The sequence below is a fragment of the Schistocerca americana genome, chromosome 1 (assembly GCF_021461395.2).
Source record: "Schistocerca americana isolate TAMUIC-IGC-003095 chromosome 1, iqSchAmer2.1, whole genome shotgun sequence".
Classification (NCBI taxonomy): domain Eukaryota; kingdom Metazoa; phylum Arthropoda; class Insecta; order Orthoptera; family Acrididae; genus Schistocerca; species Schistocerca americana.
Window position 1 is genome coordinate 550160299 of NC_060119.1, and position 241308 is coordinate 550401606.

Consider the following 241308-nt stretch of genomic DNA (forward strand, 5'->3'; position numbering starts at 1 on the left):
GAATTTCCTTGGGTTTTCAACAAGATCTTTTGCTAAGGTATGACGGTGCTAATGGTTGTATGCTTCCCGCATCGCTCTTTTTACAACAGCACGAATCTCTACTAACTTTTGCCTGTCCTCATTCTCTCGATCTTTCTTGTACAGCGAGTGCAACTGTCTTTTCTTCCTGAGCATTCTCCGAATTGCGCTGTTAAACCACGGTGGGTCTTTTCCTTCCGTAACCCACTTTTTTGGCACATACTTCTCCAATGCATGATTTACAATGTGTTTAAAATTTACCCAGAATTCTTCCACATCCATCGTACCGGAAGTAAATGAAGTTGATTCATTTACTAAGTGGGATGCTAACAAATGCTTATCTGCTCTTTCTAGTAGGAATACTCTCCTTAGCCTTCTTGACCGACTTTTAACGTTCGTAACCATAGTCGTAATGACAACATCATGATCACTAATCCTTGTCTCAACACTGACACCGCTGATGAGGTCTGGTCTGTTCGTGGCTACCAGATCTAACATATTTCCATTACGCATTGGCTGTCGATTTAGCTGCTCAAGACAGTTTTCAGATAATGTGTTCAAAAGTAATTCACACGATGGCTTGTCTGTACCACCTGTAATGAATCCATGGACATCCCAGTCTATACTAGGGAGCTTGAAGTCGCCTCCGACTAATATAGCGATACAGAGTGTAGACTCCCTTTGAATGATTCTAGAACTGTCACGGTGGAACCTGGTGGCCGGTAATAACACCCAACAATCAACTTTATTTCTCCTAGCCCTGTTAAACGTGTCCAGGTAACTTTACAATCACACTGTACTTCGACCTCAGTAGACACAATATTTTTTGTCAACTGCAATGAAGGCACCACCTCCTACGGTGTCTAATCTGTCTTTCCAATACACATTCCAACCCTCACTAAATATTTCAGAACTTCCTATCTCAGGGTTTAGCCAGGTCTCAGTCCCGAGAATAGTTTGCGCGCCACACGCTTCCTGGAGGGCAGTAAATTCAGGAACTTTATTCAGAACACTGAAAATTTACTGCTAATATCTTGATAGCTGAAGTGTCTTTACACTGAGCGCGTCCTGATTTCCCTGCCTGCACGTCGACTGGTGAGTTTCCATCAGGACACCTCGCACCACTGCCTAGCCTAAAAAAAAACCATATGTCATGTGCACGACCTCGTCATTCCAGGTCTCCAACAGCGTGTATGTGATCATTTTTATGCAGGGTGGCGCACCTCCGCACATTGCAATTCCAGTTGAGCAGGTGCTGAAGTGTCATTTCGGAAACGCTAGAATTATCAGCCGCCATTTCCCTACAGCCTGGCCATACCGATCACCTGATCTTAATTCTTGTGAATTCTGGCTGTGGGGCTAACTCAAAGATATTGTGTTTAGTTTTTGTATTACAAAATTAGCTGCATTGAAGGCACGTAATGCGCAACATAATCTGAATGTGACCACGGAAACACTTAGATCAGTCGTGGACCATGCTGTTTCTTATGGAACAATGCTGTTTCTCGATTTCAACTTGTTTCAGAAAACAATGGACAGCATATTGAACATATTTTGCGCCAGTTACACTTTAATTAATAATCCGATTTGATTTTGATTGACGCTTTTTATTCGGTTTTTAGCCTCAGGACAGTTAAAAACCGATGCGATTGATACTTTTTATGCGGTTTTTGCCCTCAGGACAATTAAAAACCGATGTGATTGATGCTTTTTATGCAGTTTTTGGCCTAAAGCCAATTAAAAACCGATGTCAGTTATGCTTTTTATGCGGTTTTCGGCTTCAGAACAATTAAAAACGGATTTTTCCCATCCGATATGATATGTCCTTGCCGTGGTGGATGAGCGTAACTAACTAACAGTATCACACCTCTTCACCCATGCACAGTGAGTAGTGCAGTTCGTTTAGTGTTAAATGTACATCTTAGGCATTGTTGTATGATACGTTTGTCATTTGTAGTTGACCACTATTATATTATGATGCTTACAGCACCATCTATTGCTACATTTTGTAACTACTTATTTTTCTTCCGTCATACGTTTTCCTCCGTCTCTGATAATATTCGACTGAAATTTTATGTCATTCTGACCAGTGGTGTTATTTCTACAGCGGTTTGAAAGTTTAACTTTAATTATAATCATCTTGTTTTAACAGCTATCTACGTTTTTCTTAATCATACCTTTGCTATGTAATTTTTATTTCAAAAATCGTGTACCGGTACATAGACAGTCTCTGTAAGCGCTACTTGTGTTCTGACTGTCCCACTATTCGTATGTACCACAAAAATGGATGACACTGCTTCCTGCTTCGTTGGAACATGCGTGCGGAACACCATTAATACCTAGAAACAAGTTGTTCTTAATGTTTTTCACAACATTGCAGAGAAAAATCAGCTTTGATGTTTTTCGAGAAACATGATATAACAAATATACGAGGCAGTAATTTAATTATATTCATAGCGTGATTGATAGTGTGGCAGGTTGATAACCAAATGGACTTGTGGGAGGTGGTTCGAAACCTGTTCTGATGTACAAAATGTTTGTGTTCGATTTGAATACTTAAATCATTTACAGTGAAATTTATCGAATATGTGGTAATTAACTCATACTTAACCAACACGTTTTTAAGAAAAATGCATGTCTCCTAGTTTCTAATTACATATCACACACAGAATTCTGGTTTTCATTGCAAATATACATTCTTAATTATAGATGTATTACAAAAGATTGTTAAAGATTTTGAAGTTGAGAGAAAAGTGAAAAAATCATTCTTTGTCTGAATATGCCCATTGTTTTATGACAAGCCACAGTGTCGCCTTAACATTGCAATCTGAACCCAATAGAATTGATCTGAAGCCAAGTTAAGGGATATATCACGAGAAATAACAAGACATTTGAGCTACCAAACTAACTGGACGTAATGCACGAAGATTTATGTCACGTCTCTTCCAAGTGATGGAGAAATGCAGAACAGCACATCATAAAAGAGGAGGCGGAAATGTGGACTTTTTGGTGGCTTGAGAGTCTGTTGCTAATTGCCTCATTATCAATGTAGCAGCACGGAAATGTACCACATCCCTCAGAGTCTGATATGGAAGAAGTTCAGAGGTTACCAGACGACTGACTGTAATACCTTCAGTGGCTTCAATATTTAACTACATGGTGAAATCTCAGGCGTGCAATTTTACACCGCACATAGCTCATGCAGGAAAATTATCCTTGTAATCAATATTCATCACTCTAGTTTTTAATTGCAGTACTACGTTAGCTTAGATTGAGAGCATGTTATGTGTCTGTTTTCCAGCAGATCACCTAAGAAGCGTGTCGCCTGATTTTTACCATTATTTCCTTCTGTACAAAAATTAATGACATTCAGGGCTACATTGTTCTCGGCTCGTCTCTTTTTGCGTCTTTATTACAACTGTTCATGTCGCTGCAGGTTGGTTAAACCAGGTGGCTGGTAAAACTGTTGTCCCATATTATCGTCGAGTCGATGTATGCATAAATCACAGCAATAAACGTATCATTATCGTACTTGACTGTACTCCGGACTGCTTGCTGCTGCTCCACATGAAACGAAATCCAAATGAGATTCCAGCAAATGCATTTACATGAGGTTTATGCTTATGATGAACTGAGTATAATTCTGGAAGCTTTGTAAGTAGGCTTTTTGGGCTATGTCGTCTCTCTGGAATGCAGATGAAAAATTTCAGTTGAATGACTCACATGACCAGTTTTTCTATGCAACAACATACTTGGATATTAAAGAAACTATCTTGAAGGTCGGCCGTATCAAAGACAACACTTTCAATTTGGTGAATGATTGAAGGAATGTCTGCTGAACACCTGACATTTCAGTGTCTTGTGCTGTGTCTCTGGCTACCTCCAAGTGGCTACATCAGGCATCACATTATATAATCCTCAAGGAAACAAGATTCATGATCTCTGAGTTTCACTACTTCTCACAGGTTCATTAAAAAAGTTTTGAGTCAAGAGTGAGGTCGACCATATAAATTTAGAGCAAAGAAAGTGTGCAATATTTTTGTCACTACGTGTCTGTTCACTTTGATGAACACAGGTGCAGAAGCGAGATGCTGCGTTGTCCATGTCAAATTTATATAGTATTATTGCATCAGCAATTACAAATTGAAATTAGTGGTCATTTAATTTTTCTCTACTCATATTAAACGAAGCCCTACGAGGACATGAGTTTGACTCCCTAGAAGTGACTGTGTTTGAATCATCCTCTAGAGAAGGTAGTGTCTATACATCTTTCCAATATGTGGGGACTATCAGGCATTGTTCCCACATATACGCAACATAATAAAGGAAAACAAAACACCTGAAACTCTATACAGCAGATGTTTTCAAAATATGTTTCAAGATCGGTGCTCACGTGGCAGCAATTTCTCACAAAAACAAAGCAGAATGAAGAACCAAAAGAACAAACTCCACTATTACAACCTGAAAGAAAGTGTCGGAAATAAGATAACTTCCGATTCTAGTGGTGGTAGTACTGGTGGTAGTAGTAGTAGTAGTAGTAGTAGCAGCAGCAGTAGCTTTATTCATTCATATATATCTTTTTACAAGGATATGGGACATGTCAAAGTATTTACAAGTGTAGACCAATTTAAAATAAGCTAATTCATATACACATACATTTACAGACTTCTAGTTAGAGACAATCATTAGATTTACTCCTGGTATATAATACTTTTTTTTACAAATAACTTATTAAATAATGTAATGCCACACTGTTTACACACACACACACACACACACACATTAGTTTTCTTTATGTTCAATGTCACTTTATTGCTTATTGTCCAATCATAAACTTACTTGAGTTTCAGTTGCTTTCACTGCAAGGAGTTCTCTTGAATTCTCAGTGATTATAATATTGCTGTCATCAACAAAGAGAATTTTTTCACCATGAGTAAAAATACTGGGAAAATCATTGATGTATATCAGGAATAGTATGGGTCCTAATATGCTACCTCACTGAACCCGTATATTAATGTATTTTGTTTGTGATAATTGTTTTACTATATGTTTAGATCAATTTGAAGTGTGTGTTATCTCTACTCTTTGTACACTATCTGCTATGTATGATCAAGACCAGTCATTAGCTACCCCTCTTATTCCTAATGCCTCCAATTTATTTAATAGAATCTTGTTGTTGACTGTATCAAAGATCCAAAAATATGCCTAGGACACATTCATCTTTATTGAGAGCATCAAGTACAACTTTTGTGAATTCTAGTTTGGCTGACTCTGTATTTTTGCCACTTTGGAAACCAAACTGTGATTCGCTTAAAAGATTGTATGTATTCAAGTAATTCATTTATCTGTCTATCATAATTGCTTCTGTTATTTTTAGAATGGCGACAGCAGGGAAATGGGCCAGTAATTTTCTATGTCTTCTACATTGCCTTTCTTAAGGAAAGGTACAGCTCTTTCCTGTTTTAACTGCTCTGGAAATATCCCTGATGTGAAGGATTCATTTATTACATTTGTTAATCGGTCTTGTATAATCCCTATGGATTGTTTCAGTAGACACATTGGTACTTCATCTAAGCCTACTGACATTTTATTTTTTAGTTTTTAAACAGTTTTATTGACTTCATTCTCTGTGGTGGGAAGTAACATCATTATTTTTAGTGCAACAATATTTACAGGTGTTATATTTGATTTGGAGAATTTTTGCTGTAACTCCTCTGCAATACTTGAAAAATGCTCATTTACATAGTTTGCTAAGTACTGTGGCTCAATCATTGCCTTAATCCCCTCCCTTGCCAGTATGTTATTCTGTGTTTGTTTGCTTCTCCCCATTTCCTTTTCTATAACGTCCCAGACTGATTTGCTTTTATTCTCTGCATTATATATTATTTTTGCAGCAATCAGCACCTCATATAGATCTTTTTGTATCTATGATAGAATGTTAAGAATTCTGGATCATTGCGAATCTTTTTCATGGAACTGAGGTGTTTATGTGTTTGGGAGGACTTCTTAATACCACCTGTTATCCATCTGTTTTTGTGAGATGTTGATACAGACATGCGTACTTTTCGAAATGCTTTTTCAAAGTACCATTTAAACAATGTGGAGAATTTAGAGAATTTCACATTCACATTAGTTTCCTTATACACTTCACCCCAGCTTTGTTTTGCTAGTTCTCTTGATAAATTTTTTATTTTGATTTCTGATAGATGTCGTTTGTAGGCTTGTAGTTTAGGGAATGATTCAATGCTTGATTTTACTGTTGTTATTTGAGAGAAATGGTCTCATAGTCTGAGACATTTCTCCCTGTCAATATTTGTGGCCACATGGTCAATTACTGATGCAGTCATTGTAGTAACCCTAGTTGTACTATTGACCAATTGGGACATGCCAAAACTTTGAAGGATATTTGTAAGGGTGCTGCTGGATTCATTTATGATATTAGTGCTGATGTTAATGTCTCCACACAGAATTATGTTGACCTTTGTAGTTGAGATTTTATCTAGAACTTCTGTTAATTCATTGAAAAAAGTTCCACACTACCACTGGGAGATCTATACATACACAAAATGATTAAGTTCTTGGTGATATCAAGTCCTGTTAATTCAATAGCTGATATTTCAAAGTGTTTGTTTTCACTTACACTACTGAGGTCATGTCTTGATTTGAACAGTGTTCCTTTTCTGATATAAATGCATGATCCTCCACCGCTTGAAGCAGTCCTGCAGTAAGAGTTTGCCCTTTTACTCAATAATAATACTACATGTTGGATTGCTGTGTCTCTACTCTACACCAGTGCTCAGTAACACAAACAACTGTGCAGTTCAAATATTGGAGCTCAACTTCTAATAGTTGTATTTTATTTTTTATTGATTGCATGTTGTGATGGAGGATTGTTAAATCTGTGAAATGCCCCATATTACTCTTTCCAGTGGTTTTCTTTTCTTTGTGATATCTGGTATATGTGATATTTGAAGTGTTAAAATCTGTTTTGTGAGTGATTGTTTCAGTATTTTTTAAACTACTAGAGATATTCTTTGGGTAGGGGAACCTGTTGTCTGGATTTATCCCAAAAAATAACTACTTTTCCTACTTATGACAGCAGGTATTTGACCATGTGTGGCCCAAGGTCCACCCTCTATACTTTCATGAATCAGGTGTACCAATTTTCCCTTCCCAGTCCTGTTTAGCTGATGATGACGAAGTTCTCCTTCACCAACATCGACATCAAAACTTTCTTACCGAGAAAACTTGGTTGTGACGACCTGTTGCGTTACGTCCCATTCCGTGCCAATTACGACGTGTGTAAATGTTGCCACTTGAAATTGTGGAACGTTTTGGAGTGATGTTAAGTTCTGTGAAGTTTGAATTTCATTTCTGCCTTACATTTTTAACATTGCCTGAGACAAATGGTCGCAACACTCTCATTTTTGTTACCCAAGCCCCCACACCCCAAGCGGAACTTCTGAATACATAAGATGAATGCGAATACTAACGTTTATAGTAAGTTGTAACATAGTTTTTAGAGTAGGGAGTGAGTGTAGTGCCACAAAAATCGACAGGTAAAAAATGACACCACACTTATCATTACTTAGTTTCTAAGATTCCTGGGAGGCAGGGAACTGTACTTCAAATATGATTCTCTTGAAATGTACAGTCGTCTGAACAATGTCGTTTTCCTGTAATAAAAAAAAAACTACTAGCAAATACCAGACGACCTGACCTTCTGCAGAAAGACGTCATATATCTACCCAACAATGTAGAATTTTGTTCGCTAAACCTTCAGTCATATTAGTGAATGTGGCAAACGGATGGCAAATATTACCTACATTATTTAACATATGAAACAAGCCACCACAACTATAGCTTAAGAAAAAAACGCACAGACGTGATAATAAATCATCAAAAGCAAAAAACTATTTCCCACATTATTGTTGTAAATCTGTGCCGAAACAGATCGCTTTTGAAGCAAAAGTAATTACATTTACAAAAATATTTTGTATTAGAAAATGGCATGAAGTGTAAAGATCCCTGTAGCCAATCAAACATTTTGTCAAACTTAACTATGCTTACCAAATATCTGACAGTGTGGGAGCAGTTTGATGTGTTTGCCAGAAATTTTGATTGATGGGAAGTTTGACAAGATGGTGGGCATTATTTGTGACGATTTTTCGCCTCATATGCTTAGTACAAAAATGATTAATTACAATTTATCTCACTATATCGTGAGTTTCAACAGCCATCGAAACTGCTGTCGAGTACAGAAACAAAATAGCACTGACAATTACCAAAATGGTAGAGGTACAGCACCTTTCCCAGCCATATATTACACAAGAGATTATGAACGAAATGAAATTAAAGAAATCGAAGTTGTCCGGTTCTTCCACGGACGATGTGGACTATATGTTCCTATGTTGTGGTGTCTTAATAAACTGTTGTTAGAGGTATAAGTAGAAGAGAATAAATTTATCGCATAGTGGTGTCTTCTTTTTCAATATGAGGGTGAAGCAATGCTAAGCAAGTTATTGAACGTTTCACCATCCATCCACACAAAGTTGATGTAATTATCAGGTTCTGAAGTAAAATTTCCATTAATAGGTTTTCAGCTGTATATTTCTTTCTCATTTTAAACAGTTCCCTGGGCCAGCGTCTTGTTTCCTTCTTTAACACAGTGCCAGCATCAGTGTCATTGTTTCTGTGGTCTTCAGATCGAAGAGTGGTTTGATGCAGCTCTCCATGCTACTAAAAGTGCTTAATCTACATTTTTATCCATTCTCTCTCGTGCCAAAATACAGCACACACGAAAAGCTTCTGCATCAAAAGTAACGTTAAATTGATGAACTTACTTGGTACATGTACAGGTTTGTTTGACACATCCATGGCTAGGTAAGAGTGAACTCGACAGATAATTTTTCTCCTTAACAAGTTTCAAAACATGCCATTATTCATTCAAAGAAAGTTCTGTAATCATCAGATTTCAGAGAATATTTCCTTTTTGAGATATTCGTGTGCAGATCTCTCATTTTAAGCCATTCCCTGGACCAGAGACTTGTTTTGTTCTTCTTCTTCTTTAAACACACTGCGGCAAAGTCAGTGCCAGAACTGGTTTGTTTGCAGTTATGGCTGTTCTCACTACTGTCAAAATACTTCCAAAAATGGACAGCATCTGCTTGAAAATGAAGGTTCAACTCATAAACTGACACATGTTGTTTCAACATGTACAGGCTTGCTTGGCAAATCAGTGGCTATATAAGAGCGATTTTGATCGTTTATGGGAACCTTAAGATGACTGGTCCGTGAATACCTGGGGAAACCTTGAAAAAATTGTCAGTTTTCTAAACAGTGTAACTCAAAGAATAAGATTTATAAGCCCATATAATGCTTACCACCTTTTAGGACATCTTTTGGGTACATTTTTAAGCATGAACCACAGCTTTAGCACTCACACTTTTTAAAATTGTATTTCTTTGTTGCAAGAGAAATAAACCATACTAATTATTCATGTACATCACAGGTTACACATTACCCAAAATACAGACGAAGTAGGAGGTTTATTTTTTCCTGTAAGTTTTTTACACTATTATCTTTAAAGCAGACTACTGGAAAGACGGCACAGTCATTAATTTGGGTAGAAAAAAATTGTAACTATGATTATCAAAAATTTTGGAAATCAATTCAGGGTTTTTCTTCAAAAAAGCATTTTATTTTCAAAGTTAAGTCACAAGAATAGTCTTCTTTTTAGTCAAGCATGTTTTAAGATAGTATACAAAATTTCAGCTCTCTACCTTTAATAGTTTTTAGCCAGAGTGTATGAGAATATGAAATAAATCAACTTCCAGGAAATTCAAGTAAAAATTAAAACTTGCTTTTTCTATTAAACTTGCATGGCGCTATTCCAACACCGATTTTTCTCCATCAGGTTACCTTGCATTTAGAAAGCAGTTCCACTCAGCGACTGTTATATTGACTTGTAAATTATAGATTGCGGCAATCAGTTGTCCTTTTTTAAATTCTATTATGCAGATCTAGATTTCTTAAATTTTATTATGCAGATCTAGATTTCAGCTAGAAGCTAGCCGTTCTCAATGCACTATTATTTTTGCTCAAAGCATGTATTCCCTGTTGATCAGGCTTCACCCACAGTTGAACTGTGAAGCCCAGTCAACAAGGACTTACATGCTTTGAGCGAAATAATAGTGCATTGAAAATAATAGTGCAGCTTCTATCTGAAATCTAGATCTGCATAATAAAATTTAAAAAAGGACGACTGATTGCTACAATCTATAATTTACAAAACTGATTTTTCTGATATGAAGAGTCTTCTTCAGTCAGTGGCTATATGCATGTTTAGTCCACCAGGCACTCCCAACAAGTACATAACATTATGCCTTGATACTGCACCATCATTGAGACATAGAACAGCATCTAGCACACCTGTCTTCAAGGTATTTAGTCCTACTTATACAGCAACACTTTTTGGTATCCATTCCCAAATACAATTGTTGAAACTTTCATTTGGGTTTTGGGTCCTACCATGTAAGCATTTCTCTAATGATCTTTTGTTACTTAGATCCCAATATATATAAGTCTTATAACTTCCATTATAAGAAATGCCAACGAATTTTTATGGTTGTAGGTCTCATCTTGAGTAACAGCCCCCTGGTAGCTACACCATGAATCACTGCCATGTGGGCAGAGTGCATGATATGGGTTGTCATCTGTAGAAGATTTATGAAAGGAGGTAGCCCATATTATCTTTTTCATTCCCTCAAGGTCACTTTTATTTTGTCCTATAGTTTATCCTTAATAATACTGCATCATGTCTATTTCTTGGCCTGTAAGCTGACCATGTCCACTTTATGCACTTACCATCAGCTACTTTCTTTCCCATCAGATTGTCAATCTTGTGCCTAACCTTTACTGGATATGTACGACACATTCCATTTTTTTCAGTTTTTGTATCAGAATAAAGTTTGGATTCACAAACTTTTTGGTGCCCTTTTGAGTTTCCATCTCCTAGGTAAGATGTATGCATCACACCATATTTCTCCACTGACCTATCCTGTGAAATATCTTCACAACACCTTCAGATTCCATTTCTCCACTATAGTCACTAAAATTAATCAAACATTTACGATTTTCCATTCCACTAGTACAGCCATAACAGAGCTTGGTAATACATTCCACATCAATGACTTTACCATTGTCCAAGGAAGTAGCTGTCACTGCACCATTTAGGGAACTATGGCCTCTTTGTCGCCAGGATGCATTCAGGGCTGCAGACATACATGTATTGCTGTCATTCATGTCTACATTTTCCTAAACAGCATTTTTATACTATCATTTACTACTTCTTCTAATGTCTATAGAATAATTTTATTGTACCTGCCAAAGGTAGGGGGAGGTAAGTCCATAACAGCACATAAAATTTGTGCACTACTGTACCCTTTGCCTATACACTACATAGCATAAGCAAGTTTAATACTTGTATTATACACTCTCTGTTTTGTCATGCCACAAGTATAATCACATTTGCTTGAACCACAAAAATTACAAACAATTCTTAATTTTGATACACAACCTCTTCTAACATGTACCTCCTCAACTACCTCCACACAACTATTGCCACATTCCTGCAAACTATATTTACTAATTCAGATAGAGCAGACAGTTCAACAATAACATAACTTCAATCAAAAGTTGGTGTCTCTATATTATCAGCATTAATACTGTCAAGCCCATTGTACAAATATTTCAGTTTTAGTTTCAAAGCACTTGTACTAGTTGAAGCTGATTCAAGTGTTGTATTTCAGTGTTATCTGAGTTAATTGTTTGGTGAAACGGTTTTCATAAAATTTACGTTGTTTAACACCAAACTTCTTAATTCTTCCAATTGCTTTCAAGTGGAATAAGAAACTAATGCACACAATTACTTCACTGTTAGCAAAATATTCGAGCCAAACAACAGCAAACAATGACTAAACTCTGAGTATAAACGAAAGATAAGCAACTGTAAAGCTTTTGCAGGTTAACTAAAAAGTAAAAAAAACGAAACAAATGAGAGCAAAACTTCATTTTTAACAGAGCTTACTGTGTTCCATGAAGATGTCGAGGAGTGTGAAGCCAGTTTTAAACTCCTCTAATTTTGGTACTTTCTGTGGCCCATTATCTCCTGGAAGTAAACTCTTTCTCACTCAGAAAACTACAGATAATTTTTTAAGAGGAAAATTTAAAAATTGATTTTTGGCAGTTAATCACGTACAAGTCTCCCAAAGGGGCCCACAAAGGATCAAACGTTTTATCAAATTTAACTATGCTTGCCAAATATTTATCTGTGTGTGGTGCAGTTTGATGCATTTGTCAAGCAGATATCGTGTTTGTGAGAAATTTTGACTGACTGAAAGTTTGACAAAATAGTGGACGTTGTGTGAGTCGACGTTTCGCCACATATGTTAAGTGAAAATTTTTATATTACAATTCATCTCTCTCTATAGTGAGTTTCCACTACTACGAAAAATATGATCAAGTATAAAAACAAAACGGTGCTGACAACTACCAAAATGGTACAGGTACCACATCTGTCCCAGCCATATATTAAGCATGAAGAAGTTATGCACAAAATCAATTATCTAACGAGCGTGTTCAAAAACTCACCCCTTTTGAAACCTAGCAACTCATTTCCTCAGAAAGTCAATACTAAATAAGAGAAACTGTGTATTTTGCATCAAAATATAAGGGGGCTAAGAGGTAAACTAGAACTGTTGACAATGAATATTTGTGACAGTAATACTATTGACAATCCTGATATCCTTTTTTTACCAAACACCATGTAAAGGAGGGTATCAATATACTGAATCTAGATGGCTGTCATATTGCCTCTCAGTTTTGTAGAAACAGTGTGCAGAAGGGTGGTGTAATAATATATGTAAAAAAGAATATATTGTATACATCTCTAGAGCTCACAAAATACTGTTTTGATCAGCATTTTGAAGCTTGTTTTATAGAAATTAGCACCTAGACCCTGTCACTCATTGTAGTAACAGTATACAGGGCCCCATCAGGGAAGCAATGTATGTTCTTTAAGCAACTCGAATCTCTTCTATCCCATATATATTCAAAAAATAAAAATACTGTAGTCTTAGGAGACTTTAACATTAACTTTCTAGATTACGATAGTAGTAGAGCTGACCTGCTACATATAATGAACACATACAACCTCACACCCATGATAGACTTCCCCATAAGGGTTACGAACAACTGTTTAAGTCTTATAGATAATATTTTCATTGAAGAGAATAGAAAGACCAATACAACAGTAAAACAAGTCCTAAATGGTCTTTCAGGCCATGATGGCCAATTTCTAACTATCAATGATATATGCCAACACAAGGAGGACAAAACAAATAAAATAACTAGCAGCAGAAAACGGCAGTTTGATTTGCAAAACAAGTATTTAAGAAGGACAAAGATGTAAAATGTCATTTAGGGTAATTAATAATGAAAATCTCATAATCTTCCACAGTTATCTTCATCTCATTGACTGGAGTCCAATTTATAGAGCACAAAAGTCAATGACAAATTCAACCAGTTTATAAATGAATTTATGTGCCACTTTGACGCTGTCTTCCCTCTAAGAACTACAAATAACAAGTACTAGAGCCATACCAGCAAATAGTGGCTCACAAAAGGAATAAAAACGTCATGTAGGACTAAAAGACTGCTTTATATTTCTCTCAGAAATACAAATGATCCTGAAATAAGAGCTCATTATGAAAGGTACTGCAAGATCCTAAATGAAGTTCTGATAAAGGCAAAAAGCATCTTCATCAAATCAGAAATAGATAATTCTGGCAACAAAATAAAAACTATCTCGGGTGTTATTAAAAGAGGAACTGGTAGTTACTCAAACGATGCAGAAAATATTGAAGTTAGACATAATGGGAATATCATTGATAAAGGTGAAAATGTTGCAAAAATTTTCAACAAGCATCTTTTGACTGCAGCGGATAACAGAGGATGTAATGGTTCTATAAATGAGGCTCTGAATCTTTTACAAAGAAGTGGACCTAGTGCAACACCCCAGATTAGCATGCCTCCTGTCACTGTTGAGGAAATTAAGAAGATATTAAGAAGACCATGAAAAAAAACTCAACTGGTATTGATGGTATTTCCATCAAAGTGTTGAAACATACACACATTTTCGTTTGTGAAGTCCTGTGCCACATCTTTAATGAATCTACTTGTTAAAAGCAATCTAAACTGGTCCTTGCACATTCCTCACCTATATAAAAAAAACTAAACTCAGCAATTTACGCTATTCGTGCGATTGCTTCCTTCAGTTACATAAATACTTTGAAAGCTGCATATTTTGGTTATTTTCATTCCCTGATGGCCTATGGAATTATATTCTGGGAAAACCAGCCAAAAGCAAACAAAATCCTCATAGCCCACAAAAGAGTCGTTAGGATTTTGTGTGGTGTCAATTACAGACATTCTTGCAGGAAACTCTTCCAAGAGCTGAGAATACTCACAACAGTATCTCAGTAAATTTTCTCTCTCGTGTGTTTCTTGTGTAAAAACCATTCCCTTTTTGAAATGAACAGCATGTATCATAACTATGACACTAGGGTAAAAAAATGATCTACATCTTGAACAAAAGAATCTAAGTATGGTACAAAAAGGAGTACACTACTCTTGCATAAAAATATTTAATGCTCTCCCTCAGGCAATAAAAATGTCAGTTACTGATCCACCTACTTTTAAAGATCAACTTAAACAATATCTTCTAAGTAAAACCATTTAGTCACTGGACAAATTTATGTATGAGAATATGTGAATTGATTTTGATCTATTGTAAGTCTGTTCAATGTCATTTGTAACTTTTTACAAAAAACAATTCTTGTAAACATTTTTTCTATGTAATGTACACTTGTACAATCTATTATTATAAACAAATGTCTCAAACATATGTAAATGACACGTTATACACCCAAGCGATTTATCGCTAATGAGTCTACAGAACACGAATGAAATAAATAAATAAATAAAATCAATATCTTATGCATACAATGACATACAAGTGGAGTGGAAATAAATAAACAAAATCGAAGTTCTCTGCTTCTTCCACAGACGATATTTCCACGTTGCAGTATTGCCTGTCAATAGCACCAAGTAGAAGAGAATGAATTTTCGGATAGCTGTCTTTTCTTTTTCAGTGTGAGGGTTTTTGCAGATCTCAGTACTTTAATGGTGGTACTGTTATCAATGTTTCAAATGAAATAGAGTGTAGAGCACTAGATCTTAGTTGGGCATGTGTAGAGAAACACTTTGAAATTACTGGGATCATGTGTGATATAATGAAACTTATCATAGTACGTATCTACCATTCTCCCTAACTCAGATGATAAAAGTTTTTTAGATAATTTAGACAGTGTATTCTGCTACATTTCGAAGTTGAAACAATACGTAACTGTAATTGGGGTAGACTTTAATTCAAGTTTTGACGCAACACGTAACAAACCCAGTGTGAATAAGTCACTGAATGTGCTAAGGTAGCACAACTTCCACCATGTAAATTCAGGACCAACAAGACTAAAAGCGTGCTTGGATAATGATTTTGTCAACTGTGCTCGGGATATGTACACCACCGAGGTAAAGGAATTTGTTTTCTCAGACCACTCCATGTTAACAGTAGAGTTAAGACATTTTATAAAAAGGGATGAGAGCAAGGCTGCACAAAAGTTAACACAATCTAATACTTTAATATTAACAGAACACAATCTCAGAAAACTAATACACCAGCTGAGCGTAACTAACTGGGACAAATTACTTCTAAACTGTGATTCCAGTGACAAAACAGTTTATGAAACAGTCCACAATTACTTACTAGGACTTTAAAAGCCCATATCGCACAAAAGAAATATCATAAAACAAGAAAGGGTAAATTGTGGTACACCAAAGAACTAGAGAATCTAAAAAAATAAGCTACTGCTGTTGAAGCGCCTTGGCAAAGTGAATAATTCTAATACAATTAAGATCTCGAAGAAAAAAAAAAAAAAGGAAACTGTATAAGAAAGAGTTACAATTGGCAAACAAAAGATACAACACAAATCTCATAAAAAATAGTAAAAACCAATGCAAAACAGCCTGGTCAGTATTTAATACTGTTAAAGGTGAAGTCAGACACTTTGACAAGACAGTCCCAATACCAGCAGATACATTCAACAAATATTTTGTAAGCTGTGCTGATGATATCAAAAAGTTGATCAGTAAACACAATGTAACATATATAGATTATCTTAAGAAGGCAAACCTAAATCATAATAGGGCCAGATCGTCATTGAAACACATTAACGAGGTATACCAACACGAAGTTCTTAAATAGTCAAAGAAATGAAAAATTCATACAGTACAGATATTTTAATATGTCAAACAATCATACATTACATTGCAGCACCATTAACATATTCTATAAACCCTTTCTCATAAAAGGGGTTTTTCCTGATCCTCTCAAACTATCTGAGGTGACTCCAGGGTATCAAATCACATCCTGCAAACTACAGACCAATTTCATTAATGCCAGTACTAGGAAAAGTCTTTGAAGGCATTATGTATCAGCAGATGTATGAGTACCTAGAACTAAATGATATCTTAAGTGCATCACAATTTGATTACAGAAAAGGAAGGTCAGCTATACATGCCATAGAGCTCTTAGTCAGAGACATTTTAGCAGCATTCGAGGACCATGCTCACACAAAAGTAATCTTATGTCATCTGAGCAATGACTTTGACTGTGTTTACTACTCTCTTTTGCTCTCTAAACTCGAGTACTATGGAATACCTATGTGATAAAAGTTTAAAACTTATCAAATCATACCTCAGGAATTCATCTGTCAAAGACACTCAAGGTTCAACACAGATTGTTACAGGGATCTAAATTGGGACCACTTTTCTTCCTTGTACACATAAATGACTTCCCAGGAAATATAGATGTAAAGACGTATATGTATGAAGATGATACAACTTTTTTATCTGTAAACCATGTATTTGATAACCTTGTAAGTGGTATGAAATTGACAAAAGAAAATGCAACATCAAATCTACTATTAAATGAGGAAAAGACCCAGAATATGTGGTTCAGTCTATCAATGACTACAAAAATAGAAGAACAAGAGGCAAAATTTTTAGGCATCATACATGACAACAGTCTAACATGGAACTCTCATGTTGATCTCATAGTGGTTCGGTTGTCAAGAGTTATATATTTATTGAAGAAACTGATGTGCTGTGTGACATTTGAGTATGTAAGGACAGTGTAGTTCGCCTTTTTTCAATCTGTTTTAAGGTAGGGATTAATGCTCTGGGGAAACAGCAGAAAAATAAATGTAATTATGGTGATCCAAAAGAAAGCAATCAGAGTAATGGCTAAGGTAGATAATGGGACACATTGTAAACCATTGTTCATTAAATATAGAATATAAACTGTTATTAATTGATATATTCCTGACAGAAATAAATTACATACTTGCTGAACTACCTAATTTAAGTGTAACAAATCAAAGGCATGACTACCATACAAGAACCTGTACTTCTATGCTGTTTCCACTTAATAAATTAGCTGAAACTAACAATACACATGATTATGTACAACAAATTGTCTAAGAATGCGTCAATCAAGCCTGACAAATTATTTAAAGAAAATGTACATTACTTCTTGTTAACTAATCCATTCTATTCATTAGAAGAATTTTTAGGAATGCCCAATATCAACTTAAATATGTAAAAATTTATTTTGTAAAATTAATAGGTTAAGTGAACTGACAAAGTCAATTGCATGTAATAATGCTGAATGATCAATAAAGAATCTGAATCTGAAGAATAACGCTAAACAAGTTATTAAATGTTTCACTATGCATCCGCAAAAAATTGATGTAATCATCAGGTTCCGGGTGTAACTGATGGTCATATTCTTTTTTATTTTTTCTAAAACTAAAATGGTCTAGTGGCAAAGGATGGGAATCGAGATCCAGAGAGTGCGGGATCAAATCCCGTTCAGACCACAACTATTTCTCTACGATTTTTAATCGAGTATTCACTTCTCACAGCTGTTAGAGTGGCCATGAAAGAAGAATTCTCTTTTGCTCATGCTTGTTCGCTCGTGTGATAACCTGGCTTAAACTATACAAACTTTTTTTGAATAACTTCATATCGACAGTTCGCACATGTTATTCTGATAAAAGTGGCCAACAGAGAAAATAAAACCACAGCAGTGTTTGATGTCACAGGTGACTTCCATCGATGAGGACTTGTAATTTGTTGAGAGATAATGTGTTTTCCAGTACTACATTTTAAAACAATTCCTGTAGGCCATTCCTTATAATAATGTTTGAATGTTGTACATTTGACTATCAGTGAAACAGTTCTTGTTTATTCCCTGTAGTCGTCACAAAAATATGGTGTCTATTGAACGACAAGAACAAACATTTTTCTTGCACCATGCACACCGGAAAAAGGAAAAATTGATGCAGTCAAGGCACTTCGCAGTAACCACTATTTTTATTTAGACAGAGCTGGGATGGAGTCAGAAATGGCCACGGACGTTCTGCATATTGTGCTGCATACCAGGCATACTTGATCAAATTCGTAAAGCATGGTGAAGAAAATTGCTAAGGCACAAATGACTGGAGTTTAAGAACACTGTTCCACTGGTAAACCTGACATGAGAGAGTGGTATTGGAAATTATGTTGTCTGATAATTTCCTGAAAAATACTTTCCACTGTCGAAAAAATTGATTATCGAGAGGTTGAATCGCACTAGTAGTTTCAGGAGAAATACACGTTACTTCTACATATTTTTCGCTGTAATACACAAAAGCAGAGGCGTCGTTATGCCCAGACAATGAATCCAACAAAAGCAATGAATTAGTTTCTGCAACTGGTAGGAATACATTCTGAACTAAATGCTGAAAATTATTATTTCCCATTTTTCCAGATTTTTACAACTTAAAGGTCCATTTTTTTTATTTTTTGCCCTAATTTGTCTTGCGGTTCTTGAAGACAGATATACAGCTGCGGAAACAGTAAACCATTCATACTTATCACTGTTATTATCGTATACGAATGTATCATTGCAGTCATTGACTGGACAACCGAGTCCGTCTTTTTTTCACCCCAAAATGATAAAGTGCGGTGTGCACGTAGTTCTTTCACGAAACCTGACTGATTTGCGTTATAAACAGTAAGTTTCGTCTTTACGTCAGCCATGAATTTTTCTATAGATTGTCTATCACTGGCAGCTGCTCTAAACGTTTACGTGTCGTAAATTTGGTAATTTTGCGACTTCCCATTCTGTGCTATTCCTTGAACCTGCGTAGCCAGGTCGACGAAGCCTTGAAATCAGCAATGTTCATGGCAGATGCAATTCGGAGTCCCAGTCTCGTAGAACTCCATCGGTAATGGTGCATAGCCTCTCACAAGCCGTTCTAAATCTTTCGAACACTTTTTTATTCAGATGGTTTCGGATTTCCGTTTGGCGCATATTTCCTACTTCATATAATACAGTCTTCCATTCGTACAGTTCATGCTCCTATTTTACGAAACGAAAACGCCTTTGCATACTACGTAACTCCAAGTGTTTTTTCTATCCTTCGTTTAACCAATATTTTACTGCCTTTTCTTTGTTACTGAAAGCTGTTGTGGTACGTGTTTTTTCTAGGCTTGGAAGGTATTCTTCTGTTACTTGCACAACTGACGTCACCCAAACCACAATTCATGGAATCGTCACAGTTATTTCCTATTTCATCTAACGTATCCACAATTTCAAACAAGATATGTATCATTCGGATGAATTTTAAGGAAATCAACCAACAAATGGCACATATGTATGTCCTCAGGGGAAGTAGATGATTTTGGCTGGAAACCACGTTCTTCATATTTCATCACTGCTAAATTGAGAACGTTAATTGGATTCTACATTACTGTGAAACGGGAAGAAAAAGAAAGGTACTATTCGCAGGCTTGCCTTACGAAAGCACAATAAATATTAATGGATTTTATCTGTATTGTCAGTACTTGTCAATACTGCAAAAAGCAGCGGATAATTTATAGTAGATGTTACTTGAGTGACTAATTCGAGAGTACTGTAATGTCAGAGAAACTATCGAAGAATGGTAACCTGAAACGTCCTTTATAAATTGTGATCGGGTTGTGTCATGTTTTCTATTTACAAATGTACCACCGACCTCGGCTGTATGTGTGTGTGTGTCCAGTTACTACAGCACCCTTAGGGGAGTACATTCCTACCGCCGGGCGTGCTACTAATTTGGAAATTTTCAGCTACTTTTTTTTAAATACTTGTAGTGCGTGTTAACCTCTAACATCTTGACAGTGCATTTCTTTCGTTGTCTTCCTCCTACGTCAAAAAATTCAGGGTAGATTTCCACATGTCTTATTGGACCATTCCCTTGTTAGTACGTGTACAGACTTGTTTTACATATCTTGTCAGGCAAGACATTATTAAGTTTTACGAAGTTTCTTTGTCCGTTTGAAGAAAGTTGATGTAGTCATCGTGTTCTGAGTGTAATATTTCCTTTAGCGTATTTACATGGGTAAATCTCTCATTTTAAGCTATTCCCTGGGCCACAGTCTATCTTTCTTCTTCTTTAAACACAGTGCCAAAATCAATTCCAGGACTGGCTCATTTGTGGCCATTCTCATTGCTCTCAAAATACACACAAATACGAACAGCGTGTGTTTCGGAGTGAGGTTTAACTGACAAACGCTGTCTGAATGTGGATACATAAAAGCCTTTTTTCCTCAAAGCTATTTGCTCATTTAAGGGGGCCTTCAGAATGGGCGAATTATTAGACTCCATAAAAAAAAAAGAGTCAAGAAAAGCGCTTGTGATAACAACAGACTACAACAGTAATATATACTCCTTTGTGTTTATATTCTCTAGCTTCCACAGGAATAAGGTGAAAATATACATACATTTGTAAGTATTTCTTCATGAATAACCTGCAGCTATGTCTTTGAATCAATGTGATTCGGCTGTTTTTAAGCGTATTTCATGACAATTCATGTGTCTTAGTAATTTAATAACGCATGGAAGGCAAAAACATAACAAATATTTCTTTAACTGACTAGAAAATAATTAAAAACAAACATTAGCTTTCTGATACAGACTTCCATAATTACGATACACGGCAATGTAAAGATCTCCACATACAAGCTGTAACAAGGACACGAAGCCAGAAACATGTATGTAATCAGGGCATCAAACTTATTAATGCACTACCAAAACATATCAAAGAGCTGGAAAACGAGGATAACTTTGGCCGGTATTACACTATCAAATTTCTTTGTCCAATATCTTTGTCAAAGATGTTTGATAGTGTAAAAGGCTTCGACCATAATGTATCTATGGTCGAAGGTAAAAGGGACTTTGTCAAGGACGATGCTCCAGTGCTACAACTGCCAGCGGCTGGGGCATACTGCCCGCGGGTGTAAGAACGCCGTCGCGTGCTTGAAGTGCGCGGCGGCTCACGACACCCGCAGCTGCACGAAGCCTCGTGAGGTAGCCTGCAGCTGCGCGAACTGCGGCGGACCACACGCCGCCAACTCGCGTAGCTGCGGCTACCTCCGCGAGTCACGCCGTCTACCCGCCGCACCACGCCCTGCGGCGACGTCAAGCGCCTCGACGGCCGTCCTGCCCCCCCCCCCCCCCCGCTCCGGCGAGGGGTGCGAGCCGCGCCGCCTTGAGGCCGCCACCGATGAAGCTATGGCCGGCTTCCAAGCCGCCTTCGCGGCGGAAAAGGCCGCACTGAAGGAGGAGCTCGCAACTGTGCATCGCCAGCTCCAGCAGCTGCGCGATGAGCTGCGGGCTATTAAGAAGAAGCCGCCAGTTCCCGCCGCCCCCCCCCCCCCCCCCCCCCCACGTGAGCCGTCCGGTGGGGGTCGACGCGGCCACGCAAACAATCGCTGCTCCGCCCCTTGCAGCAATGCAGGAGGTGGCGCCCATGGAAACAGAATATGTGACACCAGGGCCGCCCCCCACTGTGGTGGCAGCCGCAAGTAACAGTGCCGCGGCGCCGACCGACCCCTCCCACGACGATGAGTCAACAGTAAAAGAGGGTCTGTGCCTATCACTCCCAGGAGTGCGTAATGTGCAAACCTTCCTTAAGAAGATTGTGATGTCACTCAAAAACGGGTCATACCCCTATTTCGACTATCCATACCCTTTCACTCCGCCCGACATACCTAAGCCTTCCCTCCCGCACCGCCCATACCACTTCGGTCATTTGCGGTGCATCTTCATTCGCGTGCTCACCAGGAAAGAGTTGGCCCTCATCAACTCGTACCCGATCTTTACGCAACGAGACTGGGATATCTTGTTCGATGTCTCGGAACAATGGTTCAAGGCAGAGTGCCGTGCCGGCAGGGTCAAGTATACCTGCGAGGAACTCGAAGTCGAAAGATTTGTCAATGAGCAAAAAGCCCTACTCCAGCAGCTGCAGTAGTTAAACTATGAGGGAAAATTATGCGGAAGAGCGGAACCCATTGTTGAAAATACCGGCCAGCTACTTACGCCATTCCTTTTCCATTCTCTGACTGTCCCTCACACTATTCTTTAATCTTTCTCCATTTAAAAAAAAAAAAAAAAAAAAAAAAAACCAGCACAAAGTCAAGCAATCGTCCAACCGCCATGTCATTCCACACCAAACTTCAAGTAAGAAGGAGAAGCGTCTTAGTTACGCTAGAACTTCGCCAACTGCAGAGGGTACAATCCCTCAGTCTTGTGCGTCTGTGTCGTCCAATATTTGATCAAATCTAGGGCCTTGTTGTATATTTGATCAAAGAAACCGCTTGTCTTCTGTTCACTGCAATGTGACATGTTACCACATGGAGCGCTAGCATCACTGCAGCGTTCTGTCGTCTGTAGTGGTTTTATAATCATTGCCGGTAAATACAATTGGTGTGTGCCGACAACTACAAAATTAATAGAGATGTCTGAAGCTGATGAGGCGCTTTACAACGTGAGGCACCCCGAATACAAAAATAGATTAAGACGATTGGAGACCTGACCTAACCTGACCTAACCTAACCTAACATAAGCCTCTCCTGTAGCAAGGAATCGGAGTGTTACAGTGAGCCTGTCTTCTGAATATGTAGTAGTTCTTAAGTGAATATTGTGTTTTGTGATATGAGGATACACTTCATTGAGCATATGCAGAAATGTATGCTCGTCCATTCTTAAGTAATTGATGTACGACTTGACGTCTTCCACTGTAAGCTCACGTAACAAGTTTTGTTGAATGCTTTTATCGTGTCGTCGTAAAACCCACGGCTTCAGCCGGATTAGATTAGTTTTTCGTTCCATAGATCCGTGCTGGGGAGATCCTCGTGGATGTGGAACATGTCGATTTTTTTAAGATGAAATAACAATACTAATTGTATGAATAAATACAATACATCATTTGTTTCTATTAAAAATTTCGCCAATGGAGTAGAAGGAGTTGGCCAGTAGTAAGTCTTGCAGGCTCCTTTTAAACTGATCTTTATTTCTAACTAAATTTTTTATGTTTCCTGACAAATTATTGAAGATGAGTGTTTCTGAGTAGTGGACCCCTTTTTGAACTAAAGTAAGTGCTTTTAAGTCCTTGTGCAGATCATTTTTGTTCCTGGTATTGTTTCAGTTTCAGTTTATTGAGCACCCGTTTTATCATGTCCAATGATATGGGATTTGTCATATGTTACATACAGAAAAAAATATGAATAACAACATATTATGTAAAAACTATCAGTGAATAATCTGAATTAAATATATGGGCAAAACAATTATATCTTACGTGATATAAATCTGTAACAATATAGGACACAAATAGGTTACATATATTCTGTGTATAATGGACAGCAACAAGAAACAATGATTATAACACTCTATATTGACAGATTAATTAATTTTTGTGTGTACATAAAAGAGTCTACCCCACGACACAAGTTTGTATATGCGTAACTTATAAGATAGGTGAAGGCACGCTATCTTTCTGAAGAATTCATATATTCACTAACACTGTAAAAACTATTACTGATTAACATTCTTTTGAGTTCACTTTTAAAACTGCTCAGCTGCTGAATCCTTTTTATTTTTAAGGGAAGAGCACTATAGAGAATTTTTGGGTGGTATATTGCACTCTTGTTGTATTGGGATTTCTTATGCACTTCTCTGTGAAATTCATTACTCTGTCTTGTTGTATAGTCATGGAACTCACTGTTTAAAGAAGAAAACTGGGGATGAGACTTCAGAAAGCATATACTTTCATAGATGTAAATGGATGGAAGAGTCATGATTTTATATTCCTTGAAAATTTCCCTACATCGATCTCTAGGTGCAGCTCCTTTTATGATTCTTATCGCTCGTTTTTGAATAATAAAGGAGCGTTTTGCCTGACTTGAATTGCCCCAAAATATGACACCATATCGCAAAAGACTATGCATAAATGCATAATATGTACACAATACTGTTTGATCACTGCAGCAATTTTTGAGCATTCTAAATACATAGCAACATTTACTTAACTTTTTATTGAGCACATCTATATGCTTGTCCCATTTTAGATGCTCATCTAACCAAATTCCTAAGAATTTTGTATTCGGCGTTTGTAGTATATTCTGTTGGCCTAGCTTCACAGTTATATTGGGCTTCATATTATTTGAAACATGTCTGTAATTCATCCATAAGGTTTTCCCCTCATTCACAAATAAACTGTTGTCCCTGAACCATTTACTTGCTTCAACTGCTGTTGTTTCAATTTTGCTGTTAAGGTCAGTCTCATTCTGAGCTTTAATGAAGAGACTTGTATCATCAGCAAAAAGTACACAATCAGCTTGTGTTAAATAGTTTGGCAAGTCATTTATAAAGATCAAGAACAACAGGGGTCCCGACACCGATCCTTGGGGCACCCCATAACTAACTTCCTTATAACCAGAAAAGTATGACTTTCCATCATGAACTATTTCTACTTTCTGGGATCTGCCAGATAAATATGACTTAAACCATGCATGAGCAGTACCACGGAGTCCATAGCAACTAAGTTTTTCAAGCAGTAGTTTATGATAAATAACGTCAAAAGCCTTTGATAAATCTAAAAAGACCCCACAATTTACTTCATTATTATCAATGGAATTTAGGACAAGATTTAGAAAGTTGTATATAGCTGTTTCAGTTGATCTATTCTTTCGAAAGCCATTTTGTTCATCGACCAATATTCCACTTTTTTTTAGGAAAGTAGAGAGTCTTCCATACATTACTCTTTCTATAATTTTTGAAAAACAAGATAACATTGATAAAGGCCTGTAGTTTTTTACATCATAATGATCCCCATTTTTGTATAATGGTTTTATAATTGATTGTTTCAGCTTTCTAGGGAAAGTGCCAGTACTGAAAGATGCATTAATTATATCTACAAGAAGAGGAGAAATATATTTGCTGTGTTTAATGATTTTGTCTGGAATGCCATCGGTGCCACAGGATAATTTATTTTTTAGTTTGCTGATGGCATTCTCTACCTCATGTACTGTTACAAGATACAAAAACATAGTTTCGGAATTCAATGTGATGTTATGACTGATGTCTGTACTACTTTGGGTTTGTATGAGGTTTTGAACTACACTTGTAAAATGACAGTTGAATATATTGGCAATTTGTAATGGATCATTTATAGTTTTGTCCTCAGTTTTAATAACAATGTTGTTTCTTACTTTGCTTCTTCCTAAGTTACTATTGATCACTTTCCAAACTGATTTCATTTTTTTGTTCCCATTATTTCTACTGATATATGAATCATTATTTAACTTTTTTGCTGCAGTGATTACTTTCTTGTATAATTTCCTATAACACTTAACACGTTGTTTCAAAGCAGGATTTTCCCTTGCTCATTTACTTAACATTCTGAGTTGCTCTCCAGATTTTCTTATGCCCTGTGTTATCCATGTGTTAATTTTGCCTTTTACTTTCAGTTTCTTAAGGGGAAAAGCAATTTCAAAGTTATGTTTGTAATCAGCTAGAAATGACTCAAACTTAATGTCTATACTATCATGTTTATCTAGATCCCAACTTGTATTTTTTAACAAGGAATTAAAAATCCTAATGTTGTCCTCATTAATACATCTCCTGTGGATGTGTTTCTCACTTGGCCTAGAGTTTTTACAGAGTACATTATTTATACTAAGTTTTAGTGCTTTATGATCAGAGAATCCAGTGTCAATCACTTCTTCAACATTGCCTAGTTTATGTAAGTCAAGAAATATTTGGTCTATTATTGTTTCAGAGTTCTTTCCATGTCTAGTGTATTCAAAGATAGTTGGTGCTAAATTATGCGAACAAAAGACATTGGTCAATTTTGTAACATTTAAACAGTTGATTTTGAAGTTGACATTGAAATATCCAAGTACAATAATGCTTTCTGTAGAATGTCTTAACTCACTAAAAAGACTTTCAACACTGTCCAAAAATTCCATAAAATTACCTGATGGGGAATGGTATACACACATAATATTTATTTTAAGGTCTGTTAGTTTGCAAACGCAATATTCAAATACTTTTTCAATGTTTTTAATCTTACTAAACTTGATTTCTTTATATTCAATTCCTTGTCTGACATAAATGCATGTTCCTCCCCCTTTAAAAGTTTCTCTACTGAAGCTACTAACCATTTCATATCCTGTTATTCTGGCAGCAAAAGCTTGATTTTCTTTTAACCAATGTTCACATACACATAAAACTGAAACATCCTTTAGTTCATCGAGCAATAGTACTTCTAATTCTGGAATCTTACTAATTATACCCTGTACATTTTGATACAAAACTACTAATTTTTAATGCTTGGCATCTGTTGCAGTGCTCACCGCATTGGCTGATTGGTGCCTGCCTCCAATAAAAAATCTTTGAGATGGCCTGGTGGTGACACTCTTCTTTTGCTTAAGGGGCGGGTGGTTTTCATTGCTTCTGCTTGGGTAGTTGGTACAGTTGTTGAACCTGTTAGTGATGTAAGTTGATCTGCTTCTACTGAAGATGGTGATAGTAGTACTGGAGAAGATGCTGTAGACTGGGCTACTGGAGGCAGAAGAATAGTGGGCTCACTTTCCTTAGTAGGTACTGTTGTTGAAGCTGCCAGCAGTGTAGGCTGATCTGCTTCTGTTGAAGATGGTGATTGTTGTCCTACACACGATGCTGTAGACTGGGTTACTGGAGGTGGAAGAATAATGTACTCACTTTTCTTGCATCTGCTAGTGAACAAAGGAAGTCTCGGATTTTTTGTCCTAATACAATCTTTCCCCTGTTGTTTAAATGCAGGCCATGTTGGGTATAATGTTCTCTCTCCAGTGAATCTACACTAATGAAATGTGAGTTCTGAAATGCTTTGCATATCTTCTTGAACTGTCTGTTAGCCTTAATAATTTCTTTATTTACAATAGAAGTAGTCATAAGATCGTGTCTATGGGGAATACCAACGACAATTACAGGTGTTCTAGCAAAGCTCAAAATTTCTTTCAAATTGTTAGTGGATTTGTAAAGTTCATTCCTGTAGACATCATTAGCTCCACCTATTATAATCGTACACTGAGTTGAGCTGGGACGATTTCCGACTTTTATGTTTGTTGTGATTTCAGACATGGGTGCCCTCGGTTTTACAATGGCGGTTGCATTTACACGATAATTATCACGTAAGATTTCAGCAAGACCACGTCCGTGGCTGTCAGAATATATACACACATTTGATTCAGAAATTTGCGCATGTAACACTGTATTAATTTGCGCATGTTCCTTTGTGTGGTTTACAGTACCGGTAGGCCTACCTGTTGTTATTTCACTCTGCGTATTTATCGCTGTGTTTACAGCTGTATGAAACATATTTTTACAATGTTTACGACGCACTGCACTAGACATAACATATTCTTCCCCGTACGTGGTTTTACCTGTATTCACACCTGCCTCAGGTGCACTGATACGTACGTTTATTGCTGAGTGAAGCATGTTTTCACACTGTTTACGATGCACTGGATTAGATGTTATCGTCGTTAATACTATCCGAGTTCCTAAGAAGGCTTCTCATCATTTTCTTAAGTAGATTTGTATACTGTTCGCACATTTCCACATCACGCTGTAGAGAACATAATACACTTTCGTCTTGTCCATCGGCAAACATTTTGGCTGCAGTCTGTCGGCCGTTACACGTTGTTACCCCCCACTCACAACTTGGATTATTAAAGTTAGTAACACCAAAACATTCTGTGTGGTACCATTTTTGCAATGTAGAACAAATTTTTATTCCTTTACGTACTATTTCACTACATAATACACACTTTATAGACACTACGCAATTAATTTTCATGGAGCGATTCATTAGTCCTACTACACCAGACGCCATGTTTCAATTCCAGAACTGAGTTGTTTGTTGGAAAAAGAGATATATTATTTACGACAAATTTCATTAAGAAGTAAATGTACTTAGAGGCAGTAGTTAGTATACCCAGTTCTTTGAAGAGGTTTCTGCAGGACGTCCGTGAATTTACTCCACAAATAATACGTATTACACGCTTTTGGACTCTGAAAACTTTTGTTTGACATCAAGATTTACCCCAAAATATTATCCCATATGACATTATGGAATGAAAGTAGGCAAAGCACGCAAGCTTTTTCATTTTTATGTTGCCTATGTCTGCTAACACTCGAATTGCAAATACAGATTTGTTAAGGCCTTTCTGCAGTTCTGTGGTGTGCTCTTCCCAACTGAGTTTATTATCAAGTTGTAATCCCAGGACTATTAAGACTGTCAACCTCGTCTGTATGGTTCCATTTTTTTCCCTCACTTCTTTTCCGCATGTGCACACTAGACTTGGCCACTGTTTCTATGTTTCGATACAGTGTATCGATACGTGGAACTGTTTCAGTGTTTCGGAACGGCTGTGGTTCACTGTTTCGAAACAGTGGTGTTTCATTCCGCCCCTGTCTCGGATATCCGGACCAGATTCGATCTCGAGCCAGACACAGAAACTGTATCGTTGTTTCAAAATAAGGCTGTTTTAGTCCACCTGTGCTTGGAACGGACTGATTGTATCGAAACAGTGATGTTTCATTCCGCTCTGTGTCGGACGAGATTCGGGCTCGGCACAGGTACTGAAACACAACATACCACTTCGTGAAACACTTTCAAGAGTGTCGAAATCGTTTTGACAAGCAATAGCATGAAGCTTAAGATATCCGAAAATAAAGCTTCGTTTCTAGGTGACTGTCCTATTCCGAAATGGCGCAACATCTGCTTTATAAACATTAACCAAACAATAAAACAATGCATACTATTCACATTCAAAATAATAAATATGTGAAAACCATTCAGTTAAATTACACTTTTTTTTATAACATGCGTCTCTCTGTTCAAGTACAGTAATCATATTAAGAGACGCAAGTAAGCCTAGAACATTTTGAATAAAAAAAAGGCGTAGAGTGACAGTTATTATACATATACATAAATTTAATGTAGGTATAATTGCAAGCAATCTGTTTGACATATCACTGATAGTGTAATGGTGAACGGGAAGGCCTGGGAAGCATGGTGAATTTATAGTAACGGTTCGAAACACCTTGAAAGACAAAATTTTTCTGTTATATTTTGTTATTTATTCGAATTATTTGTGAGTCTATAGTCACTGTGGCTATTACCCACAATGATTCCCTTTGTGTGCATGGGAATTAGCAGGATGGGTATATTCCCATACTAGCAGAATGTGGGAATCCCAGTACCATATCCGTTGTTTCTGCAGTTCGCTCCCACCTCCAGTTTCGTTCGTGGCGGTTCTTCTGTCTTCAGCTATGGCTGTCCTCAGCCAATTGAAAAGTATGAAAGTCACACGACACGATAGCAGCGCATTTGCTGCATGAAATACGAAACTGCCAAGACGCCTAAGTGATAGTTTCATACTTTCTGCGATATGATTAGCGCTCTCGCACCTCATTTGTGTTTATGTGGACATACCTATACAGTAGACATTCAAGATGATAAAATGTCTAGGTTTATTAGATTACAAAACACAAACTGTTTCACTGTTTCGAAACAGCGTATCGAAACATTACATTGTACTGTTTCATTTGTTTCGAAACAGTTACATGTTTCAGTTTGCCCATCTCTAGTGCACACAATGCAATTGGGGTATGTACAACTGCTGCGGTTAATGACAAGTTGTTGTCAGCCATCTTGAACTTTGACAAAAAATTTGATGACAGTGTAATACCCCTTCTAGCGCTACCTCAAAGATCTTTGTCAAATATATTGGATGGAATATTGGATCACATCTTTGATCAAATCTTTGACAAAGAAATTTGATAGTGTAAAGGTACGTTTAGACTGGGATACATGTATCGCGACATGTATGAGCGACATGTCAATTTGACATGTCGCGATACATCACCTCATACAAAAATTCACGGAACTTGTATGCGGACCCTCGAGCTCATACATGTCGCGTATACATTTTGTATATCGCTTTTTGGCCATATACGCGACATGTATGAGCGACATTTGAAGAACTCGCGCATGCGCAGTACTATCATTTCCTGTCGTCTTGTCGACTGCCGCTTATTTCGACGATTAGCGCATGCGTAGTACCAGGCTCTTTGGCGGCTGTTTGAGTTTTGAAGGTGCCGACTGTCGTTTCGACGTTAATGTATCTGCATAAAATATCAAAAAGTGCCATATGCAACATTATTCTTCGTGTTTGCGAGGCCATTGTGCAAGTTTTATCCCAAGAAGTGAAAGTAAAAGTTTTATATATATCAGAGTATGTCATACATTAAATAATTTTTTCGTGCATCTGGCACGTATATCAATGTTTTGCTGTTATTCCGGCGGCCTCGCGTGATAATGTTGACAACGGATGCCGACAATCGTGTGTGAGACGTCGGCATTAGCAATCGCGCGACAATGCAAATGTTTTGTCATGAAATCTTCGTTTTACGAGGAATCCCCAGTGGCTAAAAAACGGAGTGTTACTGCCAACTGATCCTCTGGTGGAATCGCTTCCCGAAAGTTTGTGTTGGTTTTGGACACAAGAAGAGCCACAAGTGATAACAAACCGCGGAAATCCTCCATACTCATCCTAACATAATTTCTAAAGTATGGCGTTAATTCGCGAGAAACTCTCTGTGCCACCATCTACGCTTCCTCCGCCTTTTCTTCCTATCATCTTCCAAAAGAGCAAGTGTATCAGCACATAAAAATGTGAAAACTTCCAAATCGTCGTCGGAAGCTATCGCACAGTGATACATATCAACCAGTGTAAACGCACGCTCATACATGTATGAGGTTGATACTTGTCAACTCATACAAGTCGCGATACATGTCGCAAAGTCGTATATACATGTATCTCATACATGTGCCGATACAAATCGCAGTGTAAACGCACCTTAATACCGGCATTTAAAACTGTTATATAGAACCACATGCTTGACAAATGTTATTACAGCATAAAGGCCCGTCCACACGCAATGATCTGTCTGCGCAAATGTCTGCGCACATTACAGAAGAAATATTGAATTTAATTGATGAAAGGAGAAAATATAAAAATGCAGTAAATGAAGCAGGCAAAAAGGAATACAAACGTCTCAAAAATGAGATCGACAGGAAGTGCAAAATAGCTAAGCAGGGATGGCCAGAGGACAAATGTAAGGATGTAGAGGCTTGTCTCACTAGGGGTAAGATAGATACTGCCTACAGACAAATTAAAGAGACCTTTGGAGAGAAGAGAACCACTTGTATGAATATCAAGAGCTCAGATGGCAACCCAGTTCTAAGCAAAGAAGGGAAGGCAGAAAGGTGGAAGGAGTATATAGAGGGCCTATACAAGCGATGTACTTGAGGACAATATTATGGAAATGGAAGAGGATGTAGATGAAGATGAAATGGGAGATACGATACTGCGTGAAGAGTTTGACAGAGCACTGAAAGACCTGAGTCGAAACAAGGCCCCGGGAGTAGACAACATTCCATTAGAACTACTAATGGCCTTGGGAGAGCCAGTCATGACAAAACTCTACCATCTGGTGAGCAAGATGTATGAGACAGGCGAAATACCCACAGACCTCAAGAAGAATATAATAATTCCAATCCCAAAGGAAGCAGGTGTTGACAGATGTGAAAATTACCGAAGTATCAGTTTAATAAGTCACAGCTGCAAAATACTAACGCAAATTCTTTACAGACGAATGGAAAAACTGGTAGAAGCGGACCGCGGGGAAGATCAGTTTGGATTCCGTAGAAATGTTGGAACACGTGAGGCAATACTAACCTTACAACTTATCTTAGAAGAAAGATTAAAAATAGGCAAACCTACGTATCTAGCATTTGTAGACTTAGAGAAAGCTTTTGACAACGTTAACTGGAATACTCTCTTTCAAATTCTGAAGGTGGCAGGCGTAAAATACAGGGAGCGAAAGGCTATTTACAATTTGTACAGAAACCAGATGGCAGTTATAAGAGTCGAGGGGCATGAAAGTGAAGCAGTGGTTGGGAAAGGAGTGAGACAGGGTTGTAGCCTCTCCCCGATGTTATTCAATCTGTATATTGAGCAAGCAGTAAAGGAAACAAAAGAAAAATTCGGAATAGGTATTAAAATCCATGGAGAAGAAATAAAAACTTTGAGGTTCGCCGATGACATTGTAATTCTGTCAGAGACAGCAAAGGACTTGGAAGAGCAGTTGAACGGAATGGACAGTGTCTTGAAAGGAGGATATAAGATGAACATCAACAAAAGCAAAACGAGGATAATGGAATGTAGTCAAATTAAATTGGGTGATGCTGAGGGGATTAGATTAGGAAATGAGACACTTAAAGTAGTAAAGGAGTTTTGCTATTTAGGGAGTAAAATAACTGATGATGGTCGAAGTAGAGAGGATATAAAATGTAGACTGGCAATGGCAAGGAAATCGTTTCTGAAGAAGAGAAATTTGTTAACATCGAGTATATATTTAAGTGTCAGGAAGTCGTTTCTGAAAGTATTTGTATGGAGTGTAGCCATGTATGGAAGTGAAACGTGGACGATAACCAGTTTGGACAAGAAGAGAATAGAAGCTTTCAAAATGTGGTGCTACAGAAGGATGCTGAAGATAAGGTGGGTAGATGACGTAACTAATGAGGAGGTATTGAATAGGATTGGGGAGAAGAGAAGTTTGTGGCACAACTTGACTAAAAGAAGGGATCGGTTGGTAGGACATGTTTTGAGGCATCAAGGGATCACAAATTTAGCATCGGAGGGCAGTGTGGAGGGTAAAAATCGTAGAGGGAGACCAAGAGATGAATACACTAAGCAGATTCAGAAGGATGTAGGTTGCAGTAGGTACTGGGAGATGAAGAAGATTGCACAGGATAGAGTAGCATGGAGAGCTGCATGAAACCAGTCTCAGGACTGAAGACCACAACAACAACAACATCACATCTGCGCAGACAGATCGTTGCGTATGGACAGAAGATTTGCACCAACCTGAGGTGTGTGCAAACCTGGAAGTTGGAGTTGGAGGATTGAGCGAAACCTCTCAAATCTGTGGGTTCAAACCACATCTGCGCAGACAAGTTGGAGCGTGTGTACAGGAGATCGCTGCAAATCTGGCGTGAAACAGCCTAGTGTTTGTATTTGTGCGCACAGGGCATTAAAATGGCTGATACTCGTCAGTGTTCTCGAGAGTTTGTAAGTGAATTCATTGAAATATATAGAAACCACCCATGTTTGTGGAAGATTAAAAGTAAAGAATATAGTGACCGAGACAAAAAGACAGCAGCATACAATGCTCTAATTGAAATATTGCGGGCAGTTGACGCCTCGACAAACAGAGAAACGGTAATTAAAAAAAAAATCGTTGCGAACTGGCGGTATTATTTGCGGGTGGATGTCGAAACTTATAATTATCTCTTAAAGCTTGTAACCCCTCATATTATGAGAAAAAATACTTGTATGAGAAGGGCAATTTCTCCTCATGAACGGCTGGCGGTAACATTAAGATTCCTAGCAACAGCAAGGAGCTACAAGGATTTGGAATTTTCAACTGCAATATCGAAACAAGCGTCGAGTAAAATAATACCCAACACATTTGAAGCTATTTACGCTCTCCTGAAGGATGATCCATGAAGGCAAGTCAAGTAAATTAAGTCTGCCAGCGAACTGTTTACCGAAAAGAGTTATCCAAAGTTCAGAAATCTAGAAGATCTGGTGTAAGAGTAGATCAAGTATACCAGCCAATGTTATGGTATTTTGATCTGCTTGGCTTTCTTAGTGATCAAGAAACGCCAAGACCAAGCAGGAGTACAATTGAAGATGAAATTGGAGTGTCAATGTGCCAGGAAATGGAACATGAAGTAATGTAAAACCAAACCGGTTCGCCCTGCAACTCTCGCACTAAATGTACGTGAGAAAACTGCTTTCGCTTTAGCAGCCACTGTCTACACCATTTTGACCGCTTTCTCTGTTTCCTGCGGTTGGTCTGAATGTTTTTTGCAACACAAGCTGCGAACACAGACCACAACAGAACTTCCTCCATTTCTATATTTCAAAATAACTGAATTAAATTTTTTACGTTTACGGTGAGCGTAGTCGTTTGCCACTGATATTTCTTTTCTACACCGACAGATGGCAGGCGAGTAGTAGATTGGGGTTTGTGTCGTGTGAACACACCACATTTGCAGCGATCATTTGCAAGTACAGACATCTGCGCCGATGCCTGCTCAGACAGATCGTTGCTTTTGGACTGGACTTAAGTGAATATATCTGCGCAACTGTATAACAATATATGTTTAAGTTAATGTGACAAATGAAATTACATCAGTGCATAAGAAATTATGTTATAAAAACACTTATTAGTTGTATATTGTATTAAACTTAAGATAGATTAATATGAATTCAGCACAGATACAAATTTTGTAAAGATATTATATAGTTGTTAAAATGTACCCTGACAAATCCTATATCACAAATGTGATCATTGGGATGATAATAAATAAATAAAATAAATAAATAAATAGACACATGTGGCTGTATGCTTTCTTACCGCTTGGAGCACTGATGTCGCTCCTGCTGTCAAACTGTAACAACTTCCGCACCAATTTATGTCATTTCTGGTCGTTCCCATGGAGGTAAAAATACCTCCATGGTCGTTCCTATATGTATAGCTAGACGATTGTCAGAATGTTATATCTTCATCGTATGTACTTTGCGCGGCGTCAGTTACTTTGTTTATTTTGAATCTGTTTGTCATCCGAAAGAAAATAATAATAAAAATGTTTATTTATTTAAGCAAAAAGGTCATTCCCCTGCTGCAATCTTTTAATATCTCACCCATGATTTCATACCTTTGTAAATGTTATTTTTAGTCAAATATTACGTATTTCCACAACATATTACCTTTTATTGTTCTCATATTTTAGGCGTATGATTAACTTAATATCTAATAACTTTCAGATTGCGATTCCCAACAATACTAAATTAAAATGTCTGGCTTGGAATAAAGAGCAAGGCTACATCGCTTGTGGGGGAGAAGATGGTTTGCTGAAAGTTTTAAAGTTGGAATCAGGTACCTAAGCCTCTTTCTACTTTGAGATGTCGCTTGTTCCGTTTGATTAATTAAGTAATCATTCCTTTACGGACACACCATTAAGTTGTTATAAGCGTTTTTGGCGTCAGCCTGTTATGGCGCTTCGCGCGACGTAGCCGTTTCTTGTGTGAAATAGGTAACTAAAGCTGCTCACAACCCGAGGGTCGTTTTGTACATTACATCAAGAATATGACATTTCGTAATGATGTGGTGGGGGTATGTGGTGCTTTTTCGCATCTAATAATTCGTCCATTGAGTGGGAGTAGTAGTCTATCAGAAATTCCTTTAATTTGTTTTGTTGGGTGGCTATCTGTCAGACTTTTAATGTTAGTTGAAAAATAGCGAAAGATATCTGTTCAACAATATAAATTGCATGGATGTCGTCAAATGTTTGTACAATATTTCTTATTAAAATAAGCATACCCCTTACAGTAGTTTACTTAGTTGTACTTTTCTAATCATATCACAAAAAAATTTTACACAGTGCAATGTATGTGAAAAATAAGTTACAATGAAATTATTTTAAATATTCATTTACAGTGTAGTGGCTATTATTAAGTAAATATTTTTTTAGGATTTGGCTAAAAGTGTGGGGATCATTTGCAACTTTTATTTATTGTGGCTGTCTATTGTAAAATTATATTCCATAGTATAGTACACTATTTTGAGTTTTTGACTTGTTTCTTCTGTTTAGATGTGAACACTGCCTGGATTTGGTTCCATGGTCATGTATTGTGCTGTGTGTGGTGTGCTGTGTGTGGTGTACATATTAATATTTTTTCTTATATGCATGATGTTTTGATAGATGTACTCTCATGGAACTGTCTCAGTTTCTAGCTTTTTGAATAAATCTTTACAGAGTATGGTTACAGCTATTTGTTACTGTCATACAGCTCTTCTCTGTATCTTGAAAATAGTTTATATATTCGCAGCACTTATTCCATAACTGAGGATTGACTGCAGATATCCAAAGTAGTCAATTTTGAGGAATGTAATGCTGCAAACAGGTGCAAGAATTTGCAGGGCATAACATGCTGAGGATAGCTTCTTTGGCAAATTCTCACATGTTCTGTCCATTTCAACTGACAGACTATATTCATCCCCAAGAATGTGGTATCAGTTACACAATGTAGTACATCATTAGTATCATTGTCTTTTTTTATTTAGTCAGTTTGTCTTTTTCACATTTAAAGTTACTTTATTCCTCAATGACCAGTTGTGGATGCCTCTGAATGCTTCATTGGCTTTTTCTGCTAAATGTGTTGAATTTTTGTCTGTAATCCCCATGTTGCTGTCATCATCAAATAGTATTTTTCTCCATACCTGATATTCTGTGGGAAATCAATTGTATATATAAGAAAGAGAATTTGGCCCAATACATTTCCCTGGGGGACACCTGTATTAATATATTTCGGATATGATAAGTGTTTTATTACTAGTCTTTTAGGAACATGTGAGATTTCAACAGTTTGCACACGACTCTCCAAATATGTCTTAAACCAAATCAGGGCCATATGCCTTATTCCTAACATTTCTAATTTGTTTAGCAAAATTCTGTGGTCAGCTGTGTCAAATGCCTTTGATAGATCCAAAAAATGCATGTTGCATTCTTGCCTTCATCTAGTGCTTCTAGCACAATTTTAGTAGGGTCAACGGAGGCGTCTGATCCCACCTATCGGCTTTGACCTGTGACGTAAGGGTGTTGTGGTGTGTAATGCCATGATGGAGCAGACCTTAGTTTATGAGTTGGTTGTGATTGTAGATGTCGTCTTGTAACGGTTGGTGGTGTCCTTTGGTGGTGTGTTTGTGGTCTGAGTGTTATGTGGTGTATTGGGTTCATTTGAGCATCATTGGTTGCAGTGTGAATTAATTTGTATTGCCTGTGACTGAAGAACAGAAATTGGTTTCAGTGAGTTACCAATTAATTTTTTTTTGGTGTGATTGCTTTGTCGATTGGTGTTATTGGTTTGCTGTTTGTCATGTGGTAAGGCATTATATTTATTTTGTGGCTTCTTTTGTTAGATATGGATATGACAATGAAATTTATCAGTTTGTGGTTGCGTGCTGAGAGGGGTGAGGACATGATGTACCTCATAAAATTTTTGCAGATATTTGGACTGCTGGCCGAAATAGTCAAGTGCAGTGTCTGTAAAGAGAATATGTGGTTGGTGAGAATTCTGGCGTCTTGGATCAGGGACTGTCACATGTGGTGGTGCCGAAGGGGTGAAGGGATAACCCTAGGCACTGCATTAAATGCAGTACCTTGTTCAAGAAGTGTAGGTTGGCCATGAGAGAGGTTGTTTTGATTACTTATTATTTTTGTTATAGATCTTCCATCAGTTTTTGTGCACATGAGACTGGTGTGAGTGAGAGGATGGTTTTAGATTGGTTTTCATTTTGTAAGGAAGTGTGTTCAGAATATGTGAAGTATAGGGGTAAGTTGTGTGAGCCGGGGATGGTGGTCAACATAGATGAGTTGCTGTTTGGGAAGAGAGAATATGGGAGAGGTAAGTCTGCAGTTAGTTTATGGGTGTGGGGGGCCGTTATTTCGGGGTGTGGATATGCAGATTGTGTTTCAGGATTTTAAAGGGGCATACGAAGAGGGAATTGGTGGTGTTAATTGAAGAGTATATAGAGGAGGGGAGTATGGTAATATCAGATGCTTTTTCATCTGATAGGGGGCTGGGGAAGAGTTCAAGAATTACGAAAGGGGTGTGTGTACTAATACAATAGAGGGGTTTTGGGGGGCAGTTAAATCAATCATGGGTGGTTGTTTTATGATTATGTTGCAGAGGATCTGTTTTTATGCAGTTGTTTTTGTTTATTTTCTGATTTTTTTATTAGTTGGCGGATTTTTGTTTTTTTTGGGGGGGGGGGGGGCATTGGGGTTGGGTTGGGAGGTTTTTTCTGTTGTTGTTGATGTTGTTGTGTGTGTGTGTGTGTGTGTGTGTGTGTGTGTGTGTGTTTGTTTGTTTGTTTGTTTGTTTGTTTGGGGGGGGGGGGGGGGAGGGGGAGGGGCTGTGTTTGAGGCTGTGGCTGTGTTTAATTGGGGTGGCTGACCTAATGTGTAGCACTGGAATTTTTTCATGCCAAGTAGTCGTTTTTTTGGGTCTATTGTTTGCGAGTTGTGATCTTTTGTGGGGTTTTTCACGTGTTGTTGGTTCGGTGTTATTTATTGCAGGTGTAGGTGTTTGATATTTTGGTATCATCACTTGTGGTAGATTTATGTAACTAAAGAGAATTATTGAATTCCAATTTTTTAGTTGTACGTTCATTTTGGTATCGTGAGCTGTTGTTGACCTATATAGGTCAAGGGAAGTGTCTGATTCCAATGTGTTGTCTGTGTGTTTTGGTATCATCAGTCGTAGTTGACCTATGTAGGTCAATTGTGATTCAGCTACGTAGGTGAAGGGAAGTGGCCGATTCCTGTGGATATTGTGAGTGTAACGGAATGTGGGAATTTCGTGTTGTTTTTATGTCATTGTGTTGTGTGGTTTGGGGCCGTGGTGTGTGTCTTTGTGTTTATATTTAGCTTGTCCCCACCCAAAAACCCCCAATTTCCTCTGCTGATCCCGTTGATTTGATTATATTTTTGGAGGGAGATGTGTTTGTTGTTTTTATATGTATTTTCGTGTTTGTGTAATGACATCATAGGCACCATATTGGAGACGTTGAGAATGCTCGCTTCTGCCATATTGGTGATGTCATGGGTCAAAGCAGACAGGTGGAATTGGATGCTTCTGTAATCCCCTTTTGTAACTAGCGGATTGTGTACTTTTTGTGGGTCTGAAACCAAATTGTTCATTGCATAGAGGGTTGTATTTATTTAAGTACTTTGTTAGTCTGTTTTTCATTATGGTTTATATTGTTTTGGAAATACAAGATGATAAAGAAATTGGTTTGTGGTTGTTTACATTTTCTGGATCACCGTTTTTTAGTATTGGTGTGACTTTTGCTTGTTTCAGGTATTCAGGAAAGCAGCCAGATCTGAAAGATGTATTAATTATTGTTGTTAAGGGTTTTTTTACGTTGTTTACATGTTTCTTAAGGACACTGACTGGGATCCCATCTAACCCCTGTGCACATTTTATTGTCTAATTCGTGTGTTACCAGTGCCACCTCTTTCTCTGTTGTTGAAAAGATCACCATTGATTGTGGTGGCTGGTCCTGGTAGTAGTGATGTAACTATGCATTTTGCTATTATTTTTAGATGGAAGTGGGTTGTTAATAACAAATTTCATGAGTGAATATATGTATTGTGAAGGTACTGTGAATATCCTTAAATAAATGTCTGCAAGGTGATCTTTTGTGGATTCCAGCAATTATTCTGGTTACATGCTTTTGTGCAATGAATACTTTTTCTCTTAATGATGAATTACCCTCTAATATGATGGCACCTGAAAGCAGTGAATGAAAATAGGCATAGTAGGCTAATTTACTGAAATGTTTATCACTAAATTAGCCTACTATGCCTGTTTTCAATCACTGCTTTCATATGGCATCATATTTTTGGGAAATTTACTATGCATGGTACAATCCCTTATCTGACGTACCCCACCAGCTGTATAAAGAAGTAGAGCCTACAGTTAAACGTGGATTATGAGCCACCATGAACTTTCCATTTTTCACATGTACAAATAATTGCCGCATGTGAAATAAATGATAGGTGTCAGCAAAAATCTTGGTTACTTTGAGGACTGAACATTTAATTATCATACTTGCTGTTTTATGTTTAGCCATGAAGCCACACGTAAAACAAACATGCAACATATACTGTGAATATAAATAATGTGTGGATAAGATAAACAGTTAAATTTTACATCAACACTTGTAACAGTGAACAATACATGATCAGGATTGTATGAGCACAAATTGTGACCTCAGAATCAACATATTTCTTAGTAATTAGATTTTAATCAGTAACCTATAAATTAGTTTTAAGTGTAAGTCAACTGTTTTGTCACTCATTGCCAGATGATGGAACTGGCATTCATCAAAACCTTGTCCTCCTTGGTGAGCTCATCTGGCTTTAAAAACTTGTTATTTTACTGGGAAAGTCAGTCAGAGCATATAAACAATTCCCCAACTTGCATACTTCTCACATCTATATTGACATAAGAAGCAAAAAAATAAACTGTCATTTATGGATGATAACAACCATTAAGATATAAAGTATTGTGTTCAAATTAATGATCTCCTGATGATTCATCAATTTTTATGGAGAAACCAGTCTCTCTGTTAAAATGTAATGTAAAAATAAAAAATCAAACGCATAATGTTTCTCGTGTATGTACATAAGGCAAAACCCAATTCCCCAGACTAATTTAGGACAGGGGAATTCATAGAAATAGTTATTTTTTACAATGTGATCCTGACCAAATATTTAAATATTCAATACAAAGCCAGTAATCACTCTTTATGCTAATTGTGACAAGAACTGTTCACAGAGTGGTTTCGGGTGGAATCTAGTGGAAATATAAATAATATTCAGGTGACAGGGATTAACCTGCTTCAGAAGCAGTTACAAGAGATACACAGAACTGTAGCAACTTTGAATAATTTTAGTCATCTCTATGTTTTTTCCCCTCGCATGTATAAACATAAGCAATAGCAATGGATTACTATCAGCAAAGTAAACAAGTTGCCACAGAATTGAGGTGCAATAACAAATACTAGATAGAAGCATTTTGACAAGAGTATGACTCTTCTCGGTTAGAAAATGGAACCACAAAGAGTTGCATTTTATGATAACCACAGTGATGTAAATAATTTGAGAAATTTCCTGCAACTCAAACTATTTGATGATGGCAGTAATAGTTTCAGGACCATGGTTGTTCACATTAGGGAAAATCCGCAGGTCACCCCCAAAAATTCATACTAGATGTAGAGTGCCTTCAGTACACTTTTACACTTAGTCCATGGAAGTCTAATCATACCAGCTAAGTGCCATTTCTGATGTGCCTTTTGTGTGTTGTGTCTTGCAGTGACATTTGTGTTTCAAACTGAACAGGGTTCTTCTGCTATTAGACATTCATGTTTTTTCGGCAAACAACAGTGGGTAGAGTTTTGTACTCCAAAGTTGTACATACATGCATGCTTATAAAATCAGATTCTTCTTTTGCAAATAAAAACTCTGTTGGCAGATGTGCAAGTTAAAATTAACCTATCGTTTCACGTGGGAGACATACTGTTGTGAAATAAGATGAATTTTTTCAAAACACTCTATACATCTTTGGAAATGCCAGAGAAGTTGGGAGAGCAACCATCATTTGACAGTAATAACTAGTCTCAGAAATGATGTATATATCCAGACTGAAGAGAAGAATAAAAATTTGTACCAAGGCCAGGATTTGAATCGGGCTCTCCAGCTCACTAGGCAGATACACTAACCCCTTTGCCACCCTGCATGGTGTGTTGCACAACTGCATTGGCTACCCTAGCAAGCCTCCCTCTTCAGTCTAAATTTTCTTCATGCCTCTGCCCACTTGGTATTCCCCTTTAACTCGAAAAGCATTGCAAAAGGTATCCAGTTGTGTTGGAGTAGCACACCAGCAGTGAATGAGAAGGGCCCTCCTGCCTGAAACCCAGGTGTAGGTGCTTTAATTAACTGAAATTATGTGGTTACAGAGACCTTTTCAAGTCTCAAACATCTGTGATGTGTTTATGCAGACTGAAGCAACAAATGAAAATTAGTATCAAAGCTGTTACTGGAACCCAGATTTTCTGCTTGCTGGGCATTCTAGGGTAGTTGTGGAAAGCCACTGTTCCAGGAGGACATAGTGGTTAGCACATCTGTGTAGCGAGCAGGAGACCTGGCTTTGAATCCCGGCCTTGGTATAAATTTTCATTCGTTACTTCAATCTATGTACATACATCATAGATGTTTGAGACTTTAATTGGTTTCTGGCACTTTATAGTTTCATTTGAGTAGTCTCAGAAAACTGCAGCAAAATCCAGTCCCCAAAAAATTATTAGAATTACATGCAGTCTCTGTCAGTTGTCTCAAAATATATTGCACAATATCCATAAATTTACAAAATAATTACTTGCAACACAGTGCTACTCTTGTTTTAAAGGAAAGTGTACACACAAGAATGATCTCATTGGTGAGAGAGCTAAAGGGGAAGCCTTTTACAATCACAGAATTTACCTCATACACAAGTGACACGTTTTGGCAATGCTTTGGGATAACTCTCCATATTAATCTGACATTCTGCTCTCCCTACCTCACAGACAGTGATCAGTGTGGAACTGATGATCTCCATATAAGAGATGAAGTTTTTGTCTGGGCCAGTCTAGTAGGCAGAGCTGACCTCACGAAGAAGCCACCAAAATGGATATGTTCAGCAGGGCTAACTGTACACCTACTGCAACTCACTATGTATTTTTTCCAGAGCTGGAGCTTTGGTGCAATTTCAATTTGAGCCTTTTCACTTTCTTCATCTGAGTAGGAGATGTGTAAACTTCAGATTATTGGAATGAGGCTGACTGCCTAGTCTGTTGTCTTTGTCACATTCTTTTCTACTACAGTGTATTTTCAACTCATTTAGGTATAACCTCCAAATTCCTATATAGACCTGAATAGGAGTCTTTTGGAGTGGAGAAAACTTTTCTCTGTGAACATAAAGACTGGAAAGTTGCACATGTCACACCAACACACAAAAAAGGAAGTAGAAATAAGCTGCTGAATTACTAGCTGATATCATTGTTGTCGATTTGCCATAAGGTTTTGGAATGTATACTGTGTTCAAACATTATGAATAACCTCAACAAAAATGATCCATTGGCACACCATCAGCATGGATTCAGAAAATATTGTTCTTGTGAATCACAGCTAGCTCTTTATTCTTGTGACATAAAAGTGCTATTGATAGGGGATTTCAAATAATTTTCACATTTATAGATTTCCAGAAAGCTTTTGCTACCATTCTTCACAAGCTGTGTCTAATCAGATTGCCTGACTGTGGACTATCGTCTCAGTTGTGTGACTGTCAGAAAGGTCATAATTCATAGGAATTGATGGAAAGTCATTGAATAAAACAGAAGTGATATCTGGCATTCTCCAAGAAAGTGTTACGGACCCTCCAATGTTCCTAATCTATATAAAGAATTTAGAAGAAAGTCTGAGCAGCCCTCTTAGATTCTTTTAAGAAGGTGGTGTCATTTATCGTGTAGTAAAGTCATCAGAAGATCAAAACCAATTGGAAAATGATTTAGACAAGATGTATGTAAGGCGTGAAAAATGACAGTTGATTCTTACAATAAACAATGTGTGATCATCAACATAAGTACTAAATGCAATATAATAAATTTCAGTTACACAATAAGTCACACAAATCTAAAGGCTTTTAATTCAACTAAAACTTAGAGCATACAAGTATGAATAACTTAAATAGGAATGACGACATATTAAATGTTGTGGGGAAGCCGAAGACTGTGTTTTACTGCTAGAACACTTAGAAAATGCAACAAGTGTATTAAAGAGAATGCTCACAACGCTTGTCCATCCTCTTTTTAGAGTACTGCCATGTGATATGAGATCTGTACCAGGTAGGATTGATAAAGGGCATTGAGAAAGTTCAAAGAAGGGCAGCTTGCTTTATATTATCGGAAAATAGGGGAGAGAGTGTTAGGGATATGATATGCAACCTGGGTGGCTGTCATTAAAACAAAGACATTTTTTGTTGAGGCAAGATTTTTCACAAAATTTCAATCACAAACTTCCTTCTCTGAATGCAAAAATATTTTGTTGACACACATAAGGAGGACTGACTGATCATCATCATAAAATAAGAATTATTGGAGCTCGCACAGAAAAATTCAACTGTTTGTTTTTACTCTGTGCTGTTCGAGAATAGAATGGTAGAGAAATAGTCTGAAGGTGGTTTGATGAACCCAGTACTATGAATGTAAGTGTGAACTGCAGAGTAGACATGCATTTGTAGAGATAGATGAAATGTTCTGAGTGATATGGAAAGGCTTCTTGCCGTTGATGGTCATTTAATTGAAATTGACAACCACACAGTTTGGTTAAGTGTAGAGATAAGTAGAATGTGACCAAGAAGCAGAAGAGCAAATTAATGATTATTAATTGTGAAATGTATGATTTTAATGAAGAAGAAAAATATTGTATATATTGCTTCTGTGAACAGGGTGATCAGTGTTTTGATACACAAACCCTGGATTGGTATTAGATGATAATAGCACCTCTCAAGAAAACCCTCTTGCTTATTTCATCATAATGCAATGCTAACTCATCACTATGCTGTACAAACACCCATTTTAGTCCCCTATGCTTCAGATACAGCTTTCACACTTCACTAAGGGACAGCAGTGTGCTTAATTTATGCAAAATAAAATTAAGCAGCTTAATTACTGATACTGTTTTTATACGAGGAAATTTAACATAACCTGTGAATTTTTGAAGCATCTTCCGTGGTTATTCTAGAAATTGGATACATTATGTCTGTACATTTTTTATTGTATTTGTGTTTTCTTTATAAAGTCTGCCTGCAATTTACTTATGGTGTTTCTTTACATATTCTGCTCCTTCTCTCCTTGCTAGCAGCAGTTGACATCAAAAGGCTTCATTTCCAATTTGCATTTGGCAATTTTTGCCATTCTGTGGTATTTCCTGCACTGTATTATTTGCACTTCACTTTCTTAAACTGTTTCTCATTCCACACCACCACATTGTTTATCTATTCATTTGTTTTTGTTCACATTGTGAGTGTTGCCAACCTGTGAAACTATTGTATTTTGAGTGTGTGTGTGTGTGTGTGTGTTTGAGGGAGATATAGATAGATAGATAGATAGATAAATAGAGAGAGAGAGAGAATTAGTAAAATTTGTGAAATTGTCTTGTATGTAGTTAGGTTTTTGTGCAGTGGGGGGCCTGGTCGGTGACTATAGGAGACAGAATCTGGGAGGGGAGCCTGTGGTTATATGTGTACATTTAATGTTATATTAAGTGGTCAATCAGTTTGAACAGTGTGTGGTTTGCCAAGCTGGTCTGATCATTTGTGAGTTGTTTATCCTTATGATTTCCATGTCTGTGTCTCTGGCTGTAATGTTATATTGGGGTTGGTATAAGTGTTTTGCAAAAGTTGAATGATTTGTCATATACTTTCATGCTCTACATGTTCTTTGTATCTGGTGTCAGATGTCCTCCTGTTTTGACCTATCTCCCTTCCAACACAATCACTTGGTATATTCCTGATTTCTGATAAAGATCAGTTTTTCCTATTGTTTTTGGAAAGTATTTCTGAATTGAGTTGTTGGTTTGGTGTGCTATTTTTATGCCTTGTTTTTTGAAAATATTGGATATTCTGAGTGTGTATTTTTGGTTATATGCCATTTGTATCATCTTTTACTTTCTGTTTCTATTGCACTTTGTGTTGTTTCTATTCTTGTATTTTATGTATTTGTTGGTGAGATTTTGTCCTTGTGTTGGTGACAGCTGGATGTTTGTTCTTTTCTGTTTCTTGATTTTCTTGTCCAGCTTTGTTACTAAGTTCTCTTGTATCCATTGTTTGTGGCTAATTGCATTATGGTATTCGTTTCTTTTTTGTAATTGTCTGTATGTAATGGTACTCTGTTTAGTATGTGGAGCATGTATCTAAGTGCTGCCTGCTTTTGAGAACTGGGTGTTGTGATGTCTCATGTATAATTGTGTCTGTTGTTGTCGGTTTTTGGTATATGTTGAATGTGTGTTGCTTGTTTTGAATCTTTATGATGATGTCCAAGAAATTTAACTGTCTATTTTGCTCTTTCTCTGTTCTAAAATATATCTTATCATGAACAGAATTTATGTCTGTGTGTAACTGGTCAATTTTATTGTTTGGTTCATGTATCAGGCACAAGATGTCATTCATATATCTAATCTAGTGCTGGATGTTGTACCTATTTGGCACAATTTTGTTAAATATAATCTGTTCTATATGGCTCATAAACATGTTTGCTATGGTTCCAGACACTGGGGATCCCATTGGTAATTCTTCACTTTGTAAATATAATTCATTATTGAACTGAAAATAGTTATGTTCTGTTATTAGCTGTAGGAGCCTGACTGTTTCTGATTATTCATGTGGAAGTGTACTGCGTGTGCTGGCCGGGGTGGCCGAGCGGTTCTAGGCGCTGCAGTCTGGAACTGCGCGATCGCTATGGTCGCAGGTTCGAGACCTGCCTCGGGCATGGATGTTTGTGATGTCCTTAGGTTAGTTAGGTTTAAGTAGTTCTAGGGGACTGATGACCTCAGAAGTTAAGTCCCATAGTGCTCAGAGCCATTTGAGCCATTTGTACTGTGTGTTTTAAGATTTTGTTCTATAATGTTTATTGTTTCAGTTATTGGTATACTGCAATACATATTCTCTACATCAATTGACAGGAAGGTGGCTGTATCTGGAACTTGTGTGTCTTTTATGCACTGAATCAATTGTGTGGTGCTTCTGATAGTCATGTCCTCTTGTAATTTGTAGTTTTCCGATAAGATTTTCAACACGTATCTTGCAAGTGGGAGAGATTTTTCTTGTGTAGCTTTGGTTGGCATCGGAGGGAATGTGCACTGGGATTTGTTTGTAGCAGTTTTCTTTTTTCCTTGTTTTCTAGTGTGTGTTCAATGTCTTTCAGAGTGTTTCTCAACTTCATTTCGAATTTGTTAGTTGGATCTGATTTTAGTTTTATAATTTTATTTTTGTGATGAACTCTTGTGTCTTAGTGATGCATTGCTATTTATCCATGAGCAGGGCAGGTAAAGGAAACACAGTGGTTGTCCTCCCATATTCTGTCGTATATTGCCGTACTGGACCATCCCCCCCCCCCCCCTGCCCTTGCTGCAAAAAAAGTCAGTCTACCCCCACTCGTCTCACGTCTCTACCTGCATACAAGTAAATTTTACAAATTTTAGTAAAACACACACACACACAAAAACAAATGATACAATAGTTTCACAGATTGGCAACACTCACAGCTTGAATGAAAGGAAGTGAACAGACATAAACACTGTGGCAGTGCGGAATGAGCAACTGTGTAAGAAAGCGAAGTGAAAATAATGTAGTGCAAGAAATACTGTAGAATGGCAAAAACCGCCAAGTGCAAATGTGAATTAAGCCTTTAGACACCAACCACTGCTAGCAAGGAGGGAAGGAGCAGAATATGTAAAGAAACACCATAAGTAACTTGCAGACAAACTTTATAAAGAAAATGCTGTTTTTAACCTAAAACAATCAAGAATGTCAAACGTATGTATCTAATTTGCAGAATAACCATGGAAGATGCATTATAAATAAAAGCAAAACACATCTGGTGTAATTATTTGTAACTAAATTGCTCTCTCTCAAGATCGATAAGCTATAGTAGTAGATTTTAACAGCTGCTGCGGAAGATGGCCATGCAAACAAACATGTTATTTTTAACTTTTTAGAGCATATTGTTGCATTGATGCTACATAACTAATCATCCTGTAGTGGTGGCCCTTGTCAGCAGACATCCATTAAGAAAAAGATTATAACTTGTTTCTTTAGAATATGTACTAAGCGCACGTTAAGCATTTTAATTAGAGGAGGTTGACATGTCACATGTCAAGGATTTCATCATACACTCCTGGAAATTGAAATAAGAACACCGTGAATTCATTGTCCCAGGAAGGGGAAACTTTATTGACACATTCCTGGGGTCAGATACATCACATGATCACACTGACAGAACCACAGGCACATAGACACAGGCAACAGAGCATGCGCAATGTCGGCACTAGTACAGTGTATATCCACCTTTCGCAGCAATGCAGGCTGCTATTCTCCCATGGAGACGATCGTAGAGATGCTGGATGTAGTCCTGTGGAACGGCTTGCCATGCCATTTCCACCTGGCGCCTCAGTTGGACCAGCGTTTGTGCTGGACGTGCAGACCGCGTGAGACGACGCTTCATCCAGTCCCAAACATGCTCAATGGGGGACAGATCCGGAGATCTTGCTGGCCAGGGTAGTTGACTTACACCTTCTAGAGCACGTTGGGTGGCACGGGATACATGCGGACGTGCATTGTCCTGTTGGAACAGCAAGTTCCCTTGCCGGTCTAGGAATGGTAGAACAATGGGTTCGATGACGGTTTGGATGTACCGTGCACTATTCAGTGTCCCCTCGACGATCACCAGTGGTGTACGGCCAGTGTAGGAGATCGCTCCCCACACCATGATGCCGGGTGTTGGCCCTGTGTGCCTCAGTCATATGCAGTCCTGATTGGGGCGCTCACCTGCACGGCGCCAAACACGCATACGACCATCATTGGCACCAAGGCAGAAGCGACTATCATCACTGAAGACGACACGTCTCCATTCGTCCCTCCATTCACGCCTGTCGCGACACCACTGGAGGCGGGCTGCACGATGTTGGGGCGTGAGCGGATGACGGCCTAACGGTGTGCGGGACCGTAGCCCAGCTTCATGGAGACGGTTGCGAATGGTCCTCGCCGATACCCCAGGAGCAACAGTGTCCCTAATTTGCTGGGAAGTGGCGGTGCGGTCCCCTACGGCACTGCGTAGGATCCTACGGTCTTGGCGTGCATCCGTGCGTCGCTACGGTCCGGTCCCAGGTCGACGGGCACGTGCACCTTCCGCCGACCACTGGCGACAACATCGCATGTGTTTGCTTCCCCCTACTTATACTTCCCGAGGAGATCACGAATGTAAAATTAGAGAGATTAGAGCGCGCACGGAGGCTTTCAGACAGTCGTTCTTCCCGCGAACCATACGCGACTGGAACAGGAAAGGGAGGTAATGACAGTGGCACGTAAGGTGCCCTCCGCCACACACCGTTGGGTGGCTTGCGGAGTATCAATGTAGATGTAGATGTACTGTGGAGACCTCACGCCCCACGTGTTGAGCAATTCGGCGGTACGTCCACCCGGCCTCCCGCATGCCCACTATACGCCCTCGCTCAAAGTCCGTCAACTCCACATACGGTTCACGTCCACGCTGTCGCGGCATGCTACCATTGTTAAAGACTGCAATGGAGCTCCGTATGCCACGGCAAACTGGCTGACACTGACGGCGGCGGTGCACAAATGCTGCGCAGCTAGCGCCATTCGACGGCCAACACCGCGGTTCCTGGTGTGTCCGCTGTGCCGTGCGTGTGATCATTGCTTGTACAGCACTCTCGCAGTGTCCGGAGCAAGTATGGTGGATCTGACACACCGGTGTCAATGTGTTCTTTTTTCCATTTCCAGGAGTGTATAAGTGAACAGCCATAACATCCAGAACTATTTCCTCATATGAGAAGTCACTACCCCACAATTTTTTTTCTATTCAGCGCACATTGTGTAGCAGGAAAATTAGCATTTGCCTAAGAACACCACTGTTGCACACTCAAATAATGGAAAATAGTTTACCTGAAATGATGGACCCTAGTACACGTCGTTGGTACATGCACGTTACAGGCAAGAATTACATTGAAAACAATGTGAGGCTATGTAACTGGCTTTTCAACAGGACACCATGCTGGCAGATGATGGAACTATTCTCTTAATGGGTGATATTTACATAAGATAATAAGAGCCCCTTATACACTTGCCATTGTCTCTCATTGGTGAATGATGCAGGAACCTACTGTCCAGTCAAGTTGATCTATTTGTTTGCCTTTAGGATGCAACTTCTGAGGATGCAACTTCTGACATGTCTGTACAACAACCCCTACCTCCCAAATTATTTCACAGTGGTTTAAGGAGCACTCCACAGGCATAATGGAAGCATGTGTTTGTACGACCTTCTTGGTCACCTAATATCAATGCTATTGAGCATGTCTGGAACACCATCAAACTAGATAGCTCATTTTGGACCTAGCTATGTGCTATGTTCATGAACTGTGAGCGGTAATTGAATGATCATGCTTGCCATTAGGTTTGATGTCTGTTGGGATCCATGCCATAATGTGTTACAGCCATCAGCAGAGTAAAACATGTGCTACACACTACTAGTTAGGTTTTGTAATTCTTTTGCTCATGGAGTGTATAGTGTGTGTCCATCTTGAAGTGTTTCCAATGTAATGAGTATTCCACAATATTTTGGAATTATGCTGACTATGTGTCTTAATATTCCAGCTAACAACCAGGCAGCTACCTTTAGGTGAATTTTATAGCTGGAGACTACTGGCCCAGGTCACTAAGTTTATATCACAAATTGAATGGTGCTGCAAGGGCATAGAGCTTGGCTTCATGACTGCAAATTGTATTGTATCTGTGCTGCACTGTCAAATTGTGCTGTATCAGAGGTGTGCAGCTGGGTGCATAATGGTGTTATTGTGCGCATTGATAGTATTAATTGTTCCTGAGCATGGGACTAGGAATAGAATTTTGTCTTTGGGGGGGGGGGAGGGGGGGGGGAACTATGCCCCATGCCTCATGGATATTAATGTCTTCCATGAAACGCATTTCCACAGATCCCTTAATAACTGAATCCTAAAAGGATTACATTGTAGCCAAGATTTTCATGCCACAATAAACCATGGAATATCCAGTGAAGGTACAGTGTTGAGTTACGACTCATCCAAAATAGCAATACAAAAAGGCGGCATCATCTGGCTGTAATATTGAAATCTTATGGAATGTCTAGTTTTTGTTTGTGAGCAGAATCATACAAATTAAGAGTTTCACTACAGTGTAAATAATTCTGGAACTTTTTGTAACAGTGCCATAACATACTGCCTAATACTGCTTCAGCATGCCCTTTTTATTAAGTTCTGTAGCAGTCACCTAAAAAAATATTACTTAAAAATAAATGTTTCAGTCATTGCATATGCGCCCTCACTGTAAGACAAGTGCCCTATATATTTTGGTATTATACACCAGTGGTCAGAGTCACAACTGAATTATAGAACCTAACAAGTAGTGTCTAGCACATGTTTTAACCCTGATAATGGCTGTAACACTTTATGGCATGGAACCCAACAGACACTGAACCTGCTGGCAAGCATGATCATGATCATTCAAGTGCTGCTCGTTGTTCATAAAGATAACATCTTGTTTGTTGATGGTGTTCCAGACATGCTTAATGTTCAGGTGTTTCTTCCTACAACCATGAAATCATCAACAATGCACCTTATATTTTTACAATATTTTCTTTTTAATGTATGTCTGGTTGGAACTTAACAGAAGGGAAATACGGTACTAATGTGATTTACCACCATGTGATTTATTTTATTTTATTTGTATTTTCTACATCTACACCTATACTCTGCAAACCACCATGAGGTGCATGGCAGAGGGTACGTCCTATTGTACCAGTTACAAGAGTTTGTTCCTGTTCCATTCACTTATGTACCACTGGAAGAATGATTGACTGAATGCTTCTGTGTGTTAATCTTTTTCTAATCTTATTCTCATGATCCATACGTGAGGGGATTGTAGTATATTCCTAGAGTAATCATTTGAAGTTGGTTCTTGAAACTTTGTTAATAGAATTTCTCAGGATAGTTTCTGTCTATCTTCAAGAGTCTTCTAGTTCAGTTCCTTCAGTATCTCTGTGACACTCTCCCACAGATTAAACAGGCCTGTGAACATTTGTGCTACCCTCCTCTGTATATTTTCAATATTCCCTGTTAGTCCTATTTGGTACAAGTCCCATAAACTAGAGTAATATTTTAGAACCTGGTGCACGAGTGATTTGTTAGCAATCTCCTTTTGTAGACTGATTGCACATCCCCTGTATTCTACCTATAAATTGAAGTCTACCACCTGCTTTACCACAAATGAACTTATGTGATCATTCCATTTCATATCCTTACAACATTTTACACCCAGGTATTTGTCTGTGTTGGCCAATTCCAGCAGTGACATTGATATTGTAGACATAGGATACTATTTTTTTTTCTTTTTGTGAAGTGCAAAAATTTACATTTTTGAACTTTTAGAGTAAGTTGCCAATCTCTGAACCATGCTGAAAATTTATCAAGATCCGACTGAATATTTATGCAGCTTCCTTCAGGTAGTACTTCATTATAGATAACCATCTGCAAAAATCCTCATTTTACTATTAATATTTTCTGTTAATATACAGTATGAACATTAAGGGGCCCAACACACTTCCCCAGGGGAACATCTGTAGTTACTTCTACATCTAATGATGACTCTCCAGCCAAGATAACATGCTGTGTCGTCCCTACCAAAAAGTCCTCACTCCAGTCGCAAATTTCACTTGATATTCCCTTATGATCGTACTTTTGACAATAAGCATAGGTGTGGTACTGAGTCAAATGCTTTTTGGAAATCAAGAAATACTGAATCTATGTGGTTGCCTTTATATGAAACTTTCAGTATGTCGTGTGAGAACAGTGTGAGTTGTGTTTCACATGATGGATGTTTTCAAAATCCATGCTGGTTGGCATTGAGAAGGTCATTTTCTTCAAGATGTGTCATTATGTTTGAGCTCAGAATATGTTCTAAGATTCTATGACAAATTGATGTCAAGGATATTTCACAGTTGTTTTGTGAATCTCTTCTACTACCCTTGTTGTAGGTGGGTGTGACCTCTGTCTTTTTCCAAGAACTGGACTTGAGTTTTTGTTCGAGAGATCTGTGATGGATTGTAGTTAGAAGAAGAGCTAACTCAGCTGCAAATTCAGTATAGAATTTGACAGAGATTCCTTCGGGCCTAGGAGCTTTGTTCAATTTTAACAATTTCAGCTGACGCTAATACTTATTTCATTCATCTTTTCAGTGGTATGAGGTTTAAAGTGGGGCAATACTCCTGTGTTTTCCTTTGTAAAGGAACATTTGAAAACAGAGTTAAGCATCTCAGCTTTTGCCATGCTACCATCAATTTCAGCTCCTTTCTCATTCACTAGAGACAGCGTTTACATATGACCAGTATTTCTTTGGGTTCTGTGAAAGGTCAGTTGACAATATTCAGCTACAGTATTCATTGAAGGCTTCTCGCATTGCTCTCTTGATAGCCAAACGTGTTTCATTCAGCATCTCTCTATCTATAGCCTTACACTTTTTTTTTTTACGTCTGTTATGCAGTAATCTGTGTTTCTTTAGAAGTTTCTTTACAGTGACTGTTTATGATCAAGGTTCCCTACCATTATGAACTGGTCTACTGAGTATGTATCTATCTGGTGCACGGTCAACAATTCTTTTAAACATAAGAGCCATAGTTCCGCTAGATGCCCCTGCCCTGTGCTGAAAATTTTAAGTTCCTCATTGAGATATGACACAACCAATTTTTTATCTAGTTTACTGAACATATATATATGTGTGCTGGTTTTAGTTATCCCTTGACTTTGGTAATCATTGTTGCCACAACCGTGTCATGGCCACTGATACCAGTTTCGATGTGGACACCCTCAAAGAGGTCAGGTCTGTTTGTTGCCATTACATCCAATGTGTTTCCATTGTGAGTGGGGTTCCTAACTGTCTGTTCTAGGTAGTTTTCAGAGAAGGTATTTAGTAAAGTTTCACAGAATGTCTTATCACACCCACCACTAACAAAACTGCAATTTTCCCAATTAATTGTCGGATGATTGAAGTCTCCGTCAATGACTTATTTTGTATATATTCATATCTAAATTTTTTGTGTGGGATAACTTTCGTATGACTATAATATTATTCGGGAAATTATTATGATTGTAATGCTTTAAAAATTTAAAAAAATACTTTTTTTGTATGTTTAAGAATATCTCAGAGCTAGTTGCTACCAAGTCCCCCATTCCTACGTACACTTGCACAAATAATTATTTCAATGTGTTACTTTCTATTATAAAGTCAGATGTGCATGAAGATTTATACCAAAAATTTAATGTATTTCTCTGAATTTAATGCATTCAACTGATCTAGTATAGTGTGCAGTGAAACACTAGCAAATGTGTTAAATATTATTACAAAATTGAAAAATAATGTTGCCCTGGCAATGTAAAGAAAATATTCAACACATTCACAGGTTTTTGCATGTGCTATCTCAACAATACCGAAAGATTGTGATAGTGATTATCGTGTTCCACCCACATCACTCAGTAAACAGAAGGAAGAACTGCTCATTTACTACTATTTTATAGGTTTCTTTTATAAGTTCCAGTTGATTTTATCATTGTTATAAGTTATACCAACCGTTATTGTTCCTACAGTACAATTTGTAGTCTTATTTTATCTATATTGTAATATTTTTTCTTTGTTGCTTTTCTTACAGTCTGGGAAACAGTTTACCCTAACACTTATCAAGATCATGATGAAGATTGACCAGTCATTAAAGATGTTGTATCTTACAGTATAATGATTGTGCTTGGGTATTTGAATTTGACACATTAATTTTGTAATTTATATCACACAAAAATAAAAATATGAAGCAGTAATGTAGCATCTGAGATTTGACATGTGCTATTGGCTTTATAAAACCAATTTTTGTTCTTGATTGTGTTCATGGTATCTTATTTACTGCAGTAAAAGCTACTTGGCTAGTAATTATTTTAGAGAGCAAATCATGGACACCTTCATGATTACAAAATGACAATATCCAAATAATAATTTTTCAATGAGCATATTTTTTGCTCATGATACAGTGCGGTGTGTCACATTTCTAGCACCAGTAGATCAAACTGAATTAAATAATTATGAACTGTTGTATTAATTTGTAAACAGTTTAGACACAGTTTATCGAATGCAAATGTAAAATACATTACAACAGAGATGCGTGATATGACAAGCTCTTCACTTAACAGTATTATGAAAAGGATAAATTGCTACTCACCATAAAGATGACATGCAGAGCTGCTGGGAGACACAATGAAAAGACTGTTACAAGTAAGCTTTTGGCCAAAGCCTTCTTCAGAAAAGAGAAACACACACATATTCACACAAGCGAGCACATTTCACACACACCTGACCACTACCTCCAGCCACTCTGGTCAGACTGCAATAGAAACATGTTGAATGGGAACAACAATCCGGAATGGGTCAGAGGAGGGGGAGGATAGCAGGATACAAGTGGGGGAAGAGGATTCGGTGCTGTGTGGTAGAGTGTGCAGGGACAAGAGGTGCCAGGACAAGGATGACAGGCACAGCATCAGGTGGCTGGGGGGGGGGGGGGGGGGGGGGAGTGGAACATAGAGCAGCAGAGAAGGAGAAAAGACCAGTGGATGCACTGACAGAGATCAGTGCACAGTGAAGGTGAGGGGAGGCAAATTGTGAGGAGGTGACAGGATGGGGGGTGGAAACAGTTGGATAGAGGGTATGAGAACAGTAGATCACTGAAGATTGAGGCCAGGATCGTTTTGAGAGCAGAGACTTTATTGCAAGGATAACCCCCATCTGTATCGTTCAGAAAAGCTGGTGGTGGTGGGAAGGATCCAGACGGCCCAGGTTGTGAAGGAGCCAGTGTAATAAAGTACCTTCTACACAGCTGAATGTTATGTCACAGGGTGGCCCACTTTGCTCTTTGCTCCAATTTGGTGGTGGCCATTCATCCTGGTAGTCAATCCAATATAAAAAGCTGAACAATGATTGCAGCAGAGCTGGTGTATATCATGACTGCTTTCACTAGTGGCCTGGCCACTGATGGTGAAGGATAAGCCTGTGACAAGACTGGAATATTAGATGCTGGTCGGGTGGATTGGGCAGGTCTTGTGCCTAAGTCTTCCACAGCAACATGTTCCCTGTGGGAAAGGATTGGGATTGGAGGTGGGATAGGGGTGGACTGGATTGGGGGTGACATAGGGATGGACTAGGATGTTAAGGAGATTGAATGGGCAACAGAACACCACTTTAGGAGGGGTGGGAAGGATTTTATGTAGGATGACCCTCATATCAGGACACAGTTATAGATAATGAAATCCCTGATGAAGGAAGTGATTCAATTGTGCTAGTCTGGGGTGGCATTGGGTGATGAAGGTCCCTCTTCTTTGTAGCTGGTTTTTGGGGATTGGAGGTGTATGAGGAAATGGCACAAGAAACTTGTTTGTGGAGTAGGTCAGGGGGATAGTGTCTGTGAAGACCTTTGTGAGAGCTTCATCATACTGAACAAAGGAACTCCCATCACTGGAGATACGCCATCCCTGGTGAACAGACTGTATGGGAGGGACTTTTTGGTGTGGAAGGGATGACAGTTGTCAAAATGCAACTGCTGTTGGTGGTTGGCTGGTTTAACGTGGATAGATAGATAGATAGATAGATAGATAGATAGATAGAGAGAGAGAGAGAGAGAGAGAGGAGGAGGAGGAGGAGGTCAATATCCAGGAAGGTGGCCTGCTGGGTTGAGGTGGACCAAGTGAAGTGAGTTGAGGCTGTGAGAGAATGAGGATAAGATGTCCTGGCCCTGCGTCCATATCAAGAAGATATTGTCAATGACTGAACCAAACCAGGGGTTTGGGGTTTCGGTAGGCTAAGAAGGTTTCCTCTAGGTGGCCCATGGCTGTGACGTGGATTTATTACCCTACGAAGGAGAAGTAGTTGTGTGTTAGTGTATAGTTGGTAAGGTGTGTGAGGAATGATGTGTGTTTGGAGTCTGAAGGACATTGGGAGAGTTTATGTTCAATAGTGGCAAGACCCACTTCACAATAATTACCTCACTTTTTGAAAGGAGAAATTTCATTTCTATTGTTTAAAGTCCTGGGGAACTGTATCTGTCCCAATAGTCATAATATTGCCTTTACTGTTTCTAGATAAGCACCATGGGCATATTATGAACTGCTGCCTATTTTGGGTATTAGAATCCAGCATTACACTTAGCCTCTCTTAGTTTGGGTTTCATTCATTCGTAGAATTATCTGACATTAAACATAACCCAATCTTACATGAGCATCACTTGAAAGGCCCTTAGAAAAAGACGTACACTATAAATCTGTGAAATAATTTCCTTAGGCTACTCGTAAAATTTGATTTAATTGATGGAAGTTTTATAATTTTATTCATTTCTTCTTTTCCCATACTTTTTTGTAATTATGAGGTCAGAAATAATGCAATATGATCAGATTGAAAAAGAAATACCATCCCACAGAGTCAAAACTTAAGAGTGTATGTGCTTACTGTAACCATCTGTGATGCAACATCCACTGTGAGGAATTCTGCAAAGCTCTTTACTCATAGTTGACTACTCAGTACTGCTCTTTCTCTGGTTGTCTCCTTTCATCTCATTAGCTGCAAGTGAGAATTATGTGGAGCAGCAGAAAGGACAGTGGGGGCTGAAGAAGTAGAGAATATTGACTTTAAATCTTTGCCTGGCAGATTTCTTCTTGATATTAGCTGAGAATGTTCAAACCTACCTGAACTGTGACTATGATTTTCTGTTAACTTGCTTCTTAAGTAATATTTCTGGGCCAAAAAACAATGTGGCTCTCACACCAAAGATAATGCAAGAATGCTTACATAACTTAATAGTTGCAAGCATCCTAGCAAAACTGTTTGCATAACAGATATAACATGTCATTTGGAACTCAGCATTTTCCGGGCACCATCTTGTTTGTGGATCTTTTTTATTTGGCTCAAAATGATCCTCGTATCTGCTCACCATGATGGAATTATGTTGAAAAATATTGTTGTTGTTGTGTTCTGCAGTATGAAGATTGCTTTGATGCAGCTCTCCATGCTAGTCTTTTCTCAACAAGCCTCTTAATCTCTGAAGAACTACTACAGTGTACACCCTTTTGAACCTGCTAACAGTATTTATCTCTTGGTCTCCCTTTACAATTTTAACCCCCAATACTAAATTGGTGATCCCTTGATGTCTCGGAATGCATCCTGACAAATGGTTCTTTCTTTTAGTCAAGTTGTGCCACAAATTTCTTTTCTCCCCAATTGTGTTCAGTACGTTCTCATTAGTTACATCTTCTATCCACCTAATCTTTAATATTCTTCTGTAGCACCACATTTCGAAATCTTCTTTTCTTGTCTGAACTGTTTATCATCCACGTACCACTCCTGCACAAGATTACATTCCAGACAAATACCTTCAGAAAAGACTTCCTAACACTTAATGCTTTATTTGCTGTTAACAAATTTCACTTCTTTAGAAATGCTTTTTATGCCATTGAAAGTCCACATTCTACATTCTGTCTGCTTTGACCATCACCCGTAATTTTACTGCACAAACAACAAAACTCATCCACTACTTTCAGTGTCTCATTTCCTAATCTACTTCTCCCAGCATTGCCTGATGTAATTCAGTTACATTTCATTACCTTTATTTTACTTTTATTGATGTGAATCCTTTGTCTTCCTTTCAGGTTACTATCCATTCTTTGCAACTGCTTTTCCAAGTCCTTTGCTATCTATGACAGAATTACAGTGTCATTGGCAAATTTCAGAGTTTTTCCTTAACCCATCTTCTGAGATTAATGGTAGGGTCAGTATTGCGCCACATGTTCCAAAATTTCTATGAAACCAAAACTGTTCTTCCCAGCGCTTGGCTTCTACCAGTTTTTCCATTCTTTTGAAAATAATTCATGTTAGTATTTTGCAGCCATGACTTACATAATTGATAGTTCAGTAATATTCACACCTGTCGGTACTTGCTCTCTTTGGAGTCAGAGTTATAACATTCTTCTTGATGACTGATGATATTTCACGTCTCATACATCTTGTACATCACACGGAATAATTTGTCATGCCTAGCTCTCCCAAGAATATCAGTAGCTCTGACAGAATTTAATCACACCAGGGACCTTGTTTCGACTTAGATCTATCAGTACTCTGTCAAATTCTTGCAGTATCATATCTCTCGTATCATCTTCATATATGTCCTCTTCCCTTTCTGTAATATTGACTTCATGTTCATTTCCCTTATGTAGCCCCTCTATATACTCCTTCCACTTTTCACCCTTCCTTTCTTTGCTTAGTACTGGTTTTCCATTTGAGCTCTTGATATTTGTGCATCTGCTTCTCTTTTCCCCAAACACTTCTTTAATTTTGCTGTTTGCAATGTCTATCTTTCCTTTAGTTGTATATCCTTCTGTATCTTTACATTTGTCCTCCAGCCTTTGGCGCTTAGCCATTTTACACTTCCTGTAATATCGTTTTTTAGACATTTGTATTACTTTTCGTCTGCTTCATGTACCACATTTTTAAATCTTCTCCTTTCATCAATTAAATTCAGTATCTCTTTTGATATCGAAGGATTTCTACAAAGCCTTGTCTTTTTGCCTATCTGATCCTGCACTGCCTTCACTATTTTGTCTCGCAAAGCTACCCATTCATCTTCTGTTCTATTCCTTTTTCCCCATTTTTGTACAACATTGCCTAATGCCTCTTCTGAAACTCTCAACAACATCTGATTCCTTTGGTTTACCCACGTGACCTCTATCTAATTTCCTACTGTTTTGCAGTTTCTTCAGTTTTAGTCTGCAGTTCACAGCCATTAAATTTGCCCCTGGAAATATCTTACAGTTTAAAATCTTGTCCTGAGATCTCTGTCCTACAGTTATATAATCAATCTAAAACCTTCCAGTGTCTCCAGGACACTTCGACATATACGGTTGTCTGTCATGATTCTTAAACCAAGTGTCAGCAATGATTAAATTATTTGCTGTGAAAAATTCTGTCGTGTGGCTTCCTCTTTCCTTCCTTCAGTCCATATTCACCTACTCTTTTTCCTTCTCTTCCTATTGCTTCTATTGAATTCCAGTCCTCCATCACAATTAAATTTTCCTCTACCTTAAGTATCTGAATAATTTCTTTTATCTCATCATACATTTATTCAGTCTCTACATCATTTGTGATCCTAGTTGGCATATAAACTTGTACGGCTGTGGCAGGTGTGGGCTTCATGTCCGTCTAGGCTATAATGATGCATTCACTGTGCTGTTCATAGTAGCTTACCTGCATTCCCAGTTTCTTATTCATTATTAGACATACTCCTGCATTCCCCCTATTTAACTTGGATTTTTTAACCCTGTACTCACCTGACCAGAAGTTCTGTGCCTTCTATCACCAGACTTCACTAATTCACACAGTATCTAACGGAATCCTATTCATTTCCCTATTTAAATTTTGTAACCTACCTGCCTGATTAGAGCGTCTAATATTCCGCACTCTGACACGTGGAATGCCAGTTTAGTTTTTTTTATGAGGATGACATCATCCTGTGTAGTTCCTGTTATGTCCAGCCTTGTCATCAAATATGGGGTGTCTCAGAAGCCTGTATAAAACATTCAAACAAATTGTACTAATGAGTTTTATTACAAAATGAAAAGAGGCAGTACTTAACTTTGACAATCACACAGATGTATCACAAGCAAAGGGCGACATATGAAATAATGAATCTTCTTCAGTGCAAACAATCACAAGTCTGAGCTATGTAGAATGTACAAGCAAACTAACTAGTGTTGATACTTCTATACAAGAGCGTAGTCTTGAGGTTACTACCAAACTGGGCTTATGTCCTCTTCAAATAGGGGCCGCTGCTGGAGAGGGATCGGTCAGCGTGCGATTGGCTGACGTCTTCTCACAGCCATCTCTGTTCTATCATTCCCAACTGGCATGATGCCACTTGACTTTACGCTGTAACAGTTCCCACTCGGATATCCAAATGGGGGATTATTTTACCTCGGAAATATTGTACCTAAGAGGATGCCATCATTATTTAACCATACAGCAAAGCGGCATGCTCATGGGAAAAATAACGGCTGTAATTCCCTCTTGCTTTGTGCCATTCATAGTACCAAGGCCATGTTGTTTAGGCCACATCAATCAATCCTCCAGACTGTTGCTTCTGCAACTACTGGAAAAGCTGCTGCCCCTCTTCAGGAACTATATATTTGTCTGGTCTCTCAACTGATTGCACCTACAATACAGCTACCTGTATTGTTGAGGCATGCAAGCCGCCTCACCAAGGCAAGGTCCCCATGGTTCAAGGAAGGGGGGGGGGGGGGGGGGTTGCCACTTGCTGTCTGTGTAATGACAGCTCCTTCATATGTGACATGTATGGTTCCTGCAGCCATAATCATTCTTTGCTGTTGCAGCAGTCGGTGTCATTGCAGCAGAATGTGTGTCAGGCTTGGAGCAAATCATCTTGTAAAGAGTCTAGTTTCTTTTTGAGCCAAAAGACTGCAAGAAAGCCTGTAATATACAACATGTTTTTAAAATATTTTTCTTACAGATTATTAATGGTACATATCATCATCATTCAACATTCGTATCCATTGATTAGTCTGAATAGAGGCTCTTCCTCAGTCGCTGATAGTTTTTCCAGTTTTAGGGACACACAAGTTTCAGAAGTGGCATCCAGTTGAAAGATTTGGACCAGGCCTTTGAGCCAAACACAATTATTATTATTATTGTTATTATTATTATTATGTGATCTTAGATACCCTGGAGCTGGTTAGTATTACTGTCCCCTCTGCCTCTCTGATTACCTTAGTACCTATTGAGCAAATATTCCTAATAGTGAAAATGTTTCAAATTGCCCTCCTCTTACTGCAAAGGAGTTTGTAAACAATCTCAGTTTGCTGGGTACTATAGTCGGGAACCAGTGTAAGGAGTTCCCAGAGAGCTTGCAGTGCTGTTGCCAGCTTTCAGCTGCTAAGTACTAATGGCTGTATGTGAAAACTGTAGCTGTCTGCAGATCTGTGACAACACTGAGGACACGTTTACAAAACCATGTTACATTTTTTGGTTGAGGTAGGCATACACAAATCCTCTGTCCAGCCCACTGCAACTGTAATGGATCAACTTAAGTGATCACAACTCTAGAGTGTCTAGAATTCCAGGAATGACTTTCAGTAATGATTAAAAATAAAAATTATGAATTGAAATTCCATGGAGAGAAAAGACTGTAGTGAATGGCCAAAACTGAGCAGGAATTGGTGCTTTCTAAATGCAAACACTGCATCAATATTGACACATAATGTAAAAATTTTTAGCTATGGTCCACAAGAAACACCGGGTTTATAATATATGTTAGAAGTACAAACCATAATTATATCAGGGACCGATGACTGTAGCAGTCTGGTCCCTTTAATCCCACAAACCAACCCAACCATAATTATATCAGGTAGGAGATTTCGTTTACATAGTCTTAATGCTAGCCTTATTGTATTATGCAGTTGGAAGAAATTAAGATATTGATTTAACAAAGACACCAGTTTCAGTTATTAAAAATCTTGAACATATCACATGTGCTTGTAATTTTGTTTACGGTACATGAAAGAAGTGTTCACAACTGCAAAAGTTTGAAGGAAGGAAGTCAGATCTAGTTGCAACTTTCTTCCTTCACATATGTGGTGTTTCACAATCAGATGACTCCAGAAATTATGCTAGAAGTGATAATCAGAATATAAACTATTTTTTGAATAAGAATTACTTTCCTGTATTTTTCTCATTTAAAAAATCAAGAATTGTATCGGATGTTCTTATAACAGTTATCTAATATTTAATAAGAATAAATTGATCACATCATTGAATAAATGAGCTCAGCCACAAAAGCTTTGTGTGTTTCACAGAAATGATGTTTGGTAAATGGAAGGTTTCATTTCCATGAAGTAAACATTCCAGACCATATTAAAATTTGATTCTCTCGCACAAAATCATTTATTGAATTGAAGTCTTGTACTCTGGATGACAAGGAAATGTATTGTATTTCTGGGAAAATATATAAATTTGATTACATTGAATTGATATGCACATAGAAAATAGAAAACTTGCCAGTTTTGACTCCCAAAGCTACTACATGTACCAGAATGACCACCACCTCGGTCCTCACTGCACGTCACTCTTTAGTATTGCTTATAGACGGAGCTGTGGTCTAGGGATAGTGTCTTTGAAAAGTAATCAGAATCCTGGGTCCTGGGTTCGAACCCAGCCACTGTTTAAATTCTGAATAAAAATCATCAGCTATGGCGACTGAAGAGTTCCAATACAAAGTTACCTTCTTTTTGCCAACAGCCTTGTCAAAGAGGCAAAAGAGCAGACATTGTTTCAGGGCAACCTCTTGTGCTTGGGTTGGGAAACTGCCCCTAAAAGTTGGAAGAGTTAGCAATGATCAGCAGCATGACTGTACAGAAGCCAATAGTCTCATTTACATCAAGGTAACATCTGGCAACGTGTGGTATGCAACAGTGCACTGGCTCCAGTGACACAAGTTGTCACATTATTCATGTAACAAAAGCAGCACTGTGTGTCATGTCACAAGCTGCTGCAGTGTGTCATGACTAGCTAGCACCTGAGCTCAGTGGATTCTTGCATGGCATTTTCCATGTAGCAGCACTAAATTTTGAAAGATGGAGTGATTTGATGAAAAGTATGCAGAATTTATTGAGGACAGTAGACAGTCCAAAGTGCTGTGGAATGCACAAGAAACACACTACAAAAATAACCATATAAAAAGAGATGTTATACGGAATCTTGGAATAAAATATTAAATTGATGCGAGCACTGTAAAGAAGAAGAATGTTTCTTTTTTCATAAAGAACACTCCCATGTGACCAATAAGAGAAGGTGGCTCAGTGCCTGATATGATTAACAGAAAATAGTTGACATATGAATAATTAAAATTCATTTCGATGTGATGGAACAACATCTAGAAATGGCCAGCTGAATTGTTAAGTTTCTTAATATTTCACTAAAACTACATATTTTATAAATTGAGGGTACATGTGTAGTGGTCATAAAATTATAAATCAGTATATTTGTTAACATCGAACATTAATTTAAGTTTCAGGAAGTCTTTTCTCAAAGTATTTGTATGGAGTGTAGCCATGTATGGATGTGAAACGTGGGTGATAAATAGTGTAGATAAGAAGAGAATAGAAGCTTTCAAAATGTGCTGCAACAGAAGAATGTTGAAGATTAGATGGGTAGATCATGTAACTAATGAGGAGGTACTGGATAGAACTGAGGAGAAAAGAAATTTCTGGCACAGTGGAACACCACTGGAAGGTCTTCGAGGTATCTTTGCTAAATTACTTAAAGCTCTATGACTGTGAGTAGTTTCTCTCCAATCTCCAAGAACAGTTGCACCATTGTCTGAGTAACTCATTGGAGGTGAATAAATTGTCCTGGAAGTTATACTCTGCCTTAGGAAGTTATGAAGAAATGTACAAGCTTTTGTCACTGTCTCAACATCCTCTACTTTAAGCAAAATAGGGTTCCTAAAAACTCTTAAAAACAGAGGACATTATCGCAAAAAATCCATCTTCGACACTATGTCTTGCTCAGAAAAGTTGGTAATTCAATATATTTTTTTGTAACGTTAGTAATTCTGCAGCATATGGTTTTGTGATATTAGTGATCAATGGGACTGCATCATCAGCTACTAAAATATATATACTGAGGGAAGAATTTTTCATTTATTTTCTGTTAATGCTTTCTGAAAAGAGGTGGTTTTGAAAACTCCTCCATCAGATATATGACCCTGGCATTCAAGATGTACATAATTTTTGAAAATAATATTTTTTTGCCGGCTGCGGTGGCCGTGCGGTTCTAGGCGCTCCAGTCCGGAGCCGTGCTGCTGCTACGGTCGCAGGTTCGAATCCTGCCTCGGGCATGGGTGTGTGTGATGTCCTTAGGTTAGTTAGGTTTAAGTAGTTCGAAGTTCCAAGGGACTGATGACCACAGCAGTTGAGTCCCATATTGCTCAGAGCCATTTGAACCATTTTTTAAATATTTTGTATCTACAGTTACCATAAGCAAGATGCTAAATGTTTTTTGTAGTTAACATTCACTGACAGAAAAAATCACACCAAAAAATAAGTAATGTAGAGTAATGAAATTTCAGGAATACATTTGTGTAGGTAACACATTTATGTGATTAACATTGCAAGATCAAAGGTTAATGTAATGAGCAAGATAAGCCTTTGCAAATTTGAAATGCTGATACATTAATAACCAGTGTAACTGGCAGAATGTTGAATGAAAGCATGCTTGCATTGTGTTGTAGAAGTGCTGGATGTCAGTTTGTTAGCTGGAGTTTCATGCCTGTTGCACTCAGTCAGTCAGTACAGGGATGGTTAATGCTGTTTGTGAATGACACTCTAGTTGTCATCTGATGGTGTTGTATATATGTTTGATTGGAGACAGCTCTGGTGATCGAGCAGGCCAAGACAACATGTCAACACTCTGTAGAGCATGTTGGGTTACAACATTGGTATTTGGGCAAGCGTTATCCTGCTTGAAAGCACGTGCTGGGATGCTGTTCATGAATGGCAGCACAACAGGGTGAATCAGCAGACTGACATACAAATTTGTAGTCAGGGCGTATAGGATAACCACGAGAGTGCCCCTTCTGTCATACAAAATCCCAACCCCACTCCAAGTGTAGGTCCATTGCACCTAGCAGACAGACAGGTTGGTTGCAGGTCCTCAACTGGTCTCCCCCTAACTAAAACACAGCCATCACTGCACTGAGGCAAAACCAGCTTTCATCAGATAACACAACAGACGTGTACCTTGCCCTGCAACAAGCTCTTGCTTGAAACCACTGAAGTCACAAATGGTAGTAATTTGGGGTCTGTGGAATGCACGCTACAGAGCACCTGGCTCAGAGCAGTCCTTGAAGTAACCAACTTGTAACAGTTCATTGTGTCACTGTAGTGCCAACTACAGCTGAGATTGCTGCTGCTGATGCAGTATGATATGTCAGAGTGATACGCTGAACATAACAGTCTTCACACTTGGTAATGCCACATGGCCATACTGAGCCTGGTCATCTTGCTACCGTATATTCTCGTGACCATTGCTGCCAGCTATCAAGTATAGTGGCTACATTCCTGCTATGTCTTTCTGCAATATTGCGGAAAGAACATCCAGATTGTTGGAGCCCTATTACATGACCTGGTTCAAACCCAGTGAGGTGTTGAAAATTGCATCTTCGTCACCTTAGAGGCATTTTTGATTAACATCAACTCATCATATCCAGTCTCAAAGGTAACTAACACTCATGACTGTTACAACATGTTTTTAAAGAAAATCTGATTTGCATATTTGTGGTTGTTCTACTAGTGCCACTCTTACACGACTGGTGCAAAATTTTAATATAGACTTCATCTTTCAGATGTAGAAACACGCCTGCCAACTTTCATTTATGTCACCCAACTCCTTCTCAGTGTTTGCAAATTTTTTTTCTGTCATTCTATTCACTTTTAATCTTGGCAGAACACACATTTTGTTTGATATCTATTGCTTCTATACAGAAAGGGAAGTTCTATTTCACTTCATTATTTTTGGCAACAGTCTTCCATTCCTCAGTTCCCCTTTGGAATCTGAAAAGTAAAACATAACCATTAGCCCCCCCCCCCCCCCGGTTTCCCCCCCCCCCCCCCCCCCCAGAATGATCACACAGGATACATAGAACTGAATGATGATGACACAAGTCAGTGTATGAAAGAAAGCACGCGTCTAACTCCAAGTGCATCCCATGAAAAGACACTGTGGAACAAAATTAACAAAAATAAAAAAAATAGCAGAGCAAATGGAGAATGATGCTAGAGCTGAAAAAATGGAGGAGTTATTGAGAACTGCTACCACCAGAGACAAATGAGGTGTCTATGGCGAGTACATTGGGAATGAACTGAGGACATTTCCCCGAGCAAGTTAAACATGTGTAGAGCACGTATTTGTGAATGGGCTGTTCAAAGCAGTGTTGGGGGAGTACAAAAAACAGATTCATAGCAACATGACACTACTACTCGAATCAGAATCCAGTGATGAAATAAGCTGTCTTTCTGAAGGTAATTGTGAAATTGCTTATGTGGGTAATTAGACAGATGAATTCATTGAAATTCCAGCTACCACAGAAGAGCTCCAGCAGTATTTGTAATTCAAACAATAATTTTTACACAGATAAATGGAACATTGTGCAGCAAGTACTTTTAATTTGGCTAATAAGTTTTATCATAAGCATATTAAATTTAATAAAGGATATAACATTGATGAAATAGCTTTACATACTTCTGGCTTTATGAGGGAAATAGCAGAATGTGATACTTTGAATAAGTACATTAGTGACGTGTATAAATCCCCCACGACTAGAAACCGTAATATGATAATGAGTCAAATTCTTGGTGAAATAATGTCTTTATTGTTGGTACCTTTCTTTAGAACATTAGATGTAATTAACTGCAGTAAATAATTAAACCCTTTTTGGCCACTCCTGTAAAACGACTGAATAAGGCACCATTATCTTCCACTAGATCTCCTAGTATACTAGTCCATGTGCCTTCTTTAAATATTCTTCTCTTTCACCATCATTCTCCCCTCCCCCAATTGATTTTTGCAGCATGCTACAAGGCGATACATATTTACGTGCCATACGACTGTGTTTCCCTGTTATAAATGAAGCATATAACGCTGCATTGGAGATTCATAATGTATATCCTAAGGACGTGTAATTGGAAAAGTGTCATGGTGATCACCCTATTGGCAAAAGATTCCAAATTAGCCCCCAGTCAGCACTCATAGAGACAACTGCCAATGGGCGGTAAGATCGAGCGTGGAATATCAGAAGTTAAAATGTAGTAGGAATGCTAGAAAATCTGATAAGGGAAATACAAAGCATAGTCTGAATATAGTAGGTGTCAATGAAGTGAAATGTAAAGAAGGCATGGATTTCTGGGCAAATAGATAGAGGGTAATTTCAACAGTAGCAAGAAATGCTGTATCTGGAATATGATTCGTTATGAATAAGAAGATCGAGCAGAGAGTGAATTACAGTGAACAGTTCAATTATAAGGTTGTTCTCATCGGAATCGACAGTAAACCAATGCCTTTAACAATAGGGAAGGTATAAATGCCCATTACAAGCAGAATGTGAAGAGATAGAGAAAGTATTTGAGGACTTTGAACAGGTAACTAAGGATGTAAAGGGAAATGATAATCCCATAATCATGGAGGTTGGAACATGTTACAAGGGGAAGGAATAGAAGAAAGAGTTAGGGGGGAATATGGGCTCAGTAGTAGGAATGAGAGAAAAGAAAGACTAATTGAAGTCTGTAGTACATTTCAGCTAGATATACCAAATACACTATTTGGAAGTCACAAGAGAAGGATGTATACTTGGAAAAGACACAGATACATGAGAAGGCCAGCTGGATTACACCATGATCAGACAGAGATTTAGAAATCAGATTCTGGACAGTAAGACAATCCAAGAGCATATACAGACTCAGATCACAATTTAGTACTGCTGCAAAGTAGATTGAAGTTTTCAGAGGATCATGTGAATGAATTAGTCTGAAAAGATTTGGGATACTGAAGTACTAAGGAATGATGAGGTGTTTGAATTTCTCTAAGGCTGTAGAACAGCACTAATGAATACCACAGTAGGCAATTCAGTTGAATAGGAATGGACATCTTTAAAAAGGGCAATCACAGAAGTTGATTAGGCAAACACAGATACATGGAGGGTAACTGCACATAAACCTTGGGCACGGAAGAAAAGGAGAAATGTGCAGAAGGCGTAAAAGGAATGATCCTTGGAAGGACTGATTCAACATGTAGAGAAGTCAAAAAACTTCAGTGAAATTGAAAGCATGTCTGATGAGGTGGGCCGGCCACTGTGGCCGAGCAGTTCTAGGTGCTTGAGTCCAGAACTGCGCTGCTGCTATGGTCGCAGGTTTGAATCCTGCCTCGGGCATGGATGTGTGTAGTGTCCTTAGGTTAGTTGGGTTTAAGTAGTTCTAAGTTTAGGAGACTGATGATGACCTCAGATGTTAAGTCCAATAGTGCTTAGAGCCATTTGAACCAGTCTGATGAAGTGGTACATAAAGAAATGGGAGCTGATATGGAAGATATAGGGGATCCAGTATTAGAGTCAGAGCTCAACAGGACTTTGAAAGTCCTGCAGTCAAATAAGCAGATAGGATAGATAGCATTCCTTCAGAATTTCGAAAACCACTGGGGGAAGCAATGATCAAATGGCTATTCAAGTTGGTGTGTACAATCAATGAGACTGGCAACATACCATCAAGCTTTTGGAATAATATCATACAGACAATTCCGAAGATAGCAAGGGCGGATAGGTAGGCTATCACACAATCATCTTGACACTTCATGCATTTAAACAACTTACAAGAATAGTATACAGAAGAATGGGAAAAAAAGATTGGTGATCTGTTAGATGATGATAAATTTGGCTTTAGGAAAGATAGACACCAGAGAGGCAGTTCTGACTAGGAACTTGATAATGGAAGAAAGACTGAAGAAAAATCAAGATATACTTATAGGATTTGCCATTCTTTGACAATGTACAATGGTGCAAGATGTTTGAAATTCTGAGAAAAATAGGAGTAAGTTACAGGGAAAGACAGGTGTTATACAATATGTACAAGAACCAAGAGGGAGCATAAGATTGAAAATCAAGAATGGAGTGCTCAGATTAAAAAGGGTGTAAGAAAGGGACACAGTCTCATTCAATCTGTACATCGAAGAAGCAATAACGGAAATAAAAAGAAAGCCCAAGAGTGTAATTAAAATTTAGGAAGAAAGGATATCAGTGTTAATATTTGCTGATGACATTGCTACCCCCAGTGAAAGTGAAGAATTACAAGCCTTGTTGAATAGACTCAACAGTCTAATGAATGCAGAATGTGTGTTGGGAGTAAACTAAAGTAAGACAAACGTAATGAGTAGCAGAAGTGAGATTAGAGGTAACCTGAACATCACGACTGTTGACCAAAAAGTAGATGAAGTGAAGGAATTCTGCTGCGTTGGAAACAAAGTAACATATGACAGACAAAGCAAGGAGGATATAAAAGCCAGAATAGCACAGCCCAAGAGGGCATTCCTCATCTTAATTTGAGGAAGACATTTCTGAGAATGTACAGGGCTATTACAAATGATTGAAGCGATTTCATAAATTCACTGTAGCTCCATTCATTGACATATGGTGACGACACACTACAGATACGTAGAAAAACTCATAAAGTTTTGTTCGGCTGAAGCCGCACTTCAGGTTTCTGCCGCCAGAGCGCTCGAGAGCGCAGTGAGACAAAATGGCGACAGGAGCCGAGAAAGCGTATGTCGTGCTTGAAATGCACTCACATCAGTCAGTCATAACAATGCAACGACACTTCAGGACGAAGTTCAACAAAGATCCACCAACTGCTAACACCATTCGGCGATGCTATGCGCTGTTTAAAGCTTCTGGATGCCTCTGTAAGGGGAAAATCAACGGGTCGGCCTGCAGTGAGCGAAGAAACGGTTGAACGCGTGCGGGCAAGTTTCACGCTTAGTGATGTGAAAGATTCAGTGTTTAAACCTCCTCTACCAAGAAACGTGCCAGAACTGCGAGCTCGCATCAACAATGCTTTCGAACTCATTGATGGGGACATGTTGCGTCGAGTGTGGGAGGAACTTGATTATCGGCTTGATGTCTGCCGAATCTCTAAAGGGGCACATATCGAACATTTGTGAATGCCTAAAAAAACTTTTTGAGTTTTTGTATGTGTGTGCAAAGCATTGTGAAAATATCTCAAATAATAAAGTTATTGTAGAGCTGTGAAATCGCTTCAATCATTTGTAATAACCCTGTATGTATGGAGCACAGCATTGTACATGGTGAGTAATACACTATGGGAAAACTGGAAAAGAAGGAAATCAAAGTGTTTGATGTTTGGTGCTCTAGAAGGATGTTGAAATCAGGTGGACTGTGGACTGGTAAGATTAGGAATGAGCAGGTTCACACTCTAGAGGATGAAACTGTAAGGGAAGACAGAAATGGGAATTCATCCAACAAATAATTGAGGGTGTTGGATGCATAGATTCAAGTGCTACTTGAGGGTTGAAGAGACTGGAGGTCGGCACAAGAGGAAAATGAGAAGGGGAGGGGTGTAGAGAGAGAGAGAGAGAGAGAGAGAGAGAGAGAGAGAGAGAGAACTTGCTTAGCAGAGTTAAATGTGGAAAATGTGAAGTAATCTCAGTCATACTTGTTTTGTTACCCACCATCCTAAAAGATTATCATTGAGGTAAGTTCATATATATTATGCTGTGTGGTGGTAGGTAATTGCATTGGAAGTAGAATTCCTCCATCCATTATAGTCTGTGAATAGTCAGGAAGACTAATGTATCAGTAGTTTCAGACACACTTGACATACGGTAACTCCAAAACAAAGTGATCCAGTGAGACACCTAGATTATAGTACACAACAGACTTCAGTTTCTGCTAAACTGATTTCATCTTTCTTGAAACCATTGGAATTACCCATACACCTTTATGCATGATTACACCAGTTAATTGCTCCATTAGCTTTAATTGTTACTTATTTGGTCAATCCAGTTTCTGCATCAAATCCTCACCATCTTGCATGATGTTCCAAAAACTACCCACATCAAGATTGTCTACATGTAATGCATCTAAAAGTCTTGTGATGTGCACACTGAACAAGTCATGCAATCCTTAAGATATGAGACTCATATTGTAGAAGAACAAGTTGAGCCACTGTGTTGTAGGTCTTCTTTACTTTCCTAAATAATCTACGGTGAATGACAGGATTTTTTTTCAATTATGTCTCACTCAGTTTCCTGTCCCTTCTGTCCCCACCAAAGTTAGTAATCCATCTGTAATTGAAGAAATGAAATATGAACCTCATATTTTCCCCTCTTGTGAAGTACATCTTAAATTGTATTAAGAAAGCTCTAGTAGAGTAAAGAAGACCACTCATGGAAAGTCAGAAATGTTGAGTCATTGACAGGGACAAACAGCAAGTGTGTGTGTGTGTGTGTGTGTGTGTGTGTGTGTGTGTGTGTGTGTGTGTCTGTTGATAAGACTTAATGCTTCTGGTTTTTGGGGAGTGGTCTCCTTTACTCCTAAAATATTTACATCTTAAATTCTTTTTTAAAAAAGTGATACACAGGCTCAGCTAATCTTGCACTGATTGTGTAAAAGTTTCAGCACCGTATCTGAGTAAGAAGGGCCTTTTGCTAAGCAAAGTCTTGCAGATTCTCCCACACAATACAAATAGTTTTAATCATATGCCAAGCATGAAATTGTTAGTTGGTGGCTCAGTTAAGCATTCAGATCTGAACTATCAATAAAGTTCAACAAGAATAAAATCTTCTCGCTTTTGAAAACTGGGAATATTTTATTCAGACACGCCACTGCGAAAGACTCTGAGGACACAGTGTTCTACAAGTTTTCAAGTACCATTTTAAAATTGCTTTTCATTGTTTGAATGACAGTTACAGACCCATGTCTATTGCTTAGCTATCTGTCACTTGACAATGTTGCCTAGTAGTATTTAAATAAGTTTACAAAGGGAAGATTATACTACAAAAATTTCCAAAGATATTTTATAGGTGTTGTTGATGTCATCTGTGGTCCAAATACTGGTCTGATGCAATTCTCACTACTAGTCTATACTGTGGAAGTATATTTGTATATTTACTGAAACTACATCTATTCGAACTTAGCTACTTTATCTTTATTCATGTGTTTGTAATCCCCCCCCCAATCTTAACACATCACACATCCCTTGACTAGTAAGTAAACTATTCCTTGGTGCCTCAAGATACGTTTGTCAATCTATCCCATCTTTTCATCAAGTTATGCCATAAAACACTTTTTCTCCCCAACTCAGTGCAGTAACTTGTCATTAATTACCTGATCTATACATATAGTCATCATTAACAACATTTTTCAGAATCTTCTATATTCTTCTTGGACATACTGTTTATTGTTCTTGTTTCTCTTTTGTATAATGCTACACTCCATAAAAATATCCACTAAATTTGTCAATCTGTAGATAGAGCAAACAGTAAAAGCAATGTAAAGATAAATTTAGAAAAAAAATGAAAGTTCAGTGAGGAGGAATAAAAACTGTAAGGTTTTCCAGTGACACTGTCAGATATGTCAAGGATTTGGAAGTTAAACGTAATTATTATTATCTGGAATAGATATTCTACAATGAACAACAATAAAAATAAAACATGAACATCTCTAATGGAGCTAACCTGAATCATACAGGTGATGCTTAGGTAATTGGGTAGGGAAATGGGACTCTAAAAGTGTTACATTAGTTTTGCTATTCGAGCAGCAAAATAACATGACATTGACATCTATACTCTGCAAACTGTGTCGAGTCTATGACAGAGGATGCATCCCATTTGTACTACTTACCAATCTTTTCCCATTCTATTTGTGTATAGTGTACAGGAGGAATGATTGTGAACATGTGAGCTGTAATTAGTCTAATCTTGTCTTTGTGTCCCCTATGGGAGTGACACACAGGTGATTATACTTATATTTCTCACTTAAAGCTGTTTCTTGAAACTTTGGAAGTAGGCATTCACGGGATAGTTTCTAGCTTCAGGCATCTTGAGTTTTGTTCAGCATTTCCATGATGCTCTCCCTCCTATTGGGTCAGTTACCACACACTGGAGCACTATTCTAGGAAGGGACATGCTAGTGTTTTGTAAGCAACCACCTTTGTAAACTCATTGCATTTCTGTAATGTTCTGCCTGTGAACTTGTCCCTTGCTTTACCCATGACTGAGGTTATGTACCAGTTCCATTTCATAAATAAGTTATGAAATGTAGACTGTCTATAAGAAGAAAAGCTTTTCTAAAAGTATATTAATATCAAATATAAATTTAAATGTTGTCTTCCTGGAAGTATTTTATAGCTATCTCTCATTGAAGTTTTGTGTTATTTGTCATTCTAATTTAATGGTCTCTTATTTGTGACCTAGTTTCCCTGGACCTTCAAGCAGAACTTTTTGTTTGGATAATGGGTTTATTATTGACTGAGGTAATGAGGAAGATGATGAAGATAACATTAACTTTTGTTATTGAGAAGATCTTTCTTTGTGTACATACAGGGTACCCTCCTATCAAGTTTGGAAGCTTACTTTTTTCAGTTGATGTAAGTTTTCTTTCACTATACATTTTTTGTGTAAAAATACTTTATACTTTTTTAAAAACACTATGACATAGTAAGAGAAAGACGTTACTCAATATTAAACAGGACATAGTGAAATAAAACAGAAAAGGAGACCTCTTGACTTAGTATTCAACCACACAAATTGTTCTCACAGCTCTTTGCCATTGGACCAGTAGTCTATTTCATTTATCTTGGTTTGTAACCCGCCACATTTCTTTTGCATAATTTACATATTTTGAGGAAACTAGTGGATGATACATAGTCTTTAGTTTCAAATGTCTTTACAGTATGTCGCTAATATACCCACTGCAAAAATGGTCATGGGTAGGAGCTGAGGATTCTCTCTCTACCAGTTGCGAACAGCAACAGTTGGTGCAAAGAGGCTCAGGGCTAAGGATACAGCACGGAGGGCTGAGGGGAACTGGTCTTTCAAGCCACAAAAGCTTTTAATATGTGGTTTGCTGTGTCATACAAATATTAACTGTCTGTCTGGGTTTTGTTATCCAAGAGCCAATGTAAATTTTACTGTACCTGGGCAGGGTTACTTCTAGACAGAAACTGGACATCAGGTGCCAGCCAATTACTATCAATGGCACTAGTTCAAGATACATAGAGGTCAGATTAAAATAGGCAGAGTTGTCCTTGTAGTATGGGGGTATGTCACTGTGCTGGATAATGAGATCCTGTGAGAGCTTTGAGAAAGGAATCATGACATCATGTTTGTATGAACCACCCAGCATTACCCTCTAAATGCATAGCAAAAGTGATCAGAATGTGTAGTTGACTACTCCCCATAGGTATTTTATTTTGTGTTGACAACACACAGAAGTACAATAATACAGTTGGGCAAACAAGACATAAACAATTATAAAACATTAAGTTGACAAAGACACTAAAACAAATACATGTAATCTGCAAAATGCTGGGTGGATCACTGAGGGAAAAATCATTGACTGGAGGCAAAATGATTTTATTAATCCCCAATATTATGAATTTTGACATTTGCCATCATCAGATATCTGTTAAATAAAGTAAATCACATTACTTCATATGAAATAAAACTGGGTGCTTCGTAACTTTATATCATGGCTACATCATTTTATCACTTGTTGGGCTATTCAGGAGGCCAAACTGCTTTACATTTTTAAAAGGAAATTAATGATAAATCAAATGAAAATTCTTTTCAGTAAGAAGTGTTTGAGTGATGTGATTCATAAATATGCTAGGTTAAAGGTTTGAATGCACGATTATCAAAGAAAACTATGAACGTTGTTGTTGTTTGGTCTTTGGTCCAGAGACTGGTTTGATGCAGCTCTCTGCTACTCTATCCTGTGCAAGCCTCTTCATCTCTGGATAACTACTGCAACCAACATCCTTCTGAATCTTCTTAGTGTATTCATCTCTTGGTCTCCCTCTACGATTTTTAACCTCCATGCTTCCCTCCAGTAATAAATTGGTTATCCCTTGATGCCCCAGAACGTGCTCTACCAACCGATCCCTTCTTCTAGCCAAGTTGTGCCACAAATTCCTCTTCCCCCCCCAAATATATTCAATGCCTCCTCGTTAGTTACGTGATCTACCCATCTGATCTTCAGCATTCTTCTGCAGCACCACATTTTGAAAGCTTCTATTCTCTCCTTGGCTATCCTGTTAATCGTCCATTTTCACTACCATACATGTTTACACTTCATACTTTCAGAAAAGACTTACTGACACTTAATTCAGTGTTAACTAATTCTCTTCCTCACAAACACTTCCTCTGCCAAAGTCAGTCTACATTTTATATCCTCTCTACTCCAACTCTCTTTAATTTTCCTTTCCTAGCGATACATGCTTCTAGATCCTTACATTTGTCCTGTAGCCATCCCTGCATTGCCATTTTGCATTTCCTGTCGATCTCATTTTTGAGACATTTGTATTCCTTTTCACCTGCTTCATTTACTGCTTATATTTTCTCCTTTCATCAATTAAATTCATTATCTCCTCTGTTACCCAAGGATTTCTACTAGCCCTCATCTTTTTACCTACTTGATCCTTTGCTGCCTTCACTATTTCATCTATCAAGGCTACTCATTCTTCTTCTTCTTCTTCTTCTTCTTCTTCTGTATTTCTTTCCTCTGTGCTTGTCAACCGTTCCCTAATACTCTCTCTGAAACACTCTACAACCTCTGGTTCTTTCAGTTTATCCAGGTCCCATCTCCTTAAATTCCAACCTTTTTGCAGTTTCTTCAATTTTAATCTACAGTTCATTACCAATTAATTGTGGTCAGAGTTGATTAGATTAGATTAGTACTTGTTCCATAGATAACGAATACGACACTTCGTAATGATGTGGAACATGTCAGATTAATAAAAGATGTCCGTACAAGATATTACATTACACAAAATATTACATGACACCTAATATTTTTTATTTATTTTATTTTACTTTATTTTTTTGGGGTGGGGGGTGGGGAAATTACCCACTTACTATATCCAAAAAACTCATCTAATGAGTAGAAGGAGTTGCCATTCAGAAATTCTTTTAATTTCCTTTTAAATGGTGTCTGGCTATCTGTCAGACTTTTGATGCTATTAGGTAAGTGACCAAAGACTTTTGTGGCAGCATAATTTACCCCCTTCTGAGCAAAGTTAGATTTAGCCTTGAGTAGTGAAGATTGTCCTTTCTGCTTGTGTTGTAGCCATGTACACTGCTATTACTTTTCAATTTGTTCGGCTTGTTAATAAAAAATTTCATAAGTGAATATATATATTGTGAGTCTACAGTGAAGGTCTGTAGCTCTTTAAATAAGTGTCTGCAGGGTGATCTTGGATGAGCTCCAGCAATTATTCTGATTACATGATTTTGTGTAATTAACACTCTTTTCTCTTTTACTCAATGATGAGTTACCCCAGAATATGATGCCATATGAAAGCAGAGAATGAAAATAGGTGTGGTAAGCTAATTCACTGAGATGTATATTGCCAAAATTTGCAATGACTCTAATAGCATAGTTGCTGAACTCAAACATTTCTGCAGATCTTCAGTGTGTTTTTTCCAGTTCAACCCCTCATCAATGCATACACCTAGAAATTTTGATTATTCTACCTTAGCTACTGATTTCTGATCGAAGTCTATATTTATTAATGGTGTCTGTGGAACTGTATATACTGTGTTTTGTCAAAGTTTAATGAGAGCCCATTTGCAGAGAACCACTTAATGATTTTCTGAAAAACACCGTTTACAATTTCATCAGTTAATTCTTGTCTGTTGGGTGTGATAGCTATACTTGTATCATTGGCAAAAAGTACCAGCTTTGCATCTTCGTGAATATAGAATGGCAAGTCATTAATATACCACGTGATCAAAAAGTCAGTAAAAATTTGAAAACTTAATAAACCACGGAATAATGTAGATAGAGAGGTAAAAATTGACAGAATGGGGAATGTGCTAGTTCAGCATTACGATCCTATCATCGTAGGAAGGGGATTCGAATGGGTAAAGATCTGTTGACAAATGCAGCTGTGGCGAGAATGATTTCGAAGTTCTAAGCCACGGGTTGTTTAGACGATAGACCCTGTAGTGGCCGACCGATCACAAGGTGTAATGCTGCTGAGACAGTTCAGGAAGAAATGGAGACTGTAGCGGGTTTGTCTATGCATGGGGAAGTCAGCGCTCGTGCAGTCGCACGTTGCACCGGCATTCCATACACTACTGTTTGGTTGGCACTTAGGCATACCCTTCGGTGCTACCTGTACAAAATTCATCGGCATCATGAACTGTTACCTGGCGATTTAGTGAAGCGGAGGGCATTTGCGGTGTGGGTGTTTCAAAAGACGGCGGAAGAGACGATTGATTGAGTAACGTGTTGTGGATCGACGAAGCTCATTTCACGTTCCGAGCATCTGTCAACGCCCACAACTGCAGAATTTGGGCTACCGAAAATCCTAGAACTGTCGTGGAAACTCCATTGCACGACGCGAAAGTCACGGTACGGGTTGGATTTACCACATCTACCGTTATCGGGCCTTTTTTCTTCAAGGAAATGTGTGCTTCTGGTTTCGTAACTGCTACCGTGACGGGTGAGAGGTACGCCGATATGTTACAGAATCGCATCAACGCCAGCCTGGCTGATAAACACCTGCTGGAACGTACGATGTTTATGCAGGATGGCACTCCACCCCATATTGCTAGATGCATGAAAGATCTCTTGCTTGCGTCATTTGGTGATGATCGTGTGCTCAGCCGCCACTTTCGTCATGTTTGGCCTCCCAGGTCCCCAGACCTCAGTCCGTGCGATTATTGGCTTTTGGGTTACCTGAAGTCGCAAGTGTATCGTGATCGACCAACATCTCTAGGGATACTGAAAGACAATATCCGATGCCAATGCTTCACCATAGCCCCGGACATGCTTTACAGTGCTGTTCACAACATTATTCCTCGACTACAGCTATTGTTGAGGAATGATGGTGGACATATTGAGCATTTCCTGTAAAGAACATCATCTTTGCTTTGTCTTACTTTGTTATGCTAATTATTGCTATTATGACCAGATGAAGCACACCATCTGTCGGACATTTTTTGAACTTTTGTATTTTTTTGGCTCTAATAAAACCCCATGTCATTCCAAGCATGTGTGTCAATTTGTACCTCTCTATCTACATTATTCCATGATTTATTCAGTTTTCAAATTTATGCTGACTTTTTGATCACCCGGTATATTAAGAACAGCAGAGGACCCAAGACCGAACCTTGCGACACCCAATTCTTGATTGTTCCCCAGTTTGAGAAATCACCAGTTTTTTGCATATTATGTGAACTGCTTATTTCAACTTTCTGCACTCTTCCAGTTAGGTATGATTTAAACCATTTGAGCACTGTCCCATTCATACCACAGTACTTGAGCTTATCTAGAAGTAGTCCATGATTTTCACAATCAAAAGCCTATGAGAGATCGCAAAAAATCCCAACAGGTGACTTCCGGTTACTCAGAGCATTTAATATTTCATTAGTGAAAGTATATATAGAATTTTCCATTGAAAAACCTTTCTGGAAACCAAACTGACATTTTGTTAAAACTTTATTTTTACAAAGATATGAAGCTACTGTACATTATATTACTTTTTCAAGAATTTTGGATAAGGCAGTCAGAAGAGAGATTGAGCGGTAATTGTTGACATCAGACATATCCCCTTTTTTATGCAGTGATTTAACAGTGGCATACTTCAGTCTATCTGGGAAAATACCCTGATTCAGAGAGCTATTACATATGTGGCTAAGAATCTCACTTATCTCTTGGGAACAAGCTTTTATTATCCTGCTGGAAATGCCATCAATTCCATGTGAGCTTTTATTCTTGGGAGAGTTCATTATTTTCCTAATTTCAGAAAGAGAGGTGGGTGGAATTTCAATTGTATCAAATTGTGTGGGTAAGGCCTCTTCCATTAATTGCCTTGCTTCTTCTAATGAACATTTAGATCCTATTTTCTCTACAACATTTAAAAAATGATTATTCAAAATGTTTTCGACTTCCGGCTTGTTGTTTGTCCAGTTTCCATTTGCTTTGATGGTAATGCCGTCATTCTGTACTCTTGGTTGCCCTGTCTCCCTTGTAATAATATTCCAAATTGTTTTGATTTTGTTATCAGAGGTATTAATCTCAGACATGATGCACATACTTCTGGACTTTTTAATAACCTTTCTTAATGTAGCACAGTAGTTTTTATAATATTTGGCTGTTTCTGGGTCATTACTCTTTCTTGTTGTTAGATTTAGTTCCCTTTTGTGGTTACAAGCTATTTTTGTACCTTTAGTAAGCCAAAGTTTTTTGCATGTTTTCTTATAATTAGATTTAACTACTTTCTTGGGGAAACAGTTTTCAAATTCTCTTAAAAGTGTATCATGAAATAAGTTATATTTTAAATTAGCATTGGGTTCCTTGTACACCTCATCCCAGTCTAACTGCTGAAGATTTTCCCTGAAATTTCTAATTGTTGAGTCATTAATTGAACGCACAACTTTGGAGGGTAGTTTTGAATTACTGAATGGAGCTATGTCATATACTGTAACTAGCTGAGCACCATGATCAGAAAGGCCATTCTCAACAGGACAAGAATTTATGTTTTTAAACTTATCTTGGTCTATAAAAGTGTTATCTATCAATGTGGTGCTGTACTTTACTACCCGAGTAGGAAAATTAATGACAAATGTCATACTGAATGAACCAAGCAAGACTTCCAGGTCATTCTTCCTATTACACTCTTTCAGTGAATCAACATTGAAGTCCCTACAAATAATAATTTGCTTTCCCCTATCTGACACACAGCACAACAAGGTATCGAAGTTTTCCAGGAATAAATGAAAGTTTCCTGAAGGGGACCTATATACTGTTACAATTATAAAAGAGCCCTCCTTAAGTTTAAGTTGACAGGCACATGCTTCTATATGTTGCTCTAGACAAAACTTTTTTGTATCTAAGCTTTTTACACAGTGATAACTTTTGACATATATGGCAACTCCTCCTCTCATCTTATTCTCTCTACTCATATGTGCAGCTAGTTTATAACCACTGATATTTATCTTTTCCATATCAGACACAATGTGATGCTCAGACAGGCATAGTATATCTATTACATTATCAGATTCAGTGTCATCTAAACAAATCAGGAGCTCATCTACTTTATTCTTCAATCCTGGAATATTTTGGTGAAAAATGGTAACTTTTTTTTACTTTTGTGAGAATCTACTTTTTTCTGTAATCCACCAATATGTTGGTTAAATATGGTAACATTATTATTTACTTTACTGTTGTGAGAATCTTGCGAGTTTTGGACCTCTTTAGCACCTCCCTGCCTGAACTTCTCATTGGACACTGATATTAGTCTAAAAAAGAGGTACATCCATGAGTACTAGTGTCCCCCCTTATGGATTTCACTAATAACCCTGCTAGTTTACTCTTCCCTTTCCTATTGAGGTGTAGGCCATGCCTGTGAAATCCCCCCTATCAGTAGCCTCGACAGAAACCAATCCATTGTCTGACAGAGTGGTCGCCCTACACAACTGATCCTACTCCATATTTACCCTTCTGACAGAACGGTTCAACTGGGGCTGATCATGCCGCACGAAAGCAGGCATCAGCCCAACATTGGTATGGGTCGTTGCAGAGGCTATTTTCACCAGGTCACGCTCAATACAGTAGCCCTGATCCCTATCAATACTGTTTCCCACTCCACCCACTATCATCACTTTATCCTGCTTTGAGAAACCCTTGCACAAGGAACCTATATCCTCTACAACCTGGCTAAGACATGCACTTGGCTTGAAAAAGTTTGTGACCTGGTACTTGTCACCTAATTTTTCCTGCAAAATCATTTGCTTCCCCAATTCCCACGCTACTACAATTTCCCCAATGAAACCACCTGCCACAACAGCTGCACAAAACCCCTAAACTAACTTTCCTACTGCAGCTCACACACTTAGTATCCATGGCAGTTTGGAAATTAGTTAAGAGATTTACTTAGTGATAACGATAATATATGAAATACAGATATAGAAGGACGCTAAATATGTTTTGAAAACTAATATGTAAGTAAAGTATAGCAAATGCACTTAAATTTGTGGTATAACGCTAAATATGCATGTTTAAAAATTAGGCCTAGACAGCCGAATGAAACCAAAACAAACTTTTTGCGATTACTGGAAGAATACACAAATAAAAGAAAAACTTCTAATGGCAAGCTTGAAGAGCACACTAATGAACGTATTTAATCAATTAATCTATAGCAAATGCACTTAAGATTGCAGTATAACGCTAAGTATGCACACTCGAAAAGTAATGCAAAGCCGCGAAATGTAGCAAAACGAACTTTTTGCGATTACTGGAACAATGCGCAAATAAAAGAAAAATCTTTAATGGTGTGCTTGAAAAGCACCCTAATGAACTTATTTAATCAGTTAAACTATAGCAAATGCACTTACAGTTGTGGTATAACGCTAAACATGCACACCCGAAAAATTAGACCTAAGCAGCAGTAAGTAAACAAATGAACTTTTCGTGATTACTAGAACACTACGCAAATAAAAGAAAAACTTTTAATGGGGAGCTTGAAGAGTACACTAAAGAATGTATTTAATTAGTTAAAAGTGTTCAACTACAATCAATTACAACCTAAATTACTTATCTTTCATGAGAGCTCTGTCTCCATACATGCGGTCTTGTGCAGGGCTGCCAACACCTATGTGAATCCACATCTACCCCTGGAAATGTCTTACAAATTAAAACCTGGTTCCTAGATCTCTGTCTTACCATTATATAATCAATCTGAATCCTTCCAGTGTCTCCCGATCTCTTCCACTTATATACAACCTTTTTTCATGATTCTTAAACCAAGTGTCAGTTATGATTAAGTTATATTCTATGTAAAATTCTACCAGTCAGCTTCCTCTTTCATTCCTTCCCCCAGTCCACATTCACCTACTACTTTTCCTTCTCTTCCTTTTCCTACTATCAAATTCTAGTCCCCCATGACTATTAAATATTCATCTCCCTTAACTATCTGAATAATTTATTTTATCGCATCATACATTTCTTCAATCTTTTCATCATCTATGGAACTAGTTGGCGTATAAACTTGTACTACTGTGGTAGGTGTGGGCTCCGTGTCTATCTTGGCTACAATAATGCATTCACTATGCTATTCATAGTAGCTTATCTGCATACTTATTTTTTATTCATTATTAAACCTTTTATTTTGTATTTATAACCCTGTATTCACCTGACCAGAAGTTTTGTTCTTCTTTCCATCAAACTTCATTAATCCCCACTATGAACGTATGTTTATGAAAAGGGAAATAAAAATAGGGCCAAGCAGTTGGTGGACATTACAGGTACTTTATGTTGGGATAGATGTGACGTAAGTAGAAGACAATCCCGTAAATTGCATGCACTTACTACACAACTTGGTCTGGTTAACTCAGACAACACTACCTCCAAATACAAACATCCTATTGCTTGTCGAAGTTAGAGATTTCAATTGAAGAAGAGAATCTCTTGAATAAAGTGTTAAATTACAATCTTCCTGCGAAGGTGGATGCACAAGTAATTGAAAGGACAATAGCTGTGGTGAAAAGTGCCTATGATATGTGCAAAAATTCTCAGCCCTTGCAAGCCAAAATCACAGTCTATTTTCATAAAGCTTCACATTTGGGCCATTCTGTCCAATTCCTTTTCACCAGCAGTGAATAAACTGAATCATAGATTACGTGAAAATAATGTCGTAGGCACGATAGGTAACAAGGGTAAGTCTATAGTCCTCGTCTCATATTCAGATTACGTTTTGAAAAGTGTAAAATGTTTTCAAACTAACAACACTTTTGAAGTCAATAAATGCCTACTTCAATAATATTTCAGGGATATGAAAAAGCTCATAAAAATTCTAATTTTCTTTCACTTCAGATTATGCTAAAAGGAGAGAGATCCCAGTGAATCCTAAATTTCCCTTGCGCCATTCGCAGATTTAGTAACGTAAAATGAATTGCCCTATTCATCGGATTGTGAATGGTTGTTAGGGGCCTAACTACTGTCTTAATTTTCTGCTATGTAAAGTTGAAAGTTGCGTTTACTTTTACTGAAACTTGGACTGTAAAAAAATAGCTATGAAATGGTAATGTTTCACAGGGGCACACCTATCCCTCAAATGGCAATTATTGCACCTTTAGATATCACCAAACTTCACACAAATATTCCAATCAGTGAGACACTGAAAACTGTATGTATGAACCTTCTAATGCACAGGAAGATGAGTGTTAGAGAAATACCTGAGCTACTAGAACTAATACATTTTTCTTTTAACTGCTTCACTTTTAACAGTAAAGCATATTTTCTGAAAGATTGCCTTGCAATGGGCTGCAGTCTGTCGGGCATTTTAGCTGACATTTTCATAAATGATTTACAGAATTCTTTTTTTAATAATAACAAATCCATTACTGATAACATTCTTATCCATCGCAGATATGTTGATGATGTACTTGTCCTATTTCATGGTGATGACGTGGTGTAATGAATGAAGGTAATGAACTCAGCCAGTTGCTAGCAAATATACAATTCACTGAGGAAACAGATAGTAATGGATATTACTACTATCTTGACCTGAAGGTTAAAAGGGGAGGTACAGGTTTTGGTTTAGATATATTTAGTATCATACCAATACAAATATAATTATTGGTTCTGATTCATGCCACCCCTGCACACACAAATGAGCATTTTGTTCATGTAATGTTTTATAGGCTTGCAAAACTGAACATTGATAGGGATACTGATGTTATTGTGCAAATAGATATGACAGTTGGTATACAGAAGAGTTTATTTGTAACATAGGCAAAGCTGCTTTTGTTAAGCAGGCTTACAGTCTTGTTTCAGTTGATGACCACATTAAGTGTGCTTGGATTTCACATTCAGGTTAGTTTTGTAAATGAATCACTAACGCTTTTAGAAGAGCTATAGTACAGTTTGGCTTGTACACAGAATAAACTCAGTTCCGCCTTGTGCACTTCATAGACCTAACTGTAGAAAAATTTTGAAACTCAGGCATTTACAAAATTACATGATGACCATGTTATTGTATATATGTGGTCATGACTTTATGACTAGATTTAGAGAGCATAATTATAAGGATGCTGTCGGCCTTGGAAGTCATTTAGCTAGCAAGGATCATTCTCTAGGACCAACTGAAAGTGTGATGCTCACCTTGCTCTTTGAGTGAAAAGGGATAGGTTTAAATATACTTGAAGAACTTTAAATTACACACATTCTATGAACAATTCTCACAATGTCCTGAATGAGCAGATCAATTCGAATCATAAATGGTTCTTTGATGTTTAGGTGATTTTTGGATATATAGCCCAGATTTACTCATCTTTTTATCAACATCTCACTTCTCTCCTGTGCGTGCTTGTCAAAATCTTTTTAATGAAACCATCTTTCAATTCCTTCACCCCACCCCCCCCACCCCCCACCCACCCCTCGCTTCTCATTTTGTTATGTTCCTTATCTTTACATGTGTACTTATAGCAGCTTGTTATATTTATGACTTTCATTATTGGCCTCGACCAGTGCCCTCTGGTCATTTAAACATTGTTTTGCCTGTTATGAATTAAATATTACACATTGTCTGCACTTGTTATAATGGTGAATAGCACAATGGTGCTTATTCATTTCAGCTGTACATATTTCTATAAATGTTTTTGTTTGATTTTGTTATGCTGTGCTAATATGTTGGCACTAAATTTTTAATTATGTTAACTATTCATGCAATGTAGTGCATGTCGCTGTATTAGTGCTTATGTATGCTACTTTTCATTCAGTACAGGTTGAGATCTGTACTGAGTAGGTTAATTTTGCTTTTATCACCTGTAAGCCACACTTATTTTTTTAATGGTGATTGGTGTTATTTTATTTATATATTATTTTTATATATACCAATAATTAAGACTACACTGATCAGCCAAAACATTATGAACACTGCCTACTGTGATGCTGGTGCCACCTGGTGGTGTTGCAGGCACATGACATGGTAACAAAACTTTGCAAGTGGAATGGATGGGGGATCACCCAAGCCAAGATATGAGTCAAAAATGGGGAAATCTATTGAGATAAGTGCCCCTGACAAAGGGAAGATTATTATTATGCAGAGCCCATGAATGAGTATCACAAAAACATTGAAGCTAATCAAATGTTCATGTGCTACTGTTTTGAACATCTACAGAAAGAGGTAGGACAGTGAAACTATCACTAGGCACTAAATGGTTGGACGTCCATGACTCTTCACAGAATGTGGGGTTCGGAGGCTTGTGCACTGTGTAAAGTAGGATCAATGGTGATCTGTGGCATCTCTGCTGAAAGAGCACAGTGCTGGTGCATGCACAAGTGTTTTGAAACACATCATTCATCGTACATTGTTCGGCAGGGATCTCCCCAGCAGACCACACCTTCGTGTTCACAAGATGACACAGCCACATCATCAGTTACAATTGCAGTGGACATTGGACTATTGGGATTCAACATCAGTCAATGGAAACATGTTGGCTCATTGAGTGAATCACATTTTTGCTACACTCGGTTGCTGGTCTTCCCCCCGAATGCAACCTTCGAGCTGAATGGCAGATTGTAACGTGCTGCGCACCATGGATACAGGCTGGCGGGAGCAGTTTTGTCCTATGGGAGACATTCTCCTGCACATGCATGAGACCTGTGGTAGTAATTGAAGACATGACGACAGCTGCAAACTACCTGAATCCCTTTATTATTGATGTCTTCCCCTACAGCTGTGTCATTTTTCAGCAGTGTAACTGTCAATGTCTCAGAGCCAGAAGCATGCTACAGTGGTTTGGGGAGCATTATAGTGAACTCACATTGATGGCTTGGTGACCATATTCGCCTGATTTAAATCCTATGGAATCCATCTAGCTCACTATTGGGTGCCATTACCACACACACACATACACACACACACACACACACACACACACACACACACACACACACACACACACACACACCCCCCCTGCGGGTCCGGGGATTAGAATAGTCCCGCGGTATTCCTGCCTGTCGTAAGAGGCGACTAAAAGGAGTCCATCCCCCTCACGGGGGTAGTTCGCGCCTGCGTCCGGAGACGGACGGTTCCACGACCTATCATCGTGGTCCTTTTGGTTTTTTCACTTCTCGTTTCTTCCTTCCTTTTGCTGGTTCCTTTCTTTGCTCTTCTCCACCTCACTGTCTTCCTTACTCTTTCCCTTGCCTTCTCCTTGCCTTCTCATTGCCTTTTTCTCCTTGCCTTCTCATTGCCTTTTTCTCCTTGCCTTCTCATTGCCTTCTTCTCCTTGCCTTTTCATTGCCTTCTTCCCCTTGCTTTCTCATTGCCTTCTTCTCCTTGCCTTCTCTGGTCTCCGCCTCGGCGTTTGAGACAGTCTGTCCTCTTTCTCCCTCTCTCTCTTCTTTTTCCTCTTCTTCCTTCCTCCCTGTGCGTGCCTGAAGGCCGACCCACGCGTTCGCACGCGTAGCCGGTGACGGGGTAACGCGTAAGTCCCCGCCCTGGGTAGACATGTAAGGCACGCGCGTACCCCCTGGTAAAGGCCAGGCCCGGGGAGGGGTGATTGCCTGAGCTGATACCTTCTGACCATGCCGATTGGTCCCTCTGTCTGTTTCTCGGGAGGTGTGACCTGAGGTGTAAACATTCACCTAAGGCGGGAGTGCCCTCTGAGAGGGTCCCCACAAGGAAGGAGCGCGCCATCGGAGACGCTGGCAATCATGGGGGATTCCTCCGCAATGGATTCTACTCCATCTTTTTCGACTTCGACCCAAAAACGGAAACGTGACCAGCCAACAGTGACAAAAGTACTACCGCCTGCCCCACAGTTCCTCGTAGTTTCTCGAACTGAGGACGGAAAGGATTTTTCCTCTGTCAACCCTTTCGTTATTCAGAAGGGCGTAGATGCCATAGCCGGATCTGTCAAATCCTGTACCAGGTTGCGTAACGGCACCTTATTACTAGAAACTGAGAATGCCTTTCAGGCACAAAAACTGCTTCGGGCCACCCTCCTGTACACGTTCCCTGTCCGGGTGGAGGCCCACCGAACTTTGAATTCGTCTCGTGGTGTGGTCTATACTGGCTCCCTCGACGGATTGACTGACGAGGAGCTTCAATCATTCCTCGCTGAGCAGGGCGTGACGGCTGTCCATAGGGTCATGAAAAAGGTCAACAATGACCTTGTACCGACCCGGACAATTTTCTTGACCTTCGATAGTGTTAAGCTGCCATCGCGCATCAAGGCGGGCTACGAGGTTATTTCTGTTCGCCCCTATATCCCGATACCTACGCGCTGCTACCAGTGTCAGCGTTTCAATCACACTCGACAGTCTTGTTCCAATGCGGCTAAATGTGTCACCTGTGGCAGGGATGCCCATGAGGGTGACTGTCCACCTCCGTCTCCTCGTTGTGTGAACTGTCAGGGTGACCATGCCGCATCCTCCCGCGACTGTCCTGTCTATAAGGAAGAACGCTGTATCCAGGAAATTCGGGTCAAAGAGAAAGTGTCCACCTCGGCTGCTCGCAAGCTATTGGCTAGTAGGAAGCCCACGCTGCTCCCAGCGGGGAAATACAGTACTGTCCTCGCCTCTCCTCGGACTACCCGGGAGGTAGCAACCCAGACATGCGATCTGACCTTCAGCACCACGGTCGTCCGTTCGGCCAGTGCTAAGATCGCGCGGTCGACGTCTCCTCTTCCTCCCATCACCCCACAGACACGAGCACCTTCTTCAGCTTCTGCTAAGACGAAGACACCGAAGTCAGATGCACGGGCCTTCAAGAAGGAACCATCCCGTGCAGACTTCCTCCGTACCTCGACCTCACAGCCTTCGACCGGTACTTCCACTACACGTCCTTCCAAAAAGGCGCATAGGAAGCACAGTTCTCCTTCCCCGCCACGGCGCATTTCTTCTCTTGCGCCACCCAGCGGCTGCCGCCCCAGGCCGTCATCCGTTTCGCCTGGCCGCACCGCTGGTCGCCGTACATCTGGCCGTTCACTGGCGGAGGAAGCTCCCCCTCCCGGCCATCCTCCCGAGATGGCCGATGACCCTATAGACCCAATGGACGATGACTGTCCGCCTACTGATAGCGGCGGCAGTGCTCGCTCGAAGCCAGGCCCTAAGCGGCCTTTGAGGTGACCACTTCTCTCATCTTTCTTTTCTTACGATGGCACTTATTCACTGGAATATTCGCAGCATTCGCTCCAACCGAGAGGACTTGAAGTTGCTTCTCCGCTTGCACCGTCCGCTTGTCGTAGCCCTCCAGGAAACGAAGCTACGCCCATGCGATCAAATTGCCTTGGCACACTACACCTCTGTGCATTTTGACCTACCCCCTGTGGTAGGTATCCCAGCTCATGGAGGGGTTATGTTGCTGGTCCGGGATGATATTTACTACGATCCCATCACGTTGCACACCGGCCTGCAGGCAGTTGCCATCCGCATTACTCTCCCCACTTTTACGTTTTCCTTTTGTACCGTTTACACTCCATCGTCATCTGCCGTTGCCAGGGCAGACGTGATGCAACTTATTGCTCAGCTACCTGCACCATTTTTGTTAACTGGAGACTTCAATGCCCACCATCCCCTTTGGGGCTCTCCAGCATCCTGCCCGAGGGGCTCCTTGTTAGCAGACCTTTTCAACCAGCTCGATCTTGTCTGCCTCAATACTGGCGCCCCTACTTTTCTCTCGGACACATCTCACACCTATTCCCATTTAGACCTCTCTATATGTACTCCCCAACTTGCACGCCGGTTTGAGTGGTATGCACTTTCTGACACATATTCGAGCGACCACTTCCCGTGTGTTATCCATCTCCTGCAGCATACCCCCTCTCCGTGCTTCTCTAATTGGACCATCTCCAAGGCAGACTGGGGGCTCTTCTCTTCCAGGGCGACCTTTCAGGATCAAACCTTTACAAGCTGCGATCGTCAGGTCGCACACCTCACGGAAGTCATTCTCGCTGCTGCTGAATATTCCATCCCTCACCCTCCTTCTCCACGTCGCGTACCGGTCCCCTGGTGGACCGCAGCATGTAGAGACGCTTTACGTGCTCGTCGACGTGCTTTACGCACTTTTAAACGCCACCCTACAGTGGCGAATTGTATCAATTATAAACGATTACGTGCTCAGTGTCGTCGTATTATCAAAGAAAGCAAGAAAGCCAGCTGGGCTGCTTTCACAAGCACCTTCAACAGTTTTACTCCTTCTTCTGTTGTCTGGGGTAGCCTGCGCCGGCTATCTGGCACTAAGGTCCACTCACCAGTTTCTGGCTTGAAGGTCGCGAATGACGTCCTTGTGGCCCCTGAGGCTGTCTCCAATGCCTTAGGCCGCTTTTTCGCAGAGGTTTCGAGCTCCGCTCATTACCACCCTGCCTTCCTCCCCCGCAAACAGGCAGAGGAGGCTAGGCCACTTAACTTCCGCTCCTCGAATTGTGAAAGTTATAATGCCCCATTCACCATGCGGGAACTCGAAAACGCACTTGGCCGATCACGGTCCTCTGCTCCAGGGCCAGATTCTATTCATATTCAGATGCTGAAGAACCTTTCTCCTGCGGGTAAACGTTTTCTTCTTCGTACATACAATCGCATCTGGATTGAGGGACATGTTCCCGCATGCTGGCGCGAGTCTATTGTTGTCCCGATTCCTAAGCCGGGGAAGGACAAGCACTTGCCTTCCAGTTATCGACCTATCTCGCTTACCAGCTGTGTCTGTAAAGTGATGGAGCGAATGGTTAACTCTCGATTGGTTTGGCTGCTCGAGTCTCGACGCCTACTTACCAATGTACAATGTGGATTTCGTAGGCGCCGCTCTGCTGTTGACCATCTGGTTACCTTGTCGACCTTCATTATGAATAACTTCTTGCGGAAGCACCCGACCGCGGCTGTGTTCTTTGATTTGGAGAAGGCTTACGACACCTGTTGGAAGGCGGGCATTCTCCGCACCATGCATACTTGGGGCCTTCGCGGTCGCCTCCCTCTTTTTATTCGTTCCTTTTTAATGGATCGACAGTTCAGGGTACGTGTGGGTTCTGTCCTGTCCGACACCTTTCGCCAGGAGAATGGGGTGCCACAGGGCTCAGTTTTGAGCGTCGCTCTCTTCGCCATCGCGATCAATCCAATAATGGATTGCCTCCCAGCTGATGTATCAGGCTCCCTTTTCGTGGACGATTTTACCATCTATTGCAGCGCGCAGTGTACACGTGTCCTGGAGCGCTGTCTTCAGCGTTCTCTTGACCGTCTTTACTCCTGGAGTGTCGCCAATGGCTTCCGTTTTTCTGCCGAGAAGACGGTCTGTATTAACTTCTGGCGATACAAAGAGTTTCTCCCACCGTCCTTAAGACTCGGTCCCGTTGCTCTCCCAATCGTGGAGACAACCAAATTTTTAGGCCTTACATTTGACAGGAAACTTAGCTGGTCTCCACATGTGTCATATTTGGCCGCCCGTTGTACCCGTTCTTTAAATGTCCTCCGTGTTCTCAGTGGTCTGTCGTGGGGAGCGGATCGAACCGTCCTACTTCGTCTATATCGGTCGATCGTCCGCTCCAAGCTGGATTATGGGAGCTTCGTATACTCCTCTGCACGGCCATCCATCTTACGCCGCCTCAACTCCATACAACATCGGGGTTTACGACTTACGATCGGAGCATTTTATACCAGTCCCGTAGAGAGTCTTCATGCTGACGCTGGCGAATTGCCACTCACCTACCGGCGCGATATACTGCTTTGTCGGTATGCCTGTCGGCTACTGTCAATGCCCGACCATCCGTCTTATCGTTCCTTTTTTGACGACTCTCTTGACCGTCAATACGGGTTGTATGTCTCTGCCCTGCTACCCCCTGGCGTTCGCTTTCGTCGCCTCCTTCAACACCTTACTTTTTCCCTCCCTGCAACCTTTCGAGTGGGCGAGAGCCGCACGCCACCTTGGCTCCAGGCTCAGGTCCGCGTTCACCTTGACCTCAGCTCGCTCCCAAAAGAGGTCACTCCCGGTTCGGTCTACCACTCCCGTTTTTTGGAACTTCGTTCGAAGTTCATCGACATGACTTTCATTTATACAGATGGCTCTAAGACCAATGACGGGGTCGGGTGTTCCTTTATTGTCGAGGCACAAAGTTTCAAATACCGGCTCCACGGCCATTGTTCGGTCTTCACAGCTGAGCTCTTTGCCCTCTACCAGGCTGTTCTTTACATCTGCCGCCACCGACATTCTGCTTATGTCATCTGCTCAGATTCCCTGAGCGCCATCCAGAGCCTCAGTGATCCGTACCCGGTTCACCCTTTCGTACACCGGATCCAACGCTCTCTTCAGCAGCTGGTGGACGTCGGTTCTCCAGTTAGCTTTATGTGGGTTCCGGGCCATGTCGGTATCCCTGGGAACGAAGCTGCAGATGCCGCGGCCAAGGCTGCGGTCCTCCAGCCTCGAACAGCTTCTTGTTGCGTCCCTTCGTCCGATTTTAGCAGGGCGATTTGTCGGCGCATCTTATCTCTGTGGCATGCCGATTGGGCTGCACTTACCGACAACAAGCTTCGGGCCTTAAAACCTCTTCCCGTGGCTTGGACGTCCTCCTCACGCCCTTCTCGGCGGGAGGAGATCGTTTTAGCCAGGTTAAGAATTGGACACTGCCGGTTCAGCCATCGCCATCTGCTGACGGCTGCGCCGGCGCCGTTCTGCCCATGTGGGCACTTGCTGACGGTTAGACACATTTTAATGTCCTGTCCAGATCTTAACACACTGCGCCTCGATCTTAACCTGCCAAATACTTTCGATGCCATTTTAGCGGATGACCCACGAGCAGCTGCTCGTGTTCTTCGTTTTATCAATTTGACACACCTCGCTAAGGACATTTGATGATGCTGTTTTTTAATCCTATGCCTGTCCGTCTGTCTTTTATCGTTTTTTCCCTTTTAGTTGTTGTGGTCAACTTGTGCCTCGCGGTGCATTCTTAGAGTAGTCAGGGCGCTAATGACCATTGAAGTTGTGCGCCCTAAAACCACAAAAAAAAAAAAAAAAAAAAAAAAAAAAAAAAAAAAACACACACACACACACACACACACACACACACACATGCATATGCACAAAAATCAGTGACCTGTTATTTACATGCGTAACATGACCTGTGCATAGACATCTAATGCCATATACTGCTACAAACGTACCAACAAACTGTCGGATCCCTGATTGCAGCATTAGTAATGTATTTCATTCCAAAGACGGACATCAAGCTGTTAAGTAGGTTGACAAAATGTTTAGGCTCATCAGTGTGTGTCTCTGTGTAGCATCACATTTGTATGTGCATCTGCCATTGAACACATGTATCCTTGTGAATAGTCACACTGAGAATGCTGTGAGTACTGTGAAAATAGTTTTAAATTATGTGTATCTTCTGTAAACTTTTCTCACTTTTATTGTAAATTGCTTTGTTTGTCTACAGTTAATGTTGTTTGTAAGTCATACATAATCTGTATGATGACACTGTAGAGGGTCATGCCCACTTTTGCTATGCCATCTGGTGCTCACAATTTGTATGCTTGTAAAATGGTCAGTAATCGTGTATCAATCTGCTCTTGTTTGTTACCATTAAAACATGGAACTATTATGTCCACTGGTTACTTGAAGTTCCAGCATGCATCTCTTCTTATGATTGTATTGGCTTTATTTGTATGTCAACATTGGTTTTGTAACCCATTTTTATTTCATATGTAGTTATATTATTTATTTTACATGTTGATGGCAAGCACTGAAATGCATAATATCGGAAATAAATTCCATTTGCATTCAGTTAATGACTTTTGCGTCAGCGTCCCATCCAGCATTTTGCAGACTACACATATTTTTCAGCTCGGCCATATATCTCCTTCATTATTTTGTCATGGATCCGTTACTAAAACAAATGTCTAAGACACAGAAAATTAAACAGTGTAAGCCCAGTATCAGGCCACATTATGCATATTTGCATTTCCAGCTATTAGGTCATTAGTTGAGCTCATAGTTTGAATTTGGCTTCAGTCACACACGTAGTAGTTGTCAGCTGGAAGGAATCCCTACTTTAATAATTGCGTTTGATTCTCCGCACTCTCACTTGGATTCAGTTGATAAATTTCCATGCTTACCTCCTCCACCCATCCCGGTAGCCTTTCTTGAGGCGGGATCTATCCCTGGGTGTTTTCCAAGTGTACAGCTCATTTTTACTCCCTTGTTGTTTTGAGGATGGTGGTGATTTCACTGGTGGTACTTGTAAAGCTCCTTTTTAGATTTAAGTATTGCAGTTTGTTTCCTGTAGAGAAAATGATTTGAGAAGGTGCATGCTTTGTGTATTCCACATCTGCTGTGACCTCTCTAAAGATATTTGTTGGTGTTATTTTGGCTGGTATCAGTAAGCTATTTATGGGGTGGGTCATAGGCAGCCTCTTACATTACATCAGCTGGAGTTCAAGCCCATGTCTACCTCCAGACCAGGATGCATATTCTGCCACTTAGTTGCTTAATAACAGACTAATAATGGCCACCATGTAAGGGTGCGTTTCCCATGTCCTGCTTTCCAGTATTTTTCGGAGGTTGTTACGTGTGGCAACTTTTTCTTCTGTTCTGACAGTGATATCTGCGAAATAGGGGTTGTCAATGATGACTCCATACTGTGAGGATTGTTGCATGGCTCCAGTCCTATTCCATTATGCTTGACTTTAAGCTTTTGATATCCTTCTGTGTTTTAAGATGAAATACTCATGTTTGAGATGTGGCTGGATTTGGTAGTATGAGTTGTTACATAATTAATTTTTTGTTTGTTTGCAAGGGCATACTTGCAGTCCCAGTACACACTGAATTCCTCATGCCACAGTACCATAATAAACCAGGAAAGAATCCAGAACAGAATGGCAGTGGCCAGTGATAAAGTGGAGATGGGCTGTGTCACTTTGTTTTGGATCCTCTAGTGGCATGTTAATAGTCATCCAAACAAACATTATTATTATTATTATTATTATTATTATTATTATTATTATTTATTTTTTGTTTGCCCTAATGACAACAATTTCAGTACGAAATTATGGGTTTCAGCTGTCAATGACCACTTTTAGATCATAAGACAGATGCCATGGTTCTCTCCCATCACTGAAGAAACCTTAATGCAGACAACCAGTGATATATGAAGCCAGTAATTTTGTATCAAATTTGTTGTGATTGTGCCACAGAATAAATTATTTAAAAAAATTAATCATTTATTTCACGTTTTATTGAGGTGATACATTAAACACTATTACTACTCCTCATAATTGTTTAGACTCACGATATGTATCCAAAGTATTGAGAGCAGTGTCGACATTACTTTCATCCTCTTCATAAGATATTTGGACAACAATCACTATGGTGTTTGCGTAAATGAAAGGCTGAATTGTAGGTTCAATGGATAAGTTATCATTGTGTATATCAAATAGAAGAAATGATAATGCACTGTCATGAGGAATACCATTCCACTATAGTATCCATCTATTGTTTCTTCACTGAAATTGGTACACCGTTTCACATGGTGGCATAACAGTCATTCTGTCAAGGGGCTTGTCAGTTCACTGTGGTGGCACAAATGAAGTGTGTTTGCAGTCCATCATCTACATCAGTGTGTCACCAACATCTGTGTCTGCATCTACAAGATTACTCTGCAATTCATGAATAAGTGACTGGCAGAGGTTTCATCGAACCATCTTCAAGCTATTTTTCTACAGTTCCACTCTCGAACACTGTGGAGGAAAAAACAAACGCTAAAATAGCTCGATAGATTTGTCGTAGAATCTCAGAACATATTCTGAGCTCAAACATAATGAGGTATCTCAAATAGAATAACCTATAACCTCCTTAATGCCAGCCAGCATGTATTTCAAAAACATTGGTCATGTGATAGCCAATTCACAGTTTTCTCACGTGACGTGCTGAAAACTTTGGATCAAGGCAGCCAGGTAGATGCAGTGTTCCCCCCCCCCCCCCCCCCCCCATCCCCCCCACCCCCCACCCCCCAAAAACGCATTTGACACAGTACTGCCCTTGCACTTATTGTCAAAAGTACAGTTATATGCAGTATCAAGTCAAATTCATGACTGGACTGAGGACTTTCTGATAGGGAGGACGCATCATGTTATCTGGAATGAAAAGTCATCGACAGATGTATAAGTAACTTTGGGTGTGCCCCAGAGAAGTGTGTTGGGACCTGTGGAGTTGTTATTGTATATTAATGACCTTGCAGAGAATATTAATAGTAAAATCATCCTTTTTGCTGATGATACAGTTACCTATGATGAAATACTATCTGAAAGAAGCTGCATAAATATTCTGTCAGATCTTGATAAGATTTCAAACTGGTGTTGAGATTGGCAACTTGCTTTAAGTGTTCAGAAATATAAAATTTTGCACTTCACAAAATGAAAAAAAAGCATAGTATTGTATGACTATAACATCAATGAGTGACTGTTGGAATCGGCCAACACATTTTAATACCTGAGTGTAACACTTTGTAGGGATAAGAAATGGAATGATCACATAGGTTCAGTCATGGGTAAAGTAGGTTCATTGGTAGAATACTCGGGAAGTGCAATTAATCTACAGAGGAGATTGCTTACAACAGAGATACTGAAGGAACTGAACTGGAGGACTCTTGAAGGTAGACGTAAACTATTCCGAGAAAGCCTGTTAACAAAGTTTCAAGAACTGGCTTTAAATGATTACTCTAGGAATATACAACAACTCCATACCTATCGTTCACACAGGGATCGTGAAGATAAGAGTGGAATAATACTGTATACACAGAGGCATTCAAATTATCATTCTTCCCATGTTCCATTTGTGAATGGAACAGGAAGAAACTCTTAATAACTGATGCAGTGGGACATACCCTCTGCCATGCATCTCATGATGGTTTTCAGAGTATAGTTGTAGATGCAGATGTAGAACATGCAGTTCCAGAAGTAAATGTCAGTAGAGTTCATGATGTGAATGGATAACCAGAACCAGTCCAGAGTGTAGCAAAGTCATGTTAAGTGTATACAACAATCCAGGGACTAATCCAAATCACAAACATAAACCAGGCAGTCAAGACTCTGCTGTTCAATGACGTATAACTAAAGGCTGCAGAGACTAGTGAGAGAATGACTATCTAGAAGCAAGCCATGGTTTTTATTGGTAAGTGCTCATTGGAGGGCCACACCACCTGGTATGCTTACTATGGCTGTAATCTAGAGCCTGAGTATCTCTGATGTATTCTCCCTACCAGCTGTGTTGGATACTAAACTCTGCTAGCCATCGTATGATGTGTGTGGAGGGTACTATTAGTGTTTGGCAGAAGACACTTCTGGTACCACTATAATTCCCCCCTTTTCTTTGTTCCAATCATACATAGTGTTTTTAAGCTTCCATATGAGCTCCAATTTTTCCAGTTTTTCTTGTCACGCTCATTTTGTGAGGTGTCTGTGGGAGAAAGTAACATATCTACTTCTTGTTGAAATGTACACTCTTTGAATTTTAAAATGCCTCTTTTTGCCCTTACTAAAGAAACCAGTGATGAAATATGCCACCCCACTTTGGATTTTGTTTCTCCTTCCTTTTAGTCCTAGCTGGTAACACCATCAGACTGATGAGTAGTACTCAAGACTCGGTTGAAGAAGTGTTTTGTAACCTCCTTCTTTTGTGGTTGAATCACATTTTCTTATATGATTCTTCCATTGAGTCTCAGCCAAGCAACTGATTTCCTACAACTACTTTTGTGTGGTCATTCCACTTTAGATCACACAGGACTATTACCCTTAAGTACTTTGCAGTTGCTACTGCCTTCAGTGATTTATCACCAATAGTGTGATTAAACAGCAATGGCTCTCTCCGTCTTTTTATGTTCAGTATGGGGCATTTATTTCTATTCAGGGTTTACTGGCAGTCCCTACAGGTTGTTCTATATTTTGCTACAGTATTCTCATTTTGCAACCTTGCTGTGATAATAGACTTGTCCATGAACAGTGTATGTAATTTTTGTACAAAAATAAACAAACATTTGTGGAGCTGATAGTTTTCTAGTAACCAAGAAATAAAGGATCGACTGGTGATTTAAGAAGTGCTACTTTTTATCACTGTAGTATAGCAAAATTTTCATATATTTTGGGATGTATTTGAATTTACTTTGGCCCCTATTGTAAAAAAGACCCATGTTACTGAAATGAAATAAAAGTTTTAGTTTTTACCTTGATCCTTGTGTACACGTTTTAAAAGGATAAGAAAATCTACCTGTGTGTGTGTGTGTGTGTGTGTGTGTGTGTGTGTGTGTGTGTGTGTTGCTCTCTTTATTCACAAACTTAAGTACATTACAGTGTAACATTTTTCCAATAATGGATTGAGGCATTTGGAGTAAATAATAATTTACATCATTGATGTGCAGATTTTCACCAGTGATGAGAATGAATTTGTAGTCTCGTTTATGGTTTAAATCTGGTTATTTTTCTAAGAGAAATTACAGAATTTCACTCAAAACCAGTTAAGTTTCATCCAGTCTCCAGAAAATCATCTTACTTAGTTACACAGAGGTAAATAGTAGTTTTTGAGAAATATATCAAACCTGTTTTTTTCCTGTGACACAAGAGGCTTTTTATGAGTAGCATTTTGTTTGAGAATTCATTTATAATGTTTTTAGGGAAGGATGGAAAACTGAAAGGGCTAGCAGCACCTTCAAACTTGTCTATGAATCAAACTCTGGAAGGCCATAGTGGACAAATACAAGTTATTACATGGAATGAGATTCATCAGAAGCTAACAACAAGTGATCAATATGGACTCATCATTGTGTGGACACTATACAAAGTAAGTTGTGTATGACACTAGGAATCACCAATATGTGAACTCTCTTCTAAATTTCACTACAAAATAGAGGTTGTATTTAATTGTAATATTTTGCTTTGTGAGAAACAGTTTTTATTCTCTGTCTTATTTAAGGGAAGATGTTCATTTTGTCTTTTACAATCATGAATACATTTTGTAATGAGGGTGAGGATGAGGATGATTCATTTTCTCTTCTTCAGATCATATACAGAAATGAGATAATGATTTGTGTGGGTTACAAGTAATGTGGGATAGGCAGTTCAAAAATTTAATATGCATTAGAACAATGTTAAAATGACTAATAATAGATAATTATTCAAGTTTGAGAAACTGGCTTGGTTTTCAAAGCAGTGTACAGCTTTTAAATTTTGATTCTGTGAGCAGAATCCACCATGGAAGCTAAAGGAATGCTGTACTTGGCACATGATAAAGACACCTTTCCACTATCAACAAAGTTTCATTTGCTTCACAGACTGTGCTTTGACTTAAAAAAATTGACCAGTTGCGAGCAGGACTTGTACACTGAGGGCTCCATACAAACTTAATTGTGTATATAGATAGTTTATCCATCCCATTTATCAAGAATTTGGACCATTTTTGCCTGTTATTGACATTGATACTGGCAAGACATTGGTCCCAGGAGTCCCAAGACTTTTGAGAAAGTTTTAATTTTTAAGGTGGATAACAAATTACAAAAGAAATTTTTTTCATGTGTTACAATTGCAAAGTAACAGTTTTTTGCTTTTTTTCCCTTTACTTGTGCTGCAAAACCATGCTTCTTGCCAAATTTCATGACTCTAGATCAACGGGAAGTACCCTACATGTTGTAATTCCTGAGAAAATGGGTTTTTAACAGCTGGACAGACCGACAGACGGACCGACAGACAGAAAAAAAGACAAACGACAACAAAGTGATCCTGTAAGGGTTCCATTTTCACTGATTGAGCTATGGAATCCTAAAAATATATGTTTTGGTGCTCAGGTCACCACTAAATAAAACCTTGGTCAACATGTCTGTCACTACTGTGGGGGAAGATAGTACTGTGATACTAACGTTATTCTGGGATATTTTAAGTGTGCTCAAGGCATGGACATAGTTGCATGACCTTCAGCTGATCCACAGCAGCAAACTACCATTTTCTTTCAAAATTGTCAATTGAAGAAGAGGATAAAATAGTGACAACAGCTTTATCTTCTCTTGGGCCATAGTCGAATGTAAGAAACACACAGTCAAGCCAATTAGTCTCTAACAACAAATGTAGACCAATCATAAAATGTCAACATTGGGATGAAGCCAGAGTACATACCATTTGAAAGGAGCTTCAAAAAAGTGAATAAGAAACACTTCAGTGAGTACTTGCCAATAGAGATACCGAGGATACCAACAAATCACAAGGAATATAAAACTTAACTGACCTAATCAAGTGAGTTTTGAGGAAATAGATACTATGAGAGTGTAGGACAGAACGTATTAGAGGACTGGTCGAGACAACTGAACTTCATTGTGGGTGAATCGGGACAGTGAGGAGGTGTTGTATCCTATATGATGAGCAAATTTTTGAGAACTTGATGGAGTGGAATTGGTGATTGTTGTCAGTAACTATGGTTCAAGGCCAGGCCCTCAATTGCAAAAATCTGTGATAGTGCACAGGTTGTAGAGTATGCTGTTGCTGACGTCACTCTACCGATAAACAAGAATTTTGAGAAAGCCTGCATTACTATGAGCCAAACAGAATTACTGTAGAGGGCAAAATTGATTTGTAACCATTCGACAGTTTGGTTGGTTTTGGCCAGGTAGAGAATATCTGCTTTTCGTCCGAACACTGTTGGCACCCCTTGGTGACATGCTCATTGCCCTTGTCAATAGCTGGCTGATACACATGACACTGTGTTACCACTTTTGTTCACCATATTCCCCAGTGTCCACTATGCAGAACCTGGGGGAATGGCAACATGGTGAGTGTCCTGTATTGCCTTGGACCAAGGTCCACAAACAAAAATATGGTAAGGTAATGATGCCCAAGCCATGTTTTAAAAGAAGCTCTGTAATCCTGGGGTTGAACAGGAAAGAGATCAAACTCATGACTGGACTGATTACCATCCATGGGAACTTCAAAAAAAACACCTACACACAATGGGTGTAATGGAAGAGGACCCTAAATGTAGGATCTGTGATGAGGGTGAAGAAACTGCATCGCACCTAATCTTTGAATGCATGGCATTGGAGAGTAAAAGATACAGAATCTTCGGGACAACTAGACCTGAAGAAATTGTGTCTAACAGAAAACTGGTAGAAGGACTCCTTGCACTATTTAAGGGCACTGGTTGGCTTTACTAGATATACAGGGAGTGATACCACACAATAAACCTAGTTTCGGTGCGGGCAGTGGCGGGTCAGACCTAAGCTGTTTTAGCTGTCCTGTTAAAATCAATCAATCAATCAAATCCTGTATTGCCAGGAGGATGGTGACAGATAATCTGTGCTTCAACAAAAAGTGACCCTTTACTGCCATTGTCATAGGAAAAGACACACACTGAGGGTAACCACATTGCAACCCTGTCTTGAGGTGTTGGGTCAGATGCTGTTTCTGGCACCATGCTGCTACGGAGAGTGGAAGATCTGTGAGGTCATGACACACAGCCTGGTATAACTGAAAACACACATCATCTTCTTTATTGAAATCTTGGACACATGGGGGGAGGGGGGGGGGGGTACAATAGTGAGTCTGTGTTTAGATGTTTACTCATGGGCTTGTGTAAAAAATGAGTATGAACTAAAGAGCAGTGTGCAGTGTTGAAGCTTTTACATTGTTCGGTTCGACAGGGCTGATCTAAGTCTGAACAGTGCAAGTAATGGCTTATGATCTGGTACTAGATGAAATTTTGTTCCATACAAGTACCTATGGAACTTCTGAATGGTATAAGTAATCACCACTGCCTGCTTTTCAATTTGGTAATGGTTGATTTGGGCAGTCTTGTAAATGTATCTGATTGGTTGTTCTGAACCACCGTTATCTTTTATTTATATAAGAAAACTGCTCCCATACCATGCTGAGATGCATCATAGTGCTAGAACTGGAAGTTTCCCCGAAGAGTAAGGAATGAGAAATGGTGCATAGTTGAGCTTCATTTTAAGGCATGGGAAAGTCCCCTCACATTGTGGGGACCACATAAAAGCTACCACTTTCTTCCACAAATGTTCAGTGGCTTGGCAATCTGAGGCACATTCTAGAGGAACTACTTACAATAATCAACTTTCCCAAGAATAGCATGCACTTCTTTTTGATTTTTGAGTCATGGCATCTCCTCATTTGCTTGCATATGTCACTTGCTGGGGTGGATTCCATGCTTTTCCATTGTAAATCCGTAGTACTGAATGAATTTTTGAGAAAATTTACACTTTTTAAAATTCATGTCCAATCCAGTCTACTGCAATATCTGAAATAACTGCATTAACTTGTCCTTGCATTGTCACATATTTTCTCCTGCAGTGTCATATGCAGGGTGGTACCCTGCTAATCAGCTGCTCTAGCAAACTCTGAGAAACTGATGGTGTGCAGACAGTGCCAAAAGATAGACGTAGGTATATATATAGGCCAAATAGCAAATTCAAGACCAGATATTTCTGAGAATCCTCATCTAGAGGCTACTGGAGGTACACATTAACAAGGTCAACTTTGGAGAAACATGTACTTTCGTTAAGACAGGAAAATAAATATTTCAGACGTGGTATAGGGAATACATCTGCAACAATTTGGGAATTATTAGCTTTGAAATACCAACACAACTGGAACGAACAATTTGGTTTCTTAACTATGATCCATACACTAGCTGAGATGGGAATGATGACATTTTGATCCTATCAGTCTTGATGGAATCACATAACATTTATGGAATCAGGCAAGCATGCGTGAAATGTGGTGCCATCTATGATGGCATGTTAATATGTTCTTCTTTGTTCATTGCACACCCTGATCCTGGGGAGAACAGATCTGCAGAATGAGCACTGAAGTTTGCCAGGTCCTGATGAAGCATGTTTGGTGCAAATACACGCACGTATTTTGGTATAGAAAAACCTGAATTCTTTGAATTGATGGAGTCTGAAAAGTTTTATACTTCACCATCCTTTATAACCAAGAAAGATGTATCTCTGACAACCCCACTATAAGACGCTTGCATTCCAAACAGGCCTACAACCAGGATGCTATGGCTGCCAAAGATGTTGCAGTTCTAGGATTTATTTCTTATGGAGGAGATCTGAGCAACCAGTTGTACCAATTGATGATCAGTGACACTGAGACACATGTGTCCACATGGAATGTGACTTTGCTCTGACCTTTTGACAGCTCACTCATTAATTTGAGCAGATTACCCTAGCCTGATGACCCTGTATTGCAAACTAGTAGACCTTGAGGTTCTCTCTCTCTTTTTCTTTGTCTTCTTTGCTGTTCAGACACTTCTAATATGACCTGATATGCCCCCCTGAAAACACACAGCATTTAGAATTTTGAGCACTGCTGTTGCAGATGTTTGATAAAACACAGGGGGCATGACATACGGTAACCCTGCCACTTCCAGTGTGCAGGAGAGGATGCTGAGGAGGAAGAGAAGATGAAGAACTTGTAGGACACTGAGACCACACTGCCTTGTGTACTGTACTTTCTGCTTGTCATGAAAAACTTGTGATCAGAGAGGTTGTTTGATGAATGAGTCACTGCAGTCCTACACAACATCTCTGCGTCTACCAGTGTTGACTGGTGATATGTCTGCTGTGATGCAACACTCGAGGCAGAACTTCATAGTCCTATAGAAAAAGCTTTTCTATAGCGTGCACATCTTCAAACTTAAGTGCTATTTAAAGGATGGTGTTGAGGAGGTGTCATTCATCCATAGTGTTGGTGTTTGCACCTTTTTATCTGTTGCTAATCTGATTGTTCCACCACATAACATAGAATCAGTGTAGATTTGTTTGCAGCTTGTTGTCATGTGAATTTGCAACCATGGTTTATACCCTGCAATTCTGCCTCCCACTCCTTGTACAACTGATTGGACTCCTTGTGGCACTGCTTCAAAGCTAGTGTCGCTGAAACTACATGGATTTTCTAGATATGATATTCTATCAATACTTCACAGGTGCGATAAAATTGCAATTCTCAAGTTTCTCTAAGGGACATGACTTTTGAAGGAATTGAACCACCTCCCCTTCAAAGCATTGAAATGTTGGTGCAATTGCTGAAGATACAAATTCCTCACTAAACGAAGGAAATGTCAGGGTCACTGGCAAAGCATCTTTCAGAGCAGCCAGTTATTGTTGCATGGCATCCAACTAGTCCCTTCTTTGCTGATGGAGTTCGAGGAGCAGCTGCTCCAAGGTAGCTGCACTCAGGTTTGAAACTCTCATCAGCAATTGTTATAAACTGTGAAGTCCTCAGGAATAAATTAATTTACGCTGAGCACACAAGCACAGCTACACAGAGCAGTTCATACCATATTCTTCCAAGCTCTCATACAATGCCAAACATAAGTTGTCATACAAAGTCACAAGATATTGGTGGCCGTAAAGTGAGAAGAGCTTCCATTGACACAGGAACTCTGAGGGGTGTATTTAAGGCCAGAGCTCAGACAGTGATTGTCATTGAGATCTTGCAGACAAATGGGGTGATAGACATGCTGCTGGTGTTGAGGCAGCAAGTTTTCCTTCTTATCATTATGTCTTGCGGCATCCTGCTCATGTTGTATCTTTGGCAAGTGCTGTGTTGGAACTAGAGTGGGACACAGTATTGAGCATGCTAGTCTGCCTCTCCATATCAACATCATTGTCAGATATAGCAGCTATACAGCCATGCTTCACAACTTTGCCTAAGATTCAACCCTCTGTTACTTATTTGCTGTTTTCCACACTTTACGGAGGCCTTATTGTGTATCATATTGGACTGTCAGCTACAGGAAAAAGAATATAGTCATGAAGGGATAAAGTTGTGGTTTGAGTTCTGGTCCAGCACACAAGTTTGTTTTCTCAAGAAGTTTCAGTATTAGTACATTTTACCCAAAAACGTATTAAATGTACACTTTATCCTTTATATCCTACAAACGATCCACTGTGCAACTGTGATGACCAGACATTATTCTCTAATCAGTCAGAGAGCAGCATCAAAAGATGAGTACACCAAGTCTTTGAATATAGCAGTCATATGTGCCAAATTTATTTGCCCACTATAAGTACATACCAAGTTCTGTAAACTGTGACATTAAGAAGAATTTACATTCATATGTGCTTAAATACCAGGATCTAATATTAGTTATTTTGCTGATTTCTGCATTGTGTTTATTTTTTTAAAATATATTTTCCTGTGGACAATAAGCCATCACTTAAAAGTGCTTCTGTTTTTATAATTACTGTCTTCCACACCTACTGTACTGAACTTCTAAATAGACACGCTAGGGTAAGCAGATGACTACAGCAAATAGAAAATTAAATCTTTTTTATCACTTATGTAGAAATATCCTGACATATGGGTCATACCAGAGATAAAGAATCATATGCTTATTACTACATTATGGAGTGTGTTCTAGAGCTAAGCATTTCAGTTGTATAGATCATATTTACTACTACATCAGCATATTGTCATTTGATTCATAGATTGGGATTTTCAAGTATGAGTTTAGTCCAGCTGATCAAACAAAACGTCTTACTAGTCATTTGGTTAACATGAGGATGAGAATTCAGAGATGGAGTACACTAAGCTTTACCTTTGTCTCTCTGATCACTAGTAGTGCAAACATATTGCTGTGTTTCCAAATGTTTCACCATTCTTGTTGTTCACTAATAAGGAATTACCTTTCTTTTCAGCCTGAGAGTCTGTCTTACCTATTAACAAATCAATGAGATCTACCCCATTTTGTCTCACTGTTGTTTTATGTTTATGCAACATTAATATAGCAGACATTCACAGGTGCAACTTTAAAAGTTAAATTGCTTGGAGAAGTTCCTGAACCTCTCAAAATTAACACAGAAGCCCAGCAAGACGATGGTCGGTCAACAATTCTCTTCAGTCTGGTCTTAGACAAGGTCATGAGAAAGTGGGTTAAAGGTAAAAAGGATCCATCTAGCACAAGGAAGAGGAAAATTCAAGGTGAAATGTCTCACTTTTGGTGACAATATTGTAATAATTTTGAAGGAAAAAAGGGATGCAAAGATAATGAAGGAAACACTTTACAAAAATGCAGTTAAAACCGAATTACAAATATGTTAAGAAGTCAAAAGATTTGATGAGTTTAAGTATTTGGGAAGTTGGATACAATCATATGGGTTAGATAACCCCACAAGTAAAGAAAGATAAAAGAAAATGGAATTAGCATACAAACTCACCCAAAATCAATGTAATGAAAGATCAATTTTGTTCCAGGTGAAAAATAAGCATATGCAACAGTAATTAAATCACAGGCACTATACAGATCTGAATGCCTAACACTGAATGAAAGAGGTGAACAAGAACTGGAAAGAAAGAAAGAAAATACTCAGAAATATTTTAGGACCACAAAAGAACAAAGATAACAACTGGACGAGGAGAAGTGAAGGTTGATAAAGAAACATAGAAACACAGACACTATAAGGAAGAGGAGATTAAAGTTTTATGGTCATATTTACAGAATGAATGATAGTAGGCTAGTGAAGAAAATTTTTAATTACATTTCCAGATTAAAAACAGCACAGGCTTGCTGTAAGAGACAAGAAGGGATTTGAGAAAACTTAACATTACAGAAGACACCATGCAGGACAGGGAAAATTTCAGGTTACTAATCCATACTGCAAAATTTTCTATCCAACAATAAAACCAACAACCTAGGGGTGTGATGGCAAATGAACAGAGGCAGGCCATCGGCCAATGCATGAAGAAGTTCTGGGACGATAAAAAGAGAAAGATTGTACCTTAGTCTTAGGTTCTAAGTGGTCTAGAATCATCCAAATAAGTAATAGTAATAATAATAATAGTAGTAATAATAATAATAATGATAATAAATGTAGCGAGTAAGAATTACAGACTTAAAATTTTTCTTGTGTGAGTTCATTTTAATCAACTGTTTCCTAAGTGCTTCACTGACTGTTTACTTCCAGGGTGCCTGGTATGAGGAAATGATAAACAATAGGAATAAGTCAGTTGTTAAAGGAATGGCATGGAATTCTGATGGTCAGAAGATCTGTATTGTGTATGAAGATGGTAAGATTTTTGCTTCTTCCTCCCGCCATAATTTATACTGTATTGTAATAAGAGCAGAAAGAACACAACAGTCAATCTTGTGACCATTATAAATTATTATTTTCAAAAACTGCCAGTTTTGGAGTTGTTGTTGACCAAGGTAAAAGGCAAAACTTAGCAGATGAACTTAACTGTTAATTATTATTATTGTTCTGGTCTGACTGCTCCGACACAGTTCTGCATGCTACTCTATCCTGTGCAAGACTCTTCATCTCTGAGTAACTTCAGTAACCTACATCCTTCTGAATCTGCTTACTGCATACATCTCTTGGCATCTTTTTACAATTTTTACCGCCTCCCCCCCCCCTCCCTCCACACACACACACACACACACACTCCTCTCCAGTATTAAATTGGTGATCCCTTGATGTCTCAGAATGTGCCCTTCCAGCTAATCCATTATTCTAGTGAGGTTGTGCCAGAAATTTCTTTTCTCCCCACTTCTATTCACAACCTCCTCTTTAGTTACATGATCTACCCATCTAATCTTCAGAATTCTTCTGCAGTACCACATTCCAAAAGCTTCTATTCTCTTCTTGTTTAAACTATTTATTGTCCACGTTTCACTTCCATGCGTGGCTACACTCCATACAAATACTTTCAGAAAAGTCTTCCTGATACTTAAATCTATACTCGATGTTAACAAATTTCTCTTCTTCAGAAACACTTTTCTTGCCATTGCCAGTCTACCTTTTATATCCTCTCTACTTGAGTTATCATCAGTTATTCTGCTGCCAAATAGCAAAACTCATGTACTATTTTAAGTGTCTCATTTCCTAATCTAATTCCCTCAGCATCACCTAATTTAATTTGACTATAGTCCATTATCCTCATTTTGCTTTTGTTGACATTCATCTTATATCCTCCTTTCTTATATCCATCTGTTCAATTGCTCTTACAACTCTTTTGCTGTCTCTGACAGAATTACAATGTCATCGGCAAACCTGAAAGATTTTATTTGTTCTCTCTGGACTTTTAATTCCTACTCCAAATTTTTCTTTTGTTTCCTTTACTGCTTGCTTAAAATACAGATTGAGTAACATCGGGGATAGGTACAGTCCTGTCTCACTCCCTTCTCAGCTGCTGCTTCCCTTTCATGCCCCTCGACTCCTATAACTGCCATGTGGTATCTATACAAAATGTAAATAACCTTTTGCTCCCTGTTTTTTACCCCTTCCACTTTTAGAATTTGAAAGAAAATATTTCAGTCAACACTGTCAAAAGCTTTCTCTTAAGTCTGCAAGAGTCGGTATTTCCTTGCTTGTTCCTATATTTCTCCGGAATCCAAAATGATCTTCCCCAAGGTTGGATTTCACCAGTCCTTCCATTCTTCTGTAAAGAATTTCTGTTAACGTTTTGCAACAATGACTTATTAAACTGATTGGTAATTTTCACATCTGTCAGCAAATGCTTTCTTTGGAACTGTAATTATTATGTTCTTCTTGAAGTCTGAGGGTATTTTGCCTGTCTCACACATCTTGTTTGCCAGATGGAAGAGTTTTGTCATGGCTGGTACTCCAAAGGCTATTAGTAATTCTAACAGAATGTTGTGTACTCCTGGGGCCTTGTTTTGACTTAGGACATTCTATATACTCCATCCACCTTTCTGCTTTCCCTTCTTTGCTTAGAACTTGTTTTTCAAGAGAGTTCTTGATATCTACACAGGTGGTTCACTTTTCTCCAAAGGTCTCTTTCAGTTTTCCTGTAGGTGGCATCTATCTTTCCCCTAGTAATATTTGCTTCTGACTCCTTATATTTGTTCTCTAGCCATTCCTGCTTAGTCATTTTGCACTTCCTGTCAATCTCATTTTTTAGACGTTTCTATTCCCTTTAACCTGATTTATTTACTGCATTTTTTATATTTTCTCCTTTCATCAATTAAATTCAGTGTCTCTTTTTATTAGCCCTTGTCTTTTTACCTACTTGATCCTCTGCTGCCTTCACTATTTCATCTCGCAAAGCTATTATTATTATTGCTGTGAAATTGGTAACACATTAAGAATCACAATAAAGCCAAATGGAAATTGTTGAGCGTGGTCAGTGCATTGGTTTAGGCCACAATCCTTCCTCTAATGTTACTGCTAACAACATTTTATTAAACCCTAACAAAAAAAGAAAAGTGATTGTAAAATATGGGGAAGAAAAAAGATTACAAATGCATAATGTTGTACTACATCTGGTTTGAAATATTGTGTGCTAATTTTTTGGCTGTAAAAATTAATAACACTTCTCCTAATCTTTTATGCAGTTGTCCTTGAAAAACAATGAAGGTTATCATTTGACTGCCTCACATTTTTAAATTTGCGGGTAACAGTTTGGATTTTGCAGACCCAGTGACAGGCCACATACTTGTTCCATACATTACTGCACCCCCCCCCCCCCCCCCCACTCCCCGCCCCCACTCATACGTGGCAAATGTTCGTTTGCATAATGTACAGTTTCAGTAAGGAAAAATTTAAATTCCCTAACTATTTGCACTCTTCTGTGGTTTTCTTAAATCATTTCAGCAGCATTTCATGATCGTTGTTACAGTAATATCATATCTGATTCTTCATCCCATCCTTATTCAGCTGCGGCAGAGTTCATCTCTGTTGACCGAAATCCTGATGCAACATCAAATCCACATTCTCCTCCTCTCCGTAATGCAGAGTAGATGTTGAAACACCTAAATAGAGTATGAGTCATTATACAATAGTGGATAAAATTATACCATGTACTATTTTCGTGCAGTCCATACTGTTTACTTCCGAATATTTTGCTCTCCTTCCTACCTAATATCCCTGAAGTTATACACACATAACACCTTTTGTTTTCTATTTAGTATAATCTGATTAAAATTACTTGTTAATCGACACTTCACTCCTTTGAATTGAGTTCATCCAATCACAGCCCACAGTGTCACACAAGACTCTAAAATTTGTCATTTTTTTATGTAAATGAGTGGGTCAGTTTAGAGACGTACCATGCCATGAGAACTAAAATTTTGCAGGTTTTTGTGTTATTTAGGAAAAGTGTGCAAAATAACAACTGCAGAATTGTTTTTTGGAATATTCCAGTCCCAGATAACACCATAATTGGTGTCATTCGGGTGACTTCCCTAGATGCTTAGAAGAAATATTTAATTCCTTGAAAATTATTAAGAAACTTTTGATAGGGAGCAGGCTATTGTAACATGTTAGTTTAAATACATTACCACAAACTCATAGTAAACACCTACAGTCATCATTTTTAATAAGTACACCCTTTAATTTGACTCCATTTCTGAGTAGCACATTACTTAAAATTGGAAATAATGCAGTGAAATAAACACACTTTCAATCACAATTCATATATTTCATAAATAATTCTCAACCATGGAAGAAAGGGACGCACCTTATTCCAGTGGCATAGAGAGTAAGTACTTCTTATTTTTATAGACATTCATCATAAAAGAAAAATAATTCTGAATTATTACTCGCTTAATGTGCTAGATACAGAACAAGGTATATATGGGGTTGGAGCACCTCCACACACACACCAGTATGATGGCCAACACAAAAGGTCTACTGCCATCTCTGCAGATTTATTAGTTTTCATTAAGTGAGTTCTTGCAGGATGTGGATATTGTCATGTTTGTGTACATCTGGCTATGATTAGTCATTAATATGCACTCATCTGGAGATAGATAGATAGAAGAATAGTTCACCTGTGGGAAGATGATGTCAATTTTCACCTGTGTGATAGTAGATGTATTCATAGTGGTTTCAGCTTCGTCCCCCAACAGATAGCATAGTGGCATAGCTACCAGAGTGCCATCTGTGTCCACCCTTTAATAGGGAATGCTAACAGCTCGAAGCCACAGTGTGGTGCAAATGTATGAAGCAAGAGGGCAACCATGCCATGAGAGACGCACTCGTGCTTCCTACAAGCAACTGAGTAAGTTTGACAAGGGTCAAATTGTGGACTTCCCAGTGGTGTGATGGTCCTTTGGGAGAATTGCCATACTAGTTGGATGTGCTGTGTCAGTTGTGAAATAATGCTTGTATTAGTGGCCACATGAACATCCTCACATCCATAGATGAGATCCTGGGTGTCAATGTAGCACAGACATCCGCCAGGATCGTCGTATTATAGGAGCACCAGTGGCAGATCTTACAGCTACCACATCACAGATAAGAAGGCTTGTGAGCACAGTTGTGTCATCAGTAAGTGTAGCAGACCAGCTATTAGCAGTGAGACTACAGGCATGCACACCTCTAGCCCATCTTCCACTTATGCCACAGCATTGATGTGCACGGCTTGAATGGTGCCATCAGAGGATCACTTGGAAGATGGAATGGTGCACTATGGTCTTCAGCAATGAAAGCAGATTATGTGTGCACACAAGTGATTTTTGTTTGCACATGCAACATAGACCTGGTGAATGCTGTCTCGTAGAGTGCATTTGCCCAAGACCCACAGGCCACATCCCAGGTTTTATGGTCTGGTGTCGATAAGCTATAACTCCTTCACCTTTGACGTTCCTCTAGGGGATGCTACCCAGTACTCAGAGTATGCAGAATGTTGTTAGGCCTTCCCTTTTGCTGTTCTTGCAGTAGGAAGGTGATGGGATGTTCCAACTGGATAATGCTCATCCACAGACTGTCCGTGAAAGTCACTGTGCTCTGCAAGACATGCACCAACTTCCCTTTTCAGCACAATCTCTGGACTTATTTCTAATTGAGCATGTTTGGGATATGATAGGACAAGAAATGACTTGTGGGACTCATCAACAAATAACTCTTATGCAACTACATTAACAGGTCAACCAAGCATGGTATTTGCCATCTGTACAATTGACGTGATGCCGTAGTCAGCACCTGCATTGACACCCATGGAGGCTACACTGTGTACTAAAGTGGGTGTTTCAGCACTCAGAGCATGCAGAACGTTGTTAGACCTGTCCTTTTGCCGTTCTTGCAACAGGAAGGTGATGTGTTGTTCCACCTGGTACCACAAAACTGGTTGTACTGTTGCTCTGTAAATTAATCATGCACTCCATATGCATTGTTGCAACAATAAAACTTGATGAATTGCAAACGTTTAAAAAGTTGTACCTATTTTTTTCCAGCAATGTATGAACATTCATATTATTTATTTTTACATGCATGATTGTTTCAAGGACAGTTAATTTCTTTAGCCCTCTGAAAGATTTTTTGCAGGATTGTCATGTTGGAAAATTACCTATGCACCTAATTATCTATTCTTTAGTATCACCAGTTGTGATATATGTGTATCATGAGTGTAGCTCCACATTAGGATTCAATATGAAGATGAGGCCGTAATTGCACGATGATATCCAATATCAGCAAGACATGTATTCACAAAGCTTACACATGCCTCAAGAGTTGCTCATTACTTTTCCAACAAACTTTGTATCATAAATTCAGAGCAGTGAGTATGCATGTCAGGCATTCAGTAGTGCATGTCTTACTTATTAGAGTGCAGAGAGGAGGCCATTTATAGTAGAGTCAGAAGCATAAAAATTGGACCATGAAAGAATGGAGAAATGCACTCTTCACAGATAAATCTTGCATCAATTTGCACAATGTATCTTACCACATATCCATTTGGAGAAAAAGTGAATGTCACTACAGTCTGAGGAATATTATTCAAACACACAGTAGTGTTGAATCAAATTGTCCTTCAATCACAAAATGTTCATTTGTCCAGAATGCATTTAAAACTGTGAATTTGTCTTCTAGTGCTTTTTACAGTTCTCACATTAGTTTTCCATCATTTTTGTGCATATATATAATAGAGGGAAACATTCCACGTGGGAAAAATATATCTAAAAACAAAGAAGATGTGACTTACCAAACGAAAGCGCTGGCAGGTCAATAGACACAGAAACAAACACAAACATACATACAAAATTCAAGCTTTCACAACCAACGGTTGCTTTATCAGGAAAGATGGAAGGAGAGGGAAAGACGAAAGGATGTGGGTTTTAAGGGAGAGGGTAAGGAGTCATTCCAATCCCGGGAGCGGAAAGACTTACCTTAGGGGGAAAAAAGGACAGGTATACACTCGCACACACACACATATCCATCCGCACATACACAGACACAACAAGCAGACATTTGTAAAGGCAAAGAGTTTGGGCAGAGATGTCAGTCGAGGCGGAAGTACAGAGGCAAAGATGTTGTTGAAAGACAGGTGAGGTATGAGCGGTGGCAAACTGAAATTAGTGGAGATTGAGGCCTGGCGGATAACAAGAAGAGAGGATATACTGAAGGGCAAGTTCCCATCTCCGGAGTTCTGACAGGTTGGTGTTAGTGGGAAGTATCCAGATAACCCGGACGGTGTAACACTGTGCCAAGATGTGCTGGCCGTGCACCAGGGCATATTTAGCCACAGGGTGATCCTCATTACCAACAAAAACTGTCTGCCTGTGTCCATTAATGCGAATGGACAGTTTGTTGCTGGTCATTCCCACATAGAAAGCTTCACAGTGTAGGCAGGTCAGTTGGTAAATCACGTGGGTGCTTTCACACGTGGCTCTGCCTTTGATCGTGTACACCTTCCAGGTTACAGGACTGGAGTAGGTGGTGGTGGGAGGATGCATGGGACAGGTTTTACACCGGGGGTGGTTACAAGGGTAGGAGCCAGAGGGTAGGGAAGGTGGTTTGGGAATTTCATAGGGATGAACTAAGAGGTTACAAAGGTTAGGTGGACAGCGGAAAGACACTCTTGGTGGAGTGGGGAGGATTTCATGAAGGATGGATCCCATTTCGGGGCAGGATTTGAGGAAGTCGTATCCCTGCTGGAGAGCCACATTCAGAGTCTGATCCAGTCCCGGAAAGTGTCCTGTCACAAGTGGGGCACTTTTGGGGTTCTTCTGTGGGCGGTTCTGGGTTTGAGGAAATGAGGAAGTGGCTCTGGTTATTTGCTTCTGTACCAGGTCGGGAGGGTAGTTGCGGGATGCGAAAGCTGTTTTCAAGTTGTTGGTGTAATGGTTCAGGGATTCCTGACTGGAGCAGATTCGTTTGCCACGAAGACCTAGGCTGTAGGGAAGGGACCGTTTGATGTGGAATGGGTGGCAGCTGTCATAATGGAGGTACTGTTGCTTGTTGGTGGGTTTGATGTGGACGGACGTGTGAAGCTGGCCATTGGACAGGTGGAGGTCAACGTCAAGGAAAGTGGCATGGGATTTGGAGTAGGACCAGGTGAATCTGATGGAACCAAAGGAGTTGAGGTTGGAGAGGAAATTCTGGAGTTCTTCTTCACTGTGAGTCCAGATCATGAAGATGTCATCAATACATCTGTACCAAACTTTGGGTTGGCAGGCCTGGGTAACCAAGAAGGCTTCCTCTAAGCGACCCATGAATAGGTTGGCGTACGAGGGGGCCATCCTGGTACCCATGGCTGTTCCCTTTAATTGTTGGTATGTCTGGCCTTCGAAAGTGAAGAAGTTGTGGGTCAGGATGAAGCTGGCTAAGGTAATGAGGAAAGAGGTTTTAGGTAGGGTGGCAGGTGATCGGTGTGAAAGGAAGAGCTCCATCGTAGCGAGGCCCTGGACGTGTGAAATATTTGTGTATAAGGAAGTGGCATCAATGGTTACAAGGATGGTTTCCGGGGGTAACAGACTGGGTAAGGATTCCAGGCATTCGAGAAAGTGGTTGGTGTCCTTGATGAAGGATGGGAGACTGCATGTAATGGGTTGAAGGTGTTGATCTACGTAGGCAGAGATACGTTCTGTGGGGGCTTGGTAACCAGCTACAATGGGACGGCCGGGATGATTGGGTTTGTGAATTTTAGGAAGAAGGTAGAAGGTAGGGGTGCGGGATGTTGGTGGGGCCAGGAGGTTGATGGAGTCAGGTGAAAGGTTTTGTAGGGGGCCTAAGGTTCTGAGGATTCCTTGAAGCTCCGCCTGGACATCAGGAATGGGATTACCTTGGCAAACTTTGTATGTAGTGTTGTCTGAAAGCTGACGCAGTCCCTCAGCCACATACTCCCGACGATCAAGTACCACGGTCGTGGAACCCTTGTCCGCCGGAAGAATGGCGATGGATCGGTCAGCCTTCAGATCACGGATAGCCTGGGCTTCAGCAGTGGTGATGTTGGAAGTAGGATTAAGGTTTTTTAAGAAGGATTGAGAGGCAAGGCTGGAAGTCAGAAATTCCTGGAAAGTTTGGAGAGGGTGATTTTGAGGAAGAGGAGGTGGGTCCCGCTGTGACGGAGGATGGAACTGCTCCAGGCAGGGTTCAATTTGGATAGTGTCTTGGGGAGTTGGATCATTAGGAGTAGGATTAGGATCATTTTTCTTCGTGGCAAAGTGATATTTCCAGCAGAGAGTACGGGTGTAGGACAGTAAATCTTTGACAAGGGCTGTTTGGTTGAATCTGGGAGTGGGGCTGAAGGTGAGGCCTTTGGATAGGACAGAGGTTTTGGATTGGGAGAGAGGTTTGGAGGAAAGGTTAATTACTGAATTAGGGTGTTGTGGTTCCAGATTGTGTTGATTGGAATTTTGAGGTTTTGGGGGGAGTGGAGCTGGAAGTGGGAGATTGAGTAGATGGGAGAGACTGGGTCTGTGTGCAATGAGAGGAGGTTGAGGTTTGCTGGAAAGGTTGTGAAGGGTGAGTGAGTTGCCTTTCCGGAGGTGGGAGACCAGGAGATTGGATAGTTTTTTGAGGTGGAGGGTGGCATGCTGTTCTAATTTGCGGTTGGCCTGTAGGAGGATGCTCTGAACAGCCGGTGTGGATGTGGGAGAGGATAGGAGTTGACGGGTGTGTTCATTGGCTGAGTTGATGTGTAGGTGAAGGATTAGGTGGGTGAGGGCAATGGATTGTTCAGTTTGGAACTGGTATAGGGACTGATGGAAAGAAGGGTTAAAGCCAGAGGTGGGAACTTTAAGTGTGAGGCCTTTGGGGGTAATGCCAAATGTCAGACCAGCCTGAGAAAATAAAATATGGGAGTGTAATCTGGCTAGGGCGAAGGCAAGTTTGCGGAGGGAATGTAAATAAAACTTAATGGGGTCATTGTGGGGATGTTGTGAGGGTGACATGGTATTAGAAGGTGGAAAGTGTAACATGAGGCTGAAATGAAAATAAAAACATATGGGGAGAGATAAAGGTGAACTAGAAAGCAACTGGAGATCTGGTGTGGAAAAAGGTGAAAAAGTGTTGGTTATAGCTGGGCTATGTTGATCCTGTGGTGAACTTGGGTTGGTAGACAACGATGTGCACAAAGGTTAGGTGGTTGTGTTGCCGCCAAAACACGTTAAAGGGTGGAGCAATTCGGGAAAATTTCGGAAAAACTGCGTGTAAATGTATTAAAAGGAGTGGTTTTGTGGTGGCAGACTGTGAAAATGAGGCTAATAATTGTCTGACGAAGAGATAATGACATTGAAACCTGTGGGAAGTGGCTAAAAAAGATCAGTGATGTGGGAAAAACGGAAATGGAAAATAAGCAAAAGTTATTAGAACTGTGGATGGATATGTGTGTGTGTGCGAGTCTATACCCGTCCTTTTTTCCCCCTAAGGTAAGTCTTTCCGTTCCCGGGATTGGAATGACTCCTTACCCTCTCCCTTAAAACTCACATCCTTTCGTCTTTCCCTCTCCTTCCCTCTTTCCTGATGAAGCAACCGTTGGTTGCGAAAGCTTGAATTTTGTGTGTATGTTTGTGTTTGTTTGTGTGTCTATCGACCTGCCAGCGCTTTCATATATATATAAAAAAAATAGAGGGAAACATTCCACGTGGGAAAAATATATCTAAAAACAAAGATGATGTGACTTACCAAACGAAAGTGCTGGCGGGTCGATAGACACACAAACAAACACAAATGACACTTGTGCAACACTTACATTTTGAGCATAGAGATTCCTTTTTTCTTTTTGATGACAGTATGTTTTAATTCTGCTTCTGGTGCATGAATTTCTCACAAGGACATTGAGGTCTTCAGAACTTGATAATTTAGAGCAAGTGTGAGATGCTTAGGGGAGATGGACTGCAGTCTGCTGTCAGATACTGCTAAAATCCTTCCTTTCAGACCTCTAAACAACTCTTTTTTACGAATGTAGTCAACTGTACAACTCTTCAACCAAGATACGACAGATGGCTGCTAAACATGTCTGGCACACACACCTGTGCAGTTACATTGTGCCAGGACTGCAGTTTGATGAGTGTTCATCCAAAAGCTAGTGAGTTTATCAAAAGTATTCTAATTACATGTTTTGGACACTGTTCCATGCTAAATGTCTTATGAGTAAACTTTTTCTATTCTCCTCTGACACCCTGTTTGAAAAAAGTGTTCCCATTTGCTGATTATTCTTAAATTTTGAACACTAGTTTAAATCCTAGTATGAGCGATATCCTTTAGGAGGTGGCATATGAAAACTGAAAGACAAATAAGATATTTGAATTAAGAATTCAAAAAGCAAATAACGCTTATTATTCAAATGTGTACTGCAAAAGGTATGCTTGCATAGAACATAACACATGTTTCAGCTTTGCTAAAGAGACACTTTGGTAATGATCAAAGGTATGTATCAACAGCTAAGTGCTGTTTATATTTCAGTACTGAAGACTGTGATTTGTTTGTTCTTTGGGAAACTTTAGAATGGTATTGAGCTCATTGGATTTTGAGCAGCAACTCAGTGGTATTTATGTTGAAGACTCTGATATCATGGTCAATTTTTATCATTATTCAACCGTCAATAAAGATACACTCTATTGTATAGGTGATAGCTTTGATTCCAAAATGACGAGTCTCTTTGAATTGTGTCACATCCTGCTCCAACTTCAACATTCCTCTTGTTTAATATACAGGTTTATGAGCTGTAGATGTCATTATGAGTAGCCTTCTGTTGCTAGTGGTAGCAAAGTTTGTAAGTGGAACATTGTGCAGAAATGGTAGTGAAGTTGGCTTCATGGAAACTTAGCTGATTCTTCTGCTATTTGTGTCAGAGATTTTTGATGTTGTCTCATGCTATAGAGACATTGAAGGTGTTTGTAGACAACCTTAATTTACTGCATCCAAACATAAAATTCACTATGAGACTTGGATGGGAGGACCAGCTACCATTTTTAGATGTCCCAGACAAGTTGAAAGCAGATGGTTCCCTTGAACATGGCATCTGCTGATAGCCTACTCCTGCTAACCAGTCTGTAAGCTTCAAGCTGCCATAACACAGCCAGATGGGCAGTGCAAGAAAACCAGTTGGCACACACACTATCAGGCCAAGACACTGACTGTACAGAGTTGAGTCACCTCAGGAAAACTTTAAGGAGTAATAGATGGACCACTTAATACCCCTAGAACCTTTCTGAGGTGACCCAACTCTGCACTTTCAAAGTAACTTGGCCTGATAGAGTGTGTGCCAACTGGCCTAGGGTAATAGGTGGACCAACTCCCTGCACCCATAGTCATAGGTAGCATCTCTGATCAGTAATCAAAAGTCATCATTTCTGGGTTCGAAACCCAGCACTACTTAAATTTTGGCTAATAACCACCATTGACAGCTGAAGCCTTCTGGCATAAGAAGCCACCCTCATTGTCCCAACGACCTTGTCAAAGAGAGCGGACGAGCAGTCAGAGGTTCAGGGCCCTCTCTCATCCTTGGGGTGGGAAACTGTCCATAAAGGTGGAAGAATCAACAATGATCAATGGCATGAGGATGCAGAAGGCAGTGGAAACTACTGCATTAAAGAGACATAATGTGGATCACAGGACATGTGACCTGTAATTAAAAAAGTGTCATGATGATCTCTCCATTGGCAAAAGATCCTGAAATAGTCCCCTGATCAGATGTCTGGAAGGGGACTGTCAAAGAGGACATGACCATGAGAAAAAGATTCAATAATCAACGAAAGGATAACATTTTACAAGCTGGGGCGTGGAATATCAGAAGCTTGAACATGATAGGGAAGCTAGAAAATCTTAAAAGGGAGATGCAAAGACTCAATATAGATATAGTAGAGGTCAGTAAAGTGAAATGGAAAGAAGATGAGGATTTCTGGTTGGATGGGTATAGAGTGGTATCAACAGCAGCAGAAAATGGTATAACGGGAGTAGGATTCGTTATGCATAGGAAGGTAGGGAAGAGAGTGAGGCACTGTGAACAGTTTGGTGATAGGGTTGTTCTGATCAGAATCGACAGCAAATCAACACTGACAATGATAATACAGGTATACATGCTGATGTTGCAAACTGAAGATGGGGAGATATAGAAAGTATATGAGGATATTGAAAAGGTAATACAGTATATGAAAGGAGATGAAAATCTAATAGTCTTTTGGGGCTGGAAAGCAGTTGTAGGACAAGGAGTAGAAGAAAAGGTTTACAGGAGAATATGGGCTTCAGACAAGGAATGAGAGAGGAGAAAGATTAATTGAGTTCTGTAATAAATTTCAGCTAGTAATAGCGAATACTCTGTTCAAGAATCACAATACTTGGAAAAGACTGGGTGATACGGAAAGATTTCAGGCAGATTACATCATGGTCAGGCAGAGATTCCGAAATCTGATACTGTATTTTGAGGCTTACCCAGGAACAGATATAGACTTGTATCACAATTTAGTAGTGATGAACAGTAGATTGAAGTTTTAGAGGTTAGTCAGGAAGAGTCAATTTGCAAAGAAGTGGGGTACAGAAGTACTACGGAATGACAGGACATGCTTGAAGCTCTCTAAGGCTATAGGTACAATAATGAGGAACAGGTCAGTAAGCAGTACAGTTGAAGAGGAGTGGACATCTCTACAATGGGCAATCACAGAAATTGGAAAGAAAAATATAGGTACAAAGAAGGCAACTGTGAAGAAGCCACGGGTAACAAGAAATACTTCAGTCGATCAATGAAAGAAGGAAGTACAAAAATGTTAAGGAAATTCAGGAATACAGAAATACAAGTCGCTGAAAAACAAAATAAATGAGAAGTGCAGGAAAAATTAAGACAAAACAGCTGCATGAAAAATGTGAAGAAATCGAAAAAGAAATGATTATCGTAAGTACTGACTCAGCTTATAGGAAAGTCAAAATGACCTTCGGTGAAATTAAAAGCAAATGTGGTAACATTAAGAGTGCAATAGGAATTCCACCGTTAAATGCAAAGGAGAGAGTGGATAGATGGGAAGGGTACATTGAAGGCCTCTATGAGGGGGAAGATTTGTCTGATGTGATGGAAGAAGAAACAGGAGTCTGTTTAGAAGAGATAGGGGATACAGTATTAGAATCAGAATTTAAGAGAGCTTTGGAGGATTTAAAATCAAATAAGGCAGAAGGGATAGATAACACTCTCAGAATTTCTAAAATCATTGGGGGAGTGGCAACTAAACGACTATTTATGTGTAGAGTGTATGAGTCTGGCGACATACCATCTGACGTTCGGAAAAATATCATCCACACAATTCCAAAGACTGCTCATACATCCAAGTTGCTGACAAGAATAATATACATAAGACTGGAAAAGAAAATTGAGGATGCACTAGATGACAACCAGCTGGGATTTAGAAAAGGTAAAGGCACCAGAAAGGCAATTCTGACACTGTGGTTGATAACAGAAGCAAGACTAAAGAAAAATCAAGACACGTTCATAAGATGTGTCAACCTGGAAAAAGCGTTCGACAATGTAAAATAGTGCAAAGTGTTTGAAATCCTAAGAAAAATAGGGGTAAGCTGTAGGGAGAGACGAATAATATACCAGGTGTACTGGTATGAAATGACTATTTTTTTTGTGAAAATGAAACACTAATATTGAATTGAAAAGTAAAAACATTTTATTCAAAGTACTGACCATTGCTTTCTATACATTTTGACTGCCTTTCTGGCAATTTGTGGACACCACGCCAATAGAAATGTTCATCTTTTGAGCAAACCAATCAGACACCCAATTTTCGACTTCTTCGTAGGAATTGAAGTGTTCCTCAGCCAATGTGTGTCCCATTGTTGGAAACAAATGGTAGTTGGAAGGGGCCAAGTCTGGTGAATATGGCGGGTGGGATAGCAGCTCCCAGCCGGGTGTTTTGATTGCATCCTGAACCAGTTTTGCTTTGTGTGCAGGTGCATTGTGTAAAAAAATTACTTTTCCATGTCTTCTGGCCCATTCTGGTCTTTTCTCGATCAATGCATAGTTCAAATTGATCATTTGTTGTCTGTAGCGATTAGTATTCAGTTTCACTGGATTTTAGAAGCTCATGATACACCACACCTTTCTGATCCCACCAAACACAGAGCATTGTCTTCTTGCTGAATCGATCTGGTTTTGCAGTCGATATGATGGTTGTCCTGGATTAACCCCTGATTTTTCCCATTTAGGATTCTTAAAATAAATCCATTTTTCATTGCCAGTAACAATTCGATGCAAAACTGATTTTCTTTCATGTCTTTGAAGCAAAATTTGACAAATGATTTTTCGGTTTTCCATCTGTCTTTTATTCAATTCATGTGGCACCCATTTTCCACACTTTTGGATCTTTCCCGTAGCTTTCAAACGGTCAGAAATTGTTTGTTGTGCAACATTTAGCATTGCTGCCATTTGCTTCTGACTCGAAGTATCATCTTCATCCAATATTGCTTGCAATTCGGTGTCTTCAAACTTTTTTGGTGATCTTCCACATTCTTCATTTCTTACATGAAAATCATTATTTCCGAACTGTTGAAACCATCTTTTACATGTTGCTTCTCATAGAGCATGATCGTCATATGCCTCGACAAGCATTCGATGCGACTCTGCAGCACTTTTTTTCAAATGAAAACAAAAAATTAATGCTTTCCGCAAATCATCATTTTCCGGTACAAAATTCGACATTGTTAACACGATGAAAACATATAATGTTGTTTGTTCCATGACTTGATGTATACTAAATATCTTTGACAGATGTCATACCAACCAAACAAAAAAAAAATTAAGGCTCATTCACAACAAATGTTCCCTATCGACACATTTGTATCTTAACGCTCATTTCATACCAGTACACCTGGTACAATATGTACAAGAGCCAAGAGGGAATAGTAAGAGTGGATGACCAAGAATGAAGTGCTCGAATTAAAAAGGATGTAAGACAGAGATGTAGTCTTTTGCCCCTACTGTTCAATCTGTACATCGAAGAAGCAGTGATGGAAATAAAAGAAAGGTTCAGGAGTGGAATTAAAATTCAATGTGAAAGGATATCAATGATATGATTTGCTGATGACATTGCTGTCTTGAGTGAAAGTGAAGAAAAATTACGTGATCTGCTGAATGAACAGTCATTGAGTACAGAGTATGGATTGAGAGTAAATCAAAGATAGATGATGGTAATGAGAAGTAGTAGAAATGAGAACAGCAAGAAACTGAACATCAGGATTGATGGTCATGAAGTAGATGAAGTTAAGGAATTCTGCTACCTAGGCAGCAAAATAACCAATGACGGACAGAGTAAAGAGGACATCAAAAGCCAACTAGCACTGGTAAAAAGGGCATTCCTGGCCAAGAGAAGTCTACTAGTATCTAACATAAGTCTTAGGAAGTAATTTCTGAGAATGTACGTTTGGAGCACAGCATTGTGTGGTAGAGTAACATGGACTGTGGGAAAACAAGAAAAATCGAAGCATTTGAGATGTGGTGCTACAGCGAATGTTGAAATTTAAGTAGATTGATAAAGTAAGGAACGAGGAGTTTCTGTACAGAATTGGAGAAGAGAGGAATATGTGGAAAACACTGACAAGGAGAAGCAACAGGATGATAGGACATCTGTTAAGACATCAGGGAATGACTTCAATGGTACTAGAGGGAGCTGTAGAGGACAAAAACTGTAGAGGAAGACAAAAAGTGAAATACATCCAGCAAATAATTGAGGATGTAGGTTGCAAGTGCCACTCTGAGGTGAAGAGGTTAGCACAGGAGAGGACTTAAGGGCGGGTTTCACCAAAGCTGTCAGAAGACTGATGACTCAAAAAAACGGGTAGACCAACCATTAGATGCAATGTGCAGTTTACCAAGCCATGTCATAATGAACAAAGGAAGCAAGAGCAGTGGAACCCAAAGCCATTGCATATTTGCCTAATGCTGTTGCAGTGTCCACTGCCATCTACATGATATCGGAAGAAAAACGGGGTGAAATGTGTTTTGAGCCAACATACCAAGACTGTTCACTGCCCAGTGGAATATCATGAATGGCTTGTAATTATTAAATATATTGCATTATGTGTGAATATAATAAGGCAGACAACAAACAAGCACTACTGAGATGCTATATACTGAGCATATACATGAGGCTAATACAGCTATGGGAGAACTCTACCTTCAGATGCAACATGAGTTTGAGGTATGATGAGATTTAACTTGTGATATGGACTACATATTTTTGAGTATGAGTAATAAAGGAGTGCATATAAATTAAATTGTCAGGAAATGTCATTTACAGAAAGGCAAAATATGAACTCAGAAATGCTTGGGAGCTTACACAGTGACTAAGGAAGGTTGAGGCCAGGAGGGTTATGGGAACATAAGATGTATTGCAGAGTTCCCACCTGCGCCGTTCAGAAAAGCTGGTGTTGGTGGGAAGGATCCATATGGCACAGGCTGTGAAGCAGAAATTGACATGATGTCATGTTCGGCAGCGTGTTCAGCAACAGGGTGGTCCACTTGTTTCTAGGCCACAGTTTGATGGTGTCCATTCATGTGGACAGACAGCATGTTGGTTGTCATGCCCACGTAGAATGCAGCACATTGGTTGCAGCTTAGCTTGTAGATCACATGAGTGGTTTCAAAGGTAGCCCTGCCTTTGATGGAATAGGTGATGTTTGTGACTGGACTGGAGTAGTTGGTGGTGGGAGGATGTATCGGACATGTCTTACGTCTAGGACCATTACGGGGGCATGAACCATGAGGTAAGGGGATGGGAGCAATGTGAGGATGGATGAGTATATTGTGTAGGTTCAATGGACGACGGAATACCACTTTGGGAGGGGTGGGAAGGATAGTCGGCAGGACATTTCTCATTTCAAGACATGACGAAAGGTAGTCGAAACCCTGCCGGAGAATGTAATTCAGTTGTTCCAGTCCTGGGTGGTACCGAGTTATGAGGGGAGTGCTCCTTTGTGGCCAGACAGTGGGACTTTGTGAGGTGGTGGGAGACTAGAAAGACGAGGCACGGGAGATTTTTTTTTTTTTGCAATGTTGGGAGGATAATTATGGTCTGTGAAGGCTTCAGTGAGACCTTTGGTATATTTCAAGACAGACCACTCCTTACTGCGGATGCGACAACCACAGGTGGTTGGCTGTATAGAAAGGCCATTTTGGTATGTAGTGGGTGGCAGCAGTTGAAGTGGAGGTTTTGCTGATGGTTAGTAGGTTTGATGTGGACAGAGGTACTGATGTAGCCATCTGTGAGGTAGAGGTCAACATCTAGGAAGGTGGCTTGCTGGGTTGATTAGGACAACCTCCAAACCTCCCTCACATCCCCTCACAACTGACAAACCCTGTTTCGCAGACCTACTACACTTACCCTGCCTCCCCCCCCCCCCCCCCCCCCCCACCACCACCAAACACAGCCCCGTAATGCAGTCATGAAGCTTTCCTTGGCACCACAGAAGTATTAGTCCATTCCAAAGGCCTCACCTTTTGCCCCTCTCCCAAATTCAATCATGCAGGACTTGTTAAAGATCCTCTCTCCTTTTCCCGATCCCTACAGTGGAAACAATTTTTGGCCACTAACCCTACCAATCAGATTGAACCAAAGACCAGTATTGAACCCTGCCTAACTCAGTTCACTCCTCCATCCAACCATGATCCACCCCCACTGTCCCTCAATCACCCTACGTTAACTTTCCAGCATTTATCAACCTCGAACCTTGCCTCATCATCATTTCCCAAATCCCTCGACATGCAAATAAACCTTACATCTGCAGAAAGAGCCACAGTCCAGCATCTAAAAGCTGATCCCGACCTTATGATCCTGCCTGTGCAGAATGACTCCACCATTGTTGTTTTGAACCACAAGGATTATGTGGCAGAAGGACACCACAGGCTGTCAGATACTTCTACCTACAAACCTTGCCACAGTGACCCCATTCCAGAAATACAGCAGGATCTCCAGTTGCTTAGGCCCATCCCAGAACCTCTCCCTGGAGTCCATCTCTCTGCTCACACCTATCACTCCCTGCACTCCTACCTTCTACATGCTTCCTAAACTCCATAAACGTAACCACCCAGGATGCCCCATTGTGGCCGGGTACTGTGCCCCCGCTGAGAGAATCTCTGCTCTCATAGACAAACACCTTCAACATATCACCCGGAACCTACCCTCCTATATAAAAGATACCAACCATTTCCTCCATCGACTCTCCACAGTTGCTGTCCCTTTACTACTTGGTGCCCTGCTCATTACTATTGATGCCACCTCCATTTACACTAACATTACTAATGCCCATGGTCTTACTGCTATTGAATACTACCTTTCCCAACACCTGATGGATTCCAAACCAACAACCTCCTTCCTAGTCACCTCGACCAACTATATACTCACACACAATTACTTCTTCTTTGAAAGCATTCCTACAAACAAATCTGGGGTACAGCTAAGGGCACCATTCTATGCCAACCTATTCATGGGCGATCTAGAGAAATCCTTCCAAACAACTCAGTATCGTAAACCCCTCACCTGGTTCTGATTCATTGATAACTTCTTTGTGAACTGGATTGATGGAGAGGACACCCTATCCATATTCCTCCAGAACCTCAACAACTTCTCCCTCATTAGTTTCACCTGGTCCTACTCAATGGAAGAAGTCATCTTCTTAGATGTTGACCTCCACCTCAAAGATGGCTACATCAGTAGCTCCGTTCATATCAAACCTACTAACCACCAGCAATACCTCCACTTCAACAGGTGCCACCCGTTCCATACCAAGGAGTCCCTTCTATACAGACTAGCCAGCTTGTCACATCTGCAGCCACGAATGGTCCCTCTTGAAATATGCTGAAGATCTCACTGAAGCCTTCACAGACCACAATTATTCTCCCAACCTTGTAAAAAAACAAATCTCCCGTGCCCTATCTTTCCAGTCTCCCACCACCTCCCAAAGTCCCACTGTCTGGCCACAAAGGAGCTTTCCTGTCGTAGCTTAGTACCACCCAGGGCTGGAGCAACTAACTTGCATTCTCTGCCAGGGTTTCATTGTGTCCTGAAATGAGAAATGTCCTGCCCAGTGTCCTTCCCACTCCTCCCACAGTGGTATTCCACCGTCCACCGAACCTACACAATATACTCGTCCATCCTTACACAACCCCTGCTCCCGACCCCTTATTCATGGCTTATACCTCTGTAATAGACCTAGATGCAAGATCTGTCCTATAGATCCTCCCACCACCACCTACTGTAGGCCCAGTCACAAGCATCACCTATCCCGTCAAAGGCAGGACTACCTGTGAAATCAGTCATGTGATCTACAAGCTAAGCTGCAACCACTGTGCTGCATTCAGTGTGGGCATGGCAACCAACAAGCTGGCTGCCTGCATGAATGGCCACCTACAAACTGTGGCCAAGAAACAAGTGGACCACCCTGTTGCTGAACACGCTGCTGAACATGACATTCTTCATTTCAATGGCTGCTTCACAGCCTGTACCATATGGATCCTTCCCACCAACACCAGCTTTTTTGAACTGCGTAGGTGGGAACTTCCCCTGCAATACATCTTATGTTCCCATAACCCTCGTGGCCTCAACCTTTGTTAGTCGCTGTCCTCACCCCTCCAGCCCCTTCCCTGTTCCCATTCCAGCACAACACAGCTGTCATTCCACCACCACACTCAGTGTTTTTACGTCTCTCCTTTTCCGCTTCTGCCTCCTGTGCCCTCTATCTAACCTGCAGCACTTCACTGTCCACCACCCCCACTGTACTGTCCCTCCCCCTCCCCGCCCAGCCTCCTCCTTACCCCCACCTAGTTGCCACTCCCATAATGCATTGGTGCTGCTGGTTTCATTTGGCTGAGACTTCGGTCATGTGTGTGAGTTGCATTTGTGTGTGTGTTGTGTGTGTCTATGTCTATTGTTGATGAAGACCTTGATGGCCAAAAGATTTATTTATTTGTGACAGTGTTTTTGTTGTGCCTATCTGTGACTCAACATCTTTGCTATGTGGTGAGTAGCAAATTTTCTTTTCAGAGTATTTTCTTGATATTTTTGTAGCACAATGGCACCTGATAATGGTGACAAGCTATATTACCAAAATAATCTGCTATAAAGGCAACTAAATACCCAAGAACTGGTTTTACAACAAGAATGGTAGGAAAACCTGAGAGTTTTTGTGAAGAGTTCTCTCTTCACATTTTAATTCACTATGAAGTAAATTTATATTCTGTATATTTAATTCCTGGAAAGGGAAATAAAAATAGCTGTTTTTGTTATAAAATAACAGAGGTATAATGAGAAAATTAATTATTCAGTTGTAGTTTTCTTCTCTGTATTGGTTTTAAAATTATTTGGCTGACATTGTGATTGATAGTTCTTTTTTCCAAAATGACAGGAGCTGTAATTGTTGGATCTGTTGATGGCAATCGTATCTGGGGGAAAGAACTGAAGGGAATTGCACTCACTGGTGTCGAGTGGTCTCCTGATGGAAAGATGTTGCTATTTAGCCTCAGAAATGGAGAGATACATGTTTATGACAATCAAGGAAGCTTTACGGTATGAAATCTTTGAAACAACTTAAATAGAAAATTCTCGAGATAAAATATTGTTTATCTTTAACAGAATACACTTAGTAACTTATGGCAGTAATTCTGATTTTGATAAGTATATGAATACTGTGTGGAGGTGGATCAGTGAGATTGTAAATTCTGGTTTGAAATACCTTCCAGTTTTATGTCACTACATTGATCTCTGTTCATTTATCTTCCCAAGTGGATGGATTTTTGAAGATTCTAGGCATCCAGATGCATAATAAACTTAGGTGGCACCAGTGTGTTGAAGAGTGAACCAAGAAGTTAGTTCTCTCTGTTTTGCACATAGAAGTCTCTCTCAGTGATACTTTCACTCATTTCTGTCCTGTGGCATAATATTTTGGGGCACTGCAATTAATGCAGAAAAAGTATTTGTGCTACATTAACTTTCAGGAAGAATATTGTGGGAAACTGATAACTGAACATCTTGCTGAAGCCTCTTCAGTGCTGTAGGGATTCTTACATTGACATTCCCGTATATGTACTTCCTACTGGTATTTTAGGTTAATACAGAGAGTGAACTGAGTATGAACTCAGCAATTCACAGCCACAATACTGGAAACAGAAATATGAGGGCTGTTCAATAAAGAATGATGATAACTTCTTGCTGTCATATTTTCTCATGTTAGAATTTAATCTTATGATATTCTGTTAGTTTAATGTCTAACAAATGTGTCTTACTAGTTTCATGTTGGCGCTTCTGATTCCCATCTGTGAAAGGCAGGCAGGCTGTGACATGTTCAGTGTCACCTACTGTAATAATAGAGGTGTTGCGTGACAAACAATATGCGACTTTGGAAGTCTGCTTCCTTTTCAACAAATCTTCAGCTGAGGCCTATGCAATGTTACAGGAGGCCTGTTTTTTCCTGAAGCACAGCTTGAAGATGGTTTAAAGATTGAGACAATCAGTTTCAAAGAAAGGTGGACTTGTTACTGCTCTTACCGAAGAAAACATTATCACTGCTGCTGTTATTGTGAGTGATGCTCAATGAATAGCCGTATGAACACTTTCTGAAACACTGAAAATTTCACAGGGTACCGCCCAAAAGTTGGTGACAGAAAATTTGCACACCAGAAGTGTTTGGGCCTGGTGGGTTCCAATAGTACTGATTCCCATACAAAAGAACATTGCATATAGATCTGCATGCAGTAGAACTTGATGTAAGTGAAAATATGGAGTTTCCGTCAAAGGTAGTCACTATTGATAAAACTTGGCTATATCATTTTGATCCTGAAAGCAAACAGCAAACCTCAGTGAGGAAATCTCCTTCATCATCCCCCCCCCCCCCCCCGCCGCCGCCCCCCCCCCCCCCCCCCAAGAAGTAGAACTGGTTGCTTCTGCTGATAATGTTATGGTCACTCCAGTTTTTGATATTCATGGAATGGTTTACCAGCGTATTGTATCTGCGCATGCATCAATAACTGGACAATACTGTAGGCATGTCCTGGAAACTTTGCAAGTCCATATCAGGCAAAAAAAACACCACATGCCTGCAAAACAGGTTGGATGCTGCACTACAGTAATGCAAAGCCTCATATTGCAAGTGCTGCTACTGAATATGTTGCAAAAATCAAAGTGAAATGCATTCTTCCCCCCATAATCCATTCGGATTTTCTATTCTGAAGAAACATCTTCAAGGGAGGCATTTCCATCACCAGTAGCACTGGTGAAAGGTGCAAGACAGTTCTGAAAGAGTTCTGAAAAGTCTTTCAGAAAATTGTTTCCAGCATGTCTTTGCAGAATGACGTTAATGCTGGAACAAGTGCATCAAATCCAAATGAGACAATTTTGAAAAATATTGTCAAAATTATCTGGATGAATAATGGTGTTTTTTTCAAAAACAAGTATAATCATTCTTTACTGAACAGCCCTCACGCTTTTCATATAGACTATCAATTGCTGCATAATGTTCTGAATGGAGTTTTACATTCTGGAGCAAAAGTGTATAACAGGTTGCCAGTGAACCTCAGGCTGGATAATAAACATCCCTAAGTATTTGAAAACCAAATGAAAAAAATATCTCATTAGCCACTCCTTCAATAATGTGTTAGAATACTTGGACTCAAGACACTAACTTCACTGTAATTCTAATATTTGTGTCAGATAGATCCTGACTATTCCATTATGTAGACTGCTGAAGTTACGTAAATGCTTTGTTTGAAGTATTGGACAATGACATTAGCTGAATAGCACAGGAGGAGGAGTGAATTTTCTTTTCTTTTTTTAAGTAGCTGTTTTTCTCATAATTTACATGTCTAAAGTAATCTAGAAATAATTACCATACTTATCAGTTTGGGCAGATTTGCACTAGTCATAATTTCTTCTTAGTGTCCTTTACAGAAAAGTAGCCAGCACTCTTCTTCATCATGGGGTTTATGGAACACGGTGTGTGAATGAATGAGTTTTGTGTTTCAGTATTGAAGATGAGTGGATCTTGCAGTGTTCTTAATGTGCCACATAGACTGTATGAGCCTGATACAGGCATAAATCATTATCTTATGAAACAAGAATATCCCTGTGATATGCATAATGAAAATATACCTCAAGGGACATGAATTCTTTGGTAAAAAGTAGTTTCACCATAGTGATAATAGAAAGAGACAGAAAGTTCTGAGAGGGAGTGCATTTAATAGTAGCCACAATAACCCCATTTTTATGAGCCTCTGCACTGCTCAATGCTTTTTCATCCAATTTTAACTGAATCTTTGATCTACTTTTCTATATTGCTTGACCACAATACAAAAAACAGTGATTCTTCTATCCCTCTGTACTGAAGCAAATGACTGTAAAAAATATTGGAAATTGCTTGTAGTTTTTGAGGTATTTGCTCATATAATTTCATTGTTTGCTTGTACTGTGTATTGTTCTCTGAGGGGATAGGGTAGAGCTATTGTGACACAATGATTTGACTTTTCTGACCCCCCCCCCCCCTCCTCTCTCTCTCTCTCTCTCTCTCTCTCTCTCTCTCTCTCTCACACACACACACACACACACACACACACACACACACACACACTCTGTTCTTTAAAGGAAATCAAAGTTCTGATATTTTAACAGAAAATAAAAGTTGGTTTGATAAAAATGTAGAGTTACCTACATGAGTTCTCTTTCTTTAAAGATTTCATTAACTTGTTGAGATTCATTCATGAAGTCACCCAGACAGTGAACATTTTCTGGTTTTAATTTCATAGATGAAACTAACAGTCCACTGCCTTCCAGCAATACCAGGACCTTTGCAGGTTGTGGGCATGGATTGGTATGATGGTCGTTATGGCTATGTTGATCAAGATTGTCCTGTTCTGGCTATTTGTTATCAGAATGGCTGCATGCAAATCATGAGAGGAGAAAACGATGACAGTAAGTTAAGCTCTTATTTTGTTTCCCTTTGTTTTTCATGTGAAATTGTCATTATCAACTGTTGTTGTTTTTAACGTATTCTAAGAAGTCAGTGAAGAGTTGGTCAAAGCATTATAAACAACACCATTTGTGCTGAAGCAGTCATGACTGAAGCAACAAATTGTATTATTGATAAAATTTGTAAGACAATTGTAGATGTCATCCAAATATGTGTAACATTGAAACATTTGACTTGATCATTTCTTGTCATTTGTTATGACGTTTCTGAATAAAATGAACAGCATAAAGTGATACAACAGATTATGTGAATATTTATTTATTCAATTGATAATACAGTCAATGAGAGCACAATCAAATATCTCCTCTGTATTTTCTTTTTAATGTCTATAGTGCCTGTGCTTATTGACACTGGTATGGCAGCTGTGTGTTGTCGCTGGAATCACAATGGCAGCATTATTGCAGTTACAGGAATCATGCAACTGCAGAATGAACCAAAAGACTGCAATGTAATTCAGTTTTTTACTCCATTTGGAGAGGTAAGCATGAATTATTTTTACAGTTGCTTGTTATTGTATTGTTGTTGTTGTGGTCTTCAGTCCTGAGACTGGTTTGATGCAGCTCTCCATGCTACTCTATCCTGTGCAAGCTTCTTCATCTTCCAGTACCTGCTGCAACCTACATCCTTCTGAATCTGTTTAGTGTATTCATCTCTTGGTCTCCCTCTACGATTTTTACCCTCCACGCTGCCCTCCAATACTAAATTGGTGATCCCTCGAAGCCTCAGAACATGTCCTACCAACTGATCCCTTCTTCTAGTCAAGTTGTGCCACAAGCTCCTCTTCTCCCCATTTCTATTCAATACCTCCTCATTAGTTATGTGATCAACCCATCTAATCTTCAGCATTCTTCTGTAGCACCACATTTCGAAAGCTTCTATTCTCTTCTTGTCTAAGCTATTTATCGTCCACGTTTCACTTCCATACATGGCTACACTCCATACAAGTACTTTCAGAAACGACTTCCTGACACTTAAATCAATACTCGAAGTTAACAAATTTCTCTTCTTAAGAAACGCTTTCCTTGCCATTGCCAGTCTACATTTTATATCCTCTTTACTTCGACAATCATCAGTTATTTTGCTCCCCAAATAACAAAACTCCTTTACTACTTTAAGTGTCTCATTTCCTAATCTAATTCCCTCAGCATCACCCGACTTAATTCGACTACATTCCATTATCCTTGTTTTGCTTTTGTTGATGTTCATCTTATACCCTCCTTTCAAGACACTGTCCACTCCGTTCAACTGCTCTTCCAAGTCCTTTGCTGTCTCTGACAGAATTACAATGTCATCGGTGAACCTCAAAGTTTTTATTTCTTCTCCATGGATTTTAATACCTACTCTGAATTGTTCTTTTGTTTCCTTTATTGCTTACTCAATATACAGATTGAATAACATCGGGGAGAGGCTACAACCCTGTCTCACTCCCTTCCCAACCACTGCTTCCCTTTCATACCCCTCGACTCTTATAACTGTCATCTGCTTTCTGTACAAATTGTAAATAGTCTTTCGCTCTCTGTATTTTATCCCTGCCATCTTCAGAATTTGAAAAAGAGTATTCCAATCAACATTGTCAAAAGCTTTCTCTAAGTCTACAAATGCTAGAAATGTAGGTTTGCCTTTCCTTAATCCTTCCTCTAAGATAAGTCGTAGGGTCAGTATTGCCTCACGTGTTCCAACATTTCTACGGAATCCAAATTGATCTTCCCCGAGGTCGGCCTCTATCAGTTTTTCCATTCGTCTGTAAATAATTCACATTAGTATTTTGCAGCTGTGACTTTTTAAACTGATAGTTCGGTAATTTTCACATCTGTCAACACCTGCTTTCTTTGGGATTGGGATTATTGTATTCTTCTTGAAGCCTGAGGGTATTTCGCCTGTCTCATACATCTTGCTCACCAGATGGTAGAGTTTTGTCAGGACTGGCTCTCCCAAGGGTGTCAGTAATTCTAATGGAATGTTGTCTACTCCCGGGGCTTTGTTTCGACTCAGGTCTTTCAGTGCTCTGTCAAACTCTTCACGCAATATCATATCTCCCATTTCATCTTCATCTACATCCTCTTCCATTTCCATAATATTGTCCTCAAGTACATCGCCCTTGTATAGGCCCTCTATGTACTCCTTCCACCTTTCTACTTTCCCTTCTTTGCTTAGAACTGGGTTTCCATCAAAGCTCTTGTTATTCATGCAAGTGGTTCTCCTTTCTCCAAAGGTCTCTTTAATTTTCCTGTAGGCAGTATCTATCTTACCCCTAGTGAGATAAGCCTCTACATCCTTACATTTGTCCTTTAGCCATCCGTGCTTAGCCATTTTGCACTTCCTGTCAATATCATTTTTGAGACGTTTGTATTCCTTTTTGCCTGCTTCATTTACTGCATTTTTATATTTTCTCCTTTCATCAATTAAATTCAATATTTCTTCTGTTACCCAAGGGTTTCTACTAGCCCTCGTCTTTTTACCTATTTGATCCTCTCCTGCCTTCACTATTTTATCCCTCAAAGCTACCCATTCTTCTTCTATTGTATTTCTTTCCCCCATTCCTGTCAATTGTTCCCTTATGCTCTCCCTGAAACTCTGTACGATCTCTGGTTCTTTCAGTTTATCCAGGTCCCATCTCCTTAAATTCCCACCTTTTTGTAGTTTCTTCAGTTTTAATCTACAGTTCATAACCAATAGATTGTGGTCAGAGTCCACATCTGCCCCTGGAAATGTCTTACAATTTAAAACCTGGTTCCTAAATCTCTGTCTTACCATTATATAATCTATCTGATACCTTTTAGTATCTCCAGGGTTCTTCCATGTACACAGTCTTCTTTTATGATTCTTAAACCAAGTATTAGCTGTGATTAAGTTATGCTCTGCGCAAAATTCTACCAGGCGGCTTCCTCTTTCATTTCTTAGCCCCAATCCATATTCACCTACTATGTTTCCTTCTCTCCCTTTTCCTACTGATGAATTCCAGTCACCCATGACTATTAAATTTTCGTCTCCCTTCACTACCTGAATAATTTCTTTTATCTCATCATACATTTCATTAATTTCTTCATCATCTGCAGAGCTAGTTGGCATAGAAACTTGTACTACTGTAGTAGGTGTGGGCTTCGTATCTATCTTGGCCACAATAATGCGTTCACTATGCTGTTTGTAGTAGCTTACCCGTACACCTATTTTTTTATTCATTATTAAACCTACTCCTGCATTACCCCTATTTGATTTTGTATTTATAACCCTGTACTCACCTGACCAGAAGTCCTGTTCCTCCTGCCACCGAACTTCACTAATTCCCACTATATCTAACTTTAACCTATCCATTTCCCTTTTTAAATTTTCTAACCTACCTGCCCGATTAAGGGATCTGACATTCCACGCTCCGATCCGTAGAATGCGAGTTTTCTTTCTCCTGATAACAACGTCCTCTTGAGTAGTCCCCGCCCGGAGATCTGAATGGGGGACTATTTTACCTCCAGAATATTTTACCTAAGAGGACGCCATCATCATTTAATCATACAGTAAAGCTGCATGCCCTCGGGAAAAATTACGGCTGTAGTTTCCCCTTGCTTTGAGCCGTTCGCAGTACCAGAACAGCAAGGCCATTTTGGTTAATGTTACAAGGCCACATCAGTCAATCATCCAGACTGTTGTCCCTGCAACTACTGAAAAGGCTGCTGCCCCTCTTCAGGAACCACATGTTTGTCTGGCCTCTCAACAGATACCCCTCCGTTGTGGTTGCACCTACAGTACGGCTATCTGTATCGTTGAGGCACGCAAGCCTCCCCACCAATGGCAAGGTCCATGGTTCATGGTATTGTATTACTGAAAGCAATTTCTGTGTTTTCTGTTCTAATGTCTGTTTACTTTTTATTTTAAAAATGTTTATAACTTTCTGAAGCTTTTCTAACTTCAGCAGTATTCATAACAATGGGAAATCTTGAGCAGATTAACTGTGAATCAAGAAGGAATATATCACCATTCATCTTATAGAGAAATTTAGATTCACAAATAGGACACAGAGACCATAGTTCAAGATTGTAAACATCCGTCACCACTATCAAATGCATGTTAGTCCACCTAGTTCACCTCCATCAATAACCCTTTACCCATCTCTAACTGTTTGCCTTGTCTCACATTTTTAAAAATGCAAATGTACAGCCACATATAGGAGTAATGGACTTAGTAAACACCAGCATGTGTTTGACTGTTACATATTGTGCCACTATAAATTACAATGAATAATTAAAAATCAAGAATAAAGAAAGAGCACATAGGTAAGGCTGGCAGTTTTCCATCTATTGGTGGTTCTATATTTATTACGCTTACCATATATTTTGGGTGCACCCTAGATCATACTTTTGAAATTACTTTGAAGTCATAACAGTTTACTGACAGTAAACTTTATTTATTTGATTGTATGTTTCAACAGACATAACTTTTTTTTTCGGAAATGGTTTGTTTGTTTTAGTTACATCATAAAATTGACAACACAATAGTCATCTCGGTATTGGTTGTAACAGATGAAAATTTAAGGGCATAACTTTTTAACCAGTTTAGATGTGAAGTCTGATGTTTTGGAACTGAGTTTGTGTCTAGCAGTGCAGTATGAAAGAGTAACCTCTTTAGCAGCACTGTTATTTCCATCTTTGGCTTTAAAAAAACTATTATGTTTGTTGAAACAGCAGCATTAATAGCATTTCTATGTTTAACTGTTTTCACATGGTCTTTAATAACACCCTTTCATGTGTGTGCAATAGAAGATTCTCTAGTGTATAGTGCACAACAAACATGTTCATTGTTACTCTCCTTACACAATTAAAAATATTTGTATTCCTGTTGCAAGTTGACATTAAGCACATATTTACTTTTGTACATTTCTAAATGATGAGACAAAAAATGACTAGAGATAAAATGATCAAAAACTTATAGACGGGTTATGTCGTATACAAAAACAACATAGAAACATTGTTCCTCTTGTGTGTCCAAATGACTAAGTGAAAAACTGTGGTTTAAAAGTGCAATGTTGAACATATAGGTCAAAATTTTTTTAAAAATTCTCCCCAATCATAAAATCCTCAAACCTTGGACATTTTTGCAACCCAAAACACTATCCTACAGAGTCCTAAAATACCAAGACTGTCTGGGATAACCCCATATGTATTGTAGGCCTAGCCATTATCATCTACATCAATGGTTCCCAAACTTTTTCAGACTGCTGCTCAATTAGCTAAATGCACTCCTCCTCAGTGCCCCACTTAATCATCCTAGATCCTCTGTGCCACCCTAAATTATCAATTACTAATTTTTAAAGTCTAAATACGGAAAAATGGCTCATGTTACTGTAAAACAAATATTGAAATTTATTTTAAATTAAGTAATGAGATTAGCTTTATAACTGAACAATGACTTTGCATTGAAATGTTCTGAACTGACATTCATAAAAAGCATAATGGGATGTATGGACTTGATGAAGAGATATCAGTTAATAAGAGCCTCAGATCTGCCCATTGAGTTATCTGAACGCTATTTCTTTGCATTGAAAATAGTCACACCACCACACTAAAACCATGTTCTATGTGATATGGTGAGGGAATGGATGGAGGAGGGCCTTAATCTTTCTCCACACTGTAGGATACTTACAAGGGATGGGTTTCTGCAACCAAAAATCCTGATAAGACTTCTGAAATTTTAGTTTTAAGTTAATATCAGTTTCTAACTCCATTATTTCTTTCCTCCAAAACTCCCACTTTCCTAATATCTGAAAATGGATTTATCACCCAGACTGGAATTTCCATCAAAATCAGATAATTAAATTGTTCTGTCATCCAGAACTCTCATATAATACAGTAAACATGCAGATCATTTGCATTTCACCTAAGCCTTAGAGGCTTGGAAATCAGTATAACTCTCCACAGCCTAGGTTCCTCTTGAAAAACCATCTTTGAAACAAATGTTGAACTCACAGATTTGGCTTTGATAAAGTTACCTTGCAAATGGACATTAATTTCATCAAGTTTTGGAAATAGTTCTGACAGGTAAGCAACATCATGTCTGATCATTTTTAGTTCTTCTCTGTGCAAAAAACAGCATCTTTCAGAAAAGCTCCACAGCAATATCAAAGAGGTCATAAAACCTTTTAATACAGCTGCCTTTTGACAGCCATTAAACTTCTGTATGAAAAAGCAGACATTCAAAATTTTCATCATCCACAGAACATCTGAAAAGGTCCATTACTGACAGCTAGGGATTTAATTTTGCCATCGCAGTGATGACAGTTGGAAGCAAGTTGTGTAAGCAGCCCCTTAGATTTTTTCTACTAAATGTTGGTGATGAATGACACAGTAAATTCTAAACATACCTGTGACAGCTTTCATCAAGTAGGCAATAAACTCATTGTAGAGACGTACCAATGACGAGGCACTGTCGGATACACAAGAAAGTATATTCCTATGAGGGATTTACTTTTTTCTGAAGAGTTGTTCAACAACACCATTTATTGATTCTCTCTTAGTGTGTGTGTTTAGTAGCCGTGCAAATAATAACTCTGAACGAGTCTTTCATCTTTAAGAAACATATGTAAAACTAAAAGTAAAGATTCGCTCTCTGGTACAATTGACTCATCAGGTTGTTATGCAAAATCTATCATTCTAAGGACAGAGCATATTGTGTCTTCCACATTATCATCCACTTCATCTATTTGCCTTTGCACAGAACTGTTACTCAGTGGAATAGTCTCACTTATGCCGTGTGGTGAGTTATGTAAAACAGTTCACAGAACCTAACTAACAGCTGGTAGGATGAGTCCCTCACCTGTTGTATGTTTTTGTCCATATTTAGCTAGCAACAATGAAATGTTGTATAGTGCAAGAGAGTGCCGGTACTTTGTTGTGGGCCATTGTGAAACATGTTTGCTTCTCAAATTTATTTTGCAGGGACTAAAAAGCTTAAATCTATGTTCACCTTGTCAGGATCTGCCTTTCACAGATGTTTAGCTGTTTTGCAAGACCTCATGGACTAATTAGAGAAGAATCTTTCACCTATTAGGCACATTCATAGCTGCTGTTTTGCAGGCATTGGTATACACCAATATTTCAGGTACTATAAGTTACGTTGTCTGCATTTTTTTCTTTGGACCTGCCATTTCTTTTCTGAAATATTTTGAAATAAATGTCATTGAGAAATAACCTCCATCAAATATCTATCTCTATAGTCCTACAATTATGACTTACGATTATTAACATTTGTCAACATTTACATTTGACTCCCACTTCTTAATAACTTTAAAAATATATCCTGCACCCTCAGCAGGCTACTAGAAGCTGCATGTTAAATGAGCTTGATAGAAAAGTTAATGAAACATTATTTTTCTGCAATTTGACTATAGTATGAAATTTAGGCTAAATATGCTACCAGTTCAACTGAGTCTGCATAAGCAACATAATTTTCTTTTAAGATACAAATAGCATATCAAGTTCACAGTGGATGCTATTCATTCTTTTGACAATTCGCAATGGATTTCAGCACCAACCAGTGGCACAAACCTGAAGCAATGCCGATATTTGGATCATCTCCATAGGACTTGGTCAGACAGAGCTATGTCTCCCACAGTAGCTCAAAATACTGTGACCGCCCATTGGATCCCGCTTACCACCCGGAGAGCAGTACCGACTACTTTGAGAACCACTGATCTACATCTACATACATATTCTGCAAGCCACTATATTGTGAAACATGTTTGCTTCTCAAATTTATTTTGCAGGGACTAAAAAGCTTAAATCTATGTTCACCTTGTCAGGATCTGCCTTTCACAGATGTTTAGCTGTTTTGCAAGACCTCATGGACTAATTAGAGAAGAATCTTTCACCTATTAGGCACATTCATAGCTGCTGTTTTGCAGGCATTGGTATACACCAATATTTCAGGTACTATAAGTTACGTTGTCTGCATTTTTTTCTTTGGACCTGCCATTTCTTTTCTGAAATATTTTGAAATAAATGTCATTGAGAAATAACCTCCATCAAATATCTATCTCTATAGTCCTACAATTATGACTTACGATTATTAACATTTGTCAACATTTACATTTGACTCCCACTTCTTAATAACTTTAAAAATATATCCTGCACCCTCAGCAGGCTACTAGAAGCTGCATGTTAAATGAGCTTGATAGAAAAGTTAATGAAACATTATTTTTCTGCAATTTGACTATAGTATGAAATTTAGGCTAAATATGCTACCAGTTCAACTGAGTCTGCATAAGCAACATAATTTTCTTTTAAGATACAAATAGTATATCAAGTTCACAGTGGATGCTATTCATTCTTTTGACAATTCGCAATGGATTTCAGCACCAACCAGTGGCACAAACCTGAAGCAATGCCGATATTTGGATCATCTCCATAGGACTTGGTCAGACAGAGCTATGTCTCCCACAGTAGCTCAAAATACTGTGACCGCCCATTGGATCCCGCTTACCACCCGGAGAGCAGTACCGACTACTTTGAGAACCACTGATCTACATCTACATACATATTCTGCAAGCCACTATATTGTACATGTTGAAGGTTATTTTGTAAATTGGTAGTCATTCCCTTTCCTGTTCCAATCACAAGTGGAGCAAATGAAACCTCATTTTCTATATGCATCTGAATGATCCCTGATTTCTCATATCTTGTCTTCAAGTTCTTTTTGTGAGATGTCCATTGGTGGTGGTAGAATCACACTGCAAAAGCCAATTCTCTAAACTTTCTCAATTGTGTTTTGCAAAAGGAATGTCATCTTTTCTTCAGGAATTTCCATTTGAGTTCGTGAAGCATTTATGTAATACTCACTTGTTGATCAATCCTATCAGTAATAGTCTACCAGAATTCCTGTGAATTTCTTTGATGTCTTCCTTGAATCCGACCTGGTGGGAGTCCCAAATACTCAAGCAGTATCCAAGAATAGACTGCATAATTTTTCTTAGCGTCCTGAGGTCTCTGTCACCCCTATGATCTTACAGCATCTTGTATGTTACATACTTGTAGAGTTCCAGGGTGTCACCATCTTCTACACTGATGGTTATAAGATGATAGATAAGGCAGGCTATGCTTTCACATCACCTGCTGGCTTATAACACCATTTATTGCCAGGATCATGTAGTGTGTCCATTGCAGAGCTGCAAGCCATCCACAGGGCCCTCCTTTTTGTTACTCAGGCCTCCCTCCACAGTGTTTTAATATGTACCAACTCATGAGTAGCCTGCAAGGTATCGACTGATGCTACTCTTGTCACCCTTTGGTCTCTGATATCCATGATCTACTCTCCGCCCTTGGCTGCCCTCTGGGTGCCAAGTCATGTGGGCAACCCAGGGAATGAACTGCCTAGAGCAACAAATACTTACCTCCCCCCCCCCCTCCCCCCCCAATTCCCTTTCATGGTTCTAGCAGTGGATATGCAAATCTATGTCAAATCTCTCTTTGCCCAAAAGTGGAATGAAATCTGATGTGCTACTGCTCTGAGTAATAAACTCCGCACAATCAAGGAGTCTTCTGCAGTTTGGCGCTCTCCCTTCCACTCATCCCAGAAGGAGTCCACTGCCTTATGCTGTCTACACATTGGTCATACCAGACTCACTCAGTGTTTTCTCTTGTGTACCAAACCACACCCACAATGTGTTTGTGGAGCCAGACTGATGGTATCCCATATATTGGTGGAATGTTCCCTTCTTTTGGCTCCTCTTAATATGTATAGTTTTCTAGATTCCTTAATTTTAATATTAGCGGACGATTCATGGAGGGTTGAACTGGTCCTAAATTTCCTCTGTGGAAGTGTTTATTATTTTCAGATATAAGGTTTTGCTTTACTCTTGGAGTAGTGGCAGAGTGGTTCTGATTGGAGCCCCCTCTTCATGTTTTCTCGGTCTGAGACCCACGATCAGTCCCCCTTGCAAAGACCTCTCTTTTATCCCTTTGTTTTTCCAGTTTTTAGTTTTGGGCTACCCTTTTATGCCTTATACTGGTGTTTTATAATTTGACTCCTCTGGCTGGGTCCATCCACTTTTAGTGAATCCTCTCTGTCTTCTGCAAATAACTTTGGAATCGCAGGACTGATAACCTCACCGTTTAGCCCTATAACCCTCCTTAATTATTGAATCAATCACAATTTTTCTCTTTGTCATCTCCTTAATAAATGAGCTACATATTACTAGAATTCTCTCACCAAACTGAAGTTGACCATTCGCCTTCCCTGAAAATGACCTTCTGTGCTTGCTCCATTTTATGTCATTTTGAAATATTATGCCTAGATATTTAATTGAATTGACTGTGACAAGCAGCACACCTCTAGTACTGTATTTTAACATTACAGGATTGTTTTTCCTACTCATCTGTGTTAACTTATATTCATCCACAGTTAGAGCAAAGTGTCAGTCATTACACCAAAAAGAAACTTTGTCCAAGTTATGTGGTATTCTCCTACAGTCACACAAAGATGACACTTTCTTGTACACTACAGCCTCATTAGTGAATGGTCACAGATCCCTGCTTATGCTATCTGTCAGATCATTGGTCGTATATGGAGAACAAGAGTGGACCTGTTCCATAGGGCACTCCCAATGATATCTTTGCTTCCAATGAACACTCACTGGTCAGGATAATGTGTTGAGTTTTATTATTTAAAAAGTCACTCACATATCTGATGACCTATTCCATATGCTTGTAGTCTGCAGTAGGCCACTGTGTCAAATGCCTTCCACAAATCTAGGAATATGGAATCTGCCTGTTGCCCTTCACTCAAGTTTCACACGATATTGTGCAAGAAAATGGCAGGCTAATTTTCACATAAGCAATGCTTTCTAGACCTGTTCTGACCTGTGTCCAATGCTTTTCTCTCTCAAGAAAATTTTGTTATATTTGACCTTTAAACATATTCAAGAATTTTTCTTCAAAGTGATGTTAAGGATATTGGTCAGTAATTTTATGGGTCAATTCTTTTAACTTTCTTATATATGAGAGTGACCTGCACTCTTTTGCAGTAGCTTTCACTGGCTGAGATATTTGTAATAAAAGTCAAGCTGTGGAAGTGGCCAATACTAAAGAGTGCTCTCTGTAAAAACACATTGGGGTTCCATCCAGACCTGGTGACTAATTTGTTTTCAATTCTTTCAGTTGCTTTTCAATGTCTGGGATGTCTATTTCGATGCCATCCATTGATGTCTGGGAGTTTGTGTGGTGGTTAAATGATGATATGACTGTGTGGACCTTTAAAAACAAAATTGTAATTTCAGCTTTTCTTCTACTGTGAGCAGCTTAGCAATTTTATGTAGAAACAGAATTTTCAAGGATTCTTAAAAAGATCTTTCACTAATGTATGACTATGAAAACTATAGTATACTTTCCTTATTGATCTTTTTATAGCCACACAAATTTCTGCCTTTGCCTATGACATTTCTGCATTCGTTTCTGAACCAAGAGTGCATTCGTTTTTGAACTAATAGTGCAACAATCTATTTTTCTGAGCATTTTCTGAAATTTTGTTGCTAAACCACAGTGGGTCCTTTCTGTCCTTAATCCGCTTACTTTGCACAGAATTTTCCAGAGTGCGATTTACAATCAGTTTAAACTTTTCTAATAATTTTTCTGTGACCATGAAATAGGAACTAAATTTTTGTGACACAGTCTTCTGTGGCAACAGTTATTTATCACATTTGCATAAGTACATTGCAACATGAAACAAAAGTCAATAAGTTCACAATAAGATAAAATAATTGTCCTGAGTCACAAGAAAATACGCAGAATTTGCTTATCTAATTCACCGTACGTGCTGGTTAAACTGAATACTGGCAAGTTTCCATATAGTAACACATGTGTGACAATACTAATAGACAGTGCTGGAAGTCACTGCAGTAGTTAGTTAGTTCATGTGGATGAAAAAGAATACCATGGTATAGCTGATAAAGTTTAACTTCACTCTAGGAATCTCACACACAGCTGTAGCTGACTTACACAACAGTAAGGACATTATCCGGCAGAATCCATAAATACGAGGATTGACTGAAAAGTAATGTCTCCATCTTCATAACTCTTCAACAGTTGGCAGAATTGGTATGCGGCAGGTGCTGGCTTGTTCCATAGCCTCTTCTCTGCAGCTCCAGTTGGCAGGAAGCCTTAGCATTGAACGGTTGTGTTGTTACAGTGTAAAGTATGGACCTCTGCGCAGACAGTTGGTCAATATGATTTAAGCAATGTGCAGTCATTGAATTCTTGACAGCAGAAAGTGTCACCCCAAAGGAGATTCATCAGAATGAAAGCAGTTTATGGTGATTGTGTTGATGTGAGTACTGTGCATTGTTGGACGAGTAAGTTTATAGATGTTGAGGTGGGAACATCAAACCTGCATGACAAACAAAGAATTGGACATCCTGTGACAGCATCCACCAAGTTTCACAAGTAAAATGGTGACATTGATTCAGGATGATCACCGTATCACTCAGAGAGAAATTACAAGCACAATTGGCATTTCACAAGAATGTTTGGGTCATATTATTGATTTGCTTGGCTATCGCAAGATCTGTGCACGATGGGTACCCCAGATGCTGACTCCTGAAATGAAAGTGCACAGACTTTAAATTTGTCAGGAACTCCTTTCATGTTACAAGAATGAAGGTGACGCCTTTCTCCATTCAATTGTGTTAGGAGACAAAACATGGGTACACCATGACGACCCGGAGATGAAATGTGGGTCTATGCAATATCGACACAAAGACTCGCCCCAGAGATAGAAATTCAAGATGCAGCCTTCAGTTGGAAAAATTGCCACAGTGTTCTGGGGCACGGATGGTGTTATCCATGTTGATTTCCTTGATCGTGGAACAACAATAAATTCAGAGTGTTACATCACAATGCTGCAAACTCTGAAATGATGGCTAACAAAGGTCCGAAAGGAAAAGGGAAATGTTTCCAGCATGACAATGCCAAACCACACACTTCACGTGCCACCACAGCAGAGCTTCAGAGACTGAATCTCACCACCATACGGCATCCTCCATACAGTCCAGATTTAGCACCGTCTGAATTCCATCTGTTCCCGATAATGAAAGATGATCTGCGGGGACATCATTATGCTTCTGATGAAGAGGTAGAGGTAACTGTGGGATTGTGGTTACAGGAACAGCATCAACTTCTTCTGTAACGGCTTCAGAAAACTTGTTCAGCGTTGGCAGAAATATATCCAATTGGCTGGTGATTATGCGGAAAAGTGAATGTTGGTAATTAAAGATCACATTCTAAGGATTATTTCTGCATTTGATTTATTAGAATATTCCCATCCAAACCCAATTAATGAAGGTGGAGGCATTACTTTTCATTCAACCCTTGTATATTGTCTTCATCTACGGATCACTTTCTTCTTGGTGGACCCCTCAGACTCAATAAATTTGAAAAATGATGATATTCCAGGAGGCTGTGTTTTAAAACATTTTATTTGTGTGACTAGTTCTGGACACTGTCCATTCTTAGTACACCAAGATTAAAATGATGCACATGAGAATGGACAGTGCCCAAAACTAGTAGTGCAAATAAGATATTTTAAAACACAGCCAGGTGGAATAATGTCATTTTCAAAGTCATCTAGACAAGCATCAGTTAAGATAAGAACATGACATTGGCAGACTTACAGAGAATGAGATTTATCTCAAGGCCAGTCAGGATTTAATAGGCTGGTTAGTTGGTCTCACATAACTGATTGGGTTGAGACACTGTGTTTTCCTTGCAGCACCCTCGCTGGACTTACTTTAGTGTAATGACACTTGTCGATAGTTCTGCAAATTTCACCAATATATTTGGTGGAGTTGCATGATGTCCATTCATTGTCTGAATAGGATGCTAACAACTGCTTATCTGCTCTTGCCAACATAAAAAACTCTTGTAGCCTTCTTGATGGATTTATTAACTTCAGTAACCGTAAGAGCTGCGAAACATCATGAGAACTAATCGTTATCTAGTGCTTTGTAATATAGACATTCTTAAACTTGTTTCTGTTCCAGCCTTCTACCACCAGCAAACAAAACTGCATTTACAGTGGTTCACACACACCTCTTCAGACTTGTTCTTGAAAGAAAGAATAATTATAAAAAATATGTAGAATTTTCAAACACATGCAGCATTAGCTTGAGTAAACTTTTTTACAATTCTGCTAAAGTCTAATAACTTCAGTCTTACTCTTCAGGATATTTTCCAGTCTCTTAAGCCTCTTTAAAAGGTAGTCATTTGATGCTGTTAAAAAAATAGCATCTCAGAAATAGGCTGAGTATTTACAGGTAGTGTTTAAAGAAATAGTGTCATGAAAAAATTGAAATTTCACATAAGTTTTCTGTTGAATGATTGTTTATGATTTTCATAAAATTTGAACTCAACAACAAAGCTCTGTATCACTTTGTTCACCTATTGTTTACCAGAAACTTCAGGAAAGACTGTTTGCAATTGGTGTGTAGCATCTGTTTGTCATGGTTGACAAATCACTTACTTTTGAGCAAACACTTGTATTAACACAATTAAAGAAATTGTCAGTATAATGTTAGAAACTGAACATGTTGCTAGGTGAGATCAGTTACATTGAGTAATGTCACAGTATCATGAGAAGTTGATTAGATGCTCCTTTATGTAGAAGAACAAAGCTGCTAGCTTATGTTTGGCTCATTAATTGGAATGATGAGGTAATGGAGGAACTGTTATATGCTAGAAACTGAACCGTCAATGTGAAAGGGTCTTTGTCATACAAGAAATGGAAGATATACAGTATTTCTTCAGATAAAGGAGCAGTCTGTTAGTAGCTTACTTCCAAATACATGTGATGAAATGGCAGCCATGATTGGTCAATGTCATGGATTTATAGATAGTTAAAATCCACTATATCAGACATGATGGTAATCCACAGTGAAATCGTAAACAGCAGCTCCTTGTCACTAAAGTGGAACAACACATGTTAACAGGTGTTCCCAGGTAGCCAAATACAAACTAACTTATTTAAATCACTGAGCATAGAGTTAATCAGAATACAGCAGTTAGTTCGGAATGAATCTTCTCAGAGTTGAAACAAAGAAACAAAAGTTCTGTTGTGCTTGAATGAGCAGTTAATTAATCACTGACATACTAGAACAGCTAGAAAGTATCTTATTGAGACCAAGTCCAACTGGGAAGTTCCTCACAGAGAAAATAAGTCCACATGAAAGTTTACTGTCCATTATTGGCCGAGTCCAATGAGGCACTGTTCAGTGGTGAGAGTGATGGCTTCACACTTGTAGTCAGTTTGGCTGCTTGTTGAATGTACAGGGTTGAGAGCATCTGGGACAGCCCACAGCTGGAACTAGCTGGCTAGGTGTGGTGCGAATACTTAAATACTCGTTGCACGGAATGTTGCCTGTTCCATTCCAAGGCTGCTGTAGCTTGGCTGTTTTGTCTTGAAAGTCTGAACAAAATGCTCAGCAAAGCAATCAGGTTCCAAATGAATGGCTACCATTTGATCATGTTGCATGCCATTCAACTTACAGAATTGCCTCATGTCTTGTGAACAAAATTGAGGCCTGATATGTGTGACCAGACTGGTCAGCAACTTTTCAATCGAAAAGATGCATGACATTACTAGTAAAGTTTGGGAAGAAGTAATGGGCCTCATACAAGAAATATATGGAAATTTGCTGCTTTGATCAAAATAAACCATTGAGCTCCTAAAAATAGATCCACAGTATTCAGATATAGTCGCAAACACGACTGTGTAGGCAGAGGCTACTGGAAATATCTCCTTGGTGGGGCCTCCTAGTGGCATTGGCAAGACTGTTAGTCAGCAAGAGTGCATTTGATGTCCCTATCAATGTCCCTCCATTATACATATTTTCGGGCCATCCTCTTCATCCTTAATGGATGAGTTGAGAACTTGACAGTGAAGGTTTCAGGGGATGATGACCTGTTTGTTGCCATTAACATGCTAGAAAAGGGGAACACCTTTAGCTTTGAAGACCATGGGCTCATGACACTGTTATCACTAGGTAGATGAACTTCTTATGTAGTGGCCAACATGTGGCAGCCTAATGTGAGACCTCCTGCAGTACTGGAATGGCAGGAACCAGCTTAGGGATGGATGAGGAAATGAACCACTGCCACTATGTAGTTAACATCAGTGTTAACCAACTTCTGGTACTGTATAAAAGGATATGTTCTGTCCTTCTGAAAGATGAAAGAGAACATCAGCGTTTAAATGTTGAGTGATAGTACAGTACTGAACATCATATCAGTATATATATAAGGAACGTGGCCCACCTTCGAAAGCTGCATGCCATCCTTTGAGATATGCTAGAACCCATGTGTAAGAGAAAGATAATAATGGCTTATGATCAGTTAACAAGAGAAGACGTTGGCCTTAGTCATAGTTGGTTATAATTACATTGAGCTGTTAGCGTCTTGGAAGCGGAAGTGAAGAGACACTACACGTCATTGACCTTATGAGAGATGACTGCTCTCAGCCCATAATCTGATACATCTGCAGCCACTTCTGAGGATCATACATGATTGAGCAGGTGGGCTTCAACAGTGGCTGTTTCAGGTCATGAAACACCTGTTGGCTTCTGGGCAACCAGATCTACTTTACATTCTTGTGTAACAGATGGTGCAATGGCTGCTGTGTGAGGAATACATTTTCTGTAATAATAATTCAATTTGCCAACAACTTACTTCAACTGCTTCACATCAGTGAGATAAAGAAGATTTTGGATGGCCTCAGCATGCTTCAGCATACGTCAGATGCCTACAGCACTAAAAATTGTGCCTAAGTATTCCACTGGTAGGGAAAAAAATTGTCCTTGGTAAACTTTAAGTCAGTGTTTTCAAGGACCCGAAAGAGCTTCTCCAAATTGTACAACAGATCCGTTAGGGCTTTCTGCATGGCAATAATATCATCCAGATATTTGGCCATTCCTGCGATGCTGTTTGTCAATTGCTCCAAGTAGTGTTGGAAGGTGCCCAGGGCACTAGAAATCATGAAGGACAAATGATGTTCTAAACTAAGCCAAAGGGTGTATTAATCATCGGGATGTGTTTTGCCAGTCATCAAAGGGCAACTGAAGATAAACTTCCCAAACATCTATCTTTGCAAAAATCTTGCCCCAGCCAGCTTTGCCATGATGTCCTCCACCCTGGATATCAAGTATTGATCTGCAACTGTTTGGGCATTTATCATGGGTTTAAAATCATGATCAATGCAAAGGAACTGCCCAATTTTGTGACCTGCACAATGTATGTGGCCAACAAACTATTGGTGATTGGTGTAAGGGCATTTTCATCCTGCAACCTTTGTAGTTTCAAATGTAATTTCTCCCTCAAGGCAAAGGGGATCAAAATTTTGGAACATAATATGGGCTTCATAGTCTTGGACATAAGTTGTCTGCCCATCAAAGATGGTGATGTATTTCCGTACAGGGCCCCAAAAGTGCATGTGTTGTAGGGAACACCATACCTGGATGGTCAAATCATATGCCTCCAAACCTAACTTGGTGAAGAGTTCAAGAGCCAAAACATCATACCTGTGACTGGACCACCAGCAACCTTAACGTGAGAATAGGATTCTTGTGCCAGGTGGTTGGAAAGAATGATTGGCCACAGACTGTAATGTCATGTCTGTGTTTTATGGAGTGGCCAGACTTGTGGTGACCCTTACCAACCTGTATGTTTGCAGACTGAAAGAAGACCCAAAGTCTATCAGGATGGTGACGAGTGCCATTCACAAATATTGCCAATTTAAGGAGGGTATAACGCAGGGAAGAAATGCACTTACCTGAGGCACCTCAGGACCCAAACCCGTCATCAGGAAGGCACATTACATCTATTTTCATCTACTGTGCAGAGTTACAAACTTCCACCTTCTGGACCAACTTGCAGCCACTTGGATTTAGATCCAAGAATAACCAAACTGAGAAATAAGACTGGATGTAGAAGGGGAGAAGAAAATGCCATATGGGAAGAAAAATAGAATGTAATGTATAGAGTAGAAAGGAGACAGTAACTAACAAAATAAAAAAAATTGAGATATACCAGTGGAGGAAGGAAAACAGAAGAAGAGATAGGCTTGAACTTTTACTATAACTGGTTGTGGACAACCCTAATGGGATATTTGTCTTCTGCGCCACTCAGGTATTCTACATGTTTGTTGGTTGTCATCTCTATGTGCCAAGGCACACAGTAAACACACATCTGTGTGCCATACATTGCCCAAGGATGTGTCAGTATGGACCGCAACCTGTATTTTAAGCTAGAAATTATTTGGTTCATACGGTTTTCAGTGACATCAGTGCACATTTCCATGCATTTTATAATAATTTTATTTTTACGAAACAGTGCTAGTCCTTTTTAAAATTCTGTAATACACTTTATGCAAAAACATTTAACTGTAGTATTTATATATACTTTTCTATGCTAATTATTGACTGCCATTCAATTAAACTATTTTTCCCCATTTCTAGCACCTCCGTACACTTAAAATTCCTGGCCATGAGGTGAATAGTTGTGTATGGGAAGGTGGCTCTCTCAGAGTTGCCTTAGCTGTTGACTCCTTCATATATTTCGCTAACATACGACCTGACTATAAGTGGACGTATTTCCAGAATACAGTTGTTTATTGCTACAATCGACCTGATCGACCTGGAACCATTGTAACATTTTGGGATACAAAGAACAATGAGGTAAACTGTCAAATTTTTTCTATATGTCTCAGAAGCATATAAAATTAAATACTCTAATTCTTTTAAAGTAAGACATTTATTTATGCAGTAAATGGTATTATATTTCTGATAAAAAGTGTATGTATTGCTTTTAAGTTTCCTACAAAGATGAATCATATTGCTGGAAATGAAATACATATTGACATCATAAGAATGTTTATCTAATATATGAAACCAAAAGTATGATAGGTTACTACAGCATACAAAAAGGGGGAAGATAGAAGTGCAAGCTACACAAAGAGTTCTGAAGCTGATAGCTTTTGAACGGTCATTTTAAATATATTTTCACGGGATCGTGTATTAAGCTATCTTTTGTAATTATAATTATGTCATAGTAGTTTATAAAACCAATGTATAGGTTTTTTTGTGTTTATTTCAACCTTTATGACAGTTTTGATTATTTATATGGTGTCTGTGTTCACAGTGCTATAACAAAAATGTGCGCCTGCTCCTCGGGGTGGCTTCCTCAGGTGAACATTGTGTGCTTGCTACAAGAGCTGATGACATAGACAACGGAGGACAATACGGGCTTATTTTATGCAATGCTATAAGTACACCTGTTGACAGTAAGTGATTCAGTTGCTGAACAAACTGAATAAAAGCTAGGCAGGTCACATAAACAATTAAAATTGTTTAAATGTAATTTCTCAATTGTAACAGAGACATGATAAAATTAAAAATATCAATCAGTGGAAAATCGAGGATGGAGTGTAACAACATTATGAAAAGGATAGTTGCTACTCACATATGGTGGAGATGCTGGGTTGCAGATAGGCACAACAAAAAGACTGTCACAGAATAAGCTTTTGGCCAACAAGGCATTTGTCAAAAATAGAGCACTATGAGCAGCAGCAGTATCAGCAGTGCATGATGGCAGAGGCAACTGGGTACAGGTAAGGAGAAGGCTGGGGCAGGGAGGGGGAGGGATAGCAGGGTAGGGGTGGAGGACAGTGAAGTATTGCTGGGGAGCATGCAGGGATGAGGTGGAGTGAGGGATGGGCAGTTAGGCCTAGGTGCTGTTAGGAGGTTAGGCAGAGGGGCGGGGAGAGACTGGTGGGGGAGAGGTAGCAGAAAAGGAGGGAAGTTAAAGAACTGGATGTGTTGGTGGAATGGAGGGTTGTTTAGTGCTGGAGTGGGAACAGAGAAGGAGCTAGACTGGGGAGGACAATGACTAACAGAGGTTGAAGCCAGGAGGGTTACAGGAATGTAGGACATATTGCAGGGAGGGTCCCCACTTGCACAATTCAGAAAAGCTGGTGTTGGTGAGAAGGATCCATATGGCACAGGCTCTGAAGCGGTCATTAAGGTGAAGAATGTCATGTTTGGCAATGTGCTCAGCAACAGGTTGGTCTAGTTGTTTCTTGGCCACAGTTTGTCAGTGGCCATTCATGCAGACAAACAGATTGTTGGTTCCAGAATGAAATTTTCACTCAGCAGCTGAGTGTGCACTGATATGAAACTTCCTGGCAGATTAAAACTGTGCGCCTGACTGGGACTCAAACTCGAGACTGTTGACTTTCGCAGGCAAGTGCTTCAGTAGCTCAGTCGGTACAGCACTTGCCCCCGAAAGGCAAAGGTACGGAGTTCGGGTCTCGATCCGCTAGACAGTTTTAATCTGCCAGGAAGTTTCAGCTTGTTGGTTGTCATGTCCACATAGAATGCACCTCCATGGTTGCAGCTTAATTTGTAGACCACACGACTGGTTTCACAGGTAGCCCTGCCTGTGATGGGACAGGTGATGTTTGTGATTGGAGTGGAGTAAGTGGTGGTGGGAGGATGTATGGGACAGGTCTTGCATCTAAGTCTATTACTAGGTCTATGCAGTGATGAGCAGTCCCTCCAGAAACATACTGAGGGGCTCTCTGGGGCCTTTATTTTATACTCCCAACCTTGTACAAAAACAAATCTCCCATGCCTTCTCTTTCCAGTCACCCACCACCTCCCAAAGTCTCACTGTTTAGACACAGAGGTACCTCAGCCCATATCAAACCTACTAACCACCAGCAATAGGTCCACTTTGACAGCTGCCACTTGTTCCATAGCAAGAAGCCCCTTTCATACAGCCTAGCCACTCATGGTCACCACAAATGCAATGACAAGTGGTCCATCTCAAAATATAGTAAGGGTCTCACTGAGGCCTTTACAGGCCTTAATTATCATAACAAACTTGTACAAAAACAAATCTCCCGTGTCTTATCATTGCAGTTGCCCACCACCTCCCAAAGTTTCACTGCCTCGACACAGAAAAGCATTCTCCTCATAACTCAGTACCACCCAGGACTGGAGCAATTTAATTACATTCTCTGCCAGGGTTTTGACTACCTTTCGCCATGTCCTGAAATGAGAAATGTTCTGCCCACTATCCCTCCCACCCATCCCACAGTGGTATTCCGCAATCCACCAAACCTACACAATATACTAGTCCATCCCTACACAACCCCTGTTCCCAGTCTCTTACCTCATGGCTCATATTCCTGTGATAGACGTAGATGCAAGATGTGTCCCATGCATCCTCCCACCACTACCTACTCCAGTCTGGTCACAAACATCACCTATCCCATCAAAGGCAGGCCTACCTGTGAAACCAATTGTGTGATCTACAAGTTAAGCTGCAACCAATGTGCTGTATTCTATGTGAGCATGACAATCAATAAGCTGGTCTGTCCGCATGAATGGCCACTGACAAACTGTTGCCAAGGAACAACTAGATCACTCTGTTGCTGAGCATGCTGCCCAACATGACATTCTTCATTTCAATGACTGCTTCACAGCCTGTGCCATATTGCCATATGAATCCTTTCCACCCACACCAGCTTCTCTGAACTGCGCAGATGGGAACCCTCCCTGCAATATATCCTGTGTTCTCATAACCCCCTAACCTGAACCTTAGTTAGTCATTGTCCTCACTCATCTAGCCCCTTCCCTGTTCGCACTCCAGCACTACACACCCCTCTATTCCACCAACGCATCCAGTCTTTTTACTTCTCTCCTTTTCCACAACCCCCTCCCCCCCCCTCCCCCAAAAAAAAACCCCCCTCACCCTCCGTCTAACCCCTCAACTCCACTGAGACCTAGCTGCCCTTCCCTCTCTCCACCTTGACCCTGCAGGCTCCCCAGCAGCACTTTACCGTCCCCCACACCTATCCTGCTATCCCTCCCCCTTCCTGCCACAACCTCCTCCTTACCTCTACCCAGTTGCCTCTCCCATCATGCTCTGCTGCTGCTTGTAGTGTGGCCTCATCTGCCAGAGACTGTGTGTGTGTGTGTGTGTGTGTGTGTGTGTGTGTGAGAGAGAGAGAGAGAGAGAGAGAGAGAGAGAGATGCATGCATGCGTGTGCACGTGCGCGTGTGTGTGTGTGTGTGGGGGGGGGGGGGGGTGGCACGCGTGTGCATGAGCGCATCTGTCGTCTATTTTTGACAAAGGCCTTTTTGGCCAAAAGCTTATTTTGTGACAGTCTTTTTGTTGTGCCTATCTCTGACTGAGCATCTCCGCTATTTGGTGAGTAGCAGCTATCGTTTTCATAAAATTAAAAATATGGTACAGAACAGCTGGGCATTACATGCCTTCTGGAGGCGAAATTTCAGTACTGCCATCTGACACATACAACAGTACATACACTTCTTAGCTTTTGGGATTAGTAGTTCTGTCCTCAAGGAGGAGAGAGTGATAGGTTGGGGAAGTCTGAAAAGAAAGAGTGGCACATGACTTGAACCCCAGGATGGGAGCGACCCACTTTTCTGTGAGCACCAGAGGAAATCACAATTCTTGACACTTAAATCCCTGCTAATTCCTGTCCTCAGCTGCACTCTTACCCCTCTCTTGCACTCACCTTACAGTCTCCTTTCATTTTCTGCCCAATTCCTTTGCTATCCCTTTTGTTTTGGTAATGACACGAACTTTATTTCACAGTTTTATGAGGACTTCTGTTAGAATATGAATAAAAGACTGGAATTGTCAAAGCAAATTTATTAGAAAAATCTTAAACTACTCTTCATATTACTTCTCTGCATGATCACCATTCAGATTTAAGTATTTATGTTATGTCTTAATGAGGCAATAAGTTACCTCTTCATAAAATTCTACAACCTGAGATTGCAGCCAGCCCTTGACAGTATCCTGAAGATCTTCGTTGGATGCAGAAGACTAGGCATTGAGCCACTTTTTCATGTGCTTGAATAGTTACCTAGGGCTAAGTCTGAGCTGTTGGAAGATCATTCAAAAATGTTCCTTTTGAACTGACACATCAATTCTTGTGTTTGCTAGGTATCAGAGACACAGTACCAGCAGTCAGAGGAGTCCATGTCACTTATTTTGATTGGGTTTTCTCAATTTTCTTGATATCTCATTGTAGGATTCAGAATTGACTGTCCTTTCACATTCCATAAAATCAGTAAACAAGATTTCTTTAACATACTAAAAGTTACTAGATGTAGGCATCCAGCTGACTGTGTTCTTTGTTATTGAATGGATTTCTCATTTGATAAAACTGTCAAGCACAACATGCATTTTGAATGGCTGCTGTGGGCAACCTAAAAGAAATGTGGTTTTCTTGCTGTACCTTCTCTAAGCACTGTGACCACTGACCTACTGCATGAGACAGTGTGACGATTGCATCCCTCCCCAACCCCTCCCCTGTCTTTTCTCCTTCTCCTGCAACATGAAAATGGAGGTTGTTTTCTGGATAGCACTCATGCAGACACCAGATCAGGTGGCTGCCATATAACACTTGTGCCCTCCAACCATATGGACTTTGCATCCTTTTTGATGGTTGAGGGTGATATTAAAGCCTTGAAGCCTAAGTAATTTACTTCCCGTTCACCCCTCCCAGCCCACCCTACACCCTACTCTCTCTCTCTCTCTCTCTCTCTCTCTCCCCCTCTCTCTCTCTCTGTCTCTGTCTCTGTTTTTCATGTTCCAGTTCCTGAATTTTGTGATTTTTTTTCCTCATGATTAATTCTCATTTTTTCACTACCTGACAGAGCCACCTTTCACACTTTGTCACACACCACTTACCTGCTCCCTCTTTGCCACCCATCTCTCACCCTGCCCCTCCCAGTTGCCTCTGCCCTTTCTTCTCTCACACCTCAGCCATCTCCACTGGCAGTCTCTCATGAGCAACCAGTCACACTGTTGCTTCATAATTATTCATTTGTATGTGTTTGCATGTGTGTGTGTGTGTGTGTGTGTGTGAGGGAGAGAGGGAGAGAGAGAGATGTTTAAACTACAAAATGAGTGAGAACTTGCTAAACATGTAGTGTTGTCATTTCCTATTGTTGTAATAATCCACTAAATACATATTATTGTTGGAAAAAGCTTGTGAAAGATTTCATAGTTAGTCCCATGAAAACACATTAATTCCCTTTTTTCATTATATATGAAATTCAAAATCAAATCTATTTTTGTTACACAAAAAAAGTCGGGTATTCCAGGCAGACATGAAATATGGCCTTATCACAAATGGTCTAGTTCTAACAGATTGGCATAGTTTTCAGCATTTTTCAATATTAAGTTAGCAAACTATGTATGATGTGGACAATCATCTGACTGAAAGATATGCACCATTTTCAATTTGTAACTGCATAGGTGTTAGGACATCAGGCACTATGGCTTTCAGCATGTGCAGTTGTTATCCCAGGGCATGAACTGATTTCCTCAGACTTATCACAAATGACCCCTGTTCGTGGTTGGTGGTGTGCAGGATATTCAGGGGGGGGGGGGGGGGGGGGGCGCACACTCGCCCTCACACTGCCTGAAATACTGTAGATGGCATTTTGATTTTGGCCAGCCACAAGACATACTGCCTTCTCTTGCACGAATTACATCCTCTTGCCCTGGCAGTTGCAATTCAACTGTCATGAACAGCTACAGTTGTTCCATCTTTTTCGTGAGTGTGTCTTGGATATTTTACCTCTTGTGTTGATATTTTGACTGGAAACCTTTCAGCAGTTCTCAAGACTAATAATGTTTTGGATGCACTCCGAAAAAATGATAAAATATTCTATCCAGCAGGCATACTTCAAGAAACACAGTTACAGTTGCATTTGGTATGTACAGTTGCACAAGCACACTACATATGGCCCATCACCTCACAAAACTTTTGGTGTTCCTCCATGTCGTTATATTAACCTTGTGACGTCCAAGCCACTAGTGTCCAAGATATATGGCATTTCTTTTTCTAGGGTTCATCCCTGGAACCCAGTAAAATAGATGGGATTCAGTTTTTAAATTGAGAAAACAAACCTTTATGGTCTGAAAGTAGATATTTCTGTAAGTCTGACTGGCTTCTTCACACTAATCATTATTTTGTGGTTTCAGCAAAATACACAGATATTGAACCTCTTTGGACTGCTATGAACTCATCCCACGTGTTTGCAGCATCACACAGCAACTTTTTACTTTGGCATTATCGAACACCTAAATCTCGTTCAACATTTGCAGCACTAAGTAAGTCACAGAATCACCATTTTACATTATGTATAATTGGCTGAAAATATTATTTAGACTGACAATGAAAAAAACTGTTTAGGTTCCCGACAGCGCAAGGAGAGATTGTACCATATTGATGACACTCCATCTGGCGTTGCCGAAGTTATTCAAGATCTTGATAGGTCTTATGAGGTAGTATTTCATAATCAACTTGTACAAGCGAAACTTGAACATGAATAATTATAATATAAAATTTTACATCATTCAGTAACAATAGATTCCATCATCAAGTACATGTTATCCACATCTGGGATAGGCAATCTTATGGCAAGACACACTGGTTCCAATTACATACATGTAGGTGTATTAAGAGTTATGTCTTAAGTATATTTGTTGACTGCAAGTTACTTTAAGTAAGTGTGTTGTGTTGTCATGTTCGTGTTGTCTAATGATGAGAGAAGGGAGAAAGTGAAACCCAGTGCTGGCATGTAGCCTACTTCTCTGGAGTAGCACCAAAGGTAAGGCTGGGCTTGATATCCCTGTACAGGAACTTTATGTCACTGTCTCTCCTCCCTTGCCAGCTAAATTTCTTCTACCATCTGTTCACTAAGGTGTGGATACTGTCATTTCCAGTCAATAATGGTGTAATAACATTACCCTGACAAATACCTATCCAGATGTGGAAAATATGGAGCCAAAGGCATGTTAAGCCTCAAAACACAAAGTACAATATTAATAAATAATGACTATGGTGCTCAAGCTGTTGTTTTTAAAACTATTGTTCTATACATTCATAGCAGATCTACTGCTTTCAAAGTTTGATAATATATCTACTGGTCTGTTGTTTAAATTGCAGTTATTGCTGTTTCATGTGGAAATTATAATGAATAATCTATTCACATTAGTTAGTTGCTGTTCCAGTTTCAATAAGAACACTTTATATATTATCTCTTACATATATTATTCAGTGCTTTCATTAAACTTTATGCATCATTCAGAAAAAAATAGCTGCATCACAGTTAAATTTTTACAAAGCATCAGTTACGTTAACTGTAAATATTCATCTGATATTTATTTTACCACTGGGTTCAGGATTTAAAATATTCAAATTTAGGGAAAACTAATCCCCGAGAGTGTAGTAGAACCTGTGAGCAATAGATTGAAACACTAAATAGTATTTACAATGGTGAGTCAGTAAATAAGATGTAAACACCATATTAAATTTTGTAACAAAGTTTCTTAGGGTCACAGCATATGTAAGGTGTAAGATAATCGATATATTATGATATTCCACAGTAGGTGATTAGGGAACAGTTGCCAGTGCGAGATTACAAGTACTGTACAGAGCAATATGTCACTAGAACAGCGCACCATTGTGAAACATTTTTGGACCATGGGACTTTGTGTAGGAAGAACATCATGATATATGTTCTCTATATGGTGAGGACTGTATTTTGCGGAAACCTGTTCTCAGTTAGATACAGGTATTCATCAAAAGATGAAGTACCACAAGCAAGAATCATCCTAGTCCCCTCTGGAATTTTTCAATGATACCAAATTGCAGTGTGTGAAATAAATGATTTGCAAGGATCTTGACATGCTGCATACCCAGGTTCTTTTCAAGACCTGTGTACAACATTATGTGTTAGCAGTTGAATTTTAGTAAAGTTTGTGTACATTAGGCATTCTGCTGGTTGACCTCAGAAGTAAAAATGGAGCAGTATGTGCCTATCTGAGTAGCACCTCATGTGTTACAGTTAAGAAGGAGATGGCTTCTTAATACAGATCATTATAGGGGACTAGTCACAGGTTCACTACTGGAAACCTGGGCAAAAGTGATCATCCATGGAATGGAAACATCCCTTCTCCCTGGCTAAAAAAAGGGTTCGAGGTAATTCCATTGGCAGGTAAGGTTACTTGGGACATGCAGTAGGTCATATTGCTTAAATTCCAGCCTCATGGTGAGACTGTTAATTCTGCATCCTACTCTACCAATCTGCGGGAATTATAACAAGCTACACACAACTGATGACCCAGACTCTTGACAGTGAGTGTGATTCCTTAGGATGACAATATGTGCCCTCACACAGCAAGACTAACATTGGGGTTATTTCAAATGTTCCATTGGGAATACATGGAACATCCACTGTACAACTGCTACATAGTTTCCATTGGCTTTGTTTGGGTCTCTCAAAACCCTTTGGTGGTGCAGCACTTAGAAGGCACTGAGGCCATAACCTGAGAGGTTACTCATTAGATACAACAGCTACCACATGAATTCTTTGCTGCAGACTTTCAAGGCCCTGTCAAGTGAGGGGATAAGTGTTTAAATTTACAGGTGGAATATGGTGAAAAGTACTGCTGTCACTTCATTATGTTGCGACTTACTTATCGACTCACTGTTGTATTCATCTTCTGAATTCTGAGAAAGAACAGTAATGGCTGAATAATGTTATCTTCCCCATGTATTTATTGATCACTTAATTGTATTGTAGTATTGTATACTTAATACTTGTAGTATTAAGAGACTCTTTCTTTCTTAAAGGTGCTTGTTTTCTCTGTAAGAGAAAAACTCCCAGTAATAGTTCAAAATCTAGTTAATCTTATGCCTTGTGCACCTCTTTTAATCTCTCATTCTGTCTTGATCTACTTGAATAACATATCACATAACTTTAAGTGGAGTTTGTATGAAGCATTTGTAAATATTTAAGTTTTCTGCAGTGCACCAGAAAGATTTGACCACCGTGGCAGAAAGCAGTCAATATAAACTAACAACATGCTGTCAACAACTAAATTTAAAGACAGTATATAAAACACATACTGGCATCTAAAGAGCAACCTTTCAGGTTCAAAACCATTAATTACTCTGTTTTAAATAAATTTAAATCATAGTAGCTGTCAGCTTTTTCCAGTAAGAAATTACCTGAATTTTATAAGACATGTAAGTCTCATATTTTCACTTTTTTAAGCAATAGTAAATGTAAATTTTCAAACCTATCAGGAGGATTCTGAAACCATCCTAGATTACTTAGATTAACACAGTGTAACAAAGTACAGTTTTCTACAACTTTGTTAAAGTATTACTTTTCTCATGTTTTTAATCCTTATAAATCATATTTTATTTAATTTTCTTCATTTTATTTTTCTAACTTAACTCTTATGTCTCCCAAATACATAACATTCTAAGATCAGTGTCAAAAGTTATTTTTCTTTTAAAGTTTTGCACACCTCTTATCTCATTTACCTTTACTTCCTGTACTTCTGAAGAAAGAAGAAACTTTCTTAAAAATTGTCATAAAATTCAGTATAACATATTTTTAATCCTTTAATGTTTTTGTTACAGCCTACCACTAACATGCAAGAAACAGGTGATCCAATTTGTTGTATGTGTGCCACAGACAAAATGCTTGTGATTGGTAGAGAGTCAGGCATGTTGCAGCGCTATTCACTACCACAAGTAGCACTTACCAACAGGTATTCACTGAGCACCAGACCGTACAAACTGTCTATCAACTGCAACTCAACGTAAGATGCTTTTATGTTTATATTTAATGAATAGTTCATAACTATATATTAACTTATTTTGTAAGCCAACCCTCATTGTAACAAGGACACTTTCACCCTTCTTCATTTTATAGAATTTGATCGTTATTTCATTTGTTAATTTTGTAATAGAAAAAGTATGTCTTTCCTTATGTAAATGCTCAACATATACTGGTCAAGTTTGCCAGTTACTCTTGGTAGAACAAGTTCCTAATGGAAAGCAGGTCTGTCTCTCATTTGTTGTCTTGCTGATCATGCTCTTCACATCTCATATCTCATAATGAAGGAGAATATTCAGGAATGGGGTGCAAGGCAAGGTATTGTGTGAATACACACATTTGATTAACCCAGTTTCTATTTTAGACCAAATATCAGTTCTCTGTGTGATCTCATTGTCTTCCCCATGGAGTTGCACCAATGTAATGTTCTTATGTGTCCAGCTGTGTGAATTTTTCAAAATGGTGTGACATTTTGATAAGTGTCACTCTCATCACCTTCTTGTGAGTCCCTTAGTAGAAGGTGATAAGAATGACATTGATCAAAATGGTGTGACATTTTGAGAAACTCATCTGACTGTAAAGTCAATAAATTTATATTAATCTGTTCTCTACATTGGCAAATCACTGAACATGAGGCAGAAGCCAATCTGTCTTATTTATATATAAAGTTGACATTAAGGCTACATACCTTCATTATATATCCTTCAGATTAATTTGCATTTGGGATATACATTCGTGTGCTCCAACTTTTACTAAATGTTATTGTATGCAATTTTCATTGGTTTTTATATTTTATTCTTTTTTACTGAAAAAGTAAATTAATGAGCAACAGTGTGCATCTTAAAGCGACTTGTTAACAGACTGTTGCTGTTAAAATTTGAGATTATGGAGGAAACATTGTAAGACCACACTTTTAATTTTTCTCTGCTTATTTCATGGCATAATATTTAATATAAACAGTAGCACTTACTATAGTTAACAAAGCAGCATGCTTCTACTTTTATCTCTTATTTCAGCAGTATTATATTTTACAAAAGTACAGTAGTACACCATATTTCCTTGTACTTATATTTTCTTTTGAAGACAATGTAACTATTAAAACTAATTTCTTTTACACACCTATCTTTTTATCTTATAATTTGAATACACCTTTCTGTTGTGCAGGAGACTGGCAGTAATTGATGTAACTGGTGTTCTCACATTTTTGGACTTGGAATCCTATCCAATTTTTGGTAGCCCTAGAGATTCAGTGAATAATTCAGGCAGCCCAGGTTACAAGGAGCTTAGTAAATTTGAGAGAAAAGATGTGTGGGCTGTGCAGTGGGCCAGTGACAATCCTGAATTATTGGCTATAATGGAGAAGACACGCATGTATGTGTTACGTGGACTTGAACCAGAAGAACCTATACTCAGCTCTGGATATATTTGTTCATTTCAGGTGATGATTTTTTCCTTATATTATGTCAAAATACAAAAATCCAACAATGGAAAGTCTAGGATGGAAAAACAACCACGTGGAAAAGATAGATTTCTACTCACCATATAGAGCAGGCATTGAGTCATAGACAGGCACTATGAAAAAAGTTGCTAAAATATTAAAGCTTTCAGACAAAGTCATTCTTCCACAGTAGAAAACACATGGCCACTGTCTCGTGGCACTAGAATCTGGCTGTAGTGCCCTGAGACAGTGACCAACTGTACTTGTGTGAATGAGTGTGTGTGAGTAGCAGTGATTGATAGGATCATAGTGAGACTGAAATTGTTGTTGAGCTTTCAGAGAATGGACTTTAGAGCCAACTAATACCACACACACACACACACACACACACACACACACACACACACACACACACTGGAGTGAACAAGAAGATAAAGGAGCCCTGAGCATGGCTTCAACATCTATCACCATGCTCAAAAACGAAGAAGAAGATACTACCTACAATCCTACCCACCCTCTCCCAAAGTGCTGTTCCACCACCCACCCAATTTGTCAACTACTCTGGTCCATCCTTAAGTCACACCTCCTCCCAACTTCCTACCACATTGGTGATATCCCTGTAGGAAATTCAGATTCAAGACCTGTACTAAGCTCCCAACCAGCTCATTCTGTTCCAGGAATGTCATAATGTCCTGCCTTATTAGGATGTAGGCCACCTGTGAAAGTAGTTATGTGATATAGCCCCTGTGATGTAACTTTTGCATTGCCATTAATATGGGCATGACCACCCAGTGGCAAAAATGCTGCTGAGCAAAACATACTTTACTTCTGTGAATACTTCACAGCTGTGCCTGCTTCCAGGTTTTCTGAATTGCATATACGAGGTGCATTCAAGTTCTAAGGCCTCCGATTTTTTTCTCCGGACTATAGAAACGTGCGGATTGTTTTAAAATGAGGCCGCGGTCATTGTCAATATGTCCCAGAGATGGCAGCATCGTACAGCAGATGGAATTTTACCGCCAGCGGCGAGAATGAGAACTGTTTTAAATACTTAAAATGGCGACGTTTTCCTTACTTGAACAGCGTGCAATCATTCGTTTTCTGAATTTGCGTGGTGTGAAACTGATTGAAATTCATCGACAGTTGAAGGAGACGTGGTGATGGAGTTATGGATGTGTCAAAAGTGCATTCGTGGGTGCGACAGTTTAATGAAGGCAGAACATCGTGTGACAACAAACCGAAACAACCTTGGGCTCGCACAAGCCGGTCTGACGACATGATCGAGAAAGTGACTTTTGGCTTTTTCCAACAATGAAAGACACTCTCCGTGGCCGCACATTCACCAGCCGTACTGCTATTGCCTCAGCGATTTTCCAGTGGTCAAAACAGACTCCTAAAGAAGCCTTCGCCGCTGCCATGGAATCAAGGCGTCAGTGTTGTGAAAAATGTGTACGTCTGCAGGGCGATTACATTGAGAAGTAACGCCAGTTTCATCGATTTCGGGTGAGTGGTTAAGTAGAAAAAAAATTGGAGGCCTTAGAACTTGAATGCACCTCGTACATGGGGGTTGTCCTTACAACAGATCCTTCAGTCTGGTGTTCTTCGTAGCTTCAGTCTCTAGTAGCCCCTGTTTCATTCTTACCTTCACCTACTTGTCTCAGCCTCTTACTTCACTTCATTAACCAACAATTACACTTTCTTTTTGTTAATGTCCCTCTTCCTCTGTTCTGCCCACCCCCTTCCCCCTCTTTCCCTCTCCTGACCCGTTCCTTTGATTCGTTATACGCCACATAACTCCTCCTGCATGTCCAGAGTGAGTTTGTCAGTACCAAATTTCTGTATTGTGATCTTAGTGCCTCTCTCTCCCAGCCAATAGCCACCCTTCCCTTCACCCCTCATCACCCCCCCCCCCCCCCCCCCTACCTCCTTTCTCACTCAGCCATGCCATCAGACTCAACCTTTCATCCCAACTGGATTGCAGTCCCAGGAAAATATAGCCAACAAGGTCACTGTAGCCATGTGTGTGTGTGTGTGTGTGTGTGTGTGTGTGTATGTGTGTGTGTGCTATATTATATTAGCTAGCTCTGAAGGAGAATGTTCCCTGAAAGCTCAAGAATGTTTTCAATATTATTCATCTGTCTGTCAACTCTTAGCACCACAACTATACAGTATTCCACCAAAGGCTATCCAATAATATAAAATTTTCACTCATTGTCATTATTCCGATTAAGAACTTTACTTACTGTCAGTTATGAAAAGAAGCAAGAAATGTCATATGTGCAGCTGTTGCTTTCTTGCCTCACACATCAAACCTTGCCACTGACTATCATGTGTGTCTGCTGGGTTACTGTGCATGGGCTGCCAGTGACACCGTGCCCTCCAGTATCAATAGTCCTTACATTAAGCTGAGTAACCACTGCCAAATAATATATGGTATGGGACTAAGGCTTCTAATATATGATTATGCTGCACATCATAATATGAGTCACTTCACTTTGAAGCACAGTGGTGAGAGCGTCCTCTCAACAAACCTACACAGGCTGGATTTGATACATACACACATTGTTGACACTGCTGTTTCATGCATATAAGACAGTAAACTGAATTTCATCCCTGAAAACTTGTCAAATGCCATTAAATTTGTGTCAAGATAGACAGTTTTGACTGCAGCTACTTTGATTTTTATGTTATTGATTGTTGGACAAACAACTGACAAGCACAAAAAATATGCAGTAATTTTAACTGCAACATCATTCCATTGTTATGGATGTAACATTTGTACAATTTACATCCAAGTATTAATGTGAAAGTAAAAAACAGATAGACGTCCATAGAACATTTTTCACGGTGAAAGTTTGATGAAGTGAGCAGTGTTGATTTTCCATTAAACAAAGGAACAGGAAGTGTTACAGATGTAACAAAACCATTTTTCATGGAATGACCTTGAAACAGTTCTATGTTACTGTCATAAATACATGCAAAAAGTTTCAGTGAAGCACCATGAGATATTATTAATATGGTAAAACTTTGAGCTATGCATTAAAACAGGCCCAGGAAACAATATTTGCAATTTGCATAATGAAACTGTAAAGATGACATTCAGTTACATAACAGTTCTTAAAACCAAATGTGACTATGAACCCAAAATGTTTACCTGCTAATATTTTCAATAGTTACATGTTATAACTCTTAATACCTGACAGTAAGTTGATTTGATTTGTGATGTCTGTAGAAATCAATTTTTCTGCCAGTAGGGGCAAAAAAAAAAAAAAAAAAAAAAAAAAAAAAAAATATTTAAGGGAGATATTTCAGGGACTTGTTTTAGTAGTCATGTTTTTAATGGATGTTTAGATAGATCAATGCAAAACCATAATTATGATACATTTTGTTGTAAAAATTGGGTAAAAATACACTGCCACCAATTAAAAATGCATCACCATGAAGGCAGTATGTGACAATTGTCAAATTGGCATGAAGTGTACTATATGTTTCGGAATGTGTATCATTAGATTTCACTTCAGCCACACAGTATAAGTAGGAGAAATGACATATACATTCTGTATATAAGGAAAGGTTATGAAGCCAGTTTTTCATTCAGAGATCACATTTGAATGTTGTTTGCTGGTGAAAAATTTAAGAAATTCACTCATGAAAGAAGTAGAAACATCCATCAACATATGTTAGAATTCATCACTGGCACAGTTGTTTTTTATCATTCTGCAGCATTGCTACACACGTTGGTCAGGATGTTGTGACTGTCATGCGAATGTGGAATTGGTGCATTAGGGAGGACCACATCCGGTGGCATGCAAGATCTCAATGAGCACGTGCAGCTATACAGTGTGATTCACCTGCCCCTACTGCTGATGTTTATGCAACCCGCAATGTTATAGCTTGCCTTCATAAACCACGTGCGCTGATTTTCATATTTTCTCACTCACTCACTCACTACTGTTTAGTCCTACCGAAAAATGAGCAGGGCAATTTTGTAGGAAATTTAATGTCGTTAAATGTGTGCTGGACCACATTTTTGCTAGAGGCCATAATTTTGAGTTATTCAAGAAAAACGTACAGGAGTGACCTTCAAATGCACTCCACTCTCACACTCAGGACCCCACCGGTCAGGATTTCTAGTATGTTGTTCATGGCACTTCCTCATACCACTGTGCAAACGTTTGCAACAGGATGAGTTACTTCCCATATTCAGTCTTTTTTGTTTTCATTGACTGGTCTTATTGCCCCAGCTATATTATTGTGCACTTACAGGTTGCAAAATTAATGCTTATGTAAATTTTATGTGGCAGTTCTGTGAATTTTAACAGTATAAAATAAGCAATTACATTGTTGTGTGTGTCAGGCCTTCTTATTACGAAACAACTGTGCCTGTAAGGATTAAGTTTGGATTGAATTGTCTACATAATTAGTTACGGCATAATATTTACAAAAGTAATTTTTCATTCTTTAAAAAGAATGGCAAGTTTAAATTAATAATTTCAATGAAATACTCAGTAAAGCTGGAGGCGCAATAGTCCAATCAGTAGAGACCAAAAAATATCAAATATCAGGAATAGTTCTTGTAGTCAGAAACTTTTGTACAGTGGCAATAGGGAGTGCCACAAACAACATGCTAGAAATCCTGAATTTTGAGGGCTATGTGTAGGGTGGAGTGCATTTGAAGATCACTTTCATACATTCTTCTTGAATAACTCAAAAATCATGGCCTCCAGCTAAAACATATCCCAGTATAAAATTTATAATTGCATTACATTTCCTACAGAAAAGTTTCTGGTCATTTTTTCGTAGTAAAAATAGTTTGCCTGTAACAAATGAGAGAATATGAAAATGTCACTTGTGGCTTATGAAGACCAGTTATAACACTGCAATATGCATAGAATGACAGCAGTCAGGGCAGCTGAATCATCCTGTACATGCTACATGTTTTCGTGGCTGTACTTTATAGTACAGTCGTGTCAAATACATTGAGTCAGAAAATTTGCTTGTCTGCAGCAAGAGAGGTATGCAAATAGTGCGACAAAGTCTGGAGAATTACAGACTGTCACCATGGTGACCATTATTGCAGTTTCCCTTTACATGACAGCTGGTGGGTACTGGACACAGGAGTGAGAACACATCATCTTTTCAGACTAGTTCCAGTTCTACTTAAAGCATCACAAGTGACTATTCATGTTCAGAGGCTTTGAGCAGAAGGAATGTTTCCATATTACATTTGCCATCATCACAAAGGGTCAGCACCTAATGTGATGCTATGGAGTGCGCGCGGAGTGGCCGCGCAGTTAGAGGCGCCATGTCACGTATTGCACGGCCACTCCTGCCGGAGGTTCGAGTCCTCCCACGGGCATGGTTGTGTGTGTGTGTGTTGTTGTTAGTATAAGTTAGTTTAAGTAGTGTGTAAGTCTAGGGACCGATGACCTCAGCAGTTTGGTCCCTTAGGAATTCACACACATTTGAACCTTTGCTATGGGGTGCCATTGGATACACAACATGATCGCCACTAGTTTGTGTAGTCAACAATATGGATAGGAATCAATACATTTGTGACATGTGAAGACCTATGATTGTGCCCTATCTTCAAGGTCTCAATAATGTTACCTTTTCACAAGATAACACATGTTGTCTGTGCAGCCATGACCTACTTCAGTACAGAGGGTGTTTGACTATTACCCTAGCTAGAGTGTTCTACAGATCTTTCACCCATTGATATCTGTTCATGTGTTACCAATCCAGATCTTTCACCCATAGATATCTGTTCATGTATTACCAAGAGACTGGCACACCACCACTTGCCATCCACTGCATTAATGTTCTTGTATCTGTCATTCGAGCTCAGTTTGATACACTGCCCAGCCAGTTAGAGCTATTGTTGCTGTCAGAGATACAGCTTTGTACTAAATTTCACTTCCTTTGTCTCCCCAAAACACCTACAAAATTAATCACGTGTTCTTTCTACTACATTGTATACAAAATAAGTAAAGCAATGTGCATGTGACAGTTATGTTCAATTTTGCATCAAGAAGGAGTTCTACTGTACTGTTCCAAAATTACCCTTCTGACAGATGAGTGTTTTTAGTTTTCTTCCATGTACTACTAGTCTCTTACTTGAAATATAAGTGGCAGTCGAATGATCATGAAGCAAATGAAGAAAAGTGACTCAACTGTTTATTATTTCAAAAGTAATTGTCATAACTGTATATTTATTCCACTGTGAGACAAGCTGGTCAATGCCTTCATGGAAAAATGTTTGTGGTTGCCTACAGAACAATTATCGTACCTAGTTGTGTACCTCTTCATCTGAAATAAATTGATGGCCACAACTGTCTTCCTTCAGGCCTCCAGAAACATGGAAATCTTGAGAGAGATCAGAACTTTATAGAGGATGTGTGGTCCAGGCCACATGTTGCCAAGGTTGTTTTAACTACACTGCAGAAGTTTCGCTGGAAATCCCTTACACATCCTTGATCGTGATCTCTTCCCATTTGATTTCCATATTTTTGGAGCCCCTAAGAAAAACATTCATATCTGTCTATTTGCTTCGGACAAAGAGGTGTACGCCTGGGTACAATCAGGGTTGCATAGTCAACCGTAAACATTTTTCCATGAAGGCATTGATATTGATAAATGTACTAGCAGTTACAATTATTACTTTTGGAATAATAAACAGTTTACTTACTTTTTTTCCAAATGTCTCATTTTATTTGCCTGTCCCTTATGTAATCTCAAGTCACTGCACAGTGTAAAATAATTTAGGAGTGAAGGAGACAACCCTCCAAATAGTGGAAGCATTGTGAGCATGGTGCCGTTGACAGGCACATAAAACAGAATGAAAACTTTGCAAGCGAACACATGCCCAAGCACATGAACACAAACACACACAAACTCTCTCTCTCTCTCTCTCTCTCTCTCTCTCTCTCTCTCTCTCTCTCTCACACACACACACACACACACACACACACACACACACACACACATTTTTGTAGCTACATTGCGCCAGGTAAACACTCAGTGCCAGGATGGTGGCTTGGCAGGTAGACTGGGCTTGGGAATTGTGTCGGATGGGGTGGGTAGAGACAGAGAGAGAGAGAGAGAGAGAGAGAGAGAGAGAAAGTGGGAGCAGGGGCTGAGGAGGGTAGTTGATGGCTTGGAGGGAGGCAGCAAATGTGCGGGATAGGAACGTGGGAAGGAGAGGCAGAAGGTGTATGGGATAGGAATGTGAAACTTGCCCCCCAGAGCCAGTATGTTCTTGCGCACAAGATGGGAGTGGATTGGGAGAGCTTGACATGACCGAGGAAGCGGGTAACTTTAGGGTAGAGGGTGTAGGTTGGTGGAGATTGAGGCCAGGAGGATTACAGGAGCAGAGGGTGTGCGAAGCTTTGGAAAAGGCCATCACTGTCAGGCACTATCCCCCAGACCTATTTTTGCAAGCAGATATCCCGCATCGTATCCTCACACATCTCTAGTCCTCCCACCAACCCCAAGAACCAATTGCAAAGGAGCATCCTACTCACCACAAATTATCATCCCAGACTGGAGCAACTCAACCATGTCCTTCACCAAGGCTTCAATTATCTATCATCAAGCTTGGAAATGAGGGACATCCTATCCAAGATCCTTCCCATCCTTCCAAAAGTGGTATTCTGATGCCAACATCCATATGTCACTCCCACTCCAAACCTTTGGAAGACCCAAATGTCACAGTGTAAAATAATTTAGGAGTACCTCCCTGGTTCACCCATCCAGTAAATATTACTCTAGTCCCGTCACAGACTTGCCCTATCCCATTGGAGGCAGGGCCATCTGTTGTGAAAGGAGCCACATCATACACAGCTCTGCTGAAATTTCTGCAGAACATATTATGTTGGCATGACCACCAACCAGGTCTCCATCAGAATGAACGGCCACCCCCAAACTGTGGCAAAAAGCAGAGTTGACCACCCAGGGGTGGAACATGCTTCTGAGCACAACATACTCAAGTTTAATGGCTGCTTCAAAACCATTATCATTTGGATGCTTCTTGTACCAGCTTTTCTGAACCACACAGATGGATGTTATCCTTACAACACATCCTCTACTACCATACTCCTCCTGGCCTCAGTGTCCACTAACCCACAGCACCCACACCCTCTACGCAATGGTCTCCCCTTCCTCTGTTCATGTCATCCTCTCCAAATCCATTGCTCCACAACATTGTCATTGGGTGCTGCACAAACTCACTAGGTCTGTTGCCCCATTCCTATCCTGTACACCTGCTTGTATTCCTATCCTGCATACCTGCTACCTCTCTCCAAGCTGTCAGCTACCCTTCACCAGCCCCTCCTTTGACTTCTGTCTCTTTCTCCTTCTACGCACCCCACCTCACACAACCCATAATGCCAGTAGCTGCCAAACTGCAATACTGGCATTGTTTGTTCAACCAGCACAATGTAGCTGCAGAGGTGTGTGTGTGTGTGTGTGTGTGTGTGTGTGTGTGTGTGTGTCTTGTGAAGTATTACTGCATTAGTTTCAGTGAGAAATAAAGAAAACAGCCAAAAAATAAATGACAGAAGTCAGATATTCATAATATTTAATAGTCACTTCTTTGAAGTAGCACAAAAGTTTAGCATGTGCAATTCAAGGGGTAAAGCAGTAGAATACACGCAAGGAGCAATGCCACATGCACATAGGCAATTTGCATTTACTCCATGCCCTGCAAAAGAAATAAGAATGTAATTAACTCTCTCAAAAGCAAAAACTCTCACAGAGTTGATAGTTTTTCAAGTAATGTACTAAAATCATGTTCTTCATAGATATGCAATGTGTTCAGTAGTATATGCAATAGACCATCATCACAAAATATGATTCATTGCAGACAGAAATATGCTGTTGTCAGACCCCTTTATGAGAAAGTTAGCAAGACAGATGTCAGTAATTACCAACTAATTTCACTACTTACATATGTTTCAAATGAACTGGAGAAGAACCATATCCGTGCAAGAACCATAACACATCTCTCAAATTAACGATGTTAGGAAAAGGGTAGATTCTACTGACCGTAAAGGTGACCCGGTGAGTTGTAGACAGGCCAACAAAAAGATTATTACAGATCAGAGCTTTTGGCCAAAGCCTTCTACAGCAAAGAAAACACGCCCACATTCACACAAGCAGGCACTCCTCATGCACACTTGACCACTACCAACAACAGCTCTGACCAGATATTTAGTCAGTATCGGTTTTGATTTTAAAAGATCTCGCCACTGAACATGTTCTTCTTTTTTTTCACTAATCAGATTATACAATATTTAAATGACTAAATATTACTAACTGGTATTTTTTGCCAAATTTTATCTGACTGAACAGTTCACAGTAGTCAACTCGAGAATTTAAAATATTTCATTATTGGAGATCTTTCTGTAACTGGTTTTCATCCTATCCAACCAAAAATCATTAAACCCTAATCTTTCTTCCTTTGTTTTATTTAAAAGGTGGCAGAATATTGCATAAAGAAACCCTGCAAGTTAAAAAAAATGTAACAGTGTCTTCAGAATGGGGAACATTTATTACAAGTGTGGTACAGGAAAGAATATTGGATCCACTGTTGTTCTTGTTGCTATGTAATAACATATATCCAAGAAGCAGATATAGTTCTCTTTGCTGTATAGTTCTCTTTGCTGATGATACAGTTACTATAATGATGCCTAATGGCTGAACTTCAACTCTTGAAAATGTAAATTAATTTTCTTGAAAGTTAATGACTGGTTCTTTGTTAAAATGGACTGTCATTGAACTTAGATAAAACACAATATACACAATTGTGTACTGCAAAAGGCCTAACCACACTCAGTCCTCATGATTCCCTTCTGCAAAATAATAATAAAAACATCCTTTTCATGTTAGCGTGACAGATACTTTCACATAGTACTAGTTCAAATGGTATAGCAGATCGTGTTAGTGAAATAATCAAAGAAAGACTTGAAAGGGATAGAACAATTTATCAGCTTCCTGAACATCCTTCCAACAGCGAGGAAAACAAAATAAACAAGAAAGAAGAACGAAAATACAACGCTGCTGACGTTCCTAATTTAAACTAGAGGTATGTGATGCTGTAAATATGATTCCCAATTACCAAATCGTGAATACGCCCGAACTAAAAATTTATCACCATAATGTGCAATCCCTGCGTAATAAGATCGATGAAATTAACGTTATATTAACACATGAACTTAATGATATCTCAGTGTTATGCATTTCTGAGCACTGGCTTAACCCAGAATTAATCCAGAATACGAAAATAAACAAATTTGTCTTGGCTGCTTACTACTGCAGGAAAAACAGCAAACAGGGTGGGGTAGCAATTTACACAAAGGAAAATGTAGATTTTATTACACTACCTGACTTAACTAGGGCAAATGTCGAAAAGGATTATGAAATTGCAGCTATAAAAATTACTCAGTTCAACCTGGTTATTGCTACAGTTTACCGATCACCGACCGGGAATTTTGAACTTTTCTTAAACAAATTGGAGTCATTGCTAAATAAAGTAAATAAAATAGATTGTGAATTGATAATCTGTGGTGACTTCAATATTGACTTCCTCACGAATAGTGGAAATAGGGAGACCATTTTGAACCTTGCAACGTCCTACAATTTAAAGGCTCAAGTAAAAGCAGCTACCCGAGTATCAGAAACTTGTCAAACAGCTCTTGATCAGTTTCTAGTAAAGAAGAGTTTACATAACACCTCACTAAAAATTTTCAATGCAGGTTTTAGTGATCATCTTGCTCAAATATTAAGCATAAAAGTACAAGGCAGTATTATTAACAACATGTCTCTTAGAACAGCATATCGAAGCTATAATCAGCATAATGCGAACTACTTCAACAACTTATTACAGAAAGAAAAATGGCTAGGAGTGTACAAAATGAACGATGTAAATGAAAAATTCGACACTTTCATTGATACATTAACCCATTTCTTTGAACTTGCATTCCCACTGAAAACATTAACCATACAGGGAAACTCTAGAACAAACAGCTGGATCACAAAGGGAATAAGGGTTTCATGCCAGAAGAAAAGACTACTTCATGAAATATGTAACTCAAAAAATTCCTCACCTGTAGTACGCGCATACTATAAAAAATACTCCAAAATATTAAGAAAAGTAATAAAAGCAGCAAAAACAATGCATAATGATGAAATCATTTATAATTCAGCTAATAAATCAAAGGCTATGTGGAGTGTTATAAAAAAAGAATGTGGAGAATACAGACAACCTTGGAAAAATATAACACTATCACATAAAAATAAAAAAGTAACAAACCCCTTAGAAGTAGCTAACACATTTAACAACTTTTTCACAGGTGTTGCTGAAAATATGTTACAATCAAACTTTAAGAGCATCCAGGCAAATGAATATAAAATAAGTACATGCAGAGGATCAATGTACATCAGTTCTGTTTCACAAGATGAAGTAGCTAAAGCAATAAAAGGACTAAAAAATTCCAAATCGGCAGGTATTGATGGTATACCTGCAACAATGTTAAAGAAGAGCGCATCAAACCTAATTGAAGTACTCACACATTTATGCGACTGCTCACTTCAGGCCGGCACTTTCCCTGATGTGTTAAAAACATCAAAAGTTATTCCTGTATATAAAAAAGGGGATAAAGACAATGTAAATAACTACAGACCCATCACAATTTCCTCCTGCATCTCTAAAGTACTGGAAAAAGTTATGTATGAGAAATTTATGAAATTTATAAATAAAAACAGCATCCTATGTAATGAACAACATGGATTCAGAAATAAGAGGTCAACGACAACTGCTGTCTATGAGTGCATCAATTCCATCCTAAACCTGATGGACAAAAAACAGGAAACAATAGGAGTCTTTATTGACTTGTCAAAAGCTTTTGACATGGTGGACCATAAAATTCTGCTATCAAAGCTAGAAAGATATGGTATTCGAGGTCTGTCCAACAAGTGGATCAGTTCCTTCCTGACAAATCGTATGCAGGCAGTGTGCGTCAAGCACACAAATATTGAACTAAAAACTGTATCTAATCACTTATCTGACTATAAACAAATAAAATGTGGTGTACCCCAAGGATCCGTATTGGGACCCCTTCTGTTTCTTCTGTACATAAATGATCTAAGCTTAAATATTGATGCACACAAATCAATCATATTTGCAGATGACACCACGATTCTATTAAAAGGAGACGACGATGAACAGTTACAGCAGACAGTAAACACGGTCACGAAACAACTTAGCAGCTGGGCACAGAGTAACCAGCTTGTAATAAACAGTAAGAAAACCGTTGCTCTAAAATTCCACAATGTTCCTAACAAGGACATGTTTATCCCATCAGTCTCTATCAATGACGAACCAGTTGGTAACAGTACTGAAACCAAATTCTTAGGACTTTGGCTGCAGAGTAACATCAGATGGAATAAGCATATTGAATGTCTCAATACAGAACTGAGCAAAACATGTTATCTTCTTTGTTCATTAAAATCATGCTGTAGTGAGAAAACAGTAATGAGTGCGTATCATGCGTACTTTCATTCTCGTCTTAGATATGGGGTCACCTTCTGGGGAAACTCTAAAATAGCTAATAGCACATTTAAACTACAAAAAAGGGCCATTAGAATCTTGTTTGGGTGCAAGCCTAGAGACTCTTGTAAACCCCTGTTTAAGAAATCTGGTATTCCCCCATTACCGTGTGTATACATTATGGAAACCCTTTTGTTCTTTAAATTAAATGTAATAGGCAAGGACCAGAGGCTACAAAAAAACTGTGATATACATGAGCACTTTACCAGACAAAACAGGAACTTACATATGACTCAAATCAGCACAGCACTGTGCCAAAAAGGTACTTTTCACATGGGAGTTAAGCTTTATAACAAACTTCCTGAAAACATAAAAGCTATCACTGAGGTCAATACATTTGGAAAATCTCTAAAGTCATATTTACAGCATCACTGCTTTTATTCCATTGATGAATATTTAAATTTATGAAATGTGTTATATAAATACTTGTGTGTAAAGTATATTATTGTAAGCTTAAATATGAATGCCTTGAAATTGCTTTCAGCCTGTATATTTATAACTTGACTTGTCCAATGTCTTATGCATAAGCTGCTATGTAGACAACAGGACCAATAAAATACAATCTACAATCTACTACGCCAAAACACTCAACCCTTAGCATTTCGGTATTTGGATGAATAGGTAATATTTTTGATGTACCGAGTGGTCTGCATCATGAATGGGAATTTGAATTGAGAAGTGAGTCATTCTAGGGTAGTCCATCCAATTGTGCAAAGCCACTGAGCCAGGGTGGTAGTGGTTAGCAAATCTGCCTAGTGGGCAGGAGACTCAGGTTCGAATCTGAACCTTGGTACAAATTTTCACTCATCGGCTCAGTCTGGATTGATGTTTGAAACTTTAAAAGGTCTCTGGAACCACATAGTTTCATAGGTAATATTCTAATTGATATAGGCTTTTATGAGAATCTGTCTTCTATGCACACACACAAACATCACATACAGAGAAAGGTGAGACAACAATATCTTCATTCTGGCGCTCCGGATTTAAAGTACACAACATTTGTTTAGCCTACATTAACTCTGAAATTAATTAATTTAAGGAATAAAGGTCACAACTTCTTTAGAGCTAGAGCACCCCCCCCCCCCCCCTGCCTCTCTCTCTCTCTCTCTCTCTCTCTCTCTCTCTCTCTCACACACACACACACACACACACACACACACACAAACAAACCTGCGTGCCTGTGCATTGCCCCTGCTGTTATTGTGCTCACTGGAGTGAGCAGTTGCATTAGCTGGAGTGGGTGAGGAGGAGAGGATGTGCAGGGTGCAGGAATGCTGGCATCCTGTATAAGCCAGGGCTAGTGTACAGGTGTATGTGTGTGTGTGTGTGTGTGTGTGTGTGTGGTTTTGTGTACTCTAGCTCTGAAAAAGGATTTATCTGAAAGCACATGAAGTTCTCAGTCTTGTTTACATCTACATAACTATAGTGAATTCATACTTAAGTGACTGGCAGAGGGTTGATTGAACCACCTGTAGACTATCTCTCCACCATTCCACTCTCAAATAGTGCACAGGAAAAGTAAACACTTAACTCTTTCCATGTGAGCTCTGATCTTTCTCCCTTTGTAGCTGGGCATCAACAAATTATTTTTGCATCCAGAGGAGAAAATTAGTGATTGAAATTTGCAAAAAGATCTCACCACAACAAAAAATGACATTGTTTTAATGATTGCCACCACAACTCATATATCATATCGATGACACTCTCTCCTCTATTTTGCTACAATACAAAATGAGCTACCCTTCTTTGAACTTTTTCTATGTCTTCCGTAAATCCTTTCTAGTAATGGTCCCAACCATGCAGCAGTACTGCAGGAGAGGATCGACAATCGTAGTTTACGCAATCTCTCAAGTAGAACTGTTGCATCTTGTAAGTGTTCTGCCAGTAAAACTCAGGCTTTGGCTCACCTTACCCACAACATTTTCTATGTGACAACTCAAATTTCAGTTGCTTGTAATTGTAATCCATGGGTACTTAGCTGACTTGGCAATCTTTAAATTTGTGTTATTTATCATCTAACTGAAATTTAATGGATTCTGTTTAGTAATAATATACTTACACTTTTTAAAGTTCAGGGTCAATTGCCACTTCTCACACCATATGGATAGCTAGTCTAAATCATTTTATAATTTGTATTGATCTTCTGATGAGTTTGCTAGAGGGCAAATGATAGCATCATCTGCAGTCAACGAGAAAGAGCTGGTCACATTGCCTCCCAAATCGTTTATGCAGATTAGAAACAGCAGAGAGCCTATAACACTTCATGTGGAAAACCAGATATCACTTCTGTTTTACTCAATGACTTTCTATCAGTTACTATGACCTTTGACCTTTCTGACAGAAAATCAGAAATCCAGTAGCACCACCATTAAGACAATACTGTATAGGCACACAGTTTGATTAGAGGTCTCTTGTAATGAGCAGTATCAAAAACCTAGAAATCAATAAATATGAAATCAATTTGAGATCCCTTGTTGATAGCACTCATCATTTCATGAAAATAAAGAGGTAATTTGTAATGTTTGAACACAGTTCCAAAATACTGGTGTAAATCAACATCAGTTGAAATTAAGTGGACTACTCCTATTTCCTTTCTAACATCTACATGCCAATCAGTTGCTCGCTCAGAATCTCAACTATTGGTTACTTGTTACATTTACTCCTTGTATTAGAGGACCCTTCACTGTGATATTTAACTGTTATATTGGCCTTCTCAAAATAAGTTCTTACAATTGCTATAAAGTTCTGAAGCTATCAAGATAGACCACCTGTAGTATCTACCCAGCAGATGCCAGATGTAACATCAACATAAATTGTAATGGTGGGATTATTGTTGAGTGTAACTGGGAAATCATCGACATAACATATAAGTAGGAATGGACCAAGGTGGACTGCAGAGTTAGAATTTTCCTTCATAGTAGAAACAGTTGAGTGAATAAAATTCATCCCAGAGTGTGGAGTCATAGTGGACATTATTATTCTTTGTCAGTGGAAGAAGTTAATCTACAGAATGTCTTGGTGAATAAAAGAAGCACTTAGGACAATTTTTTCAGCAGAAAAGTATGTATTTAACTTGACTGGACCACATTCATATTTGCTCCATCACCCACCAATCAATAAGTTCTAATATGCCTTTCTTATTTGTATCCCTTCTTGAATGTGCTGAAGCAGTTGCAGCTTGAATTACTTAACCATATATGGAAAATGATTATATTGGATAGTTTAGTAATGTAGTCACATTTTTAAACTTACTATATTATTAACAAAAATGGTACAAAGATATGAGCACATCTTTCCTTGCACCCACTCGATGCCACAACTACCAGTTGCCTCTCTTTATTCTCACTTATTTCACAACAGAAGTGTCACTCCAGAGATGAAAATTGCTTGAGTGAGCACCTATCAATGATAAAAAATACTTTACTAGTAAAAAATAAAGACTAAAACAGTATCTAATACCACAAAGCTAACCAGAAAGAGTTATGTCGCAACCAAGGAAGCTTTTCATCTTATGATGCCACAAGCCACGAAAAGAAAGCACCCTCTCCTCGTAGAGATGCAGCGCTCTTTAAAAATTTTTATGTCTTTTAGTAAAAACTTGGTGGTAATGCTCTTGCTTATTCATTGTGTTGCTGATGACAGTTGTGCTCCACTGTAAAATGTCTAGCGAGGTATACCTACCCCTGTACCCTATCACCAGTATTCATTCACCAAGTGTGTGTTAGTCAAGAATTCCATTTTATGTTCATCTTATCCTCATGCTCTGGAAAGTGCAGCAGAAACAGGAAAGACTTTAATAATCAACAAATCTCATGTGAAACGATGATGTGCATTTCATAGTTGTAAGTTACGAATATGAGTCATCAGTGCATGTTCAGTTGAAACTAAATTGCTGAATGCTCTGTCAGTCTTATGGTTGTAATTAACAAATAATACCTCTTTAGTTGTAATCCATAAATTTTCAGTTTGTGTGAGTAATTGCACAGAACAGAACATGTTTGTGTGTTTTAATTATTCTCAATGACTTATTTGATTCCAGGAGTTAGAGATTCGAGCAGTGTTGTTAGATGAAATTATGCAGAATCCTGAAAGACCAACTTCAGAAAACATTCTTGACATGGAAGTGAAATCGCTTCGAGATACCAGAGATCTTTTGGATAAGGTTGGAATAGCAGAAGCAACAACATTCATTGAAGAGAATCCACATCCTCGTTTGTGGTAACAATTTTTTTGTAAAATTATCACAGATTTCTTTATTCCTTTCAACACTTTGAATTGGTTATGAAGCTATCTGAAGGAAGTGGAAGAAACCATGGTGTGTGAATTAGCAGTTTGTTAGGAGTTCACACACTCTGTGTACTACTGTCAGCATTCTCAAAAATAATTGAACCTATCCTGAAAGACAGTTACATGAATAATTGAATGAGTGATTTGAAAAAGGTACACATTCCAAAAACATAAACTTTCGGCAAATAAAAAAAAAAAAAAAACTGTTTTGTGAGAAAACTGGTTGTTATACCGAAAAATTTACTATTGTGAATGTGTACAATTGAGTGTAGCAAACGCATTGCACATGGTACCTATGTATAAATATTTGTTATATACCATGTAACTGCGTAAATATGTTCAGGGTTATGTACCTTTTTCAGCTCAAAGTTTTTAAACGCACAAACTTTATGCGAATTTGTGGATTGTGTTAAAAAGATTTCAGAAATAAGCAAGTAAAATTATTCAATCTTTGTAAAAAGGCAAAAAAATATATTTCAAAACTGTTGGCTACATATATTTACAAAAAAATGTTTTCCTATTAAACATTTTTCATTGTTGGACTTTTCATAGTAGACAGTCATCAGTCTTCTTATTCTAGTTGATCAGCAGCTGAAAAAAAGCCTTGTTTGAAAAATATTATAAAAAAATTTTCTTTTTTATTTTTACTATCATTATTATTTTTAGTTTTATTCAGTAGTATGTGATACATAGCCCATAAATGTTACTTTAAAATATGTTTTTATTACTCTTACCTTGTAGGTGGATCAGTTAGTCATCATCATCATCTTCATTAATGTCTCTTGTATCCAAGAGACTCTTTCATCGAAAAAAGATCGATGCTCATCTGGGATGTAGTGTTTAACTTTCTGGAGATCCTGCAGTTTGTCTTTCTTTATGGGAACCTTCCCAATGGATATGCCTTGGTGTCAGGGATTTCAACAGTGTTTGTTTTCTTCAGCTTGAAGGTCCATTTTACGGGGTTGTCAATATAGGCGGGTGTTTCAACAAAACCTTTGCATCACTTTAGAAGACGAAGTGTCTGTATGTGCTTATTTTGAAAGTAACTGCTCTGCTTTTTACACTTCTAGGCTGTTTCACAAAGTACTGTGGCCACCAGTTCTTGAATTCCAAAAATAAATCACATTGCATAGTAGTCACAACAAAAGTAGGCTTTGTTTGCTTCGCACTACCAATCATTGAGTTGTACTGTTCAGGTGAGTAGACACGATCATGTCGCTGGACTTCACGCTTCACTGTGCCAAACGTACGATCACATGGCATAAAGCTGTGCCCTCTAATGGGGTAATACAGATGTATAGCCTTGAATCTACTGTTCATGGTCAAGGAGCACAAAAGTCTGCACAGAGCATGATTTATGTTTTGGCATCCACTTGCATCGCTAAATACATGGAGGTACTGCACTTCTTCGGGAATGTGATATGTGATAAAATCCAAAACCATTGAACGTACATCATATGGGCCTTTGTTTCCCTCACCTTCTGTCTAGGTAAAAAAATAGGCCTTGTCATTTTTTATGTCATAAACATTGAAGACATAGAACCATAGTTTTCTAAGGTAAAATACTTCTTGTACAGGCAGCAGTGGTAGTGGCAGGTTTTGCATATAATTGAAAGCAATTCCCATGACATCAGCCGGGATTTTGATAGTTCCTTTATTTCCTGCATCTTGTTATAAAAATGCTTAGCACGTCTGTTATGCACCATTAATTCAGCAGATGCTACGCCTTTTGCATTGTCATTAAGCATGTTTGACTTAATTTTGATCTTCAGGTCTTCACAAGTACTGCACACATTGACCTGAGGTCTGTCAAATCGGTAACTAAAGTTTTTCTTGAAATAATCCAAGTAAAACTCATACTTAATTACATTCTTCATGTCAGGAAATTTGTATATGAAAAGTTCATGCATTTTTGCCACATTGAGTTGAGCATCGCGATATGTGACTGTTGTAGACGTATAGTGAGCAACATATGTTGGAATTGAATCAATATGTTCATGTACTTTAACTAGATGTGAGGCTGGAACAGCATTGGAACAGTTTTCATGTTTACCTCTCATGTCAATAGTGGATTTCCCAGAGGTCAAAGTATGTGTCAACCTAATGACAACTTTGTGTGACACCGCATGTAGGCTTATGTAAGCATTACAACGTACTTCAACTCTGCTTGTCCCTTTCATGGCAAAGTACTTGAAAGAGAACTCATGTGGTTTGGAGTTTTCATTTGATGGTCTGTGCCTTGCAACCTTGTACCTCTCAATTACGCTCATTAACCATGTGTCCTGCTCGTGCTTAGGTCTGCCACTATATAGAGTTCAAATAATGTTCTCCTTTTCCTCAATAAAGAAACTATCCATGCATTTCTTCCTAAACTTACAGTTAGGGCCGGTTGTTTTGGCTGGAACATGAACGCCTGCTGAAGTTAAAAACTCCTCACCACGATGCCTTGCTAACTTTTCCATCTCCCGTACATGTTTTTCTTTGTAATGTCTTCCCTTTTTATGTCTTGGTTCACCACTGTCACTGTCTGTTGCTGACATTGTTACTTGGTTAAAGTAAACCAAAAACTAATAAACTTCACTAAACTACGAGGGCTATCCACAAAGTACATTACGTTTTGGAATTAAAAATAAATAAAGTATTGGAATTTTGTTTATTAAATGCAGATGAAAGCCACACTTAAATACTACTTTTCTACATAGTTGCCATTTAAATTAAGGCACTTATCGTAGCGATGGACAAGCTTGGAAATTCCTTTGTCATAAAATTCGGCCTCTTGCGCCTTCAACAACGTGGTTACCTCTTCTTGAAGCTGTGCGTCGTCATCAAAATGCTGTATAGCCAACCACTTCTTCATTGCTGGGAACAAGTGGAAGTCGCTCGGTGCCAGGTCGGCACTGTACGGCGGATGAGGAAACAACTCCCACTTAAAAGATTCGAGAACTTCACGAGTGGCATATGCCGTGTGGGCCCGGGCGTTGTCGTGAATCAGCAAGATCTTTGAGCCCAACTTTCCCCTGCACTTGTTTTGTATTGCTCTTTTGAGGTTGTGCAGAGTTTGGCAATACCTTTGAGAGTTTATTGTAGTGCCTCTTTCCAGGAAATCCACAAAAATCACACCTTTTCTGTCCCAAAAGACAGTCGCCATCACCTTCCTTGCCGACATTGTCTGCATGCATTTCTTGGGTTTTTGGGGGGGAATTTGTGTGCTCCCACTGCATTGACTGCAATTTTGTCTCACAGTTCACATGCTTAACCCATGTTTTGTCACCAGTAACGATGCGATCGAGTAATGAGTCGCCATCTTTCTCGTAAGCGTCCAAAAACGTTAACGCTGCAGCCATTCGCTGATTTTTGTGAATCTCTGTCAAGATTTTTGGTATCCATCTTGCACAAAACTTGTGGTAACCAAGCTTTTCGGTAATGATTTTGTGCAACAAACTTCGTGAAATTTGTGGAAAACTCATAGAGAGTTCCGTTATTGTGAAATTACGGTTTTCACGGACCGCGGCATTGACTTTTTCAACAAGTTTGGCAGTCACTATGCTGGATCTTCCACTTTGCTCTTCATCGTAAATGTTAGTTCAGCCATTTTTAAATTTTATGACCCGTTGACGCACTCCACCTTCAGTGATTATGTTGTCCCCATACACTTCACAAAGCTGTCGACAGATTTCTATCGGTGTATAGTTTTTTGCAGTCAGAAACCTTATTACAGCACGCACTTCACACTTCATGGCATTTTCAATTAACGCTAACATTTCAAACTGTCACAGTAACTCAACGGAGTACAGCACGAACCTCTCACTAGCACGGCAGGATGCCGACTGAGCGGCGGAATGCCGTGACACCAAGATGGCCGCGCTAGCCTCGCCCCTAACGGACACAAACGAAAACATAATGTACTTTGTGGATAGCCCTCATAATTTTGGCACAGATCTTATCACTTTTCACTGTAAACATAACCAACATAACCTTAAACAGCTCGCTCATCTGCTACATTACACACCAAACACATGACTGAGCAGCGAGCACTAGCACTGTGGTGGGTGTTGCCGACTCTAGTGCGGCTTTGAGTTGAAGAAGGAACATACTCCAGGAATATGTCCTTTCTTCAACTCACTCGTATCTAATTATTGTTGGCAAGCACATTTGAAGTAGAGGAAGATGTTCTTTTTTATGCTCAATGGATGTCTATACGTCCAAAGAAGAAAATGGCTATCTCAGTTTAATTTGTGAAATTTGTGGAATGTGTACCTTTTTCAACTCACCCATTCAATTAAAACCTTTTCAATGAAGCACAGTTTGGTTTCTGAAATGGAAAAAAGTGCAATGTCAGCCATTACAGAGTTCACAAAAAAGAAACTTGGAGCTCTTGACAAAGATGACAGTCTGATGACCAGAAAATACTACTAAACAAACTAGAAGAATTAGGTGTAAGAGGAAAAAAAAAACAAGTGGTTCCAGTCTTATCTGGAAAACATAGTGCATAAGGTAGTACACATATCTAATGATGATATATTGTTAGTAAAACTATTGTCGTACAAGAAACACATAGATATAGGTGTACTTCAGGATAGTTTATTGGGCTCACTTCTGTTCTTGATATATATTAGTGACTTTCCATGCAGTATAAGACATGAAGAAAAAGTTCTTTTTGATTATGACAGCTACATCGAAGTAGTTTATCAAACACCAGAACTCCTAATAGAGAAAGCAAATAAAACCCTTAAGGATGGTTACAGTTTGGAAGTATGCAATAAATTAACTTAGAACATAAAAAAAACAAACAGCATACACTTCATCATAAAGAGAGAAAACAAAAGAAAGTGTCTTGTGATGACACGCTATTCCTATGTACACTTAATTCATAGCTATGGGGTTCTTTCGTGGAGATCAGAGGCACAAAACATAGACACTTTTTTCAAACTGCAGAAAAGGGTCTTGGATTGTATTGTATTGTATTTATTGGTCCTAATGTCTACAAAAGCATCTTTCACATAAGACATTTATTTATTTATTTCTTGTTCCGTAGATCCAGTTAGTGAGTCAATCACAAGGATATGGAACGTGTCAAATTGTACAGGTTTCAATTTAAACTTACAATAAATACAAGGGCATTTCAATGGCAAATTGTACATGGTTTAAGTAAGACATACTATAAATACAGTAACAGATACAATGTCAGCTAGATAACATAACTACCATTTGACAGAAAAAGGAGTTTCAAATAAAGGTTAAAGATAAGAGCACAAAGTTAAATCAGATATTAGGCCTACAAGAGTAAATACATGTACAGCCAATCTGTTGTTACAAAAAGTGTGCTAATGCCCAAATGCACAATAAAATCAATTGAACTACTTCTAGACATAATAAGTTTAGTGATGGTATACATTTTCTTTCAGGTATTCATCCACAGTATAATAAGATTTCTCTGTCAGGTAATCTTTGAGAACTTGTTTAAATTTTGGCAGTTCTGTATGAACACATTTGATATGTAGTGGTAGAGCATTGAACAGCTTAATGCTGGAGTAGTAAACTCCTTTTTGTACCAGAGTGAGATGTTTCATTTCTAAATGTAGATTGTTTTTGTTTCTGGTGTTATAACTATGGAATTTACTGTTGTCTTGGTAGATGGAATAATTTTTGCACACAAAGGTGAGCAAGGAAAAAATGTACTGTGAGGCAGTTGTTAGGATACCTATCTTCCGAAACAAGTGCCTGCAAGACTGTCTTTGATGGACCCCACACATTATTCTGATTGCTTTTTTTTTGGATGGTGAAAACTTTTTTTGCAAGTGGTTGGTTCCCCCAGAATATGATAGCATAAGACATCAATGAGCGGAAGTAGCCAAAGTATGCAACCTTAATAGTGTCAACTTCAGCCACTGAAGAAATTACCCGTAATGCAAATGTTGCCGAGCTAAGTTTTTTACATAGATGAAGAATGTGAACTGACCAATTACATTTACTGTCTATGCAAGCACCCAGAAATTTTGTGTCTTCAACTTTCTGTATTGGTAGATCTCTACATTTTATGTTAATTTCATCGGGATTACTTTGTGATGTATGGAACCTCGTATAATGAATTTTATCTGCATTGAGCGAGAGACCATTTGAGGAGAACCAATTTAAGATGTCATTAAAAACAGTATTTGTAGTTTTTTCAAGATCATGATCAATCAAATCAGGTTATAATTACACTTCTGAAAGTGTACTAAAAGTAGTGGTTCAAATGGCTCTGAGCACTATGGGACTCAACTGCTGTGGTCATAAGTCCACTAGAACTTAGAACTACTTAAACCTAACTAACCCAAGGACAGCACACAACACCCAGCCATCACGAGGCAGAGAAAATCCCTGACCCCGCCGGGAATCGAACCCGGGAACCCGGGCGTGGGAAGCAAGAACGCTACCGCACGACCACGAGATGCGGGCACTAAAAGTAGTATTTAGACTCATTGTAAAGAACTATTTAAAACTGGCTATCCTTACTGCACCAAGTGAATACATCTACCAGTCTGTTGTGCATGTCAGGAAATATATTAATAAGTATTTCCCTAATATTTGCGTACATAATGTACATAATCATGGAACAAGAGCCAGTTTGAACTTAACATTTACCAAGGAAAAACAAATAAAAAAACTCAGAACAGCATTTTTTATCAGGGAATAAAGCTGTGTAACAAATTGCCTAAGGAGATGAGAAAGGTCAGTAAAATATATTTATTTAAAGAAACAGCAGGGATGTGACTATTCCCTGGCCTCCCAGAAGTCGTGATTGTAACGCTTTGTTCTTCTTTTTCTGGAGCTATGTCAGAAACATTGTCTAAGCAGAAGAAATTCGATATTTGAGGCATCTACAGGAGCAAATTTTGACAGCCTTCATGAATGTAACACCAGAGATGCTACACGGCGTAAAATCAAGTATCGTTTTTATGTCTGCAGAGTGACAAGTCGAGGTCACATCAAAACTTAAGGTTTTTTACTCTTCAATTTGGCATTAAATCCTTTCATTATCTTGAAAAGTTTTTTCTGCAGCAGTTATTCAAAATCCTGGCACTTTTTTTTGGAACACCCTGTACGTAATCACAGTGTATTGTGTTTACAATAGTCATGGGCAAAAATCTATAGCGCATGATTGCATTCTTTCATCGTCCTCCTGAGCTCAACATCTCACTCCTCACTCTCGTCACTGATTCAATCTTTCTGACGGACTGAAGGGAGAATATGCTTTGGGCATAGTAACTTGGGTAGCTCAGTTGGTCGAGCACTTGCTGCAAAAGACAAAGGTCTCGAGTTTGAGTCTTAGTCCGGCATACAGTTTTAATTTACCAGAAGTTTCATATCGGTGCACACTCCACTGCAGAGTGGAAATTTCATTCTGAAAATATCCCCAAGGCTGTAGCTAAGTCATGTCAGCACAATATCCTTTCTTCCGGAGTGCTAGTGCCACAAGTTTCTCAGAAGAACTTCTGTGAAGTTTGGAAAGTGGGGAACAAGGTTCATGTGGATCATGAGTCATGCTTGGGTAGCTCAGTTTGTAAAGCACTTGCCTGCGAAGAGCAAAGGTCCTTAGTTCGAGTCTTGGTTTGGCACACACTTTTAATCTGCCAGGAAGTCTCACTGACCTCATATTTGAGAGGATGATGCTCTATTTGGTCATCCTGATTTAGGCTTTCTGTGGTTTTTCTCAACAATTTCAGGTAAATGCTGGTATGGTTCCTTCATCAAGGCCAAGGCCAACCACCTACATGTACATAAATACTCCCCAGGAGGGTACATCATACTGATTATTGTCAGTTTTCTTCCATATTTCATTTATGTTTTGAGCAAGGTAAAAAGGACTGTCCATAGGCCTCTTTACATGCCCTGCTCTCTCTTACATAATTCTCATTATTCCTGGATGGAACGTAACAATATTATGAAAAGGAAAGTTGCTACTCATCATATAGCAGAGCTACTAAGTTGCAGATAGGCACAACAAGAAGGATGTCACAAATAAAGCTTTCGGCCATTAAGGCCATCGTCAACAATAGACATACACATACACAAACACACACACAAAAAGCGAGCACGCAACTCACACACATGAGTTTTGTGTGTGTGTGTGTGTGTGTGTGTGTGTGTGTGTGTGTGTGTGTGTGTGTGTGTGTCTACGTCTATTGTTGATGAAGGCCTTAATGACCGAAAGCTTTATTTCTGACATTGTTTCTGTTGTGCCTATCTGCAACTCAGCAGCATCTCCGCTAGATGGTGAGTACCAACTTTCCTTTTCATAATATTGTCTCATTATTCCTACATGAGATATGTGATAATGGCAGCAGAATAGTCTACATTCTTTTCCAAATACATGTTCCTTAAATTCACTCACAAAGTTTCACAAGAACTATGTTGCCTTTCTCCCAGGGATTCTCATTTAAGTTCCCCAAGTACCTCCGTTAGACTTTTGTATGTGTTATGTTGACCTGTTATGATCCTGGTAATCCATCTCTGAATTCATTGTCAACAGGATATTAAACTCTAAGCTTCCTTCCTTCAGAATTAGTTCAATATCTGTTGTCATGCCTACTTGGTAAGGACTCCCAAACATTGGGACAATACTTCGGTAGTGATTTACTAATTATATGTGATCATATCATTTCCTGTATTACCCCTGAATATTTATATAATATGACATGCTCAAGATGTTCACCAATAATCTTGTAATCAGATACTATATGGTTCAATCTCTTTGATAAAGATGTTACCTGACACTTATCTTCAAGTGCATTCTCTTGGAATTTGAAGATTAAACCGTGACAAAATTAGTATAACTTCTACCAAGGACGTTATGCAGCATTTTCCTGACACTATCATGCCGACTAAACAAATCTTTGAAGAACCGCACATCTCATCCCAAAAGTCTCTCAATCCTTCCACCAACTCAACCTATCCTATCAGCCTAGGACACATTCCATATTGCTGAACAGTATTCAGTAATCTGTCTTTATGAGTGATCTTATTCATAGGATGAAATACACTTCATTGTTATTTGTCCAATGAATCTGAGTTTTACATCTGCCTTCCTTCCAATGAGATTTGTACTGAATGAGGGGGTGAAATGGCTAAGCCACTGGAATCACTTTCAGTAGGATTGGCGTTCAGATACTCTTCTGGCTGTCAGGAGTTAGACTTTCCATGTTTTTCTCCAAATTACTTAAAGCAAATGGAGGGATGGCTCCTTTGAAAAGACATGGCCAATTTCTTTTCTCATCCCTGTACATCATTAGTATCCCATCTCTAGTGAGCTTGCAGTCAATGACACTTTACACACTAATCTTCATACCTTTCTTCCGCACTGCAAGGACTGCCGTCATGAGTGAATACATTTCATCAGGACTCCCACCAACGGACTGAAGGCCACCTACCTCCTCACACATAAAGCTGTACAGCCATAAAAACACATATCTGTATATTCTATGCATGTGTGTGTTTGATTGCATTATGTTGACAAATCATGTATCATTGTGAGACTATCTATGGATGAATAAATAAATTAAAAAGTATCTCTGGAAGCATTGATCACATAATATTGTGGAACTATTGAATTGAATAGTTAGTGATTACTCAGAAAAGTTTTACAGGAGAACAAACACTGACCTGTAGATGAACTAACAAGAGATAGTTTGCATAGAAGCTACCATTATTCTGTTTGAGGCTGCCATTACTAAGTTGCAGCATGTACATGTATTGGGATAAAATAAAAATTTTATTCAGTATCTTGCGCAGCTAAAGATGTTACTTCTGGAAAGAACATTGCATTTCTCTTTCTGGAAAACATTAGCATATTGTGGACCACTTTATGAACATCACTTTATTTTTCAAAGGTGAATGCTGTGAGAGACACATGTGTATATTTATATGATATATTACAGACGAGAGTGATCTGGAGGAAGAAGAAACCTAGTATTTGATTAACTTCAGTGCAGAATATTAATATTTCTAATGTTCCATGAATACTGAAATATCTGAAAACAGGTCCAGATACACTGAATTGAGACTTAGTAGATATTTAGTGATGCAAAACAAAGAGAGAACAAAAAAATACATCAAATGGCTTTTGATGAAAGCCACATCCGTGCCACAGTTGAATTGGTTTTAACAACTGAAAAGATGTCAGTGCCAACTCCTGTTTTGTGGATTTACACGACACATCACAAGCCAACGACTGTGAATTAAAGAGAAAATGCAAGACAAATGAGTGATCAAATCTATGGGTGAGGGTGAAAATCTGTTAGTGTTAAGATATTAAATGATATGGAAGGGGAAGGAAAGAAAAGCAGAACTGCTAGACAAAGTGGGGCGTGGGAAATAAGTGAGAGAGTAGTAGGGCTTTGGGAGTTCTGCAGTGTTTCAACTGATTATAGTGAATGCTCTTTCTCAAATTTACGAGCGAAGACTTGTATAAGGTGTAAGAGAGCTAGCCCCCCCCCCTCCCCCCCCCCCTCTCTCTTTCTCTCCCTCTCCCCCTCTCTCTTCATTCATGCACTTTCCATTTCTCTTGTGACAAAGGAAACATTGCATAATTGCATATATACCGTTTACATCACTCATCTGTGCTTGTTTTATAGTGAGGAGGGTGAATGTAGTAGGAATCAGATGTCTTTTTATTTATTTTATGGTTTTTATTATTACTGTTATTTGTATACTACACTGAAATATGATTTTACTTTCAGGCGTCTTCTAGCAGAGGCTGCTGTCCAGCAGCTCGACTTGTCCACTGCAGAAGCTGCATTTGTTCGATGCAGTGATTATCCTGGAATTCAATTTGTTAAAAGACTGCAGAATATACAAAATGATACGTTAAAGAAAGCTGAAGTTGCAGCATATTTCCAGAATTTTAATGATGCTGAGAAGTATTATCTTGAAGTGGATCGTAGGTATTATAATCTTTGAATAGTTCTCACTCATTAAAAACACTTTTTTTATCTGTTCTCAAAAAATAAAAATAAAAAAATAAAAAATAAAAAAAAATCCATGTGCTAGCAGTTTGAAATTTGTAGAAAACTTAAATTAAAGCAATACATGTTTGTGCTGAAAGCTATGTAACAATGCCTACAGCTTTTAAATAGTCACCAAAACAAGTAATGGTTTTATCTGTTTTTCCTTTGTACCAACTTATGTTCCTGACTAATTGATAAATTTGTTTGTTTATATAATATGTATTATGTAATTATATGGATATCTGGAATATTTTATGTATTAAAGGAATGAGCAGTGGTGAACACTTCTGAATCTAAATTTCTGTTGTAAACTTAAGGAAATATGATACAGTAATATCTTTGTGGAGGTTGGCAGGTGAGAGACTAGGCGAAAAGAAAGTCACAAATGATAATATACAAACAAAGAGGAAACCGCACCCTGATTATTAATGAATATTTATAGAGAAGGTAATCTCTTGGACAGATTGCAAATATCACCACAAATGAGGAAACCGTACACATGCACACGATTAATCGAAGGCCATGAGTGGCTACTCTCTCTCTCTCTCTCTCTCTCTCTCTCTCTCTTTCTCTCTCTCTCTCTCTCTCTCGTGGTGTGTGTGTGTGGGGGGGGGGGGGCGGGACACGGGCACACACTCGCGCGTTACATGGGAGGATGGGGGGAGGTGGAGGTCGTGCACATGTGGCATGTGATCACTAACGTGTGCAGAAGGGTGCCTCAGTGTGTGTATGTGGAACTAGTTATACCTCTGTGCTGATACATGTTTATCTACCGTGATCAATCAGCTATAGATAAGTGGTTGCCATTCCTGATCTTTATCTACTGACTCCGCAGAGGGTTACAATATAATATTTTTGCCAGTGTGGAATCCTTCTCCTGAAATGGTAAAAGGAAGTCACATTGTTGCCATATAAATTTGTGTAAACACACTCAATATAAATTACATTCACACATAAATAAGGAACAGCAATTTTACAACAAAGTTAGTTATGTTTGCAAGGTAGATTAGGATAGGCTCTTAATCATTTCAATGTAGGATGGCTTAGTCAATGCTTGAAGTAAATGATAGTGTCAAGAGATTCTATGTTGGGATAGAATCAGTCTTTTAACATAAATACATGAGAGTATATGTATAATCTGCAATGATTTGATTATTCTCGCGTAGATCCGTAAGTTACAGCCGTATTGAATTTTTTTATAAATAAATTCTGTATTAATGCTATAATATTTAACTGTACACACATTTAGAATTTCCTGCTGGTACATGTAACAATATATTTCTGTCTGTAAAGTAATTTTGTATAATTTATTTTAGAGATCTAGCGATATCCCTTCGTGAGAAACTTGGTGACTGGTTCAGAGTAGTGCAGCTAATGAAAATGGGTGCTGGTGGCTCGGATGTTCAGATGGAACAGGCATGGAACTCAATTGGCAACTACTTTGCAGATAGACAGAATTGGTATGTTATTACACACTAAACAAAATGATAATATACGTTTGCTGTTTCAGATTGTTGTATTACTTTTTTATTTATTTTAATGATTGGTCTGATACAATTTGAAGGGAAGGTGCCAGGGAATACTATGAAAAAGGTCGCAATCAAGAACGTTTGGTCCACTGTTATTACATGCTAGAAGATTATGCTGCTCTAGAATCGTGTGTTGCAAATCTCCCTGACAAACATTCACTCCTGCCTGTTATTGGTGAAATGTTTGCATCAGTAGGGATGTGTGCTCAAGCTGTCATGGCATACACTAAGGTAGCAAAATTTACTATTAGTTCATTCAAAATATTATATGTTAGTTGTTTACCTACTCATTAAATGTTGTTTTTGTTTGTTGCAGTATGGTCAAATAAAACCAGCAGTTGATGCATGTGTTGGTTTAAATCAGTGGGACCAAGCAGTTGAATTAGCCAAACAGTATAAACTCCCAGAAATAAATGATTTACTTTCCAAATACGCTAGCCATTTGCTGGCTAAGAATAAACTACTCGAAGCTGTAGAACTCTATCGCAAGGCAAACCACTTTTTGGACGCAGCAAAACTGCTTTTCCAGGTGCGCACTCTTACCAAATAATAAACAAATTTCTTATGTTACAGTGCAACAATGCCATTATTTACAAGTATGAATATACCATTAGAAAGATCTAGAGAGCTTGATTGTAGTGACATGTAAGCTTGAGTTTCATCTTTATTACAAAGTAAGGGATATATCGTATGTAATGTGGATCGCAAATCTGCAACTTCTTTAATAAGAATGCAATGAAACCAGAGTTAAGGCTTTCATAATGTCAGAGCTTGCAGTTAGTGAAGTACTGGAAATTGTTCAAGCATTTGAAGTAACATTGTCGACACAGAAAGCATCTGATGACAAAGTGACGGTAGCAAACATTTTTGCTAATCAGTGTTGTGATCAGCATTCATTGGTTGACAGTATTTTGTCATCATTTTCCTCCAACTCACTGTTGCATTACAGTAAAGTGATATGGCAGAGTAAAGTAAATAGAAAAGTAACTAGCAGACGTACTTCTGTAATACCTTTAAAAACTCCAGAAAATGAATATGTAATGTAACATTGGCTCTGATAGCATATGTGAAAGCAGAGAAAGACCACTTCAACACAGCATTTTTGCAAATAATGCCCATAGTTGTAAGTCTCATAAATCTTGCTGCACTTGCTGTAACAGACATAGTAAGTATTGTTGCCCTCATTAAACACCATATGTTATGCCTGCCAGAACAAAGAATATCTGGTATAGTGTGAGTAATGGGCAGCACATGACTTCACTGTGAAATACTGCATTGCTTCACAGTCTAGAGCTGGGGTCCATAGTAATAACCGAAATTCCAAAAAGAAAGTTAATTATCATACTGTTGGCCAGTACCATTGAGTTGAAGCTCCAGCTTGACAGAGAATCTTAACTTGTCGTGACGACATTGGTTCACTGCCACTTGACAGGATGGAGTGGCAAGTGGTTAATTAAGGCCAAAAAGGAAATACACTGAGAGGCTAGCTGACAGAACAAGTTGCATGTCAAATGTACTTATAAAATTATAATTTTTAATAGTGAACTGATTGGTAGCTTCTAAAATATTCAGTCTTGATACATTTTCCTTATTTGGGTTTCTCATACCTAATAAGTGAACCTAATATTTCAAAAAACTCATTTATAGATTTATATAAGCTGCACAAGGAATATCATGTTTGGTAACTCATGCATCTCTTAAGGTGAGGGGACAACCATTTCTGTTGTGCGTGCTCTGTTCCATTTGTAATGCACCACCTAGTTAAAACAACTGGACAGGTGCTAAGATTCGTGGTCTGAGGGTTCTGTACAAACTTAATTATATATATGGACAGTTCATCATCCTGGGAGTCAATAATTTTGACAGTTTGATCAATATCGATACTGGCAAGACATCAGTTCTTGGAATTCCAAGACTTTCGAGACCTTTTATTTTAAGTTTTAAGTCAGATAACAGATGACTTTGTGTGTGTGTGTGTGTGTGTGTGTGTGTGTGTGTGTGATATAATTACAAGTTAACACTTTATGGTATTTTTTCTTTTACTTGTATGTGAAACCCTTCCTTATTGCCGAATTTCAAGATTCTAGGCCATTGGGAAGTACCCTACAGATTTTGACAGAAGCTTTCTCATTTTGAGATTCTACATCTACATGGATATTCTGCAAATCACATTTAAGTGCCTGCAGAGGGATTACTGAAGGTCTGATCTGTTTCACTTGCTAAAAGATATTCTACAGCCTAGATCGCATAAAATATTTCTTTATTTAAGACAACCAGTTTCAGCAGACTTTGTTGTCATTTTCTTTAGAATGTGCCCATCTCATGTAAACATCCACTTGACACCTTGGCGTAGAGCCCAACACAAAATGAACACATTTTACAACAAAAAGATTTTTATGACCTGAAGATGACAGCAAAGTCTGTCAGAACCAATTGTCTTAAATAAAGAAATATTTTATGTGGTCTAGGCTGTTGAATGTTTTCTCATGAGTTTCCAAGTATTGATATAAATGGCAGTATCTTTTGATTGAATTGACTTAGAAGCTTACATTTGTTACAAGCCAAGGAACTGTAGCCCTTAGTATGTGGCATAAATTTCAACTTCATTTGTATATCCGTTCCTGAGCAAAATGGTCATAACAGACGGATTGACAGACAAACAATTGGATAACAAATAACAATTTTTTTTCATGTGCTATAATTACAAATTCACAATAGTCAGATTGTTCCCTTTTACTTTTACTGTTAAACCTTGCTTCTTGCCAAATTTCATGATTCCAGGTCAATGTGATCATGAATATCACAGTTTTTTTGCAGTCTCCAGTCCTTACCTATCACATTTAATTTAAAGAACAAAAGGGTTTCCATGATGTATACACACGGTAATGGAGGAATACCAGATTTCTTAGGTAATGGAGGAGGAATACCATATTTCTTAAACAGGGGTTTACAAGAGTCTCTAGGCTTGCACCCAAACAAGATTCTAATTGCCCTTTTTTGTAGTTTAAAAGTCCTATTAGCTGTTTTAGAGTTTCCCCAGAAGGTGACCCCATATCTAAGACGAGAATGAAAGTACGCATGATATGCATTCAATACTGTTTTCTCACTACAGCATGATTTTAATGAACAAAGAAGGTAACATGTTTTGCTCAGTTCTGCATTTAGATATTCAATATGCTTATTCCATCTGATGTTACTCTGCAGCCAAAGTTCTAAGAATTTGGTTTCAGTATTGGTACCAACTGGTTCGTCATTGATAGAGACTGATGGGATAAACATGTCCTTGTTAGGAACATTGTGGAATTTTAGAGCAATGGTTTTCTTACTGTTTATTACAAGCTGATTACTCTGTGCCCAGCTGCTGAGTTGTTTCGTGACCGCGTTTACTGTCTGCTGTAACTGTTCATTGTCGTCTCCTTTTAGTAGAATCATGGTGTCATCTGCAAATATGAATGTTTTGTGCGCATCAACATTTAAGCTTAGATCATTTATGTACAGAAGAAACAGAAGGGGTCCCATTATTGATCCTTGGGGTACACCACATTTAATTTGTTTATAGTCAGATAAGTGATTAGATACAGTTTTTAGTTCAATATTTGTGTGCTTGATGCACACTGCCTGCTTACGATTAGTCAGGAAGGAACTGATCCACTTGTTGGACAGACCTCGAATACCATATCTTTCAAGCTTTGATAGCGAAATTTTATGGTCCACCATGTCAAAAGCTTTTGACAAGTCAATAAATACTCCTATTGTTTCCTGTTTTTTGTCCATCAGGTTTAGGATGGAATTGATGCACTCATTGTTGAATCATTGCAAGGGTCTCCGTAGCACTTTTCCCAAGTTTCACACAGAATTTGATACACACGCACTGTTCTGTTCGCGGATCCATCATAAAATTGCCACACAACAAACACAGAGTATTATGGAAATCACTGTGGACATGCAACACATCCTCCCAGCTGAAAGCCACTCTGCACACTGACTGATAAGATATGCAGCTGTCGCCACCTATCGGTGCAAAGATCTACTACTCCTACTTTCCAGAGGGCAGCACCAGTCCCGAAAATTTTGTATTCCACCTCATATATGCTATTCTTTGTTTGGAATAACTGTTAACAAATTTAGCCAGAGATCAGTTCTTTTCAGAAGTATACCTAGTGCATGCATATTTACAATTGCCTGTGTATGTGGAAAAACAGCGCATCTTAGTGTTAGACATTCCGTCTGACATGTGTAAACATTGAGTACAGAAAATTTAGAAAACATGGCAGAACATACAGTTGCAAAAAGCGCATTACAATCCAAAAGACCCTCAAGGAACTGCAGTCATTCAAGTATAAAATAAATTATATGCTCAGTTTCTGCCTAAGGTTGCTTGAATTTCATATCATTTGGCCCAGTTACATATGAATGGTGTCAGATTTATACATTCAGAGGCATGTGAGAAGGAGTTAACACAATTAAAGAAGTGTGTCAGATCTCTGCCCTGCCTTGCAAAATTTTTGCCTGGCAAAGATCTTGTATTAAACAGCAGAGGGAGCATCACTATAAAGTGTAAGTTCAGTTTTTTTCCCATGAAAATGCAAATGGCGCTGGTCAGCCTATAATTTTTATGTCTAAAGACTATCAGCACCTCAGTTAAATTACTCTTGGGTGAAAAAAGAGATCCTAGTATAGTTAGTGAGTGAGAAATCAAGAAGTTTCATATCTTTCAGTACAGCATGCAATTTCATCTAATAATAGACTGTAAACTGCTGATAATGTGTTCAATCCTTGGTGAAAGGTGTCTGACAAAACTGCACTGTCGCTGCAGTGTCCTGTTTATTCCTGAGTAGCTACAATTACAATTAAAGTTGCTGAAAACGGAATCACATGGGACTAAAATAATTTTCAAAATTGGACAAGTTTACAGATTACATAAAACACACTAGGCTTCATAAAATTTGTCGAGTACCATGCACAAAAGTATAAATTTGCAATCAGGCACTTATTTACCAACCTTTAATTCTGTACAGTAGATGTTCACTTAAAGTATAATGTATAATAAAATGCTGAACTATTTCACTAATTGATACACAACATATCATGCCTGTCTTTTTACCTTTGAATTAGTGTATTGTTGTACATACATATTATTTCTGTGTTTATTTGCTTTACATTACACTTTTTTGTCACATGAAAGAGGGAAATGTGTTTGAATTTCCTGTACAAAATTATTTTTTCTACACAATTTTTTGCATTATGCAATAGTTCCAACAGCTTGGGAGAATTTGTGCATGCTGCAAATTGGGTAACATCTTTTATGTGTGCAGTACCTTCTTCATATAGCTGAGAAGTTGAGTTGCAGGTAGGCACAACAAAAAGACTGGCAGAAAGTGAAGTTTCAGCCAGCAAAGCCTTCATCAGTAATAGACAACATACAAACATAAACTAAACAATGGAAAATCCAGGATGGAATGTAACAATATTAGAGAAGGAAAGTTGCTACTCTCCATATAGCGGAGATGCTCAGTCGCGATAGGCACAACAAAAAGATTCACACAATTATAGCTATTGGCCATTAAGGCCTTTGTCAGCAATAGACACATATACACACCCATGCACATGCACGAACCCACCCACCCACACACACACACACACACACACACACACACACACACACACACACACACAAATGCAAGTTTATACTAGTAACTTCTTTGTTCACAAATGACCAATTTGGAAAGTCATGTCCAAATGGCACATCGCCTAAAATCATTTTGACACAATGCAAGGTAGTTTGTTTCTTGATGTGTTTATTAGATCTTGGCTATTTTTCTAGGCCATATCTTTGTCCCTGTTGCAATTACCACAACATTAGAAGTGCATATCAGCTGTGTTAGCTGTTGCACATAATAGGCTGCAATTGCATTTGCAGAGCTGCAGTCACTACAGCTTCATACAGCATCCTCAAATGACAATAACCATCAAATTTGCAAGTATCAGAAGTTGAAGATTAAGTTGTCATGACCCAAAGTAGGTAGTCCAAAACACAATCAATGAAACACCAAAGACAAAGCAGGGCTGTATTTTCGGTACTGATGTGGAGCAAGGTGTGAACCTTTATACAGTAATCGGTAAACTATTGAGTTTACTAATTGGTGTATGTCAGTCACTCTCCATGATCTTTTTCTCTGTCTTCAGCAGAAAAGAGAAACACAGTGGTGGAGTTTGCTGCAGGAGGTAGTAACTATAATGTAATAGATATAAGTACTTTAATATAGAGGGTATAATAAAATTAACATCTATTAACTACAAGTAGGTGAAATGGAACCTAATCATTATAGGTCTATACAGACATCCCTGTGGTAGTGTAGATATTTTCTTTGAAAATCTTAATGACCTGCTTGCTGATAGAGACAGTAAACACTGAAAAAATGGCTGATTTAACGTCATACTAACAGGAGATATAAACATAGACTTGCTGTCTACTGACTCCAGTTCAAAAAAAAAGGAAAAAACTAATACTACTACTACATCAGTTTAATTTAACTTTCCTGATAAATGAACCCATTAGAGAGATTAATAGCAGCAAATCGTCCATCGACAACTTTAAAACTAACATGTCTCACTTTAAATACAATGCATCGGTTCAGAAGCTTGCCATTTCTGACCACCACGCTGTTCAGGTACTGATTTAAACTGAAAATATGACATTACCAGTTTATGACTGCAAAAAAGTATAAACAAATAACTGGATAACTCATTAAGTGAAGACAACGACAGAAACACTTAGATTTTTCCAGTGTGCAATGATGAAGAATGGCAATAATCATAGACTAAAGTTAGAATTTAAAAACTATGTCATGATTATTATACAGACCTGCTATTAGAAAGTAGAAGTAAGTACAGTATCCAGTCACATTAATGTGACCACGTGTCAAAAGCCTGAATAACCACCTTTTGTAACATTTGCAGAGTCAGTGACGTTCTGAACAGTACTGACAGGGTCATGGAGCCATGCCAACTCCAGTGCTGTGGCCAGTTGTAGTAGATCTCTCGGTTTAGGATTCATTGCATGAACAGCCCATTTGAGGTGGTCTCACAGATTCTCGATTGGGTTAAACCCAATCCTGGGAATTTAGTGGTCGGGGGAATATGCTAAACTCATCATGGTGCTCTTCGAACCACACATGTACATTGCAAGCTGTGTGCCACTTTTATTGTCTTGCTGGTAAATGTCATCATGTCAAGGAAAAACAAACTGCATGTAGGGACACGGTCCCCAGGGGTAGATGCAGACTTGTGTTAATCCATTGTGCCTTCAGAAATGATGAGGTCACACAGGGAATGCCATTAAAACATTTCCCAGACCATAATGCTCCCTTGTCTGACAATTGGGGCAGGATGTTTGCTTTCAGATGTTTCATGCTGTACATGCCAATGGCCACTGTCCAATGGAGCACAAAACATGATTTACCTAAAAAGGGCACCTGTCATCACTCAGTGAATGCCCAGTTTGCAATATTGGCATGCAAATTTCAGCCTTCATCACCAATGAACAGCAGTGAGCTTGAGTTCGTGAATCAGGCATCTGCTGTGGAGGCCCATAAGCAGCAACATTCGCCGAACAGTTGTTGAGGAGTCACTGTTGGTAGCCTCTTCATTCGTGTGGGTGATCAGTTGCTCAACATCTGCGTGTCTGTTTGCTCCTACACATCTCCGCAGCCATCTTTCACACCTGTCATATATGGCCCATGGTGCATCACTATTGCCTGGGGACTGATTTTTGATATTGCATATACTTTAACCATGATGGCACACGAACAGTTTACAAACTTAGCCATTTTGGAAATGCTTCCAGCCTTGACCTGAAAGCTAATAATCATGCCCTTTTTGGTGTCAGATAAATCGCTCTGTTGCCACACTTCGACAATTAGTGCACTGTTTTCTGTATCCCCTCAGAAATGCTTTTGTTGCCTCCACTGCTAGTGCTGACACCTGCTGTCTATGAGTGTTTATTGTGCATTGGCACTGGGCATAAGTGGTGGTCACATTAGTATGACTGGACCATGTATATAGCCGTGATGTTAAGAAACTCAAGTAACACTGCCATAGCTGTTTGGAAAGTTGTAAGTAGCTTTATAGATTGTAAGAACAAATCAGCTAGTGATCTTACCATCAACTATAAAGGCAGTTCCATCAGTTACCACTATCTGATACCAGAAGCTTGTGACAAGTACTTTTCTTCTGTTGGAAAATGTCAGAGTCACACCTTCAGCCTTCACCAGTGTAGATATAAGAAAATTCTGGTTTTGAAAAAAGCATATACTTGGCCACAACCAACGGTAAGGAGATAAAATGGTCAGTTTGATCACTAAAAATTTCAAAACCAGCAGCCATTGATGGGTTGCCTATCAGCACATGAAAATAAGCGCAGAGACAACATGCCTGATTCCATGGTCACAGTAGTAGATAATATAATTGTATCAACTAGTTTACCGAACAATCTAAAAATAGCACAAGTAACCCTGATTTACAAGAAGGGTGGTAAATCTAAAATTGAGAACTATCAATGAAGTAATGCGTGCACACTTGAAAGCCGCTCACATTAGCAGTGTGTTGTCATCTGTGAGAGATCAATACTGTAAACTTCCAACACACCCCGCCACGGACAAGTGCCTATTTAAACCTTGCAGCACTACACTCGCACTCAGTTATCATGTTATTTCTGCTTGCATACATTTAGCTTATCTTATTGTGTTCGGTATATGTTATGGTGATTGGCGTACATGCCAAGTCTAAGAAAGTTGTACTAATATTGTTAACTGTGCTGTGTGTCCAGGTTACAACACAAGTGACGAGTGTGGGATTGTTCTCCATGTGGTTTTCAGTCTCTGGTTGGTCTTCTGATGTGTCTACAATCTCTGATAGTGCTACTGATGAGTTTTTATGCCGGCTGGTTGATCAGCAAGTGGTTCTTACTGCAGCATTGCAGCATCTCAGTCAACAGCAGGAAGTGTTTGCCACCAGGTATTGCAAACACTTGCCTCTCTTTTGGCCAGTTTGGATCCATCTCAATCTACATTGCCTGCTGTGTTGCCCCTTGCACATCCTACCCCAGTCATTTATTCTCCACCATTTGTAGCTTACGATGAGTCTGTTGAAGAATGGGAAGCCTATGAAAAATGGTTGTGGCAGCATTTTCGTGCATTTGGGTTTACTGATGTTACTTTATGCCGGGCTTTCTTTCTGCCTTGGTTATCGCCTCACATGTATCAACTCCTTTGCCAGCTGGCCGCCCTGCAGGATCCATCTTCACTCTATTTTGATAACATGTGTGAACTCGCTTTGAAATACTACTGAAAACAGACATACGTCTTTGCCACTGGGGTTGAATTCTATCAGTGTCGCAAGAAACTGAAACAATCCTATAAGACTTGGGCAGCTGAACTTCATGGTTTAAGCCGCCATTGTCACTTTGTCACTAATGTAGATAAAGATTAATATGCCGACCAAATGGTTCATGATGCAATCATTCGGTTGGCCCCTGATCTTGAGGTTCATGAGCAGGCCATTCAATGTGAAAACCCCTCCCTCTCCAACATTCTGTCTTGAGTACAATCATTTGAGTTTTGAGGGTTGCAGGTACCCAAACTGAACCATGTTGTGATGTTGCAGGTGTTCAACCCACTTTCGCCCACCGTTTTTCAGACAGTTCACAGGAGAACGATATTGTGGCAGTGGTTCGCGCACCAGAAAAAGATCATGGTGGCCGGCACAACTCACTGGAGAAGCCACGGCCGCAGCAGCACAGCAAGCCAAGAAAACAGGCCACATTGCTCCTGTTTGTAATGCAAAATTCCAGCAGCCTATTGCAGATGCTGACATTTATGTCAGTTGTGTATCGGCAATCTCCATTGCACCGAATAAGCTTCTTATCAACATCAAGATTTATCAGAAGATTTTTCAGACAGTTCATAGGGGAATGATATGGTGGCAGCAGTCTGCAAGTGAGCAAAACACCACAGCAGCTGGCACAACTTTTTGCAGCAGCTACAAACACAGCAGCAGCACAGCAAGCCAAGAAAATGGGCCACATTGCTGCTGTTTGTAACGCAAAATTTCAACAGCCTATTGCAGATGCTGGCATGGATGTCAGCTGTGCATCGACAATCTCTGTTGCTCCCAATAAACTTCTTATTGATGTCAAGGTTTATCAGAAGGTTTTGCCCATGCATGTCGCCACTGTTGCTGCCGTGTCATTACTCAATTTGCAAACATAAGTTGGCTTGGGCTCTCCCCCTTTAGTGCCAGTGTCACCTACATTAGCCACCTACAATAAACAGGGCATTCCGATATTGGGTAGTTTCTTGACCCTACTCACATATAAATCTGTGGTTCATCTACTGTCTTTTGTGGTGGTGAACTACACATGCACCGAAAATTTGTTTGGTTTGAATGCCTTTAACCTTTCCAGGTTTACTATCTCTGATGAAGTTAATCTCATTCTGATCAAGTGCTTTACATTCAACTCGACTCTCTACACTCTGAATTTTCTGCCCTGTTTTCTGTGGTCTTGGGTTGTGCCTATAATTTCAAAGCCCACATCACCATGAAACCTTCTGCTAGACCCTGTTCCTTCTGAGCTCACCCAGTGCCGATGGTACTCCATGACCAAGTCAAGGCGGGGCTCGACCAGCTCACGGCCTCTGGGGTTGTCCAACCAATCGCATCCAGCAAATGGGCTACCCCCTTAGTCATTGTCAAGAAGCCATCGGGATGGTTATGCCTTTGCGGCAATTTCAGAGTTTGTGGCAATACACAGTCTATCATTAACACGTATCCCTTGCTGTATGCTGACAAAATTTTTGCTAAGCTTACTGGTGGTCAGTATTTTCCAAGATCGACCCATCCAATTCACATTTGCAGCTTCCCATTGATGCTGCCTCTCAATGGCTCGTGATTGTTAACACGCCTTTTGGCTTATATCAATACTTGCGGCTACCATTTGGTGTGGCCAGCACCCTGGTGATTTTTCTATGGTTTCATGAACAACTCATGAGGTCTGTGCGTGGCTGTGGCAGCTATCTTGATATTGTGGGCTTCTGCTCCTCCACTGCTGAACATCTCCAAAATTTACATACACTCTTCTCAGTGTCACAGGTTCAAGTGCAATTTGGAAAAGTGGTGCCACTTCTTTCAGTGTTCTATTGTTTATCTTGCGTTCAGTGTCTTTAGTGCTGGTATCAGACCCCTTTGTCAGAATGTCTCTGTCATTGTGGTTCTTTCGCATCATGCGTCATTCAAGGAACTCCATGTTTTTTTTAGGCAAGATTGCTTATGTCATCAGTTTTTGCCTGGGGCTGCATCAGTTGCACAACCGTTATATGCCTTCCTGCATAAGGGGATGTCTTTCCATTGGTTGCAAGCATGTGAAATGCCATTTTTCAAACTGAAGTCCATGTTGGTACAATCTGTACCTTGCCTTGTAACCTACCAACCGGGTCAACATTTAGTGTTAGCAACAGATGCTTTCCAGCCTGGGCTGGGGGTGGTGTTAGCTCATAAATATTCTGATTGCTCTGAATGGCCTATTGCATACACATCAAAGATGCTTAATTTGTCTCATACTAGATATTCACAAATAGAGAAACAAGCCCTCGCCATTGTTTATGCCTTAAAGAAGTTTCATGGTTTCCTGTACAGTGTAAAATTCCAGACCCTGTTTCTTTCGGGCTTGCTCGGTGCCGATGGTACTCCGTGACCAAGTCAGGGAGGAGCTCGACCTGGTTCTTCCAACCAATTGCATCCAGCAAATGGGCTACCCCCTAAGTCATTGTCATGAAGCCATCGGGATGGTTACACCTTTGCAGCAATTTAGTTTTGCTGCCTAACCTAGTTAGGACATTCAAAATGCAAATGAAAAAGTACATGACTTGGTCCCATCTGACGTGGTATTGGATCAATTTCTGTCTCCCTATTGGTTCATGCCATTCAGCTGTTCGATAGGCATCAACCCCAGACGGTCCTGCACCTCCTGTGGACCAACAACGGACACCTACCTGAGCAACCGTCATCCCGTTTCTGGCCCAGGGTGACTATCCAGGCACGGGGGTTTGGTCATTGCCTGAAATGGATTCCTACCATTATCTCCCAAAGCTGCGGCCACTGTCTCCACAATGTCTGTATGGAAGAGGGCCTCTGTGCGCGGAGTCATTTCTACCGGTTATGCCTGTCCAGGACACCGATGTTGCCACACCAGTCTGCATTGACTGATGAATCACCTGATGTGGCTGGCTCTCTGCCACGACATTCAAGAGATCCCCCATCTCCGGTGTATGAACCTGGTGCAGCTCCTCCAATACTGCTACCTGTACTGATGCAGGCACTATCCATACCTGAGCCATCTCCTCTGCCTCAGTCATCAACTGTGGGTTGGCCACCATCCCAAGGCCCACCTGAGGGTCCGGGGGTTAGAATAGGCCCGAGGTATTCCTGTCTGACTAAAAGGAGTCTCACACATTTCAGCCTTTATGTGATGATCCCCTGTAGGGTTTGACCTCCATTTTTCAAAATTTTCCCAAAGAGTGAGCCAATTGGGGAAGGGCGCCTTACATGGTGCATTGTGTCCATCATGCGCTGAGACCTATCGCATCTTTCTCCGACATGGATCTCAATTTCTGCTCATTCTCCAACTTTTGGGTGAAGTCACCCTCCTGGGTGCGTATTTTTCCATCAACTGTGCAGTATCGTTTTCTACGCTGACGATGATAATGGACTTGTTTTGCTTGGTTGCACCTCATATCCAGCACGGTAGCCAGTCCGTTGTGGTAGGGCTGCCATGCACCCTGTTGGTTGTAGCCCCCTGACCACACAGGGATCACTCTGCTGATGCCTGCACCATTAACTCCCCACATATGCTGAGAGGTAGATGCCCATCCCCCTGGGGGGCATCGGGACTCCTGGCATTGGCCATCCTGCCAGGTGGCCTTTGCTGCAGCTGAGTGGCGCCTGTGGGGAAGGCCCACTGCTGGTGGTCAAACACCAGCAGTCTCTAAGCGATCCAAGGCTCAATTCAATGTACACAAGTACGACCCAAAATTGTTCCCCTCCTTGACCACACCATGGGAGGAACGTCAGGCAAAGGATGGCAGCAGATCTTATTCACTCCGGTATCTTATATGTTCGGGAGCTGATGGGGAATCTTTCATGATGATGAAGCCTCAGTTTTTAGTTGAGCATTTAGAGGACAAGCTTTGGTGAGGTGGAGGGATTGTCCAAAATGAGATCTGGGTCAGTCTTGATCAAAACAGCATCCTCTGACCTGTCACATGAGTTACTCGCATCACACTCCATAAGAGCTTAAGTATGGTTAAGGTATCATACTTCACAGGCACTTTCTTTTGCAGTCTGACGATGAGCTGCGCGCCAATTTATAGTGTCGAGGTGTACATTTTGTCCGGCATGTCCACCGGGATCCAAGAGATAACCAGGTTCCCACCAGCACCTTCATCTTGGCCTTCAAGGGTGATACATTGCCTGAGAAGGTCAAGATGATGGTCTACTGCTGTGATGGCAAGCCATATACCCCCCCCCTGCCCCTGCCCCCGCCCCCGCCCCCGCCCCCGACCCGCCCCGTGCTCACGTTTGCCAGCTAATCAAATGACAGAAGCAGGAGTGTTGAGAGAGATATGCCTTAACCATTGGGTGCCATATGTCACCTTCCCAAGTCAGGGCAAAGATCAAACGTGTTTTTGGGTACCAGACCTCAATGGCTGTTCCTGCTGTTAACATAAATGGCGTGTTATCTACTGATGCAAACACAATTGCCAAGCACTTTGCTGAGCACTATGCTTCAGCCTCTGCATTGGAGAATTACCCCCCAGCTTTTCGCTCTCTCAGATGGTGGCAGGAAGGGGAAGTCCCCTTGTTTACTACATGCCACAGTGAATCCTATAACGCCCCATTTACAGAGTAGGAGCTCCTCAGTTCCCTTGCACATTGCCCCAACACAGCTCCTGGGCCAGATCAGATCCACAGTCAGATGATTAAACATCTCTCACCTGACTACAAGCGACATCTTCTCATCATCCTCAACCGGATCTGGTGCAATGGCGTCTTTCTATCGCAATGGCGGGAGAGCACCATCATTCCGATGCTCAAACCTGGTAAAAACCCACTTGATGTGGATAGCTTGTATGGTGTGTTGGCGGTTGGGTTGGGTCCTGGAGTCATGTGGCCTACTGGCTCCATATAAGGGGCAGCTTCTGCCAGAGCCACTCTACCACTGATAATCTTATGTCCCTAGAGTCTTCCATCTGAAAAGCCTTTTTCATATGCCAACACCTGGTTGCCGTGTTTTTTGATTTACAAAAAGCATATGACACGACCTGGCACCATCATATCCTTGCCACATTATACGAATGGGATATCTGAGGCCCACTCCTGACCTTTATCCAGAATTTCCGGTCGCTTCATACTTTCCGTGTCCAAGTTGGTGCCTCCCATAGTACCCCCCATATCCAGAAGAATGGGGTCCTGTAGGGCTCTGTATTGAGTGTCTCCATATTTTTAGTGGCCATTAATGGTCTAACAGCAGCTGTAGGGTTGTCTGTCTCACCTTCTCTGTATGCAGATGACTTCTGCATTTCATACTGCTCCACCAGTACTGGTGTTGCTGAGCGGTGCCTACAGGGGGCCATTCACAAGGTGCAGTCATGGGCTCTAGCCCACGGTTTCCAATTTTCAGCCGCAAAGTCATGCGTTATGCACTTCTGTCAGCATCAAACCGTTCATTTGGAATCAGCACTTTACCTTAATGACAATCCACTCACTGTACTGGAGACATATCGATTCTTAGGTGTGGTTTTCGACGCTCGTTTGACTTGGCTTCCTCATCTCCGTCAGCTTAAGCAGAAGTGCTGGCAGCACCTCAATGCCCTCCACTGCCTGAGCAACACCAACTGGGGTGCAGATGCCTCTACACTGCTGCAGTTCTACAGAACCCTCGTTCAATCCTGCCTTGACTATGGGAGTCTAGTTTGTGGTTGGGCGGCGCCCTCAGCATTGTGTTTACTCCACCCAGTGCACCACTGTGGTGTTTGCCTAGTGACAGGAGCTTTTGGGACAAGTCCGGTGACCAGCATCCTTGTGGAAGCTGGAGTGCCTCAATTGCAGGTTAGGCATGCACAACTGCTGGCCAGTTACATAGCACATGTTCGTAGTTCTCCTGCGCATCCAAATCACCGTTTCATTTTCCCACGGCGGTTCATTTCCTGCATTGGCAGCCTAGGTCAGGGTTTCCCGTTGCAGTTCATGTCCGATCCTTTCTTTTTGAACTGGAGTCCTTGCCTTTACCACTTGTACTTGAGGCCCATTCACGTATACCTCCATGGTGTACACCTAGGCCGCAGTTTCACCTGGACCTGTCAAATGGCCCTAAGGGCTCAGTTAACCCCGGGGCTCTCCATTGCCACTTCTTCTTGATTCTTGACAAGTGCCAAGGCCACGAAGTGGTTTACACCGACGGCTCGATGGCTGATGCTCACGTCGGCTTTGCGTATGTCCATGGAGGACATATTGAACAGCATTCCTTGCCTGATGGCTGCAGTGTTTTCACTGCAGAGCTGGTGACTATATCTCATGCTCTTGAGCACATCCGTTCATGCCCTGGAGAGTCGTTTCTTCTGTGTACTGACTCCTTGACATCCTACAAGCTATCGACCAGTGCTACCCTCGCCATCCTTTGGTGACCATCAACGAGTCCATCTATGTCCTGGACCGGTCCCGTCGTTCAGTGGTGTTTGTATGGACTCAAGGACATATCAGCATCCCAGGCAATGAACTTGCCGACATGCTGGCCAAACAGGCTACGTGGAAACCGCTTCTGGAGATGGGCATCTCTGAACCTGACCTGTACTCTGACCTACGCTGTAGAGTTTTTTGGCTGTGGGAGACAGAATGGCATAACAGTACACACAACAAACTGCATGTCATTAAGGAGACTACGAATGTGTGGAAGTCTGCCATGCGGACCTGTCGCAGAAAATCAATTGTCCTCTGCTGGCTCCACATTGGCCACACTTGGGTGACCCACAGCTACCTCCTGTGCCGTGAAGACCTGCCTCAGTGTTGATGCAGCGCCCAGTTGACAGTGGCCCACATTCTGGTGCACTGTCCTCCTTTGACTGCCGTGCGACGAAATCTTCGGTTACTGGACTCATTGCCACTAATGTTACCTGACAACGACTCATTGATTTAGTTCTTCGTGTTATTCATGAGGGTGGGTTTTATCATCTGATCTAAGTTTTAGCAAATGTCATTTGTCCCTCTGCGTGTTGCAGAGTGACTGGTTTCTCCTTTTTATTCTTGTGGTCGGCCAGCCACTGTAATCTGCTTTCTTGTTTTACTCTCTTCTGTTTGTAGTGTCTCTCTGTTGTCTTCTTGCCCTCCTTTTATCCTTTTAGTGTTCGTTGCCTCTTCTTCATTCTTGTGGTTTTTCCTTTCTTTCTGTTTTGTGTTATATGTCTCGTCTGTTTTATTCTCACACTTGTGGCATTGTTTTATTAGGAACAAGAAACTGATGACCTCATAGTTTGGTCCCTTGCCCCCTCTTTTAAACCAACCAACCAACATCCATCCATCCCAAGGCCCTGGACCTGATACGGACATGGAGCTCACGCCAATGTCACCCATCCTACTGTAAGGGTTGACACGGGAAGGTGGATTGCGGTGCTGCCTGCGCCCCAAGTACTTCTGGCAATGAAGATGTCATGAACACTTACGAATCCCAGCCTTTCCCCAAGGGAAGAGGAATGAAGTAATGCATGCACACATGAAAGCTGTATACATTAGCAGTGTGATGCCATCCGCGACTTTGCGCCACAAAAGAGTAATCCTGTGAACTTTCGATAGACTCCACCATGGGCAAACCCAGCCATGCTACACTCATGGTCAGTTATCATGTTATTACTGCTTACATACATTTGCCTTATCTTATTCTGTTCAGTAAATGTTATGGTGATTGGCGTGCATGCCAGAGCCAAATAAAGTTGTACTAACAGTCTTGGTTGTGTTGTGTGTCCAAGTTACAACAATCGGACCTCAATCTTGCTTGCATTTTCTTAGATATGTGAAAAAGTTAAGTTATTACATTAAACTAATGACATACCTGGGTCAACATAATCTACTATTTGAAAATTAGAATGGCTTATGAGAAACAAGTCAATTTAAGTAGCCACAGCACAGTTCAAAGATGAAATAATAACTGCCCTAGAGAACAAGGAGTGTGTCACTGGAGTGTTCCTTGATCTTGAAGAGGCATTTTATTGTGTTAACACACCATTACTTGACAATCTATGGAAACTGAATATTAGAGGAACTGGTTATGAGTTTTTAAAATTGGATATGGCCAGCAGGAAACAGTTTGTATTCCAGGGTAATATGGAATACAGAGAATTACGCTATCTTCCCCCTTTAAGCTCTCAGGTTTTCAAATCTCATCTGGTGCAGTCCCTAACTATCAGTTTTTCCTTCTCATCCTGTCCGCTAAGTCTCTCCTAACATGGGGTTCTGGGTGGCTTTTTCTGAACTTTACTCATTTCCCTAAACCTCTCCAGTCTGTTCCTTCTCCAGTCTTCCTTCCCTTTCAACTCTTCTGCCAGAAGAAGGAGCCACTGGCTCCAAAAGCTTGTAAAAGTTAAACCTTTTTATGTGTGTGTTCTCCTGCTGCCACTTGGTGAGTAGATTGTTTATCTCTCCTTTTACATTACATTGTTAGAGTGGCCAGCATGAAAGTAGAGTCCTTTAGGTCATGGCCACTGCCTGCCGCCAGCAGGGACTGCGGGCTGTGATTCGTCCACTGCTCGACTCTGTTGCCATGTAGGTGCCATTAGCGGTGCGATAGATCAGAGCAGCAGAAAGCTCACATCTGATCTCAGTATCTTACTGCCTTTAGAAAGGTGCTTTGATGTGTGTGCGGTGGTGAACAACAATGCAGGAGCAACGGCCTCCTTGTAGTACTCCTCCGGTCAGTGTGCTTAAAGGGTGGAAAGACATTCGTAAACAATCGAAAATGATCATATCCAATGTACTCAAGTTTTTACTGATCTGGCCGACAATGAAGAAGCGAGGAATAACTTAAATTTTGCACGAATTCATAAACTTAATTCTAAAGCATGTTGTGTCTCCAAGTCAACTGTAGGCCGTATTAGCAAATTTGTGTCATTGGCAGAATCTCCAGACATGAATGAGTGTTTCAATTCTCCAAGAAAGGGATACGAACATGAACAGAAATCAACTGACTTTGACGATTTTAACAAAGAACTCGTGCATAGAACTGTACTTCGATATTATGTCAGAGGAGAGTATCCAATGGCTAAAAAAATACAGGCTGACCTCCATGAAAAAATTAATTACTCGGGCTCAGAGACCCCTGTTCTTTGTTTTCTCTGCTCCCTTGGTTTCCGATTCAAGAAGTTAATGACGGACAGAAATTCGTAATGGCTCGCAGAGATATTGCACCAGCAAGAGGAAGTTTTTGCGTGCAATGCGCTTCTTGCATGCTGAAGGCACTAGGCCTGTAGTTTACTTGGATTTCACAAAACCACACCAATAAGTATACATGGCATGACTCCAAAGGAAAGAGCGATTTGAAAGTACCTACTGGTAAGGTGGCTGATTAATCATCGCCTATGCTGGTTCATTAACCACAGGCTTCGTACCAGAGGCCAAACTTGTTTTTCACAGTGGGAAAAGTTCTTGCCAATCTGATTACCATTCAGAAATGAATGGAGAAGTTTTTAAGAATTGGTTTATTCGACTGTTGTCTGCGCTGGAAGAAGGGTCAATTATCGTGATGGATACCGCCAGCTACCACTCCATTCGGATAGAAAAGCTGCCATGTTCAAATTGGCACAAGGCAGATATTATAGAGTGGTTAAAGGGAAAGAATGTTTCATTTTCAGTTGATGAAGCGAACGTTGAACTCCTCTCTAAGGAAGAAATCGTAGGTGCCAAAAAGACTTACGAATTAGATCAACTGGCAAACAAAATGGGACACCAAGTTGTACGTCTACCACCATATCACTGCCAGTATAATCCCGTTGAATTGATATGTGCCCAAGTAAAGCGAGAAGTAGTTAAAAGAAGAACAACATTCAAACTTGCTGATGTCGAGAAGCTAACACACGAAGCTCTTGACAGTGTTACTCAGCAGGACTGGTAGAGGTGCGTAAAACACGCAGAAATATTGCAAGAAACTGATTTCTTGAACCAGGGTTTAAGAGACACCATAGTGAAATCTGTGATGATACACCTGGCTGAAACAAGCGACAGTGAATCTGAAGACATGGAGCTAGAAGATCCTTCAGTTTACATAAGTGCTGTCTATGTAAAAAACTGACTTGATTTAAATGTTTGTCTATTCATTTCAGTTATAGAGGACATAATGCGAATGTTTTTCCCTTACAGAAGACATCTGATAAATTTATCACAAGTGGTGGCAATTAGTTTACTCGACAGTGACTGTTAATTAAAATAGGATTGTCAATTCTGCATTAATTAACAACAGTTTTCCCTAAAAACCTGTATCAAATGTCTTTACATTCAGATATAATCTTACTGCATTTATTTTACTTCTACATTCGAAATTTAACTCCTTTTTTTCATAGAAGGATTTACTGGTTGTTTTGTAGTAAGGGTAATGTAGTTCATAAAATGACAAAACGTTGTGGTGCTTCTGTATTGACTGTATATATAAACAGTGCAGTTGTATCAGAACAGTCCCAGCACGTATTTTGATTCTCCGAGAAGTGCATAGAAATCTATGATATTTGATGACTTTTACAAAAAGCTAGAACGTAGAATTCTATTACTTCAGTATGACAGAGGATAGTATCCGATGGCTAGAGAAATACAGGGTAATGTCTGTGATAAAATTGATTATTCTGGCCAGTCACTTCAACGCACTATCATCTCCACCCACTTGGTTTTTAATGCAGAAACTGTAATGATGGATGAAATTTGTAACAGAAGACAGGGACATTGGAGTAGTAAGAACGAGGGTTTTGTGTACTAAGCACTTGTTGCCTGCTGAGAATAACAGGCTTACAGCAAATTTAGATAAAACTTGGGTTTCACAAAACCTTTTGAACAAATACTTTGCTCGGCTTCAGTGGAAATATTGGCTTCAAAATAATTACAGTTACTTTTGGGTAGCGTATATTGATGGTTTGATGATGGATGCAACGACGAAGGATATGTATTAGCAGCCAGTAAAATATTTTCGGGAAGTAGGGAATATTCTCGGTCATATTAAAGCCAGCTGTCCGAACAAAACTCTTGGCGACGGCCTACAATGACCCACGGGCTGCTGCGCACGGAATATCACGGAAGTAATTTTCCTCTGTACGTGATACGATATGATAATGGTGTCTGAAATGCTACCAAAAGTAATTTTGTAGTTTTCTTAACAACTTTCTCATGGGAAGTTTCTTCGCAGTCCTACAGAACGAAAATTCATCAGCGTCTACATTTTTCATTATGCAGTCGGCGCAATTTCATTCCTCCTATAAGATTTTATTTTTTATCTCAGAGTACTTTTATGTTTCCGAAATAAGAGATGCATCATGTGCATCTGTAAACTTTGAGGATGTTAATTTTTTTCAGTTCTATTACATTAGTGATTCTGTTACTACCACAGGTTGAAGTAAAAAATTATTTTCCTCCAAAATTTCTTGTAACATTAGTTTTCATTTTTTTCCCTAGCAGCTAGTGAGAATTTACTTTTGGAAAGTACTCCATCATATTCTAGACTAAAAATAGAGTTGCTCAATATTCCTTTTTGAATTTTTTTGAACCTTTGAAATTATCACTATAAACAGAAAAAAAAAACTGGCAATGCTGTAAGAAGACGAGATGACTTTGAAGCCCTATTTTCGTGCCGGCCACTATAGTAATTTATTATTTTCAGTGTTAATATTTCCTCCAAATGGGATGCAAGAAACACCAAATAATATGTCAACAGAATTTTGTATTTCATGGTTGGGAGACTGAAAGTAAGATATGTCTTCCCCAGCAACGTGCCTGACAAGGAAATATCACCAACTTGATCTCATATTTTAAGTAAGAAAAAAGCACACTTACAAGATATCAGCATTATTAGTCAATCCCATCCAATCAGTTCCATAATTCTTATAGCACACAGTTATGATGTTCTGAATGTACAGCATTTAAAATTCACTCGCACCAGTTGGCACTTGCTCTGTGTCACAACAGCCGCCTGTTGTCTGAGTTTGAAGTACTGTACAAGAGGGTGAGTAAGAGCTTTGTCTGCATAATGTCAGTGAACCAACAAGTGCTAGTGCTTTGCTCAGTGTGTGAAAGTATGTGATTTCTACCCTGTAGGTGCTACCAGAAGTCTCTTTGGTTTGAATATTTTTATGTTTTGTGTTGGGATCCACGAATGTAGTGTAAATTAATGATTTGTCATTAAAGGAATAGTGTAGTGCATTTTAATTATTAACATCATTCTTGTGTATTATTTTCTTTGGATTGAAAAAGTGACACTGTTGAAGTGAAGTACATCTGCAGGCATTGTGTTGTGCTTTGAGATGATTGGCATGAGTGAATTGTAAATCATATATCATTAACTCAATTTCATATTAATTCTTCAATTGATTAGGCTTATTCATTTTAATTTCGAGGTGTAATAATGAACATAGTCTATATGTGTGTGAGGTTGACATATTATGTACTCTTTTCATGTAAAATGTGTTCTTGTACAAGATTTCAAAATATGTGCAGCAGACATGATCCCCTCCCCTCTGATTTTCCCTCTCTTTCAACATCGTATCAATAGGAGGATGCTGCTTGGCACTCCACTGTACAGTATCTTTGCACTTAGGCATTAGGCAGCTGCAGTAGGGTGGAGGGAATAAAAACCATGTACTCAGAAAGTCATACTTGTATACTATCAAAATTTTGGCTCATATTTATGGGATTGATTGCTGGGGCAGACCTACAGCCAGTGTACCTCTTTCTCCTTAAAATTTGAGGTTAAGTTGGTAATGTTCCCTTGTGAGTCCAACACTTACTGAGGCAGAATTAATAATTATTTCAGCTGTGATGCAACAAAATATGTCTTTTAAATATAATTAATTTTGTTTTTCTGCTTGCAGATGGCTGAGAAAGAGGGGAGGAAGCACTCACAGCCACAGCGAATAAAAAAGTTGTATGTCCTGGCTGCCTTGTTAGTTGAAGAACATCAGCAGTTATTAAAGCAAAAAGCTATTGGATCCACGGGTACATTTCCTGGTTTTTAGAACTTCTTTAAAATATGATGTGTAGTTTTTCATAAGTTTTTCTTTATTGTATTTCAGTGTGAGACAGTTTGATTACTTACATATTAGTTTTAATATTTTATTATTGGGATCAGTCCCTAGCAATGGAACCATGTCAGTTGGACATAACTAGCAAATGATACTAGTGAAAAAAGTTGGAATGCTACCTTGCTTGACACAAATAAAATGTTCCATAGTGTAGGCGTGTGGACAGGACTGGAATGATTTTTTAACTAATGGGTGTACTGTACATCACTTTGGCAAATTAGAACTGAAGATCTCCAAGATCAGAGAAAAATTGTGCAAAATGAGGAAATTAAGAAGAAAAAATTATTTTTTAAAAGAAAAGTTAGCCAATTGACTTAATTGTTCATCCATTTTGCGCAATCATGGTTTCGGCTCTAAACCCATTCTCAGGAGTGTGTTGAACTCAAAATTAATAAAGTATACATAACATGCTGGTCATAGGAACAAGCAGTTATGTATTTGAAAACATTACTTATGTGTCTGATTTGTGTGTGAGATGCTGTCATCGAAACAACATATTTCTGGTTTTATAGACCAGTTGTCATATTACAGGATATGACCACATATTGAAGATACATAATATAGCTGACTTTTGCACAGTGAAAAACCACTAACACACAGTATGGCATATTTAATAGCTGCTGTAGTCCTATGACCTGCATTAGTCACTACTGTTCTTCAGCTGACGTTAACATAAGTCAATTCAGTGGCAGAGATCATAACAAAGTGGCACAACTGTGTGAGCCACATGATCTTCACTTAACCAGACATATTACTAGGAAAGAGAAAGTGGATATATATATTTAGATAATGCTTAACATGTCCTTGTAACACACACTTATACCAGGTTCTTGCTGGTGTACATTGTAATATTCTAAACTCAGAGTGTAAATATAATCATTTTAGATGCACAGTAAAATTTTGATCTTCAACCATTGCATGGGTGCAGTATTATAAAATTGTAATTCACTGATTTATGGAGACTTACATAATAGATGTCGTGCCTGTGCAATAACTTCTATGATCCATGTGAAGTGTTGGGTCTGCCACAGAACTCATAAACTGAAAGATCCTGAGTCAGAACTATTCACGGACATTCTCTACACATTACTGAAGTATGGAAGTCCCCACTACATCATATGACTATTCAGTAGAGTGAGAACAAAGGTAGCTGGGGGTGGCAAGGGGGTAATAGAGTGTGGAGAGAGCGGAGAAGAGGATAGGTGAAGATAAGTGGGACGTGTTGGGGTGGCTGAGAGATGGAATAGATTTGGGGGTGTGCGTAGGGGAGTTAGGGGTGCAGGGTAAGCAGAGCATGGTATGTCTGTGAGCTATATTATATACCTTACCATACACTTCAGTATCACATGAATGTCTGTTAAATTCATATTGATGTACTTCTGTTACTTATAGCATATGAATTCCTGAACCAAATGTAATAGGTTCTGTATACATTTCTAACATAGTACATCAATATGCTATATTATGTACCCAGACCATACACTGCAATATTACATGAATATTATTAAGTACATATTTTTGTAGCCATACTACTTAAAGCATGTGAATATCTCAACCAAACGTAATAGGTTCTATACACTTTTTTCAAGGGGACATACATTCCTTTTACAGATAATAATCAAAAATTACTGGGAGTTGTTAAAATTGTAAAATTACCATCTGTTGTTGAAAAGTCATATAAGACATAGATGGTAGATACTTCTACATGAAGACTAACTTAAGCTATTGTGCAAAACTAAAAGAAAATCATAGTTCAGTGATGTCACTATAAGGTAATATGGTCCTTAAATTACATCTATATGGGGTACATAAGCCAGCAGCCTAAGAAAGTACTTTAGGGTTTGGAGAAGGGGGAGGGGTAATTGGAGTTGGAGGAGAGAACAGGGTGGGTGGAGGAGGGGGGGATGGTACATTAGTATACTAGCCTATGTACTTGAGCATCGCTAGATAAGTACCCACTGCCCCCCTTCCTCGTAATACCTTTGATAAAGCAAAGATCATTTGGCTCGCACAGTGGTGCTACTTTGTTATTATCTCTGCCGCTGTATTGACAGATGTTTACGTCAGTTGGTGAACAGAAGTGACTAATCCAGGTCACAGGAATACATTGCCTGTGAAATACACCATACTTTGTGTTAAATGTTTTTCACTGTGCACAATATCAGCCATATTATGTGCCTTCGATATGTACACATATCCTGTAATACAGTACGACAACTGGTGTGTAAATCTAGAAACATATTCTTTTGATGATGCCATGTCAAAAACAGGTCATACAAATTTTAATATGTAAGTAATGTTTTTAAATATGTAATAAACACTTGTTCCTATGCCCAGCAGTGTATGATATGTACACATTAATATTTTCAGTTCATTGTGTACTTGAGGGTGGCTATAAAGCCAAAATCATGATTCTGTTAAGTAAATGAACAATTGACAGTCAAATCACAGAAATTTCTTTTAAAAAATTCTGTGTGGCTGTGGTGCTCTATTAAGTAAAGGTCATTAGTCGAAAAAAATTAATTTAGTATGCAGATGTGCACATTGATATATTATCTTTCATTGAATGATAAAACACATGGTTTAGCAAGAAAGAAAAATCTTAAAGAAAAAAAGAGTGTTGATTGGGTAAACATAGAGGAAAGGAAGGGAATGTGTGTTGTTCCAGCGTAATACTTTAATTTTCCAGGCTTGTTATTAAAGTCAGAAAGAAGCTTTTGGTTGTATAAAATGAGTGTGGGAATTACTCAATGACAAAAATGTGCCATGGTCATACTGATGACTACTTTGTCTTTTACTGTTTTCTCTATAAATTATGTCTTTATCTCCTACAAATGATTCTTCATTTTCTAAAACAGATCAGAATTTTGTGAAATATATGTGTGCACACTTTGTGTGTGTGGTGTGTATCTGTTGGGACAGGGTGGGTGTATCTGTAATAATAAATGTGCCCTATCACAGTGGAGTTGGATGTTTTATCCACAGGAAAAAAAATTGAACATAAACTGACTGCTTATATGTGTGTATAGGAGAGAAGAAAGTAATATGGCAGTTTGGTAGGGGTAAGGATGTGGGGCGATGGAACAAGGATGGAATGAGGGGATAAAATGAAGCAGAATTGTGCAAGACTGATTAACCTCAGTGGTAGTAGCAAATTGTAGACTGCGAATGGTGACACTCAAAAACCAAAACAGAGCAAGGAAGGCCGCAATAACAGCATTTCAGAGTATGCACATCATATCATCAGTATCACATATGTATATCATCAGTAGCAGATGATTCAACAATTTTCACATGAATAGCATAGTTTAAAACAGACTTGTACTTCATCAATTTGCAGACACAATTTACCCAATGTTGTCCAGATAGTCAGGTGGGCAATGGGAACATGAGGCAGTCACTGCAAGTCTGAGCCAGCTCCTCCCTCCACTACACAGAACACGTATGGGATACTGCACATGCTGATATCATGGGTCACACTACATCTCACAGACTATAAATAATAATAAACCACCATTATGCAGCTGCATCTTTTCTCATTTTATCACAATATGAACTTGATTTTGTTGATTTGTTCATGCATCATGTCTTTGAAATCGATTGTTTCTGGGATTTGTGTTAACATAACCTGTAACCTGTATGAGAACATCATTGAGGAAGGTTGACGGGAGCCACCTATCTGTATGTTTGCATAAACTTTGTTTGCAGCGTTTTTTTTTTTTTTTTTTTTTTTTTTGTTTTTTTTTGTGCGTGTGTGTGTGTGTGTGTGTGTGTGTGTTCTGTACTTGAGGTAGGAAGAGAACGACTGCTAGTGACCAGTTAAATCAGTGGTGCCTGTCAAAAAGTTCCATGCAGAGTGACTGATGTTCCAAACTGCCTGCTAATTTGATTACAGCCCATGTTGATTCAACTTACAATTGCTTGAAATACAATGTTTGAACTTTTCAAGGAAATATTTTTATTTTGTGTCTGTTACTGAAATGATTATGTTATTTTTAAATAGTAACTTACAGACTGAACTAGATGTGAAAGAGTGACAGCTGAGATTACCAGGAAACCACCTATGTATAATTAATGTTCATTGCCTTGCTGTTGCAACTATTGCTACAGTGTACAATATGTAAATTAAATTAGAAATTAGATACTGATATTTTCTTATCACCGTTTAGGTGGCCGAAGCACAGCATTGATGGGCTTGCTCAATAGTGATACAGATTCTGATCTAGATACCAAACATGTTGACAATGCATGGAAAGGTGCAGAAGCTTATCACTTTTTTATGCTTGCTCAGAAACAGTTGTATGAAGGTAAGAAACTCTTCTTTTTCTTCCCCCTCCTCCTCTTCCTCCTTGAACAGTTACATTACAGAGGGTCAACTTTCCTAATTTTCAAGGCCTTTTTAGTCCATCAGTATGCACCTTGTTTTATCAGACATGTATTATTAGTGTCATTTCCTCTTTGATGATGGAAAGACTTTTCTTCACAACATAGACATCAAGTCTGAGTAAGATGTGGTCATTCCATCGTGGTGATCTTATCTGTATTATATGCTACTTTCATTTCCATTACAAACCTTACCCTTAAGAGTGACTTCAACAAGACCACTGCAAACCTAGAAAATGGCAAGCCAAACTCTGTCAGTCAGAAATGAAATTGCTACAAAAAATTTATGGAATGTTGAAGGAGTCTTGTTTGTGAGTTTAGTGAAATATGGAATGATAATTGGTTGTGAATCATACTATGAGGCAGTAGCAGTTCAAAACAAATGATGCGCTGTCATTTTTTTGCCTCACAATCTTTGGCCCCGATCTGCGTAACAAACACAAGAATTGTGGCATCAGTAAAAATGGGATGTTTTGAACAATCACCTTGCAGCCAAAACTTTGCTCCAAATGATTTTCACCTCTTCAAGCTCAAAGAAAGGGACTTGGCTCCTATCACTTGACTCTGATGAAGAATTTCAAGATACCGTTTTAAGGAGGTCATTGCAATCTCAGGGGGCAGAATTTTGTGTAGAGAGACTTTGTCACAACTTTTTCATTTATTACATTGTATTTGTTTCATACAGAAATGTACGTAATATTTGTTGTTGCATTGTCTTGTATAATCTTCCATTGGGCATACTACTGGCTACTGATACACGAGATAAACACTTATGTGCTGTTTAAAATATTTTTCATAAATAAAGCAGCTGGTAGCAATTAGATGGCATGACTTGTTTCATGTCCACATTGTGGCAGCTTCAGCATGGGAACCTCTTAGTCTGATATCACCTCCAGTGACTATTTCCTATAGCAGCCCTTAGCAACGTGTACTGTGCTACACGATGTAGCTATAATTTTACTGGCAGTTAGCAGCTTATGTCAGTTTCAGTGACTTTAATTCTACGTGGTTTTAAAATTAACTTCTTAAAGAAGTATTGTTATGTGACAAGTATTATTGCTCTTAAATTTGTCTGTTAGGTGCAACGATGAGTACAACTTTCTTATAAATCTGTTCAGAATGAAAACTGTTTATTCCTATTTTTATCTATATTGCTATTTATTTATGATCTTTCTAGATAATTATGGATGAAGACACCCATAACCAGTATCGAAACATGGTAAAAGTAAAATTTCATTACAAACAGTCAACTGTTTTATATTTATCATATCCTTACAAGATGATAATCTTCTGATAAATTTATTTTGACTGTTCCAGTATTATTTTCCAGATAGCCTTTGTTTATTACAATTGTAGGTGCGTTTTTACCATTATGTCATGGAAGGTTCAGCTCAGTGGGTAGCTATGTTCATAGCTACTATTTACAATGTAATTTCAATCACAGGCAACTTAACATCACTCACAAAGGGAGGCCATGGCGTTTGGAATGCGGATTTACTGCAAACTTTGTACACGATTAGTACTCCGTAAGGACAACAAAATGTGTAAGGAGTAGTGTGTACATCTCAAGCATTATTGAGAAAATCACAAGATAATTTCAGTCATCAAATATGTACCTGTGCGTGGCCTTTATTATCATAAAGCGGTGGCAGCTGAGTGGTTAGCGCCCAAGCCCCGTAATCCTAGGTCGTTGTATTGAGTCCCATTCGTCACTTCTTCTTCTTCTGCTTCTTCTTCTTCTTCTTCTTCTTCTTTACAGTCATATTCTTTTGTATTTATATTACAATTGATATAATGGGAAAAATACATGTAATCAGATGAACTTTTATTAAATTTACAATGTTATTTGGCAGTCTAGAAATTTTTGTCATCACAAATAATATAATATTCATAACTACCGACTAGTAAAGGACCTGACGCATAAGTAGTAGTAGTAGTAGTAGTAGTAGTAGTATGGTATTCTGCCTTACGGTAGGTCTTGTCATGGGTTAAGCTCTTCCACTTTTGTCTGTCCATAGCCAGTCTTTTCATTTTTGAATATTTGTCTCCTTTGATATTGTCCAGCATTTGATATCTTCTTCTTCCTCTTCCCCTTTTTCCCTCCACCATTCCTTCTATTCCTTCCTTCAATAAACAGTCCCTCCTCAAACAATGTCCAATCCAGTTCTGTTTTCTCTTTCTGATGACTTTCAGCATGTTTCTTTCTCCTCCAACCCTTCTTAATACTTCTTCATTCCTTACTCAGTCTTCCCATTTCACTTTTTCCAGTCTTCTCCATATCCACATCTCCAATCTTCTTTCATCTTCCTTCCTCAGTGTCCAGGTCTCCACACCATATAAACCATAAAGTGATATTGAAAATGTTTGCTTGTCCGTGATTTGAGAAATCCCTTATACCTGGAAGGAACCCGAGACTACTTGTTACCTGCAAGTTTTGACTGCCGCAGACAGCTTTCAAAAGATGTACAACTAATCATCGCTTTCAACATTACGAGTACAAGTTTCAGGATGGTATTTCTCGTAAAAACATAGAAAACATAAAGTTAAACAGCACCAGCTGCATTGAATAAATACTACGTTTCCACGCAAGGTCTTTTGAGGTTTTCCATGGAAAAATAAACCTCACTAACATTTTTAAAAACCTCTCTTTCATCTGATAATTTGGAAGCAAACCATGCATAACACAGCATTTCCTTGAATATCGGCGCTGATAATTGGTCATGCAGTATTGAGAGTATTTTAATAGTGTCTACGTGAGAAGCAATTTCTCGTTCTCTTTCAATTAAATAAGAACAATTTTGAAGATGTTTAATGAAATGTTTAACTTGCCTGTAGAAATAAACATCACACGGTTGGCAAATTGGCATGCATTTCGGAGGTACGACATTAACCGTACATGTTCCAAGTGATTCGTCATCGGTGAAAAATTTCGCTGTACAAACCAGGATTCGTCTGACCCCCCCCCCCCCCCCCCCCCAAGAATCTATTATTAATAAGAATTTTTCTTTCTTCATGTAGGGAAGCATGACACTAAAGAAAAATTAACAATATAATTGCGTGGTAAGGTTCCCAGATTTCGAACTCATTACAACGACATTCGGAAGACCTTTCATTAATTTGTCAACGATGTTCTGAACCTTTGGTCCAAAGTTCCCTGTGGCTTCTAGCAAACAAAGAAACACATGTGGAAATAATTCGCCACACAATGTTATCGTATATTTTGCCGTGTACGAGTGTGTCACCTTATTCATATTGCGCCTTCTGACAAACACGGTCTTCGAATTTCTTTCGGTGGGAGTTCTGTTGTATATGAACTGGTACTGACAACCTGTCTGGTCTGTATTGATAACAATTTTTTTTATTTATTTTTAAAATTTTTTTTTTTTTTTTTTAATTCCGGATGACTGCCCTCGTCTGCAATTGAAACTTTCTCACAGCTTCAAGCGTTTCTTCCGCAGATACACATTCCCTCAAACTCACATACTGCATGATCTTCCTCTGCCGAATTCTGTGCCGTAGTTTGAATTTTTTTATCCATGAAAGCGATGCTTTGAAGATGAAGTCCTCCGATTGCAATTGGCCTGCGGCAGCCAGGGTTCACTGCTGTAGGCTTCTGGTTGTTACCTGAAAAGTAAAATCAAAGTTTCATTTTATTAATATAATTATTTCTTCGAATGAGGTTGTTGAAGATATAGCAAATTAGATGTAGAGTGATGAAAATGAACACTTACTTGCTGATAATTTTGGTGAGACTCCACGAGGTCCTCAAATCAATTACCGAATATTTATCAATCGTTGATCCTCCAGGTTTTATGTTTTTTCCCATCTCTTCAAATCATCTTTTCTTGTCAAACTTCTAGACCTTTTTATCTGGAGAGTTCGAAGACTCCATTTGGGGTGTTCTTTTGCCAGTTTAACAACTTTTATTTTGGTCTCCAACGGAACATAATCGCCTTTTGATGCCTTTTCTGCTGGCTCATAATCTCCATCGTCAGATGAATTTTCTTCAACTTCACGGAATTGATCTCCTTTGTCTACTTCATCAAAATGAATAAGGTCCTCATCAGTGATGAGTATTTTTTCTCCTAACATTTCCACGGTAGCCCGATACAGTTCTTCTCCAATCACCATTGCATCAGCAGAAATCGTTGCTGATGCTTCTGTATAGATGACGTCCGCTTCTTGAAGAAGACTCTCAGAATGTACAAACGCATCTTTCAAACAATGTTTCGCAACTGCACTATGGATTGAATATTCATGACTTTCCTCACCACAGTTCTCGACGAACTGGGTGTCACTTCCATTTTTCTAGTCATGATGTAAGGTTTTATACTTCATGAACAATTCGCACATGCGTTATTTCTTCCTGCTGCATAAGCAAGGTCTCACTGCTATGCGAGTTAACCATTGAATGATCCCCATTCCGCCCCGTTTTGAGCCTGGCCCCGTTGGTCGGTTACTAGTCTGTAGTTATGAATATTATGTTATTTGTGATAATAAAAATTTGTAGACTGTCAAATAACATTGTAAATTTAATAAAAGTTCATCTGATTACACGTATTTTTCCCGTTATATTAATTGTTAATTGTAATATAAATACTAAAGAATATGACTGTGTTGGGGGGGGGGGGGGGGGGGGTGATGAACGGGACTCAATCTAGTGACCAACGACCTACGATTACTGGGCTTGGATGCTACCCACTCAGATGCCGGTGCTTCATGATAATAGCGGCCACGCACATGTACATATTTGATGACTGAAATTATCTTGCGATTTTCTCAATAACGCTTGAGAAGTGCGTGCTACTGCTTGCACATTTTGTTGTCCTCATGGAGTACTACAAGTGTATGAAGTTTGCAGTAAATCTGCGTTCCAAACGCAGATCTGACAAAGATACAAAAATCATTGTGAAAGTGTGTGATAAAGTATGTGATAGATAATCAATGTCTATTGATTTGTCTTGTCAAAGGTCTCAGATACTAATAGAGTAAGTATCACCTTTTCATGATTACCAGTTTCCAGTGCATATTACTGAACATTTTCCACAAATCTCTCTCTCTCTCTCTCTTTTTTTTTTTTTTTTTTTTTTTAGCAGTCCACTGTGTACTTACATATATTGTAACCTGTGTGAACCGTCATGTATTATGGCACACATGCCTGTATGTTGTATGTATGTTTTACCTATTTGTTTCTTGTGTAGAAAAGGTGGAAATTAGGAACCAGCCTGATACTTGTCATGACTGTGTCGGTACATTAAAATGATCCACAAAATTAATGAGACATATTAAATTATCATCCAGTTAATTGCCTCCACAGTGTAATTAATTAAACACTATTATGATTAACGCCAAAAAGTTGCAAATTTAAGTTTGAGTAGTGGAACTAAAGCTGTACTTGGTCAGATTCACGCTTACCACCAATCCTCAAACCTCTCCCACTTGCTAGATGCAAGACAGTGCCACATTTGCTATCCAGTAGCATCCAGGGCTACAAAAATTTAACCACGTCTTTTGCCAAGGCTTCTGCAACTATCATCATGCCCAGAAATGAGAAAGATCTTAACCACAATTCTTGTCACTTCTCTCAGTGGTATTCTGCTATAAAAACAATATCCTTATGCCACATATACTCCCAACCCCATGTCACATGAATCATATGAAAGACCCAGGTGCTAGAGCTGTCTAGTGCTCCCACCCAGCTCATCTTATTCCATTCCAGTCACAGGCATATCTTTCACTATTAGAGGCAGGGCTGTAGGTGGAAACAGTCATTTCATATACCAGTTTCACTTTAACTTTTGCCCAGCCTTAATGTGGGTATGAGCACAAACCAAGGGTTCACCAAAATGAAAGACCACCACTAAAAACTATGGTCAAGAACACAGTTGCCCACCTGGTGGCAGAACAGGGCGCTGAGCAAAACTGCTCGACATCAATGGGTGCTTTGCTGCTTTGTAACCCGAGTCCTATAGACCCTTCTCCTGGGACCAGGTCCTGGCTTCTCTGAATTATGTAGACAGGAATTATCCTTACACCACATCTCTTGAACCCACAATCCTCATGACCTCAGTCTCTTCTGGCACTTGCCCCATACCCAACTCCACATAATTCATTGCACACACACATCATCTCTGCAGTTCCCTTCTTCTTCTATTCCAGCTCACCCTCCCAATCTACTCTCTACTGCATGCCACACACAACTCCTCATGTCTTCTTCAGGGTGAGCTAATGAGTGCTGCATTCATTTCCCATTCCCTTGCTGGCTCTCCCTCCCAGCCCTTAGCCAGCATACCTTCCATCCTTACCTTCTCCCCTCTGCCCCTCCTGTCCCCTCGCAGTGAATTCACCCAATACAAGCATTCACCCCAGACAAGCTAAGCTGCAACACCAGTATGATGTAGTCAGCTTGGGTAGATTGTGTTAAATTGCACAACAGGGTGAAAAAAGGCTATATTAGTAACCAATACCCTGTAAACAAAAGCTGCATAAGGAAAAACAGAAACTGCACTATTTTAACAACAGCTATCATTTATTTACATGATGGGCACAGCTCACCTCCTCAACAGTTCTTTGGTTTAGGTGAAATTTTACATTCTGCCTCTGGTAGATATTGCCTTGTGATATAAGAATAAGGAAACCATTTACAATATTTCACAGTAATTTCACACACAAAAGAATATCATGTATGAAATTACTGTGAAATCTTGTAAATGGTTTTCTTATTCCAGTATTGCAATTTCTGGTACAAAATAATGTCATTACTTGAATATTATGGAGTATCAAATGATGTTCCGAATACTTTTGCAGTATAGCTTTTATTAGTTCATGTTTCAGTTATATTTAATCTTGCAGTTGTTGTGTGATAAATAATGTAATAAATCAATGTTCTTTAGATCTCACAATACAGTAGATGTATGAGATAATTTATGTGCCATAGTTCTGCTTGAGAATCCAAACTTTTTGGAAGCTATTAAGATTTGATACCTCTATTTTTACAGGCAATTTTGAAGCTGCAATGAAAACTGCCCTCCATCTACGTGAATATGAAGATATACTTGAATCTGAGGATGTATATTGCATACTTGCATTGGCCAGCAGTGCAAATAAGGCATTTGGAGTTTGTTCTAAAGCGTTTATCAAACTTGAATCTCTTGAAACGGTAAGCTTCCAGTTACTCAGCAGTTGTATTGTTAAACTGTTTTACGGAGAGTATCAGCTGAGTTGTATACAGAGAGAATTCAGAAAGTTACTCACTTAGCTGCAGCTACCTCACTTGTTAGTCATCCACAAAAGCACCATATTCCCAGTTGTATAGGAGCCTGTAAACACCCTCTCCATAAGTGTGCCAGAGTAGTTGCAACAGTACTGCAGATGTACCATTGTTATTCATCAGACACATACCCTGAAAAGAAAGTATTTGTAGGTCTTTCAAAAGCAGAGACTTGATGTGTCTGTAATAATTATGAGTAATAATTAATTATGAGTGTGTCTCCAGTTGCCAGAGACTGCTGTTGTGTGTGTGTGTGTGTGTGTGTGTGTGTGTGCGCCGTGGGGGGAGGGGGGGGGGGGGGGTGCGCGCACTATTTTCGACAAAGGACTTGCTGGCTGAAAGGTTATTAGTGACAGTAGCAATTGTATTTTTAAAAAATTTACCTCACTTACTCAGTTTTTACCCTGATTGAATCCAGCTTGACTTGTGTGTTAGCTTTCTACCCAACCATTGAACTTTGACTCAGCACTCTTTATAGTTCACAAGAAAAATATGGAACCTGTTGATCAATTCTAAAACACTCCAAGTGATTCTGTTGGACCTAGTGATCCCTTAAGAGAAACCAAGAGGGTAGCCGGTAAGTTGAACTAAAGTAACAAGACATTCCCATTGTGTTAAAAGATTTTTGTATCTAATAAAAAAGGTAACTCAAGAGCTTTTCGTAAGGTCAGTAATCTTCTTAAAAGTAATGCTCTTAGAAAACATTTGATTATAACTCGTGTGATAGGGTGTGTAGCTGAAGCCATGATAACTTCTGAACTCCTAAAGAAGTCAAAATGAGGTATACAAAGGGTGTTCAAAAAGTTTTGCACAGTCGTCTCTATATATATATATACTTTTTTTTTTTTTTTTTTTTTTTTTTGCAGGACGAAAATGAAATTTTTTGTGAACATACTTATAGCTAAATGTTCCAAGTTGGTATATAAAAGTATTCTCTTTTATTTACAAGTGAGCCATAATGGACCGTGAAGTAGATGTCAGATTGCAACAACGGATGGTGAGGGAGTTCCTCTTCAAGTCCGGCGATCACTTTGCTCATTGATTCACAGGAAGTTGCTCCCTGTTTGTGGGGAGGACACAGTGGATCGCAGCAGTATCCAACGGTGGTTGCAGAGGTTTGAAGAAGGTGATTTCTCTCTACTGGACAATCCACGATGCAATAGACCATCGATGGCAGTGAGTGATGTGAATAAGGAGACCATTGATCAAATCATCCAAAATGACATGTGTGATGACATGACAGCTTGCTAAAATGACTCATTTGTCACTGGGTAGTGTGGTATCACTGGTACAGTCACTAGGGTACAGAAAAATCTGTTCAGATTGGGTGCCTAGATTATTGACAAGAGAAATGAAAACGATGAGGAAGAATGTGTGCGAGGTTCTCGTGAAGACCTTTACTGAAGAGTGGAAACAGTGTTTTGACGGTGTCATTATCCAGGATGAAACATGGTTGTTTTTGTCCAAACTGAGAGCAAAACCCAATCCATGGACTGGCCCTTGGAAGAAGAAACTGAGACTTCCATGAACAGCAGGCCGAAAGATGGTGGCCTCCTTCTTCTGAGATCAGTGTAGTTTCATTTTCATTGACTTTTTGGAACCTGACTCCACAATTAACCAGGACCATTACTGTTTGTCATTGGACAAGACCACAGCTTCAGGGTCAGCTTGTCAGACTACACCATGACAATGCCAAACCCTATACTGCCCATATGACGCAAGAGAAAATCAGAAAAATGGGTTGGAAAATTGTTCCTCATCCTCCCTACAGTCCGGACTTGACTTCGTCTGATTTTTACCTCTTTGGTCATCTGAAGGTCCACCTACACGATGAAACATTTGATAGTGAAAAAGACCTTATTTTCTGTGTCAAGTGATGGTGTAAAAGTCAATCCCTAGAATTTCACCAAAGTGGATTTACATCATGGAAAGAACATTGGGCCAGCTGATGGAGGCTACATTGAGTAGGTTCAATGTATAGCTAAATGTTGCAAGTATATTCACAAAAAATTTCATTCTCCTCCTGCAAAAAATAAGAAAAAAAATTTATACGACTGTGCAAAAGTTTTTGAATGCCCTTTATATTTATCGATGAGAAAGACAAACGGTAAACTGAAAAAGACATCACTTTTACTTTTTATTTCTTGTGTTACCTGAATATATGAAATTATTTTTTCTGTGCCTCAAGATACACCCATACATTATAAATACAAAGAAATGTTACAGGTTCCAGCAGTTTGGGCACACTCCTTTTGTATTATGTGGGCATAGCGACTTGTGTGAAGTGTGGCATGGCACCCCTTTTATGTCCCTGATAAATGTGTCAGCATAATCATTCATATTAGAGCAGGCAATTACTCAATCTTTGCTGAGGAAGAAAAAGTTCAAGGAATCTAGGTGATGAAATACACACCCTACCTTAGGGGAGTGAAACAGCTGAAGGCGACACGAGCTACATCATTTAAAACATCCTAACAGTTATCTTAAGTTTTAGAATTTTCAATTATGTAGAAAAGAATGTTTCAAATAATGTAGCTTGTAGGAAATAGGTCCCACTTGTACCTGAGTATGTATTTATAAAACCTGTACAGGAGGACAGCCACTGAATCTGCGATCATGCCCAAGGTAAAGCCTGAAGATGCAGACGAGGTGAACGTGCAATACAACACAAAATTTATAACAGCAGTATCTTCAGTGAGATTCACTATATAATTTCCTCCAAAACAAAGAAAACAGAAACAGAACACCACTAACCCTTTTGCACCAGTGAACTTCTGTAGAAATCTGGAGGGACTGTGCTGCTCAGCCGGTGAACTGCTGCAGAACTCGAGAGGGACCTGTGCCACTCAGCTGTAGCAGTTCTGTCTCTTCTGGTATCTATGTGCTTCACTAACTCTACTTCTGTGGACATTTTGACCTTTCCAGCATCTAGCAGCTGTGTTGGAGGACTGTAGAGTTAGCAGTAGACTCATTAGATAACAGTTGCAATCAGTTTTAAAGTGTAGTTTCAGCTTCTGTTGCACTACTGATTTCCTGCCTTGTTTCAGCTCTTTACTGATGTGGTGAGCTCCTCACTTAGATGTGTTGTAAGGAATGCAATACAACACTGTGCGCCTTTCCGTGCTTCACAATTTATCATAAACTGAAGAATTTTTTTAATGTAACACTCTTTGAGATGAAATTGACGTAATATAATGTAAACCAAATGTAAATGAACATTGATGTACATGTGTAAACAAAAATAACTTTAAACAATGGAAATCCAGGATGGAATAATGACAATATTATGAAAAGGATAGTTGCTACTCACCATGTAATGGAGATGGCAAGCCTGGCCTTGGCAACCACAGACAGTGGTCATGTGTGAGAGTTGTGTTTGCGCACATGTGTGTGTGTGTGTACTTATGTGTGTCATCTAATTCTGATGAAGGGCTATTTGGCTGAAAGCTTTGTCGTGCCTATGTGCAACTCAGCATCTCTGCTATATGGTGAGTAGTGACTACCTTTGTCATAATAGTGTCAGAAATAACATTAAACACATGTTTCAAATAATGAAGCATCCACCCCACCATTGCTGCGTCCGAAACTGTGAATCTAATAGAAGATACAAAAAAATTACACAAATTGTCTAAAAGATCCAGAACAACCTTTTTATCCAAAATGAAGATCGAAAATTTGAATATATAGAAATATTTTCCCAAATAAGCATTTAAAATAATGTCTTACCATTGTAATTAAACTGTGAGTGTGAAAGCAGGGACAGAGAAAGCCCATGGCAGGGGATAGGAAGGAGTTTACTGTACAGTGTGCATGAGCACGACTCGACTAAAACAATGCCAGCGTGAAAGGGTTAATGGAAGAATCAAGCTCTTTGTTCTTCATTACATCATTACACTTCCTGCCGTGTCTCATCTTGTCACGTTAGTACCCAATGCTGAAGTCATTGGCTTCCAGCATTGATTCTTCTTTGCCTGTTGACATGGAATGTTAAAAGAATGAAAAACATGCAGTGAAGTATAAATTACTTCAGAATTTACATGAAAGAACTGAAGCTCCTATTGGAGGTGAAGAGACTGATTTTAAACCAATCTTAAAAACTCCACTCCAAGGTTACACTCTTCACTTAAAAGATTAACATAGTATTGTTGTCAACAAGATTATAAGTGGAGTACAAGGTAAGATTGGGCAGGAATGTCAAAGGAAATCATCCTTGTTCATTTAAAAGGGACTGTCCTGTCTTTCACCTAAATCAGTTTAATAAAATTTAAATTTGGATGGCCAGATGAAGATTTTAACCCCATGTCATTTGGAATGTTAGCCTAGTCCCTTAGCTATTCTATCACGCTGCTCAGCCCCAGTGGAAAAAGCACAAAAAACAAAGTTACACTTTTAGTGAGCAGCTTGTAGTACTGCTCATCAGCAGTCCCATTAACCACATATGTCCAAGCTGTTACTGCTGCCATACATGCCTCACTGCTACTACTTCTATTATGCCCCAGCTCAGTGTACTTGGCACTGCAAGAATGCTTCAGTAGAAAGGCTCTGAGAGAGCATGTTATTCATCTTCCCTCTTAGTGTCTGGTACTAGTGTTGATACTAAAACATCAGAGACATTCATGAGGTTGGGGATGAGCACTCACCAGGGGGATGTTGCATTGCAGGCAAGTGACCACAGCAGCATAAGCCTCGCACTGTGTGGTGGGCATGTCCAGTTGCAGTGTGCTGCAAAGTATACAAACACTTTGCCAAACTGTTTGCCACTAGTATCAACTGGATTGGTCTCTCTTTAACTATGTGCTTCCTGGATGTCACCTATGGATCTTCATCAGATTTTTTAACTGCTGTTAACGACTTTTGTCTGAGAATTTGTTTCCTCACATAATGGAGACTCTGCAAGTGATATTCTTTCTACTGTTTCCCAACTTTTGATCTGTGTTTCCTTGTGTATTCACTTATTTTATGAATATAAAGCTTAATGTCAATACTTAATGCTTGATGATGTCATCGCCTTCTACAGTGGATATCTTTTTGTGGGGAGGGATCAGGCTTTTGGAGTACAAGACACCAATAGATGCTGCAGAAGACCTGGTTTTCTGTTTTGGCTGAAGCTTAAGACATTATTTGTGAAATATCTTGCTGTTTTCAGCTTGTTAGATAATCATTAGCATGCAAATGCCAGTTGTGCATATACACAAATGAACGGCATTTTCAGCAACATATCTAATATAATATTAATCACACAACACTGTGAACACCATCTCTAATCGCCACTAATATCAAAACCTTGATGTATGCACTAACAGGGGAATATTCCACCTGTGACATTTTTCCGGTTCCATACCTCAATCGGTAAAAATAGAACTCTTATAGGACCACTTTGTTGTCTGTTTGCCTGTCTCTCTGACTGTAAAAAACCCTTTTTTTCAGTAATGGGTAGATGTATCAAGTTGAAATTTATGCCACATAGTTAGGTCCATGGTTCCTTGGCAATGCAATCAAAAGATATGGCTATTTATGTTGCATATTTTGACACTTGAAAACTTGCTCATTAAAACCATAGAGTACTTCTCATTGACCTAGAATCATGAAATTTGGCAGCAATCAAGATTTCACAGTACAACAAAAAGGCAACATCAGAAAATTGTTAATTTGTAATTATATCACATGAAGTAATTTTATTTGTTATCCAACTGAATGTCTGTCCATTTGTCTGTTAAGACATGTTTTTCCAAAGAACAAGTAGAGTTATTGAGTTGAAATTTATGTCACATGCTAAGGTCTATGGTCCCTTGGTGCTGCAAAAACTTGATGCTTCTAAGTCAATGCAATTGAAAGATACGGCCATTTGTATCACATATTTTGATACTTGCAAACTCACTCATTAAAACCTGTAGGGTACATCCCTTTGACATAGAATCATGAAATTTCTCTGGAATCATGGTTCACAGCACAAGTAAAGGGAAAAAATTGAAGAATTAGTAATTTGTAGTTGTATTATACAAAAAATATTTATTTTGCCATTTGTTACCAACATAGAATTCCTGGGGCCGATATCTTGCCAGTATCAGTGTCAATAACAGGCAAAAGTTGGCAAGAATCTCAATTCCCGGGATGGATGAACTGTCTATATACACAATTTAGTTTGTATGGAATCCTTAGAGTGTGAGTCCTACTCATAACTGGCCAGTTTTTTTATCTCCTCCAAACACACTAAAATTTTGTCATGTTCACCACCCAAATTTCATACTCAACTGACCAACTAATAACTTGGCAAAGATAAAAGAAATCGGTCCACCTTTCATACAGAGTGATTTAAGGTGGAATTATCACATAACACTAGTTGCTGGAAATGCAAGTGCCAAACTAAAGTTCATTGGAAGAATTCTAAGGAAACTTAATTCACCCATGAAGAAAGTATTTTACAGAATCTCTGTTCATGTGATTCTTGAGCATTGCTCATCAGTCTTACAGGGTAGGATTAAAAGAGTGGATAGAAAAGATTCTAAAAGACTTGTGTATCTTGTCACCAATTTGTTTAGTCAGCACAGGAGAATCGTGGAGTTGCTCAGTAACTCTAGTGGTGGATGTTAGAAGAGAAGTGTTGGTCATTGTGTAGAGTTTTACTGTTAAGAGTGTAAAATTCCAAGAAGATTATAGGAATAAAATAAATTCGACCCACATATGTCTCACATAATAGCCATGATGGTAAAAATCAAATAAATTGGAGCATTTTACAGCTTACCAGCAGCCATTCTTATTCACTGCTATAATAGAAACACAATGTACATCTGCCACACACTGCAAGATGACTTGGGAAACGTATATGTAGATGTATATAATTTTAAATGTTGAGCAAGTAAGAACCTCGAGGTTCATTGGTATTGATTCAGTGATACTGAAAAAACATATGCCAGAAGATGATGGGTACAAAACATTGTGACAAGACGATGCCACCACTTGGCTGATAACCCGAGAAGAATTCATCATTGAAAAAACATATCTCATGCTACATATCTACTGTCTCCTGGCTCCTTTCTTCACTGAAATTTGTATTTTATCGGCATTTAATATTTTTTTTGTGGGATCTAAAATTTAAAAAACCTCTCTCTCACCGGCCTGATTTAGCTTCACTGACCAGGATAGTAAAAACATGCGTATATTAAGGGAATTTTCATTCACAAAGCAGGCTTATCAAATTCACACAGTTCAATACTGTTCTATCCTGATTAAATTGAGCTTAACTTAAATTCCATAAGGCAGTGAAGCAATTTCGAAGTCTCGGTGCGACGAAAATTGTCAGTCGGTCTCCTGAAAACATATTTGTAATAATTATTAACTTTCGGTGATCACATGGGGAAGACCGGAGATCTGGTGGTAAGACCATGTTAGCCTATTTATTTATACTGGATATGTTGAGCATACAAAACGGCAGGTTTGTCCAGTGGAAATCAGACGTTCCCCACTGATCCCGTGCAACACAGCGTAGTAAGCAGACCTGTCAATAATAATCAGTTAAATAATACGCGAACACACTTACTTTAGTTTAGTTCATGTATTAAATTCCTTCTCATACAGAATCTCATCAAGATGGCAACTAGCTCAGCAATACATACATATACATCCTCCTCCTTTCATGGCTAATCAGCAAGAATTCCTTCATTCTTTTCATAAGAGAAAACATAGATAGCAGAGAAGCTATTCCATGGAGTAAATGGACACTCCAAGGAATAATGGGGCTTGAAATTACTTTGCATTGATAATCATCGTATATTAAAGTTTAGGAATCGGTAAGATAAGAAGAGATATTTCGAGATATGTACTGAGTTATATAATTTATAAAATTTCTGAAAATATCGCAGAGAGACCACAGCAAGAGACATTACAGGCAGAACCGCTGTCATACCAGATTAAATTGTTTCCTACTTGATGTCTGCTTGTATATCACAAGAAGCATTTGAAATAATTTAGATTTTTTTATCATTGAATTTCAGATTTCTGAAGCAAAGAGACAAGAATATGAAGACCTAGCAATGGATATTTTCACAAAATATACACCAAAAGACTCCAGACTCAACCGATCAGAATGTACTGCCTGTGAGACTATGGTGCCAGATGAGTGAGTAAAATATTTACGTTATCGTATTTCTCCTTCCATGTACGTTCTGATTGCAAAGATATGGACCCAGTATGCATGTTTCTAATAAATTAGTGATACCATGTTTTCTGTAATTTTTGTAATAGAAAGATAAGAAGCTTAAAACAATCAAACTTAGTTTTGAGAGAGAGAGAGAGAGAGAGAGAGAGAGAGAGAGAGAGAGGTGACTTAGTTAACTGTATGTAGAATTATCAAGATTATGTGGTGTGGTCAGTTTAGCAGTTGATAGTGTTGCAGAAAACCTTGAAAACATTGCCTGTCTCTAATGACCTTGTCTTCATCAGTGAAATGTTAAACCCTAATCTAACTTCCCGTAGTAATGTGGACACATCTGTCCATGAGGTACATGTACAAAATAATGATTTTTAAAGTGCATCCCATAATGAAAAATTCACACAGTCATACACTCATGTTTCATAGAGGTGTTACACAGAACTCTACATTAAGTATCTCATGTCATTCTAAAATTAATACAAATGTTGCTTAGGATTTGACTAATAATTTGGCTGGATCATACTGCTATTTATTTTACATGGTGTGAATCAAAGTCAACAGAATGAACTATTTGTGGATAAGAGAGAGATTTCTGTACAGTATATGAATGTCATACAAAATTCAATTTTTGTATTGTTCTGTCAACAGTGAGGTCATTTGCAGCTTATCCAATTTGTTTGTTTCTCTAACCAGCACTTTTGCTTAAAAATAGTTGAGGGCTGCTAATAATAGACACTGTCTGCTGGGATGGAACAGCAGTGCTAGTTATCTCACAACATTCACATTTATCATTGATTATTTACATCTGAGGACTGATTAGTATGGCAGTCACTTACTAATGAGTGTTTAATAGATACATTTTCTACTGATCTGTAGTCTGCCATAGACATTTGTCTAGCATAAACAAATATCTGAAGTGTAAAAATTCCTTTATACTATTATTATTATTATTATTATTATTATTATTATTACTACTATTATTCAGTAACACAGTTAAACTAAATTTTTCCTATTACAGGTTTAGAATGTGCCCAAGTTGTGGGACAAAGTTTCCTAGTTGTATTGCTACTGGGAGACCACTTTTGGACATGTCTTCAGTATGGACCTGTGGTGTATGCAAACATTGTGCTTCAGAACAAGATATGATTGTGCGACAGAGCTGCCCTTTGTGTCATGCATCTGTACAGCTGTAATGTAGGTGCAACCAGAAGAATTTTTCTGTTTCAAATTTAATCCATCCAACACACCAACACATTCCTCAGAGAGAAGGGGGATATGCAAGTTGTTGTTATTTGAGAATGTGTATACTTGACTTACATGAATTCATGTGTTTAGCAGAGAACATGCTATATTGTGTAGCTTATTTTGTCTGCATATTTATGTTGCCATCATATGGTATTTAAAACTTTTATTGTGATATTATGAATTCCGTCCTTAAATTTTAGTTGGTGAGAAAACAACTTTTACAGTTGCTCTCTGGATATATATACATTATAATGTAATTTATTAATTGCTAATGCCTTTGTGTTGTCATTAGTGTCAGCAACTGCTGCAATATTGTTCAAAGAGTACAAAAGATGAGCTAAAACTAATTCCGTCCATAAACACAAATAAACAAGAAACATCAGTATGAAAAATCATTAACATAGTTAAAAGTATATTTTAGGGAAATAATTGCACTTTAGTCTTGTAATCTTATTTTTATTGACATTACTAATAATAAACCAACTTTTTTTGTAACACTATTTATTTACTTCCAGCATCAAACATAAATGCTGTCTGAAAAGTATGATAGGGTGTTAAACAGGTGCAGACTGTAGCACGGAACAGAAATATCTGTATGAGGATACATCAGATAAAAAAGGCATTGAGTAGCAAATGTAGGAAGTGGTATGACTAATTGAGACCCAGGACAAAGTCCTCCTCTGGAATGTGCACACTTCTGCTCATTGTGGGGCCTGAGTGAATTGCCCCCTATTTCCAGCCTTTCCCAAAATATCCCTCTTTTTCTTTCTAAGAAAGGAACTAACATATCTGAAAACTAGATATAGTTTTGTCTACTATTAAATGTGTTCATTGGCAAAACTTGGGATTTTTTAGAGCTTTCCTGAGTCAATTTTCCTTTTGTGGAAAATACACTAATTTTTGTGGAAACTGCATGACATAAAAGGTACCTGTCTGAAATCAACATTATATCATAGGCTAGATACATGATAATAGACTAATGATAAAGAGTACAAAACTGCAACTGCTCTGAGAATACAATATGATGTGAAATCCACACATGATACTATCAGAGCCTCTAAACCATGTAGCATAGTCTAAAAAAAGAACAGCTGGGTATTTTCCTAGCAAATGTTCATCCACAGAGTTGTAACACAGAGGGGGTAAACAATGGACTACAATGAACAGTTACAAACCCATAACACCCCAAACACGTCTGATGTGTGACATGTCAGAACATAAAGACTGGAAAGCAATGGTACAGGCAATTCTCTGAAGCAGGCTCTCACGTTCCTCACGATATGTGACCTGGTTTAAGGGCAGCTGACCTGGCACATGTAGCTGTCTGATGAAGGTACAGTACCTCAAGCTCTGAAAGGCATTCCCATATTGATACATTCCTCTGCTGGATCAACAACATAGTGACTAACTGAAGTCATGCAACACCAGTAATCCAATCCTCTGCAATTGTTACTTCAATGTTCATTGTCTCATGGATGTAGCTCACGTTACATACATCAAAACTTGCCTTCAGTTCTCACATATCATTAATTTCTTGCTTAACTTCTGGTTTATATGGTCAACTAAACTGTTGCTGATGTAATTCTTCAAAAGGTGAGTAGCTGAGAACAAAAATCATGGCAAGGTTTGACATCACATTACAGACGTCTTGTTGCGAGGGAATAATAAATCACCTACATCACTTTATAAAAATTTGTAGTAAGGTTCTTACTATAATTTTTGAATTTTGTACACTTTACTTGCAGTGAAACAGTTCCTTCTTCATAACTTGTAATCAACGCAAAAATGCATGGTGCCTATTGAGTAACAAAACCATTTTCCTTATACCAGTTAAACCCTACACCTAATGAAAGGAAAGATAATGCACTTGGACACATCACAGTAATTACTAGCTTTACTTAGACAAAATTTGTATTTTTTTCTGCACATAGCGCTGCCTACCAGGCATACTTGATCAAGTTCACAAAACTTGGTGGCAAACTGATAAAATACAAATGGCTTCTGTTTTGGGATGCCTGAAATGGCATTGAGCAATCAGAAATTGTGCTGTCATTCTAATTATGTTAGTTGTACTGAAAAACTGAAGTGTCTGTTAGCTGAAGTGGTTAACGCAACTGCTAACAATGATTGGGAAATCTGGTGCCACCCCTCCTTCCACAATGACCTCCACCTGTTCAGATTCCGCCAATCCTTAGCTCTCACCAACATAGTTCTGCAAAACCATATCAACCAAGCCCAATAATCCTTGCAGTACCTTCTCTCCATCCGCAAAATTCTCCTGCTATGCAATCCCAAATTCCTGCAACCCGTAACACACATTGAAACCCTTGCCCTGCAGGAACTTGAGCAACATGCACAACGCCACCTCAAAAAGCTCTCCATCCTACTCCCGCCTCGGAGTACCACTGCCCACCACTTCTACAACCACCTCCAAACCTCCCCCATGCCCCCTCATAGCTGACAAACCCTGTCTTGCAGACCTACTACATTTACCCCACCCTCAAAAACTCCCTCCCACCACCACACAGAACCCAAAACCTAAACAGAGCCACAACACAGTTATGAATCTTTCCTCCAGGAGCCTTAGTCCCACAGAAATATTAGTCCTTTCCAAAGGCCTCACCTTGTGCCCCACTCCCAAATTCAACCATGCTGGACTAGTTAAAGACTCTCTCTCCTTCTCCCGGTCATTACAGTGGAAACACTTTTTCGCTACCAACCCAACCAATCAGTCTCAACCAAAGACCAATATTGAACCTTGCCTAACTCAGTTCACTCCTCCATCCAACCGTGATCCACCCCCACTGCCTCCAAACCACCCCCTGTTAACTTTCCAGAATTTCTTAACCTTGAACCTTGCCTCAACATCATTCCCCAAATCCCTCAACATGCAAACTAACCTTACATACGCAGAAAGAACCACAGTTCACCATCTAAAAACTGATCCCGACCTTATTATCCTACCTGCTGACAAAGGCTCCACCACCGTTGTTTTGAACCGCAAGAATTACGTGGCAGAAGGACTCCGTCAGCTATCAGATTCTTCCACCTACAAACCATGCCACAGTGATCTCATTACAGTAATCCAGCAGGATCTCCAGTCACTATTCAAATCCTTAGCCCCATCCCAGAACCTCTCCCCAGAGTCCATCTCTCTACTTACCCCTACCACTCCCCGCACTCCCACCTTCTACATGCTTCCTAAAGTCCATAAACCCAACCACCCAGAACACCCTATTGTGGCCGGATTCTGTGCCCCCACTGAGAGAATCTCTGCTCTCGTACACCAACACCTTCAACCTATTACCCGGAACCTATCCTCCTATATAAAAGATACCAACCATTTCCTCGACCGACTCTACACTGTTCCTTTACCACACGGTGCCCTGCTCGTCACTATTGATGCCACCTCCCTGTACACCAACATTCCTAATGCCCGTGGCCTTACTGCTGTCGAACACTACCTTTCCAGATGCCCTATTGATTCCAAACCAACAACATCCTTCCTAGTCTCCATGACCAACTATATCCTCACCCACAATTACTTCTCCTTTGAAGGCATTACCTACAAACAAATCCGCAGTACGGCTATGGGCAACCGCATGGCACCATCCTATTCTAACCTATTTATGGGCCATCTAGAGGAGTCCTTCTGAAATACCCAGAATCCTAAACCCCTCACCTGGTTCAGATTCACTGGTGACATTTTGCTTCGCCTGGTCCTACTTAACCCAACAAGCCACCTTTCTAGATGTTGACCTGCACCTCAGAGATGGCTACATCAGTACCTCTGTCCATATCAAACCTACTAACCACCAGCAATACCTCCACTTCGACAGCTGCCACCCATTCCATACCAAGAAGTCCCTTATGTACAGCCTAGCCAGCCATGGTCATCGCATCTGCAGTGACGAGCAGTCCTTCTCAAAATATACCGAGGGTCTCACTGAAGCCTTCACTGACCATAATTATCCTCCCATCCTTGTACAAAAACAAATCTCCCGTGTCTTATCTTTCCAGTCTCCCACCATCTCCCCAAGTCCCACTGAGGAGCATTCCCCAAAACTCAGTACCATCCGGGACTGGAGCAACTGAATTACATTCTCTGCCAGGGTTTCGATTACCTCTCGTCGTGCCCTGAGATGAGAAATGTCCTGCCCACTATCCTTCCCATCCCTCCTACCGTGGTATTCCGCCATCCACCGAACCTACACAATATACTCGTCCACCCTTACACAACCCCTGCTCCCAATCCCTTGCCTCATAGCTCATATCCCTGTAATAGACCTAGATGCAAGACCTGTCCCATACATCCTCCTACCACCACCACCTACTCCAGTCCGGTCACTAACATCACCTATCCCATCAAAGGCAGGGCTACCTATGAAACCAGTCATGTGATTTACAAGCTAAGCTGCAACCTCTGTGCTGCATTCTATGTAGGCATGTCAACCAACAAGCTGTCTGTCCGCATGAACGGCCACCAACAAACTGTGGCCAAGAAACAAGTGGACCACCCTGTTGCTGATCACGCTGCCAAACATGATATCCCTCATCTTAATGACTGATTCACAGCCTGTGCCATATGGTTCCTTCCCACCAACACCAGCTTTTCTGAATTGCGCGGGTGGGAACTTTCCCTGCAATACATCCTACGTTCCCGTAACCCTCCTGGCTTCAACCTTTGTTAGTCTTTGTGCTCACCCATCTGCCCCCCCCCCCCCCTCCCTTCCCATTCCAGCACTACGCAGCCGTCATTTCACCGCCATATCCAGTCTTTTAATTTCTTATATTTCTCTCATTTCCGCTACTTACCCCGTCCCCCCTCCACACCTTCTCTCCTGCCCTCCATCTAAACTGCAACACTTGACTGTCTGCCACTCCCACAATACTATCCCTCACCCTCACTGCCCCAGCCTCCTCCTTACCTCCACCCAGTCGCCACTCCCATCGTGCACTGGTGCTGCCGATTGCAGTGTGGTCTCAGCTCTCTGAGACTGCAGATATGTGTGGGAGTTGTGTTTATGTGTGTGTGCATGTGTGTAGGTGTGTCTACTGCACTGACAAAGGCCTTAATGACCGAAAGCTTTAATTGTGTGAATCTTTTTATCATGCCTATCATGACTCAGCATCTCCGCTATATGGTGAGTAGCAACTTTCCTTCTCTGGTATTTAAAACAAACAGGTAGGGAAAAGCAATAATAAAGAGAGATAAAACTAAATAAGAGATCGATGTTGCAAAAGATAAAAATGTCTGGGTGTGACCCAAGTGTAAAAGTGGTGCAATATTTCAATGTCAAACTGAGATGCAATTCATTAAGTGATATCCCGTATTGAGGTACAACCTCATTGTCAGCTTGTAGGTATCTGTTACCCCCTCTCATCAGCTACATGGTGGGATGATGGTCGCCCGCAATACAGTAAGTGATGCAATTTCTTTTGTAGATAACAAAAAGAAAAAATCCTTCATTTAGAGAGAGACTATGCCCAAGTGCTCCATTACTTTATGGTTAATACATAGGGTGTATGAAAAAGAATCTTCTGATTTGGCACGTCTATATTTCTGAAACTAATAAACATATACAATGAATTTTGTTTTTTGACAAATGGGAACCTCAAAAAGTTGTTTTTTTTTTTACATCCTATTATATGGGTTCAGTATGCCTCCCTTGAGTTTCACTGAAGCGCAGTGGCTAGCACACTGGACTCACATTCAGGAGGATAACGGTTCAATCCCACAATCCCACGTCCGGCCACCCTGATTTAGGGTTTTCCGTGATTTTCCTAAATTGCTCCAGGTAGATGCCAGGATGGTTCCTTCGAAAGGGCATGGCAGACTTCCTTCCCTGTCCCAGTGAAATCGATGACCTTGCTGTCTGGTCTTCTCTCCCAAAACAACCCAACCCAACCCAACCCTTGACATTCATGGCATATGTCAATGCGGTATTCAGATTGTTCCCACAGTGCTGCGAGCATCTTTCGAGTTACAGCTTCCACAGCTGCTGTTATGTACATGCACAACTTCATATGGTTGTTACATACCACAGATCCTCACATTACAATGGTTCACCTTCCCATTTAAATGGAATATTTCCTCGTCACTAATCACTAAGTGTGGAAGAAAACTGTCATCCTCCAGCTTGCCAAGAACAAAATTACAGAACTCCATATGTTGTTGTTTGTCACCTTCACTAAGAGCTTGCAGTAGCTGAATTTTGTGTAGTTTCCTGTATAAACATCGACGGAACACATGCCAGATGTACATCAGGGATATGTTGAGCTGTCAAGCTGCACAACAAATGGGTTTCTGCAGATCCCCTGTGAAACTGTGGCAGATGTGTTCAACACCTGTGTCAGGCACTCAGGGGTGGCCCAGCGATTTGCCTTTACACAAATGACCTGTTTCTCAGAATTTTTCATGCCATCATGTAGCACTCTGTAGTGTAGGAGGATCCACACCATACCCAGTACAAAAGTCAACACTGAACAGTTATTACTGAACTGCAATGTGCAAAACATAGAACACAAAATGCTTTCTGTTGTCCTGGCACCACTTTTACTAGAACTGAAGTGGGCACACACTGCTGCTATCTAGCAGCAACCATGTAAGACTTGAGTGTTTGCTCTTTCCAACAGTTCGTTGTTCACGCACATCTCAAATAATATAAGTTATGATTTTTTAAAAATCGAATGATTCTTTTTGATAGTTCTAACAGCCTCCATTCCAAACCTTGGCATAAACATCCCACCATAAAGACCAACTCCAGAACCATCACTGGTAAGACACACTGCATAAGTAAGACAAGGTATTATTTACCATCTGATATGCAGTCACAGTTCAGCTTTGCATGACAGTGCCAACGACAGTAACAATAAATGTAAATGTACTACACATTTATAGTGATAATTTACAATGGATCTTTTGACACTGTTGTTCAAAGCTTCGCAAGTGAGAATTTACTCTAAAAGTATGCGGAAGTCATACGGAAGGGGGTAGTTGGGGAGAGGATGGAAAAAAAATATTACAAGAAAGTCATTAGCTAGTTGACTGGGTGTGAAATAATGGAAAATTTACAGAGAACAATTAAAGTCCAAACTAAATCAAATTATTACAAATACTTTGCATTAGTTTATTCTTAAAATTGAAGATGAATCTTCTTGACAGACAAAA

At 39.3% G+C, this 241308-nt stretch overlaps 1 protein-coding gene across 2 annotated transcripts; it reads left to right on the forward strand.

Moving 5' to 3' along the window:
- The first annotated feature begins 35243 nt into the window (after positions 1-35243).
- Positions 35244-234631, forward strand: LOC124624779 (WD repeat-containing protein 35). 2 transcript variants are annotated; one of them, XM_047149129.1, is made up of 23 exons: positions 35244-35357; positions 35515-35626; positions 98647-98813; positions 106948-107050; positions 127555-127715; positions 130943-131108; positions 131499-131644; positions 149645-149863; positions 150327-150468; positions 156219-156347; positions 156430-156521; positions 159673-159854; positions 161036-161309; positions 177956-178134; positions 188922-189125; positions 190505-190648; positions 190753-190948; positions 191034-191246; positions 212881-213004; positions 217260-217397; positions 224472-224632; positions 232735-232859; positions 233911-234631. In XM_047149129.1, the coding sequence occupies exons 1-23, from the start codon at positions 35334-35336 to the stop codon at positions 234083-234085; spliced, it is 3576 nt and encodes a 1191-aa protein (XP_047005085.1). In that variant the 5' UTR covers positions 35244-35333; the 3' UTR covers positions 234086-234631. The 2 variants fall into 2 exon arrangements, with proteins under 2 accessions (XP_047005085.1, XP_047005086.1); XM_047149130.1 differs by having other exon boundaries at positions 35294-35409.
- Positions 234632-241308: the final 6677 nt, after the last annotated feature.

Bases quoted from the DNA above. Each gene is read 5' to 3' on its own strand.
- LOC124624779 (XM_047149129.1), top strand. From the start codon at position 35,334: ATGTTTATTTATTTAAGCAAAAAG. The intron at 156,522-159,672 runs GTAGTATTTCAT...TTTTTGTTACAG, and splicing joins ATCTTGATAGGTCTTATGAG to CCTACCACTAACATGCAAGA. The intron at 178,135-188,921 runs GTAACAATTTTT...TTTTACTTTCAG, and splicing joins AATCCACATCCTCGTTTGTG to GCGTCTTCTAGCAGAGGCTG.